This window comes from Oryctolagus cuniculus, chromosome 11, assembly GCF_051225735.1.
Source record: "Oryctolagus cuniculus isolate XC-2025 breed Fujian yellow rabbit chromosome 11, ASM5122573v1, whole genome shotgun sequence".
Classification (NCBI taxonomy): Eukaryota; Metazoa; Chordata; class Mammalia; order Lagomorpha; family Leporidae; genus Oryctolagus; species Oryctolagus cuniculus.
Window position 1 is genome coordinate 122325374 of NC_142877.1, and position 277083 is coordinate 122602456.

Genomic DNA, 277083 nt, shown 5'->3' on the forward strand with positions numbered 1-277083 from the left:
CATCCACCCATCATCCACCCATCATCTCCCATCTACCCATCCATCAATCATCTATCCAAAGTCCACCCATGCACCCATCCACCCATCCACCCATCATCCACCCATCTACCCATCCATCCATCATCCACCCATCCATCCATCATCCACCCATCCATCCATCATCCACCCATCTACCCATCCACCCATCATCCACACATCCACCCATCTATCCATCATCCACCTATCCATCCATGCATCTACCCATCCATCCATCACCCACCCATCTACCCATCCACCCATCCATCCGTCATCCACCCATCATCCACCCATCTACCCATCCATCCATCATCTATCCAAAGTCCACCCATGCACCCATCTACCCATCCACCCATCATCCACCCATCCACCCATCCACCCATCATCCACCCATCCACCCATCATCCACCCATCTACCCATCCACCCATGCACCCATCCATCCACCCATCTACCCATCCACCCATCCATCCATCATCTGTCCACAAGTCCACCCATGCACCCATACACCCATACACCCATCCATCTGCCCATCTATCCATCCATCCATCCATCCATCCATCATCCACCTATCCATCCATCATCTGTCCACAAGTCTACCCATGCACCCATCCACCCATCCACCCATCATCTACCCTTCTACCCATCCATCCATCATCTGTCCACAAGTCCACCCATGCACCCATCCATCCATCATCCACCCATCTCCCAATCCATCCGTCATCCACCTATCTGCCTTCCGCTTCCATCATCTGTCCGTCATCCTTCCTTCCACCCGTGTATTCCTAATGTATTTTTGAACGCCTCTAACGCACACTGCAGTTAGGGATCAGGGTCCCAGCCACAAAAATCAAAAGGTGACTTTTACTGGGAGGCAGAGGAAAGCGCATAGACCGGCAGGTGGGCGGTGTGTCAGAGCACCCAGGGCTGTGATGACAAGGCAGACAGTGTGAGAAACAGGAAGTGAGGCACGGCTTCCCGTCCCATCAGGAACGGAGCACCCTGACCGCAGAGTCTTCGTGCCGGAACCAAACCTGTGGCGCTCGGTGCTCGGTGGCACAGGGAACAGGTGCCCCTTTCCCCGCGCCCGGGGGCCGGGGGCCGGGGTTCCGTGCTCAGCCCCTTACCAAGCCCTCTCTGCCCCACAGGGGCTTCGGGTTCATGGCGCTCGGCCTCAGCCTCGCCCAGCCTCACCCACGAAGCCCTGAGCACGCTCCTGCGTCCTGTGTGAAGAGCTCACGTACAGGCTGATTGGCACCAGCATCTGGACTTTTCTAAAGACTTGTTTATTGGATCAGAATTATAGGAGAGGGAAACAGAGAGAGAGGTCTTCCCTCCGCTGGTTCACTCCCCAGGTGGCCACAACAGCCAGGGCTGGGCCAGGCTGAAGCCAGGAGCCAGGAGCCAGGAGCCTCCTCCGTGTCTCCCACACGGGTGCAGGGCCCAAGCACTTGGGCCGTCTCCTGCTGCTTCCCCAGGCCACAGCACAGAGCTGGATCGGAATTGGAGCCCAGCTGGGAGGTCGGCACTGCGGGCAGCCTGGTGCCGGCCCCCGAGCTCTGGATTCTCACTCGCCCGTGGTCAGACATCCTGAGGCTGCAGTGTGTGAGGGGCGCGTAGCCGCGCTCCATCCAAACCCCTGTGTGCGTCCTGGCCTTGCCGGGCATCTGCCACGTGCTGGAACGCGAGCGAGTGGACAGGCAGGGTCCACGGGGAAGGGGGGAGGTGGCAGCCAGCGACAAGGCCACCCCGCTGTGGTCTGTCGGTGAGCCACTGCGCAGCCGCCGTCACCTGCAATGGAACAGGAGCGTTCCCGTCATTCGGAGTGAGAACGCGGGTCCCTGGGCTGTGCAGCTGCAGGGGAGCCACGCGGGGACGGGCCAGGGCTGAGGCGTCCACTCCCGGCACCGCCCCTCGGCCACGAGCGAGGTCCACACCCACGCGCCGCGTCAGGGCATGCCCGAACACTCGGTGGAGCAGGAACGCAGCCTAGCACTCAAACCACGTTCCCGGCTCCGCTCCCGCCCAGGCAAACCCGGGAGGCAGCCGTCACGGCTCAGGGGTTGGGCAGCCGGGGCAGTGTGTGGGAGACCCCGCCTGCCTTTCCAGTCCGTTAATTGTATTAGAAAGTGGCAGGAATATTTCTGCAGCTCTCTTCATAATGCAAATGGTGGTGCACATGCACGCACACGTGTCTGCACACGTGACACACACACGGTCACGGAACCCCCGCCGAGGGAAGCCGAGCTCCCTGAACCTGCGGCTGTCACTGCCCCCCACCTGATCCCTGAGCTGAGAGGCGAGGCCGGAGCTGCCGCCGGGGTTGGGAGCCTGTGACGGGGTGGCCCCCAGCGCCCGGCCCTGGACACCCGCACAGACGCGCACCTGTGTGCTCGGCTGGGCAGAGACAACCTGACGCCCACGGAGCTGAGAACGGACAGCGACACGCTTTAATTCGCTGCCACTTGCAGGGGAGCCCTGCTGGCCAGGAGAGACCCCAGGACGTGCTCCAGTGTGGGCGGGGGAGGGGACCCTCCCTGCGCTGCTCCCACCCGGCCCCTCCTCCCAGCCTCCTCGGGGCCCCTGCCTGCGGCCTTCCCGGCAGGCCACCCCAGGCCACCCCCATCACCCACGGGAACCCCTAGGCCCCGCCCCCACCTCCATGTTCATCACCCCCGTCCGACTGGCTCAGTCCCCGAGGCTCAGCCCCACCCGCCCAGAGATGAGGTCTCTCACAAGCGAGACCCCCACCCACTGCCCCCTGGAAGGTGGACAGGCGGAGCTGGAGGGGGTGGGCTCACGGGGCTGCAGGTGATGCCAGGGAGGGAGAGGTGTCCCTGTGTCCATCACACCCCGAGGGGACAGGGGCGAGCAGTGCACCGCCTCCCACGAATGGGCCTCGGGGCTCCCCAGGGCAGGGGTCCCGGCCCCGCCCAGGCCTGTGAGGAGCTCCTGGCCGGCCTGGACTCGGTCCCCTCCCTCTGTTCACAAGCAGCTCCAGCCGCGGGAGGGGACCCGTGGGAAGCCTGGCCGAGTGGAGTCCCGGCCACAGGGAGGCAGGCGGCTGTCTTGGATGCAGCCCCAGGCCATCCGCCCGGGAGGAAAGAAGGTTCTAGAAGGGGCCAGAGCAGCCCCACTGCCACCGCTGGAGGTCGCCGTGCACCAGCCCCGGGGCGGGCGGCCGCGGCTCCCAGGCCTGCGGGCCGCCTGCCCTGGGCCGGACGCCCGGGGATTATCCAGCTCGGGGAGCCTGGCGGGGGCTGCGGGCTTGGCAGGGCCTGAAAAGAAAGCCTGGTTGTTATTCACGTCGTGTGTTGAGAAATCTCTATAAAGTTTTACAGGCGCAAGCGTAAAAGGGGTTTTTATTGGTTCAGCATTCTTGCCTGCTCGCCTGGTCCCTCCGAGCCCGGGCTGTCTCTGCGAGCCCCCTCGGGGGACCCTCGGGACCCCCCCACCCATCCGGCTCCTCCGGGAGCAGCGGCCAGGCCCTGGCTCGGGTGTGAGACGAAGAGCAGGGACGCAGGCATTTATTTCCGGGGGGGCAGGGAGGAGCTGAGCGGGAAAGTGCAAACCCAGGAGCAGATCAGATCGCTCCCACACCCAGGGCCGGCCGCTACCCGAGCTCCGTGCCCAGAGCAGCCCCACCGCCCGCCCGCGTGGCTCAGCAAGCTGGGATGAGGCCAGGGAGGTCCCGGGCAGGGACACTCTGGGGGGTGGACCAGAGGAGAGGGGGCCCCCACAGAGGACTGCAGGGCCCAGGGCTGGCTGGCAGGGAGGGGCACCCCGGGCGGGAGGGAGAGGAAGCCGGCTCGAGCCTGGAGTTTCTGTGATGTGAGCGGTGTCCTCGAGGAGCTGAGCACACAGGCAGGCCGGGGCTGGGGTCTCCGCGGGGAGCGTGGGGCGCACCTGGAGGCTCGGGGCCAGGAGAGGGCGCTGTCCCCCCTACTTCTAGGGAGCCCGAGGCAGGCAGGGCTGCAGGCAGGGCAGCGGTCAGATCATGGATGCTGCCCACTGTGCCGGGAACGGGCAGGCCCGGGCCAGGCTGGGCTGACCCCACAACTTGTCTCCCCACCCCCGGGCACAACTGGTGGACCCCGGAGAGATTTCTCACAGCCGTCAGGATCCAGACCGGAGCCAGACGATGCTTCAGCGACAGCCGACCTGGGAACCGTGTGGGATCTGCAGGAGGCCACACCAGGGCAGGGGACACTCTTTCTAGTCAAGGTCAAGGCGTCGGGTTGGGAAGGAGGGAGGGCAGCAGGCAGGTGCCCCACAGGGAACCTGGGACGGGCAGCAGTGTCTCTGCCCTCCACGGGCCCGGGGCCTGTTAAAACAAGTCATGTCCACCCCCATCTTCAACCCCAAAGCAGCTCGGGGGTCGTCACTCCCGGGCTCACAGCCAGGAACGAAGCAGGCGGAATAAAAACACACAGCTTCCCTGGGAGCCCCCGAGCACTGAGGCCGCAGGGCGGGCTCGCTGGACGGCCAGGGCCAGGCAGGGCAGACGGGAGTGTGACAACGAGCACCGGGGCTGGCTGCAGAGTGGGAGGCCTGGGGCCCAGGGTTCCGTGGATTTTACCTCCAGGAGCCCCGGGACTGCAGGTGCAGGTGAGAAGCAGGGTGGAGGCTCGGCTGGGGGGCCAGCTCCTACGGTGAACGTGTGGCCAGGCCCATGCCAGCCAGGCGGAAGGCGCACTGCCCGCGGTCAGGGCTATGAGCCACCGCTCTCAACACAGGATGCTCTGGGCGGGGGGTGGGTCGACGGGGATGTGACCCCCTGATAAGCCAGGGAGGGGCTGCACACACAACTTGACAGAGTCCCAGGCCCTGAAAAACAGATCAAGGCCATGAGACACCGACCGACTCTAAGAAGCAGCTTGGGCCGGCGCTGCGGCTCACTAGGCTAATCCTCCGCCTGCGACGCCAGCACCCCAGATTCTGTCCCCATTGTTCCTCTTCCAGGCCAGCTCTCTGCTGTGGCCTTGGGCCCTGCACCCACGCGGGAGACCAGGAGGAAGCACCTGGCTCCTGGCTTCGGATCGGCACAGCGTGCCAGCCCCAACGCGCCAGCCGTAGTGGCCACTTGGGGGGTGAACCAACGGAAAAAGGAAGACCTTTCTCTGTGTGTGTGTCTCTGTCTCTCTCTCCCACTGTCTAACTCTGCCTGTCGAAAGAAAGAAAGAAAGAAAGAAAGAAAGAAAGAAAGAAAGAGAGAGAGAGAGAGAGAGAGAGAGAGAGAGAGAGAGAGAGAGAAAGAAAGAAAGAAAGAAAGAAAGAAAGAAAGAAAGAAAGAAAGAAAGAAAGAAAGAAAGAAGCAGCTCGGAGGGAACCCCAAGGGGCAGCCAGGCCAGGGGGAGGGGAAACCCAGGGGCAGGCGCGCAGGGGGAGATCAAGGAAAAGGCGCAGACCCCAAGCCCTGAAGGAGGACAAGACAGCGCGTTCGAGGATGCGCAGCAGTGACAGAAACAGATATGCAAATACGCGGCAGGGGGCACCCGAGAGCTGCGGGCGGCCGCAGGGGACAGCCGTGTGCACCGGGAGGGCTAGGGAGGTGAGACCCACAGGAAACCCTTGCACCTGCTGAGCCGCCGCGACCCACATCCCGCACCACAGCACCCGGGCTCAAGTCCGCAGTTGGTCGCTCACTCCCCAATCCCGGCTTCCTGCTGATGTCCACGCTCAGAGGCTGCGCCTGGTGGTGACCCAGGTCCTTGGGCCTCCATTGCCCACGTGGGAAACCCGCAAGGAGCTCCAGCCCCCGTCCTGGCTCAGGTGCAGCCCAGCCCTGGCTGCCGCAGGCATCTGGGGAGCGAACCAGCAGACGGGAGGTCTCTGTGCCTCTGCCAGGCTCTGTCTGCCTCTGTCTGCCTTCCCACTAAGCAAGTAACTGCATACATGAAAGAGCTGTTGGAAGGCATCCTGGCTGAGAATTTTCCCAAAGTGGTGACAGACACCAAACCACACACTTCCCTACCCGCACTTCTGGAATGAGAAGTCCTTGTCAAGGTCCCCGTGGGCGCCTAAAGGTCAACCAGTGAGGATCAGACCCGCCTCAACCCTGAACCCCACGCCCTGCATCTGCAAAAGGAGCCCTCCCAACCTCTGGTACGTGACTTCCCCAGCCCCGCTCTGTGGGGACCTGGGAGCCTCCAGCCCCGCTCTGTGGGGACCTGGGAGCCTCCAGCCCCGCTCTGTGGGGACCTGGGAGCCTCCAGCCCCGCTCTGTCACTCTGTCGGGACCTGGGAGCCTCCAGCCCCGCTCTGTCGGGGCCTGGGAGCCTCCAGCCCCGCTCTGTCGGGACCTGGGAGCCTCCAGCCCCGCTCTGTCGGGACCTGGGAACCTCCAGCCCCGCTCTGTCACTCTGTCGGGACCTGGGAGCCTCCAGCCCCGCTCTGTGGGGACCTGGGAGCCTCCAGCCCCGCTCTGTGGGGACCTGGGAGCCTCCAGCCCCGCTCTGTCGGGACCTGGGAACCTCCAGCCCCGCTCTGTCACTCTGTCGGGACCTGGGAGCCTCCAGCCCCGCTCTGTCGGGACCTGGGAGCCTCCAGCCCCGCTCTGTGGGGACCTGGGAGCCTCCAGCCCCGCTCTGTCGGGACCTGGGAGCCTCCAGCCCCACTCTGTCGGGACCTGGGAGCCTCCAGCCCCGCTCTGTGGGGACCTGGGAGCCTCCAGCCCCGCTCTGTGGGGACCTGGGAACCTCGCCCGGGAGCGGAATCCCAATAAAAGCCTGAGAACTGGTTCATTGGGCTGGGAAGACTTGTTACGCACTGGACACCTTGCACATGGGTGCAGGGAGCTCGGAGAACGGCACTCAGGGCAGACGCCGACGGGCGCACGGTGAGCTCAGCACGCAGACAAGCAGGGACAGACCCGGAGCGAGCTCGGGGCGGACGGAGCCTCCGGACGCTGCAGCCACAGAGCGAGGGCCGCACCGGACTCCACCTCGCCCGTGGTGCACACAGCAGGGCCTGCAAGCCAGGGAGCGCAGGTGTTGACAGCAAACCCGACAGCTCGGCCGTCCTGGGCAGAACACACAGCCCCAAACGCTTTCTCAGACAAACTAAAGCTGAGGGCACCGGGAGTCACCCCCGTCTTTCCTTTCCGCACACGGCGAGGAGGGAGATGGCACAGACTTAGGTCTGCCCAGAGCGTGGGGGAGCGTGTCCGCAGCGGAGGACAATCGTGTATTTTCTCATCTGTAATCTGTGCAGGAATGTGACAGTAGCAACCACTTGTTAGGTACGGCAGGGAGAGAATGAGGAACCAGCAGCCATCTTGCACAGAGCGGGAGGTGGGACTTGGAACTGGCGGCCATCTTGTGGAGAGTGGGAGGCGGGAATGAGGAACTGGCGGCCATCTTGTGGAGAATGTGAGGTGGGAATGAGGAACTGGCGGCCATCTTGTGGAGAGTATGAGGTGGGACTTGGAACTGGCGGCCATCTTGTGGAGAGTGTGAGGTGGGACTTGGAACTGGCGGCCATCTTGTGGAGAGTGTGAGGTGGGGGTCTGGAACTGGCGGACATCTTGTGGACAGCAGGAGGCGGGGGTCTGGAATGCTCGCTGCTAAGGCCCCTGTCCCACCCAGTGTAGGGAAACTGGCGCAGTTGGCCACATGGCCCAGCTACCTGAGCCAGGCTGCACCCCCATCCTAATGGGATTGGCTGCTCCTGCTTCCCTGCCCGCCCTCAGGCAAAGTTTTAAAAGGGCCTGTTCCTGCACACGTGCTCTCTCGGTCCTTCTCTCCTGCTCTCTCTTGGCCCTTCTCTCCTGCTCTCTCTCGGTTCCTCTCTCCAGCCTCCTCCTCTGGTCTCTGGCTCTTGGTTCTTCCCTTCTGCTCTCTGCTCTATCTTCTGTCCTTGCTAGCTCCTCTCCTCTCTGTTTCTCTCTTATATTCTCTTTCTCTCTTTTTCCTTCGCTGCCCCATCACTCCGGTCTGTAGGGTGTTCCCCAATAAACCCTTTGCCTTACTCCGGTGTCCAGTGTGCTTTGCGACGGCTAACATTAAGATATAACACCCAGGAAGCATCACCGTGTGCCCAACAGGTGGACTCAGAGCCGAGTAAGCGAACGTTGGATACACTGATTTTTCTGAACCGCAATGGCGTCACTAACACAGGACGGGAAGTGGAATCCAGAAAATGCCGAGCGGCAGCCAGCAGAGGCAGGGATGGGGCAGATCTGCGGGCAGGGGCCTGCGGGGCACAGTGGGCGCCGCTGAGCTGTGCTGAGTGCCCGGGGGAGTGGGGGAGCGCGGGACGAGGACAGCAGGAGGCAGCGGGGCGACAGCTGTTTAGCAGGTCATGGACAACCGGAGCCGAGGGGGTTCACGGGGCACAACTGTTTTGAAATCCACATACAACTTTCTCCTAACACGTGTTGTCTGTGGAGTTTCTGAAGTTCCTGGTATGCTGTCCACAAGAAATCCACTTCACATGTAGACATCTGTCTGTCTTACGTGTATCTGTATCTCTGCATAGCTAGGATAGGTGCATAGACGGACGGGTGCATAGACGGATGGGTGCATAGACGGATGGGTGCATAGACGGGTTGGTGCATAGACGGACGAGTGCATAGACGGACAGGTGCATAGACGGATGGGTGCATAGACGGGTGGGTGCATAGATGGACAGGTGCATAGACGGACGGGTGCATAGACTGACAGGTGCATAGACAGACAGAGACAAGCACCCCCTCCTAACACTGACCCAGACAGCTCCAGCAGCTGTAGCAATTTCAGGCAAAGCAAACTTTAGAACAGCAAACATTTTCAGAGAGAGCCATCACATGATGGCAAAGAGACAATTATCCAGGTGCGTGATAACCCTCAAAGTGTGCGACCAGAGGGGGCAGTGTCCACCCCCTGTGAGTGCGGTGGACATCAGTGAGTTAGTGCGTGGTGTCCCCGCCCCCTTTGGGTGACAGCCATGACAGGGGGCGGTGTTCCCACTCCACGTGAGTGACTGATAGTGGCTGAGTTAGGGGGCGGTACCCACGTCCCCACGGGTGACAGACACTTCCCGAGGACCTGGCTGAGCCGAGCGGCCGATCCGTCCAGTGGCTTTAGTTGACACTTGTGGAAGGCTTATTCCTACAACAGGCGGAACCACATTCTTCTCAAGCTCACCCGAGACGTTAACCGAGAGAGGCATCTGGGCCCCGAAGCACGGAGGATGCAACCCGAAAGCTGACGGATCACAGCAGGATGCTCCCCGACCACGGTGGACCTGGGCTGGAAGTCAGGAGCAGGAGGCCAGGAAGTCCCATCGCATCAGAACGAACGGCACACGGTGCGTTAGCGAGCGCACGGGTCAAGTAAGCCTCGGCATCCATCGTAAAAGTTCCCGAGGAAATGACAGCACAAGCCGATCGAAACACGGGGCTGGGGTGGGGGGGGAGTTACAGCACCAAACACACAGGCCCATCGAGAATCTATAATCTAAGCCCACTTCAGAAAGCCCTAGAGAGCAGAGCAGACTAAAACACGGGACTCAGGAAAATCAGAGCCGAAGCCAAGGAGGCGAAAATCAGAAACCAGTGAGGCGTCCGCGGGGCATAGACGGACAGGTGCAGGTGTCTGGACTTTGGCAGGGGCGCGTCTGGGCGGCTGATGGAGCAGCGCAGACAGACGGACAGACACCGCCGGGTCAGGGATGAGGGAGGCCTTCGCTAGCGACTCCCTGGTGCTACACAGACAGCATGGCGGTGCTGAGCCACTCTGCCCACGGCTCACTGCCAAATCAGGATCCTCACCACTCCAGTACGGTGCCAGCGTCCTCGCTAATGCCACGCGGCAAGACAAAGGACAGGAGAGGGAGAAATGAAATGGTCCTCGTTTCCTGAGGGCCTGGTTCTACAGGCAGTCCTGCAGAAGCACACACAGACACACACCTGCACACCCGGGCACACACACCATCTCACACAGACACAGCCACACACCTGCACACCCAGGCACACACCTGCACACCCAGGCACACACACAGTCACACACACATAGTCACACACCTGCACACCCAGGCACACACACACAGTCACACACTTGCACACCCAGGCAACACACCATCTCACACACACAGTCACACACCTGCACACCCGGGCACACACACCGTCTCACACAGACACACAGTCACACACCTGCACACCCAGGCACACACACCGTCTCACACAGACACAGCCACACACCTGCACACCCAGACACACACCTGCACACCCAGGCACACACACAGTCACACACACATAGTCACACACCTGCACACCCAGGCACACACCGTCTCACACACAACATTCACACACCTGCACACCCACACACACACCGTCTCACACAGACACAGCCACACACCTGCACACCCAGGCACACACACCGTCTCACACACTCACAGCCACACACCTGCACACCCAGGCACACACACCATCTCGCACAGACACACAGTCACACACCTGCACACCCAGGCAAACACACTGTCTCACACTCACAGCCACACACCTGCACACCCAGGCACACACCATCTCACACACAACATTCACACACCTGCACACCCACACACACACCGTCTCACACAGACACAGTCACACACCTGCACACCCAGGCACACACCGTCTCACACAGACACAGCCACACACCTGCACACCCACACACACACCGTCTCACACACAACATTCACACACCTGCACACCCACACACACCGTCTCACACAGACACAGCCACACACCTGCACACCCAGGCACACACACCGTCTCACACACTCACAGCCACACACCTGCACACCCAGGTACACACACCATCTCGCACAGACACACAGTCACACACCTGCACACCCAGGCAAACACACTGTCTCACACTCACAGCCACACACCTGCACACCCAGGCACACACCGTCTCACACACAACATTCACACACCTGCACACCCACACACACACCGTCTCACACAGACAGAGTCACACACCTGCACACCCAGGCACACACACCGTCTCACACAGACACAGCCACACACCTGCACACCCAGGCACACACACACAGTCACACACCTGCACACCCAGGCACACACACCGTCTCACACACACACAGTCACACACCTGCACACCCAGGCACACACACTGTCACACACACAGTCACACACCTGCACACCCACACACACATCGTCTCACACACAGTCACACACACCGTCTCACACACAGTCACACACCTGCACACCCAGGTACACACCATCTCACACACAACAGTCACACACCTGCACACCCAGGCACACACACATCTCACACACACACAGTCACACACCTGCACACCCAGGCACACACACAGAGCTACACATGTCCTCACATGCACACATACACACACAGTCATGCACTCATGCACACACACAAGGTCACACACATCCTCACAATCACCCACACACATTCACACAATCACACACAGTCTCACACACACAGTCACATACACACAGTGTCACACAATCACACATACATACATTGACACACAAGCTCGCACACTCATACCCATCAGCACACACACTCATGCAGTCACACACATACTGTTGCACAATCACACAGTCGCACACTCTTATGCACACACATACACACACTTGTGCACTCACACACACTCGTGCACTCACACTCGTGTCACACACATACTGTTGCACAATCACACAGTTGCACACTCTTATGCACACACATACACACACTTGTGCACTCTCACACACTCATGCACACACATGCACACAAGCCCTGGAACTGCGAGTAACAGAGCAAGGGCGCAGGGACAGGCTCAGGACCCGAAAGCGTTGCCCGCCTGCGCCGTCGGGAGTCAGCAGTCAGCAGCGGGAGTCTGAAAGGTGAGACGCGGCACCCGCTGAGCCCGCCCCGGTTAAGCCCAGGCGCACGAACAAGGCGGGGTGGGGTTTGCGTGCGGAAGGCAAGCTCCGAGAGAAGAGCTCACGCCTGTCAGATCGGACAGCGAGATGCTCCAAGGACGCGCATGCTGCGGCCCGAGTGCCGCGCGCCGGCGCCTGGACGTGGATAGCCAGGTCCAGATCTCACGGAAAAGCAGAGGCCGGGATGCGCAGCACAGCTGGAAGGCGTCACTCCGGAACGAGTCCAGACCGCGCCATCCCAGCTCGGTGGCGGCTGAGACCGAAACTCTGCAGAGACGGCGAGAGCCAGCAACAGCCAGAACTCTGAGGCAGGGCCGGCGCTGTGGCGTAGCGGGTAAACCACCGCCTGCAGCCCTGGCATCCCATATGGGCCCTGGTTCGAGTCCCAGCTGCTCCACTTCCAATCCAGCTCTCTGCTGTGGCCTGGGAAAGCAGCAGAAGATGACCCAAGTCCTTGGGCCCCTGCACGCTCCTGGGAGACCCGGAAGAAGCTCCTGGCTCCTGGCTTTGGATCAGCCCATCTACAGCCATTCGAGGAGTGAGCCAGTGGATGGAAGACCTCTCTCTCTCTCTCTCTCTCTCTCTCTCTCTCTCTTTCTCTCTCTCTCTCTCTCTTTCTCTCTGTAACTCTGACTTTCAAATAAACAAATGAATAAATAAGCCGTGCGGTGTGGCAAGGAGAGACCAGCGGGTGAAGCGCCCAGCCTGGCCCGGCACCGCGGCGCAGGTCCCCGCGCATTTGCTGAAACCCGGGAACTTTACGACGCCCAGAGCGATCCGCACGGCACACCCTGGCCGTCACGATTATCTATCGATGCGGCCGCGTTCACTGTAGCAAGCGGAGCAGGTGAAGGCGCTGTGTTAATAAGATCTGCAGGGAAGGGGCCTGAGGGATCTCCGCGCTGTGCTGTCTGCTCAATATTGCTGTAAATCCTAGAAATTAAGTCTATTCATTTAAAATGCTCGCTGAGAAACCGTGTCAGGTTCACAGTTAGATCGCTCCAGCCTCTCCCTTTCATGCCTCGTGCCCGTGGAGGGGCAGCAGAGCCCGTCAGCACCCTGCCCGGCACGGAGCGCGGCGCGGAGGCCGGGAAGACCACCCCGGACGCCGGCGCTGGCTCGCGGGGGAGGGGGGCTGTATGAACCCCGCCACTCGCTGCCTTGGCGTTGCCCTCGCTCTCGCGACCTCCCGTTCGCCGCGGTTCCAACAGATCTGTGACTCAGGTTTGCAGCTGCAGACGCGGCAGGAGCGGACACTGGCACAGAACCTGGGTTTCATTCTAGGTGCCCTGAAGACCCTTGGGTAACCAAGGGTTATCTGGGTGCTGGCGCTGTGGCGTAGCGGGTAAAACCACAGCCTGCAGCACCTGCATCCCATGTGGGCACCAGTTCAAGTCCCAGCTGCTCCACTTCTGACCTAGATCCCTGCTGATGGCCTGGGAAGGCAGTGGAGGACGGCCCAAGTGCTTGGGCCCCTGCACCCACGTAGGGGACCCAGACGGAGCTCCTGGCTCCTGGCTTCAGCCTGGCCCAGCCCTGGCTGTTGCAGACATCTGGGGAGTGAACCAGGGGTGGAAGACCCCTTTCTCTCTCTCTCTCTCTCCCTCCCTCCCTCTCTCTCCCTGCCCCCCCTCTTCTCAAGACATCACTTCGGCTGCTCTACAGCCAAGCAATTGAAAGAGCAAGAGTGGAAACAGATTCGAGGGTCAAATCCACTGTGACGTTGGATGTGACCCAACTCAGGTGTAGAAATGGAGAAGGGAGGGGGAGAATGGCTCGGATCATTCTAGAGGAAAAGTTGAGTCGCCTGATCAAGACTCTGCAGGAGCCCGCAGAGCGGTGGAGGCCCCGTGACGATGCCTGGAACAGTCGGGAGACGGTGCGCTTGACGAACACGGAGAAGATGACCCCCAGAAAACGCACGAACCCCCGGCGCGCGGCACTCCGCTCTGTTCCTGTGGTGATGCGTATTTTACAAGCATGGGGGTACCTACGGCAGCTGCCCGGTGGAGAAACGGAGGCTCAGAGACACGGTTGTCGGCCGCTCCAACTTGTGCACGGTGATTACAGCGGAAGCAGCACACACCACCCAGAGGACAGACAGCGCACTAATCGGAAGCGAGCGGCGGCCCCAAACCACAGAGAAGTCTGACAGGGAGGAGGGGGACCGGCCGGGTCCAACGCTGCCCCACAGGAACACGTAAGAGCAGGGACGCGCTCTGGGGTTCAGGCGACGAGAGGACGCGGTAGCGACTGTCACGGGACCCACGGTGGCGAGGCAGAGAGGAGGGCTGGAGAGGAGGAAACCGTGATGATAAACCGGCGGAGCCCGGGATGGCCCGAGAGGTAGAGAGGGCGGGCAGGGTCGGACAGTCAGCCATGGCGAAGTGTGAGTGAGAAGAGAGCACAGCTCACGGGAGGCACGGGTGAGAGTGGAACTAGCAGTGGGCAGCTCCGTGGGGGCCCGAGTGACGAGGGGAGGGTGTGGGGGGCCACAGCAGAGAACAGATGGACCTGGGGGGATGGAGGGATGGGTGGGTAGATGGGCGGGGGGATGGGTGGATAGGTGGGTGGGTTAATGGGGGGATGGGGGATGGGGGGATGGGTAGGTGGATGGGCGGGAGGATGGGTGGATAGGAGGGTGGATGGGAGGATGGGGGGATGGGTGGGTGGGTGTGGATGGGTGGATGGGTGGGGGGATGGGTGGGGGGATAGGTGGATGGATGGGTGGATGGGTGGAAGGAGGAGGTATTTGACTGATTGAGTAATAAACATTATTTTGAAGGTGGTATCAGATGAAGGTCCGGCGGGTCCCCTCCTCCCTGTCAGACTTGACGGAGCGAGCTGCCTGTCCTCTGGTAGAATGAAACGGGCTCCTGCAAGTCCAGAAAAGCTTGGGTGGGTCGGGACGACTCGGCTCAGAGAGGATGAAGAAAGGAGCCTTCGGGACAACTGCCACGTGGCTCCTACCGCGGGGCTCAGAAGGGGGCGCGTCTTTGGGGACCCTGTACGATCGGTGCAACTCGGACTCCTCAAAGCCAAGCCAACGTGTTCTCTCCAACAGCTGAATCTCAAGGGTGCGTCGATCTCGCTCGGGGCCCCCTGGCTCTCCTTTCTCCACACTAACTTCACCCACAGCACACATCTCATTCCCCGAGAGAGTGAGATTGGTGCTTGAGGGACAGACATGCTTTATGTGCCATCACTGTGTGTGGCCCCCGAGCCAGATGGGGGCATCATCACCCTCGTGGTATGCGAAGGCAGTCAGGGTGCGTGGGGTGATCAGGGAACAAAGCGTCCAAAGCGCTTTGTGGGGTCAGGGACAGATCCGTTACAGGCAGACTTCCCCACGTGACGTCCGGGTTCTGTCCACACAGGGTGCCGGCTCAGGTGAGCGTCACAGGCAGACTTCCCCACGTGACGTCCGGGTTCTGTCCGCACAGGGTGCCGGCTCAGGTGAGCGTCACAGGCGGACTTCCCCACGTGACGTCCGGGTTCTGTCCGCACAGGGTGCCGGCTCAGGTGAGCGTTACAGGCGGACTTCCCCACGTGACGTCCGGGTTCTGTCCGTGCAGGGTGCCGGCTCAGGTGAGGGGCATCATCTTTCGCAGAGCCGAGCAGCTGTGGCTCGGTCCCCGTCACGGCGTCCCTGGGCAGCCAGGCCTCGCTCATGGAACCAGTGTCCTAATAAAGTCGTTAATCGTGATTCACTTAGTTTTTGATTTTGTGAACATTCATGTATCTTTGCTTTAAGATTTAGTGGTTTTGGTCTGGGTATAGAACCTTAAAATTGCAATTCTTTCCCTTTTTTTTTAAAGAGGCTTATTTATTGGCTGGTGCCGCGGCTCACTAGGCTAATCCTCCGCCTTGCGGCGCTGGCACACCGGGTTCTAGTCACGGTTGGGGCGCCGGTTCTGTCCTGGTGCCCCTCTTCCAGGCCAGCTCTCTGCTGTGGCCCAGGAGTGCAGTGGAGGATGGCCCAAGTGCTTGGGCCCTGCACCCCATGGGAGACCAGGAGAAGCACCTGGCTCCTGGCTTCGGATCAGCGCAGTATGCCGGCCGCAGCGCGGCAGCCGTGGCGGCCATTGGAGGGTGAACCAACGGCAAAGGAAGACCTTTCTCTCTGCCTCTCACACTGCCTAACTCTGCCTGTCAAGAAAGAAAGAAAGAAAGAAAGAAAGAAAGAGAGAGAGAGAGAGAGAGAGAGAGAGAGAGAGAGAGAAAGAAAGAAAGAAAGAAAGAAAGAAAGAAAGAAAGAAAGAAAGAAAGAAAGAAAGAAAGAAAGAAAGAAAGAAAGAAAGAGACAATGAGGTGAGGTTTCAACACACTTAAAGAAAATACCTGCAGAGGCCGGCACTGAGGTGCAGTGGGCAAAGCCGCCTCCTGCGGCAGCAGCATCGCATGTGGGCTCTGGTTCCTGCCTCTGCTCCACTTCCAGTCCAGCTCTCTGCTGTGGCCTGGGAAAGCAGTGGAAGATGGCCCAGTCCTTGGGCCCTGCACCCACATGGGAGACCAGGAAGTGGCTCCTGGCTCCTGGCTCTGGCCTGGCCCAGCCCTGCAGTGATGGAGACCCAGCGATGGATGTCCCAGAACATGATGGGGGCAGTGGGGAGGGTCCCAGGACCTGATGGGGGCGGCGGGGAGGGTCCCGGGACGTGATGGGGGCGGCGGGGAGGGTCCCGGGACGTGATGGGGGCGGCGGGGAGGGTCCCGGGACGTGATGGGGGCGGCGGGGAGGGTCCCGGGACGTGATGGGACGGCGGGGAGGGTCCCAGGACGTGATGGGGGCAGTGGGGAGGGTCCCAGGACGTGATGGGGTGGCGGGGGGGTCCCGGGATGTGATGGGGGTGCCGGGGAGGGTCCCGGGACGTGATGGGGTGGCGGGGGGGTCCCGGGATGTGATGGGGGTGGCGGGGAGGGTCCCGGGACGTGATGGGGTGGTAGGGGGGGTCCCAGGACGTGATGGGACGGCGGGGAGGGTCCCAGGACGTGATGGGGTGGCGGGGAGGGTCCCGGGACGTGATGGGGGCGGCAGGGAGGGTCCCGGGACGTGATGGGGGCGGCGGGGAGGGTCCCGGGACTTGATGGGACGGCGGGGAGGGTCCCGGGACGTGATGGGTCAGCGAGGAGGGTCCCAGGACGTGATTGGGGCAGCAAGGAGGGTCCCGGGACGTGATGGGGGCGGCGGGGAGGGTCCCGGGATGTGATGGGGGCGGCGGGGAGGGTCCCGGGACTTGATGGGACGGCGGGGAGGGTCCCGGGACGTGATGGGTCAGCGAGGAGGGTCCCAGGACGTGATTGGGGCAGCGAGGAGGGTCCCAGGACGTGATGGGGTGGCGGGGAGGGTCCCGGGACGTGATGGGGGCGGCGGGGAGGGTCCCGGGACGTGATGGGGGCGGCGGGGAGGGTCCCGGGACGTGATGGGGTGGCGGGGGGGTCCCGGGATGTGATGGGGGTGGCAGGGAGGGTCCCGGGACGTGATGGGGTGGCAGGGGGGTCCCGGGACGTGATGGGGGCGGCGGGGAGGGTCCCAGGACCTGATGGGGTGGTAGGGGGGGTCCCGGGACGTGATGGGACGGCGGGGAGGGTCCCGGGACGTGATGGGGTGGCGGGGAGGGTCCCGGGACGTGATGGGGTGGCGGGGAGGGTCCCAGGACGTGATAGGGGCGGCGGGGAGGGTCCTGGGACGTGATGGGGGCGGCGGGGAGGGTCCCGGGACGTGATGGGGGCGGCGGGGAGGGTCCCGGGACGTGATGGGGGCGGCGGGGAGGGTCCCGGGATGTGATGGGGGCAGCGGGGAGGGTCCCGGGACGTGATGGGGGCAGTGAGGAGGGTCCCAGCCTGTGGTGGGCCCCCCCTGCACCGTGGCAGGGCCACACGTGGACTCTATGTGGAACCGGCAGCCACACTGAGGTTGGAAGTGTGGGAAGCGCTTCCTTACAGACAGCAGCCACACCAGGGTGTGCACCGCCCGTGTGTGCAGGGGTCTCCATCGCTGTGGGACGGCAGGCAGCCCCTCTGGCCGGTGATGGACAGGTCTGCACAAACTGCTGAGTCAGCTGCCATGTGGGGACGCTCAGGGAGGCACCTGCAGGCCACGGGCCCAGCGCAGGTGTGCGGTCATCCACCCGCAGAGAGACTGGCTCAGCCATCCTGGAGCCGGAGCCCTCTCTGCAATGTCTCACCCCTCCCCAGCTTCCCGCCACCCGCCGTGTGACACAGCCCCACGGGGTCTGGGGGCAGGGACCCCAGCTCCCCCAGGCCCAGGACAGTGTCTGTCCAGTGGCCAGCTGCAGTGGGCCTGGCCCCGTGGCCATGTCAGGGTTGACCAGTGCCTCTGCGTCCCTGCCCTGTCCCCCCTCTTCCGGATTATTCCGCAGACACAGCCAGGGTCCCACAGGACTGGTTTGGGCCAGCACCAGCCGAGCCCTGGGGATCTGCGGCCACTGCTTCACCCATCCTCACAGAAGAGCAGCACTGAGCGCCCACTCGGGGCACCACTCCCGGGCCATCGCTGGGCTTCCAGGGAAAGCAGCATTGGTCCCCGTGCCTGAATCCAGAGCCTGCAGCCGGCGGCCTTGACCGTGTCCACACCACAGGGACAAAAGGCTTCAGCTCTTGCCCGACACTCCTGGGAGGGTCTCCCTGGACCGGGCAGTGGAGCCTCAGTGTCCCCACCAGCCGCCCCTGCCCCGGCATCGCTCCAACACCACACACAGGCCTGGGCTCGGGGACTGTGGTGCCGCACAAACACAGCCACACATATGGTAACAGACAGTAACACACACACACAGTAACACAACCACACAGACACGGTGACACACAGTAATACACACAGTAACACAGACACAGACACACACGGTAACAGACAGTAACACACACACAGTAACACAACCACACAGACACGGTGACACACAGACACACACAGTAACACAGACACAGACACACACGGTAACAGACAGTAACACACACACAGTAACACAACCACACATACACAATAACACACAGACACACACAGTAACAGACACAGTAACACACACATACAGTAACACAACCACAAACACACAGTAACACACAGACACACATACGGTAACAGACATGGTAACACAACCACACACACAGTAACAGACATGGTAACACACACACAGTAACACAACCACACAGACACAGTAACACACAGACACACACATGGTAACAGACAGTAACACACACAGTAACACAACCACACAGACACAGTAACACACAGACACACACATGGTAACAGACAGTAACACACACAGTAACACAACCACACAGAAACAGTAACACACAGACACACACATGGTAACAGACACGGTAACACAAACACACACAGTAACAGACATGATAACACACAGACAGGGTGACACACAGTAATACACACAGTAACACAGACACAGGCACACACACGGTAACAGACATGGTAACACAAACATACACGGATACACACACAGACGTATGCACTAACACACACAGTAACACAAACACAGACACAGAGACACATACATGGTAACAGGTGCACGGGAACAAAGACACAGACACAGTAACACACAGAGACACACACACTAACATGCACAGTAACACACACAGTGTCCCAGACACACAGAATAACAGACACTACAACACACACTGACACAAAAACACGCATGGTAACAGACACAGGCGCACAGGCACACGGAGTAACACACAAAGTAAGAGACACACACAGACACACATGGTGACATGGACACACATATGGTGACACACACAGCGACACACAGGGACACACGCAGGACAGCCAGAGCTGCACTAATCCGAAGCCAGGAGCCTCTTCCGGGTCTCCCACACCAGTGCAGGGCCCCAGCACTTGGGCCATCCTCCACTGCCTTCCCAGGCCACAGCAGAGAGCTGGACGGGAAGTGGAGCAGCCGGGACTCGAACCGGCACCCGTATGGGATGGGGACACTGCAGGCGGTGGCTTCACCAGCTACACCACAGCGCTGGCCCCCATGCATCCCTCCTAATCCCAGGGGACAGCACCCATGAACAAGTGAAGTGGCTGGAGCCGGGGCTCTCCCTGGTGGCTCCCGGGCTGCGCTGGGCAGCCGGGCGGGGGTGGGGGAGCCAGACAGCCGGGCGGGGGTGGGAGCCGCCGCCCCCCTTCCCAGCGCCCCGCAGGCTGGCGGGAGGAGCCGAGCGTCCTTGCTCCTCAGATCAATCCTCTTCCATCCCGCTCTGAGAGCTGATCAGACGAGAAGGCGCTCTGGGGCTCGCTGGGGTCCTCAGCGCCCTCCTGAACCGCGGCTCCCGCCTGCACCTCCGCGCTGGGGGAGGGGCCGCGGGGCTGCCGGCTCGCGCGCTGCGTGGCTTCTCCTGCGCTGTGTCAGCCCCACGAGGCCGCTGTCCCCGTCACCCCTCTGACCCCCACTCTGCGAGGCTCCCGGAGCTTGGCCGTGGGCTCGGCAGTGCCGCCTTCCCGGGCTTCCCCGGGTGAAATCCGCACTCTGCAGGGACTCACAGCGGTGCGCGCGGCTGCGGGCCAGGCACAGCCGCCCCTCGGGCCCCTGGGGAGTGGGCTCCAGGACCCCGAGGACGTTTGCCTGGATGCCACACACGTCGTCCTGTGGGCTCCGTGCCCTCCCGGGACGACTGCCGGTCCTCCGGCCACGGTGCTGGGGGCCGAGCCTCGGTTCAGGAGGGGCTCCCCGAGCCTGGCCCCGTCTGCACCCGGGACTCAGGCTGGCGCAGGGAGCGGGGCGGAGAGTGAGGCTGCGTCTGCCCGAGGCTGCGGGCGCTGACCCAAGGCGCTGGCGGGCAGTGGGCGGCCGGGCCAGAGTGGCCGGTGGGGCAAGTGCCTTGTGCCCTCCCCACGTGCAGGTGCGCTGCAGGTGTGGTCAGAGGGCCCGGAACCTTCCCTCCCAGGAGAGGGCCCAGTGCACAGGGGGCTCCCCGGCCGGGGGCGGGGGATTGGAGCCATGGAGCAGACCTCGCACGTGGGGGGCGTCCCTGCCGGGCTCTGGGTGAAGGTCACAGCGGGGCGGGGCACTGAGGCTCAGCGCAGCCCAGGAGCTCCGCCCAGGCCACTCCTCTGAGAAGCAGCAGTGAGAGCCACGCCCCCAGGCTCGCAGGGGACCCACAGCGGCGGCCAGCTGGGGAGCCTGGAGCCCAGGTCTCACTCTGGTCCTCTCTCCCACACAGAGCACTGACCGGGCAGCTGCCAGGGTCACCTCCAATGTCTTGGCATCACTATCAGGTCACACAGTGGCCATGTACCCATTCTAGGGATGAGTAAACTGAGACCGGAAGGCAGGAACAGGGGCTCGCTGACTACTTTCTCTGTCCTACAAAACTCTACCAGGGACCTGCTTCCCACAGCAAGCCTCTGAGGTTGGGCCTGTATGAGAGAGAGAAAAGGACACCACCCAGGGGTCCACAGCAAGCCAGGGGCTCCCAAACACTGCGTCCCAGCCGGCCAGCCCTGGTGCCAGCGTGGTGCCCCCGGCCCTGCCCTGAGAAAGCAGGCTTGTGCCTTTCCAACCGCCCCAGGGCTCCCGAGCACACCCCCAGCTCCGAGGCACACAGACAAGGTGTGGGCGGGGGCCCTGCGTGCCCACTCCTGTTCCGGAGGATCCTGGGCTGACAGCAGGGTCTGCTGCCTCCCAGCCCCCTGCCCGGGACACCAGGAAGGAGCCTGAGGGGGTGGGGGCTGGTCAGCCCTGCAGACTGGTCCCTGGGTCCCTTGAGAGCCTGGGCGGCGGCCCCTACAGTCCGGGAGCCGCTTCTGCCATCACCCCGGTCTCACTCAGGGCCCGGAGGGGCAGGAACAGAACATCATCCCCCTCCCCCGGCTCCCTGACCCTTACAGCCCTGGCCACGTGCTGCTGGGACCCCTCCCACAGTCCCCCATCCCCTCCTAAGGGCACAGGCCGCCCCAACGCTGGCCGGCAGTGCCCGGCCGAGCCTCACTCCCCCCTGGGGTGGCCCTGGCTGGACACGGCTCAACGGCCACCTCTCCACCAGGGCAGGCCCCTGCAGGCTCTGAGCAGGTGCAATGCAGGGTGGGTGAGCGAGGGGCGGCGCCCGCGCCCCAGAGACCCCGCGGCCAGGCTGTGTGTGCAAGAAATGAGCAGTCAGGGACGAGGACCTGCCAGCAGAGTTGGAAGGGACGCTTCCTGGCAACTGACTTCTAAAATAAACACTGGCGCTGGCGCCCGCCTCCCGCGCCCGCCATTCACTCACGGTCTTGTCGCGGATGGCAGCCTGCGTTCCTCATCTCCAAGTGCACAGCCAGTGATATTTAACTCGGAGAAATACATCCTCGGGCAGAAGTGAGTCACCAGCACAACCAAGGAGCGCGGAGGCCTCGGAGACGCTCGGCATAAATTCAGAAATGTGGGACAATGGCCGCCGCCTGTTAGCGTGTCATCTCCCCGCGGAGGGCTTGACCTCGCTTCAGCGGTTTTATTGGGAGCAGGAGCCCACGGCCGCCCTCGCAGAGCAACCTGGGCCGTTCACGCTCTCGGGCTGCCCGCTCCCGGGGGCTTCCCCAGGCAGGGAAGAAGAGAAACGTGGGGGCCAAGTCCCCCCAGAAGCTGCCCGGCGAGCGCGTGGGGTCCAGGTCCGTGCAGCCACCAAGCTCGCAAAGGGGAAATGAGGGCCGGCTAATTGGGGGGCCCCCACCGGCCCGGGGGCACTGCATATTGGATCGGGGAATTGGGGGCTGTGCCTGGCGGCTCATTCATGCCGGAGCACGGGCTGCACATCCGCTGGCCCAGGCCTCGGGCAGGTGCCGGGGGAGCCGGCCCAGCTCCAGGGTGGGGGTGAGGGGGCAGAGACCCTGGTTGTTAATGAACACGGGCAACGGGGGAGGGGCCACACCTACAGGGAGGGGAGGAGGGGTCTGCTCCACTGGCCCCACCCTGGAGCTGCTGACGCTCTCTGAGCCGTGGCCACAGGGAACCCACTCACTACGGATCTTCTAAGCCTGGTAAAGTGGAGACAGGATGGCACTGGGCCACTGTCACCTGTGTCACATCAGTCACCTGTCACCTGTGTCACCCGTCATCTGTGTCACCTCACAGTCACCTGTCACCTGTGTCACCCATCACCTGTGTCACCTCAAGTCACCCGTCACCTGTGTCACTTCACAGTCACCCGTCACCTGTGTCACCCATCCACTGCATCACCGAAGTCACATCAGGGTCGCCTGGCACAGCGCCGGGAGCAGGGCCAGCTCTGCACGGCATTTACCCAGCATGCAGCAGGGCTGGAGCTGGGCGCCAACCCCAGGCCGTCTTCGGTGTAGTGCAGCTCAGCCTCTCTGCTCTGAGCAGCCCCGGGCCCCCAGCGCAGGTGCCCTGTGAGACAGGTGGTGACCTCATCGGAGCCCACAGCCCTGGGGAGGGGCAGAGTCTTAGGTCACTGGGTGGGAGGGGTGGCCCTGCCTGGGAAGGTGCGGGGGAGGGGGGGCTGCTCTGCCCCTGTTTCCCTGTCGTGGCCCTCCCTCCACCATCCACGGGACCACCTGGCCACGAATGGCAAACCTCCAACCCCACAAGCCGAAATACAGCTCCCTCCCGGCCGGGCAACGCCTCCCAGGTGCCCCAGGCACAGCCGGGAGAAGCTGAGCCCTGAGGTAGAGATGGCGGGAGGCTGCGGCTTCTCCTGCACCATGACGCCCAGCCGTGGGGAGCTCCCAGGGGCTCACGCCTGGGACAGCAAGTTGGGGAAGCTTCGGGCAGCGGTGGGGCTCTGACGAGGCCACCGCCAGTCATAGGCAGGGCAGAGGGAAGAGCCCTGCCTGGGGGGAGCCCACAGCAGGCCCCGCGCCCCATGCCTGGCATTGGCTGATGATGGCTTCACTCAGAGCCTGGGGTGGATCCCAAAGACCCCGTGGTGGGAGGGGCCCTGAGGCCGGGCAGCCCAGGCGTCCCCAACCACCCCGCCCCAGGAAGGCAGCGCTGAGGTCTGAGGGTGCCTGTCCCTGGTGGCCTCATAGCATCGGCCCCTCTGGCCTGCTGAGAACACCGTGCAAGCCCCTCCCCCCACCGCTGGCTCTAGCACCTGCTCCAGCTCCGCAGGCCCTGCCTGGGGGGAAGGTGCCGGGCGCGCTCACCAGCCCCGGAGCCACAGCCCCAGGCTGCAGACTGCCCGGGGGCCAGACTGCCCAGGGGCGAGTGCTCCAGCTGACCCAGAAACCAGACCCTGGAAATCCAGCTCCGGGAAAGCCGGGACCCTGCTCCTGGTCCTTGGGGGCCTGGGGGCTGCTGGGCAGGCCTGGCTTCCCCTCCCCAGACAGTCCCCGGCAGCTCCCTCCCTCGGCAAGCTGATTCTCTGCAATTCATGTCGCTGCAAACACGGGGTCCCGTGACGGCCCCCAGCCCTGTCCACACCAGCCCCTCCCGGCTGGTCACCCGGGCACAGATGGGACCCACCTCTCTGCCCTGCCCCATGGCCGGCCGAGGTTGGGGTCTGTGTCAGGCTGTGATAAACGTTGATTTCTGTATCTGTCCCCAGGCAGCCAAAAACCCTGCAGAAGGAGTACAGACCCCAGAGCTAGAGAGGAGCCGCACACACGGGGTACAAGGCCACGGCCGCAGCCACGGGATGGGAGGCCCCGTCACAAGCAAAGGAGCTCCTGGGGCCTGCACCAAACAGGTGTGCACTTGGCCAACAGCCCCAGGGCCAGGGCCAGGGCAGTGGACAGCGAGGGCCGCCTATGCCCCAGCAGGTCAGTGGGGCAGTCGCTGCCCCACCCCCACCCAGAGCGACTGGTATGGGGCGGAGCTCAGGACCGACCTGGGCTGGAACATTTTACAAGCCACACCCACCTTCTGTGGCTCCCGCCTGCCTCCGGGCTCCATCTGGGGGCTGGACAGGACACGCAGGTGGACCTGCTGTGGGATGGATGGCCTGCCCCGCCAGGTCGTGGGGGGTGGGGGAGCCCTGTGCCGCCAGGACCCGTGCTCTGCTTGTCCCCCAAAGTCCCTCCCAGTGTCCTCGCTCTCCCCACTGGGGCTGAGGCTGTGTGGCCCGGCCCCTCACGGGGGCCTGCAGTGGGCGGAGGCGTGGGGCGGGGAGGGCCTGGGCCTGTGACAGAGGCCCTGGGACGCGGCCAGGCCTTGTCCAGTGTCCTCTGAGAAAGGGGCTCAGGAGGGCGAACCGAGTGTGCTGGCCCAGCGCTGCCTCACTGACCCCCGTGAGGACCACCAGACAGGCACAGGGCGGGGGCACACGGGCCCGCGGGCGGGGGGACAAGCGCATGGCACAGGGGCTTCCCCGGGAAGTCTGCCAAGGCCCAGAAGGCTCCAGAGTCTGTGTGGGTGTGTGTATGTGTGCACACACGTGTGCACATGTGTCCATGTGTGTGTCCTGCAGTCTGTCCTTGGACGACCTCTGTGGCGTCCAGCTGTGAGCGCCCCTCTGCCCGGTCCCTCCTGCCTGGCCTTGCTCGGTCGCTGCTTGGACGTCTGCCTGCTCTCCCAGCATCCGGGACTCCCGGAGCTCCTGACACGGATCCCGCACGCGCTGGGGGCTGGACACGTGGAATGAGATTACCAGACAAACACGGAGGGCGATTTGTAAGCGTGGTGTGAGGCCGGGCCTGCAGGTGCCTCATCAGCGCTTGGGCGCCGTAGGTGGCCAGCAGCCATTTCCCGGACAGGTGAGCTGACGGATGAGAGAGCCAACCAACAGCTCAACAGCTCCTCCCGCCGCCGGGGCGGCCCTGGGCTGCGGGAGGCGAGTGGGGCCCGTCCCACTGTCCCGAGCACGGGGGCAGGGCTGGGGGGAGGGGAGGGCCTCCCGGGCACGGGGCCTGGGGGCGGCTGGGGGGAGGAGGTGCGAGGCAGCGTGGTCCCCAGGGTGCCGGGAGCCGCAGCCCTGTGCATCTGTGCCCTGCACGGGAGCAGGCCGTCCACAGCGGCTGCCGGGCATCAGACCAGGCCACACAACGCGCAGCTAACGACCAGCCTGGAGGGAAGCCCGCCGTGGGCGTGGCTGCGAACGATGAAGCATCTCCAGCTCGCAGGCACCATCTGCTCGCCGTGGCCGGCGGGCGGGCATTGTCTTCCCGGCACCGTGAGGTCCCGTTGTCTCTCTGCGCAGCTGCCGTGGGGCGGCCCTGAGACGCTGCAGCCACGCGGCCTTCGGGTCGGCCATGGATGCTCTCAGCCCTCCGGCCCCTCCCTGCCCGGGCAGGTGCGCAGAGGGGTCGCAGTGACCGTCCAGCATGGCTTCTTGTTTGCACAGCCGACTCCGCAGACCGCCCGAAGCCTGCAGTTTTCCTGCCTTGCTTAGCAGAGTTTCCGCCAGGGTAGCCCCCGCGTGGGCCAGCGTGTGCTTTGGCTGCGTCCCAGACACCTGGCTCCCCGCCCCTGATGTCGGGGACGCCGCCCTGGCTTGAGCAGGGGCCGGGCTCCCAGGAAAGGAAGAGCAGAGAGGGAGGGGGCGGTCAGACTCGGGGCTCGCACGTGGCGGGGAAGGAGTCTGCTCCCTTGGAGACAAGCGCGGGTCCCCAGGGCCGGCCGGGGGCACGGCAGGTCGGGGCGTCCTGTGGAGCACTGGCCTGAGTCCTGGCTCCCGGCCCATGCCCCTGGGAAGGCAGGGGGACGGGCAAGCACCTGTGTCCCGCCACCGTGAGGAAGACCAGGACGGAGCTCCTGGCTCCCGCCTGGTCCAGAACTGCATGTGTGGCCGTTCGGGGAATGAACCAATGGATGAAAGACCTCTCTCCCTCTCTCTCTCTCTCTCTCTCCCCCTCTCTCCCTCTCTCTCTCCCCCTCTCTCCCACTGTCCTCTCTCTGTCCCTCTCTCTCTCTCTCTCCCCCTCTCTCCTTCTCTCTCTCTCCCCCTCTCTCCCTCTCTCTCTCTCCCCCTCTCTCCCTCTCCCTCTCTCTCTCTCTCCCTCTCTCCTTCTCTCCCTCTCTCCATCTCTCTCTCCCTCTCTCCTCTCTCTCTCCCTCTCCCACTGTCTCTCTCTCGCTCTCTCCCACTGTCTCTCTCCCTCTCCCTCTCTCTCTCCCTCTCTCCCACTGTCTCTCTCTCTCTCCCTCTCTCTCCCTCTCTCTCTCTCTCCATCTCTCTCTCTCTCACTCGCTCTACCTTACAAATAAATGAATAAATCTTTTTTAAAAGCGCTCATTGTCTAACTGTGGGGAGAACACAACTTCGGAGAATGGGATGCACACATCACCCCCTCCCCCGCTGTGAATCTCGGTCAGCGAGGTGGTCCGGGTCCGGGTGCATCATCGCGTGGTTCCTTGGGGCGGTCTGGGAGTCCCAGGCCCGAGCAGGGGCACGCGTGTCCCCAGGACGGCTCCAAACCAAAGCTGTTTGTTCAGCAGCCGCCACAGCAGCCCGGGCGAGACCCAGGCCGGGGAGCCCCGAGGCGCGTCTTGCTGTTGGGACGTTGGCTGTTGTCTAAATGATCTCAAACTCGCGTAAAACCAGCACCCCACTCTAACAGCTTTCCAGTGCACAGCCCCATGCTGGGTGCAGCGCAGCCGCCATCTCCGGATCCTTCTGCCTCTCAAACTGAACCCGTGTCTCCCTCGCCCAGCCCCGCAGCCGGCAGCCCACCGTCTGTCCCTGGGGCTGTGCAGGGCAGAACCTTACAGGACCCATTCATCCCCGATGCTTCCTCTCCACCCCGGCTGCAGCCCGTGGGAACCAGCCGCAGGCTCTGGCCTGTGGGAGGGAAGCTGCCCTGGGGCCTGGGACGTGGCCCTGGAGCCTCAGCAGGGCCAGCCCCACCCCCATTGTGACATCGTCCATCGGACACTGGAGCCCAGGGACACCCTGGACGCTGGGCCAGCTTGCGCCTCTCCCAGGGACAAGGCCAGAACCAATGGCCTTGGAATGAACGCAGGTGGGCTCGCTCAGCTCTCTTTGGCTTCCACCCAGGGTCCAGGGAAGGCAGGACCGCCCACATCACCTGCTTCACGCCCCAGGGGGATGCAGTGCAGGGGTCGGTCGCGGGGGTGGGGACCCCTCCCCAGGTACACTCACCATGCTAGAAGAAAGCCCTCGGCTGACTCCCCAGGGCGCCCTGGGCGGCTCCGGCCGGGGGTCCCCCACTGCAGTGTCTCTCCTGGACCTGGGAAGCCAGGGCCTGGGCGGTGCCCGCAGATGGGCTGGCCACGCCCCTGCCACCCTCCTCAAAAGCCCCTGCAGCCCAGAGCGGGGTGGAGCAGGGGCCGCAGCAGCCATGCGAGAACCAGAGGGTGGCCTCCCCACGTCTCCTGCTGCTTATGTACGGCCCATGTTTGGTCAAGCGGCTGGACCCTGGCCACGCCTTCTGGATTTCTTGTCAAAAACGCCATTCACTTCGGCAGCCGCCCTGGCTGCACCGCAGGTCCCGGGGCCCCGCAGCGGGTTTGCCTCCACCGGTCGGACCCAAGGGTCAGACAGCGGCTCCCATGTGTGCGGCTCTGCAGCTGCCAAAGCCCAGCTCGGCTTCCCTGCACCCTCTCCACGCTCTGCCCTAATCTGTTGTCTGAAAGAGTTACAGAGAGAGGCGCAGAGAGAGATCTGCCCCTGCTGCTTCACTCCCTAAATGATTGCAATGGCCGAGGCTGAGCCAGGCGGAAGCCGGGAGCCTGGAGCTCCATCCAGGTCTCCCACGTGGGTGAGGGGCCCAAGGACCCGGGCCATCTTCTGCTGCTTTCCCAGGCCACAGCAGAGAGCTGGGTCGGAAGTGGAGCAGCCAAGACTCGAACCAGCACCCACATGGGATGCTGGCACTGCAGGCGGCGGCTTCCTCCGCTAGGCCACAGCGCCGGCCCCTTTGGTTATAGTTTCATATAAGAAGATAAGTAAGGCTATTTTATTAAGGTGAGGTCGGGGTTGACCATAAATCTTTGACTATAAATTTATTTATTGAGTCATTAAAATCTGTACTTTCAGCAGCTCCATTTCTCTGCGGTGTAATCGAAAACGATGCCCTTGCTCTTGGCCCAGGCAAGATCACAATTATTTGATCACAATCGTGCCTTTTGGGAGGCGCTTCCTGCCGCCCGGCAGCTGCTTGCGGTCCGCCCCGGCGTCCGGTGCATCTCTGAGTCTTTATCGTGAGACAGAAACTTGACCTCATCTCCAGGCGGGCGCCCCCGTGGAGGCACTCCTCAGCCCACAGTGAACTCCGCACAATCCTCTTTGTTTAGTCCTGGAGTCAAGGCCAGGTGGGAAGTTCAGGACCGGCACTGGCTCCCCGGTCCGGGTTCGTCTCCAGCATCTGCTTCTGCCGTCCGGCCGGTGCCCTGGCACACTCGGCTGTAGGAGGGCCGGGGCCGCGGGGTGGGGGTGGGGGGTGCCTTGGTTAGGCCTCTGCTCCTGATGCCAGCGCCCAGTAGAGGCCCCAGTTCCGCTCCTGGCTGCTCCACTTCCCATCCAGCTCCCTGGGAAAGCAGCGGAAGATGGTCTGGGCCCCCGCACCCAGTGGGAGACCGGGAGAAGCTCCTGGCTTCCCCTGGCCCAGCCCTGGTGGTCATTTGTGGGGTAACCTCTGTCTCTCCTCTCCCTCTGCCTTCCGAGTCAATGAGTGGAACCGTGGCCATGGGGGACTGTCCTCTCCCTCTGCCTTCCGAGTCAATGAGTGCAACCGTGGCCGTGGGGGACTGCGCTTCCGGAAGCTTCCAGGACTCCACCCTGTTCCCCAGCCCAGGACCTCTGCCCCGCGACGCCGGAGCTGCTCTCCTGCCCTGATGAGCCCCCCACCCCTCCCACAGCTGTGGCTGCCACCGACCCCGCCTGGCGGCCTGGGGACCCACGGAGGCCAGGTCCTCCCTGAGCCTGGCTGCCGACAGTGCCCACAGGGCTGGGCTATCGGGCGTGCTCCCTGAGGCCCGCGTGTCCCCCCCACCACTGCTGCCTGCCCATGGACCCGCTGGACGGCACCATGACGCCCCAAGTTCACACACAAGGCTGCTGAGTACCTGCTGGTCAGCCCCCTGGCCCCCTGCACCCTCAGAGCCACGTTCAGCAGGGGGCACCTGCGGGGGTGGGCATCGGGCAAAGGGCAGCAGGGCCCTGGGATGAGCAGGCACTGGCTTCCGTCTGTTGGGCTTCTCTCCACCCACAAAGGACAGGAAGCCTCAGGGCTGCAGAAGTGCTGCCGGCGGCCTGGCGCCCTGGATTGACCCTGCCGGGCAAGCCGGGCGCCCCGAGCCCACACTGGCTCAGCACCACACACGAGGCCCCTCCCTCCCGGAGCTGAGCCAGGTGGCCTCCACGGGGCCTTCTCTACTTCTCCCTTGGTCAGCGCCCCCGGCTCTACCTCTGCTCCCCTGTCACCATACTTCTCGCCTCCAACTCACCTGGCGGCACCCCAGGCCTCCCTGGGTGACAGGTAATGTGTGTGACAGAAGGGTGAGGCACGCCATGACACCCCGGGCTCCCCCGGCCTCGCCCTGCAGTGGGAGACACGTGTGACCTCCCGGGATTCCGCTCTGGACACAGCCCTGGCTGCCCTGGAGCCCCGTGCTGGAGGCCCTGGGAGGCCCACAGCTCTGCAGCCAGGGGACGACATGTGACCCCAGGGTCCATCCTGGGTGACGGGCCCATGGTGCCCTCAGCAGGTGGGCAGCACAGGGGACGCCCCCTCAGGGGTGTTGCCAGGTGAGACCGGCCCTGGCCTGTGCGTGTGCTGCCCGAGCTAAACTGCGCCCACTGTTGGGCACCCAGCAACCCCTGCGTCCCTTCTCGTGGGGGCCGGGAGGCGGTGACACCCCCAGTGTCTGTCCCTCTGCACCCTGACCTTGACCTGTGGCCAGCGCTATCCCTCTCCACCCCTGCCCCTCAGGGCCACGTCCCACTCTGTAGCCGCGACAGGCAGCCCTGGCCAGGCTGCCCAGAACACAGCACAGGGGATGACAGGCGTCCCTGAGGTCTGTGGGGAGGTGACAGCCAGGGAGGGAGGCCCAGCTCCCTGGAAACAGCCAGCACCCCCGCAGGGACCCCTCCCCTGGAGGGGAGGGAGGAGGGGGCTCTGGCTTCCCACTCCCAGGCGTGGCCTCCTCGGGGGCGAGAGGAGCCCTCCTGTGCGTGGGGAAGTCACAGGGGAGGGTGGCCCGAGCTGGGGGCGCACCCTGGAGGAGGTGGCACTGGGAGCCCAGGGCACAGGGGTGGGCAGTGGGACCACCGGGAAGCCCAGAGCCAGACGCCTGTCCACGCCGGGCTCCTGCCCCATGCCGGTGTCACTGGTGGCTTCTCCCTCAGTATCTGGACCAAGCCCAGATCCCTGCGAGTCCAGATGGTGGCACTGCTGCCGCTCCAGCCCACGAGTGCGCCCCTGGGGACCCTGTGACCCCTAGCGGTGGCCCAGGGCGGGCCCTGAGGACGTATCAGCCTCTGCCTCAGAGCGGCCCACAGGGGGCGCTCACGCTTGTGGCCGCGTCCCGGTGCTCAGTCCAGGAAGGCCGCTCTCATCCCTCCCAGGAGAGCGTGGGGTCCCAGGCGGCCACAGCTGCCCCTGCAGAGGGCCAGAGCCAGCAGCGGGGGGGGGGGGGCAGGTGCCTCCCCCTCCCCCGCTGTCAGACGCTGGGCCTTAGACCTCCCCATGAACGGAGGGCAGCAGAGGCTCGGGGAGCCCTGGCCACGGTCGGAGGTCTGCGCGGCCACGTGACCGCCACCCTGCTGTCTCCTGCTGCTCTGGGCAGGGCCGGGGCTGGCCGGGGCTGGCCGGGGCTGGCCGGGGGCTCAGCTGCCGTCCCCTGGGCCCTGCGCTCAACTCCGTGCCTCCGGCTGCTGTCTGAGGCCCGAGCTCTGACATCAGGCTGCGTTCTTGCCCAACAAGTCATCATCACCAGGCAAAGACGTCCCCAAAATACCGTGGTTGCCCTTGGTAACCGATCTTGCATCTGTCACCCATTCATTTATTTAAACCTTTGCGAAAGGCGCTGTGGTTCCAGCCAGAGCCGCCTCCTGGGGCCACGACTGCCTCGGGGCTCCCTGGGGGGTGGGGGACCTCCCTTCAGCTGTCTCGGCCGCTCGCTGGCTCCCTGGACGACAGAGACTCGGGGGGCCCTGCCCCTGGCCTCTGTGCCCCCAGTCAGAGCAGAGGCACGCCTCTGCCCCGGGAGCGAGCTGTGGCCGCCTACCTGGGCAGCAGGAGGCTGGACCACGCCTGTCCCAGGGAGTGAGATGCAGCCTGTGACTCAGCCCCGCTCTCGGCTCCACAAGCCGTCTGCTCCCTCGCCTGCAGCACCGGGTGCCCCCGAGTTACCTGCAGCGCCCAGGAGAGAGGACGGGCAGGGCTTGCTCCCAGGCAGGGGCATGTGGGGGCCAGGAGGCACACGATGGGGGAGGGGCAAACAGAGTCCCCACCCCCAGGGGCGGCGTCTCCACACAAGTTCCATCCCCCTCCCAGGGTGGAATCTGCCCGGCCACTGCCCCCCTGGCAGGGAGGCGGCTCCACTGACGGGTGCGCTGATGGCCATGACTCGCAGCTCCTTCCACAGCCCCGCGGGCTGGGCCCAGGCCTGACTGGGAGGGGCTCCACGTAGCCCCCATGGATGGGTGGGGCTGGGCTGGTGATATCTGGCTCTGGCCACCTGGGCTGCCTGAGATCCGCTCCAGCTTCCAAGGAGTGGCCGCTCGCTCGGTGGCCCTGGCACAGCACCGTGGCCGGGGACACTCGGGGAGCTGAGGTCGCAGAGCCAGGTGTGGGTGGGGCTGGGCCCCCCGAGGCCCCTCCCTGAGCCTTGGAAGCCGTGGTCGCCTGTGTCACCTCAGTGACATGAGAAAGGCTAGGCAGCGGTTCTGCAGGCCGGGGCCCCCGGGTCAGCCTGTGACGGCAGGGCCGGCAGTCACACCGGAACCAGGCGCAGGTTCCGTCCCCACTGGAGCTGAGAGCCGCAGGCCAGGGCAGCCTGATGTCCCCTCGGCAGCCACGCCCAGCCGGCCCGGCCCAGGCTGCTCCTCAGGGCGCGTGGCGACGTGGGCAGCAGCCTCGAAGCGCCCTGGCTCCCGTGGAGGCTCAGCGGGTGCCCGTGTCCACTCCGCACCCCGCAGCGGCAGAGGCCCTGTCCACTGTCCACCGCGTGCTGGCGGCCGGCGTCCTCTTGCATTTTCTTTTCTTTGATTTCTGGCCTCTGAGCTGCTACTGGTGCAGGGCTCTAGGAGGTGGGCGTGGAGTCGTCTGGGAGGACATCCCCCCCCCCGCAGGGGTAGGGGCCCCAAGGCCAGGGCGGGGCCTGCAGTGCGCGTGTGGGCAGCAGGGACACAGCCCGCGCCGCCCTCTCACCTCCCCAATGTCTGCTCGCTCTGGGGACCTGGACGGAAAGCCGGGGCTCGGAGGCCCCCTTGCACAGCTCCACTCACGGCCGTGGGCGTGCACTGAACACGAACACACACGGTTACCGGGGGTCAATGAAAATCATTCTGTGAAAGGTGACTCGTTGGGGCGGGCGCTTTGCAGAGCAGAGGAAGCCACCATTGCAGCACGAGCACCCCATGTGGGCAGCTGTGCGAGTCCCGGCTGCTCCCCTTCCAGTCCAGCTCCCTGCTAATGCACCCGGGAAAGCAGTGGGTGCTTGGGCCCCTGCACCCACGTGGGGGACCTGGAAGAAGCTCCTGGCTCCTGGTTTCGGATGGGCACAGCTCCGGCCATTGCGGCCATTTGGGGAGGGAACCAGGAGATGGAAGACTCTCTCTCTGTTTCTCTCTGTCTCTCTCTGTTTCTCTCTGCCTCTCAAATAAATCTAAAAAACAGGGCCTTGTTTCCTTCGTTGCCATGGCATTCCCTGTTAATGCCCGTCTACTGCCCAGGAGGAGGAGGCCTTGGGGGTGGCCCCCGCTCAGGGAGGACTTCACCAATCGCTGTCCACCCCACGTCCCCAGGAGGGGTAGGTCCGTCCCTCCCCCACGCTGAGCCCAGGGTGGCCCCTTAGCGGGTGGCGGGGGTGGCGTCCAGGCAGCTGAGCCTCGGTCCCGGCACGGCCGCTCCTGCCAGGGCCCTGTGCCCTCCTAGCTCTCAGAGGCAGCAGTGGGGCGTCAGACCTGCATGCTGGGATGGCGCCTGGGGAGGGAGCCAGCGATGAAAGATTTCCCTGCCTTTCAAATAAAATGAAAATAAATAAATAAGCAATTTTAAAAACCGCCATGGTGGGCGGAAGCCGGCACCAGCAGGTGCAGAGACTGAGCGAGTTTTGAGGAGAAGGGGAGGACGGGGGCGAGGCAGCCCGGGCCGCCCGGGAGAGGAGTGGCAGCCTTTGGTGGGGTGGCTCAGTGACACCAGGGCCGGGTGCCACGCAGAGCCTCCTCCATGTCCCGACCACAGAACGGCAAAGCCACAGAAAACGCTGACTCTAGGGCTCCAGCTGGGGTGGTCTCCCACGCAGCCGTACAGCAGGGACCCCCACCCGTGGGAATGCTGCTGCAGCCATGGGGTGGGGCCGTGGAGCCAGGGATTGGACGAGGCCCTGGAAGGACAGATGGGAGCCAGGGGGCCTCGGTCTCTCCCTGGCAACTTCCAACCAGGGCAAGACTGGCCTGCGGGAGCCAGGGACTCAGCCGGTGCTGGGCACAGCTGCTCCACACTCCAGTCCTGAGCTGCCCCGCCCCGGCCTCCACCAGCTCCTGCAGTGGCTGTGGGCTCTGGGGTTGTGCAGTCTGTGTCAGCTCAGAGCTCGGAAGCTCCGCCCACTTCCTTGTCCCCTGGGCACAAGGTCACGGCACCGGACACACGCTCGGCCCAGGACTCAGACAAGACCCTCACAGGGGCCATGAGAAGTGGCAGGAGTCCCTATTCCTGCTCCTGGGTGAGGAACGCAGGTGGCGTGGTCACAGGTGCTAGGCAGGAGCGGTGTGACGGGAGCGAGGTGGCACTGCGGGGCGCGTGTCCCCAGCCAGGAGCGTCCATCTAGAGGCAGAGACCCCAGACGCGGAAACACCAGGCTTCTTCCCAGGCTTTGCCCGCAGGGCAGGGCTATCCCAGGGGCTCCTTCTGCTCCCTCCTCCCGGCTGTCCCGTGCACCGCCCCTCGCAGAGAGCACTGCCGTGGGAGTCGAAACCCCTGAGGCAGGCGCGAAGCTCCCAGCCGCTGCGCTGGCAGAGGCCGGTCAGCACCTCGGCCAGCTCCCGCGGCCCCCTGCGCTCTCAGCCCCAGCCAGAGCCCGAGGGGCCTTCCGTCCACCTGCTCTGATAAGCACCGCCTGGCTCCTGCCACCCAGGGATGAGGGAGGGGCGGGGGTCAGGCTCGGAAACGATGACTGGTCTGGTGCAGGGGTCAGCGCCTGAGCCGCCGCGGGCCGCGCTGTCCTCGGGGAGGGGCTGCAGACGGCCCAGGTCTTCCCTGCGGGGCTCCGTGCCCGAGGCCGGATCTGTGGAGGCGTTGTGGGGAGGGGGGTGGCTCCGGGGTTTTCCTCACACAGCCCCCACAGAACCGGGGTGGGAATGAGCCACTGTCACCCAAGCTCAGAGCTGACAGCACGCTGGCCGCGTCCCAGGCGTCCCCGGGCCTCGGGCGCCTCCTCCCCATGCCAGTGGCCCCTGCTGCTCCCTGCAGAGCGAGCTGTGCCCCTCCCCCCACCACGCTGGCCACGGCGTCCCCTCCCCCGTGCCTGGATGCAAGGTTCATTAAGATCTCGGTGGTGGCGGAAGTGTGGCAAGGAAGAGAAAGCTGTTGACAATTTTATTTTTAAAAGCAACTAAGAATAGGGTGAACCTGGCAAAAATAGCAAGTTCCCATCCTGAGCGGCTCGCGGCTTCCAGTGGGAATGGGGGGGGCTGGCCTCGCCCCTCCTCGCCCCAGCTGCGAGGGGACAGTGGCCATCGCTGTCCGCCCAGCTGGTCTGCCCGGCCCTGAGCCCCGGGGACGCCCCTGGTGTGCTGGGTTGGAGCCAGGCACAGGTGGCAGGCAGGAAGCTACCGTGGAGCGGCCTTCCCGCTGTCAGCCAGCGCAGAGACAGAAACCGCAGAGTGGAAAGCACCGGGCCCTCTTTTTTCAAGATTTATTTTATTTTAATTGAAAGTCAGAATTACAGAGAGAGAGGAAAAGGCAGAGAGAAAGAGAGAGGAAGAGACAGAGATAAAGAGAGAGGAAGAGGCAGAGAGAGAGAAAAGGAGAGAGAGAATCTTTCATCCACTAGTTCACTCCCCAAGTGGCCACAGTGGCCAGGGTTGTCCCAGGCAGAAGCCAGGAGCCAGGAGCTGCCTCCCCGTCTCCCCGTCTTGGGTGCAGGGCCCAAGCACTTGGCCATCCTCCACTGCCTTCCCAGGCCACAGCAGAGAGCTGGATCAGAAGTGGGGCTCACACTGGGACTCAAAGTGGCCCCCAAATGGGATGCCAGCATTGCTGGTGGCAGCTTCGCCCACTGTGCCACAGTGCCAGACCTACTCGATGTATTTGCAATTGGAAGGATGTGGGTGTTTCCGAGAGAGAGGAGAGGGCTAGGCTGAGCTTTGGCTGCAAGCCCAACCCCCCCCCCCACAGGCTGAGGGGAGCAGCCGAGGGCTCTGACGCCGGCTGGGGGCGCGGTGGGTCTGTGCGTGAAGGGCCTCCACTGATTGCCTCTGTGGGCCCTGTCTGCCCCACAGGCTGACCTTCTGTGCGTCTCAGGCACCTGCGTCCATGGCTCCTGACTTGGCAGCTCCCACAGAGAGGACGTCGCCAGCAGGGGCCGAGGGCCGAGCGTGGGACTGCAGTGGCCACAGACACGCCCGGAGCACAGGGAAGCCAGGAAGGAGTCAGAGAGGCAGGGTGGCCCGCAGCTCAGCGCAGCCACATGTGCATGTCTGGGCCATGGACCACAGCTCAGTGCGGCCACACGTGCACATCTGGGCCATGGACCACAGCTCAGTGTGGCCACACATGCATGTGTGGGCTGTGGACCACAGCTCCATGGGGCCACACGTGCACGTCTGGGCCGTGGATCACAGCTCAGTGTGGCCACACATGCATGTGTGCGCTATGGACCACAGCTCCATGGGCCCACATGTGCACATCTGGGCCCTGGCACACAGCTCAGCGCAACCACACGTGCACATCTGGGCCGTGGATCACAGCTCCGTGAGCCATGCGTGCACGTCTGGGCCCTGCTGGAGAGTGGTGAGGAGGAGAGGAAGAGTGTGAAGGCCCAGCCCCCGCAGACACCCACCCCACTGTGAGCCCCAGGCCCCAGCAGGATGTGCCCTCCCCATGTGGGGAGCCCCACCCCCACTCCAGAGCAGGAAGCTGATGCACAGACAAGCTATAGAGAGAGCGAGGGCTCGGGGCGCTCACCGAGCCACTACTGAGCACCGGCTGTTTACCCAGCCTGTGCAGGGTCCTGAGAGGCATGTGGAGGAGGGAGGGGGAGGAGTGGCACAGGTCGCCATGGCAACGCAGTTGGGGAGGGGTCCACAGAGGAGGGGGCGCTCCTGTGAGCTCTGAGCTCTGCCTCTGCACAGAGCCCGGAGCCCACGCGTGAGTCAGGGAGGTGAGCCCCAGTGGGGGGATGGCAGCCGCCCCTGCCCGTGGCCGGCACCCTGAGCCTCGGGTCCTGCGGGGCCCTTCCCAGTGGGTGGGGCTTCAGGAGCAGGACACCCGCTCCCAGGCCCCTGGGATGCCCTGGGGATGACGCGGTGAGGAGCGGGAGGCCAGGGAGGCCGCTTGCCTGGCCCGGGTCCTCCGGCCATGCCTCACGTTGCTCCATGGCCTCCGGCTCCGGCTCCGGCTCTGCCCTCAGTGCCAGGGACCGGCCGCCATCTGACGGACAGTCTGAGCTGGGGCCGCGGGGCTGCCCCCCCATTACGGAGGACGCGTCTCTGCCGGGGTATTTTTAGGCCGTCTAGCGTTGCCATGAGCTAACTCGAGACTTATTAAACCCAGCCCTACTTACCAAAAATAACCCTGATGTCCACACAGCCTGGGCGCCCGGCAAGGGGGCTGTCAGGAAGGGGGGACCAGGATGGCATGGAGACCCCTGGCTGGGAATCTGAGGACGGGGCGTCCAGCCAGCACAGGCCAGGGTTTCGGCATCAGGAGACCCTCCCCCCATACATACGCAGGGAAAACCCCAGTGGAGGTCCAAGACTCAGCAGAACGCCGGGCTGAGACAGGGACAGACCCCTCATTGCTTCAGTACAATGAGGAGGGGGCACCTGGGACCCTCCTGGGGTCCAAACCAACGTGGCTGGGTCCACACTGTCAGCTCCTCTCTCTCTCTTTCTCTCTCTCCCTCTCTCTCTCTCCATCTCTCTCTCTCTCTCTCTCTCTGTCTCTCAAGATTTATTTATTTGAAAGGCAGAGTTACAGAGAGAGAGAAGAGACAGAGAGAGAGAAGAGACAGAGAGACCTTTCATGTGGGTACAGGGCCCCACAGCTTGGGTCATCCTCCACTGCTTTCCCAGGTGCATTAGCAGGGAGCTGGATAGAAAGTGGAGCAGCCGGGACTCAAACCAGCGCGCGTATGGGATGCTGGCACAGCAGGTGGCTTTACCCGCTACACCACATCTGACTCCTGTCCGGCAGCCACCCTGTGTTAACCCTCCCACTCGTTAACAAGGCGCCAGTGGGAAGAACCAGGCCTGGAAACAAGGCCGCAGGAGCAGGTACGAGGCCAGGGGCCGGAGGCAGGATGTCCGAGCGCAGGCCACTGTGTGGCCGCCCGAGGCTCCAGCCCACACTCCCCCAGGAACCCCGGCCCTGCCACCCCCAATCCGAGCTCCAGGCCACATCTCTGCTCCTTTTGCTCCCCTAGGAGTTTGTCCTTGGGCCCAATCCTGGCGGGAGCCCACAGTGGCCAGGACGCTGCCCTGACCACCAGCCTCAGGCCCGGGGCTCCTGGTCGGACACCATCCTCGCGGCCACCAGGAGATGGGAGTGACTCCTGGGCAGCGCTAATGCCCGGTACCCAGCACCCACTGGGTGTAAGCGACCTTGTTAAAAAACAAAAAAGAATGCTGATGATCGTTTGCTATGGCTTCAACGCAAATCAGGTGGGTGACCCCAGGCAGGACAGAGAGCAGAAGCTGGACACAGCCCTCCAGACTGCCAGCACCCCACACACGATGCCACACTGGGCGCCGAAGCCAGCTCCTGACCCCGTACCCAGCACCCGACCCTGAATCCAGCACTCTACCCTACACCCAGCACCCAACTCCGCACCCAGCACCCAACACCGACCCCGCACCCAGCACCCGACCCCATACCCTGCACTCAACACCCAACCTTGCACCCAACACCCAACCCCACACCCAGCAGCAGACCCCACACCCAGCACCCAACTCTGCACCAACACCTGACCCCACACCCAGCACCTGACCCCACATCCACAACTAGACCCCACACCCAGCATCCAACACCCAACCCCACACCCAGCACCTAACCCTGCACCCAGCACCCGACCCCGCACCCTGCCCTTGATCCCACACCCTGCCCCTGACCCCACACCCACAACTTCACCCTGCACCCAGCACCCGACTCCACACCCAGCACCCAACCCGGCACCCAGCACCTGACCCCACACCCACAACTTGACCCTGCACCCAGCACCCAACCCCACACCCAGCACCCAACCCGGCACCCAGCACCTGACGCCCACTCTGGACAGCAAACCCAGTGGCTGACACGGCACCCAGTAGAAACAGTGGAGCTGCATCCTGCCTGTGTCCCTGCAGGGCTGGCAGGTGCATTAGGAGACGCCCCCCCCCGCCCCTGGGAGGAAGAGCTGGGGCCGATCCCCAGGCTGCCCACCAAGAGGCCAGTGGCAGGGGCGGTTCTGGGGAAAATCCTGAGCGCAGCCTCCGCGCAGAGCCCCAGGCACCTGTGGGCGCCAGGAGGAGGAGGGAGCCCTTGCGCACTTGCCCCCGGGTGTCCGTCGCCTCACTGCGCCCTCACGCCTCACCCCTCCCCGCGCGTCCCAGGGCTCCCCGCAGCCGAGCGCAGGCGGGTGCACGGCATCGAAGCGTCCCCAAAGCCACAGCGTTCTTTCCGAGATGCGTCAGCGCCTGTTGTCCTGACGCCCAATCTGTTGTCCCCACGCCTGTTCCCTCAGCCACACAGAACAAATCTGTCCCTGGTCCTTGGGAAGGAGCCGGAGCCCGGAGTCTGGGGGAAGCCACCACTCCCCCGCCCTGCAGCACCCGCGCCGCCGGGCACCTGCCGTCGTCCAGGGCTTCTCCTGGGTCTCTCCTGCGAGAGGCGGCTGGGGGATCAGCGAGGTCAGCAGCTGCCCAGGCCACTCAGGGAGGGGACGCAGAATGGAACTCAGTTCTGCTGGGCTCTGAACGCCCCCTCTCTCCAGGGGCCCTTTGCTGAGCCGAGCGCAACGGCCCGAGACCCCTCAGAAGGGGTCACCCCTCCCCCAGTTGCAAACCACCCCTTGCACCCACCTGGGAGTGAGTCCCTGTCTCTGCCCTCTGCCGTGTCCACCTCGCGGGGGGCAGCCTCCGGCTCAGCTGGCAGAACGGCTGCCCGTCAATGTCTTGGGTTACGTCTCGGTGTCCTGGCTCGGAACTGCCCGCAAGAGCCCCGGCTCGTCCGCCAGGCGGCCCCAGCGGCCCAGCAGCTGTGCTGCCCAAGACGGCGCTGCTGCCACGGGCCAGGAAGGACGGGCCGGGCAGAGCTTCCGCTGCAGGGCGCTCGGTCCTTGGACGCCACAGGGAGGCGCTGCCAGCACACTTCCTCCCGCGTCCCAGCCGGAGCCAGGCCCTGCGCCCTCCTAAGGCCGACCAGTGGCCAGGAGCCGTGGCAGGCGGAGGGCTGGCTTTGGTCCGCCATGACTGTGTCCGGCCAGGATCCCACGAGCACACCAACCTCCTGAAGACAGGGGCTTCCCTAGCTTGGAGGGGTCGGGCGGGGTGCACTATGGTGACCCCCCCAAGGAGCCAAGGAGACTGTGGCTTTGCCCTCTGCAGTGTAACCCTTACGCGGAACCACGACCGCCTGACAGATCCTGTGGGCAGGGTTTCGTTCTAAGATGGATCGAGGGTTTTAGCAAGAGTAACTGCGTTGTTAAACTACAGTCACCATCTGCCAATGGGCCAGGGTTACCCAGGGCAGGGCAGGGGGGGAACGGTCACTACATGGGAGTCCACTCATGTGAAGGAATGGACGGCAGCTGACGGGCGGAGGATGAAGGTGGGTGATGGGTGGGTGGGTGGGAGGGTGGGTGGGTGGGAGGATGGACACATGGATGAATGTGTGGGTGGTGGGTGGGTGGGTGATGGGTGAGTGGGTTTGTGATGGGTGGATGTGTGATGGGTGGATGAGTGGATGGGTCTGTGATGGGTGGATGAGTGGGTGGGTGTGTGATGGGTGGGTGGGTGTGTGATGGGTGGATGTGTGATGGGTGGATGAGTGGATGGGTCTGTGATGGGTGGATGAGTGGGTGGGTGTGTGATGGGTGGGTGGGTGTGTGATGGGTGGATGTGTGTGTGATGGGTCTGTGATGGGTGGATGGAGGTGTGATGGGTGGGTGGGTCTGTGATGGGTGGATGAGTGGATGGGTCTGTGATGGGTGGATAGACTGATGCATGGGTGGATAGAAGGTGGATGGATGGAAGCAAATTGTCTCGGGAGGACACTTGTGGAAAATACCTCTGTTTTCGCAATTCCTGTGGCGTTGCCCTGGTTGACAAGCACCCTAGAGGGTGCGGAGTGCTTGCTGTCTCCCCTCTTGTGTGGAGTGGTTTATGCCATAAGCAGAGCCCAGCTCCCAGCTGGGGCCGCCTGTGTCCCCATTGTCATGCCTAAGCAGGCGGGTGCTGTTTCTCACCGCCCACTCCCCTTTGACTCCACCCAGGAGCCCCTGTCCTCAAAGACCCAGCCCCACCCCAGAAACCCACCCTCACCCCAGTGACAAGGAGTGACCCAGCCCCACCCCAAAGAGCCCCATCCCAGTGAGAGGTTAGTACTTATGCCAGGCCACAGAGTGACCACACCATGGTGAGACAGCTGACCACACCACTGCCAGAGAGCTGACCATGCCCTGGGCAGAGTGCTGACCACACCACAACCAGAGGGCTGAATATGCCACCGAGAGAGCACTGACCACACCATGGTGAGACAGCTGACCATACTATGGACAGAGCATGACCATGCCACAGTCACAGAGCTGGCCATGCCACGGATAGAGAGCTGACCACGCCACGGCCAGAGAGCTGAGCATGCCACAGCCAGAGAGCTGACCACGCCATGGTGAGACAGCCGACCACGCCACGGCCAGGGATTCTTTTCTCTCCTCTTCCTTTTGGCTCACTAGCAAAGCTCTCGCGTGTTCTTACTGAACACCTTCCCCGCGGCCCCTGGCCTGTGCCTGATTTCACCTGCCCAGGCCCCTCCTCACCCCACCGCACCTCTTCACTCACTCACTCACTCACTCATTCATTCATTCATTCTCGGCATCACCCAGCCTGTTGGCTCAGGGCGAGGGCAGTGGGGCAAGGCAGGACTTCAGCTGCAGGCCTACAGGTGCACAGTGCACGTGGGGTCCAGACACAGCTTTCCTGGGACGAGGGGATGAGGGGACGGGGGGACGAGGGGACGGGGGGACGAGGGGACAGGGGGACGAGGGGACGAGGGGAGGAGGGGACGAGGGGACGAGGGAACAGGGGGACAGGGGAACGAGGGGACGAGGGGATGAGGGGACGAGGGGACGAGGGGACGAGGGGACGAGGGGATGAGGGGACGAGGGGATGAGGGGACGGGGGGACGGGGGGACGAGGGGACGAGGGGACGGGGGGATGAGGGGATGAGGGGACGGGGGGACGGGGGGACGGGAGGACGGGGGGACGGGGGGACGAGGGGACGAGGGGACGGGGGGACGAGGGGACGAGGGGACGAGGGGACGGGGGGACGGGAGGACGGGGGGACGGGGGGACGGGGGGACGAGGGGACGGGGGGACGGGGGGATGAGGGGACGGGGGGACGGGGGGACGAGGGGACGAGGGGATGAGGGGATGAGGGGACGGGGGGACGGGGGGACGGGGGGACGAGGGGACGGGGGGACGAGGGGACGAGTGGATGGGGGGATGAGGGGACGGGGGGACGAGGGGACGGGGGGACGAGGGGACGAGGGGACGAGGGGACGGGGGGACGGGGGGACGGGGGGACGGGGGGACGGGGGGACGGGGGGACGAGGGGACGAGGGGACGGGGGGACGAGGGGACGAGGGGACGAGGGGACGGGGGGACGGGAGGACGGGGGGACGGGGGGACGGGGGGACGAGGGGACGGGGGGACGGGGGGACGAGGGGACGGGGGGACGGGGGGACGGGGGGATGGGGGGACGAGGGGATGAGGGGACGGGGGGACGAGGGGATGAGGGGACGAGGGGATGAGGGGACGGGGGGACGGGGGGACGAGGGGACGAGGGGACGGGGGGATGAGGGGATGAGGGGACGGGGGGACGGGGGGACGGGGGGACGAGGGGACGGGGGGACGAGGGGACGAGTGGATGGGGGGATGAGGGGACGGGGGGACGAGGGGACGGGGGGACGAGGGGACGAGGGGACGAGGGGATGAGGGGACGGGGGGATGAGGGGACGGGGGGACGGGGGGATGAGGGGACGGGGGGATGAGGGGACGGGGGGACGGGGGGATGAGGGGACGGGGGGATGAGGGGACGGGGGGACGAGGGGATGAGGGGACGGGGGGATGAGGGGACGGGGGGACGGGGGGATGAGGGGACGGGGGGATGAGGGGACGGGGGGACGGGGGGATGAGGGGATGAGGGGACGAGGGGATGAGGGGACGGGGTGACGGGGGGACGGGGGGATGAGGGGACGGGGGGATGAGGGGACGGGGGGACGGGGGGATGAGGGGACGGGGGGATGAGGGGACGAGGGGATGAGGGGACGAGGGGACGGGGGGACGGGGGGACGAGGGGACTAGGGGACGAGGGGACGGGGGGACGGGGGGATGAGGGGACGGGGGGATGAGGGGACGGGGGGACGAGGGGATGAGGGGACGAGGGGATGAGGGGACGAGGGGACGGGGGGACGGGGGGATGAGGGGACTAGGGGATGAGGGGACGAGGGGACGAGGGGACGGGGGGACGAGGGGACTAGGGGATGAGGGGACGAGGGGATGAGGGGACGAGGGGACGGGGGGACGGGGGGATGAGGGGATGAGGGGACGAGGGGACGAGGGGACGAGGGGACGGGGGGACGAGGGGACGAGGGGACGAGGGGACGGGGGGACGAGGGGACGGGGGGACAGGGGGACGGGGGGACGGGGGGACGAGGGGACGAGGCCTCGGCTCTCGGCGCTCCGCCCAGCTCCCAGCCCTCCGCATCGGCCGCATCTCTGCTGCAGGACGCCGGGCCCTGCCCGCCTGGCACACTGGCAGCCTCCACCCTCCACAGGGCCTGGGGGCGACGGCCCCGCCAGGTCAGGAGGTGTCCCAGACGCCGCCCCAGATGCCTCGGGCAGCCACACCCACAGCCACGAACAAATCAGCACTGAAGACGTGTCTGTGAAGACGGAAGCGTGGGTAAGGAGTGGGCTGTCAGTCACAGGAACGGGAGGGCTCCACTTGGTGAACCACGCTCCCCAGGCCCCTGGCTTCCCTGCGGGTGACGGAGGAGGCGGCTGCCCCCGGCCTGGATCCTGGCGAAGCTGCCCAAGACGAGGCTGCTGAACACAGACCCACTCTCCACGCCAGTTACACGGCACACACCCGCACGTGTGGAAGGAAACGCCCCCCCCCCGCGCCTACTCAGGTCTGGGGAGCTGGCTGTGCACCAGGAGCCCCCACGACCTCATGCCAGCTGCATGCTGGCTGCCATTAGCCGGCTGGCCTGCAGTCCCGGTGCAGTGGGTCACAGGGGAATGGTGGCCCCGGGCACAGGGCCACACGGGTTACCAGGCTAAGTCTGTTGGGTCAAAGCCTGGACCTGGGACGAGAGCTTGGGTACAGCCGAGGATTCCGTGTGAGGTCCTTGGAGCCCCACCCTTTGGCAGGAAGCTGGGACAGCACCCTCATTGCCCACTCCTGCCCGTGGAAGGCACGGAAGAGTCGAGAATCTGAGTGCCTGGACCAGAGCACTTCTAAAAGTCTGTGCTTGGTGGAATTAAAAGATAATTTTTTTGTGCAAACCAAGTTTGAAATCCACACATATGGACATCGTCAGGATGTTCCTGGAAGCTGCATCCTGCAAAAACCCGGCTGTTGCAGCCACGTGGGGAGGGAACCAGCGGTTGGGATCTCTCTGCCTCTCTCAGGGACCCTGGCCTCCCAATCCATGGATAAGACTTTGTTTTAAGCGTATGTGCAGAAGCCAAGTCCCCGGTACAGCCAACACATTCTGGAAGGAGAAAGCAGAGTTAGAGACGGGTGCTACCAGCCTTGAAGGCTCACTATAACATCACTGTAACCAGTAAGTAACCAAGCCAGTGTGGCAGGGGTGAGAGAATGGACAACAGATCGATGGACAGAAGAGAGACCCAGAAGCAGCGCCCCACATAAACACAGCTGCTGCATCAGCAAAGCATCAGAGGCCGCCTGAGAGCAGAGCCGCCGACGAACGGGGTGGGACAGCTGGACCCCCGTGCGAGACGGGACACAGTCACAGGGCAAACGCCCCAGAGAGAAGGCGCGCCCTCCGCAATCATCAGCTCAGAGCAGATCCTAACGGGAGTGTGAGACTCGAAAGCACAACACTCCTAGAAAGCACCCCAGGGAAACCCAGAGAACCCGGCCCGGGCTGGCTGCAGGATGAACACCAAAGGCACAGCCCAGGGGAAGAACCGCTGAGCTACAGCTCGTCAAACCTGAAGGCTGCTCTGTGAAAGACAGCGGTGAGACAGCACCAATAAACACGCTTTCAAAAGAGGGGTTTGTTGTCCAAAATACACAAAGACCCCTTAGAACCCCACAGTAGAACAGACCACTCAGCTGAAAACAGGGCAGGTCCCAGAGCCGATCATCCAGAGAGAAGCAAGCCTGAGAGGGTCCCGCACGCCACGCGCAGCGAAGGAAATGCCAGTTAAAGCCACGAGACAGCTGTGCACCTGCTACGGTGCCTGGGTCCAGGGTGCTGGCCACGGCGGGTGCTGGCCACGGTGGGTGCTGGCCATGGCGGGTGCTGGCCACAGCAAGTGCTGACCACGGTGGGTGCTGGCCATGGCGGGTGCTGGCCACGGCGGGTGCTGGCCACGGCGGGTGCTGGCCACGGTGGGTGCTGGCCATGGCGGGTGCTGGCCACGGTGGGTGCTGGCCACGGCGGGTGCTGGCCATGGCGGGTGCTGGCCAGGACATGGAGTAACAGGATCTCCTTCCCTGCTGGTGGTAATGCCGGATGTGCGGTTTCTTGGCAAACTCAACGTTCCCGCCCTTCCCATGCAATCCACCAATCACACGTCCTGGTCTTTCCTCAGAGCGGGTGAACACTTTGGTCCTCAGAAAACCCTGCACACGGGTGTTTGTGGCAGCTTTGCTCATAATCAAGCAAACTTGGAAGCCACAAGACGCCCCCAGCAGGGGACAAAGCACTCCTCCCACACCACGGAATCTTATTGAGCACGGACAAGGGATGGCTCCCCAGCCGTGGAAACACATGGAGGAAACTCGGACGCACATCAGTTAGCGAGAGGGGTTGGGCTGCAGGCCGCTGGGAGCTGGGTGGTGCCCCTCACCCCCACGGGCTGCCCTGAGCTGGGTGGTGCCCCCCACCCCCACGGGCTGCCCTGAGCTGGGTGGTGCCCCCCACCCCCACGGGCTGCCCTGAGCTGGGTGGTGCCCCTCACCCCCACGGGCTGCCCTGAGCTGGGTGGTGCCCCTCACCCCCACGGGCTGCCCTGAGCTGGGTGGTGCCCCCCACCCCCACGGGCCGCTGGGAGCTGGGTGGTGCCCCTCACCCCCACGGGCTGCCCTGAGCTGGGTGGTGCCCCACCCCCACGGGCTGCCCTGAGCTGGGTGGTGCCCCCCACCCCCACGGGCTGCCCTGAGCTGGGTGGTGCCCCCCACCCCCGGGATGCTCTGGGAAAGGCAAACCCCCCCTGGCAGTGAGGAGCAGGGGGGACGGAGTTGCACAGCAGGTGCTGTACCTAATCCTGACTCTACCTCACGACTTGTGCCGTGAGGTCAGCAGCGCATGTGAGGCAGGGAAGCTGGGGGCTCCAGCCTGAGGTCCGTGACACAGGTGACATCACTGATGGCAGACTGGTGTCTGTTAACACTGTGTGTAGTGCACCCTGAATCAGCCATGAACTAATGACACAGGGAGTTATAGATGACATGCAGAACAGGGGAGGGTCACCAAAAACACCCAAATTCTATCTCTGCAATGTAGAGAGGTTAAGAAGTGGAACAAATGAGCAATGGGAAAAGTAAACTCTGAAAGGTGACAGAAGCCACCAGGTGGTTACATTAAACGTAAATGGTCTAAACACTTGCATTAAACGGCACAGACTGCTGTATTTATGTAGAAACAACTCTAATACAAGCCTATTGCAGGAAGTATACCTTAGACGCAAGGATAAAGACAGTGTAGAAGCTAATGGGGAAACCTGGATGCATCGCTGGCACTAACCTACAGGACTGTAGTCAGAAAAATGGCACAGACATGGCAGATGAAACCAGACGTGTGGGGTGGGGGCTCAAGGGCAGGTGCTGGGAGCTCAGGTCCCAGTGAGAGACATCTGCTCTCCCACTGCTAATGGCCTGGGAAAGCAGTAAAAGATGGCCCAAGTGCTTGGACCCCTGCACCCAGGAAGAAGCTCCTGGCTCCTGGCTGCAGGCTGGCCCAGCTCTGGCTGTTGGAATCATCTGGGGAATGCAACAGCGGATGGAAGACCTCTCACATGCACATACATGCTCTCTCTCTCTCTCTCTCTCTCTCTCTCTTAAACTCCGCTTTAAAATAAATTAAATAAATCTTTAAAAGAACCTGGAGTCACTTGGAAAATCATCAGACATCAGGAAATGGAACAGCAAATGCCCGAGGAACCCCTGGCCAGAGAAGAAAAGACAGGCGGCTGAGCTGAGCTGAGCAGGAGGAAAACATTGCATGTGGAGCCCGTGGGGCAGAGCCGTGAACTCCGTGCTGGAGAGGAGCGAGGGCCCAGGCCCAAGGCTCGGTGTCCACCTTGAGAAGCTGAACACACGAATGCAAATCAACCCCACCATGTGCAGAAGGCTAAAACAGATAGAAGGGCAGGCGTGGAGCTCCAGCGAGACGGGCGGGGCACAGGCAGCGGCTGGAAAGGAAGGGGCCTCTGAGCAAAAGTACCACCTGCCACGGGGCTGTGTGGCGGGACCAGCACCACCTGTCCCCGGAGAGCCAGGGCTGGCTGTGCCTGGAGCCGAGCTGCAGTTCCCAGCCCGCCCTGCAGGGGGAGCTGGTTACAGGTGGCAGTCACTTCGGGCCCTGAACCTGCACAGCCTTGCACAACGTCACCACCCTCTGCCCCGGGCTCCACCTGGAGAAGCCACAGGAGCCAGGGAGCACCATGGCCCGAGCGTGTGTGCCAGCCGGTTCCTAGGTGGACGCCGCAGAACCTACGTGAGCTGGACCTGGGCAGGAAGCAAGGAAAGTTAAAGTGACCGGTCACCGGGGTGGGTGCCGTCCAGCAGGATCTGTGTCCCAGGAGAAGGGACGCAGCTGTCCCTGCGCCAGAAGGGGGCCAGCAGGAGCCATCACCGACTCACCTGCACTTGACCTGGAGTCCCGAGCCTGTGGGACTGTGAGCCAGTCCATGTGGCCTAGCCCAGGCTGACTCTCCCAGAGGGCAGGGACCCAGGGGGCGGGGCAGGCACCAACCTGACACACACTCGCTCCCACCTGCCCCTGCCTGTGGCACCAGGGCCCAGCCTCTCTCTGCCCAGCCCCAAGCCGGGTGGGGGTGGGGCTCTGTGCTGACAGCCAGGAACCCGTCCCCTGCCCCCGACAAGCACAGGACTGGACCGACACCCGCCTTGGACACATCCATGGAGTAAAGACGCCACGAGAGCTGAGCTGGGCATAGGTGTCCATCCACAAGGACTCTGGCATCAGAGTCCAGACGTGGAGTGGGCAGATGGACAGATGGACTGATATGTCCTGGAGCCGTCGCTGTGCACCCCGGAAGTCATCAAGGTCCCCCCAAGGACAGTGTGGGCAATCAGGTAACAGCAGGTGTCAGCAAGCCCACAGCGGATGACGGGAGGGGAGGAGAATGCGGGTCCTCCTGGAGGGGTGGCGGGGGATGGGCGGCTGCCGACGTCCAGGGCTCCTTTGTGACCCTGACCCCGACTGCCTCTGGGGCAGAATGTTCAGAGCCAAGCTGCAAAGCTTCAGCCAAAGGCTCCTTTGGGGAAGGTCAGTTCTTTGGGGGACAGCTATGGGCGCTCTTCTGGGGCTGCCGTCTTTGCCACGTGGGAGGGGATCTAATCCACGCCATTACTGCCGTGAAGCCACGTGTAGTCCTTCTCCAGCCCTGGAGGGATGAAGAGAGGGGTGAGGAAGACGCCAGCAGTGCCGGGGAGCAGCCGTGGTCTCGTGCAGCCGGAAGCAGCCTTGGCAAAGGCAGTGGGCGGAGCCGTGCCAGGGGTGCCTGCGAGAGACGCGAGCCTGGGGGAGCCGCAGTGGAACTCTGCTCCCCGACTCCCCCGTCGGCAATCTGGCCACGGGTGGGGGAGGTGGCGACGGGCTCGGTCCCCCCACTGTGGAAACGGCAGAGCGGCCTCCCCCGACTCAGGCCTGAGCGCGTTCCCACGCCGCCCTCCTCCTCCTTGTGTCCGGGAAGAAGCTCCGGTCACCTCGCGAGGCAGTCATAGCTGCGCAATGCAAGCGCAAAGCTGGGCGTAGCCGTCTCACGCTGTGACCGAGCCAGAGCCGATGGCCTCTCCTAGAAACTGTCTCAGAGCTGCGCGGGGCCTGGAGCTCAGGACCTCCGACCGTTCTCGGCCGTGCAGGGCACGGGAGACTCGGGCACGTTCATCCGTGTCCATCAGGGTTTGCCCACAGGACAATGACTGTGCAGGCTGCCCGAGCCGCCGCCCTGCAGCGACGCCGTCTGACACGCGGCTTCGTGTCATTTGAGCACCCGGGAGGGGCTGCCCCAGCGTCACCCACCTTCTCCCAGGCCCACACAACGCATAGCCAGGACCTGCGCAGCAATGGGGGCTCACCCGGGAGCCAGAGACAGCACAGCTGCTACCTGTTCCCACCACAAACGCCTGGACTGCAGCCCGGTGAGGTGTGAACACGTGAGGTGTGAACACGTGAGGTGTGAGCCTGGTGAGGTGTGAACACGTGAGGTGGGAGCATGTGAGGTGTGAGCATTTCAGGTGTGCACACATGTGGTATGAGCGTGTCAGGTGTGAACATGTGAGGTGTGAACATGTGAGTGTGTGAGGTGTGTGAGAATGTATGAGGTGTGAGTGTGTGAGGTGTGAACATGTGAGTGTGTGAGGTGTGTGTGTGTGTGAGGTGTGAGTGTGAGGTGTGAACATGTGAGTATGTGTGAGGTGTGAGTGTGTGAGATGTGAGTGTGTGAGGTGTGAGTGTGTGAGGTGTGAACATGTGAGCTGTGTGTGAGGTGTGAGTGTGTGAGGTGTGAACGTGGTGAGGTGTGAACTGCAGACCAAGCTGAGTCCTCACACCCATCAGGCCAGTCTCTGGCCGTGTCTGACCAATCATGGCCGACGACAGCCTCCTAAGTAGCAGGGGTGGCTGTGCTGTGGCACTCATCCATCAGCAAGGAGACGCCAGGCTCTGCACTGTCGGGACGGTCACACGGGACAGCGTGCTGGCAGGGCGGGGCCCCCCGGCTGTCTCCCACCTATTGCTCATGAGCAGAGCACACAGTAGGTCAGACTGGACTGAGGGGCGCACACAGTAGGTCTACTGGACGTGCGTCCAGCACACAGTAGGTCCTCTGTGGACAGCACTGTCCTCAGCTTCATCGAGCGAGAGACGAGACGAGACCGGACAACCCAGTCACTCGTCCCAGTCGGCTCCGGCCGCGTCCCTGAACTCCCACCCTAAACTCCCTTCCTGGCCACGCTGTGTCCACGTGCACAGGGCTGGGAAGCCGCAGCGCACCCGAGGGAAGCGGCCAGGCCGCAGAGCGAGCGTCCAGCACTGGACAAGGCTCGGGCTGGATCTGCCAATGTCCCAGCTGCCCTCGGGCAGGTGCCTCCCAGCCGCGCCGTGAGGAAGCTGGACTCCCGCAGTGCCGGCTGCAGAACCGGGCTCGCCAGCGCTGACAACCACGAGGCGACGGACGGTTCCCATGGCTCCACACGGCTTCTCCCAGCAGTGAATCCTCACAGGAGGGGCGGGGGCGGGGGTTCCAGAAACAGAAGCCAGGAGCCGGCCACACCGAGGTCCTCGGACGGGGGAGCTCTGAGCCCCAGCGGGTGGAGACGAGGATGCCCTCAACCGGAATGCACGAGGGCCCCCCGGGAAGGTGCGGCTCCGTGTGTCCTTACCTGGTGTCTCGGGAGCCCGGGCCAGCGAGAGCAGCCCACGAGACGTGATACGTCTGAGGCCCCCAGGATGTCGCCTCTGTCGAAGTCTCCCTGGGACACACCTGCCCACACCCTCGGTCCAGCTCCCCGGCCAGCCCAGCAGACGACAGCACCCTCACCATGGCGACCCCACATTCGACCTCTGCCCACCTGGGTGGCTTCCGGGACCTCCCGAGCTGACGGGAGGGCCCCCAGGCCTGGACACCCAAACCACCACCCTTCACCCCCGCGCTCGGCTCCCAGGGACGGCGGATACGGCTCCCGCCAGGACCCACAGCCGACTCCCCACCGTTTGTCAGTGGAGTGGGAAGACGCCGGGCTGTGGCCACCCCTGGTCACCTGGTCCTGAGCTCTTCTCCGGAGGTGGGTGGGGTGGGGGCGGGGTTTGCAGAGACTGCCGGGAAGGATCTGTGACCTCCGTTGCCGGGAGCGGCGCTGAGTCAGGTCTCCGCCCAGGGTTCAATTCCCCGGGCAGGCGCCGGCTTCCCAAGGCCCCATACAGATCAGCAGCAGCAGCTGGGTCACACGGCTGTCACAGGTCCTAGAGCAGGGTGCACCGGGGGGCCCGGGGGCAGGAGCCCGGTGTGGGGCCCTCGAACCCCTCTGCCTCCCCCGCCCCCACAAGAGCCCTTGCATTGGAGGAGGACACCGGGGTCTCTGCCCCGACCCCCGCACAGGTGCGGTGGGCAGATGCAGCTTGGAGGGCAGCCGTCCCCACGGCCGGTGCCTGGGCTGTAGCACGGAGGGTCCCCCACCCCGACGGACGGCGCAGACGCGTTGGCGTGACCTCTCTCGGGCACTGGGAGGTCTGAATCGCTGCGCTCTGCAGAGAAATGCCACCCCGTGATTTTCCCCCGGAGCAGCCCGGGGAGGCCCAGGGAGGCTCCCGGGACCCGTGAGCCGCGTCGCGTCTGCCGTGTGGGGACGGCGTCCTCCCCGCTCCGCCGGGCCGGCAGGGACTCCTGAGGACCTCGTCTGCTCCGTCACAGCCCGCAGGGAAGCAGCACTCGGGCCGAATGCTGAGCGAGGACTCACTGCTTCGCCGACAGGCGCGTTCTCGCCTAGATGAGGTCAGGAGTGTGGCTGACTCGGGTGGCTCCGGTGGCCGGGTGGTTCGGGCGGCCTTCTCAGCCACGTGGGCGGCTGCAGCTCCCTGTGGCCTGGGGCCCGAGGCCCAGCTGTGTGCCCTCCCATCTTTTTTTTTTTTTTTTTTGGATAAGCAGAGTGGACAGTGAGAGAGAGAGACAGAGAGAAAAGTCTTCCTTTTGCCGTTGGTTCACCCTCCAATGGCCGCGGCCAGCGTGCTGCGGCCGGTGCACCGTGCTGATCTGAAGGCAGGAGCCGAAGGCAGGAGCCAGGTGCTTCTTCCTGGTCTCCCATGCAGGTGCAGGGCTCAAGCACTTGGGCCATCCTCCATTGCCTTCCCGGGCCACAGCAGAGAGCTGGCCTGGAAGAGGAGCAACCAGGACAGAATCCAGCGCCCTGACCGGGACTAGAACCCAGTGTGCCAGCGCCGCTAGGCACAGGATTAGCCTAGTGAGCCGCGGCGCCGGCCTCCTCCCATCTTCTTATGGTCTGACCCCGGACTCTGATGACACTGTTCCAGGTTCTAACAGAATCTTACACGCTTTCTTCTAGATTCTCGGTTTGTTGTTTTGTGGAAGAGATTAAGGACTGACTGGCTGGATATATGGAAGAGCGGGTTGGGGGACGGATGGATGGACGTGCGGGTGATAATTGGTGGATGGATAAGTGGATGGACAGATGGGTGAGTGGATGCAGAGCTGGGTGGGTGGGTGGGTTGATGGATGGATTGGCAGAGGGGTTTGTGGGTGAATGAGTATATAGATGGGAGGGTGGATGCATGGGTGGGTAGAGAGGTGCGTGGAGGGGTGAGTGGAGGGGTGGGTGGACAGGTGGGTGGGAGGGTGGCTGGAGGGGTGGGTGGGTGGAGGGGTGGCTGGAGGGGTGGGTGGATGGAGGGTTGTGTGGACAGGTGTGTGGGCAGGTGGGTGGGAGGGAGGGTGGCTGGAGGGGTGGGTGGACAGGTGGGTGGGAGGGTGGCTGCAGGGTGGCTGGAGGGGTAGGTGGGTGGAGGGGTGGCTGGAGGGGTGAGTGGAGGGGTGTGTGGGCAGGTGGGCAGGAGGGTGGGTGGGTGGAGGGGCAGGTGGGTGGGAGGGTGGCTGGAGGGGTGCTGGAGAGGTGGGTGGAGGGGTGGGTGGACAGGTGGGAGGGAGGGTGGCTGGAGGGGTGGGTGGCTGGAGGGTGGCTGGATGAAGAGCGGACCACCCAGGACAGATGGGCGGATGTTGGAGTCGGTACAACGCAGAGCTCGTGGGAAGAGGACAGTTAAACCCATGTGGACGCCAGGCTCAGTCCCGAGCGCGCGTCTCAGAGCAGACCCGCGATCCTTGATGGCGTTTACGAAAACAGAGCTCTCACTGGACTGTCCTTGCTTCTTTCTCATGACCCAGGGACGTCGCTCTGTTTTCGCTTTTGTTTATGGAGATTGATTTCGCGGCCATCACTTCCCTCGGTGTAAATTCTGCAGCGACTGAGCCCACGGCCGCGAGGTCACCCGCGGCTCCGACGCCGGCCCACAGCAGCTCCCCACGCACAGGCGTCCGCGCGGTTCTGCTTTCCTACGCGAGTCCCGTAGTCAGCGTTTGTGAGGATGATGATACACTCGTGTGTGGAGGCGCCTTCCCTGCCACTTACTTTGTGTTATTTTACCAGCAGCGTTCACTATGAAACCCAGAGTGGAGGGCCCGTATGTCTGTCTTATTTCAGGAGAAGATTGTGCAAAATGCCTCCTCCAGGGGACGGGGCGCCGGCTTCGGAGCTGTTTGCATTCCTGCCAGCTTGGGGTACTTGGGGGTTTCTTTGTTTCCTGGAAGACCAACAGGCAGATGGAGTCAAGCCCTGGCTGCAGCACCGTGAGCTCCGGCCAGCCACGCTCTCCCACAGGACGGCTGCCCCGGGGCTGGCTCTGCACGCCCTCGGGCTGACCAGCGGGCCCCAGAGGGCCACCGAGTAGACGTGGGCGGCTGTGTGAGTCACGCAGTCTCGGCTTCGACTGGCTGCCCTCTGCCTTGGATGGTTGGGGTCTCTGTGTGCCAATAAAGCTTTATTCACAAGGGCAACTGGAGGGCCAGACTCTGCACAGGCCACGGCGCGGCCTGGCTCTGCAGGGTCCTCGGGCCTGCCGTGTGTCAGAAGGGGAGAGAGAGCGGGAGAGACACGGGTGTGAATGCACCCGGCACAGCAGCACACGTGTCCGGGGAACACGGGACAGGAGTCGTGTGCTCGCTCGGGTGGCTGCGCCGTCGGCTGCCCCGGTGCCGGGCAGCCCAGGCACAGCTCAGGCAGCAGGGCCGGCCGTGCTCCGGCCTTTATTTCCCGCCCTGCCTGGGATCGAGGAGCAGCTGGTGTGGCGCCTCTGACTCGGCCCGGCCTCCCTTCACTGCAGTTTCCTGCACCGCGTGGCCTTGGGAACGCAGCCGGGGGGATTCAGGGCCCCGAGCGACGCTAACACAGCGAGGAGCGCCTATTTCGTGGCCAAGCGTCTCGGAATCACATCTCTCCTGTCGGTCCAGCCAGCCAGGGAGGAGCACTGAGCAGGACGGGGGAAAGGCCCTGGGGGGCGGGTGCACCTGCACACAGGACAACCACGGCCTCCTGCGGGTGCTGTGCCAGCCAAGACGGGGAGATGTGGGGTGCAGACGGGTGGAACGAGAGCCGAGGTCCTGGAGTGGGCGGGGCCTGCAGCTCCCTGCTGGCAGGTGCGCTGGGAGGCAGCAGGGCCCAGGTTACTGCGGCTGGGGACTGCAGGTCCTCCCTCAGCGACACAGGTCCTGGAAGGGCTCCGCGAATCCCAGCAGCCAGCAGGCCAGGGCAGAGGCAGCCACGCTCTGCCCACGCAGCCCTGCCCCTGGGAGCTTCTTGCTCCTGCCACGCTCTGGAACATTCTGTCCGCAGGGGCCACTGATTGGCTGTTGACCACACAGAGGAGTCAGCAGGCGGAGGAGCAGACTCTGCGGAGCGCGTGTCGCCGGGAGTGACGGTCGGTCCTCGGCGCGCCCAGCGTGTGCTGCCCCGGCCCAGCTGCCCACCAGGTCCAGGGAGGGTGGGGCCTCGGCAGGGAGCTGCGCGGCTGCTCTCGGGGTCTCTGGCAGTTGGCACCTGTGTCACCTCCTCAGGGTACCGCACGCAGCCGGGGACAGTGAGCTGTGGGCACGGGGACAGTGAGCTGCGGGCACGGGGACAGTGAGCTGTGGGCACGGGGCCACTGGCCTGGTCCTGGCCCACTCGGGGAAGGACCCAGCAGGGGCTTGGCCCTGCCACTCCCAGGGAAGTCCCCCCGCCCCCGCCGAGAGGCTCGGGGTCGAGTGGCCACCGGACGTGTGGTTCTGGCATCAGTGGCTCAGCCACTTGGGACCCTGGGCAGCTGACTCTGACCAGGCTGGCAGGCGCGGGCAGTCAGCTCTCGCTCCAGCTCCCCATCCCATGGGACATGCCCAGGAGGGCTGAGGACGGCCTGGGGTCCGAGCCCCCCACTGGGGTCATCCGCAGGTGCCCAGGCCGCCGAGCTCTGTGGCTGTTAGGGGAGCACGGGCACTTCCTGCATGACCTCCACCGAAGCCCCGGGGATGGGCTGGAGGGGCATCCTGCTGGGACCCGCGGCCTCCCCGGCCCCGGCCCGGCCACCCCGCTAGTGCCAGGTCGGCCTCGGTCTCTCGCCAGGGCAGAGTCAGGCGGCCTGAGCTCCCTGTGGCCGAGCTGCTCTGAGATGGGCTCCCAGCCAGCGAATCCAGAACCCGAAACCCGGGCCTGGGACGCCCGCACCTCCCGTCACCGTGCCCGGCCTGGGACGCCCGCAGCTCCCGTCACCGTGCCCGGCCTGGGACGCCCGCACCTCCCGTCACCGTGCCCGGCCTGGGACGCCCGCACCTCCCGTCACCGTGCCCGGCCTGGGACGCCCGCACCTCACGTCACCGTGCCCGGCCTGGGACGCCCGCACCTCACGTCACCGTGCCGGCGTGAGTCCTGCCCCTCCACTCCACAGCCAGCTCCCTGGGGGGCACAGGGGACGCCGAGGGCGTGAATCCCTGACACACAGGTGGAGTTCACAGCTCAGCCCTGGGATGTGGGGGATGAACCCCGTGGATTCTCTCTCTCTCTCTCTCTCTCTCTCTCTCTCTCTCTCTCCCCCACCCTCCCCTCTTCTCTCTGCTACAATGTGTGTCACTCATTCTTTTTAAACCATTATCACACTTTTTTAAAAAAATTTATATATTTAAAAGGCAGAGTTACAGAGAGGCAGAGGTCTTCCACCCGCTGGTACACGCCCCAGATGGCTACAATGGCTGCAGCTGCACCTATCTGAAGCCAGGAGCCAGGCGCTTCCTCCGGGTCTCCCACACAGGTGCAGGGGCCCAAGGACCTGGGCCATCTCCCACTGCTTTCCCAGGCCGCAGCCAAGCTGGATCAGAAGTGGGGCAGCCGGGACTCGAACTGACATCCATATGGAATGCCGGCAGGCGGCTGCTTTACCGGCTACGCCACAGCGCCAGCCCCACCTCACTCACTTTGAAACCCAGATGTGGTCCTAGGCCCTGGAGGCCTGACTCAGATGCACCTGCGCAGTACAACTCTCACCAGAATCCCAGCCGGGAAAATCAAAGGACAAAAGCGGAGTCCGCGTACAAGGGCACCCGTCTGTTGACGAGGAGACGAACACTTTCACCACATCGTGAGTTAGCGGAGCTGCCGCCCTCGGGCGCCCGGGGCCCGGGGCTGGGAATCGAGGCTCGGTCAGCGCTGACTCTGCGGGACGAATGCCGTGTGCTCGGGTGTGGACCTCGGTGGCATCTGTCCACCACATGGGGTCAGGAGGTGGCCCTCCCCGGGGGCCAGCACCATCTGCCACTCAGACCTCGCAGGTGCAGGTCTGCACGGCCCCGACGGCGGAGAGTGTGGGTCCCACGCATCATCGGGAGCACCGCGTGGCACCAGGACAGGCGCCGGTGACCTTGCTGTGAGGCCTCGGTCTCCGGCTGTCTCTGAGTGAGACACACGTGGTGGCTCCGTGTGGCAGAGCTCGACCCCCGCTTCTGACACGTGGGGCTTGGTGCCTGCGCTCCGGGCGGGTCCTCGGCCTCCCTGACACGGCTGGCGCTGGTGCTGAGGTGTGAGAGAGTGTGGGCGACGGGCAGGGGTGAGTGCGCCTGTGTCTCCGGGGTGTGGCGGGGCCACACGTGGGCTGCTCCCGTGGGAACCTCAGCTGGGCAGCCTCCCCCCCCCCGCCTCTGCTGCAGACCCCCTGGAGTGAGACGTTACTCCTCAAGGCTGCGCCCCACACGGCCCCTGCTCTGCCTCCAGGATGGTGCCACCCTTTGTTCTGTGCCCAGCGGCACCAGATGTGCCAACTACAGCACCCTCATTGGTCCCGGGACCCCAGGCTGAGCGGAGACCCCCTCCTCCCCATCCCTGACAGGGGACAGGGAGACATGAGGAAAGCAGAGGGCGTTAACCCCAGGCGCCCACAATCCTGGTCTGCAGGGTGCCCGGTCCCTGGCCCGTCAGTGACCAGTGGGCTCCTGATGGACGTGGGGCAGGGGTCCTTCGAGGAGCAGGCCTGCAGAAGTGGGTGCCGTTGGCGAGTGCCGGCTGAGGGCAGCGGCCCGGCGGGGGCGGGGACCCAGGGGTGCCGTGGGCCCACGCCGTCCGGGTGCAGCAGGACTGGGGGCTGAATCCGGCACCTGTGGAACGGCTGCGCTTTCCTCCCGGGAAGGTGCGGGAAGGCGGGGCTTGCAAGGAGCTGCCCATCCGGGGAGGAGGAGGACTGGCCGTGCCACAGGGGCCAGGGGCAGGACCAGGCCCGAAGCACCAGGAGCTGGGTTGACAGAAAAGGAAACGCGGAGGGAGCTTGGGTAACAGCCGTGGCCGTGGCCGGAGGTCGGGCTGTTTGTCCCGGGACAGCAAAGGGCCCAACAGCGAACCTGCCGGGCCTGGATGAAGCAGGTGCATCTCTGGGTGCCCATCAGAGCTTTCGGGCCGTGAGGAAGGGCAGGGGGAGCCGGGGCCGCCGGGGGCCGAGGCGCGCATGGCGCACGCCTCCCAGGAAGCCTGGCTTCGGAGCAGCTGACCGGCCCAGGAAGCTGCTGGAAAATCCGCCCCCACTGCTCTCGGAGCGGGCAGGCCACGCTGCTAAAGATTTAATTAAGACCTGAGATGAGGTTTGCGTAATTAGATTGGAGCCGAGAGGCGCGGGAAGACGGATGGGTGCCCACGTTGACACCGGGGAGCGGGAGTCTCTGGTGGCCTCGTGGGCGAGCCTGGCAGCTCCGACGCCATGGCCGCACCTCGGGCGAGAAAACACAGCAACCACGGCATCGCTGGGTCTCCTCCGGTGTTCCAACCCCCGGAGCTAGCCCCCGGGGCGCATGGGGGGCGGGGGGGCGGGGACTCCAGGGCCCGGGGCTCGTGGGGGGCGGGGACTCCAGGGCCCAGGGCGCGTGGGGGCGGGGCACCGGGGGCCTCAGGGCGCGTGGGGGCGGGGCACCGGGGGCTGGTCTTCCCTGACTCCTTATGCACCTGCTGTGCGGGGAGCAGGGGCCCTGTCACTCAGCGTGGAGTCCTCCCGCGCCCCCACCAGGCTGAGCAGCCGCCATCACAAGGACCCTCCCACGTCTGCAGTGACAGACTCTTAGCGGGAGGGGACGGCTTTGCCCCGGGCGCTCCTTACCCAGGGGTTGGGTACAGGTGGGGAAGTCCCTGGCGCTGGACCTGGTTTCAGATACAAACAGGAGGGGGACGCCTGTTGGAAGACAGCGCAATGAACAAGGAAAGGAAGGGGTGGGCGGGGGCTGAGGCACGGCCACCCCTGCAGAGCGCAGAGGGGCCTCCGGGGGGCCTGGGTGCCAGGGTACCCTGGGCAGCACCCATGCATGCCGGGAGCTGCAGCCAGGACGGCAGCGGGGGCTGGCGGGGCAGCGGCTGCCTGCGGGATTTGCAGCCCCCAGACCCCGACCTTCCAGGAGCTGAACTCTCTCTGCCCACCCCCCACCCCAGGTAAACTGAGGCCGGGCTGAGCAGGAGGGGCCTCCCAGGTGCTCAGGGAGGTGTGGGGTGGCTCCCAGGGCCTGAGCGTGAGGACGCGGCCTCGTCCCGGATGGCCCTGGAAGACGCCCGAGCCGGCCCGGTTGCTCGGTGATTTATGGCTGTGTTTTCCCAGATCCACTCGGAGATGTAAACAGGGTGACGGTGCCTCCGTCAGATATTAATAACTTAATGAGTCTGCGCTATTTGTTTACGGAATGGGTAATGGGCTCCCTGCAGGGGCCGGGGAGAGGGTTGGATCTGGCTACGCACACACCCAGAGACCACGCTGTGTGAGACCTCCCACAACGGGGACCCCCGGCAGGAGCTCCTGTGGCAGGTGACACAGGCCTGGGCGCCACCGCGGGAGCAGCAGTGGCCCTGTCCCCTCCCCTGTCCTGCGCTGGCCCCCCCAGGACACTGCCCACCAAGCATCTGCCTGCACCTCACCGTGTGCCCCTGCTCGCTTCTCTTCCGGCGGCTGGCGGCCGGATCAGTGCTGGCCTCCAGCCTCTCAGAGCAGCCCTGGTCCTCATGGTCCCGGGATGTCGCCTGCTGCCTGGATGCCGGCTCTGCCTTCCAGGTCTGGACCAAAGCCCTGGCCGTGCAGACAAGGCACGTCACCCGGGATTCACCCTGCGTGCCTCGTGCGGACAGGCAAAGACTCAGTGGACAGGGAAAGGCAAGGTGGCCACTGGTGGTTGCTCCAGCTCCGGCAGGACCCGGCCGGGCGGCTCCCAGCTCTCCTGAGCTCCGAAGAGCAAGAGGCCAGGGTGGCGCCGGCGCCGTGAACAACGCCCCCTCGCCTTGGAAGCGGCCTCCCCACTCCCTCTCCCGGGCAGCGCCTGGGCTGGGGTTCGCCGAGCGTCTCCGTGCTGTGTTTCGGAGCTGCAGTGTGAAACAGTTCCTAATTCAGATTTTTACTGTGGATAAACAAATACAGAAAGTTAACAGATGTGTTTTGCAGATGTACGCCGCCGAAATAACTTCCTCGAGACGAGGGCACCGAGAAGGAGCAGGCGCCCGTGCCTCCCCGGCTCCGGGGAGAGGACCCGCGGCTGCGCGGCAGGCGGCTCGCCGGAGACCCCGGAGGTGGGGGCCGGGGTGGCACGGGCGGGTCAGCGCCACCCCCAGGGCCGCCTGGTCAGGGAGGGAGGCCAAGGAGCAGGGAGGCGGAGCTGGGCGGGGAGTCAGGGGTCAGCAGGGGCCGCGGGCTGGCCAGGGGGCCGTGAGTGCCCCGGAGGCCGGCCCGGCAGAGACGAGGAGTCCAGCTGAGACCCAGGCCGACCCAGAGCAGCAGAAGCTGGGCCAGGCGTGTGTGTCGGGGTGCATGCAGGGCGGATTTGCAGATTTGAGCCCAGGAATGGGGACGGAGACCGGAGCTCACACGGAGGCCACACCCACAGCTCACCCTGCACGTGCCGGCCAGGGCGCTCAGCCCTGTGCCACGGTCTCAGCCGCTCAGTCCCAGTTCTAGACTCCTGGAGCCCGCGGAAGGTCAGAGCCGGGGCAGCACAGGGCTGCGTCATTGCACAGACGGGCCAGACCTGGCTCCTGCGCACCCAGGGCCTCGGCGATCGCCTGGGCCCGCAGTTCCGGTGCCAGAGCCCAGGATCTGAACGGCTCGGGCCAGCGGCCAGCTCTGCCCGCCTGGTGCCTGGGAGCTGAAGCTGGAAGAGGGCCAGGCTGTGCCGGGCGGTGGGAACGGGGTGGACAGGAGGGCGCGCCCCCGGCGGGAGCTCTGTGGCCCAAGGCGGGTCCCAGTGCATGGGTGCGTGGAAGCTTTTGGAACCAGGTGCCGGCTCGGTCTCTCTCATCATTCACACAGCTCTGGCTGTGGCCCACGGTGTCCACAGCCTTGGCCGGTGGATGCCGTTGTCCTGTGTGCGCCGCGTGGCTCGGGGCCCAGCTGCGCGGGCGACTCTGCAGTGCGCCTGTGCTGTGTGTGCAGCGGACCCGGTTCCACCTCCACTTCCAGCACTGACGTCGTTTTTTTTTTTCTTAAATAAATATTTCAGATTTATGGGTGATCATGAAAATCTCTCATCAGAGATGTGAGTCAGGGCCACACGAACGATTAAGCAGGAATTCTAATTCCTCACGGAGTGGCCGGCCCCAGGCTCACTGATGAGATAATCAGATGCTGCCCCACCCCGGCCGTGGGCCTCCTGGGACGCTGCACCTGCTGGCTCGACTGGGACCCGGCCAGGAAGCTCCTGAGGGCTCCGGGCTCCTCCCCCAGCTGCCCCACTGCGTGCAGGGAGCTCAGCGCCACCTCGCACACTCGTCACACAGTGGGTCTTCAGCTCCCCAGAGCAAAGTCAGGAACATGGGTAGATGCCCACGGCACGACCACAGTGCAGACCTCCAGAGCCATGGCCGACGCCTGCCCCAGCCTGCGCCCGTCACCACAGCCAGCTCAGACCCTGTCCCTGTGTGACCCCCATAGCCAGAGGTCTGAGCCCAGGGCCCCTGCCCCGCTGGCCTGCACCAGCACATGGGGACAGTGCCACCCGCTCTGAGCGCAGCGCCCACCACACAGGGCTGGTCTGGAGGCCACGTGTGGTCAGGGCTGCGTGATGGCCGCACTGCCGGCTTTGCCTCCAGAAGGTCCCAGGGGCTGTCTGCTCCCAAGACATCCAAGCAGAGCTCGGCCTGCCGACACCAGGACAGTCACCGCGTTCCCAGGGCTCAGCAGCACCAAGCAGGAATGCAGACCCCGCTGGGGGCCCAGCAGGGTGTGGTGACCACGGAAGGTGGACACGGGCAGCCTGTGGACCCAGTGATGACCGTGGAGCTGAGTGGGGTGCGCCCCAAGGCTCTCACATGGACAACAACGTCCTCACCAGGGAACCCAGAGGGGCAGAGTCAGGGCTGCAGGCCAGGCCAGGCCCCTCCCGGGCCAGAGTCCACATCCCACACGGTGGCCGTTGACGAGCCCAGCTGTGCCCCTCAGCAGGTGCACCTCCCTGAGCCCGGCTGGTTGACAGGCAGGAAGCGCGAAGGGCTTGGTGGCCTCAGGGAACCACGTTTGCCCCTTGCCGCGGCCAGCGAGGAGAGGTGTCCCTGGTGGAGGCGGGTGGGCGGGAGCAAGGCTGGGGTGGGGCCCGGGGGCCAGCACGGGTGCGGCCGGCTCCCCCGCCCCTGCGGCCATGCGCGCGCCCGGCTGGCCGCTGAGCTGTCATCCTCAGCCACGCTTATTTCTGTCTCTTCTGTCTATTCCGGGAAGCAGAACCCGAGATCAGCAATTAGAGATGTCACTTGTACTTTGGGGAAGGGGCTAATTTGCAAAGCCTCTAATGAGAATAGTAATCAAACCCGCTGACAGTTCCGATGACACTGAAATGGTAATTAATTATACATTTTTGATGGATTGTATAGTATTTATCTATTTTTAAACTTTTTACTGATTAGCGATGAGCCTTGCTATAGTACTACGTGTTTTGTCTTATTTCTATGTTAGTAGTTGGTGGGTTTTTTGTTGTTTTATTTTGTTGTATTTTTCCCCACTAAAATTTCCCTGGGACAGGGGCCAGGTTCAGAGGCCAGGGCTGGGTCACCGTGGGTGGAGCCACCGCCGGCACCACCTGCGTCCCATGCGTGCGCCGGTGGGAGCCCGGCTGCTCCACTTCCGGTCCAGCTCCCTGCTGTGGCCTGGGAAGGCAGCGGAGGACGGCCCGAGTGCTTGGGCCCTGCACCCGCGTGGGAGACCCGGATGGAGCTCCCGGCTCCGGCCCGGCCCAGCCCTGGCACCGCGGCCGTCTAGGGAGTGGACCAGCGGATGGTCAGCTCTGTGTCCTCGTCCCTGTAACTCTCGCATCGAGGAAATGAATCTCTCTTAGGAAAACAAGGAACTTGAGCAGCCAGCGGGCAGGGGCAGGCACCGTCAGCCTGGGGTCTGCGGGAAGCGGGAGCGGAGGGGGCCACGGTGAGGGGCCCGCCAGTGCCCAGCGGGAGGTGCAGGGACTGAGCCCCCGTCTGCCCTGTCCACCTGGGGTTGGCTCCGGGATTCCCGCCCCCAGGCCCTCAGCCAACGCTCTGGTCACCGCACGCAGGCCGGTTATGAGCAGGTGACACCCAGATGACAAACGGCACCCGGGCAGCTGTGTTAGCCGGGCGGTGCACACACATGCACACCCACACATGCTCTCATGCTCACACACACAGTGCACACACATACAGTCACATTCACGGACTCACTCACACACACACTCATACACATGTTCACACTCACAGTGTACACACACACAGACTCACACTCACACACACTCATACACATGTTCACACTCACACTCACAGTGTACACACACACACATGCTCACACACACAGTGCACACACATACAGTCACATTCACGGACTCACACTCACACTCATACACATGTTCACACTCACACTCACAGTGTATACACACACATGCTCACACACTCACACACAGTGTACACACAGTCACTCACAGACTCACACTCACACACATGCTCACACGTTCACACACACACAGTGCACACACATACAGTCACATTCACAGACTCACACACACACTCATACACATTCACACTCACACAGTGTACACACACATGCTCACACACACAGTGTATACTCACACACATGCTCACACACAGTGCACACACATACAGTCAGATTCACGGACTCACACACACTCATACAATGTTCACACTCACACTCACAGTGTACACACACAGACTCACACACATGCACACCCACACACACACGCTATCATGCTCACACACACAGTGCACACACATACAGTCAGATTCACGGACTCACACTCACACACACACTCATACACATTCACACTCACAGTGTACACACACACATGCTCACACACAGTGTATACTCACACACATGCTCACATGCTCACACACAGTGTACACACAGTCACACTCACAGACTCACACTCACACACTCACACACAGTGTACACACACAGTGTACACACACACTCACACACAGTGTACACTCACAGTGTACACAGTCACACAGACTCACACACACACTCACACACATACACTCACACGCGGTCCACAAAGACAGGGCCGCAGCCTCCCGGGCCCGCACGGCGGCCACTCCGTTTCCCAGGAGTCAGGGGCGGAGCCTGTGGCTAAGGCTGCCCTGGGGCTGAGCCTGGGCCACGGCGGCGCTCAGTGCCCCGGAAGCCCCCACCGTGCTGCTGGCCAGGTGTCCACTGCTGCCCCGGGGGCGTCGGCACCCAGGGCCTGTGCTGGCTGCTCCCTGGGCCTCGTGCCACGGACCCCGGCCAGCAGCCGTGGCCATCTGCCACCTTCCCCGTGGGCCTCTGCTGGCCGGGGTGTGAGTGTGAGGGGCGGGGGGCTGGCTGCTGGGGGGCCTGAGGGGCAGCCTGGGCCCGGGCTTCTGGGAGTGGAAACTTCTGTTGGTGGCCCCTGTCCTCAGCCGAGGTCCCGACCACTCCCGGGCCAGGGGCCTCTCCACATCCCCAGGGTTCCCAGGCTGCCGAGCGCCCCGAGTCACACATCTGTCTCGGGCTCACCCGGCGCCAGGAGGGGACGTGAGAGGGGGCCCTCCCAGCCGCCGACTCTGAGTCCTGCCGAGTCACTCGTGGGCCAGAGCGAGCACAGCCCCCGGCCAGGGCCTCAGCACAGGGGCACAGAAGCAGGGGGGCCTCCCCACCCGAGCCCCCAGCGCCCCGGCTGCTGCAAGGCACACGGCCGGGGTCAGGCCCATGGACACCACAGCGACCCAGCTCCACTCCGGCAGCCCCCCGGGCTCGGTGTCCTGCCCACGGGTGCCATGGCTGGTCCTCATGAGGTCTCCCGAACAGGTGGACAAGGAGAGAGCGTGGCCTCTGGGACGCCCCTCCCTCTCCCGGCAGCCACTGCCCCTGGGAGGCTGGGCGGCCGGGGCTGACCCGCACCTGCTTCCCCGGGCGCCAGCGAGATCTCACGGCCGGGGCTTAGCTGCCCTTGGCCTGCACGTGGGGACGGCGCCTCCACCAGGTGGGACTCGCGTCCCAGCCACACACCAGGGCCTGCAGGAGGTGGCCGCAGCCCGGGATGGCGGCCTCTTGCCCTGGAGCCAACGGGAGGCCGTGCTGAGCCCCGAGCCCCCCCATCTCCCGGGCAGAGAGTGGGGGAGCAGGGCCCGGCGGCTCCGGGCAGCACGGGCAGCCCAGCCATCGCCCGCCCGCCGGCCCTGGCTAATCAGCCCGGCAGAGCTCGCGCTCCAGCAGGGCGTAAACAGGCGCTAAATCCAATTGATAAGATGTAAAACATCGCCTGCCCGCCCCGCGCATCGGGTCAGGCCTAGGTGACGCTCGCGGCATTGCTTGGCATAAACAGGATTTTAATCATCACCGCGGGCCAGGCCCCGTGCCTGCTGCTGAATGATGAGCGCGGAATTCTATTATCGCTCCGCATTAAATATCCTCCCGTCCACTCCCCTCGGCAGCACGGCACCCCTCCCAGGTGCGTGCGTCCAAGAGGAGGAATCTCCGCCGGTCTCCGGAGACGCTGACAGCCGCGGCGCCGTGGCCGAGGCCCCTCTGGGTCTTGTGATCGGGGGAGCTGCTTGGCTTTGTTGTAGCTCGCGGGTGTTTTCAAGTGCACCTAAAGGTTCGTGTCTGTCTAACGACCACATCACCGGACGCCTCGCAGTCTGTGCGTCTCGGTGACACAGGCCCAGCACCGGCGGGGAGCAGGCGGCAGCTCGGAGCCCCTTGTCTCACAGGTGAAGCCGGGGGGCTCCCCCGGGGCTACCTGAACCGCAGGAGGCGCTGGGGTAGGGAGATCTACTCTGCATTTCAAACACCTCCCTCCCCACCTTCACGGTTTCCTTCACCAGCCTCATCTCCAGGAGGCGGAGGAAGCCAGTGGCAGGTGCGTGTCAGGGTTAGCAGATGCATGGTGGGGTTAGCAGGTGCATGGTGGGGTTAGCAGGTGCATGGTGGGGTTAGCAGGTGTGCGGCAGGGCTAGCAGGTGCACAGTGGGTAAGCAGGTGTGCAGTGGGTAAGCAGGTGCATGGTGGGGCTAGCAGGTGCAAGCTGCTAGCAAGACGTCAAGACAAAGAACCAGAGAAGCACCTGGCTGCCAGCGTCGAGAAAGCGACTTTGGAGTCTTTGGAGAAGTTTCCCGGAGCAGCTATTCATGAAGTCTGGAACGCAGGTCTCCTCTCTCTCTCTCTCTCTCTCTCTCTCTCTCTCGCGGAAGCGGGAGAGGAAGCAGTGGCCGCCCTGGGTGCCGCGCCTCGATGCTGCCCTCACAACCTCACGTTGCAAACCCAGAAGCACTTCCGCAGACAGGGAGACACAGCACTGACCTGTAGGGGGAGCTCTGGGCTGCGACACGGCTGTGGCCCTGCGGGAGACTCCCACGGAGCGGCTCCCAGGTGAGACGCGGTTCCCCCACTCCCCGTGGCTCTCCGGATCCCACCTCCCACCCTACCAAAGCCTCACCTGACCTGAGGCTTGCCGGGGGGCGTGGCCTCCACACCCGGGTCCTGGATCCTGCGAGTGAACCCATCCTGGGATGCTTTCAGGAGCTGTTTTGTGATTGACAGATTTCCAACCCATCTCCACTTGAAATCGGGTATTTCTGAGGAAGCTAGTGGAGCTGTCGATTTACCTATGTAGATGTCCACTTATTTGTCCTGCGGGGCTGGGTCCTGACCTGAGCCAGCCCTGAGCCTGCCTGGGACAGGCCGGCCCCCGGGAGCCTGTGGCCGGAAGCCCCCCGGGCGGGATGGGCTGGGGCTGGAGAGGCCATGGCAGCCAGGCAGAGGGGGGTCACCCACCCCCTCCAGAGGCGGTTGGGGTCCCCGTGGGCGGAGCGATGTCCCAGGAAGCCCTAGCAGGCATCTGCAGATGCAGAGGCCCTGGGGCAGCCACCATGCAAGCAGCCCACCAGCTCCCTGCTCCTCTCTGACCACAGCACCTGGGGGTGGAGCTGGGCGGCCCCGGGCCAGGGGGAGAGAGGTCAAGGGCATCGCCCACTCCCAAGCCGCCCAGCAGCATGGGCCAGGGGCACAGGGAGATGTGTACGGGGGGGGGGGGGGTTGTTCCTGCATGGCCTGGGCTTGGGGGCATCTGGAAGTGACTGGACGGAGCTAGGAGGTCTGCCGAGATCCCACCGGGGCCGGGGAGGGCTGAGCCGGCCGGGCTCTGGGGCCGCGGACTCAGCAGCCACAGTGAGCGCAGGTGTGTGTGCCGGCGGCCACTGAGGCCACCCTGGCCCCGGGGCGCACGGCCACATCCACGCTGGGTCACCTCCCCCACACGCACCACGGAGCCGATTTCTCCTTCAAGACTCATGGGGGATTTTGAAATCTGGATTTAGAAGTGGAACTAAGATCTCATTGTTTCTTCCCTCACTGCCCTCGTGAAGTTTTGCACGAGGTTTCCGTCTTTAATGTGTCCTGGGGCAGCTGAAATATCGCAGGAATTAAAGAATAACGGGAGGGCTCGGAGATGATTAACTCAAGGAAGGATTCTGCTTTTAAAAAGATTTACTTATGTATCTGAAAGGCAGAACGACAGAGAGAGAGAGAGAGAGAGCGAGCTTTCATCCACTGGTTCACCCCCAAATGGCCACAAGAGCCAGGGCTGGGCCAGGCTGAAGCTGGGAGCCAAGAGCGCCAAGTCCATTGTCGGATTCAAGTTCAAGGAATCAAAAAGCTCGTGGGGAATGCATGTGGTGGCCACACACACACACACACAACGTGCTGCGCCACAAAGCGCTCTCCTCCGAGGTTTTCACTGGCGAGAGCCGCCCGTCGGCTGTCTCAGCCCCCTGATGGCATCTTCCGCGAGCAGGTTCCTGGCGCTCAGGGAAGCCGGCGGTGCCCGTTCCCGGGGCAGGTCTGGCCGAGGTGCCGGCACCGACCTCCCGCACGCAGTCTCCAGCGTTCTCCTCCGCAGCCGTAATCCTCCTGAAATTGGCTCTCATGTCAGGCAGAGAGCGGGGCTCAGCATGGTTTTGTCCTGCGCAGAATCCGCCCCACCTCCCCGTTGACGGAGGCGCCTCCCAAGCCACAGCGTGGGCTCGGCAAGATGGCCTCTTTTCAGGTGAAACTCCGGCTCGTCCTCCGGGTCTCCACGCACACCCTTCCCCACGCTAGGACCCGAGCGGGGCCCCCACCCCCGGGAGCGGCCGTCTCCAGGCCCCAGTTGCTCTGCCCAGTCTCTCCGTCTTCTCTTGGTTCTGTGACCCTGACAGTACAGAGAGGGTCCCGGCCCCTGTGTCTGCCTGCGCCCATGCATGCCGGGGCAGGTGCACCCTCCCCGAGCCCAGTCCCTGAGGAGGACGCGGCCACGTCTACACCTGCAGGGAGGCGGGCCTGCATGGAGCGCTTGGGATTCCTCTACGATAAAGAATGTCTGCCCCTTGCTTATTTGGTCGTCTGTGTATAGCCATATGGACGCGCGCACGTTTATTCTAGATGTTGTGAGACCCTTTTGGGAATTCCGTATTTAAGGCGCCGTCGTTACTGCTTCTGCGATGGAGTCTACGGGCGCGGGGCAGCCTCTCGCTTGAAGCAGCAGCAGAGCTGACGAAATGAGTGGGAAGTGGTTCCGGAGGCTCTGGGTGCCAGGCAGTGATCGGGGGCCCTGCGGGACCAGAGCCAAGCAAGGGGAACCCTGGGATTGCTCCAGCTGCCGGGCACAGAGCCTGGCAGCGGAATGCAGGACGTCTGTGAAAACGGCAAGCAAAGGACCGGTGCGTTCTGGCGCAGAAAGTGGTTTTCCTCATCACGTGCACTTTCCACACACTTGTTGGAGACTCCTTGGACTTGAATCCCACGAGCTCCCAGCTCCCGGCTCCTGGCTTCAGCCTGGCCCAGGTCTGGCTGCTGCAGATGGCCTGGGCCGCAAACCAACGACTTCCACGTTGCCTGAACGCTGCTGGGTCCTGCCTGGCACCTTCGTGCGGCACAGACCTGGCTCCAGGAAGCCGAAGCCCTGTAAGTGCCCGGCTCCAGGATGTCTCTGGGGTATGACACACCCTACACGGAGAGGGGCGCATCGTCCGGCCGCCAACCACGGCACAGCTCACGCCCCCGAGGTGGGGTGGAGCTCAATCCGTGGCTGACACAGAAATTAGAAGGACAGAAGCGTGGCTACTGTAACCACGGGTTGTCGTTAAGTAGAGATGGGCAAGTGCTTTTTCTTGAAGACTCATTTATTTGTTTGAAAGTCAGAGCCAGCGAGAGGGACACCGCCCAGGTGACTGCAACAGCCGGGGCTGGCCCAGCCCAAAGCCGGAGCCAGGAGCTCCTTCCCGGTCTCCTACGCAGGTGCAGGGGCCCAGGCACTTGAGCCATCCTCCGGCGCTTTTACCCATCAGCAGGCAGCTGGATTGGAAGTGGAGCAGCCGGGACCTGAACCGACGCCCATGCAGGATATGCCGGCATCACAGGCGGCTGCTTTACCCAGCTGTGCCACAGCGCCGGTGCCGTGGGAGATGCTTTAAAGCCCCAAACCAGACATGAGAACTGTGATGTTTGAGACGGAAGGGGTGCCTGGTGGACGAGACTTCCCAGACAGAGATTCCGTGGCTCTGAAGACGCAGCCCCGCAAGCACGCAGGGCTGGCATCAGGGAAAAGCCTGAGACTAACACAGCCGTGAGCCACAGCCGAGGCGGCGCCGGCCTGGACGCTCGGGGGCAGCACGGGAAGGAAACAGCGGAAGCAGAAACGGCAACGTTTTCCTGATTTTATGAAAACCGTAAACACACAATTCCAGGAAGCTCCATAAACTCTGAAGCTCAAGAAATAAGAACGCTGCAAAGCGGCTCCTTGGAAGGTTGCTCCAACCCAGATACAGAGGCGTCTTCGGGGAGCCAGGGAGAAGAGCGAGGTCGGACGGCCGCAGAGGAGCGAGGACGGGAGACCAGAGACCGCCCAGCCTGCAGCCGGCGGAGCGGCGTCCCTGAGCCCGTGGGGTGTCGACACCCGCTTCTGCGCCCCACAAAATGCTTCAACAGTTAGCGCTTGTCGGGGCCAGTGTTCTGGCGCAGTGGGTTAAAGCTCTGGCCTGAAGCGCCGGCATCGCGCATGGGCACCGGTTCTAGTCCTGGCTGCTCCACTTCCAACCCAGCTCCCTGCTGTGGCCTGGGAAAGCAGTGGAAGATGGCCAAGTGCTCGGGCCCCTGCACCCGTGTGGGAGATCTGGAAGAAGCTCCTGGCTCCTGGCTTTGGTCCGGCCATTGCGGTCATTTGGGGCGTGAATCAGAGGATGGAAGACCACTCTTTCAGTCTTTCGCATGGATAAATAAATCTTTTTTTAAATGCAATCTGTATGAAAATGTCAGTGGGAGTCTTTGTGTCTGATTGTAAAAGTCGCATAGGAACGCAAAGGAGCCCGGATAACTAAGACCATTTTGGAAAAGGTTAAAGTGAGAGGAGTTCACGGTCTGACGTCTCCTGCAGCTCCGGGAACGAGTGCAGAGCTGTGCTCACGGAAGGGAACAGAGCGTGCCGAGCCAGACCCACGCCGGGAGCCACCGGCAGGGGCGCGCGGGGAGGACTGCGGGGCTTTCATTTGCACATAAATACAAAATCGTGCGTGGAGCGTTTACACCGTCAGAAGCCACGGCCAGACGCCGACGCAGAACGCGAGACAACGCCGGCAATGGACTCCACAGGTCGGGGGCAAGAGACGAGCGGCCCCCAGACCCCACGCTGAACCGAGAGCAGCAGCTGTCAGAAAGACAAAACGCGTGTGCAGCCGACACAGGCCGGTGCTCGGCGCACTCGCAAGGACGGATTCAGCCGGAGCCGCAGAAGCCCAGCCCCAGGCACCATCAGCCGGCCCGTGAGTCAGCCCTGTGGCCGCGAGGAGCCGCGGTGCCCCGGCTGCCCCACCCCATCCCCGGCCAGGCCGACGAGCCCGTGCGGCCCCCAGAAGGACAAGCTGTCGGCGTGGACCAGGCCAAAGGAATAAGCAGTGGCCAGGGGCCGACTGAGGCTCTGAGCATGGCTTCCAGTTAACTTCGCAGCAGCCGGCGCTGTGTAGCAGGCAAAGCCGCCGTCTGCAATGCCGGCGTCCCACATGGGGCTGCTGCCCTTCTGATCCAGCTCCCTGGGGAAGCAGCGGACGAGGGCCCAGGGCCGGGGCCCCTGCCCCCGTGTGGGAGACCCGGAGGAAGCCCCTGGCTCCTGGCTTTGACCTGGCTCAGCTCTGGCCATTGTGGCCATCTGGGGAGTGAACCAGCGGATGGAAGACCTCTCTCTCTCTCTCTCTCTCTCTCTCTCTCTCTCTCTCTCTCCCTCCCCCCTCTCCCCCCACCATAGCTTCGATTTTCAAAATAAATAAATAAATAAATAAATCTTCTAAAACAAGTGCATCAGTTGCAATGCTTCTGGACTAAGCAGAAAATTCAGATTCAAGCCGTGACCTTCCCAAGGAGTCTGTCCTCAGCCAGGTGAGATGGGGTGCGGCCCCCCGTGGTGGGAAGGATCTTCCCCCGGACCCCCGTTCCTGGACGGGACCCTCGGCTCCCTGCTCTCGGCCTGGCTGCTCCCGGCGCTGCCTCGGGGCCCTTGGGGTGAGAGGCCCTCGATCCAGGGCCCACGGGCGTCTTCGGGGCGGCTGCGCACGGTTCTGATGCGTTTCCTCCCGGGGATGTTCCTCACCGTGTTCGGTGAGGGCCGGCCTTTGGCTCAGTCCGGAGTGCGGCTCAGCAGCAGGCTGTCCCCATGTGGCCGCGGGAAGAGGCCTCGTCTCCATCCGCGTTCTGATTTCCCTGTTTGATGGGCAGCGTTCCCTCCCCCTGGCACTAGTGTGGACTGTCATAGTAACAACACACAACTGTCCCCACACGGAACAGCGTTTGCTGGGAAAACCTGCTACACCCTTTCAGGGAGGTTACGTCACCTCCTCCCATCCCCTCTTACCTCTTAGGGCGATGCAGGGTGCTTCTCTTTACAGAAAGTATTTTATTTATTGGGAACAAAGTTACAGTGAGAGGGAAGAGAGAGAGGGAGAGAGGGAGAGGGAGAGGGAAAGGGAGAGGGAGAGAGAGAGAGAGAGAGAGAGAGGTCTTCCACCCCCTGGGTCACTCCCTACATGGCCACAACGGCCGGAGCTGGGCTGATCGGAAGCCAGGAGCCAGGAGCTTCTTCTGGGTCTCCCACGCGGGTGCAGGGCCCAAGCGCCACTGCTTCCCCAGGTGCATCAGCAGGGAGCTGGATTGGAGGTGGAGCAGCCGGGCCTCCAGTCAGCACCCATGTGCGATGCCGGCACAGCGGGTAGAGCCCCTCCCGGCTCTCGTCACCAGGAACTGTTCTTTGCCTCCTGCGTTACGGGGCTGCACCTGTCACACCTGTCACACTCCGTGAGAAGCAGAGTTGGAATTCCGACTCAAATTCCACAGACTGTGGACTGAATCAAGGAGGGGACCGGCTGCTGGGCCAGGCTTTCACAGGGAGGCTGTCCAGCCACGTGGCCATGGGGAGGCTGTCCATCTGCGTGGCCATGGGGAACCTGTCCATCTGCGTGGCCATGGGGAGCCTGTCCAGCCACGTGGCCATGGGGAGGCTGTCCATCTGCGTGGCCATGGGGAGCCTGTCCTTCTGCGTGGCCATGGGGAGCCTGTCCAGCCACGTGGCCATGGGGAGCCTGTCCATCTGCGTGGCCATGGGGAGCCTGTCCTTCTGCGTGGCCATGGGGAGCCTGTCCAGCCACGTGGCCATGGGGAGGCTGTCCATCTGCATGGCCATGGGGAGCCTGTCCTTCTGTGTGGCCATGGGAAAGCTGTCCAGCGATGTGGCCACTGGCACGTGCAAGACGAAGTCCTTTGTCCAAAGGGGCTGGCAGGGCTGGGATCCTGCTGGTGTCCGGGGAGGAAGCAGACACATTTCCAGGTGTGTTTTCTAATTCTTTTTATTGCCCTGGATGCTACTGACGTCCCTAAAAGCCGTATATCCTGAACCTTCTAGATTATTGCATCACTCTGATTGTCCATGTATACAATCTTATTGTCGCTCCCCGTCTTCGTGGAGGAACGACACAGGACCCTGCGCTGTTCTTTCGTCTGCTCGGCCCTCCCCGGGTTTGCTGCTGGTTCTTCCCGGGTTGGCTACCGTCCCTTCCACCTCCGTGGAAGGGCGGTTCCCCCTGCCACATTCCCCACTTCCGCAGGGGAGCGGCACACCGCCGGCCGGCTCTCTCGGGGGCTGCACAGGTGTTCCCCTTAGATGTTCCTCTTAGATGTTCCTGGTGCATGCCGTCTCTCTCCTCCTTTATAGTCCTCCTCTGCCAATCCTAACTCGGCTGCCCACACGCCGAGCACGCTGCTCTCCTCCAATCAGGAGCAGGTCCTGCTGTTTATTGGTTGAACTGGAGGCAGCTGTGTAGAAGCTGTTTCCTCCTCTCCCAGCGCCATATTGTGGGAGAGCAGATGCATAGAATAAGTCCTAATTCCAGTAACTTAGTCTAGTCCGAGTTGCTCCCAGTTGCTCCCCACACTTATCTCCTGCAAATAAATACGGTCGTATCTCTGTCATTTCTGAATCCGTTTATTTTCCTGTCGTATTGCATTAGCTGCAGGCCAGTGACATTTCCGGAGCGGCGCTGGGGGCTGGCTCCGGTGTCCTGTCCTGGCTCTCGAGCGTCCCGTGTGGGGGTCTGGGAGACGCTTTTGGGGTGAGGAGCTGTGTGGGACTCCCGGGCGGCCAGCCCTTTCCACCCCCCGTGGGTCAGACTCCCCCGGCCATTTTCCTGGCCTTTGGAGGATTTTGTCCAGCCTTTGGGTTTTGGTAACGTGAGCGCGGCAGCCGTGCTGGGAGCATCCGAGACCCGGCCAGGGCTCCCTCAAACATCGTCCTCAAATCCCTGCTCTGCTCTGCCCCGCCCCCGCGTGCCCCCGAGTGCCGCCCCGGGACCGGGCTGTATGGGGTTCTCCACCTGCTCCGGGCTGTCCGTCTTGCTCTCCCTCCGAGGCTCAGTGCCGAAGCCGCAGGGGCTCAGCGTGGCTGGCTGGGACCCTGCCGTCAGGTGCACTGTTCCCCTTGCGTGCGCCTCCACGACTCCTTTATACCTCGGGTTTGAGACCTGCGCCAGTTCCTTTGCGCAAGAACACGTTGCTGCATTTCCTGTTTTCCCACGGTTTTCTGTTCAAGTACGAACGTAATCCTACCCTCAGGTGTCTTTTCAAACGCCTCCAACGTACTTGATCTTGAAACCCTGTCTCTGTATAAAAACATGAATGATTTTCCTCGCAGTTGATTTCTGCTCCGAGAGGGTGCGGGGCCAGCGTCCTGGTGCCGTAAGCTAAGCTGCTGCCCACAAAGCCACATCAGAGCCCTGGCCGAGTCCCGGCTGCTCCACTCCCCGTCCAGCTCCCTGCTGACGGCCTGGGGCCCTGCACCCACGTGGGGGACCCGGATGGAGCTCCTGGCTTCTGCTCGGCCCAGCCCTGGCTGTCGGGGCCCTCTGGGGAGTGACCCAGTGAATGGAAGATCTCGTTCTCTCTCTCTCTTTCTCTCTCTGCCTTACAAATAAAAATAAATAAATAAAAACCGGAAACACAGACAAAAGCCCCGCAGTGGAAGCAGCCGTCACACAGATGCGTCCGCAGCCACCAAGGAGCCCTCGGGCGTCATGGCCAAGGCCGTGGCCCCCATGGGGAGGGAGGCGGCATTATTCACCTCTGGTAAAGCAGGTGCGCGCGGGCTGTCCTGGGCATCGCGGCTTCAGTGGCACAGGCTCGCGCAGGGCAGTTAGGAGCAGGCTCAGACACGCAGCACAGGGTCTGTGGGGACCCCAGCCTCAGAATTAGGGGCAGGCCGACCCCAGACTGGGCCTGTGCTCGGAGCTCCTGCTGCGGCCCCACCTGGTGCCAGGTGGGCTCCCGGGTTGCCGAAGCCACCGTGTCCTGAGCGTGGGCCCGACAGACAGCTGTGGGTAGGGTGTGACTCAGCCTGGCCACGGTGGACATGTGGTCCTTACACTCCCGTTCTGTGGCTGCACCACAGCCTCGCCCAGGTCACACCATGGGAGTCACCTGAGTTCTGGCAGGGACGCTGGAGACCGCCCGGGTCACCCACGGAGCAGGGTCCCGTCTGCTGCTTCCTGTCCCCCGCAGCCGGAGCCCCTGGAGTCTACAGAATGGGTGGCTTCCAGCCTTCTTCATGGCATCTCTCGCCCTGGGCTGCAGGCAGTGGCCCTGCCCTCCCAGGCCCTGTCTGTGGGCTCCTGCTGGACGGGAGGTGAGCCCCACCCCCCAGGCCCTGTCTGTAGGTTCCTGCTGGACAGGAGGTGAGCCTCACCCTCCCAGGCCCTGTCTGTGGGCCATTGCTGGACAGGAGGTGAGCCCCGCCCACCCAGGCCCTGTCTGTGGGCCACTGCTGGACAGGAGGTGAGCCCCGCCCACCCAGGCCCTGTCTGTGGGCCACTGCTGGACAGGAGGTGAGCCCCGCCCACCCAGGCCCTGTCTGTGGGCTCCTGCTGGACAGGAGGTGAGCCCTACCCCCTCCTAGGACCTGTCTGTGGGCCATTGCTTGGTGGGAGGTGAGCCCCACCCTCCCAGGCCCTGTCTGTGGGCCATTGCTGGGGGGGAGGTGAGCCCCACCCCCAGGCCCTGTCTGTGGGCTCCTGCTGGACAGGAGCTGAGCCCCGCCCACCCAGGCCCGACCGTGCACTCAGAGACTGGCTGGCCCTGGCACCTGCTCGCCCCCGCGGCCGCCCCGGGGCACAGAGTGTGTGTGACCCCGCTCTGCGTCCAGACGCTGTCCTGGGGTCCCCTGCCCCGTGCTGTCCGTCGTCTCTGCGAGGGTTGGGGGCTGCAGGTGCCGTGGAGCCCCGCACCTCGGCGAGGTTGAGTCCTCGCGGCCGATGGTCAGCAGTGAGATTTACAACAACAAACGCGTTTCTGGCTTTTGTTTCCGAAGTTTTCAAACAAAAACAAACCATAAAGGTTACCGAGCAAAACGAAGAGTGGTTATCGTCATAAAATTAAGTAGAAAAGAGTGATATAAAATCACGCGTGATGGGCGATGCGTTTCCACGCGTGTGCACAGGAACGGGGAGAGCCCAGCGAGGCTGAGGCAGCCCCTGCGCCGGCGCCGGCGGAGTCTGCAAACCGTGGTTTGCTTTGCGTCCTCTCTGGGGCGCAGGGCAGGGCACAGGAAAAACGACATCACTGTCCCGTGGCAATGTCCCGTGGGGCCTTTCCCACGAGAACTAGGGCGCGTCTGCCCAGCAGAGGACCGGATCCCAAGATCCCGGGGCCACAGGGCAGAGGTAAGCAGAGCATTGGTGTAGGAAAGACGGGAAGGAATGAGGGAAACTCGTCCTGGGCCTGCAGGTGCGTCCTGGGCCTGCTGCTGGGTCCGGGCTGCGTCACCTGCACAGCACGGTCTGGGCCTAGAAACGGCCCTGCCGCAGGGGCTCCCAGGCGTTTGCTTCGGGTCTGACGGAGTGGCCACCATCAGAGGCTGCGGCGAAGGGAGCCCCAGACAGAGAGGGGGCCTGGCTCCCTGCCCGCCGGCCCGCATCCTGCGGGGTCACCTTGGGCCGCCAGTTCTGCTCGCTTGGCCCCAGGCCCTGCTGCGAAGGCCCTGGGGTGGGCTCCCCAGGTGCAGGGAGGGTGAGGGGGCGGGGGAGTGAGGGTCTCCTCCAGATTCCTCCACTGCTGGTGACTGGGGCTGCCCAGTGGGCCCCTCGGCCACCTCTCTCCCCCGGGGAGCCCCTGACGTTTTTACAGAAGGGCTGCCGCTCCCCTCCTGGGCCCTGAGGCAGGGCCCCTCCCCAGGGGCCAGGAGGAAGCAGGGGTGGGGTCTGCGCAGGGCCCCCACCCCGCAATGTCCATTCACAAGCTCAGCTCCAGCCGGCGTTCCTCGGTGCCCTGGGGTCGCCGCCGAGGTCTAATGAAGAATTCTGCTCTCTGTGCCGCTTTCCAAGGCGACAAAGGGACGTCCCTGCTTATTCAGAAAGAAGAGGTTCTATAAACAGCCATTAGCATCTTAATTACCCGATGATTCCAAAGACAGTCCCTGGGAAGAGCCTGGGCCCGCAGGTCCAGGCCTGGGAGCCCAGGAAGGGCAGCAGGTGCTCCGGGACTGCGGCTCTGGGCTCTGAGGGGCGGCAGGTGCCGGGCCCGGGGGCTGGGCTGCCCTGAGGGACGGCCCCTGGCGGGGACCCTGCCCGGCTCCTCCGCCCCCCACCACGGAGGGGCAGCGCCAGCTTAGCCCTGAGGTCTCTGTGCAGCAACGGGAGGCCCTGCAGGTGCCGACTGCACCACTGCAAACCACAGCAGGTGCACACAGGGGCACCACAGCAGAAGCCGCCCCGAGGGCCCCAGGATTGGGACGTCATGTGTGGCTACGCCATCCCCCCCAACACTGGCTCTGGGGCCGAGCCCCCAGTGCTGTGCCTCCCCCAGCTGAGTGGGGGACGGCGAGCCTGTGCCTCCTCTGCAGAGACCTCTGTGGGGCTGGTGTCCGCCCGCACTGGGACCCTCACTGGCCGGGCCCACATGAGAGCCGTGAACATTGGAGCCGCACCCGGACCCCTGGGCAGTGGAAGGGGAGCAGCTCCCCAGGGGGCGTCTAGGAGCTGGAGCTGTGGGAGGTGGGCCCGGGGCTGGGCAGCGAGAGGGAGCCCAGGGCAGGGGCCGCCAGGATACTCAGAGCTGCAGCTCCAGCTTCTCCTCCAGGGAAATCCTGACACCCAGGAGGGAGCTCAGTGGGACCCAGCGCCAAGCGGGAGCCGCCCTGGCACCAGCAACGGAGGGCTAAGTGTCAGCTCCAGGCCAGCGCCGGGCCAGCGCCGGGCCAGCGACGCGTTGGGACCCAGGCCGGTGTGAATCTGGGTGGAGCATGGGAAGAGAGGACGCCCCTTTGGGCGTCAAGGAGGGGCGCATAGGACCCTCCCCTCCGGTGTGGGCGGCGACTTCCCCTGGGGCTGGGGGCAGGAGGCGGCTGACCACCGAGAGGCCGAGGGGCCACACGCACACCTCAGCCAGGCGGCCCTGGGTCTCCGTGACAGTGTTGGCTGGGGTGGGGAGGGGACTTCCTCTCTACTCTTCCTCCTTGACCTCCACCCCAGGCCAACCCTGGGGGGCTGGGCGGACGGAGCCCCCCAGACACAGCACCCGGCAAGGCACCTGCTGATAACCCAAAGACCTCCTGAGACTCATGGCCGGGGGCAGCCGAAACCTCCCGACGGCTACCCGGCTCCTGGGGTCCTGGGACCAGGCGAGAAAAAGGAAGAGAAAGCCTGGGTGCTGTCTGGAGACGTCTGACGGCAGCCCAGCTGCGGCTTCCACCAAGGAGCCGGCGCCTAAGACTCCCAGCAGGCTGGCATGACCTCGGCCACACGGCGCGGGAGTCGTCTACTGCATCACAGGTTTGCTCCAGGCTGTAACACGTTCTTGGCAACTACAATTCGGGAGAAAATACGCGAAGCACTGGCCACCCCCCGCCCCCGGCCCCTTGCGTGTCGGCGCCGGCACGGAGCCCGCTGTCCCCAGGCTGCCTGTCCCCAGCTTTGCAGAGCCAGGGAGCTCCAGGGGGCTCCATCCTGAGGGGCCCCGGGCAGAAGCCTAGAGATGGTCTCAGCTCACGTTCAAAGCCAGCATCCCAGAAACCCAGAGGCACCGGGCAGCACTGGCAGCCCAGCCACGCCCCGGAGCAGCAACCCCAGAGGCACAGCACCAGGCTGTGTGGCAGGAACCAGGGCTGATGTAAATCCCAGGGCAGGAGCAGGCACGCAGCGCTGGGGGGACCCAGAGGAGGCGTCCCCACCGGGGAGGGACAGGTGGCAGGGAGACAGCCGGTGGGTGGAGGGCGACCGACCCATCAGGCCCTCACTCCCCGATCCGGGGCCGGACACAGGGCCTCCAGAGCGAGGGGGAGGCAGCGGAGCTGACCTGATGAGCAGGAAAGACCCTGGCTGAGAGCGGACCCCCGCGGCCTGCGGCTAAGTTCTGAGCAGAGCCTGTGGGAGGGTGAGCGTGCCAGAGACAGAGGGATCCGAAGCAACAGCCCCGTGGTTCTCACGGGGCCAGGAGTGGCGCCTGCGCCCACCAATCGGAAGGCAAAATCTCAGGCTTCCCGGGACCACGACCAATCGCCGAGGTTCTGGGGTGGCTTCCTTGGAGGGGATCCATCAGCCCCCCCCGGGGGGGGCACGCTGCTCTGGTCCCACTGGGAAAAGGACCCCAAAGGCCCAGAAGCGTTAAGTGCAAACTAGGACAGAGATATGAAAATACCCAGCATCCAACAGGGGAAACGCCCGTCTTCCGATGGCCAAGCACGTGTCTCCATGATCGACCCTGAGATCTACCAACAAGCCCACCCAGAGTGGAACAGCCCACCCAGAGAGGAACCAGCCCTCCCAGAGAACCAGCCCTCCCAGAGAGGAACCAGCCCACCCAGAGGGACCAGCCCACCAAGAGGAACCAGCCCTCCCAGAGTGGAACCAGCCCACCCAGAGGGACCAGCCCACCCAGAGGGACCAGCCCACCCAGAGTGGAACCAGCCCACCCAGAGGAACCAGCCCACCCAGAGGAACCAGCCCTCCCAGAGGAACCAGCCCTCCCAGAGGAACCAGCCCACCCAGAGGAACCAGCCCACCCAGAGGAACCAGCCCTCCCAGAGGAACCAGCCCACCCAGAGGGACCAGCCCACCCAGAGGAATCAGCCCACCCAGAGTGGAACCAGGTGTTGGAATTAGGAGACAACGGCGTTGAAAAGTTGCCAAGATGCGGCCTGGGACCCCAGCACCCGCGTCAGCATGTGTGGGCTCCAGCTCTGGCTCTGCTCCCTGCTCGGCTCCTGGGGATCCTCGCCCTCGGGGGCAGCGCTGGCTCAAGCTCTGGCATCCCTCCTGCGTGGGAGACCAGGTTGAGCTCCTGGCTCCCAGCTCCATCCTGGCTCAGCCCTGGCTCTTGTGGTCACGTGGGCAGTGGACCAGCACATGGGAAATCTCTCTCTCACAGTCTCTGTCTTTGAGATAAATAAATGTTTTCAGGAGACTATGAAAGGAGAATTGTACCTATGAAATACATGGACTCTGTACTCTGTATATTAATAAAAGAAGAAGACACAAGAAATAAATCCTAGAAATAGAAGCTGTAATGTCTGAGGTGAAAGCTACGTTGAAGGAACAAACGGCAGAGTAGAAACAGAAGAAAAGATGACGCATCCGAACACACGTGCACGCAGCACTCCAGGGGTCGGAGTCGGGGAAAAGGGAATCAAATGCCCGTGCCCCGAGCAGTGCCGTGAGCTGTGGACTCACACGGCACTCGACGGCGTCCCAGGCAGGGAACAGAACAGTGTTTGAAACAGCAGCCGGAACAGCTCCAGATCAGATGAAAGTCACAAACCCTCAAATCCAAGGTGCCCAAAGAGCGCAGGGTGCCTGGCTCATGTGACGGCCGCGTGGCTCACGTGACGGCTGTGTGGCTCACGTGATGGCCGTGTGGCTCATGTGACGGCCATGTGGCTCACGTGACGGCCATGTGGCTCACGTGACAGCCGTGTGGCTCACATGACGGCCATGTGGCTCACATGACGGCCGTGTGGCTCACGCGATGGCCATGTGGCTCACATGACGGCCATGTGGCTCACGTGACGGCCATGTGGCTCATGTGACGGCCGTATGGCTCACATGACCGCTGTGTGGCTCACGTGATGGCCATGTGGCTCACGTGATGGCCGTGTGGCTCACATGATGGCCATGTGGCTCACGTGACGGCCGTGTGGCTCATGTGACAGCTGTGTGGCTCACATGACGGCCGTGTGGCTTACACGATGGCCGTGTGGCTCACATCATGGCCGTGTGGCTGACGTGACAGCTGCGTGGCTCACATGACGGCCACGTGGCTCACATGACAGCCGTGTGGCTCACGTGATGGCTGCATGGCTCACATGATGACTCCTCCTCTCTGAGCAGCAGTGCCCTGTGCCGGCCACGTCATGCTGGACCCCGCAGCTGGCTCCATGCTGAGGCCACGTGGGGCAGGAGGAACACAGCTCTGCAGGGGGCACATGCCCAGGCATGTGGCTGCTGCTCCCACGGCAGGTCTGGTTTTGCCTCCGTGTTATTTCCCACGGGAGCCGTGCAGATTTACACAATGCACGCGTGCTCCGTCCCCCACACCGGGCCGAGGCTGACCTTCACTGCTCAGCAGATGTTATCTGTGTACTGTTTATTTAAGGGTGGGAGCGCCCACCTGGTGACACTGCCTATGACGGCCAGGGTGGAGCCAGGCTGGAGGAGGGGCGCCGTCACCGGATCCTGGGATCCCTCGCCGTGTACAGAGCCTGAAGACCCACACGCCCGCACATGCCTGGCACAGCGTCCCCCACCTGCGTGTGTCCCTCCGTGTACTCCCAGCCCCCTCCACGTGACGATACGGATGCCAGAATCCCACACTCAGCAAAACCATCTTTCAGAAACGGAGGTAACTAACATTTTCAAGATAGTCAGATGGAAGAGTTCGTCGCAGCAGACCCGCTCTGACCCTGCTGGAAACGTTAGAGTGCAGACTTTCAGGGCTGGTGCGTCCCGTACGGGCACAGGTTCAAGTCCCAGCTGCTCCACTCCTGATCCAGCTCTCTGCTGTGGCCTGGGAAGGCAGTGGAGGATGGCCCAAGTCCTTGGGCCCCTGCACCCATGTGGGAGACCCGGTAGAAGCTCCTGGCTCCTGGCTTTGGATCGGCACAGCTCCGGCTGTTGTGGCCAATTGAGAGTGAACCAGTGGATGGAAGACCTCTCTCTCTCTTTCTCTGTTTCTCTCTCTCTCCCTCCTTCAATCTCTGTAACTCTGCCTTTCAAATAAATAAATAAATCTTTAAAAAAAAAAAACACAGCAAAAGTCAGGGCACAAGCAGAGACAGAGGAGCCGTGTGGCTGACGTGCCGATTTCTGGGAAGACGGAGCCAAGTGTGGCTGGGCTCGCGTCTCAGGAGGGGAAGCAGGCGCGAGCGGTGGTGCACCTGTCACAGAGCCCCAGGGGCTTCCAGACAACAGCGGGGAGAACTGGAACAGGAAGGAAAGGAGGCGAAGGCGCCGGCACGGCCAGAGGGGCAGCGGTCCTTTCTCAGCCACCGACGCAGGAAGTGGAGGCTGGGCCACCGCTCCGCCGGCCGCCGTCACGCGAGCGACACCTGCTCTGCCCAGGCTCCGCCGCAGAGCTCACCGCCGCCCAGGCACGGCGACGTTCCCCGGGCGTCCTGCTCGGACTTAAGGAATCCGAGCCACGCGAGCTTGCTCCCTGCCACCTGGGGTTAGACTAGAAATCGGTAACGGAAGTGTCCAGAGAACTCTCCAAATGCCCAGAGCCTCGGGAACTCGCTCGTCAGGCTCCCGGCTCCCGGCGGTCTGAAGGGAATGCCCGGGGCTCGGGCTGAGCGGGAGGGGGGAGGCGTGGAAGTCACCGCCGGGAGGGCAGAAAGCATTTGGGGGTCTCATAGCGGCTTCTTTTTACAAGATTTACTTTGTATGTGAAAGAGGGAGAGAGAGACAGACAGAGAGAGAGAGAGACAGACAGAGAGAGAGAGACAGAGAGAGAGACAGAGAGAGAGGTCTTCCATCCGCTGGTTCACTCCCCAGTTGGCTACAACGGCCGGAGCTGTGCTGATCTGAAGCCAGGAGCCAGGAGCTTCTTCTGGGTCTCCCACGCGGGTGCAGGGGCCCAAGGCCTTGGGCCATCTTCCGCTGCTTTCCCAGGCCACAGCAGGGAGCTGGATGGGAAGAGGAGCAGCCGGGACTCAGATCGTGCCCTTCTGGGGAGCAGGTGCCGGGGGCTGCGTGCAAGGCTGTCCCAGAGTCTCCCAGCGGGTCTGCAGGCTCCGCCCCCCAGATCTGGGGTGGAACAAGGGCGTCTGCTCCCAGCACCTGGATGCTGTGTCCTCCTGGAGGCCCTGGTCAGGGCCAGGCGGCGCGAGAGAGACACAGCCACCCAGGGCACAGACAGGGGGCGGAGGCTGCGCGTCCAGACACTGAGGTCCCGGACGCTCAGAATCTGACGGAATCCACGCAACGGCAGGTCTAACGCTGGCGTGACTGAGGCTCCAGGAGACGAGGTCAATATTTAAAATAAATAATTAAAAAGTAGTTCTGCGGAGTCGGGGTAACCTGGAATTGGAATAAAAATCGTTAAAAGCACAACCAGGAACTCCACCTAAAAGGACCCCGGAAGTAGGCGGATGCTCGGCCCGGGATGGTCCCACGGCCCCCGGAGCGCCTGGCTCCTGACGCCGGCTCCCCGCCAGCACACGCCCCGGGCGGCAGCAGGTGCAGGCCACGGCTTACCCATCTCCCTGCCCCCTTCCCCACTTCCCTGGGAGACCTGGAGGGAGTGCCCGGGCCTCTGGGCGTGGCCTGGCCCAGCCCCAGCTGTGGTCTCTGGACAAGGGGCTGAAAGGCGCAGGGCACGCGGGCCAGAAGATTCCATATTGCCAAGCTATGATCGTGTTCCACATCGATCTATATCTTTAACATTCATACATCAGGCTGAAGACCCAGCGGCGACTTCGTATTCAGAGGTTGCCGAGCGATTCTGAAACTCACATGGAGGCGGAGACGGAACGTGGAGCCGGCCTGGAAGGGCGAAGCGCTCTGCGATCAGCCACGACCACAGGCGGAGGACGGAGCCCTCATCCCAAGGTGTCTGGGGAACGGGGCTTCTGCAGACAGAGGTCAGCACAGGGCCGTCGCTCTGCCCCGCCGCGCCCGCTGGAAGTTCGCATCCAGAGAAGCAAACTCGTGTCTGTCGCTCAGAGCCCTGAGTACGAAGCCCACGGCTAGGAGTCCTCTAGAGGAAAACACAGCCGAGCAGGTGGCACTCCTGGGCAGGCAGGCTTTCTCACCGAGACACCGGGGCCTCGGTCCCCAGCCGAGTGCTTGCTGAGCCGGCCACGTCCGCGCGAGGGTCTCCCGCCCTGCAGAGGACCTGGCGGGGCCGTGAAGACAGGCCACAGGCTGGGGGCGGGGACGTGCAGGCGACGTGGCTCTCCGAAGTCAGAGCACCAGCAGCCGAGTGAACGCGGCACGGCTCCTGGCCACGGGAGAGCTGCCCTGCGGCTACTCACGGGAAAGGCGAGCTTAAAGCCCCAGGGATCCGCTTCCGGCCCCGAGGACGACCGTCGCCCAGCCGGCGTGCGGTGCTGTGCAGGAATCAGAATATCGGTGGGAAAACACGGGTGCACGCGGCGTGGTTCCACCTCTGCGGCTCCTCGGGGCTCTGGGCTGCAGCTCAGCACCACCGTGCTCAGCTTGCCGCAGCCGCGTGGGCAGGGACGGGCGGCAGAGGCCCGGGGACGTCCACGTGAGGCCCAGGGGTCAGCCCGCGAGCCTGACTGTGGCGTGGGCTCCCCGGGGACACACGACGCGACGCCAGGACCAAACAAACCGGGCTCTTTGCACAGGCGCAGCTGCTCGCGTGCCGGGACGGCCGCCCTGGCGGCTAACGTGGCAGTGCGGCGGCTGTGGCGTCCAGTGGCCTGGCCCAGCGCCGGGCCAGGAATTCTAGAAGATGCGGTGGAGAACCATCAAAACACTTGTAATGTGTCGTCATTTATTTGACAGCAGGGACAGAGGGAGAGAGAGGTCGTGCGTCTCCTGGCTCCCTCCCAGCCGGGGCCGGGAGCGGGAACTCGGCCCAGGCCCCCCGTTGGGTGGCAGGACACAGAGGCCCGCGCCGCCACTGCCACCTCCTGGGTGCGTCAGCAGGAAGCTGGCTCAGAGGCAGAGCCGGGGCTTGGGCGCCCGCATCCTGCGTGGACACAGGTGCCCCACGCGGCCTCTTAGCCACTGCTCCGCTCGCGTGTCCCGGGGGCCGTCGGGGGCTCGGAAGGTCCTGGAGCGCACGCATTAGGGGACAAATCTACACTTGGCTGCCAGGTTTTTGCAGCAAAACAAACCTCAGCTCTCAACTCCACTTCCCCGGCACCCGAAAGCCCTCAAACTGCGTCCTTGTTTTGACTGAACAGTTCCAGCTCCAAGTCGTTGTTTTTCCAGAAATGACCGTAAATCTACAAGGAGATTGAAGAGCAAACGAGTTCGTTCCAAAGTGTTCAAAACCCAGAACAGTCCGAGCGCCCTGGAGCTCAGGTCGAGCAGAGACGGCAGGGTCTCCGCGCCCGGCTTCACAGCCCCGGAAACGGGCTCAGTGGGGAAGGCGGGCTGTGCGACCACACTCGCTCTGAGCACAGCTCACAGCCCCGGGGGGAGGCGAGCACAGGTGGGGGGAGGCGAGCACAGGTGGGGGGCGGAGGTGAGCACAGGTGGGGGGGAGGCGAGCACAGGTGGGGGGGGGTGAGCACAGGTGGGGGGAGGCGAGCACAGGTGGGGGGCGGAGGTGAGCACAGGTGGGGGGGAGGCGAGCACAGGTGGGGGGAGGTGAGCACAGGTGATGGGGGGAGGTGAGCACAGGTGATGGGAGGTGAGCACAGGTGACGGGGGGAGGCGAGCACAGGTGGGGGGGAGGCGAGCACAGGTGATGGGGGGAGGTGAGCACAGGTGATGGGGGGAGGTGAGCACAGGTGATGGGGGGCAGAGGTGAGCACAGGTGATGGGGGAGGTGAGCACAGGTGGGGGGGAGGCGAGCACAGGTGATGGGGGGAGGTGAGCACAGGTGATGGGGGGAGGTGAGCACAGGTGACGGGGGGAGGCGAGCACAGGTGGGGGGGAGGCGAGCACAGGTGGGGGTCGGAGGTGAGCACAGGTGGGGGGAGGTGAGCACAGGTGGGGGTCGGAGGTGAGCACAGGTGGGGGGAGGCGAGCACAGGTGATGGGGGGAGGTGAGCACAGGTGGGGGGGAGGTGAGCACACAGGGGCTGTGAGTGGAGGGCGAGGGGCGACTTCGGGGCTCTCTGCTCCTCTCTCCACCTTGTGATTTTTTTGTAAATGAACAGGGTTTAGGGAGCAGGGGCCGGGCTGCCCAGGCCGGGGCCCCCGCTCTCTGCAGCCGGCCTCCCGGGTCCCGACTGCCAGCCACAGCCCCCGGCCACGCCCCTTCCTTCTCCCGCCCGGGACAGTGGGCCCGCGGGTGGGGCTGCCAGGGAGAGGAAGCGCGTGGGCGTGGGCAGCTCCAGGCACATGGCACGGAATACATAAACAGTGCTCATTACACGATCAAGACCCGATCGATTCGATTGATGACTTTAGAACAAAGTATCGGTTCCCTTTGCCAGCTCTCTGCACGGCGCCGGCTCAGGGGCTGGCAGCCCAGCACCCGGCGTGCAGTCTGTGCCTGCCGAGGCCACCGTTGCTGCACGCTTCCTGCCCTTTCACCTCCTCTCCCTCCTCGCTGAGGCTCCTTCCTGGTGGAACACTGGGAGGAGGCGGCTGGCTTGCTGATTTGACGGTCGACCCCAACAGTGAGGCGGGGGCAGCACACTGGACTCCACTGCTGCACCCACTCCTCTCAGCCCCCCTCCTGGGGCTGCTGCACCCACCTGCCCCCCATCCTCACGGCTGTTTGCGCCTGTGCCACACCTGCTGCCTGGGCCGCCCTGCCTCCTCCCTGCACCGCGAGTCCCAGGCAGAGGAAGCTCCTGGGAAACGCAGAGGTGAGGCCATCACCCGGAACCTGCCACAACCTGGGCCGGGGGCAGGTGACGCACAGGACATCACACACAGGCCAAATGCTGCCCACCCCTCCACAACGCACACTGCTCTTCCCATCACCCCCCGGGGCACACCTGGGCCTCCCCGCCCCCCGAGAGCACCCGCCCCGGGTTCAGGACCTCTGGGAGAAATCCCGTGGCCCGATGCCCAGCGCCCAGTGCCCAGTGGACGTGGCCGCCGGGGAGCGTGAGAAGACCCCGCCCTGTGCCCACAGGCCCAGCAGACGCCCGGGGCCCTCCGGCCTGGGACGCTGAGCCGTGACGGACCACCACCCCTGCAGGTCCCCGTGGCCGGTCGGGCGGCCACCGAGCCGTCACACACGCTGTCCCCGTCTCCTGGAACCACGGAGACGACGGACGCGATTCTGCAGTGAACTCGGGACACCCGCGTCCTGTTCTGGCTGTCAATCAACGCGGACGCGTCAACAACAACAACAACAACAACCGTCCCTCCTCAGCGCACACGGGCATCCGAAGGAGCTCTGTCTCCTAGCAACAGAATCCCGCGCTCGGCTCATCCCCCACCCGGCGTCCATCCCGGAGACCAGGCCCCGAGAGGGCTGTCCCGGACGCCCACCTGGTCCCTGTCGGCCATCAGGCCAGGCGTGGGGTCCCGCGCGCGTCTCCTCGGCGCGGGGCTCCCCCACCTCCTGCAGAGAAGCAGCCTGCCCCGTGGCACTCCCGCCTTTGTGGTCTCCAAGTCACGGGGCCCCAGCTGACCGCTTTCTGGTGGGGATTTTCCACGCACAGCAGGCACCGGGCCCCAGGCTCCAACGCCCCAGAGTCCTCCTGCCGAGCCCCCCGGTGAGCAGGACCACCAGTGGCGGGCTGGCCGCAGCTCCTGCCCTGCAACCCCTCCCAACACCGGCCAGCCCACCCTTGCCCTCCCCCTCGCTGGGGCAGGGGCAGCTCCAGTCACCTGCGGCGGCCGGAATTCCAGGTGCAGTCCCTCTCTTCTGGCACTGGGGTTCCCAGCAAGGGAAACACCCGGCGTTTTAGGAGAGGAACCGGAGGGAGGGAGCAGAAAGTGCAGGCAAGCCCCGGGCGGGGCGGGTAGGGGGTGCTGTGGCCGCTCTGCTTCCAGGCGCGGGTGTCTGTCCTCAGCACGGCACCAGGAGACTGCCGGGGCCCTGGCTCCCTCCCCTGACTGCCCCAGGACAGGGCTGGGGTGCCCCCCCCGCCCCGCGTGCCCCAAAGACAGCAGCCAGCCTGCGCTGACCCCGCCCCTCGTCTGCCCCCAGGAGCACTGCTAAGGTCTGGGGAGATCTCGTGGCCTCCCGGGGTGCCCGGTGCTCGGCGTGTCCAAGGCGCTCAGGGGCTGGCCCGTGACGGCAGCTCAGGACAGGACGGGCTCTGGTGGAATCGCCGCCCCCGCTGTGGCTGGAGAGAAGCCTTCCACCAAAGGGACAGAGTCCGGCGTCAGTGCCAGCAGCCCGGTGGCCCGGCCGCGGGCAGCCCTAGCCCCGCACAGCTAGGATGAGGGCTGCTGCCCCACGCGGTGCCCCCAGCAGCCACCCGGAGCCGGAGCTGCTGCGGTCAGCTCTCTGCTAGGAAAGGGAGCAGGAGGGGCCGCGAGAGGAGCGCCGTCAAACAGGAACTGGAGACGCCAGGGAAACCCGGCCTGGACGCAGACTGTGGCCGGGCCTTGGCCCCTCTCTGCGCGGCCGGGACAGGGCTGGGGCTGCCCCCAGCGATGCGTCTCCTCTCTGCCTCGGTTTCCCGGGAGTGAGTGACAGGGAGGGAGGGCGGGCACGTGGGTGCTGGTGTGCGTGTGCCATGGTGTGTGCATCCATGCGTGTGTGCACACGTGTAGGGTACGATGTGTGTGGTGGGGTGTGTCTGTGCATGTGTGCACATGTGTTGTGGTATGCTCTGTGCCTGTGTGTGTGGTACAGTGTGCAGGGTTGCATGTGGGTGCATGTGCATGCAGTGTTGTGTAATGTGCACGTGTGCACGTGTGTATATGTGTGTGGTACATTGTGCATGTATGTGGCAGGGCTGCATTGTGTGCACATGTGTGTTGCAGAGTTGTGTGTGTGCACATGTCTACCCATGTGATACAGTGTGCATGTGGCAGGGTTGCATGTGTGCGTGTGTCTGCACGTGTGTGGTGTGTGGTTTGCACATGTGTACCCATGTGTGGCAGGGTTGCATGTCTGCACGTGTGTGGTGCGGCGTGCACATGCGTGCCCATGTGTGGCAGGGTTGCATGTTTGCACTGTGTGGTGTGGTGTGCACATGTGTACCCATGTGTGGCAGGGTTGCACGCCTGCGCCTGTCTGCACTGTATGGTGTGGCGTGCACATGGGTGCCCGTGTGTGGCAGGGTTGCATGTCTGCACGTGTGTGGTGTTGCGTGCACATGTGTACCCGTGTGTGGCAGGGTTGCACGCCTGCACCTGTCTGCACGTGTGTGGTGTGGCGTGCACATGGGTGCCCATGTGTGGCAGGGTCGCATCCCCCGCCTGCAGAGAGCAGCCCCGTGGTCTCAGAGGTCTCCAGGCCCGGGTGGAGGGGGAGGGGTGGCGCTGCTGGCCTCGCTTGCCCAGCCCCCTGGCTTGGAGAGGGTCCCAGGCTGCGCAGGACCTCCTGGGGGCTGGAGCTCCCCCTTCTGGCGCAGGACGGAAGACCCCAGGCATCCAGAGGGAGCCCTGCAGGAGGGGGTGGGGGCTGGGTGCGCGGCTGGGCGGGGGCAGCCGCTCTGGGAATTGGACTTGGACTTGCAGGTGAGGGGGTAGAGAAAGGACGCAGGGACTCTCCACATGGGTTTGCAGATGAGAATTAACTAGCGAATAAAATGCTGGCACTCACGGGGACCCTGCTCAGCCTGGGGCTTGTGTGCAGGGACTCTGGGGGGACAAGGAGGGGCTCACGCAGCACAGGCAGAGGCCAGGGTGAGGGCGCAGGCCAAGGCAGGGCGCGGGAGGATCCTGGGTCCGCACTCCCGGCAGACCCCAGGAAAGTGCAGGAGCCCTGAGGGGGCCAGGCCTGGCGGACCCTGTGTGGGTCCAAGGCCACGCGCCCGTGGGCCCAGGGACGCCCACGCACAACCAGGGGCAGGAGTGCCCGGGCACATCCGTGCCGCAGGCCCCACGCACCCTGTCTGGAGCAAACCCCAGCTCCAAGTCCCGGAGGGCGCCCCTAGGCGAGGTCGAGACCACAGCGCAGGGCCCGCGTCCACAAACTTCAAGCGGGCCTGGCCCAGAGCGCGCTGGGCCGTCTCTGTCGCCATCCAGAGGCGCGCCTGCCCCTCCGTCTGCCTCCGCCACGGGTCCCGGGGCCGGCGCGGGGCCCCCGCGGCGCCGGGCACGCGCGCCAGGCGCGCCGCTCTCACTGGTGCCGAGGCGCGCTGAGCCAGGGCGCGCAGCGACGCCCAGATCCGCGGGGCCGACATCCCCGGGCGGGCCGGCGCGGGCGCGGGCGCGGGCGCGGCGGGCGCGGGCGCGGGCGGCGCGGGCGCGGCGCGGGCCGGGCCGGCGCGGGGCGCAGTGGGCCGGGAGCAGCGGCGGCGGCGGCGGCGGCAGCGGCGGCGGCGGCGGCGGCGGCGGAGGAGGAGGAGGAGGAAGAGGAGGATGGCGCGCGCGGGGCCCGCACGTGGAGGCCGGCGCGGGGGCGCGGGCAGGGCCGGCTGCTGAGACGCGCTGCTGCCCCCCGCGCGGGCGCCGCGGCTTCAATGGCGCCATCGCCCAGGACCAGCAGCCGGCAAGATGCGGCCGCCCTGCCCAGCATGTCCTCAACTTTTTGGGCGTTCATGATCCTGGCCAGCCTTCTCATCGCATACTGCAGTGAGTACGGCGCGACCCGGGCCCCGCACGGCCCAGTCCCGCCCCCGGCGGGGCTCCCCGCCGGCCGCCCGGAGTCGGTGCGGAGTTGCGAGCGCGTGGCGCGCCGGCCCCGGGTCCCGGCCGGTCCTCCGCGGTCCGCCGGACCCCCGGCGCTTTGGCACTTCGGGGCTGCACGCCTCTGCCGGAGCCTCCCTCCCGCGAGTCCGGGGCAGGGCCCGGGCGCCAGGCCCCGGGTGGCGCGGCGCGTCCCTGCGCGCCGGTGCCCGCGGCTGCCCGGGCGCTGTCGCCACTCCGGGTCCAGGCCGGCGGTCGGAGCCCCGCCAGCGGCTTCCCGGCCGAGCTGCGCGCTCCAGAGGCGGCGGCAGGTCCGGGCGGGCGGGCGGGCGGCGCCTCCCGGGAGTCGGTGGAGCGCCCTGCCCGCTGCCCGCGGCACTCCTGCCGGGGGCGCGCGGCCGGGGCTCTGCTCCCTAGGAAGCGGGCTCGCCGGGCGCCCTCTTCGAACAGCGAAGTGAGGGCTGGGCCGCCGGAGAGGGCCCCTGCTGCCGCGGGCGCCCTGCGGGCCGCGGGCCCGGGCCGGGGAGGGTCGAGCTGCTCGGCGCCCCGGGAGGGTGTGGGGCGGGGGCGAGCGCCCGCGGGCTCCGGGCTGGTCCGGGGCGCGGGGCTGCGATGAGCCGGGCACACTCGGGACGGAAGGATCGGGTCCGCGTCCGGGTTCTCGGCCGCAGCTGCTGGGCTGGGCGGAAGGCGGGGGGCGGGGGGCGGGGGGCGGGGGGCGGCGTCCCGCACTGGCTGGGGCCGCGGTGGTGCGGGCTTGGTGGGCTCCTGGTGCGTTTTGGTCTCCGCGGGAGGAAGGTACGGGCGCTGGGGAGCACCTGTCATGGAGAATTGCCATGGGCGCGGGAGGTGACGGAAAAATATGGATTCTTAACAAAAAAAAAAAAAAAAGAGGCCAGTGCCGCGCTCCCTCCCCGACTCCGCCGCCACCTCCGGAGCCCGGGCCGCGGTGTCGCATCCGGCCGCCCGCCTCTCTAGATCGGGACCGCAGCGGCCGCGGTGGCGGAGTCCTGGGACAGCGCGGCCCGCTGGCCCGACTGGGCAGGGCAGGAGCGTCCTGCTGGTCCCGACTGCCTGGGCGCCGCGCGGGTTCTGGCCCCGCCACCCCAGGCTCCAGCCCCTCGGAAGGCGCCAAGCAGGATCTGGGGGGTCAAGGGGGCTCCCCGGGGCCTTCGGGCTGCAGTTGGGCAGGCTCCCCCCGGGGACCCCCAGGGCGAGTTCCCGGAGATGGGAAAGGGTTCATGGCAGAGCTCATCCTGGGGGCACGCTGTGGGGTGTGGGGAGGCTGGCTGCCTGGGTCCAGGAAGTGTCCTTGGGGCCCCCTCCGAGAGCCCAGGGCCGGCCCCACACACGGGTCCCTGCAGGTGGGCACAGGAAGAGCTGCAGGGAAGTATGGGACATGGGTCGGTGACTGCCGTTTCTGCACTCCCCGGTGCCCCCTGCGCCCCTGCCTCCCCCCTGCACCCCGCTAGCCCCTCCAAACCCCACTGCTCCCTGCGCGTGGCCTTCCCCTGTGCACACCCTGCAGCTGAGCCGGAGTTGGTACCATCGTGTCGGTCCCAGGAAGACGGGGTGCCCGCGGGCAGCCACATGCCCGCCCAGCGGTCCCCGGGCACCCTCACCCCTCGCCAGGAGGCCTCCCTGGTGTTCCGGAAGGAGCTCTTCCACCTCCACAAGGACGTGGGGTGCAGACGCCTCACCCCGAGTGGCACAGATCCTTAGTAACAGAAGCCGGGGCCAGCCACGTTCTCGCGGCTGCTCCTGTTCTCTGTATCAGGGTAACCGGACAGCGAGGCAACGTGTGCTGAGGCATCCGGCGACACCGGGGGTGCACTTGGAGAGATGGAAAGGTTCCCCTGAACCCCGGAGTGAGCACCACTTCATCTTCATCACCACCATCATCTTCATCACCACCGCCATCACTGTAACTTAGAGCTCGGAGCTGCAGCCCCAGAGGGGGGGAAATTGGCCTTTTTCGGTTTTGTGTTTTGTTTTAGAATTGATAAGGCAAATAAAACGCAAGTGGCCGGGTCTCCCTCCTGGGCCCTGTGGAGCCGGGAGAGCGGTCAGCATCCTTGTCGGTGGAGTTTTGTTTGTGCTGCCAGCGGGAATTCTTGTTGAGGGAGGAGATAGACCCAAGGTGTGAACCAGGGGATCCAGCCGGGATCACGCGGAATCCAGCCGCCCTGCCCCGCGAGCCTGCGTGGCCATCTGCGCCCTGGGATGCGGGGCCGCTCCGGCTTCTGCGCCTTCTCCGGGGCACGCGCGCCCCCCTCCGGCTGCAGCGGGCCCTGCAGCACCGCCGCTGGGCGCGTTGCCATGGCGACGCGGACCAGGCCTGTCCTCCCGCGGGGAGGGGGCGGCGGGGACTGCGCGAGGGGCAGCGGCGACCCGGAGCCTGCGAGCGAGCGAGCGAGCGCGGGGGACCGGCGTGGGAGGAGGCCGGCGCGCGGCCGGCCGCTCGCGCCGGGGAAGCCTCGCTGTGCCCCGGGCCGGCGGAAGCGCGGGGCAGGATGCTAGGGAACCTGGTGGTCCTGCCCAGTGCGCGGTGTGCCCCCTCCTGCGGCTGGGCTGTGGCGCCAGGGTCCTGGGAGAGCAGCGTCGCCAGCCCTGGGCAGAAGTTAATTTCCCGACTTGTGTTTCTCTCCCTCTCCGGCTTCCGTCTATGGGCCCTGGGCTGGCTGGGCGCACCGCCGCCTTCCCCTGGGGGCAGCCCGGTCTCTCTCCCTGGAGTGTTTATTCCTGGAGCCCCAGGCCTGGGGGTCAGCACGGAGCAGGCCTTTTTCTGCCCTCTAAAGGTTTGCACTGCAGAGACCCTGGGCAGGAGCCCAGGGCTGAGACGGGGGCAGGGGACGCCCCCTCGGGCCCCACCAGCTCCAGGCCCTTAGTGGGCCTGACCTCCCCAGGCCGCAGGACACCGGACCCACAGGGCTGCCCGGCTCGGGGCTCCCGGCCCAGGGCCTGCCACCCTCCCCGCCACACGGAGTAAGAACTGCAGATCACCTGTGTGGCGTGGAGCTTCTTCAGGTGGCTCCCGTGGGTGCAGTCACGGGACTCGGTGTGACGACGTGGCACATGGAAACGCTTCCCGACACGCCCCACAGCTGCAGGCTCCCAGGGCTCCGTGTTGCATTGACACAAAGGACCCCTCCAGGTTGCCACCTGTCACCCCGGGGCCCCCGGGCGGGGCGCAGGGGCTGGGAGGACGCCGGGGGCCTGCGCTGGAGCCCAGGCTGGCGCAGCTGTTTCAACAGGCCACCCTGCACCCCACGTCCACTGTTCCTAGGAGAGGTGGCCTGGTCCCCAGTGCATCCCTGCCGGGGCTCCGGCTCTCCTGCCCGGGGAGGGGACCTGGCTCTGGAGCTGTCTGTCCACAGCTGCCGGAGTGAGACTTGGGGGGCAGAATGCCCGCTCGGGCACACGGCTGAGAGCAGAGCGCAGCCCCTGGCGGCTTAGTGAGCAGTGCGCGGGTCCCGCCGTGCCCCGGCCTGGAGGCAGTGTCACGGGCGGCACGGCTGCCGTCCTGGGGCCGAGGTCCTGGTGGGAAAGGCTGCAGCGGGCAGCACACAGGGGCAGTGGAAGGGGAGGGGCGCCTGGGCCAGGCTCTGCATCCTGGCGAGATCTTTTGGTGGGCAACCTCTCTTTCTGCCGCTCGGTTTCCTGCCCAGCAGGTCAGGGACCTCCCAGGCCTGGAGGTAGCAGCGGCCAGCTCCGTGCTCCCGCGGGGCCGCCCATGGTGCTGTCCCTGTGCCCAGCCTGCCTTGCCCTGTCCTTCCTGGAGACACTGTCCGTCAGGGCCACCGCCGCCTGCACCCCAGTGCCCGGGATCCCCCGCCCACAGCAGCGTGTGCCTGGGTGGTCCCTCTGCTTCCAGGGTGGCAGACTCGAGCCCTCCCCCCACGGCTTCCAGGCCACCACTGTCCCGCCTCCTCCCCCTCGCCACCTTCCCTGGGTCACACCGCTCAGGACTGCCCGAAGCCGAGGGTCTTTGCAGGCCAGCGGGCGTCTCTGTCCACCCCGCGCTGGCAGGCCCCAGCCCTGGACACTGCTCCTGAGGGGGCCTCCAGGGCAGAAACTTCAGAGGCATCGCAGACCGTGGGCTGGGGTCGGTCCTGGCACAGGCCCGGAAGACGCCCCCAGGCCGTCTCCGATGGGCCAGCTCCGGGGACGCCTGCCCTGGGAGAGACAAAGGCCCCGCGGTTCCCGTCTGCCCCTTCCGCCTTTGCACCTGGGGTCCGTCTTGCCGTCTGCAGGGGGAGGAGAGGCCGCCGCCCAACCTGCACGGCTCCCAGCCTAACTGCCTTCCCGGCACCTTGCCGCTGCCTGGGGGCCGGTGCCCTTGGGGGTGACCTGCCCTGTCGCTGCCCTGGTAGGAAGGCTCCGGGGAGACGGCATGTCCACCTGGGCACCTCAGCACCTGCAGGCACAGGCGCACACCCGGCCAGGCCCGGCTCGCAAGGGCCAGGGCGTAGCTGGAGCACAGGGAGCAGCCGGCTGCCGGGCCCTGCAGGTGCACCGGCGCCGGCCCTGTGTGCTTACAGGGAAGTCAGACCGAGCCGGGGGCGGCTGGGGGACTCGCGGCTCACAGAGCTGCCGGCCGCCTCAGCCCCTTTCACAGGGTCCTCCCCGCCCCGAGCTCCCGCACTTGTGGTTCCTTCTCCGTGGCGGGGCCTGGAGCAGCGTCCCGCGTCCAGACGTGCCGGCCGAAGCTGGCCCGGCCCTGGGGCAGCCCCTGCTCTGGCTCGCCCGTCCTGGTGTTTCCTGGCTGTGGCACGAAGCGTCTTCCGCGCAGGGGCCGGCGTGCGTGTCTGCCTCTCCCCTGCGTCTCGTCCCGGCCCCGGCAGGCCTGCGGGCTCTGAGCCGCGTAGCTTATCCCCCCCGGGGCGGTCTGCGATGTCTTCGGGGAGGGGAGGGGAGGGGAGGGGAGGGGAGGGGAGGGCGTCTGGTATTCCCGAGACTCTTATTTTGCAGAGCAGGAGCCGGCACGGGGGTGGGGAGGTTCACGGTGGCCTGCAGGCTCCGCCGTGTCCCAGTGCCCTGCCTGTCACCCACCCGTCACCTGCCCGCTGGCTGAACTGCCTGCCCTGCTCCCAGGGGCTCCCTGGGTGTCTGCAGCCCAGGGTGCCTCCGCTTCCGGGCAGTTCCGCCGCTCCCGCGGGCCCTCGGCCACCTCCATCCGCCCTGTGGTAGAGCCAGGATTTCTGGGGGCATGGTGGACCTTGGCTCCCTGGATTTATGCCACACGTGGGACGAGCTGCTGTGTCCGTGGCGTGGGCGGGCACACGGATGGGCCATGCAGTTGACATGCGTGCAGCCCAACAGGTGCAGAAGTGCTGTAGCGGCGCACATTCCGGGACGTGCGGTGCTCTGGGTGTGCACACATGGCACGCGGGAGCACACACGCGTGCACACCCCTCGGCAGCCCCAGGTTCAGCCTCCCACCTGGCATCCTCAGACTCCGTGGGGCTTCAGCCGGACCCGCCGTGAACCGCCGCCCTGGAGAGCCCTCCTGGGCCGAGCGGGAGGCAGGAACTGACGGGTGGGGAGGAGGAGGCGCAGGGACCCCGCGGCTCCCGGCCTCGGCTGCCACGGCCCAGGCGCACACCACGACGGCCCCCTCCGTGCTGGCTGCTGCGTGGCGCCCGCAGCCGTCCCCGGGGCCCTGCCCAGCGCCGGTCCGCGTGAGGAGCGTGTGCTTTCTGCTTCCGCTGCCCGGGCCGCGTGCTCCTGCGGGATTCGGCCTGTAGTTCACACAGAGAAGTGAACGCGGCTGTGCAGACACGTCCGGTGTGAGTTCAGCCGGGGGCGGTCACTTGGCTGTTGTGGTGCCAGGCGAGCAGAAACGGACTCAGCCAGGGGTCTCGGAGCCAGGGCTGGGGCGGCCTCCGGTGCCTGGAGCCCCGGCTGCTGAGCCGGGAGGCGCCAGGCTGGGGTGGAGAGCTCGGTGCCAGCAGGCCCGGCTCCCGCTTCCTGCAGGGACCAGGCTAATTGAGATGTGAGTCACCCAGGACCCTGGCGTTCCTGGTGACGCGGCGGGGAGGGGCGTCACTGAGGCCCCCAGGGGTGAGGTTGTCCCAGAACCATGCGCGGCCACCTCAGTGCACAGATGGCGCTGGGAGGAACGGGCAGGACGTGGGTAAGGCCGTGGCCGGTGCCCAGGGCGTTTGCCGCTTGTCTGGGATGGAGCCGCTGGTCGGGCCCCCACCGGGAAGCCCCCTGCGCAGGCACAGCCCTCTGGCTAGCACTGCCCCTGTCCCATCACGTCCATCCCCGCTGCCCTGGGCCCTGTGTCCCTCGTGCATGGCCGGGCGTCCACCCCCGGCCTGCTGCGTGTGCCCTGGTACCTGCTGGGGCCGGGAGCCTGCAGCCTTTGCAGCTGCTGCCTGGGTCGCCTCCCGCAGCCCCAGCCCCCCCCCCACCATGGGGCTCAGCTGCCCTGGCCCATCCTGCAGCTGCCACGGTGTGGACCCCATGTGCGGGTTGGGCCGAGCGGGGTCAGCTCTCCCGGGGGCCTCACGTCCTGGACCTGCCCTGAGGCCTGGTTCCCCCAGGCCGGCGTCCGTCCACTTGGCCTTGCATTTCCCTCTCTGGACCCTGTTCTTGACACAACATCGCATGCCCTGGCCTGCACGGGGGAGGGGCCCCGCCGCTGACTGCCTGCTCCTGGAGACAGCCTGGGGGAGGCCCGTGAGGGGTGGGGAGCGCCGGGACACAGGGGAGGTTGCTGACAGCACAACTTTGTCCCCAGGTCATTTTACAGATGCCAGGGTGTCTGGAGGGGGTGTGTTTCTGGCCGGGGCCAGGACGGGCTCAGACGTGGGGCTGTGCACGGCGACAGGAGGACATAGAAGACCCTGGAGGACCAGAGGGGACCTGCCCGGCAGAGACCCCCGGGGTCCTGGGAGATCTGATGGGGGGAGGTGGGCTCTGGAACCTTCGCTGCCCCAGGGAGACCCCAGTGTGCACCCAGGGCAGGGGCAGGGCTGGGGGCAGGCCGGGTGTGGCCCGTCTTCTCTCTGAGAGCCCCAGGTGGCAAACGCCCCCTTTGGGCACCCAGCCCCTGGCTTGTACCCTGTGCTTGCTGGCCGAGAGAGGGGCAGGGCCACCTCCCAGAGATGCCCCGGGAGTCCCACCTGGTCCAGAGGCCTGGACCTCCCCCAAGTGGCGCTCCCGGGGTCCCCGCTGACCACCCACACCTGGCCACGCTCTCTGCCCTGAGGGTTTGTGCCCGGTGTTCAGCGTCCTGTCTGCGGGCCTCCTCAAGTTTGCGCCTTTTCAACCCCCATCGCATAACCAACAGGCCGGGGGGGTTCTCCCTGGCTCGGCTGCCCAAGCGCGGCCCCGCTGCTGACAGCGGAGTCGCGCCCGGGGAGGAGCTGGCCTGGGCGCTTTCCGGGCCGAGGTGTACCTGCGGCTGCGCCGGCCACGGCAGGAGCCTCGGGGCGTTTTTGGGGGTCCTCCCACCACCATTCTGCAGGAGCTGAATTGCTGGGTACCCGATGCCGACTGAGCCCGCACACTGCAGGCACCACGCCGTCTCTGCTGAAGCTCCGGTAGCGGGCGGCAGTGGCCAAGTGTGGCTAAGTGCCGGTGATGGATGGACCGGGCCCGTGCTGACTAATCGGTGCTCACTTGTGTCCTGCAGCTCCGGACGGTGGCAGCCACGCAGGCGCCCGCCGTGCCCGTCCCCGCGTCATCTCTGTCTCTCTCCCGCCGTGTTCTGCCTGGGGACGCAGGCTGTTTCCCCTGCGCTGTGCCTCTGAGGTCCTGCCTGTCCCCAGAGCTCGCCCACGCCCACAAGCTCCCGGAGGGGTGAGGTCGGCTCCCCTGGGAGGGACGCCCTGGGGACGGGGTGGGGTTTGGCCGTTCGGTGGTGGAACCTGGTGTGTGCCAGGTGTGTGGTGACCGTGCACTGAGGCTGGAGACAGTGGTTCCCGGGCCACCCACTCTGATCTGATTCTGCACCCTGGAGCTCCCAGAGCCAGCACCCACAGCCTTGGACAGAGGCACTCTGGGAGCTCAGGGACCCGTGAGCTCAGGACGTGAGCCCCAGGTTGGGCAAAGGGCGAGGGGCGTCCGTGAGAGCACAGACGACGGAGTGGGAGGCCCGGGCTGCGGCGTCTGCAGGCCCGACACGGACGGAGGAGGCCGCACCTTGCGCCAGGCAGCCGTGCCAGAGACGGGACAGGCCCTGGCTGCCCGTGGCCCTTGATGCCCGTGGCCGTGGCTGCCTGGGGCCCTGGCTGCCTGTGGCCCTCGCTACCCAGGGCCCTTTCAGTCTCGCTTTGCTTCCTTCTCCAATCCTGAGGTTCCAGGATGGAACACGGGGAACCGGCTTTTAAAGACAAGAGCATCTTGGCCGGCGCCGCGGCTCACTAGGCTAATCCTCCGCCTTGCGGCGCCAGCACTCTGGGTTCTAGTCCCGGTCGGGGCTCCAGATTCTGTCCTGGTTGCCCCTCTTCCAGGCCAGCTCTCTGCTGTGGCCAGGGAGTGCAGTGGAGGATGGCCCAAGTGCTTGGGCCCTGCACCCCATGGGAGACCAGGAGAAGCACCTGGCTCCTGGCTTCGGATCAGCACAGCACCAGCTGTGGCAGCCATTTGGGGGGTGAAGCAATGGAAGGAAGACCTTTCTCTCTGTCTCTTTCTCTCACTGTCTAACTCTGCCTGTCAAAAAAATAAAATAAAAATAAAAAGACAAGAGCGTCTGGTCTGAGGATGCCCCGAGCTAGCTACAGGAGTGGCACCCGGCCCCTCCCCCATGCCCCCCCCCCCGTGCTGCCATCGTGGTGACTTCGGATGTCACTCTTGTCTCCGTCACCTCCTCAGGGGTCGGGGGCTTCTGTCCACCGGCACAGCCCAGGAAGCTCCCGCTGCTGTCACCTCCCGCTCAGGGCGCAGGCTGAGCCCGCACCTGGCGCCAGTCCGCTCACTTCCTGCTTCTGGAGCCACAGACACAGAGGGTAGTGGTGCCGGCACGGAGCCTGTGTGGACGCCTCGCCAGGGTGTGTGGCCCACGTGGGGGCAGCAGGCCTGGGCCACCCCTGGGCGTTCAGGCCCCGCGAGCAGCCAGGCAGGTGGCTGGGGGGTGCCAGGGTCTCAGCGGCTGGGCCACTTCCAAGTCCGAGTGAAAACAAGGACGAGTTGTGTCTCGGCGCCGCTGCCTCTCAGGACGAAGAAGGGGACTCTGCAGCGCAGCCGCCTGGACAGCTGACCCCTCCCCACAGGCTCTCCCCGCCCTGCCGGGAGCCCCCTCCCCTCGGCACAGCCTCGATGCCCCCTGCCCCAGCCACTCCCTGCGTGGAGCCAGCTCCTCTGGGCACGCGGCCCCAGCCCCACCAGGCCCTGAGACCTCGGGACACCTGCTCACATGCGGCCTCGCTGTCCAGACCCAGCCCCGGGCTGAACATGGCATCCAGATGGGGTCCTCGCCGTGGAGCGCCGGGCCTGCCCTCCCCGAGCCCGCCTCCGCCACTGTGACTGCCATTTCTCTCCCCAGGCGCCTCCCCCAGCCGACTGGGAGCCCCGGAGGGAAGTGACCAGAACCCAGCCCTGCTGGAGTCCGGAGCCCAGGCGCGTGTGAGCCAGGGGCTGGGCTGGAGCCCCGGACACGGCTCGGCGAGGCAGGGCAGCAGCTGTGAGCAGAGCACAGCTGCGGCACTGGCCGGCCGCTGCCCGCTGGCCCTGGCGTCTGCACGGGGGACGCCCTGGGCCTTCTTAGCTCAGAGACGACACGTGACCTTTCACCCCACCTGCTCCGTCGCTGCGACGGGGCACAGCCGCGTGGACGGGGCACTGCACACCCAGCGTCATCTGCCTCTGGGACTGAATCTGTTTGCCTGGACGGCCAGGGACCCATCTGTCCTCACGCAGGTCCACGCCCCCAGCCAAGAGGACGTTTCTGGGCACAGCCGGGTGCCAGCACTTCGTGTGTGTCGCCACAGAGGCGAGCCGTGTCACGCCTGAGCGTGGGAGAAACATGGAAGAGACCTCCTGACGGGACCAGGGAGAAGGCAGCCAGGGCTGCCCCCGGCAGCAGGCATGGCCCTCGGAGCACCGTGGACTGGAAGACTGGCTGGAAGGAGGGGCCCAGGGCTCCTGAGCCCGTTCCCACCTCTGCCACGGGAGCGCCCCCGGCCCAGGGACAATGGCATTTCCTGTTGGTTGGAGCGCAGAGGCCAGGGCCTGTGCCCTGGGAAGCCCTGGTGCTCAGGGCCACTGCGTCCAGCGGGGACTGTGCCTCCAGGAGGCGTCGGGCCGACAGCAGCTTTCCCCTGGCTCTGTGGGCACAGGAATCGGAGGCCGGGAGGGCGGGGGCTTCCCGGGGTCAGCCAGGGTGGAGGCGGGGGCCGGGCCAGCCTCCAGAGGCCTCCTTTCACGCCTGTCCACTGCTAGGACAGCTCTGCCCCAGGCCTGCACCTGCACCTGCGGCATGGACAGGTGGGCGGAGCCCCTGCCTGAGAAGTGAGCCGGGCCCACTTGAGGACAGGGCGCCCGTGGGGTCCCCGAGGCCCAGGACAGCCCCACCGCCTGGGCTCCACGCTGCGCCTTGCTCAAGTTCGGAGGGCGTAGTGAGAACATGTTCCGCCGGAGTCCAGCTTGCAGAGCTGACGCGGGAGCAAACCGTCAGAGAAGAGAAGGCGCGAACCTGCCTGGAGCTGCTTCCAACGATGGGTGCTCCCAGGAGGGCCTGCCGGGCCAGCGAGTCCTGCCGTGGCCCCTGTGGGCTGTGTCGAAGGCTGCCTCTTCCAGCAAGCTCTCCTGCCCTCCTCCACGCTCACCTGGTCCAGGCCGTGGGTGAGCCCAGCAGGAAGGGGGGGTGTGGACTTGCTTCCCTGCCTCGCGTGGGCAGCCTCAGCCTGGGCGTCCCCTCCAGCACTGCAGGGCGCCCAGGCGTCCCCGGCGGGCTTGAGTGTGCTCTGTGTGTGGCCCGGAGCCACCAGCATGGCCACTACCCATTGGCCAGGAAGCTGCCCAGCCTGGCCTCCACGCCTCGGCCCCCTGTGCCGAGGGCCCTGCAGGGCGCTGGGCCGGGTGCCTCCTGCTTGGGGCTGACGGAGGCAACAGCCACCTTCTCCTCTCCCGCTTCCTCCTCCCCTGCCTGCTTGCTCGCCGGGTCCTGGGCACCAAGGGGAAGTGACCTGGCTGTGAGGGCGGGCACAGTGTGTGAGTGGCATGTGTTCCCCAGGCAGGCACTCGCCCCCAGCTGCCAAGGAGCCTTCCTCCATTCTCCCTGCAGGGGGCGCCCTGCCCAGGCGTGGGGAGACCTGAGCGTTCCCCAGCAAACGGGGTCTGCCCTGCCATCGCCCCTGCTCTGCTCTGCCAGGCTGGGCCTGTGCCCCCACCGCCGCCTCCTCCTGGCCTGTGCTGGGCGCTGAGGGGCTGCCCTCCCTTTTCTGTTTTGTTTTATTTATGTGTTTGAGAAGCAGAGAGAGAGAGAGAGAGACAGAGAGAGAGAGGTCTTCCATCCACTGGTTCACTCCCCAGATGGCCACAACGGCCAAGGCTGCGCCGATCCAAAGCCAGGAGCCAGGAGCTTCTTCCAGGTCTCCCACGCGGGTGCAGGGGCCCAAGGACTTGGGCCGTCTTCTACTGCTTTCCCAGGTGCATTAGCAGGGAGCTGGATGGGAAGTGGAGCAGTCGGGACTCAAACTGCCGTCCATAGGGGATGCCGGCTCTGGTCCGGGTGCTTTAACCTTCCTCTCTGGTCCCAAAAGTCACAAGGAATCAGCATGGCCATTTCTGTTCTCACAGTGAAACCACAGAGGGGCCGAGCGGGGCGCACCACAGCCTCGCAGCCGGCGTGTGGCTGAGCCTCAGCTCAGAGCTGTCTCTGGGGAGAGGAGGCAGGGGCCCCCTGGGTCCAGGCGGGGCAGGGGCCTCCAGGTCCAGGTGGGACAGGGGTCTTCAGGTCTAGGTGGGGCAGGGGCCTTCAGGTCCAGGTGGGACAGGGGCCTCCCGGGTCCAGGTGGGGCAGGGGCCTCCCAGGTACAGGAGGGACAGGGGCCTTCAGGTCCAGGAGGGACAGTGGCCTTCAGGTCCAGGTGGGACAGGGGCCTCCCGGGTCCAGGAGGGACAGTGGCCTTCAGGTCCAGGTGGGACAGGGGCCTTCAGGTCCAGGAGGGACAGGGGCCTCCTGGGTCCAGGTGGGGCAGGGGCCTCCTGGGTCCAGGTGGGACAGGGGCCTCCCGGGTCCAGGAGGGACAGGGGCCTCCCAGGTACAGGAGGGACACGGGCCTCCCGGGTCCAGGTGGGACAGGGGCCTCCCGGGTCCAGGTGGGACAGGGGCCTCCCGGGTCCAGGAGGGACAGGGGCCTCCCAGGTACAGGAGGGACAGAGGCCTCCCAGGTACAGGAGGGACAGTGGCCTTCAGGTCCAGGTGGGACAGGGGCCTCCCGGGTCCAGGTGGGACAGGGGCCTCCCAGGTACAGGAGGGACAGGGGCCTCCAGGTCCAGGTGGGACAGGGGCCTCCCGGGTCCAGGTGGGACAGGGGCCTCCCGGGTCCAGGAGGGACAGGGGCCTCCCGGGTCCAGGAGGGACAGGGGCCTCCCAGGTACAGGAGGGACAGAGGCCTCCCAGGTACAGGAGGGACAGTGGCCTTCAGGTCCAGGTGGGACAGGGGCCTCCCGGGTCCAGGTGGGACAGGGGCCTCCCAGGTACAGGAGGGACAGGGGCCTCCAGGTCCAGGTGGGACAGGGGCCTCCCGGGTCCAGGAGGGACACGGGCCTTCAGGTCCAGGTGGGACACGGGCCTCCAGGTCCAGGTGGGGCAGGGGCCTCCCGGGTCCAGGAGGGACACGGGCCTTCAGGTCCAGGTGGGGAGAGGCCTCCCAGGTACAGGAGGGACACGGGCCTCCAGGTCCAGGTGGGACAGGGGCCTCCCGGGTCCAGGAGGGACAGGGGCCTCCAGGTCCAGGTGGGGCAGGGGCCTTCAGGTCCAGGAGGGACACGGGCCTTCAGGTCCAGGTGGGACAGTGGCCTCCAGGTCCAGGTGGGGCAGGGGCCTCCCGGGTCCAGGTGGGGCAGGGGCCTCCCAGGTACAGGAGGGACAGGGGCCTCCAGGTCCAGGTGGGACAGGGGCCTTCAGGTCTAGGTGGGGCAGGGGCCTTCAGGTCTAGGTGGGGAGGGGCCTTCAGGTCCAGGTGGGACAGTGGCCTCCAGGTCCAGGTGGGGCAGGGGCCTCCCGGGTCCAGGTGGGGCAGGGGCCTCCCAGGTACAGGAGGGACAGGGGCCTCCAGGTCCAGGTGGGACAGGGGCCTCCCAGGTACAGGAGGGACAGGGGCCTCCAGGTCCAGGTGGGACAGGGGCCTCCCAGGTCCAGGTGGGGAGGGGCCTCCCTGGAGAGCCTGGCAGGCACCCAGAGGGAGGAGTCATCTGGGGACTTAGGGACAATGGCTGCTGGAGCCACGCCTGGCGCATGCCAGCGCCTCCTGCTGGAGTCCCTAGCAGGTGGGCAAGGCTTTGTGGGCAGGCGTCCATCCTGCAGTGGGTGGAACCCAGGGACCCCCTCTGCCCAGGACAGGGGCAGCCCGGGGGGTTGCCCCGCCCCCCCCCCACCTGGCACATCCGCTCCCGGTGCCCTCTGCCGCCCGCCACCGCCATGCAACCCCTGGCCTTGACCTCCCCGCCAGCCGGGTGAGAGAGGCAAACTTGGGGAAATGAGGCCGTGGCAGGCGGCTCTCTGATTGGCCCCGCGCCGTTCCTGCCATTAACTTTATGGCGCGCTACCCGAGGACTAATTAAACCAGATGGCGGTAAACCCGGGCGGGGGCGAGGAGCGGGTTTTACGTTGCAGTTGATCAGAACGAGGTGGAATGGCATATGCTCGTGGAGATTAAGAATTTTTTAACTACATATTAACGGCTTTTCTTGATGCTCTTCCCGGTGATCTCAGCACATCCGGCCCCTTTGCACCGTTTAATTCTCACCGTTCCCATTCTCCTGTCCCCAGAACCCCGGACACGTGCTTGTGGTGTAATTTAAGCGAGTGGAATGTTTGCCGCAGACGGCGGCATCACCATCGCTGTGACATTAGCCTTGTGCAGAACGGGGGCCCGACCCCCCGATGCCCGTCTTTGCCGTGGGTGGGCGGGGCTTGGCCGGGCCAGAGCTCAGAGACAGCCTTGAAAAGCCCTGGCAAGGTCAGGTGCCCCTTGTCACTGTCCTGGGGAAGCCGCGTCCCCAGGCCTCGCCGATTCTGTGGCTTGCTAGCATGTCCACGACCAGGCCATGGGGCTCGGGGCAGGGGTGGCCCCGCGTACATGAGGCCATGGACCCCCACTGGATGCTGACGCCTTCCTGGGGGTCGGTGATTGCAACCCCCCTGTCGGCCCGGGCTGGGCCCACCTCCCGGGCAGCGCAGGAGACCCCAGCCCTCCCTGGCAGAGCGCCCGCCTCCTCCTCCGGGCCTGGAACCCCCTGACCTCATCAAAGGCCTGAGATGCCCTGTCTGTGGGGTGTGTGGACGTTCCGCTGGCGGCGCCCTGTGCAGGGCCACCCAGCTGCCGGGAGTCCGGGACCAGGCGCTCGGTGCCCTGGGCCTGCAGCTCTTCCGCAGAACTGGGGAGGTGACCAGCTGGTGGTCCCTGGGGGCTGGTGCCCGGGCCTCCCTCTCAGGCCTGCGTGCTGGGGGCCCTGCTCCCGCCCCGCCCCCCACCCTTCTCCCCAAGCCGCCTGGGGCGAGGGCCGTGCCCGGGAGGCTGGCACGGAGCTGCCCGGCACACGGACATCCGGCCTCTGCCTGCCGGCTTGGCTCAGGGCCACCGGGGCCTCCGATCCCGGCCCAGAAATCGTTCCCAGCTCCCCACGCTCCGTCCTGCGCTCAGACCCCTGACCCCACCTGCGGGCATCCCTGGCTGTGCCCACGGCTCGACACCTCCCGGGCGGGCGCCGTGGGCTGGGGTGGGGGAGGGTCCGGGCGCAGCCCGCGGTGCCCCAGCCCGGGACGCTCGCGTGGGACAGTGCAGGCAGGGCCGTGTGCATGAAAAGCCCCTTTCTTTCTCCTCACTAATGAAGCAATCGCAGCGGGTGCCCGCGGGGGCGGGGCTGGCCCAGGCCCCACGTCCCCTCTGGGTGCCGGCTCTGCCCTCAGGGCTCACATGGCGCTGACACCGAGGCGGGCAGGGCTCGGGCTGAGGCTGGCTCCCCCCCCAGTGTGGGAGGCCCAGGAGGAGGCCTCAGTCCTGTTGTCTGGGAAACGGGGGCAGCAGCAGTGCCGAGGCCCCGGCGGGGAGCCGGCCAAGCTCCCAGGCGTTGCCCACAGGGTTCAGGGTCCCTGCCCCACCCCGGGAGCCCGGTGCATGGCCGAGACTCACCCTCAGGGGGCTCCGCAGACGCAGGTCGGAGGGGAGCTGCTGTTCTCGCTGCACTCGGCTGCCAGCCCCAGGCTGACTGAGGCTCCCAGAAGCCCCCGCCCGGGGCTGTCCTGGCGGTCACCAGGGACCTGCAGGGGCTCCAGCCTCTGCCCAGGAGCCATCCCCGCCATCACACAGGTGCAGGGACACGGCTGGCCACGCCCTCGCCTGCCATCGGTCTCCCGGCCTGCCGCCTCTTCCTCCCTGCAGAGGGAGACCCCAGGGCCTGCCCTCGCCCGGCCCCGCCCTGCCTCCGTCAGCGCCCCAAGTGGGAGCCATAGGGGAGTCTAAATGTGAAAATTAACAGGGAATCGAAAGAGACAGAGTAATTTTTCATCCCGCGTGGAAGGTTATTTGCCTTCTCCACCGGAGCTCGGCGTGCTGATACCTGATGTCAAAAGGTAAATGATTTTAAACCAGATTCAATTTAAATTTCATTACATATTTGTAGGGGGCGGGGGCTCCCCGATTCCCTCGCCTCCTCTTGGAGGACCTTTCACTTTTAATAACTCCGCTGCCCGACGCCCTAATCCACTCATTACGCAGCTGTGTAGACCACGTAGCCAGAGGCCACCTCAGAAACGCGCATGGCAGCCCCCAGCCTCCTCGGAGGGCCCAGGTGTGCACAGGCTCAGCCCTGTGGACAGACACGGGGTGCAGGGCGGGGCAGGGAGGGGCACCTGCCGCACAGCAGGGTCCCGCGCAGGGTGCAGGGGGAGGACTTTCCCTGCAGGAGGCGCAGAGCAGGGCCAGCCCGGGCTGCTGCTGCTGGGCGGCCTCTGTGTGCCCCCACCTCGCTGTGACGCCGGGGTCGGGATGGCGCCAGCCCGCGGAGATGCAGGGCGCAGGGGGCCCTGCGTGTGGGGGCTGGGTTGCTGAGATGTCCTTGGTTCTGCTGAGGTCTCGCTGGGGGAGGGGCGGCTCGGCCAGGGACTGTCCCGTGGGCGCCACGGGGCGGGGCCGGCAGCAGCCCGGTGTGCTGTTGTGGTGGACGGAGTGCGTGGACCTGCCGCCGCATCCGTCACGGGAGCCAACGCTGAGGGCTTCTGGGCCAGCTTCGCTCCCCTGGCAGGGGTTCGAGAAGGGCGTGGTGGTCCTGCAGAAAGGGTGTGGGTGGTCGAGGGGCCGGGGGCACCCAGGGCCGAGCAGAGACAAGGAGTCCGGGGCGGCGGGGCGGGGGGCAGCTGGACTCCCGCGCCAGCACGTTGCTCAGGAGCTTCCGACGGGGAAGGCGGCCGCTGCCCACAGGCCCTGGGCTCCAGCGGGACCCACAGGGAGGCCCCTGCAGGGGCTTGGCGGGGTCTGCGGTGGGTGGCGGGGACCAGGCCTGCTGGAAGGGCCCTGGGCGCCTAGGCCATGGCACGCCGCGAGTCGGGAGTGCGTGGGCGCGCGGGGCTGTGACTGTCGGGAGGTCCCTGGCCGGTGATTTCTTCCCAGCAGGGCCGTGCCGTGCAAGGTCCAGAGTGCCTGCGGGGGACGGCCAGGGCCTGCCCGGGGTCGCCGGTCACTGCCCCGCTGTCAGGGTTCCTCTGGCTTTGTGTGCTCTTAAATGCACTTCCGGGCACTTGAAACTAACGCCGGTGCATCCGGGGACCAGGCCTGTTTTGGGGGCGACGTGGGTGAGCAGAGGACGGAAGGTTCCAGAGCCCAGCCCGGGACCCCGGGGTGGAGTGCGGTTGGTGTGCAACTCCCTCCCACCGCTCTCCCCTTTGCAATGCTAATGCGCTGTTTCTTCGTGGTGCCACACAGAGGAAGCACGAGATAATCACCCAGGCATTAGTCATCATTACGCTGGTGATAAAACAAAAAGCCGCGCTCGCCGTCTGGAGGACGGGCGTCGTGCCCGCAGGAGCTCGGCCGCGGCAGGTGCGGGTGGGCGGCGCCGAGGTTGGGCGGCCGCCCGCGGTCACCCAGGCCCCTGCCGGAGCTGGCGCACCGAGTGCCTTGCTGGGTTGCCCGCCCGCCTCTGGCTCCTGGTGCATCCCGGAGCCCAGAGGCACTGGAGCCCACAGTGGGGGAGGGCTGGGCCGGTCCCGGTGCAGGGGGGGCGGACCCGGCCTTCCTCCTCCTCAGCTCCCGCTCAGAGCAGACTGGGAGATTTGGCTCCGTGAAACCCGGAGACTCCGGCGGGGGCAGCCGTGGTGGGGGGACGCCTGGGCAGTCATGCAGCCGAGCTTCGCAGGGCCAGAGAGCAGGGGCAGAGGGGGCCGGCTGGGCGCCTCCTGCCCTCCGTCCCAGGTGTGCTTGTGTGTGAGCGACCGGACACCTGCCGGGCCTCAGGCATCCTTGTCCGCTGCCCGCCTCCTCTGTGGGTGGTGCGGGGCAGTGGTCTCAGAGGGGCCCCAGCTGCCTGGGGCCGGGGAAGGCAGGGGAGGGTCCAGCGGAGGCTCCGCGGGTCCTTCTGGTCGCAGTCCCTCCCTGGGTTTGCAGGAGGCAGCAGGTGCGTCCAGGGACGTGGTGGCCCCACGGTCAGCGGCGACCCCATCTGGCGTCATGGCGGATTCCGCTCTGCTCCCTGGGCACTGGGCTCCCAGTGGCTGTGGCTGGGGACACGCCACACTTCCGCCCTCCGAGTCTCCCGGAGGTGACAGTGCAGGGTTCATGCAGGCCCTGGAGGTTAGGGTCCCAGGCCCCGGGGGCTGTGCACGTCTCCCAGGCAGACTCCACCCAGAAGGGCTGGGAGGGGGTGGGGTGCAGAGAAACGTGGGGCCAGCCTGCCTGGGCGCCTGTCCCCTCCCCCAGGGCTGCTGGGACCCCTGAGCACAAGCTCCAGCCAGCGCCACGCCAGCCCAGGGAAGGAGTCTCCGGCAGACCAGAGAGAAGCTGGGCCTGGCGCAGGGGCCGCGGGCCGGCCAGGGCCTTGGTGCTGGCTCTGGCCGGGAAGCCTCCGGCTCCACGGTGCCCTGGACTGCTGCCTGGCACCTCCGGCTTCCGGGGAACAGATGATGAGGCTGAGAAACAGGTGCAGGACGTTCGCTGGCGGAGACAGGAAGAGCCCAGGGTGCCCAGGGAGGGGCTGGGCGGCCCTGTGAGCCGGGTTCTCCCTGGCAGGGAGGCTCACGCAGGCACTGGGGTTCCAGCGTGCTGGTCTCGGCCCCCCAGCCCGTGGGTGCCGGGCGCCCCCCAGACTGAAGCCCGACCACCAGCTGTGCCCCGCTCAGGATGGACAGCAGGGCTGCACAGGGCCAGCTCCACTCCTGGCCCATCCAGGGGACCCCCAGGGCAGGGCTGCACCAGCCTGGGAGTCAGCAAACCCTCGGCACTGAGGCACGGATGAGGTGGGGGCCGGACACCTGCAGAGGGAGGCCCAGAGAGATGGTGACAGGGCTGGACGTGGCCAGCAGTGGCCTTCAAAGATGGCCTGGCCCCCGCAGCTCCCAGCCTGCCCCTGGGCCCTGGACACGAGTGGGGCTGAGCACAGTGGGAGGCCGAAGGGTACCTGCTCCTGCTGTCTTTGTCTCTGACCCTACATCAGACCGTTGTCCTTAGGCGTCTTCAGGAATTTTTCTTCGTCCTCCTGCCCTGCCCCTCCCCCCAGTCAGCTTTCCTGCGCCCAGCCGCCCTCTGGCCAGCGCAAAGTGGACGGGGGCACTGATCCTCACAGGAGGTTGGCCCGGGAGTTCGGGGCTCTGCAGCACAAGGGGCTGTGGGGGTTCAGGGAACGCGGCTCTGCGAGTGCCACACCCGGCCTGGATGGGGACGGAGACCCCTGCCTGTGTCCCCAGGCCTGCGGGCATGGACGCTCAGGCCCCGTCCTGCTGGACAGTGGACAGTGGAGCCGGGCGGCACTGGTGCCTGGGGAGCTCCGTGCCGGAGTCGGGGAGGAGGCGGCAGTCGCCCCAGCCCGGCTCCCACCCTCCGAGCGCAGCGGGGAGTTCTCACCCAGAGCGCCCCCGACGAGGACTCCCCGTGAGTCACTGCCCTGCTCTGGGGGTGAGGACCGAGGGTCAGCAGGGGCCTGGGTCGGCCTGGAGGCACCGGGGTCCCGGCCCCGGCTCTGAAGGAGGCGCTGACGGCACAGGTGCGTCCAGGTCACTCGTCTGCCCCTCCAGGAACCTCCTTTCTTGGTGCTCCTGGGCCCCCCAGATCCCCCACTCAGGCCCCCGACCCCCACACCAGGCCCTGCCCACTCACAGACCTGCGTCCAGAGTGGGGGATCCTCCCCTCCCTGGACTGAGCACCACCCACTGTGCCGCCTGCCCCTCTCCCGACCCCGTGCAGGGGCTCTGCGGCCACCCACTGACATCTGCGATGAGAACCGGAGACACGTTCTGTGGGGCGCTCCCTGGTCTCCTGCAGTGCCCGCCTCCCTGTGGCATGGGGCAGCCCCTGGGGCCCGGGGTCAGCGGCCCAGGCCCTGCAGTGCTGAGCTGGGGTGCGAGAGGCCAGACGCACTCAGCACGGCTTCTTTAGGGAGGTTTCAGGCCAAGTGGGTTTCTCAGGGGTCACCAGGTGCTGAGTCAGGGGTGGCCAGGTCACCAGACACTGAGTCAGGGTCGCCAGACACTGAGTCAGGGTCGCCAGGTGCTGTGTCAGGGTCACCAGGTGCTGAGTCAGGGTCGCCAGACACTGAGTCAGGGTTGCCAGGTGCTGAGTCAGGGTCACCAGACACTGAGTCAGGGTCGCCAGGTGCTGAGTCAGGGTCGCCAGGTGCTGAGTCAGGGTCACCAGACACTGAGTCAGGGTTGCCAGGTGCTGAGTCGGGGCATGACCAGGTACTGAGTCAGGAGCCCCTGGGGGTCCTGGGATGTAATGAGCTGAGTGAGGGGAGCTGACCCTGGGGACAGCTGGACACTGCGCCCGCGTCAGAGCAGCTGGGTTCAGGTTCCAGCTCTGCTCCTGACCCCAGCTCCCTGCTGATGCTCACTCTGGAGGCGGCAGGTGGGGGCTCAGTGTGGGAGACCCGGATGGAGCTCCAGGCTCCTGGCTTTGGCCTCCGTCCAGCCCCAGCCATTGAGTGAACCAGGGATTGAGAGCGCTCTCTGCCTCCCAAATAAATACAACAAAATTAGGAAGAACTAGGAGCTTGTTCTGGTGCGGCTCCTGGTCCAGGCTGCCGGCGTCCTGTGAAGAGATGGACGTGGGGAGCCAGGCTGGCCCCGGGCTCCTAGGACGGCCGCGGCACGGAAGCTGAGGGGCCTGGAGCCCACCCCTCCCAGCCTGGGGAGCAGCCCGCCCCCTCGGTCTCGGGCTCCGGCCCCCTGTTTATATGCACACCCCCCTGCCCCAGACTTTGTGACTCTGACTCGCCGTGGCAGCGGCAGGACACTGTATACAGGAGCAGGTGGCTGCAGCGGCAGGCACTGTGTGTAGGAGCAGGTGGCTGCCCGTTTGGCCTGCAGGACGCCCAGGGGCAGAGGAAGAGGTGCCCCCTCTGTGCTCACCTGCGCACCTGCACTGCTGAGTGACAGCCACATGTTCTGGGCACCTGGGCTCATGCACTGGGCCTGGGGCTGCTGTGCTGGTCCTAGCTGGACCCCCTGCCTCAGACACTTGTGCCCCTGGTGTGGGGTGGCTGCCTTGGTGGCTGGGCACGGCCTGCGAGGTCCCTGCCGGTCTGGGATACAGGCCGGGCGGTCACCCCCAGAAGCCCCTCAGAGCAGGGCATGAGGAGGGGGCTCTCAGGAGGCCACGCTGGGCCCTGCTCCAGCGACCGGGGTCCCCAGAGGAGGCGAGGAAGATGCTTCCGGCCGCTGAGGCCCCGTGCAGTCAGGGCAGAGCCCACGCCTCTGGGTCCACTGGGTCTTGCACTCATCCGTCCGTCTGTGCGTCCGGCACCCACACGCCGGCTCCTCGGCTTTCCTGGGCAGTGACTTGCTGCCCGTCCTCCAGCCCTGTCCTCTGAGTGGCGCCTGCAGTGGGAACCCCGTCCCGTATCTGCCACGGGGACAACGCTGCCCTGGGACCCCTCCCGAGGCTGGGCAGGTGGGCCAAGGAGCGAGCCTTCTGGTCCTGGCTGCACCGTCCAGCCCTGCCTGCTCGCTCCAGTGGGGGTGGGGGAGCTGCGGGGCCCGAGGCACTGACCGATGGTCGGGGCCCTGAGCAGCAGGTCCTCTGGAGGCCGGGGTGGCTAGGGCTCAGGTGGGGCAGGGGCCATCCCCCAATGGCACACAGAGCACACGTGCTACACCTGGACAGTGCACACGCACACACAACACTCGTGGATGGTGCAAGCAGTACACACACATTTGCAATGCACATGCGTGTACAGTGCACCCACGCGGTATGTCTACCCAGCACAAACACGTGTGTCTCCACACAGCCATGCACAGTGCTCGCTGCACATGCTGGGAGAGCACGCACTCGCATGCCACATGTCACCTGCACACAGCACACATACACAGCGTGCACCTGCACCCCAGTGAGCACGCACACGCGCACACACCTGCTGTGGTCTCTGAGGAGTGGCCATGCCGCTTCCCCAGGCTGGGGTGCCAGTGTCCCCGAGATCTCATCCACCGAGGGCTCCCCCGCCCTGCCCTGAGGGCCCTGCGCCGACCCTGGCTTGTGGGACACGAGGGCAGCTCCTCCGTGGATGGCGTGGCCCTGCACGGGGCCGTCTCCACCCACGACTCGGTGTTGCAGACCAGCACTTCTCTCCTGGGTGTCCTGAGGCTCCCTGTGCTGACCGCAGGGTCCTGGGGCTAAGACCCCACCGCTGTGGAGCCCCCGAGGGCGGGGTGAGGGCCACCGGTGCTGGTCGCGTGGGGCCACCGTGGCGCCAGGCGAGAGGGGGTCAGGACAGCCACGCTGGCTGGAAGAGCTCAAGCCACAGACTCAGCTGTGGGGAGTCAGCTGGGAGGGAGGGAGGCTTCCGTGACAGCAATGACTCGGGAGGGGGCGTGCACTGAGCCAGTAGCCCAGGGGGCCGCTCGGTCCCCTGTGGTCGCAGCTGCCCTGGGAAGCTGAGCCAGGGTCTTTCTGCTGGGCCGGAGGCTGAGCCGTGATGGGGGTCAGTCACCCACCCCTCACTGAGGACGAGGGCGGGAGTGTGCTTTCCATGTTTCCTGTGTCCCCTGTGCCCCTGAGAGTCCCCCATGCCCCCATGTGTCCCCCAAGTCCCCTGAGCCCCCATGTCCCCCGTGTCCCCCTGTGTCCCCGTGAGTCCCCCCGTTCCCTGTGTGTCTGTGCCCCTGAGAGTCCCCCATGTGTCCCCCCAAGCCCCCTGAGCCCCCATGTCCCCCGTGTCCCCCTATGTCTCCGTGAGTCCCCGAGTCCCCCCCATTCCCTGTGTGTCTGTGTCCCTGTGAGTCCCCCATGTCCTCCTATGTCCCCCCTGAGCCCCTGTGTCCCCCAGTCTCCCTCACCTCCCCCTGGGTTCCCATGAATCCCCCATGTCCCCTGTGTTCCCGTAAGTCTCCCTGTTTCCCTGTGTCCCCCAGTGCCCTTGTGTGTCTGTGTCCCCATGAGTTCCCCGTCCCCCAGTGTCCCCCATGACCCTTGTGTTCCCATGAGTCCCCCATATCCCCATGAGTCCCTGTTGAGTTCCCTGTGTCCCCCACTGTCCCCTGTGTGTCTGTGTTCCCGAGTCCCCCGTGAGTTCCCTGTGTCCCCATGTCCCCTGTGTTCCCATGAGTCTCCCATGTCCCCATGAGTCCCCATGAGTTCCCTGTGTCCCCCACTGTCCCCTGTGTGTCTGTTTTCATGAGTTTCCCATCCCCCAGTGTCCCCCAAGACCCCTGTGTTCCCGTGAGTTCCCCATGTATTCCCTGTGTCCCCCATGACCCCTGTGTTCCCATGAGTCTCCCTGTCCCCCAGTGTCCCCCTGAGCCACAGGGCACAGCACCTTCAGAGGCGTCCGATGGCAGGCACAGGTTGCTCTCCAGGGTCCTGGAGGCCTGGCTGTGGCTCCCGTGTCACTGGGCCTTCCGGTCCTGGTGTGGGCGGGACTGGTTCCCCGGAGTCTGCTCCCCGTCTTTGCCGGCTCCTGGAGGCTCCTGCACCTGCTCTCTCAGCACCCTCGCCACCTGCTGCCCAGAAAGGAGTGACTCCCGCCCTCAGCTCTATCCCCGTGCCTGCACCCTCCTGCCCCTCCTGTGAGCACCCCGCGACTGCCCTCAGGGCCCCTGAGTCGCCCAGGGCCACCCCCACCCCAGGGCCCTGACTCCGTCCTGTCCCCAAGTCTACAGCTTCCTGGTTTCAGGGCCCGGCTCCTCGGGGGCGTTTCGCGGCCAAGCACACCTGCCCAGTGCGGGGGTCCCACTGGGACCGGGGCAGCCTGGGGGAGCCCCCGAGGGCCTCGTCCCCGCCCGTGCTGCCGCCTGCCCTGCCTGGGGGCTGCCTCTCCAGTCTCCCTCTCCAGGCTCTAGGAGCCCCCACCTTCCCTCACGACCGCCCTGCCCTGTTCTCTGCCCCCGCCCCCTGCGATGACAGACAGCTGGGCCCTGCCCACGATTTCCGACTTGGAGTTGGGGCTGGAGCCCTGGAGTCTGCGCCGACGCCCTTGGCCAGGTCCCCTCGCAGAGCGGCTGTCCTGTCTGCAGAGGCCTGGCTGTGTACTCGGCCTCGGCCTCCTCCCCGGCCCCACTCCGGCCCCAGCCTCCCTGGTCCTGCTGGCCTGGACGGGGCACAGACCGGGAGGCACAGGCCTGGGCACAGGCCTGGGCACGCCTCTGTCCTGTGCCAGTCACGGCACCATCAGGGGGCCGCCTGCGCCTCTCTTTCCCAGTCGGGAGCTGAGGGACACGGACCAGGTCCGGGGCTGGACACTGTCTGCACCCACTCTGCTTCCCCCGATCTGCAGTGCTGCCCGGCTCTGCCAGGGGCCGAAGGGTGCTCCCTACCCCACGGGGTGACCGCTGGGCGGCCGGGCGGGAACAGGGGCTGCAGCCAGCCTCCCTGGAGGCCGCCTTAGCCCCAGCTGCAGGATGGGGGGCAGTGCCCCGGGAGGGGCTGCGTTCGCTCCAGTTAACGCCCAGCGGCCAGGTCCCCACGGCTGCCGCTCCGTCCGGTCCGCCCCGAGGGGACGGCGGCCATGAAGCCATCTGCATGTCGATCACGCGGCCATTATGTATCTCGGCGTCTTCCTCGTGAGAAGAATGAGATAATCATGTTGGTATCTACTGAATAGACTTAAAAAGATTGCAAGACGGCAGTTTCATTGGGAGAGGAGAATTAGTTTAAAAATATGCTGTCAAAATATGTTGTTGCAAATGCTGAGTTGATGGTTCTTTTGTTTTGCTTTGTTTCTTGAATGTGTCATTAGGAAAAATTAGCAGTGGCATCGCCCGTGAGATGGGACGGCTGTTCCGGGGGGGCGTGGGGTGGTTCCGTGGTTTCCTTCCTTGAGGTCCCCCCTTCGGTAACAGCTCGCGCGTTCCGAGTCCCCTCGTGACTTCTGCTCGGTCTGCTGGTGGGAAGGACGTGCGTGTGTAGGGGAGACGGGTCTGTGCCAGCTCCCCCCTCACCGTGTAGGGCCAGTCCAGCCTGGAGTGGACGGAGTCGGGGACAGGGGCCGGGGACAGATGTGACGGCCGCGTTGCACCCCACTCGTCTTGATCTCGCGGGAGCCCCCGTCCAGACCCCGGGAGCCCAGCAAGCTTGTGTCCCCCGAGGCCACTGAGGGACGGGTGGTGGGAACCAGCACAGACGACAGAGCAGTGTGTGTGCACCGCGAGCCCCACCCTCGGAATCGTCCTGAGAAACCCTAGGGATCCGTGTCGTTGTCGCCAGTGCCAGGCTCGGCAGCCGAGGCCCGCCCGTGCCGGCGCTGTCGGCGAGGAGAAAGCACAGCACGGACTCTCCCTCTTAACACTGCTCACGCCCAGACCCACACTGAACCGGGAAGAAGCCGTGGGTCCGGAGCCCGGACAGCCCCGAGGCCAGAGGCTGCAGGGCCAGGAGGAGGGGTCTCCAGGCCGGGGTCAGAGCTGCAGGGCGGACCCAGCCAGGCCTGCAGGGGGAGGGACGAGCGGCCCTGCAGCCTGAGCCCTGGCTCCCACCTGGCCTGCAGGTGGAGCCCCTGGAAAGCGTGGCTTGGGGAAGAAGGGCCGTGGCGTGAGTGGGGCCCTCCACTGTAGGGGTGCCCAGGGGTGGGGGTGCTGGGCCGCTCTGCCCTTGCTGGACACAAGCACGGCCGGGGCCTGCCCAGCTCTCCAAGACCAGGTGAGCAGTGGGCAGCGCTGCCCACGCCTGCCCCGTGAGGTCCAGCTGGCCGGGCTCGGGGAGCCAGGGAGGCTGTCCCAGCTGGGAGGGGTCCCGGGGCCACCTGGAACTGCGTCTACACTTCCCCAGCGGTTTGTCCATAGCAGGAGAGACAGGAAGTCCTCGTGCACAGGCCAGAAGCAAACCTGCCAGAAGGCGGCTCAGGGTCCCCGTGCGCCTCATTCAGAAAGTTCCGCTTTGGCCCTCAGAGACCAGCGGGCGGTGGGTGGCTCCCGTAGGGAGGGCTGCCCCCTCTGCACCCTGCCAGGCCCTCACAGGAGCTCCGAGAGGCGCCCCCTCACCCCACGCCCATGCGGGCTGCAGTGTGGCAGGAGCTGCCGGCCGCCGCGAGGAGTCTCCTGGGCTCCCAGGCGCTGCTGTCAACCCAGCTGCCCCGGCAAGCTTGAGCCGGGCAGGGAGGACCCAGAGACCCCCCGCAGGGCAGGCAGAGGGTGCATGTCCATGGGCTGGCACGGGCCTGATCTGCAGACCGAGCTGCTGCCTCCTGTCCCCAGAGGTCAGCATCCAGCCCGGGGTCAGAGGCGGGCAGCTGCCCCCGCCCCGCCCCGCCCCGCCCCTCCCTCTCCAGATGCCAGGTTCCTGCTCAGCCCTGAGCACCTGTCGTGTTTCGGGACAGAGCCTGGGGCGTCCTGGTCTCAGGTGCAAACAGAATGCCGCACTGGGCGCTGCTGGCTGACGGCTGGGCCCCAGGGGCTCAGGTCGCCGACTGTGGAGGCCACATCCTGTGTGTTGCTCCAGCCCCGCCACGGAGGCCCAGGCCGGTCCATCTCGCGAGACTGCCGCCTGGCACGTGGCTCCCAGGCCCCTGTGAAAAGAGAAAGAGGAGGAGGAAGGTGCGGGCGTGTGACCAGCCTGGAGAGCCCCAGGGCGCTTCTGGGGGTGTGGTTCTGGGGGGCGGTGGCTGGGCGTCCCGGAACCTGTTAGCTTCAGAGCTGATGAGGCTGAGGGGCGTTCGGACGCCTGCCGGTCTCCCTCCACCTGTCCGAGGTGGCAGAGCGGGACAGGATCCCGGGAGGTGAGGCCTGCGTGCTCCCAGCGGGGGTAGCCCTCAGGAGGGGCTGAGTGGGCACTGGGGGCCCAGGTGGGAGGGGCAGCCCCACGTGTGCCTTGGTCCCTCCCGAGGGTCCTGGCATGAGGAGGGTGCGGAGGTCAGACCTCAGCCCTGCCCTGGACCCAGTGTCCCTGTGCTATAGCGTGGCTGCAGATGGCCCCGGCTCAGCAGTGCCAGGGCACCGAGCTCGCCGGGGCTGTGACGGGCACAGCCTCCCCCCCACTGCGGACCCCAGGACCTAGTTCTGGGGTCGGAGCTGGGGCTTCACCCACATGAAGCACTCGGCATAGTGTGGGGGTCGCTTAAGTTGAACCGGGATCCCAACCGGCCCTGGAGCTCAGGAAGTGGTCACGCCCTGGGCCACCGGGAGAGGTCTGTAGAAGGATCTGGAAGAATCTAGAAGGTTCCAATGTGCATCTGCCCTCTGGGCGTCTCGTTTCCCGACAGAGTGAGACAGCGTCGCCCAGAGCCCCGGCTCTCCCCGGCCCGGCGTCATTCCCCCCCTCCCTCCCGCCGTCCTTGCTGGGCAGAGCGGCCGCTGGACGGGGCCGGGCCGAGGAGCTTCGGTCAAAGAAGGACACGGGGCTCGAGGACAGCTGGGACAGCTCTAGGGGGTGCGACCAGAGTGGGGAGCAGGGTCACACCCCAGGGCTCAGCAAGGGTCAGCACCCCCGTGCGCGGGGGCCCCTCCTCCACCTGCGCCCCCCCCAAGGTGGGCAAGAAAGCAGCTGAGGCAGAGCCAGAGCTGAGGACTGAGGGAGTGGGCGAGGCAGCGAGGAGAGGCCGCGTCCAGCCTGCGGCGGGTCCAGGGCAGCGAGGGGCGGGGCTGGGGGCCGGGGCGGGGCAGGAAGAGGCGGCGTCCAGCCTGCGGCGGGTCCAGGGCAGCGAGGGGCGGGGCTGGGGGCCGGGGTGGGGCAGCGAGGAGAGGCGGCGTCCAGCCTGCGGCGGGTCCAGGGCAGCGAGGGGCGGGGCTGGGGGCCGGGGCGGGGCAGCGAGGAGAGGCCGCGTCCAGCCTGCGGCGGGTCCAGGGCAGCGAGGGGCGGGGCTGGGGGCCGGGGTGGGGCAGCGAGGAGAGGCGGCGTCCAGCCTGCGGCGGGTCCAGGGCAGCGAGGGGCGGGGCTGGGGGCCGGGGCGGGGCAGCGAGGAGAGGCCGCGTCCAGCCTGCGGAGGGTCCAGGGCAGCGAGGGGCGGGGCTGGGGGCCGGGGTGGGGCAGCGAGGAGAGGCCTCAGGCCGCGTCCAGCCTGCAGCGGGTCCAGGGCCGCGAGGGGCGGGGCTGGGGGCCGGGGCGGGGCAGTGAGGAGAGGCGGCGTCCAGCCTGCGGCGGGTCCAGGGCAGCGAGGGGCGGGGCTGGGGGCCGGGGTGGGGCAGCGAGGAGAGGCCTCGTCCAGCCTGCGGCGGGTCCAGGGCAGCGAGGGGCGGGGCTGGGGGCCGGGGCGGGGCAGCGAGGAGAGGCCGCGTCCAGCCTGCGGAGGGTCCAGGGCAGCGAGGGGCGGGGCTGGGGGCCGGGGCGGGGCAGCGAGGAGAGGCCGCGTCCAGCCTGCGGCGGGTCCAGGGCAGCGAGGGGCGGGGCTGGGGGCCGGGGCGGGGCAGCGAGGAGAGGCCGCGTCCAGCCTGCGGCGGGTCCAGGGCAGCGAGGGGCGGGGCTGGGGGCCGGGGCGGGGCAGCGAGGAGAGGCCGCGTCCAGCCTGCGGCGGGTCCAGGGCAGCGAGGGGCGGGGCTGGAGGCCGGGGCGGGGGGAGGGCCTGGTTGTGGAGGTGGGCACAGGCAGATCTGTGCCGCAGGTGGTGTGCAGGTGGATGCAGTGCCCGGCCACGGGGCACAGCCAGTGAGTGAGGATTGGCAGGGGGTGAGATGGTGGCCGTGGGGGGTGCCCCTGGCCGTGGGGGAAGCAGAAAGGGGAGGCAGCTTCTGGATGGGCACTTGGGGCCAGCAGCAGCCTCGAGGTGGACGTCTGTGCTCCTGGTTCCGCTTGTCACCCGCCGGTCTCAGCCCTGGTGTCACCCCGGCCTCTGTAGCGCTCTGGGGACACCGCCCCTCCCCCCAGGCTCTGGGGTCCCTGGCCCTTGGGGCTGTCATCGCTCAGAGCCGCTGGGTGGTGGGCGCCCCGCCAGGCTCCAGGACCTGGAGGAGCCGTCCTCGGGGGACCGTTCTGTTTCCGTGTGCGCCGTGACTCAGGAGGCGTTGGAACGACTCCACAGACCGGAGTGAAATGCTGTCCTGCTGCTCCGTGACTCACAGAAATGTGTCGTACGTGCCATTCACGGGCACACGCGTGCACCTCCACCTAGAGAAGCCGCGTGTGTGCATGCGTGTGGAGCCGCCACGTGTGCATCACACACGCCCCTGGGGACCAAGAGAATGGGCGTCCTTTGTGGGCAGCCGTCTGATGTCATGTGGCCTCTGTGCGCACACACGTGTGTGGGTACGGGCTTCTTACACATGCACACACTGCTCACGCCGAGGCACACACATGCACAAGCACACATGCACACACACATGCCTGAACGTGCACACAGAGCATATGCACACATTGACACACGTGCGCACACACAGACCCAGACTTGAGCCTGCGTGTGACACACATAGGCTGACGCGCCACACCCGAACACACGCACACGCATGCCTGCACCCACAAGCAGACACGCACTTCCAGATGCACGCCCTGCGCCGCGTGTGCACACAGACACATGTGTCTGGTCCCGTGCCCTGCTGGGCGCAGGCGAGCATCCGTGTGTGGGCGTGGGACTGCTCCTTCTTGCCCCCGCAGCCCGGCACACCCAGGCGAGTCTCAGCTAAGGAGGGAGACTTGGAAAGCAGCCGCCCTCCCTCGGGGCGAGTGGCAGCAGCCCCGGGTGCTCTGTGCAGAGACACAGAGGGGCCTGTCCGTCCGAGGGCTTTCCCTCCGCGGAGCCAGCCACCAATCACGTTTCCTCTGTCGGCCCACAAGTCAGGCGTCCAGAGACACGCCCACAGTGGCCGGCAAGAGGGTCCCCTGGCTCCCGGCAGCCCCCGCTGTGCCAGACGCGCGGTGGAGCAAGGAGGACTCCAGCCTGGGTATCAGGACGCGGCATCTCCAGACGGCCTGGGTGTTTTGACTCTTGGGTCTCTGTGTGCGGTGGCTTCCGCCATGGCTCCACGCTGCCTGGACAGAGCGCCTTTGTCTGCGGCTGCGGAGAGGCACACGTGCGCGGGACTCCGTGCAGGGAGGAGGGGCTGGCGCTCCCAGGGTGCACCGGCCTGGGCCCCGCTGTGCTTGGTCCCCTGCCGGGGGCCGTGGACCAGTCAAGGAGCCCCTCTGAGGCCACTCGGTGCGCAGGACACTGCTGCCCACGTCAAGATCCAGCAGGCTCCGGTCTGCAGCAGCTGGGGAAACCCTGTTGAATCGGGCCAGATGGCTCCGTGCTGGCAGAGCGTGGTGGCGGTACGGAATGTTCTGGAATGTTCCGGGCTGTCCCTTTCCTCTGCCTGAAGTGCACTGGCTCCCCTCAGCCCCACCCATCACAGGTGAGCGGTCAGGGGGACTGGGGGCCCGGCCGTGGGAAGCTGTGCTCCGTTCTCCCATATCCCCATGCCTGGGGCCTGTGTGTAGGGAGGAAGCAAAGGGTTCGGATCCTGTCCCAGCCACTTGCTGGCCCTCTGGGTGGCCTCAGCACACCTGACCTCCGGCAGCTATCAGATGCTGGGCTCGGGGCCGGCGCTGTGACATGGTGGGTGAAGCCGCCGCCTGGGATGCCTGCATCCCATCTGAGCGCTGGCTTAAGTCCAGCTGCTCCACTTCCAGCCCAGCTCCCTGCTCATGGCGTGGGAAACCAGCAGAGGATGGCCAAAGTGCTTAGGACCCTCCTGCCCACGTGGGAGACCCGGATGGAGCCCCTGCTCCTGGCTCCGGCCTGGCCCAGCCTGGGCCGTTGTGGCCATCTGGGGAGTGAACCAGCAGGCAAGAGACCTCTGTTTCTCCTGCCGTCTCGTGCTGTAACTCTTTCTTTCAAATAAATAAATGAATCTCAGGAAAAAAATAAGCAGCAGCTGGACCCCCAGGCCGCTTGGCAGGACCAAGCAGTGGGGGTCTCCCTGCGGGCACAGGACAAATGTCACAGCCTGCTTCTGTCCAGGGAGATGCAGGCTGCACACACCAGGGACCATACAGGGGGACCACAGCCAGGGAGACCACAGCCAGGGGCCACAGCCAGGGGCCACAGCTAGGGGGGCCACAGCCAGGGGCCACAGCCAGGGGGACCACGGCCAGGGGGACCACAGCCAGGGGGACCACAGCCAGGGGCCACAGCTAGGGGGGCCACAGCCAGGGGGACCACAGCCAGGGGCCACAGCCAGAGGAACCACAGCCATTGATGACCACAGCCAGGGGGGCCACAGCCAGGGGGAACCATAGCTAGGGGGACTACAGCCAGGGGCCTCACAGCCAGAAGGACCTTATCAAGGGGCCACAGCCAGGGATGACCATAGCCAGGGGCACATCCGGGGGCCACAGCCAGGGGGACCACAGCCAGGGACACCACAGCCAGGGCACCGCCAGGCCCTTTCCTGTCCCCTTGGCCCTCACCAGAGTGCCCACCCTGGGCTGCAGCTGGCTCAGGGCAGCCGCCTCCTGCTTGCTCACCTCTGTGACCACAGCCCAGCGAGGTGCCTGTCAGAGGGACAGTGGCGGGGGGCGTCTGGAAGCAGCCCCAATGTCCCTGGGTGGAGGACGCTCCAAAAATTGGGGCAGGGGCCAGGGTTGATGGGGCAGGGGCAGGACTTGTGAAGGCCGAGGCGCAGTGGCCTCCATGCCCCACGGGGCCCCTTGTGGGCGCTGGGCTCCTGGTGACAGTGGACAGAGCTGTGCCCCTTCTCCCCGGAGCCCGTCCCCAGGCAGCTGGGTCCTGCCCAGAGCTCAGCACGGCAGAGCAGGGAGTGCACAGCCGGGGGTCCGCGCGCCGGCCACCAGGCGGCGCTCCAGGCTGCAGGCCGAGGCCCCTGGCGGGAGACCTGGGCGCAGGTCCCGGGGAAAGCACTAGAATCCCGCCATATTCGTCTCCTGTCTGCCTTGTGTTTTCAGCGTCTGTGTTGGAAATTCTGCCGGAGCCCTGGTCTCGGCGAGGGGCGGGGCGCGGCCGACGCGGCTCCCAGCTCGGAGCCCGGCCTGCGTTCCCAAGCCGGCAGTACCCCGGGGCCTTCTGCTGACCTGCGGAGTAATTGGCATTTTCAGAGCTGGCTTTCTTGGTAAATAATGACATTTTTCCATCTCGCGGAGGACACTGGCTGTCGGGAGATGCGGGCGAGGCCAGCCCTGCCAGGGCCCTGGAGAGGTGACCAGAAAGACCCTGGTGGGCTCCCAAATTGGTTTATTTGCCAGATAATCGGAGGCGAGAAGACGCCGTAATAGGACACGGGCGGCGCTGAGGCGCGCAGGGGGACGGCGCCGGGGGCTGTCCCCGCTCACCGGCAGGAAAAGCAGCTGATCTGCCTCCTGGCGCCTGGGCCGAAGCAGCGAGAATTACCGCGTGGACTTTTCCTGAAGGCAGAGGCGGGCTGAGCTGGGTGGCGTGGTCAGGAGGAGGACTTTCCCTGCCCACCCCCCCGGATGTGCGCTCCGAGCAGGTGCGGCTCCGGCGGGAGCCAGGCGGGGGTCAGGATGGAGGCTTGAAGGGCAGGGCCCTGGGGGCGCCCGCTCGGGGGGAATGGACCCCTGGACGTAGAGCAGGTGACTCCACGCTGGACAGTGCCTGCCTCAGAGGGGCAGGAGGGCTTCAGGCAGCACCTGGCAGGGCAGGAGACGTCAGCACGCCCTGGACAGCAGGGAGGAGCCGGACGGGCCCCTCCCCGCCCCAGCCAGCTGCAAGTGTGGCCTGTTCGGAACCCACCGTGGCCTGCACAGGGCTGGGGGGCAGCAGGAGGTGGATGGAGCCCAGTAGGCCGTCGAGGCTCTCGCTGGCCCTGGGCGGCTTGGGCTGGGGTCAGACGTCGAAGTGGGAGGCTGGCAGAATAGTTCAGACAGGAGCTGGTGGTGCTTAGAACCCCCCCCCCGCACCCTTCTACCCCCTTCTTGCCAGCCCTGCCACACTGGGGCCGCCGTCCCCATCAGAACCGAGCCCCAGGGAGCTGTAGTGTCCGGGAGATGAGTCCAGTGTCCAGGGGACCCTGGGCTGTGCCGTCGTCCCCCAGGCTGCTCCCCGCCACATCCCCCCACACTGGGGGGTGCACCTGGGTCCCAGTGTATGTCACCCTTGTGGTTGAATGCAAGGGACACTGAAGCCTTGGGGACAGGCCAGCACCTGGGGACCGAGGCTGCCCTGGGGAGCTGTCCCTGTGTGCATACCAGGAGGGCCTGGGGCAGCACACGCTGGCTGCCCCCCGGGGGAGAGCCCCTCACAGGGCCTCCTGCAGCCAACAGAGCCCCAGCGCTGCCCCCTGGTCAACAGAGGTGCTGCAGCCTGCGGCCCCTCGGGCGTCCCCAGCTCCCAGCAGAACCAGCGACCCCCGCATCCCCGCCCCAGGAAGACGAGCCAAGTGCAGATCTCTCCAGGAGTTTGCTGTCCGTGGCTCCCAAGGACTCCTCCATCCTCTCCTGGATCCGAGCCTTGATTCTTGCCCGTTCCGCTCTTTCCCAGGGAACCCCTGATCCGCCGACTCCTCCGTCCTTACACACCGCCCCGAGAGGTGCGGCCGCCATTCCAGGCGGCAGCCAGCGTAGCGGGTCTGTGTGCCCGTGTGCCCGGCAGTGGTTTTCGCTGGCAGTAACAGGAGTTGGCTGAGAAGCTGGCCGGGGCAGGAGGGGGCGGGCCTGGAGGGAGCTTGCCCAGGGTCCCTGCAGAAACCCGGCGGAGATCCCCAGAGAGGGCGGTGGAGGCCGAGGGCGGCGCCGTCTCCACTCACCTGAGTGACCGTAGGACGCTTCCTTGTGCCGGCAGCCGAGCCCCTGTGTCCCCGCCGCTGCGACCGTAGCGTCCCCCGCGTTGCGTGCTCGCTCTGACACGGCTGGCAGGTGTCTGGGGCGGGGACGGCTCCAGGCCGCTGTCCCCGCTGCCGGCCTGTCCTGGGCTTGGCAGGCGCCGGCGGAGGTGACGACCGAGAAGGCAGCGTTTTGCGGGAGGTGCAGCCTCGGCGCGGGTGCTAATTGGAGCTGGGTTCACAGGAGCGGCGGCGCCGGGAGGGGGGAGCCCAGCGCTAATTACACCAGCGCCACACCAGCGTCCCCCGGGGCAGGGAAGGAGCGGGCCCAGCTGTGCTGAGGTCGCTGGCATCTTGCTGCTCACTTTGGTCACGTCTCCACGCGCGCCGGGCGCTAACTCTGGGCATCCCGCGAGCCCTTGCGGAGGAGAACACCTGCCCACCGGGCTGTGGGGACGCCTGCTCCCCGACTTCCTGAGTTCTGGCCATGTGGGGCACCCTGGGCACCCGGACAGGGACAGGGCAGCAAACACGACGTGGTCGGGGTCTCAGGAGGAGGCTGGGTCGGGCTGAGATTCTGAATCCGGCCCCAGGCCAGGCCGCGGAGGCTGAAGGTGCAGCAGAGCTGGGCAGATGAGCGCTGCTGGGGGCAGAACCCCTGGTGGTTCCGTGGGCGGCAGGAAGAACCCTCCTGCCGGTGATGACCTGCGCTGTCCCCAAACGCAGCCCGGGAGAGCGAGGTCCCCGGTGAGTTTTCAAGCCCTCAAGGGAACTGTTTGACCATAGAATGTTCCATTTGTTCTCTCTGCCTGCACCCTCCTCCCACGATTCCCCCACGTGCTGAATCCCATCGGCCCAACCAGGTGGTGGCCGCTTTCTTGCCTGGTGCCCAGCTGTCCGGGCCAGCCCTGCCCAGTGGGGGCCGCGCTGGGCGCCCCGGTGATGTGGTCATTGTTTAACTGCTCCTTCACCCTAATGGGGGTCTCCCGAGGGCAGCGACCTGGGTGTCTTGGGCCCCCGTGGCCCAGCAGGAGCTCATGGGGTGTCTAGAACACTCATACCACGCCCCTGGGATTTGGAGCAAGGCTGGGTGTCGTGCAGGGGAGAGAGCTGAGGTTGCCCCGGTTCTGCGCGGTTGGTACCCCTGACCAAGTGGTCCCAGACAGCGGGAGGCACTGGCAGGCACCTGAGAGAGTGGAGGCGGTGTGGGCACCACGGAACCCAGAGCACAGGGCGCGGGAAGCCCCTGTGGGTGACCCGCACCTGAGTGAGTGGAGGCGGTGTGGGCACCACGGAACCCAGAGCACAGGGCGCGGGAAGCCCCTGTGGTGACCCCTGCTCTGGAAGAGCCCACAGCCCCCGCCCCTGCCGGAAGCACCGTCCACAGACTCACCTGGTCACTGCCGGGTGAATGAATGAATGAGGGCGGGAGCACCGTGCTGTGCACTGTGGCTCGGCAGCCTTGGGGAAGATGGCTCCAGGGTCGGGGTCTCAGGCAGGGGCTGTCTGGGGAGCAGAGACCCAGCGCCGAGCTGGGAGGAGAATCGGGGGCCAGGCTGGGCCTCCACGCGGTCCCTGGGGCAGCCGAGGAGCCGGGGGCCAGCTCTGCAGGCCGCTGGCACGTGAAGGGGCTCCCCAGCCAGCCTGGAAGACGGGCACCCTCCCTGGGGGGCAAGGCCCCCTCCCTGGCCTCCCTTCAGGTCTTCGCGGCAGGTGCGATCCCAGCGACACTCACAGCTCGCTGTGTTCTGCCCTCCGGGGGACCCGTCTGTCCCGGTCTTGCACACGCGTGACCTGGGCCAGGGGCTTGAGTCAGACCCTCCATTGGGAAGTCGCGGATGCATTCGGCAGATTTCGGTCCCACCAGGCACCGCGTGGCCCTTGAGACCCTCGGCGACTTCTGGCACCCTGCCTGCCCGCTGGGCGCGTGGGGCAGGGGGAACACCTGCGGGGGAGGGGCTCCTGTGGTTCCCCAGCCTCCCCGACGCCCCTCCAGGGGACCAGGGGCCTTGGGGTGGGGCCGGCGTGGAGCAGACCCCAGCGTGAGTGGGGAGTGTGTACTGGAAAGGGGTGAACCCCACAGTTTCTATCCTGCCTCCTCCCGCCTATCTGGGAGCCCTCCGAGGGGTACAGGTGTGCACCTGGGTGCCCCCAACCAGGGCCCAGACGGGCACCCATAGTCAAGCCCTCGTTTGAGGTTCCAAGCGCCACCATGCCGGCTGCCAGAGGAAGTGCCCCTTGCGTGGGGCAGCCACGGCTGAAGGCAACAGGCCACGGCCACCGACCGCCTCGGCTGGGTTCAGCCAGTTGGCCAGACTCGAGCTCTGTCTCGTTTCAAGAGTTTGTTTTTCCAGACTCTCTCCAAGTCTGTTTTAATCCACCAAAAGAGGAGCTAAGTTTGATAAATAAAAGAAGATTAAAAATGGTAGAGAAAAGTGTGTTTTCCCCAGCTCCCAAGAGAGCACTGCCAAAATCGAGCGTCGAAACCAAAACAGAAGCGATCAAACGTCTGATGTCTGTGTCTCCGCGCGAAACGGCAGGCGCGGCTTCAGCCGAGCCGGGCCCCCGGCTGGAGGGGCTCCCGTGGGTTCACCCTGGCCAGGACCTGGGGCTTGGAGCCGCTGGGCGCTCTGGGGGCTGCAGGGGTCCCCCGTGGTGCAGCCCAGGCCCAGCCGTCCCCACCTCTCGGCCGGAGTATCTCATGTCACTGGGCCTGGACCCCGGAGCGCTGGCCCTGGAGCCGAGGTGGGCGACACACTCGCGGGCGTGGCTTGACCAGCACCAGGCGCCCGTGAGACACCAAGCGCGGCGATTGACAGCAGTGATGGCGAGAGCAGCTCACTCATGCCAGGGACCCTGCCCCCTCCCAGACGGCCCCTGGATCTTGAAGACCTAAGCCAGCGGAGGCCCAGGGCCAGCGGCACCCACTGGGCCTCCCCAGTGCCACCCATATCTGGGGTGTTGGGCGTCTGTACCCCTGGATCCCTCTGGCCGCGTCTGATGCATGATCGAGTTTGAAACCCAGGAGAGCACACCCACCCCACAGCCGTGGCTGACAGGGGACGGGTGAGGAGGCCAGCTCCCCTCCCCCGTGTCCCCCACTGTTGGTGACTGGGCCCGTCACAGCGAGCCGTCCTCCCCCGCGGGCCCTCGCTCCTCGTCCCCATTCGTGCCCGGAGATCTTCCCTCCTCTGTGTCTTCTGCTGTTGCCCAGGTGGGGGCGAGTGGCCCTGGAACCCCCAGCCCCATGGCTGCAGCTCCTTGAGCCCCTGGTGGGAGCCTGGCTGGTGCCGAGGGCCTCCCAGGCCTGGGCAGCCCTGGCTCGTGACCGGGAGATGGCTGGGACTTGGTGTGGTGCCACCCTCTCCCGAGCGCCCCCAGCCGCCCTCTCCAGGCACTGCCGCCCCCACCGCCCCCAGCGGGGCTGCGTCTGCCTGGCCCTGTTCCGCGGGTCCGTGTGAGCCTGGGTTCTCAGCCAGGCAGTGGGGTTCTGAAATTAAGCGGCTGTCTCAGGTAGCCACGGCCACAGAACCTCTACAAGCCAGGGACTCGGTGGCTCCCGTGGCACCCGCGATGTGGCTCTGGGTTCTCTGGAGCGTGAGACGGGGCTGGGCTCAAGGGGGAGGAGTGGGGTGGGCTCGGCAGGGACTCCCAGCCCTGCCCCTTCTGCCCGTGTCGCTCACCCCAGCCCCCTGGTCCCGGGCAGCCAGTGGAGGCTTAGGAAGCGCTTGGCTCCTGGCTGGGCTGGGCCGATTGTTTTTGCTGAATTCATTATCTTTCTTGGAAGGAGCGTGCACGGCACCACACACCCACGCGCCGAAAGGAGCCGTTTGGCCACAGAGAGATTCTGTACAGAAACCGAGGCGACCTGGAGGAGTTTGCAAGTATAGCAGGCGAATCCTGCCAGCGTGGAGTGAGGGCGTCGGGCGTGGCGTCCGCTGTCCCGCAGGGAGCACGCACCCCTCCTCGGCGCTGGACCGGCCTCAGTGCATCGCCGTCACGTGCGCCGCCCAGGACCGCCAGGAGCCGCGTGGAGCCCGGGGCGGGCCTCACGCAGCGAGCGATCGTGCCTGTACTGATTGGATTTCAGTGGTCGGCATCGCGTTCCTGGGGAGGGCACTGGGAGAAGCAGGGCACAGGGACTCAGCACACGGGGCTCAACCTGGGGACACGGCCACCCCGATGGACTGGGCATCCCTGGGGGTCAGGGTCCTCTCTCCGCCCCCACTGCCGTGTGGCCCCTGTGCTGGCACTGCTGTGAGGCCCACAGCAGCCGTGGATCCATGGGGCCACGCACCCCCGGGAGTGCCGTGTGTGCCATGTGTGCCGAGCGTGGAGGCCCCGTGTCCTCCACCTCGCAGGTCCCATGAGCCCCCTGCTCTGCAGGACGCGAGGCGCAGGCGGGGCTGCGGGCTCTGTGATGCCGTGGCAGGGGCGGGGGTGGGAGCTGCTGACTTCGCCAGACCCCAGGCCCGCGGGAGTGTAGGTCGCAGCTCCAAGCCGACGTTTCTCCATGGGACCCAAACACGGCTGCGCGGTGACCTCCTTCCTGCTGGGCACACGTGTTGGACGCTTGTCCATCCTTGGCTCCCCCTGCAGTGCCTTCTGTCACCCTGGGTGGCTGAGACAGGGCCGGTGGCCAGGTGGGGGCTGAGCAGGTGGCGTGCCGGGCCAGGACAAGGTGTGAGCGTGGGGGAGACAGGCGGACACGGGGGCAGCCGAGGCTTCTGGGGACGGCAGGAGGGGATGACCTCGTGCGGCGCCTTTGCACTGTGGGGCGTGGGGTGGGGGCGGCTCTCTGGACGGCTCTGGGCTCTTGTGTGCGCCGGTGGCAGTGGCGGTGGCGGTGGCGTGGGTCTGAGCCGCGGGAGGCTGCGCCGTCCCAGGCAGGCAGTGGAGTCAGCTCCCCGGGAGAAGCTCAGGAGGCCAAGGCGGACGCAGGGAACAGAGGCTTCGACCTCGGAGTGGAGGACGCCGTGCCTATGGGAGTGACCCGGCCCAGCCCAAAGGGGCGTCTGGGACCACAGCTCACGCCCCCACCCTGCCCCCACACTTCAGCTCCCGAGCGCCCACCGCCCCCAGCTATAGCTCAGAGACTTAGGCCAGAGCCACACGCAGGTGGGGGGTGGAGCTGGACGCTCTGGGTCCTGGCCAGGCCCCTCCTCTGGGTCAGGGTCCCAGCCCCTGCGTACCCAGCCCCAGGGGAAGCCGCTCCCCGCCTGGCTGCCCCTGCAGTGCCTCAGCCGGCCGGAGTGAGCCCGGCGTTAGTGTGGCAGGACCACACTAGTGACCGCTCGTCCAGCACCCCGGGGTCATGACACTGACCTGGAGGGGGCCGGGGCACGGGCAGCCCCAGCAGACGGACGCCCGGTGAAGGGAGCCGAGCTGTATAGGGGGCGCTCGGTCCAACTCTGCCCTGGAGGCTCCACCCGGCCCTCGGCGCCACGCCGGGACCCCCGTCCTGAGACAGCAGCCCCTGGCCCAAGACAGCAGGGCCCAGGCCACGGCCAGAGCACAGCCGCTCACCGCTATGGAGGCACAGGCGGGGGCTGGGCCATCAGGAATTCCGCCGTGGAACTCCTTGATATTTGGCTTAAAGTTCAGGTCTAAATATAGCACCCTGGGGCGAGCCGCGTGTTGTCTTAGGTGTGGGGGGGGGCGGGGGCTTGTGGTCGGTGCGGCAGAGGGGGCAGGGCGGGGGTCCCAGGAACGGGGAGATCCCAGCAGCTACTGGCCCTTCTACTGCCATGACCTTGGCCCCGGGAGCCAGGCCCCGCCTCCCTGAGGCCCCCAGGCCCCTGTGCGCAGGTGGAGGCTGGTTGGTGGCATCTGGGTGGGTGTCTGAGTTGGGGGAGGGGTGGCGAGTCGCTGTGCAAACTGGCACGGAGCTTGTGGGAAGGCCGCTGGCTCTTCCGGGCGCCTCTCCCGGCTGGAGCCAGACTCCAGGCCCCTTTACCCGGCCCCACGCCCTGCAGCCTGTCGGGCACCTGCATGGCCCCTGCCACGGGGTCTCGGGGTGCCCCTCCCTGGGGAGCAGGGTCCTTGCCTGCCTGCCCTGGGCTGGGGTCCTGGGTCTGCCTGCTTCCCCTCCAACTGGCTCTGGGAGCAGAGTGCGGCTCCGGGGGCGTGGCCAAGGCCGGCCCTGGAGGAGGGCAGAGCGGGGCTTGCTTGGAGCCCTGGTTCAGGAACAAAATCCCCTGAGGTTGAGCCGGGGCTGCGTGTGAGGGTCGGCGTGGCCCCGCCTGGCCTGGCCTCGCTGGATCAACCATGGAACCCCTTCGGGGCTCAGCGGAGTGGGGGGTGCCCCGTAGATTAACTCGGAGGACGCGATTCATCGATCCCGTCAGAGGTCCATGCGTCGCACTGACAGCTGCAAAAGCTTAAATAAATATTTCCCATCCGAGGAGGGGCCCGGCCCGGCCCGCACGGCGGCCCCACTGACCCTGGGGGCAGAGCTGACCGCGGGCAGCACGCGAGCCCATCCGGGAAGCGGCCAGCCGCGGGCACCCTTTCTGCCCCCATCCCATCCTCCTTGTGCCCCAGCCCAGTCCCACACTGGGGGTGTGAAATGACCCTTGGAGTGGCTGTGGGGACACGTGGCCCCACCCACACCACAGAGCCTCGGCCCAGGCCACGCGGCCACCCACGGGGCTCCTGCTGCATCTGCAGACTCGGGAGTGGTCACTGCCCTGCCTCGTGGGGCCGCCTGGCCTCCCTGTCCACTCCTGGTGCCGACCCTCTGGCTGCAGGCTCCTCCCACTTTAACCCCGGGGGCTCCCCCTGCTCAGAACCACGATGATTGAACCCCGAGAGGGCCCCAAGTGGGCAGCAGGGCCTGGCCAGCCCCACTCCAGAGCAGGGGTGGGTGGGACGGGGCGAGGGGGCGGAGGTCAGAGGGCAAAGCACAGGCCCCTGGGCCATGGGTGCTGAGACAAGGGCTCAGGTCAGCTGGTGACCGGGCCCGTGGGTGTCTCAGGGAGAGGCGGCTGGCAGGCTCTGTGTTTGCCCCGGAGGGCCACCCCGTCTTGTCCCTGCCCGTCCCTCCCCCCGCTGCTTGGCGTGGGCCGCAGCCCGGCAGGCAGGGCCAGCTCCGTCCAGCCAGGAGCAGCCAAGGTCCCCGCGGGGGAACGTGGGCCCTGGCAGAGGGGAGCTTCTTGCTTTCCCGCCTGCCCGGGGTCTCACTCCCCTGCAAGTGCAGCTCAGGGCCCCGCCTCCTCCTCATCCGACCCCGGCTCCCAGAGCCCCCAGCTGTACAGGAGGACCAAGCCCGGGCTGGGGCCGGGTGCCAGGGCTCCGCCGGCGTGGTGTGAGCTTGCCGGGCTCGCGCAGTCCCGGTAGCCAGAGTGGGCACCGCGGCTTCCCGTCTGCTGCTCGCCCTGTGAGGGATTTTCTGCGCGAAACGACTCCGGACGCGCGTGGTGCACAGGGAAGCTCTGGACCTGCGCCTTCCCGGGGCAAGACGCGTCCCCACCACACCCATGTTTAATCACAGGAGCTGACGGCTCTTCAGGGAGGCCCGGGGGACTCTGGGAAGGACAGTACAGGGATTTCCAAGAATGAGACTGAAACTGTCATTTTAATGAGAATGCAAATGAGAGCTGTTAAGGTTTGGTGAAGGTCACCGCCGCTTAATCATCGAATTATTACGGCCATTTATTGCCAGTAACAAATGAATATTAAAAGCTATTGTTTTAACAGATTAGACCTCCAAATTGTTATTATTTCAGAGTTTCCCAGGTGTCTGGAAGTCCATTTAAGAGCCGTTAGAGGCAGCGTTCTCCCCGCACCTGCCGCCCTCCCCCGAGGGGTCGGGTGTTCGAGGATGAGGGTCGCGTTCCGGGTCAGCGCCGGCTTTGTCTCTGCAGAGGACGTGGACACTCGTGGTCAGGCCCTGCACGCGTGCAGGTCCGGGAGGCGTGGCTCCCACCAGCCCTCCGCCGGGTGGCCACTCTGTCTTGGAGAGTCGCTGGACAGCACTCCAGGGTGGCTGTGGGGGAGGCAGGGACAGAAGCAGGTGCACACGTCAGAGGGACGGCTCCTCAGGCCCCTCTCAGGGCCACAGCCCAGGGCACAGGAAGCAGGGAGGCGGGGAAGAAGGATGAACGGGTGAATGACTGCGTTTGGGGATGTACGCCCGCAGGCCACTGTGGGCCGCTCTCCTCCAGCTCCGCGGGGTCCGGCTTCCCTGGTGTCTGACCCGTGGGTGCCCCTCGCCACCTGAGCCTCGGCAGCCCCGTCCCCAGCTGAGCCTCCCTGGTGCACAGCAGAGACCCAGCCCTTGCTGCTGAGCTCGGGCTGGGGGTCCCAGGGGAGGCCGCCACCCTCCAGCACCCGGTGCCTCTTCCCTCTGTCCTGCACCTTCCCAGACCTGGCGGCCTTTCTTAGAACGGACGAGAGACAGGCAAGACAGAGTTGTGCGCTCCGAGTTGCTGGTGGTGGGCATAGTGCAGGCCCCAGCCCCACCCTGGGCGGGCCCCAGGAGTTGGGCAGGGAGAGGGACTCTGCGGGGGCTGCCCCTGGCGGCAGTGGCTACTTGGAGATCTCGACAGGGGCAGCCTGGTGTGAGGGACGGAGCCCCACTGCCCACTCCCCTGCCCTTGCTGCTCCCTGCCCGGGGTGGGGGTGGGGCTGGGGCTGAGGGCTCCTAGCCTGGGCTCGGGGTCCTGGCTGAGTCACAGAGCATGCCGGGCCCTGGGGCTTCAGTCTGCGAGGGGGCTGGATGGGGCCCTGGGAGAAGGAGCCCCGCCCGTGGCCCCTGGGCACCCCCCGCCCACAGAGCGGCCCCTGTGGGTTTGCTTATCTGCGCCTCGCGATCTCGCATGCCATGGGGTGAAGTAATTAAGTGTAATAGATGATGAGGCTTCCGAAATTACATTATTTAGAAGCTCAGCTCACACACACACACGCACACACACACGCTAAGCTGCACGTAATTAATAGATTTATTTAAATCAGCCTCTGCCATCTGTATCCATCAGGGACGCACGCTGCCCGGGCGGGCCACGTAGAACACCTCTGCTTGTGAACAGGAAGCCGGGAGTCCCCACCGGGAGCTGCGCCCAGCAGGTGTCACGGGGCCATGGCCACCCGGGAGGCCTGGGGGTTCCTGCAGACGAGGGGACCCCGAGTGCGAGCGGAGAGGCAGGGGCGGGGCGCCCAGGCTGCTCTGCCGGCCGTGGGGACCTCTCCCTCCTCAGTGAGTGACTCCCTGGGTCTGCTGCCGCGCGTGGCTCAGAGGGGCCATGTGGAGCTGCTGCCTCTCGGCTCCGCCGGCCACCCCGGGCCCTGCCTCGGGCTTAACCCACCTGGCTGGTGCGAGAGTAGGACCCAGGCCGCCCCCAGGACTGAAGCCCCAGCTGTCCACCGCCACGGGCTGGAGGCTGGGTGAGAGGCAGCCCGGTCATCCTCGCTGGACCCCGTGTCCTGCCCTGGGTGGGGCAGGGTGACAGCTGTGCCCCAGAGCCCTGTCCTGGCACCGGGGGGGTGGCTTCATATGTGGGAGGTGAGTGTGCCGGGGGCCTGTGTTTGGGGGAGGTCTGCACTGAAGCCCGTGTCGGCCTGCGGGGGCGGGGTGAGGGGGACAGGCCCGAGGCACCTGGACCTCTCATTGTACTCAGGGCTCTGCCCCATCAGGATGCAGAGTGGGGGTGGTGAGGCCCACGCCTTGGCCATGTCCACCTGTGGCCTGGCTTGCTTCTGACCCCCAGGAGCCCTGGACACGTGGGTCCCTCCCATCCTGGAGGGATGCACGCCCATTCGCAGAGGCACCTGTCACTCCAGTGGCTTCTTGGGGGACGCTGCCTTGGGGGACTCGGGGAGAGGGGAGCGGGCAGGCTCAGAGGCCCAGGCCACCTTGTCAGGGCCTGAGCTCCCCGTGGCCGCTCGCTGCCCGTGGTGGGCGCTGCCTGGCCTTGGGGGAGGCAGTTTCAGCTCCATCTACCACCCCCCCCACCCCGTCCTCGGAGAACAGGCAGGGTCCAGTTATAGCTCGGGAGGGGGAGGGAGTCGGCCAGGGTACAGTGTGGCCGCCCTGTGAGTCCCCGGGGGCAGAGCCCGCAGAGGGCACAGGGGGCAGCAGCAGGACCCGCCCGGGAGCCGGGCTGTGGGCTGGCCACGCTGTGACCCTGGGCCCAGCCTCTGGAGCGGAGAGAAGTGTCTTGCTGAAGTCACCAGGGCAGCCAGTGGGGCTGGGGTCCCCAGGGACGCTGGGCCGCCTGTCGCCCAGCGCCGTGGCAGCCTCCTGGGGAAACGGTCACCTCCGCACTCTTGGCGGTGTCCCAGGCACTGGGTGGAGTCGCGCTGACTGTGGGGGCTGGGGTGGGTGCCCGCGTCTCTGCCCCTCCCCCGGATTCTGCCCCTGCGGGTGCGGGTGCCAGGCGAGGTGGATCCTGCCCCACTCCCGAGATAAGAGAGCCTCCTGCTCCTGCCGGCAGCCGGCCACGCCGTGTGCCCGGCCTCTCGCACACTCCCAGGTTCAGCCTGGGCGGGACACAGCCCCTGGATCCTCCCCGCCCCTCCTGGGGTATCAAGCGCGGGGCCCTGGGTGTGTCCTCGTGGCAGGAAACAGGCTGCGAGCCAGCATCTCGGGGCCTGGGGGTGGACGAGGCCGCGTCTGTCCTGCGTTTGGTTGTAGGAAATGGGTCCCCGTGTCCAACAACAAGCGAACCCGGACAGGGAGGGGAACAGCCCAGCCACCGGGGACTGGAGTGGGTGGCTCGCGGGGTCAGAGGGACACGCCAGCCCCTCGAGGTCTCCTCGGCCGGGAGTGGACGCCGAGACCCGTCCTCGAGTGAGCCGCTGACCGGGGCAGCCCGTGTCTCTGGCCCCTGCCCACGCCTGCTGTGACACTGCAGGTCCTTGGGGCCTCCTGCCACCCCTGCCGCTGTCACCAGACGGCTGTCTCTGCGGCTGGGGAGCCTCATGTGGGGGGCAGATGTGGCTGGGAGCCCCTGGCCCGGGTCTTTGTTCTGTGGACGCACCGAGCCGTTCCAGGCTACGCAGCTGCCTGTCAGGACGCGGGGCCTCCACGTGCTGCCTGGCGGAGACCTGTCCACTTCCTGGGTGGTCAGTGATGGCCGGGACCACCATCCAGATGGGCTCCTTGGCTTCCGTGTGGCCCCGACAACATGTCCGTGTCCTCCTTCTTGGCTTCTGGTCACTGGAGGCCACACTGGGGTGCCTGAGAGCCCAGAGGGACAGCACCGGCAGGTGCTAAGGACACAAAGCACTGTCTGCTCTGTTTTAAAAGATTTATTTTATTTTTTTATTTGAAAGAGTGGCATAGAGGGAGAGACTGGGAGAGAGAAAGAGAGGGAGAGAGAGGAGAGACTGGGGGAGAGAGAGAGGAACGAGAGAGAGAGAGGTCTTCCATCTGCTGGTTCCCTCCCCGAATGGCCATGATGGCTGGGGCTGGGCCAGGCAGAAGCCAAGAGTCAGGCGCTCGGTTCCGCCATCCGCTGCTTTCCCAGCGAGCTTGGGACTCGAACCTGCGCCCACACGGGATGCTGGAGTTGCAGGCAGGGGCTCAGCCCGCTGTGCCACAACGCCAGCCCCACAAGGCACTTTCCAGACACAGAAGTGGGGCTGAGAGAACCACGTTCCGAGGCGGGCTTGGTCCTGCTCCCGGGGTCTCACGAGGACTGCGTCCCATCGGTTCCTGGGCAGACCCGTCTCCGCTCTGTGTGGGGGTGGGGGCCCCACGTGACTGCGGCTCTGAGCTTGGTGGGTGTGGCCACAGCAGGGCCGAGGGCAGGGTGTGGACAGACGGGGAAGGAGCCCACGCTGATGTGGGAGCCGTGAGCCTCATGTCTCAGCAAGGCCAGCCAGCCATGATTCCCAGAGGGCCGTGGGGGCAGGGGGCAGGGCTCATGGCACACACTGCCCAGCGTCCCCATCGGGGGCTCTGGGAATTCCCTTCCTGTTTGATGGACAGACGCACAGAGCCCAGGAAGGGCCCACACCCCACAGCAAAGCCTTCCATCCTGGCCCGACAGGGTTCTGTCGCCAGTGTGTCCGTGGCCCCGTGGCAGGTGTGACGCGGCTGAGGGGTGAGGGGTGCAGGGAGGCAGGCACAGGTGACCCAGGCGTGGGCCTTGCCTCCCTCCCGAGCAGGCCCTGTGGCCTCTCCACCTCCTCGTGCCAACGCGGGGCTAAGGTGATTGGCTCTGGCCGTGATGGGGTGGCCCAGGTCCCCGACGGAAAGTTCCAGGCTGCGGCAGGTGGTAATGAGCTGCCTGCACAAACGACGCTCCCCCGTGTTCTGCAAAAATCAATAAACCCTTAACCGCTCCTGATGCTGCACGGAGCCCGAGTGACTGACGGGCTCTGCCCTCGTTCAGAGGTCCGTGTGCTTCACAGCCAGCTTGGGCAGCTCCGGCCAGGGCCGCACACACGCTGGAACAGGGGACGGCCGTGGGGTCGCCTCCATCGTGCTGTCCGTGGCTGGAAGGCCCTCGGGGCAGTGGCTCTGCTCGCAGCTCCGGCACCGGCCCTCACAGCCGTTCCTCGAGCGCCGTCTCCCCCAGGCTGTGGTGTGGGCAGACAGGGCGGCTCCTACAGGACAGCTGGGGACAGGACAGCTGGGGACAGGACAGCTGGGGACGGGACAGCTGGGGGCAGGGCGGCTCCTACAGGACAGCTGGGGACAGGACAGCTGGGGGCAGGGCAGCTCCTACAGGACAGCTGGGGGCAGGGCGGCTCCTACAGGACAGCTGGGGGCAGGGCGGCTCCTACAGGACAGCTGGGGGCAGGGCGGCTCCTACAGGACAGCTGGGGACAGGACAGCCGGGACAGGACAGCTCCTACCAGACACGTGGGAGTGTCAGGGTCGGAGCCACCATGGCCGCTGCTCTCACCGCCAGTGCTGGGTTCAGCGCCACGACCACCACCAGGTAGTGGGGGCCACTGGTTAGTGCACCACGCTGCTCACTGCAGGTAGGATGACGACACCACTGCTGGTCAGCGCATCCCCAGTGCTAGTTATACACCCTCACTACTAGTTAGTACATCCCCACTGCTAGTTAGTATGACTCCACCACTAGTCACTACACCACTGCTGGTTAGCACATCCCCACTATTAGTTGGTGTGACACCACTGCTAGTTACACACCCCACTACTAGTGTTATCCCACTGCTAGTTAGCACACAGTTATGCCACACTGGTTAGCACATCCCTACTACTAGTTAGTGTGACACCACCACTAGTTATTACATCACTACTAGTTATACAGCCCCGCTGCTTATTAGTATGATACCACCACTAGTTATTATATCACTGCTAGTTATTACATGACTACTAGTTATACACCCCACTACTAGTTAGTGTGACACCACTGCTAGTTATTACATGACTACTATTATGCACCCTATGACTTATTAGTATGACATCACTGGCAACTGTATCACTACTAGTTAGTGCATTCCCACTACTAGTTAGTATGACACCACCATTAGTTACTACATCAATGCTAGTTATACATCCCCACTACCAGGTAGTATGAAGCCACTGCTAGTTACAGCACTACTAGTTAGCATGCCCCCCTACTGGTTAGTACACCCCACTACTAGTTATCCCACCCCTACTACTAGTCATGCAGCACTGCTACCTTTTCTGCTACTGTTCACGCGGTCATAGCCCCCAGTTATCTCCAGTGCTGCGAGGGGCACAGGCAGTGCCCAGCAGCTCCGTGGGCTGGCCGTGGCCAGCGACCCTGGGATCACCTGTGTCTCAGCAGGAGCCCGGCTCCCAGCTGGCGGACACAAACTTGGCTTCCCTGGGAGCCCATGAGGTCCAGGTTGCAGCCCCAAAGCCCTGGCCCCTGACGGACAGACTCTGGTCTCCTCAGGTGCGCCTCTGGCCAGCTGGGCCCAGCACTGCTCCCATGGACGGTGCTGCCGAGCACGGCAGAGAGGCTGACAAGCTTGGGGGGCTGCCCCTGCACTAGGTGGCATCTGTGGCCTTTCTGCCCCCTCGAGACCCAGGGCCGCCATCTGGCAGGAGATGGTGCCGGCAGCCGTGGGGGAGCCGCAGACTGGCAGCTCCCGCACCAGACGCTGGCCGGATGGAGCCTCCTGCTGGCTCGCTGGCAGCCGAGCAGTGGCCTTGACCTTCAGCATCTCTGACATTCAGCGCACAGGGCCAGGGCCACCCCCACCTCGCCGTCTCCACTCGGCCTCCTGCGGACGGTGGCCAATCTCATCCATGGGGGGTTCCGTGCCCTGGCCCGGAGGGGCAGGCATGGGTGCTGGTGCCTGGAGGGCAAAGGGACGGACTGCCAGGCCACACGGGGTCTGTGCCCCTCGCCGACAGCCTGGTTTGTGCTGATGTGGTTAGGGGCCAGCAGGGGCCAGCGCCGGCCGTGCCATGAGTGTGTTCCCCTGTGTCTGGGAAGGGTCCTGGCCAGGGAGGGGACCTGCGCCTCCCCCAGGTAAAGCGGTCTCGCCACCAGAGCCGGCACAAGGATGCCGCCTCCCCGGCGCTGGCTGGCAGTGGGCTCTCAGCCTGGGGGCTTCCCTGCCCCCTGCGTTGATCCCACTGCCTGGTGGTCCAGCCATGTTGCTGTGGCTCCCACTCACGGAGCAGCCAACACCAGCCGCTCAGGTTGAGGTCCAAGAGGTCAGAGGTCAGGAGGAGAGATGGGCGTGGCCTGGGGAACTCTGCCTGGCTGTGGGAAAAGCTGCTCGCTCTGGAGGGCCACAGCAGAGCTCAGACTGCCCTGCCCAGGGTTCCTTGTAGACAGCGCATCTCAGTGTGTGTGTGTGTGTGTGTGTGTGCATCTCACAGTGCGTATCTCACAGTGCCTGTATCTCAGTGTGTGTGTGTGCATCTCACAATGTGTGTCTCACTGTGTGTGTGTGTCTCATAGTGTATGTGCGTCTGTGTGTGTATCTCACTGTGTGTGCGTGTCTCACTGTGTGTGTCTCACTGTGTGTGTCTCACTGTGTGTGTGTATCTCACTGTGTGTGTGTGTATCTCACTGTGTGTGTATCTCACTGTGTGTGTGTGTCTCACTGTGTGTGTGTCTCACTGTGTGTGTGTCTCACTGTGTGTGTGTATCTCACTGTGTGTGTGTGTCTCACTGTGTGTGTCTCACTGTGTGTGTGTCTCATTGTGTGTGTCTCGCTGTGTGTGTGCGTGTCTCACTGTGTGTGTGTGTCTCACTGTGTGTGTGTCTCACTGTGTGTGTGTCTCACTGTGTGTGTGTATCTCACTGTGTGTGTGTGTCTCACTGTGTGTGTCTCACTGTGTGTGTGTCTCATTGTGTGTGTCTCGCTGTGTGTGTGCGTGTCTCACTGTGTGTGTGTGTCTCACTGTGTGTGTCTCACTGTGTGTGTGTATCTCACTGTGTGTGTGTGTCTCACTGTGTGTGTGTGTCTCACTGTGTGTGTGTCTCACTGTGTGTGTGTGTCTCACTGCATGTGTGTGTCTCACTGTGTGTGTGCATCTCACAGTGTATGTGGGTCTGTGTGTGTCTATCTCACTGTGTGTGTGTGTGTCTCACTGTGTGTATCTCACTGTGTGTGTGTGTGTATCTCACTGTGTGTGTGTGTGTATCTCACTGTGTGTGTGTGTGTATCTCACTGTGTGTGTATCTCACTGTGTGTGTCTCACTGTGTGTGTGTCTCACTGTGTGTGTGTATCTCACTGTGTGTGTATCTCACTGTGTGTGCGTGTCTCACTGTGTGTGTGTGTCTCACTGTGTGTGTGTCTCACTGCATGTGTGTGTCTCACTGTGTGTCTATCTCACTGTGTGTGCGTGTCTCACTGTGTGTGTGTGTCTCACTGTGTGTGTGTCTCACTGTGTGTGTCTATCTCACTGTGTGTGTGTCTCACTGTGTGTGTGTGTCTCACTGTGTGTGTGTCTCACTGTGTGTGTGTCTCACTGTGTGTGTGTGTCTCACTGTGTGTGTCTCACTGTGTGTGTGTGTCTCACTGTGTGTGTGTCTCATTGTGTGTGTATCTCACTGTGTGTGTGTCTCACTGTGTGTGTGTATCTCACTGTGTGTATCTCACTGTGTGTGTGTGTGTATCTCACTGTGTGTGTCTCACTGTGTGTGTATCTCACTGTGTGTGTCTCACTGTGTGTGTGTGTGTATCTCACTGTGTGTATCTCACTGTGTGTGTGTCTCACTGTGTGTGTGTATCTCACTGTGTGTGTGTATCTCACTGTGTGTGTCTCACTGTGTGTGTGTCTCACTGCATGTGTGTGCATTACTCTGTGCCCGGGTGTCACACAGCAGGGCGCCCCATAGGGGTTCCCCCCAGCCGCCCTGGAGACGAGGCATGTCCTATCTGCTCACTGCACACAGGGAGCGAAATGGTGGGCAGCTGGGGCCAGCCCCTGTGGGGCCAGCAGAGAAGCCGCAGACACACACAAGTGAGGCTATTCCCTGGAGGAAGCTGGTGCGCACTGAGCCGGGCTCTGCAAGGTCAGGGGTCAGAGCCCTGCTGTCACTCGCCCTGTGGCACCTGTGTGCTCAGTCTCAGCCCATGGGGAGCCCAGGTCATGGGCCTCAGGGCCATCCCCTGTGGACCTGAACTGACCAGAGCGGTGACTCTGGGTAGCAGGTGAGGGTTTTTTTCTCTACTGAACACTCCTTGCCTAGAAAAGTGGCGGGGAGGGAGAGGAGATAGATCAGTGTGTGAAAGGATGGATGGATGATGGATGATGGATGATGGATGATGGATGATGGACAGATGGATGATGGACAGATGGATGATGAACAGATGGATGATGGATGGATGATGGATGATGGACAGATGGATGGATGGATGATGGACAGATGGATGGATTTGTGGGTGGATAGATGGATGATGGATGGATGGAAGGAAGAAAGGACAGATGGACAGGTGGGTGAGTGGATGGATGGACACATGGGTGAGTGGATGATGGACAGGTGGGTGAGTGGGTGATGGACAGGTGGGTGAGTGGATGATGGACAGGTGGGTGAATGGATAGATGGACAGGTGGGTGAGTGGATGATGGACAGGTGGGTGAGTGGATGATGGACAGGTGGATGAGTGGATGATGGACACATGGATGAGTGGATGGATGGACACATGGGTGAGTGGATGATGGACAGGTGGATGAGTGGATGATGGACAGGTGGGTGAGTGGATAGATGGACAGGTGGGTGAGTGGATAGGTGGACAGGTGGGTGAGTGGATGATGGACACGTGGGTGAGTGGATGATGGACACATGGGTGAGTGGATGATGGACAGGTGGATGAGTGGATGATGGACACGTGGATGAGTGGATGGATGGACACGTGGGTGAGTGGATGATGGACAGGTGGGTGAGTGGATAGATGGACAGGTGGGTGAGTGGATGATGGACACGTGGGTGAGTGGGTGATGGACAGGTGGGTGAGTGGATGATGGACACATGGATGAGTGGATGGATGGACACATGGGTGAGTGGATGATGGACAGGTGGGTGAGTGGGTGATGGACAGGTGGGTGAGTGGGTGATGGACAGGTGGGTGAGTTAAGGAGTGAGGGGCTCTGTGGAGACACTCTCTCTGCCCTCGAGGGAAGTAACAAGGGCTGCCCAGGTGGACGCTGCTCCGTCCTGGCCTCTCCTGTGCTGACACAGGTCACGGGGCCTCAGTCTGCTCGATGGTCCATGAGCATCTTTGCCTCCTACGCATGCACGAGGCCCACGCCAGGGCCCAGCCCACCGTAGCCGCTCCTGCCTGCCCCTGCAGCGCACTCTCCAGGGGTGTGGGGAAGCGTGCTGTCGGCGGTAGGTCCAGTTCTTCCGCGCCCCCTCCCCGCTCCACAGTATCCCGTCGCCTGCGGCTGGGGCAGAGGAGTTCCCAGGCTGTGCTGTCACAAAGCGGCTGTCTCTGTGCACCTGTACCGGGTGGCCTTGGGGGTGTGCTCTGGACTTCAGCTGCAGCATCTTCAATTTAATTACATTTCTACAAGGATATTTGAACGGAAAATAATTGTTTTCCAAGAATAAAATGCTTCTGTTTATTTCCTGGAGGGGCAGGCTGAGCCCTAGCTTGGCGGCGGGGGGCGACCCTGGTGTCCTGCCCACGTGGCTGCAGAGACCCCAGGTGCACTCGCAGGATGAGAAAGACCTGGTCCCCACCCAGGCCGAGAGGTGCCCCCAGCCCCACTTGCAAATGCATTGAAAGACAGCCCACGCTGAGTGACCGGGAGAATCCAGGGCAGCTGCTGTGTGCAGAAACGATAAGAACTTCAAAATGGGAGCAAGGAAATAGTGGCCACGGGTCAGAGATAAGAGCTGCCCCGGTGGCCGCTCGGATGGGGCAGGAGCTGGCTGGGGGTGGGCAGGCGGCTGAGAGCGAGGTCCTCGTGTCCCATGCCACTGAGCCCCTGCTCCAGGCAAGGCTCTGGCCAGGGGCACGGATGTGGGGCACAGGGTGCCCCCGGGGTGTTGCAGGGGGAGGTGTGGCCAGGGTACAGGACGAAGGACATGGTTGGGAGACAAGCAAAGGGCCAGGCGGCCTTGAGTAGCCGGTGGGCCCCAGAGCAGGGAGACCAGGAAGGGAGAGGGGGTGTGGGTCCCCCGCCCAGGCAGCTGCGAGCGCCAAGCGGCCATGGTTCCAGCTCTGCTGGACAGGGAAGGTGGTGCCGTGGAGGTCCCAGCCGCTCCTGTCTGGGGTTCCAAGGCGGCCAAAGGGTAAATGAGAGTGCAGTGGGAGGCCGGCCAGCCGGAGGCCGGCGTGCACCCGGGAGGGAAGCCCCGCCGGCTGACCAGCCAGCGGCCACTCGCTGCCCCGGCCTCAGCCTCCACTGTCCTTTAACTGGCCGCCTTCCTCTCTGTCTCTGCTGTGCCCCTGGAGCAGGAGCCACGTGGAGCTCAGGCCCCGGGATGCACGCCAGTGGAGCTGGGCGTCCGCCCACCTGGGAACTGGGTCTCAGTGCCGCATCAAAGCTTGAGCTGGGACCACAGTCCCCTCCTGTGAGGCCGAGCCCACCCCACCCGTGCCTGTGGAGGAAGACAGTGCTTGGGGTCGGCCCCCGGCAGCGTGCACCACCCGCATGCCGGGAGTCTCAGCACATGTGAGTGACGGGCCAGACCTGCACTGCGGGGAGATCCACATGTGGCTAGTGGTCAGGGTCCAGCTGCCGACTGTGGCTCAGCCACCCAGAAGCCTGTGTTGATTCCGTGGTCCCAGCCAGTGGCTTATGGGCCACTGGACTGCAGCCCCTCCCCGGGGCTGCCCGATGCCCCCGGTCCCCAAGCGTCAGGAGACAGTGCAGAGGTGGGGAGCTCACTGCCTTAGTCCTGAGGCCAGGGCCAGCCTTGCACGAGGGGTCTGGTGGAGAGTGGGCTGGGGCGTGGGGCCCTCCCCGCTGGCCCACCTGGGCGGGGCCTACTGCAGACGCCCCACTGGCAGCCGTCCGGGATCCTGTCGGTGACTTGGGCCGGTTACCTGGCACTGTGAGCACTCAGGGTGGTGGCAGTGATGTGGAGGAGGGGGTGTCGGGAGGCAACGTGCGTCTGGACACAGGGACCCATCTCTGACTTCCGCTGCTGGCCTGGGTGTTTCTGGAAACTGCAAGGCCAGGCCCAGCTTCCTTGTTGGGTGCCTGGGGGCCTGGGGTGTGCGTGGGGGAACCATTGCTGGGGTCTGGGCAGGCGTGAGGCAAACACCATGAAACGCAGTCGACATGAGTGACATTTGAATGTGGTGTTCAGATCTTGTGTGCAAACTGCAGCCCGAGGGGCGGGCCTGTGTGTGTAACAGTGGTCGGGCTGGGGGTACAGGCTCCCCCAGGAACCCCTTTCTCCCACTCCTTGGAATGACAGACAGGCAAGGCGAGGGCTGGGGTCCCCCAGGGAGTGAAGTGCAGCTGGGCGGGGAGAGGGGATCCCACGCCCGAGCTCGGGCGTGGAAGACTCCAGCTTCCTCCTGGGCCCCCTGTCACAGCCGCACTCCTGCCTCTGTGCCCTTTGGGGGCTGTTCTCCAAGTCGCCCCCGGGGCATGGGCACAGACACCACCCAGGAAGAAGGGCCCTGCTCGGGAGCCATGCCCAGTGCCGGGTGCAGGTGCACAGAGGCATAGACGTAGGAAAAGGAGCCCGGCGTGACACTCCCCATCCCTGCCCCAGGAGTGCGGCTCTGTGCCTGCCTCGTGCGCTGCAGGAGACCCTGTGCAAAGCCCGGTGTGTGCACAGAAGGCTGCCGGCCCTCCCTTCCCTGGGTTGACCCCTTCTTGTGGACTCCCCAGGCTGCACGGCGCACAAAGGGACTGGGGTCCCAGTAGCACTCCAGCCGCCGAGCTGCCCTGGTGACCCTACACCAGCCCCATGGCTTCCCGTGATGCTGCCCTGGTGCTGGAAGGAGGCGGGGGACTCGCCTGGGCTGCGTGTGCAGTGAAGGCACACAGCCAGGCGGGTGTGCGCACGCCAGGACACAGGCACACGCACTGCACGTGTGTGCCCTATGTGCTCGCTCATGCATGTGGGTACTGCACACACAGACACACGCCACACACACACGGCTACACATACGTGCACACAGTCCTCACACTCAGTCCCGTCCCTCTTGCACCCCCTTGTTGGAGTGTGCATGAGCTCACATGCACTGCACCCCGTTTCCGGGAGGCGGGGGTGCCAGAGCACAGTGCTGTCTGGGGCGGAGCCGCTAGGGGAGTGGCCACGGCGGGGTCCCTGTTCCGCACCCAGTGTGCTCCTGCCACACGTGTGAGCCCAGGGCCCAGGAGCCCCAGGACCCGCCCGCCCTGCTCGGGGACGTCACTCCCTTCCGCCAGCCCTGCTGTTCCCCGCGCCCCGGCTCAGCCCACACCCTGGCTCGGGTCTGGCCCCCACCCCTCGCCCCGGCTTCACACTGCTGGTTGGTTCTAGGCCCGGCAGCTCTGCCTGTGGAGACTGGAGAGCCGGGTGCACACTCGCTCCTCAGGCTTGCCAGCCTGCGCTGTGAGCTCTGACTGTGCCCCTGCCCCTGCGCGGCCTCCCCTCCCCAGCCTCGTCAGGCTCCTTCCCCGGGGAGAGCTGCTTTGTCTAGGTACCCTGACTCATTCTGCTTCAGGGGCTGGACCGAGGCCTCCCTGGCTCCTCGGGCTGGACCGAGCCCCTCCCCCGGCCTCTGTGTGCATGGCCTTGGTTCAGCAAACTTTGCACTGGGGGCATCTCCGCTGGGTCTGGGTGTCTGTGCTGTGCGACCTCTGGGGTGAGTCTGGTAGTGACCTCTGACAGCACAGGAGTCTGCCTGCTGTGGTCCAGCTGGGTGGCAGGTGTGCGTCACGGGCTCCCACGGCCTCTGCTCTGCACCCCCGGGGCCAGGCCCTCCTGTGATCCTGGGAGCTGGGCCAGACGCTACCGTGGTCGGTTCCAGCCGAGCTCCAGCCGCTGCCTGCGTCCCAGCTGAGGGCGACACGGGGGTCCTGGGCTCCCACCCAGGCCTGTTTCCCTCCCCAGCCCCAGGGGCCAGCAGGGGCTGCAGCTGCCCGTGCTCTGGGCCCTTCCAGGACATCTCGAGGTCCCTCGGGGGCCACGCTGGGTCTGCCCCCAGCTCCTGACCTGTGCCGGGGCCTCCCGGGCTGCGCCTTGCTATGCACACACTCAGGAGCAGCTTCCCTCCTCTGCATTCTGCGGTCACTCTTCTGCCCCCCTGCAGGTGGCCCTGAGTCCCCACCCACCTGAGACGCCCCACGGACACTCCTCCGGCTGAGCCTTCCACCGCCACGGCCAGCGGCGGTTGGAGAGGCCGAGGGGGTTCACACCACTTAGAACACGCCGGCACGCGTGTGCATCCCCCATAGGACAGCGCATTGACATCTCTGGGGGACGCCAGGTCTCCCCGTCGCGGTGCCGCCTGCCCCTCCCCCGCCCGCCCCCGGGGACGGCACAGCTCCCAGCTCTCAGTCCCCTCTGCGGCTGGTCACTCTAGGGCCATTTGTTTATCCTCAGCAAACACCATGTCCAGCGCGCGCTGGAGCTCTGCTGTGGATGCCGCGCCTCTGCCCGGCCCCTCACTGTCCACTCTGAGCAGTAAGGAGCAGGGCCCCCACCTCCCCGCGCGTGTGCGCTCCCCTCGAGTGTCGCTCTCTCCAGAAACACAAGGGCACTCGAGCCTGTGTGGGAAATGAAACGAGACGTGTGTAGCGCAGAAGAATCCGCCTGGAGCCGCCCGCTGTGCTGGGGCAGCTGTGCGCAGGAGCTGACTTGAAGCAGTGGACGAACAAGCGCGCTACGGCTCCGTCCCGTCGGCGGGGGTCGGGCTGCAGCTCTGTCCTGCAGGGCTCTGCCTTCCAAGGAGCGGCGGCCGAGGACCAGGCACGGCGCTTCCGAGGGCGTATTCCCGACAGCTTAGTTGGCCGGCGAACATTTACTTTGCCCCGTGCTGCTTTCCAGGGCCAGCTGCTTCCCCGGAGTGGACAGCTGAGCCGGACAGGGCCGCTGTGGTTGGCAGGTCGGCCAGGTGCAGGGTCGGTAAAAGCGTGAAGTCACGGCCCCACCGCCGGCCGCGCTGCCGAGCTTGGTCCTCTCCCTCCGACTACACAGGCCTGAGCGGGCAGCTGCCCAGGCTGCCCTCCGTCTGCCAGGGTTCGAGCTCCTTGGAGCGTGTGGCTCCCGGCCCACCCGTCAGATCTCGTGGGGACTGAGTGGCGCGGTCAGCCTCGCTCTGCACAGTGTGCACCTCTGGGTCGCCTGCCTTTCTCCCGTACGGTTTCTAGCCAATCGCAGGTGGCCAGCATGGGTCACCATTCCTGTGTCCACTCTCCTCCACCTCTCGCGGGCCACTTTCCCGAAGCCTGGTCTTCATCCCCCTCCACCCTCTGGCCGCTGCACCCTCAGTGTTAAAATTGCTCAGTCGCGCTAATGTCCGAGATTTCATTGTTCACTTCTGGTTCGTCTCTGGGTTTCTTCTGTTCATGGTCTCTCAAACACTCTGGGAATGGGTTCACTCAGAGTCACTACAGTTAGGATCACTTTACTCCGCCCCTAATCACTTCTGCCCCGTAGGATGCAGGTGTCTTTGTGCCCCCCGCGTGTCGGCCCCCGTGTAAGAGGCACGGGTCCCGGCTGGTCCCCGTCAGTCTCCGCTGCCCAGCGCAGCCCGAGGGGCTCCTTGCTTCACCGAGACACCTGAGCGTTCCTCTTGGAAGGGCCAGGTTGTGGGCACAGGCGGGCCTCCCTGGAAGCAGGCACGGGATCTGCTGGCTGGCTCCACCCTGGGGCCCGGCTGCTTTGTGCATCTGCACGGCTCATGCCGCGTGCCTGGTCCTCAGCCCCACGCCGCCCCGACCCCCGCAGGGGCAGGGGCAGGGGCAGGGGTGTGGTCTGCAGCCTGTCCTGCACCCTGGGCCTCTTGGGAATCTGTTGAAGGCACCGGAGCCCCTCTCAGGATCACATACGATGCACAGGATTAGAAGAAAACCTGTTGCGATAAAGCACGGCCGGCAGATATGACATCCTGTTTTCATGGATAATGTGTGTGCTTCTTTATTAGGACATTACCAGGTGGAGCGGTGGGACGGCTGTAACTGCAGTACGGCGGGCACGGCCATGGACGGAGGCCACCCTGAGAGCCGCCCCGGTGGTCACCCTGCCGCCGGGCGCCGCCTACGGGCTGCGTCCGAGTGAGGCAGAGCCCGGCCCGTGGGGTGCAGCTTTAGGGAAACGCACGTTTTCCATGATGGGGGGGGGGGCCTCCGGGCAGTCTGGCCGGCGTCCGCCTGCCTCTGGCCTGAGATGAGCTTGCCTGGGCCGCGGGGCAGGACAACGTCACCCAGCACCGTGGGAAATAGCGCAGTGTAGCCGGGATTTCCCACGCATCCCCTGTGCCTGTGGGTGCCGGTGCCCCCCGGTGGCGTCCCACGTGTGCAACCTCTTGGCAGCTCAGGCTGTAGCCCCTTCCCCCTGTCCAGCACACGCCCGGGATCCCCTCACCCTTGGGGTCTCTCGCTCCTGACTGTCAGCACCATTTCGGGTCCCGCGTTGCCCTGCTTGTGGGACCGGCTGCCTTGGTCCTGCTCCGGGGCCCAGGCTGCCCCCGAGCTGCCTTCCAGGAGCCGCCACGGTCGGCTCTGCCGGGGTCGGGGGCCAGGCACAGGGCTCTCCCCTTCTCCCGTGCCTTTCCTCTTCCGGGTACACGCACGGTCACCTGCTGTTCCCGACAGGTGGTCTTCCGGGCCCTCGGCCCCCACAGCACAGAGGCCCGTCCCACCGCTGGAAACGCGTTAACAGGCCCTGTAGGGCGTGGTGGGATCTCTCTCTCTTCTCTGTAGAGAAGCCTCCGGATGGGTCACCCCCCCACGTCCCCCAGCAGGGGTGGGCGCTGGGCGCGGAGGTTAAGAGGATGGTTGGGACCCACGTCCTAACACCGCAGTGCCTCCTCCGCTTCTGCTGCCGACTTCCCGCTACCATGGACGCTGGAGCCGGCAACGCCCACTCAGGCACTCGGGCCCCTGCCTCCCACGTGGGAGACCCCGACTGAGTTCTGGGCGCCCGGCTCTGGCCCTGCACAGCCTGGCTGCTGCAGGCATTTAGGGACGGACCCAGCAGACACAGGACCTCTCTCTCTCTCTCTCTCTGCCTTTCAAATAAAAGGAAATGAATTAACTTTAAAAAGTTAAGTTCCCCTAGTAAATTCAGAATACTTTTCGGTTTCTGGGGACGTGTGCCCGACCGGGCACTCTGCACACGTGGCAGATGGCGTCCCTGTGGGGTCTGGGGGCCCCTGTGTGATGCGTGCCCGGCAGGCCTGCGAGGCCTCTGCTGTGGAGAGCCCACTCCAGGTGAGCGCCCAGGCCAGCGACCTTGGTGGAGGTCAGGGTTTGGGAGCTGGGAGGGGCAGGACCGGCGTGGGGCACTGGCTGGGGCTGGGGGCCACGCTTGCAGCACATGGAGTCCAGGGACCCTGGGGTAGCTCCTGCCAGGACAGGGCCTGAGCCCCTGGGCTGCTGGGCTGGGGTGCGGCTGGGCTCCTGGGGGCGGGGTCTGGGCTATCCTGTCTCTCCTGTTGGGGTGTGTGGGGGGGGGCTGTTTCTCAGTCCCCTGCGTCTGAAGCAGGACAGGCACGTGGCCAGCTCAGGGGCAGGTCCTGGCTGGGCCTCCTCTGCCAACCTGGTGCTGTGTGCCTCAGTTTCCCCGAATGCACACAGCAGAGCCTGATCTCGCTGACCTCCATGAGCCCTTCAGCCTCTGGCCGCTGCCCCTCCCCGGCACAGGACCACTGTGTGTGTAAGAGCCAGGCCCCCTCGCTGCCACCCACACAACCCCGCCCCCCGCAAAGCCAGGGGCAGGCCCAGGCAGAGCCGGCCGCACTCGGTCACAGCTCCTTGCTGAGCGAGGCCGGAGGCGCATGCTCCGGGGTCGCTGGGTGGCTCTCCGGGACCAGTACCCCTGCTCCGGGCCGACAGCACCTGCCCCTCCTCCACGAGGGCAGGGGCGGAAGCCAGGTGCGGCCCAGCGGGGTGCGCGTCTCCAGGCGGATGCTCCGTTTCACGGAGCACGGAGCTCCGAGCCCTGGTTGCGCCGGCCAGCGGTCAGGGCTCAGGGGCCTCGGTCGGGGGTTCCCGCTTGCCCCCAGGCCGCGAGGTGCCGCGGGGGCTGGGCCCGCCCCAGGCCGCGCGTCCCCGCTGCCGGCGCCGGCTGCGGTCGGCTCTGCAGTGACGCCGCTGCGCGCCTAGGTGGAGCCCGACCCGCCGCTTTCCGCTGGACCGGCCCCACCTGACCCTTCCGAGCGCCGGGCGGGGGCGCTGCAGGGCGGCGGGGGTCCCCGGGGTCCCCAGCGCGGCCCAGTGCGCGCCCGCGGCTCTGCAAGCCGGGTGCCAGCCGCCCGAGTACGAGGCAGCGCGGGCCCGGCCGCCGGCGGCCGCGCGCGCCCCGCTCCCGCCGCCTCCTGGAGAGGGGCCGGCTCCGAGCCCGGCGGGCGGGCGCAGCGTCGCGGGCCCCACCTGTCGGCGCGGGGCCGCCTCCCGCACCGCCAGCGGCGGCGCAGCCCAGCGCGGGGCCCGGACCTCTCCCGACCGCAGCGGAGCGGGCGCGGGCGCGGGACGCGCGGAGGTCGGCACCGGCCGCCGGGCACCCGCCCGCCGGTCCCGGGCGGCGCAAGTTGGAGCGCGGCGGGCTCGGCCGGGCCGCGCGGGCCCCGGCAGCGGCGATGGTGCGGCGGCCCCGCGCCGGACGCGCAGCCCCGGCCCCAAGCCTGGCCCGGCGCGGCGGCGGCGGCGGCGGCGGCGGCGCGGAGGCCCCCTGAGCCCCGGGCCGGAGCGAGCGCGGGCGGCGGCGGCAGCGGCGGCGAGGGAGGAGGAAGAGGAAGGCGAAGCCGAGTAGCGGGCGGGGAGGGGGGAAGACGGGCGCTGGAGGGGCTGCGGCCGGCCAGACCCCCGCGCCCCGGCCGCTGCGCAATCCGCGGCCCGCCGTCCGGGCCCTGCCGGCGGCGCGTTCATGGAGCCGCGGCGGCCGCCCCCCCGCGCCCGGGCCCCCGGCGCCCCGCAGCCCGCGATGGTGGCCGAGCGGCCGGAGCGGCGGCCGCCGCGGCCCGCGCCTCTCCGCTAACCTCCCCGCCCCCGCCCGCCCCCTCCCCGCGCCCGCCCCCGCCCGCTCCCCTCCCCCTGCCCGAAAAGACACACATCGCCTCCCGGAGTGGCGCCTCCAGTCGCGGCGGCGGATGGCGGGCGCGGGGCACCCGGCGGGGCGCTGATGCGGCGCCCGGACCTCCGCTGCGCGACTTCGGGGGCGGCGGCCGCGCGGGCTCTCCGCGATGCAGCTCCTGAAGGCGCTCTGGGCACTCGCAGCCGCCGCGCTCTGCTGCTTCCTGGTGCTGGTGATCCACGCGCAGCTCCTCAAAGAAGGTAATGGCCCTCGGCCGCGGCCCCGCGCGCGCCCCGGCCCCCGCACCGCGCCACGCCGCGCCGCGCCGCCGCCGCCTTCGGCCGGGGCTCGGCGGGTGCTGCCGCCGGGCCCCGCCATGCGACCCTGCCCGGACCCCGGAGCCCCGGCGCTCGCGGGCCGCCCGCGGGGCAGCAGACGCGCGGGGTCGTGGCGCGCGCGGCGGCGGCGGCCTCGGTCGCTCCCGCGCCGCCCCGGAGCCCCGGCCGAAGCCCAGGTGCCGCCGGCGGCCCCCGCTCCGCACCGCGCGGTGGCGAGCGCCTCCCGCCTGCCCGCCGCCGGCTCCAGTAGGTGGCAGCCGCGCTCCACGCGCGCGAGCCGGGCTGGGGCGGCGCGGGGCTGGGGTCCCGTGGGCATCGCAAGTGCGGCCTGCGCGCCCGCGCCGCCCTCCGAGCGCGGTCGAGGACCCGCGTGGGCCCGGGCTGCCGGCGCAGGTGCGCGCGGCTCTGCGCGCCCGGGTCCCTCACCAAGTTCCCGCCGGCTTCCTGTCGCGGTCCGGATCCTGGGACTCAGTCGTCGCCCCTTGGACAGGGTAGCACCGCGCCAGCCCCTGGTGCCTGTGCCAGCCGGCCCGGGTCGTGGGAGCGCCCTCGCTGGTCCCTGGGAACTCCTGACCCCGAGGCCCCCTGCTGGCCCTAGCCCTGTCTCAGCCAGACGTGGGCAGGTAGCTGGCAGGTGGGCTATGTGCAGGGTCTTCCAGACAGGACTGCGGGAGGGAGCAGGTACGTGAGGAGCCCGCCTAGCCGGGACCACTGCCCATCTCCTGCCCTTGAATTTGGGTGCAGCCGGGGTGGACAGGGCAGGGGGCGGGTTCAGGAGAGGGAGGAGGGGCACCTGCTCGGCCGGCTCCTGGCCCCTTGTTGAAGTTGCAAGCAGTGCTGACCAGCGCCCAGGAGGACGGGCCCCTGCACCCTCACTCAGGAGCCCAGCCCCCAGGCACGACCCAGAGGGCTGCCTCCGCTGGGCCCTTGGCCTGGCTTGGACCACGCTCTGTCGCCTCCCTGCTGGCCCTGCTGGCCCTGGGCGTCACCTTTGGGAAGGACACAGGGTGGGCTGTGACTTTCTGGGAAGTGCAGGTTTCTCTCTGTTTCCAAGCCCAGATGAGTGACAGGGGCACAGGGCCTCCTGGGGTGGGGGGAGGCTTGGAGGTGTAGCCTGCGTTTGGGGCTCACGAGGAGAGAGGGTGGGTGGAGCGCTGGGCCAGGGCCGCTGTGTTCCTGAGTGGGGCTGACTTTGAGGCTGGGCTGCGGGCCTCAGGGTTTGCCTTGAGGACATGTGTGCGTGTGCGTGCGTGTGTGTGTGTCGGACGGGGCCGGGGTGCTGGGTGCAGCGCGGCGGTGGGGACCATCGGTGCCGCCCATCCGACCCCACTTAGTTGCCCGCTGCTGCTCTGGCCCCCAGCACCCTGGCCGTGTCTGTCCGCGTCCAGGGGCAGTACGGCCTCATCGCCCCACCGCGATGCCCTTTGGCTCCTGGGGTCAGGAGCCGCAGGGGCCCAGCGGTGGGAGGCGTGGGCGGCGCGGCGCCCCGCGGAGACCCCTGGCTGGGCCTGGTGGGCGGGCTGCAGCCGGGCAGCAGGAGGGAGGTGGAGAGGCAGGCAGTGGACAATTGGGACTTGTTGTCTGGGGGCGCGGGGAAGGAGCTGTTTAAATGGCCACTTCCACGCGGCGCTGTTTTTCAGGGTGAAGAATGGGGCCGCGGGGAGCCGCTTTTCCACACTCCGCCTTTTGTGCGGAGCCGCAGGCCACCCCGGGGCTCGGCCGTCCCCCTCCGGTCAGCCTGGCCGCAGTGATGAATGGGGCTGTGGGCCCGAGGACAGCTGGGGCCTTAACAGCAGCCCTGGCCGTCCCCGGCGCTGGAAGAACTCGGCCTGGCCCCGGGCAGCCGGGGGCTGCGGCGTGGGACTGGGCCCCGGAGCGGGGGACGCCCTGTCCCTGGTGGGGTGGCCGCGAGGGCCGGCCGGGGTCCTCACAGCCGACGCCAGCAGCGGCCAGCGTGGGGGAGGGCCGTGGGGGAGGGGCGCCGCTGGTTATGTCCTTAGTTAACGTTTGCTCTCAGAGCACGGAGTTGAGGCCGCGGCTGGAATCAGGAAAACACTTTCTCTTCCTCTTCCGGGGCCTTTACGGCCCAGATTCAACCGGGCAGGGCACAGGGCGGCCCTGGGGGTCCTCGACCGTGTGGGGACGGGGAGACCGCTGTGTCCGGTGCCGCCGCGTGGGCAGAGAGGGAGGGGTCTGCGCTCTGCTGGGGCGTCCTGGGGCCACACGGGAGAAGTAGTGCCTCCACCCCACCTCACGTGCACACTCGGGGCTTCAGGGCCCCCGCGAGCCCTTGGTGGGGGCGTGAGTCTGGGGCTCAGCACCCGGCGCAGAGCCCCGTTTGCAGGTCGGTTTGGACAGCGCAGGGCAGCCACCGAGCACCTGTCCCCGGCCCCCAGTTCCAGAGCTGGGTTCCGAGCCGCTGCAGCTGCTCCGAGGGCTGAGTGGGGTGGACGGGGTTTGCTTCGTTCGCTGCCTCTCTGGGAGGTGCACTGTGGCCGTGCACGGCCCCGTGGCCAGCCCGAGGGGCAGGGCTCACCGTCCACGCGCTGCCCGGCACCGTGCACCCACACTTTCTCACGTCTTTGTCAGTCAGCTCCTTTTTCAAGAGTGTGTGAGGAACTTAGGAGACGTAGCCGGGCCTGGCCCTGGGTCCACCGGAAGTAGCCGCTGGGTGAGGTGGACAGACAGCACCCCGTCTGAGGGGCCGTGTGTGGGTGGGCTCAGGACGTCCCAGGTCCGGAGGCGGGGCCTGGCCGCATCGCAGCCTCTGGGTGTAGGAAAGGCAGGCGGCAGGTGCTGCGGCTGGGGGCCACGTGCCGGAGGGTCTCGGCAGCCGGTGCTCCAAACGCTGCCTCCGTGGACGTGACCTTGAGGCTGCAGGGCCGAGCGCCGGTTCCTCCCGGCGTCCGTGGGCTGCGTGCAGAGGCCTCCCCAGCTGGAGCCCCGGTGCCTCCCTGTGCCGGCACAGGAGCCATCGCAGTACAGTCCCCCGCACCTGGGCGCCAGCAGGGAGGCAGGGAGCTGGGAGTGCCTGCCGGGGGCCTGGCCCTTGTTAGAAGGAACCCCCGCCCCCGCATCGTCATTTAGCACCGCCTGTCAGGTGACACAGGCCGCATGACACGGAGGTGGGATTCTCCCAGCCGCTGTCGGACAACCGTAGGAGTTCAGACACGGAGGGACTGGCAGAGGGGGCGGGGGGCTGGCCGCCGGGGCTCCCCCATGCCCACCACCCACACAGGAGGGCCGGGGCTTGGGGCACCCAGTGCTCCACACGTTGGCCATGTTGGCTCAGCGCAGTGCAGGGGCGCGGGCGGGGAGGGCGGGCCGGGCCGGTGCTGGGCGGGGGCCTGTGCCAGCCGGACCAGGTGCGCTTCCTCAGAGCGGCTCGCCTGTGTGATTAGGCCCCCGTGGGTGTTTGTGCGGCTGTGTGTGATCTCCTTATCCACTTGGCACAAGCGCAGGAACACGCACTGGGACGCTGATTGGAAGTGCAGCCGCGTGATTAGGGGGCAGAGGACCCCGGCGGCGTGCGCGGGGTGGGGGGCACTGCACACACCGCGAGACCTGGACACGGGGACCCACGGGTGCGTCCTGTGTCGGGATGTGGCCACACAACATCACGTGCTCCCATGTGCACCTGCCTGTGGCGTGTGCCTGTGGCTGCTCCGGGCAGGCGCTCGGGGTGGGGGCCGGGTCCGTCTGCTGAGCTCCCGGGCCCCGGCCTTCCCCGCGAGCCCGGCCTCTGGGAGGTCCCCTTCTGCTCCCGCCCTCGGCACCTGCGGGCCACACGCTAACCAGCCCTGCCTGTGTGGTGACAGGGACCGTCACCACGTGTGCTGAGCACTGCACAGCACACACGTGACACACACATCACACACCACACACATGCCACACACGTACTACCTGCATACCACACGCAACACCACACGTGTGACATGCACAGCACAGACACACCACTCACAACACACAAGCCACTCATGTCACACACCACACATGTGACATACATACCACACAGCGCTACACACTACACACATCATATGCACATGTATCTGAGACACACATATATGTATGTGGCATGCACACCACTCGCAACACACATGTGCCACTCATGCAACACACATGTGCCGTGCACACCACACACATGACATGCACAATGCATGTGTGCCACCCATACAACAAGTGAACATGCTATGAACACTACACACACCATGTATGTGACACTCATATGCCACCCATACCTCACACACCATGCACAATACACACATACCACATGTGCCACCCACACAACATACATGCCATGCACAATACATCACACGTGTGGTACACACCCCACACATGCCATTCAAAGCTCTCCTCACACGGCTGATACCACGCATGTGCCACCCACACATGTGCCATTCATGCCACATGGCGCACATGTAACACCGTACACATACCACAGACATGTCAGTCGTCACACATGGCATGCACACCACACATGCCACACATGTGCCACTCATGCCACAATACCACACGTGACAAACACCAACACCACACCATACTCATGCCATGCATACCACATACATTCCACACACCACAGTGTGCCATGCATACCCCAAAGAGCACACGTCATGCTACATGCATCACGCATATACCGTACACACCACACGTAACACAATGGAGACGACACATCACGCACAGCGCTTGCGGTCCCCACACAGCACTGAGCTCACACACACCACACTGACAAGGTGTGCACCACCCACACGCCACACAGGGCATCACATGCATGTCACATGTACACATAACACGACACACAAATCAGGAGACACGCAGGCACACATACATCCTATACATGTAATGGAGATACAGAGCACACGGCACACAGGCACACCACACACACACACACACACACATACACACTCAGCACCCACCTGCCCCAGGAGCCTGAGAGGGCGTCCCTGAGACCAAGCCCCACCCCACCCTCAGGGTCACCCTCACACGCCAGCCTCACATGGGGCACCAGGGCCCCCACCCTCACCGCCAGCCTCACAGGGCACAGCAGGGCCCCCACCCTCACACACCAGCCTCACAGGGGACAGCAGGGCCCCCACCCTCAGGGTCACCCTCACCGCCAGCCTCACAGGGGACAGCAGGGCCCCCACCCTCACCGCCAACCTCACACAGGGACAGCCCCCCCCCCCAGTGCCGGCCTGGTGTGCACTGAGTGTCCCCTGGGAGCAGTGGCCTTGTCTCCACGTCCTGGAGCTCTGGGCCCTGGCTGCTGATGCTTGGTGCTGGTTGGTGCATGCTGGGTGCTGGGTGCTGGTTCCTGGTGCTGAGTGCTGCTTACTGAGGAGTCTCCGTTGAAGAGCCACGCCCTCCTCCCAACTCAGAGCTTCTGATTGGCTGCCCTCACCCTGTGCCTCTCCTGTGCTGGACAGCTCCCCCGCCCAGGCCACTCCACACAAGTCCCCTTTGGGAACTGGGCCTGTTCCTGGGGAGGCCGGCCAGCAGGAGGTGGCGCAGCCTGGCCCGAGGCCCTGTGGAGCTGGGGGCTGGGGACCACCCCGCTGTGGTACACTGGCTCCTCCTGCTGCCACCCGGGGTTCCCCAGGCTTCTCCAGGTCCCTGATTGCCGGGTCAACCGTGACAGGGGTCACCCGGGCCACTGAGAGGGAGGGGAGAGGAAGGTTTCCCCCGGCGGCCTGTGCTGGGTGGGGCCTTAGGCGTGTGGCCCGGCTTCTGTCCCCCATGCCCCGTGACCCCGTACAGAGCCCGAGACCCAGCAGGGGTGCTGGGCTGGCTTTGTGGAGTTGGGGACTGGACCCTCCCAGGATCGCGGGGGCGGGGGCCTGGGGGTCTCCCCACGGAGGGCCCGGCTGCTGGCGTCAGCCCCGCTGGGCAGCGACTTCTGAGGCTGGGTGACCTTGGCGACCTCCAGACAACGTCGCCGGAAGCAGGAGGGGAGCTGCCCGTCCCGCGAGGGTGGGGGACGCTGCCCCAGCCCTCTCGCAGCTCACGACGCACGGTCCTTGCTGGAAGCTGCCCGGTCTGGCCGGGCTTGAGCGCTGCTCGGGGCGCTGCAGGTGGCTCCACCCCCGGCCACTCAGCTGAAGGACTTCGTGTCCCCGACGACCGGGTGGACGCCTTGGTTCCCCTGGCCCAGTGCATGCTGGGTCGCTTCTCCCTCTCCCGTGTGACCCTGCTGGGGGCGTGGTGGCCGCCGTGCTGGGTGGAGACCCCAGGTGGGGAGCGTGGCTGTGGCCTGCTGGTCCCTGGCTCTGGTGGGCTGAGCACGGCCGGCCCCGCGCTCTGGGCTGCAGGAGCAGCTGTGCGGGCGTCCGGCCGGCTGCGGGCACTAAGATGGCGACCGCTGAGCTCGGGGACGCCTGGTCTCTGGGATGGAGCCTCGGAGGCCCTGGAAGTGGCCTTGGCGCATGGGCGCCCTGCGGGCGGGGTGGAGGGCCCCTGCTCCCTGGCCCGGGGGGTTGGGGTCTTTGTGGGTGCCAAGGTGGCCCCACCTCCTCCCTCACCATTGCACCGCCAGGCCGGCCAGTTCAGAACAGGGCCTCTGCCGTCGCCTCTTTCCTCTGCCTTTGCTGCTAGAACAGGAAGTCGGGGCCTCCAAGGCCTCACACGGGGACACCAGGCCCCCACCCTCCCACGCCAGCCTCACACGGGGACACCGGGCCCCCACCCTCCCACGCCAGCCTCACACGGGGACACCAGGCCCCCACCCTCACACGCCAGCCTCACACAGGACACCAGGCCCCCACCCTCACACGCCAGCCTCACACAGGACACCAGGCCCCCACCCTCCCACGCCAGCCTCACACGGGGACACCAGGCCCCCACCCTCCCACGCCAGCCTCACACGGGGACACCAGGCTCCCACCCTCCCACGCCAGCCTCACACAGGACACCAGGCCCCCACCCTCCCACGTCAACCTCACACGGGGACACCAGGCCCCCACCCTCCCACGCCAGCCTCACACAGGACACCAGGCCCCCACCCTCCCACGTCAGCCTCACACGGGGACACCAGGCCCCCACCCTCCCACGCCAGCCTCACACAGGACACCAGGCCCCCACCCTCCCACGTCAGCCTCACACGGGGACACCAGGCCCCCACCCTCCCACGCCAGCCTCACACGGGGACACCAGGCCCCCACCCTCCCACGCCAGCCTCACACAGGACACCAGGCCCCCACCCTCCCACGCCAGCCTCACACAGGACACCAGGCCCCCACCCTCCCACGCCAGCCTCACACAGGACACCAGGCTCCCGCCCTCCCACGCCAGCCTCACGTCCAGCAGCGACGCAGGGGTGCGGGGCCCCCAGGGGCTGCTGGCTGCTCCCTAGGGGAGGTGTCTCTGCCGGGGGTGGCCAGGCCCGGCGGGCCGTGGAGGTGGTGGCGCGGTGCTGGCCCCTCGTCGGCCCCCACCCCGTGTGGGAGGCGTGGTCGTGTAGTGACTCTTCCGCGACTCTCGAGGGCGGGGTCCGGTGTCCTGGCCTGGGTCCCGAGCCGGGCACTGAGGCCGGAGAAGGACCCGGGAGCCCAGCCCAGGCGCCTGCCTCCCGGCCTGGCTCTGGCATAGCTACGGCTGCGCGGGTGGGATGCCGAGCCGGGGCCTGGGAGCCGCCCCTCGGCCGTGGAGGCCCGGGCCTGCCGGGAAGGCTGGCTGTCTCGGCCTGCGGGGGAGGGGACACTGGGTGTCCTCGCAGCCTCCCTGCCCCCCACGCTTCCCCTCCCGCCTGGGCAGGGCGGAGAGAGGAGGTTGCAGAAGGCCCTGGGTTCCGGCACGCAGGCGGCCCCTGTGCCCGCTGCCCGGCAGAAGCCCGGGAGCCTGGGGGCAGCCCCGGCTGGGCCGCGTGGAGCCTGCCCGGGCCGCACGTGAGCCCCGGGTATGTTTAGAAGAGGTCGCACAGGCCTCGAAGGCCACGCTCTCGGCACCGCCAGCGCCGGGCAGAGGCGGATTTGATTAGCCAGTTGCCGCGCAGCCGAGCGCCTCTCATTCGTGTCGCTGACGGCTGGGCCTAGCCCTTGCTGTAAACGCCTGTGCTTTGCAAAGCCGTGACGTCTGTCCCAGACCCTCCCGTCCCCCGGGGACGCGCCTGCCCATGGCTGCTCTGGGGCCAAGCTGCTTGGATGTGGGTCTGCAAGTATCGAGTGCCTGCTGTATGCCCACCGTGGGCTGCAGCCAGGGGAACAGGGTGGGGGGGGGTTTCGAGGGAGTGACTGGCAGACCAAGGGGCCGAGCAGGGGTGGACTTCCTGGATTAGAGTGCACCCCAGATGCAAAGACGGGTCCCCCGAGACAGGAGGAAAGACAGACACAGCAGAGAAGCCGCGTGAAGCCGGCGCAGAGCTGGCAGTGATGGGGCCATGTGCCAGGGTGCCCGGAGCTAGCAGGAGTGGACGCGGCGGGAGGGGTCCTCCCCCAGAGCCTGCCCAGGGGCCCTGGGCCTGTGGACTCCGCATGGTGCGACCCCTAGCCTGCGGGGCTGTGGGGGACGAGGAGCCGGCAGCTTGAGGCACGGTCTGTGGTCATTTGCAGGGCTGCCGCAGGACGGGGGTGCAGTGAGCAGGGGGCACTGAGGCGGGTGTGCTGTACAGGTTCCAGCCGTGGGCACAGGTGCCAGTGGGCTCAGACCCAGCCCCCACCCTCTGTCCCAAGGAGGCCTGGCCGGGGCGGGATGGGCGTCTGTCAGCGTTGTGGGTCCACGGGGCTCTCAGAGTGGACCCCGAGCCCGACCCCGGGAGCCCTGGCAGTGGGCGCCCAGCGTGGTGTCTATCACGCAGGGCGCCGACTTCCTCTTGGTGTCGTCCCTTTATTGCCATGGCGCTGGCTGCAGCGTGGAGCATGCTGGGAATTCTCTCTCATGGAGAAATGCTATGTGGTGTGGCAAATCCACGGCAGCCACAGGACCGCTGAAGCGCCAGAGACGCCGGGTAGGGTGAGGCAGGCCTACTCAGTGCTTGGTTTGCAGGGGGGGAGCGCCCAGAGCGGGCAGCAGGCTGAGGCCTTGGTAACCTGCAGGAGGGGGCGTGGGAGGCCTGGGGCTGGCCTGGCAGTGCCGCTCGCTGGTGGCTTCTGCCCACGGCACTGATGGCACGCTCTGGACCAGAAGTCTCAGGTCAGGGCGCCGCCAGGGTGGTCCCTCTCCCCGGCTGCAGGGCAGCGTCCGTGCCCGGCTCCCGCCAGCCGTCCCAGGTGCTCCGGCCATGGCTGCGGCTCCCGTGTGTGCTCGCCCCACACCGGCTTCCCCCCTGCCTCTCCGGCCACTGCACCGCGGGCCCCTCGAGTCCAGGAAGCACTGGCCTGTAGATCCTTCGTGTTGAGGCGTTTGCCAGGACACCTGCTCCACGTGACGCCGTGTTGTGGGGTTCAGTCTCTGGGGGCCGCTCTCCAGCCAGCATTTGGGGGACACCTGCCACTGGCCCCATCTGTCTCAGGGTCCTGATGGCCCCCAGCCGGCACCCGGCCGGCTCTGGGGCACCTCTGAGCCCCGGGGCCCTCTGAGTTTGGAGACGGCCAGTGGGGTGACTCCTGCCCGCCCGGGCCTGCCCTCTGGGGGCCCACCCCTCTGGGAGCGGCTGGCGGGCGTCCACTTGAAAGTTAATTTTCTCTCACTTTCTTCTCCAAATGGAAATTGTGAGAAGTTTGACGTTGGGGCCCGGCCTCCTCCCCAGCATTTTTGATTCCAGTCGGAACAGACTGCAAGCAGTCCAGTGCCCTGGAGGGTTCTGGAAGGTTCTGGAATGCGGCTAAAACGTGCCCCTGGTGTTCGCTCGTTTGGGTTGTGATCTTTCCCCGATGTTTTGATTCACGTCCTCTTTCCACCACGTCGGGGGCGTAGGTGGCGCTCTGGGGGTGGGGGTGGGGGGTGCCAGCCTCTTGCCCCCTGGGAGAACCTTCCAGAACAGAGCCTGGCGGGACTGCCAGAGTAGGAGGGGGCGCCCCGGGCCACGGCGCCTGCTCCTGCCCGTTCCTCCCGATGGCCACTGCCTCCCACCCCAGGGAGTCCCTCCGAGCTGTGACCGAGAGGACGCTGGACGTAGGGCAGCCAGGCAGGACAGGAGGAGGCCACGTCAGGCCCACAGGGTCAGGGGCCTGGGCTGCCCCGAGCTGGGCAGTGACCCTGGGACCGGGCCGCTGTGTGGGATGAGGCGTGGGTCCTGCTGCTGCTGGACCCGTGGTGAGGGCAGCGTCCCGTTACAGGCGGGGGTGGCCTGGGCCCAGTTCCCACCCCTGCTCTCCTTCCTCTGCAGCGTGGGTGACCTGGGGACCCCAGGAGCAGTGGTGCGGGGCAGCCGGTTCACCCCGAGAGCTCCGACGTGTGGCCGGTGGCTCCCGCGGAGCTGCTCGCTGGGCCAGGCTCTCTTCCACCTCCCCCCTCCCATCCTCTGAGCTGGGCGGAGGCACCAGGAATGGGTGCTGGATGGGCTGTGGGCGTCTCCAGGTCAGAGCAGCCTCTGGGCCAGGGCTCCGTGTGGGCGCAGTGCCCGGCCCCACCAGCAGGAGGCGCCAGTGTGCCAGGTGTCTTCAGAGGTGGCCCTGGGCATCTCAGCAGAGGAGAGAGGCCTGGGCACGGGGTCTGACCATTCAGGGCTGGGCCTGGGAACCTCACATGGACTCACTGAACAAAGGAGGGGGAGGGTGCCCAGGAGGGGGGCGTGGCCTGCCGCCGCAGGGAGTGAGGCCTGGAACCCAGTTAGGAGGAACCGGGAGCCCAGGGTCCTGTGCATTAACGATGTCGCCCGGAGCCGCCCTTTGTCCCCCCGCCCCTGCCCCCAGCAACCCCCTCCTCTCCAGGGGCCGGAGATGGCGCCCAGCGCGGCAGGGGCCCTGCCAGGCCGTGGCTTCCGGTTTGTGGAACAGCCCTGTCCCTGCCGTGCAGAGAACCTGAGGTCCTGGTCGTGAGGGTCGTGAGGGTCGCTCGGTGCTGGGCAGGAGGACCTGAGGTGCGGGCAGGCCTGTGGGGCGTGGGGCCGTTAGGTGCCGGGGAGTGACTTTCAAGCCGAGTCTTCCGTGGGCTTCCAGCGGGGGCTGCTTCCACGCTGGCCATCTGGGCTGGGGGCTTGGGGCTGCCACAGCAGAGGGGACAGGTCGGGGGTGCTGGGCTGGGGGCTTGGGGCTGCCACAGCAGAGGGGACGGGTCGGGGGTGCTGGGCTGGGGGCTTGGGGCTGCCACAGCAGAGGGGACGGGTCGGGGGTGCTGGGCTGGGGGCTTGGGGCTGCCACAGCAGAGGGGACGGGTCGGGGGTGCTGGGCTGGGGGCTTGGGGCTGCCACAGCAGAGGGGACAGGTCGGGGGTGCTGGGCTGGGGGCTTGGGGCTGCCACAGCGGAGGGGACGGGTCGGGGGTGCTGGGCTGGGGGCTGGGCCCCACGGGCTGGGTCTGGCTGGGCTGGGGGCTGGGTCTGGCTGGACCTGGCTGCAGGTCAGACGCCCGGTGGCCCCGCTGCCTGCGGGTGGTCAGGCGGTGCCTTCTCGTTGTAGCTCCCATCAGGGGGCTTCCCACAGCGTCCAGGGCAGGGAGTTCCCGGAGCTGGGGGCGGGCGCGGGATCTGGGAGAGACCCACCTCCCAGTCTGGACTGAGTGTGGCCGTCCTGCCGCTGCCCTGGCCTCCACACCCCCGTCAGGGCAGTGGGACACTAGGGGCCTTGCCTGGGACATTGCCTTTTCTCTTCTTACTGCACTTGGCTGTGGCTTCCGGAAGCTCAGCGCGCAGCCCCAGGGCGGCACTGCGCCCACTCGCAGGAGACCCCCTGCCCCGTGCTGGCCCCTGCTGTAGCCACCAGAGGCCACCACGGTGTCTCGTAGCCACCATCTTCTGCCTGCCGGCCTGAGCAGGGGCCTGCACAGCCGCCAGGCCCTCCCAGCTGTGCCTCCCTCGTGAGTGAAACAGCTGGCTCTGGGGTGGCACCCGGACCCCCGAGCTGCCTGGGTGGGGGGTGCAGGCGAGGGCCCCAGGCTCAGAGCTACCCGGGGGGGGTGCAGGCGAGGGCCCCAGGCTCAGAGCTGCCCGGGGGGTGCAGGCGAGGACCCCAGGCTCAGAGCTACCCGGGGGGGGGGTGCAGGCGAGGGCCCCAGGCTCAGAGCTACCCGGGGGGGGTGCAGGCGAGGGCCCCAGGCTCAGAGCTACCCGGGGGGGGGGTGCAGGCGAGGGCCCCAGGCTCAGAGCTGCCTGGGGGGGGGGTGCAGGCGAGGGCCCCAGGCTCAGAGCTGCCTGGGGGGGGGGTGCAGGCGAGGACCCCAGGCTCAGAGCTGCCCGGGGGGTGCAGGCGAGGGCCCCAGGCTCAGAGCTGCCTGGGGGGGGGTGCAGGCGAGGGCCCCAGGCTCAGAGCTACCGGGGGGGGGTGCAGGCGAGGGCCCCAGGCTCAGAGCTGCCTGGGGGGGGGGGTGCAGGCGAGGGCCCCAGGCTCAGAGCTGCCTGGGGGGGGGTGCAGGCGAGGGCCCCAGGCTCAGAGCTGCCCAGGGGGTGCAGGCGAGGACCCCAGGCTCAGAGCTACCCGGGGGGGGTGCAGGCGAGGGCCCCAGGCTCAGAGCTGCCTGGGGGGGGGTGCAGGCGAGGGCCCCAGGCTCAGAGCTACCCGGGGGGGGGGGTGCAGGCGAGGGCCCCAGGCTCAGAGCTGCCTGGGGGGGGGTGCAGGCGAGGGCCCCAGGCTCAGAGCTGCCTGGGGGGGGGGTGCAGGCGAGGACCCCAGGCTCAGAGCTGCCCGGGGGGTGCAGGCGAGGGCCCCAGGCTCAGAGCTGCCTGGGGGGGGGGGTGCAGGCGAGGACCCCAGGCTCAGAGCTGCCCGGGGGGTGCAGGCGAGGGCCCCAGGCTCAGAGCTGCCCGGGGGGTGCAGGCGAGGGCCCCAGGCTCAGAGCTGCCTGGGGTGGGGGTGCAGGCGAGGGCCCCAGGCTCAGAGCTGCCTGGGGGGGGTGCAGGCGAGGGCCCCAGGCTCAGAGCTGCCCGGGGTGGGTGTGAAGGCGAGGACCACAGGCTCAGAGCTGTCCGGGGGGGTGCAGGCGAGGACCCCAGGCTCAGAGCTGCCCGGGGGGGTGCAGGCGAGGACCACAGGCTCAGAGCTGTCCGGGGGGGTGCAGGCAAGGACCCCAGGCTCACAGCTGCCCGGGGGGGTGCAGGCGAGGGCCCCAGGCTCACAGCTGCCCGGGGGGGTGCAGGCGAGGGCCCCAGGCTCACAGCTGCCCGGGGGGGTGCAGGCGAGGGCCCCAGGCTCACAGCTGCCCGGGGGGGTGCAGGCGAGGGCCCCAGGCTCACAGCTGCCCAGGGGGGTGCAGGCAAGGACCCCAGGCTCACAGCTGCCCGGGGGGTGGGTGTGAAGGTGAGGACCCCAGGCTCAGAGCTGCCCGGGGGGTGGGTGTGAAGGTGAGGGCCCCAGGCTCAGAGCTGCCCGGGGGGGTGCAGGCGAGGGCCCCAGGCTCAGAGCTGCCTGGGGGGGGGTGCAGGCGAGGGCCCCAGGCTCAGAGCTGCCCTCTGCCCGGCAGATCCTATGAGCTGCTGAGAGGTGGGGGCCAGCAGGACCGTCAGGGCACACACAGGCAGGGAGGCTTCTTGTGTGGCACCAGCACTGCACACACAGGGAGCACACGCAGGGAGCACACACAGGGAGCACACGCAGGGAGCACACACAGGGAGCACACAGGGGAGCACACACAGGTGAGCACACGCAGGGAGCACACGCAGGGAGCACTCACAGGGAGCACACACAGGTGAGCACACGCAGGGAGCACACACAGGGAGCACACACAGGTGAGCACACACAGGGAGCACACGCAGGGAGCACACACAGGTGAGCACACGCAGGGAGCACACACAGGGAGCACACGCAGGGAGCACACACAGGTGAGCACACGCAGGGAGCACACACAGGGAGCACACACAGGTGAGCACACACAGGGAGCACACAGGTGAGCACACGCAGGGAGCACACGCAGGGAGCACACACAGGGAGCACACGCAGGGAGCACACACAGGTGAGCACACAGGGAGCACACGCAGGGAGCACACACAGGGAGCACACACAGGGAGCACACACAGGTGAGCACACACAGGGAGCACACGCAGGGAGCACACACAGGTGAGCACACGCAGGGAGCACACGCAGGGAGCACACACAGGGAGCACACAGGGGAGCACACACAGGTGAGCACACACAGGGAGCACACGCAGGGAGCACACACAGGTGAGCACACACAGGGAGCACACACAGGGAGCACACGCAGGGAGCACACACAGGTGAGCACACGCAGGGAGCACACACAGGGAGCACACACAGGTGAGCACACACAGGGAGCACACAGGTGAGCACACGCAGGGAGCACACACAGGGAGCACACGCAGGGAGCACACACAGGTGAGCACACAGGGAGCACACAGGGAGCACAGATGAGCACACACAGGTGAGCACACAGGTGAGCACACGCAGGGAGCACACGCAGGGAGCACACACAGGTGAGCACACGCAGGGAGCACACACAGGGAGCACACACAGGGAGCACACACAGGTGAGCACACAGGGAGCACACGCAGGGAGCACACACAGGTGAGCACACACAGGGAGCACACACAGGTGAGCACACGCAGGGAGCACACACAGGTGAGCACACGCAGGGAGCACACGCAGGGAGCACACGCAGGTGAGCACACGCAGGGAGCACACGCAGGGAGCACACACAGGGAGCACACATGAGGTGGGTGCTGGCATGTGTGACGTGCGCGCTGGATAAACCCAGGGCTCTGGCTCTGCCGCCAGCTGCCGCCTGTGGATGGCGGTGCAGGGACTCGCGCCTCCCTGCCAGCAGTCCCAGGGCGGCTGTGATGTGACCGACCCCGTGGGATCCTGATGCCAGCAGCTGCCCGCCTGTCCACACCCTGCGTCCGGGTGCCCGGTCTGCACTCCCACCTGTGGTGCCCGAGCGCTCCCTGCGGAGGCTGGGCTGTGGAGGACGGGTGGCAGCTGGCAGTGGGGGTCGGGGGTCTCTCGGGGTGGGTCTGTGCCGTCACTGGGGTGCACCTGCCAGTCAGCGCTGAGCCCCGGGAGTGTCCCAGGCTGCGTCCGTTGGGCCCTCTGCACCTCCTGTGAGCTCCGCTTCGGCCAGGCGGCAGCCCGTGCCCCGAGGGACGTGTAGATGCCCGGTAGCCTGTCCACGCCGGGCAAGCCAAGGCCATGCACAGGGCGGTTCGGGAAGGGCTTCCGTGAGCCCTGCTGCTGCCGCACCTCGAGTCTCACCTTGGGACTGGGCCCGGAGGTGACTCAGGCGTGAACCTGGCTCCGTGTCCGGCCCCCGCCTGCCCCGGCTGCAGCCCGCCAGTGCCAGAGGACTTCCCCCCACTCCTCCCCCAGCGCTCTTGGCTCCGACATCCGGGTGCACCCCCCTCCCAAGGTTGCACCCCGCCCCGTTCCCCCGGGCCCTGGCCCGGGCCCCAGCTGGAGTTGCCGGGAGGGGTGCTGCTGACCGAGCAGGGGCCGTCCTGGTCCCCTGCACGAGACCGGAAGCGGATGCCTGTGGCACACAGGCCACCGGGTCCTCACTGTCCCCTCTCTGAGCCCAGCCCGGCCGCAGGGTCGGCAGGTGAGTCAGCAGGGCGGGCGGCTGCCCAGCAGCCGGGGTGCCTCTGGGGGCCGCCGCGGAGATCCCTGGGGGCTGCTTCGTCAGCGTCTGCTGGGGGCCACGTGGGCATCGCTGCTCTGTGATCCCTCAAGCCCCGAGCTTGCCAGCACGGCCGAGCGTCAAGCTGCACGCGGGAAAGCGGCCCGTGCTCGCGATCTCGCAGCCTGATCAAGTGGCAGGAAAAATCGTTCGGTGTGAGAATGCCGCCCGCGGCGTGGCGTGTGACGGGACGCCGGTATCCGGCGCGCGGCGCTCTCTGAGCTGCGTCCCCGGGGGATTAGTGGCATTCCGGCTTCAGTCTGAACTTCCGCGTCGGGGAAGCGTGTTCCCGAGCGTTTGAAATGTATCTTGAAAGCGGCGTTTGGGTGTAGCAGGTGTAACAAGGGATGAGCGGGAGCGATTTCAAAGCCCGGCTAATCCGGCAGCGGCGACGGCGAACGGCTTGCTCCCGTCTAATTAATTAAATAAATAAATAAATAATAGCTGGCGGTCGTCGGCCGACCGAGATCAGATGAAGCAGCTTCGAGGCAGCCGTGGCTGGGCAGTGGACAAGAGGAGGGGCCTCCGGGCCCTTCTGCGACGACGCTGCCCGGGCGTCCAGCTCTGGACACAGCTCTGGGGCCTGGACGTGCGTCCAGCATCTCAGGGCCACTCGGCGGCGCCGTCCCTGCCCTGAGCCCCTGCTGGCCCCGTCGTCATCTCCGTGTGTCGCTGTCTCGGCCCTGGTGGCGTGTTTGCTGGCCAGGTCCTTGCTGAGCGTGGCCGAGAACCTGGCCGCCTCTCGGGAGGGGGAGCCTGGCCCGGGCCGGGGTCCTGTGCTCTGCGAGGGCCCTCATGGGACTGCGGGCAGCTGGCGTCCAGGTGGTGGGGGCGGGGGGGGATGCTGGGGTCCCGGGGCTGCCCCTGGCCCGTGTGGAGGCAGCCCTGGGGGACCTCCGTGGCTGCCCCACCGCTCCGAGGCGTGGGCTGCGCCCCACTCCGTCCCCTGCAGGGCCCACGGAGCTGCGATCCCTTCACTTTGTAGTTTCAATACGAGCCCGGAACTGGCATTGAAGTCACTTCACTTTCCTTGTAAATCCCCAGGAATATGTCACCTGGATGGGAGGGGCCAGAGCGTGTGTGTGAGTGTGTGTGTCCACAGTGCACATGTGTGCAGGCAGCCTGTGTGTGTGTGAGCAGTACATATATGTGCAGGCAGCCTGTGTGTGTGTGTCCGCAGTGCACACGTGTGCAGGCAGCCTGTGTGTGTGTGAGCATTGCACATGCGTACAGGCAGCCTGTGTGTGTCCGCAGTGCACACGTGTGCAGGCAGCCTGTGTGTGTGTGAGTAGTGCACACGCGTGCAGGCAGCAGTGTGTGTGTGTCTCAGCAGTGCACACGTGTGCAGGCAGCCTGTGTGTGTGTGTGTCCACAGTGCACACGTGTGCAGGCAGCCTGTCTGTGTGTGTCCACAGTGCACACGTGTGCAGGCAGCCTGTGTGTGTGTGTGTCCGCAGTGCACACGTGTGCAGGCAGCCTGTGTGTGTCCGCAGTGCACACGTGTGCAGGCAGCCTGTGTGTGTCCGCAGTGCACACGTGTGCAGGCAGCCTGTCTGTGTGTCCACAGTGCACATGTGTGCAGGCAGCTTGTGTGTGTCCACAGTGCACACGTGTGCAGGCAGCCTGTGTGTGTGTGTCCACAGTGAACACGTGTGCAGGCAGCCTGTCTGTGTGTGTCCACAGTACACACGCGTGCAGGCAGCCTGTGTGTGTCCGCAGTGCACACGCGAGGGAGCAGTGACCCTGGTCTCTGCCCTGGGTGCCGGCAGCAGCCCCCGATGGCGGAGGTGAGCCCGCCCACCTGCAGACACTGCCTGTGTCCCGTGTTCCCCTGTGGAGAGCGGAGCCAGCCGCCCGAACCCTCGGCCGGGCCCTCTGCCTGCACCCTGCCGGGCCCGAAGCTCGCCTGTGACGTCCGCTCAGTCTCCCGAGCTTCCGAGGTGTCTGCCAGGGCTGGGGGGGGGGGGCGTGTTCCTGCCAGAGCTCGGGGTCCCGGAGAAAACAAAACGGCAGCAGAGAAGGGGGCGAGCAAGGCCCCTCCTGACCCGGGGGCCCAGCCCTCGGTGCTGTGACAGCCGCCTGCTCCCCGGGCAGCGGCGTGGGGGGGTGTGGGGAGACTACTGGGGGAGGGGCACGTGAGCCTGGAGCCTTGGGGAGGGTGGCGCCTTGCTCCGGAGCAGCTGTCCACGTGGGGTGCGCCGTGAGCCCCCTGTGGGGTGCTGGACAGCGAGGGGCTGGTGTGGGGGGCACTGGGCCCACAGGGAGGCTGGGGGCTCCCAGCAGGTGCATCAGAATGGGGGTCAACCCCAGCTCTGGGAGGTGTCCTGGGTCCAAGACGGCCATTGCAGCCACTCCTGCACCTGCTGTTAGCTGTTCACGCCAGTTTCCAGTCTTGAAGTGCACACGGGGGTCTGCGAGTGTGTGTGCTGATGCCGATGCCCGGGGGTGGGACTTCCTGTCTCTGCATCCCCTGGAACCCTGCCGGCCCCTCTGAGCTGCACGCGGGCGTTCTTCGGGTGAGGTGTCCTCGCGATTGTGCAGCTTGCGAAAGGCCCAGAGTTCCCGGCAGACCCTAATTCTGACCTGAATTTGAGTGCAAGACTTGCAGCCCTGCCTCCCGCCTCCAGGGCACCCACTGGAAATGATTCAAGTTTGTTTAGATGATGGGGGTTCCTCTGGTCACAGCTGTCCCCACCCACACACCAGGTGGCCATGCAGTCTCAGGCTGTGTCCCTGAGGCCAGGCCCAGGGCCCCACAGCCCTCTGCCGTGTGCCAGGAGGGACCCCTCTGTCTGTGATGGGAACCTTGGGCTCTGCAGACCCCGGGGAAGGAGGGGGCAGCAGCTGGGCGATGACTCAGCCCAGGGAGCCTGGTGAGTCAGCGGAGGTCGACCTTGGGGGATTGGGGCGCCTGTAGCGCAGGGCTGCAGGTGCACCCGCCAGGGGGCTTCTCTGCTCCACCTGCCGCCTGGAGACGCTGGACCCTTTGGCCTGAGCACCCACCCGGGAGTCCATGCTGACCACCAAGACGGAGCTCGGAGGGGGGGAGCAGTGGCCTTTAGAGACCCGAGCGGAAGGGTTGGTCAGCAGGTCCCACAAGGCCTCACTCCGGTGCTCACGCCAAGACCGCGTGCACTGGGGGTTTAGTGCTAGGGGCAGGGAACTCGGAGTCTGACCGTGGCCAGGAGCTCTCGGCCGCGTGGGTGGTGGGACTGTCCGTCTGATTTGTTTTCCTCTCTGATTTTCCCTTGGGACACAGGGACCGTGTTTATTTTTAAGGCAAAACCATGTTATTGAAACTCACTGCCGCCCCCTTGTCGTGTGTCGGCTTCCATGGCTTGGCCTGGAGTGCTGGTCCTTGGGTCCAGGTCGAGCTTCTCCACACGTGGGCTTCTGGCCCGTGGCCCGTGGGCAGAGACAGAGCCCCCAGGCTCCCGCTCTGCTCAGACCAGCCCGGACCTCGGGGCCTGAGAGGCCGGAGATGGCCGGGCCGAGGGACTGCCGACCACTCCCCGGCTCCAGGGCCACAGGACCACTGCTGCTTCTCTCTCCAGACCCCCGCCTCCCCCCACCAACGCCCCGACTTCCACGTGTCTGTGAGGTTCCCGGAAGCAGATGTGGGGCCCCAGGACCCCGCTGCCCCCCACTTTCCCTGTGCTGTGCATGGTAGGGGTGGGACAGTGGGGTTCCTGGGGCAGGGCCTGTGCTGTGTGTGGTGGGCGGGGCTCGTGGTGGGCGGGGCCTTGCTGTGCATTGGGGCAGGACAGTGGGGTTCCTGGTGGGGCCTGTGATGGGCAGGACAGTGGGGTTCCTGGTGGGGCCTGTGATGGGCAGGACAGTGGGGTTCCTGGTGGGGCCTGTGCTGTGTGTGGTGGGCGGGGCCTTGCTGTGCACTGGGGCAGGACCGTGGGGTCCTGGCCCAAACCCTGACCTTGGCCGCCTCGCTACCGCTCTGGGGCCGTCAGGGAGGCTGTGAGAGAAGACGCGGAGCGCATTCCGGCAGCAGGGTCCGGCCGAGCCCCGCAGGCTGCGGAGGAGCCCTGGCCCCCCTCGCGCCCGCCCAGGCTGCTGCCGGCTCTGCCAACACTGCGGGCGGCACTTCCGGTTCCTCTGCTCTGCCCGCTCCCGCTGCTGCGCCACCCGGGTGACACGTGTTCGCGTGAGCAGTCGGCTGGGATAGGCGGCAGGCACATTCCGCCGTGTTTGCAGTGCGTGGCTTTGGGGGCTCAGAGCCCGGGGCTCCGCGGGTTGTGGGATTGTGTGACCACCACGCTCTGGCTAAGTCCTTTGGAGACAAAATGATTATTTACTTGAGAAGCAGAGCTACAGACAGACGGGGAGAGACCGGGTGTCTTCCATCCGCTGGTTCACTGCCCAGATGTCCACACAGCTGGGGCGGGGCCCCGCAAAGCCAGGAGCCAGGAGCTCCGTCTGGGTCTCCCACGCGGTGCAGGGCCCAGGGACTGGGGCCACCTTTGCTGCTTCCCAGGCCACAGCAGAGAGCTGGACGGGAAGAGGGGCAGCCGGGACAGGACCAGCGCCCCAGGGGACGCCGGCGCCGCAGGTCACATTTACGCCGCAGCGCCGGCCCCCCAGCCGCGTGCTTGCTGCTGTCCTGGGGCTCCCGAGAGCCCGTGGTGACTCCAAGTCCTGCCACTTTATGTCCTGAGCCCACCTGCCCGCCGACCCTGCCGTGTGCTGGCTGTGCCGTTGTGGGCAGGGGTCTCAGTGTTCACTGGCACCACCGCTGGAAGCCTTCAGCCGGCCCCCGCCTCCTGCTGCCCCATCCACAGCCGCTCCCTTCCGTGGGCAGAAGCTGTCCAGGCACTGGGTCCACTGCAGAGGGAGCCCCCGGGGATGTCCTTCCCGGTGGGGGCCACCAACCTCGAACAAGGAGCCCTGGGGAGGGGCGGGCCGGCCTGAGACAGGGCAGGGCCGAGGGCTCTGGGGAAGCAGGGACCCGCTCACTAGGCAGCCCCCACCCCAGAGCCTGCTGAGCTCCGTCCTAGAACAAGTGGGGTAGGGCCCGGCCCCCAGCCTCAGCTCACCTGCCCAGGGCCCAGGGCCGCCAGCCCAGGTGAGCCCTCCTGGAATCCATCGTGGGCCTCCCTGCTCCGGCCGGGGCAGCGGGGCCGGCACGGGGCAGTCTGGGACGTGTGCTGGAGGCCTCACCCAGGAGCTGAGCGGCCAGGCCAGCAGAGGACAAGGCAGCAAAGCCCCCACTGGCCGCTGCCCCAGGACAGGTCCCGATGGCACAGGTGGGGAGGGCTCCTGATACGCGGGGTGGGGCCTGCACGGGAGGGGGTGCACAGCCGGGGCGGCCCCGGGGGACGGGAGCCCGTGCGGAGCAAGACCTGGGCTGCGCGGGCTCCGGGCTGGGTTTGCATCGCCCACATCTGATTCAGACGTCAGCAAAACCCGTGCAGAGCAGGCACCCCGGTCGCCCACAGCCTGCAGTCCCCGCCTTTCCTCCCCCACCCCACTGAGACCCGCATGCTCGGGGTCCTGGGCCATGCCTGAGGTGTGGCCGTGGCACAGTGGCACCTGCCGGACGGTGTGACTGGGGCTATGCAAACTCGGTCCCCGCAGGTCCCACAAGGCCAGGTGTGACTTGGGGGCTGAGCAGCAGGGACAGGGTGCTGGTCCCCCGCGGGCCCCACAAGGCCGTGCAGGCCCCGGGCGTGATATGGGGGCTGAGCAGCAGGAATAGGTGTGCCTTGCCCACCCGAGGGGCCAGCGTCCTCCCTGGGTCTCCTTTGGCCTGGTCACTTGGCTCTGGGTGCTCCCACGGTGCATTTTAACCCCCTCACCCTTGAGGTGGGGGAATGGCCCCCAGGCTGCCCCATTCCCGGGCCTGGAGGACGCGGCCGCCAGCTGGAGTGAGCCCGTGCTGTCCAGGCCTCTCCAGACCGCCCTGAAGTGTGGTGCTGTAGGGCCCGGGGACCCTTTGCTGTGTGCTGTGGGGCCGCCTCGCTCTGCAACACCCCCGTTCCCCAGCTGGTGGTCGTCGGGAGGGGGCCCTCTGTGCACCGTGGCTGTGAGGATGCAGACCCCTCCCTGCCCCTCGGAGTCGGGCCCACGGCAGGGGAGGCCTGTGTGGGGCTCCAGAGGGCACAGGGGGAGCTGGGGCTCGGGGGGCCAGGCTGGGGGCTGGGGTCCACTGCGCTGCGACTGAGCAGGGCCGCCTCCGGGGTTGGCGCCGGCACCAGAAGCCCCTCTGAGAAGTGACCCTGGGCAGGCACGGGCACTGTGTGGGATGTGTGGCCCCACTCCCGGGGTGCACCCTGAAACCACCAAGGGTCAGAGCCAGAAGCCAGCCACTGGGCCAGGCCAGAGGGCAGGGGGAGCCTGGCCCCGTGTCCCGGCCACAGGCCCTGAGGCTCTGCCCCCAGGAAGCAGCAGGATCCCTGCGGTGCGGGGGGTGGGGTCTCAGGTTCAGGGTGCGGCTGAGGCTGCACGGGACGTCCTGTCTCTAGTCCAGGAGCCACTGTGCAGTGTCCCTCACCGGTCACATTGAGGTCACACATGTAGAGGCACACACGGACTTGGGCTGCACATAGATGAGTGTACATGCAGACACATACATGTAGATCCATGTACACAGACACATGTAGAGGCACACACGGACTTAGGCTGCACACAGATGAGTGTACATGCAGACACATACATGTAGATGCATGTACAGTCACATAGAGGCACACACGGACTTGGGCTGCACACAGATGGGTGTACATGCAGACACATACATGTAGATGCATGTACACAGAAACATGTATCCACTGATGCACTCAGTTGCACACACACGTTTGCACACTGACAGGCAGCTGGGAGACCCACTTGTCCTGGTTCGCCTGAGACTTCTGTTTCAAACCTAAAATCCTGCGTCACCCCCCCACGTCCAGGCAGGTGGGGGCCCAGGCGGGAGAGTGACCGCCCTGCCTGACCGCCCCTGCCCACAGACCGCCGCTCGGTTAGGGGAGGGCTGTGCCCCCCGGGAAGTGGCACCTGCGGCCCAAGGCGTCTTGCTTTCTGCCCCCCTCTCTTAGCCCATGCGGCTTGGGAATGCTTGGGCAAAACCCCCGCGGCCTCCCCACGCCGTGCCGCCCGTCAGCCGGCAGAGGCTCCAGGTACCGCTCGCAGTCAGCCACGCCCTCTGCACCTGCAGGTGCACACACTGCAAGGGGGGGTGGGGTGGGCTGGTGGCCCCACAGCCGGAGCTGAGCCCAGGCGGGAGTGCTGGGGACCGGTCAGCTGGTGGCCCGTCCGCAGAGCCCTGGGGGAGTTAACCCGCAGAGTCCAGCCCCACCTGGGGCGAAGTCTACGTGTCAGCATTTAGCCGATTAGAATGCTTGCCCCGGGGTGGTGGGCTCTCAGCCCTGTAGTCAGGACGCCGGCATCGCACACTGGAGCACTGGCGTTGACCCCGGCTTCCTGCTGACGCAGCCCTGGGCGCTGGCCCCGCGCTGAGTTCCTGTGTCGCGTTCCCCACGCGGGAAGCTTGGGCTGAGTCCCAGCTCCTGGCTGACGTTGTGGTTACCTGGGGAGTGAACCAGCACACGGAACCCCCCCCCCCGATTGCATCTTGAAGGAAGGAAATGCGACCACAAGCAGACCCTAGAGAGCTCGGCACTGGTTCAAAGTGATGTGTGTGTGTTTCCTGCATCCCCCCCGCCCCCAGCACTGCAGCCCCCGTCTCCCCCCCCAGCACTGCAGCCCCCGTCTCCCCCCAGCACTGCAGCCCCTGTCCCCACCCAGCACTGCAGCCCCTGTCCCCCCCCAGCACTGCAGCCCCTGTCCCCCCCAGCACTGCAGCCCCTGTCCCCCCCAGCACTGCAGCCCCTGTCTCCTCCCCCCCAGCACTGCAGCCCCTGTCTCCCCCCCAGCACTGCAGCCCCTGTCCCCACCCAGCACTGCAGCCCCTGTCCCCCCCCAGCACTGCAGCCCCTGTCCCCCCCCAGCACTGCAGCCCCTGTCTCCCCCCCAGCACTGCAGCCCCTGTCTCCCCCCAGCACTGCAGCCCCTGTCCCCCCCCAGCACTGCAGCCCCTGTCTCCCTCCCCCCCAGCACTGCAGCCCCTGTCCCCCCCCAGCACTGCAGCCCCTGTCCCCACCCAGCACTGCAGCCCCTGTCTCCTCCCCCCCAGCACTGCAGCCCCTGTCCCCCCAGCACTGCAGCCCCTGTCTCCCTCCCCCCCAGCACTGCAGCCCCCGTCTCCCCCCCAGCACTGCAGCCCCTGTCTCCCCCCCAGCACTGCAGCCCCTGTCTCCCTCCCAGCACTGCAGCCCCTGTCTCCCTCCCCCCCAGCACTGCAGCCCCTGTCTCCCCCCAGCACTGCAGCCCCTGTCCCCCCCCAGCACTGCAGCCCCTGTCTCCCTCCCCCCCAGCACTGCAGCCCCTGTCCCCACCCAGCACTGCAGCCCCTGTCTCCCCCCCAGCACTGCAGCCCCCGTCTCCCCCCAGCACTGCAGCCCCCGTCTCCCCCCAGCACTGCAGCCCCCATCTCCCCCCCAGCACTGCAGCCCCCGTCTCCCTCCCCCCCAGCACTGCAGCCCCCGTCTCCCTCCCCCCCCAGCACTGCAGCCCCCGTCTCCCCCCACACTGCAGCCCCCGTCTCCCACTCAGCACTGCAGCCCCTGTCCCCCCCAGGGCTGCATGGCCGTGACGGAGCTGTGATGGGGTGGGGCGTGGTGACTGGAGTCATCCCTGGCAGATTCCGCTGCCGTGTCTGGTGGCAGCCAGAGACCTCCATCCCAGCAGCCCGTCTGCAGGCAGAAGCGGGGCTGGGGCCGGGCCCTGGGCTCCGGGCAGCCCCTCACCAGGGACTGGTGCGGGCAGGGTCAGCCCCTGTGTCTCCTGTTTTCCTGCCGGAGGGCTGCATTAGAAGGCCACGTGCATCCGGGACACTGGGGCCCCCCTAAATACTCCACCAGGACAAGCCCGGATGCACTCCCCCGGGGCAGAGCAGAGGGCTGGGCCCGGCGGCACAGGGGCATCGATTGGTTCAGCTTAATGCTCGTCATGTGGGACGAGGCAGCCCCGCCCCCGCCCGTGCCGCTGGGGAGGCCCCGGGGCCCTCTGGGTGGGTGTGAGGGCTGCCCCCCAGCACCTGCTGGCCCCGTGCATCTCAAATCCAGACTGGACTCCCTGTGTGCCCTCTCTCCCGGCACGGATCCCCACCCGGAGTCCTGGCTCTCGGGAGACCCAGGATGGGGTCGGTGTCGGTGTTGGGAGCACCGGAGTGTTCTGCTCCTGTGTCGCCACGTGGACACAACCCGGCTCGCTCCATCTGCCACAGCCACCGGCAGAGCTGGCGCCAGGCGCTGTGGGGGACACAGAGGGGAGGCAGGGAGGGTGCAGGGTCGCCGACCCCAGGGGCTCCGCCTGCCCCTCGCTGTCCTGGCTGCCCAGCTTCCTGGCTCCTGGCCTGCACCTGTTCTCAGCCAAGCGTCGGAGACACCGTTTTTCTGGTGACACGCAGGGGCCCAGGGCTGAGGTGCTAGAAGGTTCTGAGTGTCCGAGGGAGTCCTGACTAGCCCCCAGGCCCCTCCTCACCGACCGCCCTGCTGCTGGGAGCTGCCCGGCCGCTTCTCCACGGCAGTGGTCGCGGCCTCCGTGGTGGTTGGGGCTCCGAGGTTTCCTGGAAGGGCCTCGGGGGTCTGGACCGCGGGGTGGTCATTCAGCCACTCAGCAAACGTCCAGCAGCCACCAGCACTCTGCGCCTCTGCTGAGCTCAGACCCTGGGACCTCCTTGTGCCGCCTGTGTGGGAAGCCCCGCCCCAGCCGGCAGCAAGCGGTGAGCGGGCCAGGGGACTTCTGCGTGGACCACAGACAAGCGGTCCAGGGAGGCGGGGAGCCGAGGCTCTGTGCAGGGCTGGGCCTTGCTGGCCGACAGGGACACCCTGCCCTTCCCCTCCTCTCACTCCCAGGAGGCCCTGGGACCCCCTGTGACCCCCCACCCCCTCACCTTGTCGGAGCACTTCTCTGCCTTCCCACATCCGGGCAAATGAACTTGCGTGTTCTGGCTTCGGTATCCTAGAGTGGCCTGGTCTGGAGTTGGACTTGGCCGGTGCCCGTCACGGCCGAGCGCTGCTCCCTGGCCGGCCCTGTTCATCCTGCAGCCTGACCCTCAAGGTGCGGCCTCCGTCCCTCCACGCTGCCTGTGTCCCCAGGGGCGGAGTCCTGGCCCTGTGCTCTGCCTCACCCAGCACCGGTCTAACGAGCGCCCACGCTAGGCCAGCTGCGGACACGGATACAGCAGAGGACAGGAGTGACCCCGCCTCGGGCACTTGACGGTCAGCTGTCCTCCCCACCTGTCCGTCATCCTCATCACACGACCCACCCGTCACCCATCCGCCCACCCACCCAGGGTGGTCTCCCCCCGGTGTCGGCGACAGGTGTGACTGGACCATCTGTGCACCCTCAGCCCCGTGGAGGGGGCCTGCCTCCCACGCGGGCCGGGCAGGCGTGGCTGGGGCGTTCACGTCCTCAGCCTGTGGGAACTCACGGCCGGGTCCTTGTGCAGCCCTTGTCGCCTCCAGGCCGCCCTCCCGGTGTCCCCATAATTACCCAGCAGACGGCGCAAGCCGTGTGCGGCGGCCGTGGTGAGCTCCGACAGCAGCTGTCGCCTTTGACCTTGAGGGGAGCTGTGCGGGCGGGAGAGGGGCTCACGTGCTCGCCAGCTCGCTGGCAGCCTGCTGCACGGCCCGTGAGGCCCCAGAGCTCGGTGCTGGTCGGAGGAGTGGGTGCGTGGCAGGGGCCGTGTTCTGGGCAGAAGGAGCCCCAGGCGGGTCCCCGGAGGCGATCATTTCTCGCTGAGCTCAGGGCCAACGTGAAATCCCCAGGGCTCAGCACATCTCTGGAAAGCCAGGAGCAGTGTGCGGAGGCAGCAGGCGGCGGGCGCGAGCACGCCCCATTTCCCCGCCTCGGAGGCGGCAGGTGTGGGCACAGAGGCCACCGGTGCCTCGGCCTCGGGCCATTTCCTCGCGTCTCCCAGCGCGGCTTTCCTCAGCGCCCTGCTTCAGGGATGTCGTAGATTTGCAGGGAGACTGACGATCGGAACGCCGCCGTGTGCTACACACCTGCCACCCAGACCCCGGCAGTGCGGCGTCTCCCCGGGGACGGAATACGCTGCCCTCAGAACCGCGCCCTTGTCCGGAGCCCCGGGCCCTGCGTGGCGTTCCGAGGTCGCCTCTCCGAGGGTTCCCTTGGAGCCAGCTCCCCAGGCTCCCGGGTTTCGGGGACCAGAAGTCTTGCAGAGGCTGGCCGGGTGCTCCCTGTGTGGTGTCTGATGCTTTCCCCGTTACCGCGCTGGGGTCTCGGGCTCCCAGGGCAGGGGAGGGACAGAGGCACCGTCGGTGACCTGCATGGCCGTGCGCACCTGCCCGGGTGTGGTCCAGGGTCCTCCACTGTGGGGGGCATGCTCCCCCGTTCCACCCCTGCTCCAGGCGGCCCTGGCAAGAGCCCCCCAGTCGCCCCCGCTGAAGGAGCAGAGAGCAGCGGGCTCGGCCCCTGGGTCAGTGACGGGGGCTTCTGCAGCTGCCTCATCGGCTGTCCTTTATCCCGCAGTGGGGGCCCCCGTGCGGCTGCACACCTGGCTGACGCACCTTTGCCACACCTGCACTCAGCTGCGGGCGCTGTGATGACGCACACCCGTGCACCTGCCGTCACTCAGGTGCGTGGCCCTGGCCAGCGGGAGCTCTTCCAGGCCCTCGCTGCTGTGGCCCAGTTGTGTGTCCTGGGTGCTCCCTCAGCTCCTGGGTAGCTGTCCCTGAGCGCGGCCTGCCCCGTCCCCCAGACCCCACGTCTGCCGGAGACCACGTCCCGGCTGCGGGCCTCCTTGCTGCCTGCCAGGCTGGCTCCCTTCCCTTGGCAAAACCCATGGCTGCCTCGTCGGCGTCTCTCTGAGCCTCAGCGCCGCGTCCCCGTGCGCAGTGAGCGGCGTTCCGTAGTGGGACAGCCCCGATGGGTTGATCGCCTCCCTCGGAAAGACGTGGGGGCCAGGCTAGGGCGGGATGGGGGGAGCAGCGGCTCAGACGCCGCCCAGGGGCTGCATCTCATCCGGCAGCGCCCAGATGGGGCCCCGGCTGCCTCCTAGTGTGACCTGGGAGGCAGCAGGTGATGGCCCAAGTCCCCGGGGCCCTGCCACCCTTGGCGGGGCCGCGGCTGGAGCTCCCTGCTCCTGGCGTCGGCCTGGCTGCTGTGGACGTCTGGGCAGTGTGGCAGTGGGCGAGCAGATCTCTCGGCGTCTGTCTTTCAAATGGAACGAACGCGAATAAGCCTCTAAGATTTTGATAAAAGACGCGCCTCCTGGTGCCCGCCGTGTTTGCCGACTGGGGACGCATCTGCTGCGGGAACAGCTCGGCGTGGACACAAGTTTTCACGTCGCTTGGCTGCGTCCCCGGGAGCGGGATTCCCCGACCGTGTGGCGAGGGTGCGCTCTGCCAGCCGCTCCCCGCGTGGCTGCGCCGCTTGGCGTCCCCCCAGCCGTGGGTGAGTGTTCCAGGGCTCCACGTTCCCACCAGCGCCTGTGTTTCTGGGGTGTCAGCCCTTCCAGGAGGCGCGGGGTGGTTCCCTCCCGGCTTCCTGGCGCCAGAGGTGCGAGTGCGTGTTTGGCGGTGTGGGTGGGGCGCGTGCTCAGACCCCCGCCCCGTGTAACCGGCCGCGGTGTCCCCACGGCGTGTAGGGTCGGGCCCTCATCCGAGCAGCGCCGTCTCGGTTCCCCTAACAGCGTCTCCGCGGACCAGCTGTCGGCAGAGTTGGTGACGCCGCGCTTGTCAGTCCTTCTGCCTTGGATCACGCACCGGGCACTTTGTCTACAAACGGCTCGCCGTCCCAGCCGAGCACGCGCGGACTCCTCCCCGCCCCCACGCCCTGTGAAGTCTCGCGCTGCGCTCCGCGTCCTCTGCTCTTCCGGGAGACGCCACACGCGCTGTGGCTTTGCCACGTGTTCCCCTGTGCTGCTGTGAGGGTCGGGGCCTGGATCCACCAGGGGGCACTGCGGCCGGCTCGGCGGAGCCCGGGCTGGGGAGGCCAGCACGCGGCGGTGGCCACAGAGGGAAAGTCATCGTCGTTGCCCGGCTGGGTCAGTGGGGCCTGCAGGCAGCTCCCGAGGGCAGCAGTGGCCAGGCTGAGGTCCCAGGAAGCCACCGCAGGGTGGACTCCCATTAGCCATGCACACTCCGTGCCCAGGCCTTCCCTCCTGGAGCAGAGCCCGGACCCGAGACCAAGGCCCCTGGCTCCCCGGTCCCCGTCGTCAGCTCACAAAGGCAAGACCTGGCCCACACGGGGCCCCTCCCCTCCTGACCTGGCCCACACAGGGCCTCGTGGGAGCCCAGTGTGTGGCCCAGGTGGACCCCAGCCAGCCCCCCACCACCAGATCTGGCCCTGGGCCCTCCTCCGGCTCCTCCTCCTCCAGGCAGCCCTCCTGAGTTTCCCATGGACAGCCAGCTGCCCTGGGCCCCGCGGGTTTGCCGGGTGCACTTCCCAGCCTGGACAGGAGTGCAGGACAAATGGCTGAGCTTGTGACGGAAGCGAGGATGCGTCTGTGGGACCTGGGGCTCTCGTCCAAGGAGGGGCCATGCCTGAGTGCCGGGCCCTTCCCAGCCTCGCAGCCTCCGGGGCCACGTCCCCTCCTCCCCGTGTGGCCTGCAGACCTCGGCCCCGCCCAGCACAGGGTGTGGGGGGATGGGAGACAGATTCTCAGACCGGTGGCTGCACCGAGGGCCGTGCCCCTGCCTGTGGCCGGGCTGGGAGGCCGAAGCCCGGCCTGGCGTTGATGGCCACGGCGTCGTCAGCTGAGCTGGGGGTGCGGTGCCGGTCGTTTGCCCCGCCCTCCCCCAGCCTCCTGGTCCTCACGGGGGCGGGGACGTGGTGGCCAGCAGGGGCCTGGGCGCCTCTCTCGCCTCTCACCACTCCCTCACGGCGACTTCCAAGCGTGGGTTCAGGAGCGGGCGGCTGTGCACAGAGCACCAGCCAGGGGTTGACGCCGAGTGTTTGAGACCCCGGTCTGCAATCCGTCACCGGCGCCCAGAACCAAATGGCAAAATCCAGGCAGGGCTGGGTGCGGGCCCAGGGGTGGCCCCAGCCCAGCAAGCGTGTCCCTGACCACCCCCTGGCCCAGCCACACCCGTGCGACGCCCGTGTCCACTGTGCACACTCTGTGTGTGGTATTCTGGCCACCCGTGCTGACCCTGGGCTTTGGCCATTAACTCCCCGGGTCTCAGACCCTCCCCTCTGAGCGTCTCAGGCAGGTGTCGGGGTCACCAATGCTGCCCGGGAGCGCTAACCGTGCCTCCACGGCAGACACCCCCCAGCCCTAGGGGAGGAGGAGTGGGGGGGACATGCAGGGGCCTCCCTGGAGGAGGGGGAGGCGGCTGGGACAGAAGTCACCAAGGAGGGAATCAGAGGTGACAGGCGAGGGTGGGAGCCCCGGCAGAGGCCGCCCGGGCACTGCGGGACAGTGGGGCGGCGGGGGGGCTCAGGGTGGACCGGATGTGTTGGCAGCCACTGAGGAGTCGTGCCAGCAGACGCTTGGTCCTCCCGAGACGAGCCGCGTGGCGTGCACGCAGAGCCGGGCGGCCCACGGCGTGAGACACAGCTCAGCTTTCCGTCTGTGGCACTGGGGGGTGGCTCGTTTGGAAGTGGGGTGCTCGCAGACGTAGCCGGGTGACGCTGGGGTCTCTTGGGTGGGGAGAGGAGGACACTGGGGAGCTGGCCGCGTGGGGATGGAGAGAGTGGACAGGCGCGGCTTCAGGCCAGAGGTCAGCTGGCGGCCACCGAGTGGCCCTGGCCCCGTGGCTGTGAGAGACGGGCGTCGTGTCCGTCAGGCAGCACATGGGTCCCCTGCCCTGGACCCTGTGGAGTCAGAGTGGCCATCTGGGCCGGGGCCTGGGGCGTGGACCCCGCGGGCCTGGCCTTTCCTGCCCAGCGAGGCCCGGCGTCGCGGCCCCCGAGGGACGAGGGCGTCTGGCGGGCAGCCTGGGGCCCTGGCTCAGGGCCGCGGGCGGAAGTGCTGCCCACTGCTCTCGGGAGGACACTGGTGCCTCAGTGTCCCCGCGGTCCCCTGCTGCGCGTGCAGCTGCTCCCCAGCCCGTGTGGTTTGCATTTTGCCTCCTTGCCGTCCCCTCACCCCGGTGGGCTGGGGTCCCCGAGTGCGGGCTTCGCCGCGTCACCCGCGGGGGCCCGTGCGGGGGACGGCACAGCACTCAGTGTTGGCCGAGAGAGCGAAACGGCGAGGCTGCAGGAGGCTGAGGCGGGGGCGTCCGGCTGTGGACGCCCTGGTGGGAGGCCGGCAGCCTGACCCCGGGGACCTGGGTGGCCGAGGGCGCGCTGTGTCTGCTGCAGAGTGGTGACGGCCGGCAGGGACTCGGGGTGGGGGTGGGGGCGGTTCTTCCTGTCTCCTGCCTCGTGGTTCTCACAGCCGAGCAGGCCTGAGAGCTGAGGGGCTTAACTGCGCGATGGAGCCCCTGGGAAGGGCAGGCGCTGTGCCTGCGGACGTGCAGGAGGTGGGGGAGAGGAAGCCAGTGAGTGACCTCCTGGGGAGGAAGACGCTCTGGGCCAGGGCCAGGCCCAGCCCCTCCCACCCGCCGGCGGGTGTGCAGAGGGAGCCCTAGCCTCCTCCTGGCTTGGAGGCCAGGTCCCCGCTCGCCCCCTGGCTGCCTGTGCACCGGGTGGGGGAGGCTGCTCTCTGGGGGCTGGCGCGTGGGGTGGGGTGGGGACCGAGGGTTCTGCTGGGTTTCAGGCGGCTGCACCGTGCACAGACGGCTCTCGCTGGGTCAGGGGCTGACGTGTGGGAGGGGGCCGGCTGGCGGCCTTGAGGTCCGGCCCTTCTGCTTTTGGGTGTGGCAGGGGTGAGGCCCCTTGCCGCCTGGCAGCTGCCGGTTTTTCCCGGTGCCGGCTGCCGCGAGGCTCCTCTGGGCCCGGCGTCCCTGCGCCGTGGGTGCTGTGCTGGGTGTGGGGGGGTCTCCTGTTGCAGGCCGGGGCGGCCGGGCCGGGGTCCCCCGTCTGCGGCCGCTCAGCGAGGCTCTGCTCCTGTCTTGCAGGTCAGCTGGCCGCGGGCACCTGTGAGATCGTCACCCTGGACCGGGACAGCAGCCAGCCGCGGAGGACGATCGCTCGGCAGACAGCGCGCTGCGCCTGCAGGAAGGGCCAGATCGCCGGCACCACGCGGGCCCGGCCCGCCTGCGTGGACGGTGAGAGCCCCGGCGGCCGGCCCAGCCCCCACCCCCACCCCGCTCCCACGGGCTGCTGGGAGCGCCGGGCGTGACCCCGACGGCCGCCCCCACGCCAGGGCTCTGGGGCCTTCCCGGGCAGCCGGGTGGCGGGGCGGCGGGGCAGTCACGTCCCTGGGCTCCTGGGGGTCTGTGGGTGGCCGCCCGCGAGCTCTGCCGCGAGTGACGCTGTCAGGACAGAGAGCCTGGACGTCCTGGCCCGGGCTGTGCGTGAGGACGGTGGGGGAGCCCGCGGCAGGCTGAGGACCCCCAGGGAGCCCTGGGATGGAGCTGCCAGCAGGGCGGCCTCTGGGAGGGGAATGTGCACAGCGGGTCCCCGGGACAGCGGAGCTGGGAGCGCCCTGCGCTGGGGGACCTCGGCTCTGACCCCGGCCAGGCTCAGGCCCACAGCCAAGCCAGAGCCCACCCAGGGACCCCATGACCAGAGCCACGGGGAGCCCTGTGGGCCTGGCCACAGCCAGCGTGTTCCGTCCAGGTCGCATCGGGTCACTCCATGGGGGGATCCAGGCCGGAGGAGGAGGGTGGGCCCTGAGGGCGGGGTCCCTGGGGACGGGGGGGGGGGGGCGTGGACTTTGTCCTCCCCCAAGGAGGGCAGGGGCCCTGCAGGCATCGCCCCGGGCCAGTTTGGAGCCTGGGTTTCCCCGGCTCTGCTCTGAGGCGTTTTCCCAGGCTGCGGCGGCCTGGGTTCAAATCCCACGGCTCTGCTTGGGAGCAGCCCTGGGCGGCCCCTGCCGCTGTCCTTTGTCTGTGACCAAGACGGCCAGCGAGGGCCAGGGAGAGAGCAGCTGGTGCCAGCGCGAGCCCGGGCTCCATGGTGTGGGGGTGGCCAGCTCAGGGGTGCAGGTGCGGTGAGCAGGGCAGGCGCCGGCTGGGCGTGTCCAGTGGCGTCCGGGCTCTGCAGGCAGCGCCCTTCGTGGCTGGAGGCTGGGGGTGGGGTCACCGATGACCATGCTCTGGGCCCTGCAGAGACAGGGCCAGGCCCCCAGGGAGCCCCAGGTGGCCGCTGCCGGGGGGGACAGTCTGGGGCCTGTGTCCTGTGCACCTCCGGGGCTGAGGGAGCTGCTCAGTGTGGCCCAGCCCGGGACGGGAGCCCCGCGGCGCCAGGAAGCCGGACCGAGAGGCCTGGAGGCTCTGTGGGAGGGGCCGCGCGTGGGGCTGGGCTGGGATGGAACGGGTGGGGGGGCCCTCGCTGGGCCGATCTGTCTTCCTCTCGCTTCCCCGGAGGGCATGTGACGGGCACCCAGCTGCACAATTATCCTAATTCTGCTCCAGTTCTGGGGTAAATTGGGGCCCGAGAGGAAGGCGGCCGCCTCCCCAGTGAACCAAATTAGCCGGCAGGCAGCGCGTCCATCGGCCCGGCTCCGGCTCCCGCCCTGGGGCAGGTGCATGCGGTGGCCAGCTGTTGAGTGATTGCCCGAGACCAGGGACAGGCCAAGCCCCACCCTGTGAGCAGGGATTGAGTCTGGGGGTGTCCCCTTCCTCTCCCTGGAGACCCCCACACCGGGGCCGGGCCCCAGAGCCCCAGATGAAAACCTCTGGGCTCCGCACAGTGCCGTCCTCCTGGCTGCTGTCGGCTGGGTTCCTGCCCTGCCTGTATGAATGCGAGTCCTGCCCGCCGGGTGCGGGGGTGGGGCGTGGGGTTCCTGCTGACTCAGCAGAGTTCCGTGAGTGCGGGATCCTGAAATAATGGCGCAAACCGGCCTGGGCTGCCCCGAGTCTGCTTCATTCATTCATTCAGACGCGGGGTCTGCTGTGGGTGTGGGGGGCTGAGGGGACCCTGTGAAAACATTCGCTCCTCGGCGCGTGGGGGCGTGGGCCCCGGAGCACCTGTGAGCAGGGTATCGAGGGATGAATAGGAGTTCTCCAGACAGCTTCTCTTTGTAAGAAGAGGCCTCCTGGCCTGTGCCAGCTGACGCGTTTCCCGGTGAACCCTGGCAGTGCCGGGCCCCGTGCACTGCACGAGCGTGCATCTGGCTCAGGGAACCGTCCACAAAGGGACTCACCCCCCCCCCCACTGCACTCACAGCCACAGGGCTGCGCCTGCTCCAGGGCCCAGATGGGTGCCGTCCAGGTGGGCGGGGCCGGGCTCCAAGCCCCCCTCTCCCAGCCACAGGACCCTGTGTGGTCCTGAGGGTCCCCAGGGCCTGGAAGAGGGGGTGTGTCCCCCTGGGAGCTGCAGGAGGTGCTGAGTCAGTGTCACGGTGAGGGGGCGTGTCCTGGGAGGTGCTGAGTCAGTGTCATGGTGAGGGGGCGTGTCCTCCTGGGAGGTGCTGAATCAGTGTCATGGTGAGGGGGCGTGTCCTGGGAGGTGCTGAGTCAGTGTCACGGTAAGGGGGCGTGTCCTGGGAGGTGCTGAGTCAGTGTCATGGTGAGGGGGCGTGTCCTGGGAGGTGCTCAGTGTCATGGTGAGGGGGCGTGTCCTGGGAGGTGCTGAGTCAGTGTCACGGTGAGGGGGCGTGTCCTGGGAGGTGCTGAGTCAGTGTCTTGGTGAGGGGGCGTGTCCTCCTGGGAGGTGCTGAGTCAGTGTCACAGTGAGGGGGTGTGTCCTCCTGGGAGGTGCTGAGTCAGTGTCATGGTGAGGGGGCGTGTCCTGGGAGATGTTGGGTCAGTGTCAGGGTGAGGGGGCGTGTCCTGGGAGGTGCTGAGTCAGTGTCACGGTGAGGGGGCGTGTCCTGGGAGGTGCTCAGTGTCACGGTGAGGGGGCGTGTCCTGGGAGTTGCTGAGTCAGTGTCATGGTGAGGGGGCGTGTCCTGGGAGATGTTGGGTCAGTGTCAGGGTGAGGGCCAGATCGCCGGCACCACGCGGGCCCGGCCCGCCTGCGTGGACGGTGAGAGCCCCGGCGGCCGGCCCAGCCCCCACCCCCACCCCGCTCCCACGGGCTGCTGGGAGCGCCGGGCGTGACCCCGACGGCCGCCCCCACGCCAGGGCTCTGGGGCCTTCCCGGGCAGCCGGGTGGCGGGGCGGCGGGGCAGTCACGTCCCTGGGCTCCTGGGGGTCTGTGGGTGGCCGCCCGCGAGCTCTGCCGCGAGTGACGCTGTCAGGACAGAGAGCCTGGACGTCCTGGCCCGGGCTGTGCGTGAGGACGGTGGGGGAGCCCGCGGCAGGCTGAGGACCCCCAGGGAGCCCTGGGATGGAGCTGCCAGCAGGGCGGCCTCTGGGAGGGGAATGTGCACAGCGGGTCCCCGGGACAGCGGAGCTGGGAGCGCCCTGCGCTGGGGGACCTCGGCTCTGACCCCGGCCAGGCTCAGGCCCACAGCCAAGCCAGAGCCCACCCAGGGACCCCATGACCAGAGCCACGGGGAGCCCTGTGGGCCTGGCCACAGCCAGCGTGTTCCGTCCAGGTCGCATCGGGTCACTCCATGGGGGGATCCAGGCCGGAGGAGGAGGGTGGGCCCTGAGGGCGGGGTCCCTGGGGACGGGGGGGGGGGGGCGTGGACTTTGTCCTCCCCCAAGGAGGGCAGGGGCCCTGCAGGCATCGCCCCGGGCCAGTTTGGAGCCTGGGTTTCCCCGGCTCTGCTCTGAGGCGTTTTCCCAGGCTGCGGCGGCCTGGGTTCAAATCCCACGGCTCTGCTTGGGAGCAGCCCTGGGCGGCCCCTGCCGCTGTCCTTTGTCTGTGACCAAGACGGCCAGCGAGGGCCAGGGAGAGAGCAGCTGGTGCCAGCGCGAGCCCGGGCTCCATGGTGTGGGGGTGGCCAGCTCAGGGGTGCAGGTGCGGTGAGCAGGGCAGGCGCCGGCTGGGCGTGTCCAGTGGCGTCCGGGCTCTGCAGGCAGCGCCCTTCGTGGCTGGAGGCTGGGGGTGGGGTCACCGATGACCATGCTCTGGGCCCTGCAGAGACAGGGCCAGGCCCCCAGGGAGCCCCAGGTGGCCGCTGCCGGGGGGGACAGTCTGGGGCCTGTGTCCTGTGCACCTCCGGGGCTGAGGGAGCTGCTCAGTGTGGCCCAGCCCGGGACGGGAGCCCCGCGGCGCCAGGAAGCCGGACCGAGAGGCCTGGAGGCTCTGTGGGAGGGGCCGCGCGTGGGGCTGGGCTGGGATGGAACGGGTGGGGGGGCCCTCGCTGGGCCGATCTGTCTTCCTCTCGCTTCCCCGGAGGGCATGTGACGGGCACCCAGCTGCACAATTATCCTAATTCTGCTCCAGTTCTGGGGTAAATTGGGGCCCGAGAGGAAGGCGGCCGCCTCCCCAGTGAACCAAATTAGCCGGCAGGCAGCGCGTCCATCGGCCCGGCTCCGGCTCCCGCCCTGGGGCAGGTGCATGCGGTGGCCAGCTGTTGAGTGATTGCCCGAGACCAGGGACAGGCCAAGCCCCACCCTGTGAGCAGGGATTGAGTCTGGGGGTGTCCCCTTCCTCTCCCTGGAGACCCCCACACCGGGGCCGGGCCCCAGAGCCCCAGATGAAAACCTCTGGGCTCCGCACAGTGCCGTCCTCCTGGCTGCTGTCGGCTGGGTTCCTGCCCTGCCTGTATGAATGCGAGTCCTGCCCGCCGGGTGCGGGGGTGGGGCGTGGGGTTCCTGCTGACTCAGCAGAGTTCCGTGAGTGCGGGATCCTGAAATAATGGCGCAAACCGGCCTGGGCTGCCCCGAGTCTGCTTCATTCATTCATTCAGACGCGGGGTCTGCTGTGGGTGTGGGGGGCTGAGGGGACCCTGTGAAAACATTCGCTCCTCGGCGCGTGGGGGCGTGGGCCCCGGAGCACCTGTGAGCAGGGTATCGAGGGATGAATAGGAGTTCTCCAGACAGCTTCTCTTTGTAAGAAGAGGCCTCCTGGCCTGTGCCAGCTGACGCGTTTCCCGGTGAACCCTGGCAGTGCCGGGCCCCGTGCACTGCACGAGCGTGCATCTGGCTCAGGGAACCGTCCACAAAGGGACTCACCCCCCCCCCCACTGCACTCACAGCCACAGGGCTGCGCCTGCTCCAGGGCCCAGATGGGTGCCGTCCAGGTGGGCGGGGCCGGGCTCCAAGCCCCCCTCTCCCAGCCACAGGACCCTGTGTGGTCCTGAGGGTCCCCAGGGCCTGGAAGAGGGGGTGTGTCCCCCTGGGAGCTGCAGGAGGTGCTGAGTCAGTGTCACGGTGAGGGGGCGTGTCCTGGGAGGTGCTGAGTCAGTGTCATGGTGAGGGGGCGTGTCCTCCTGGGAGGTGCTGAATCAGTGTCATGGTGAGGGGGCGTGTCCTGGGAGGTGCTGAGTCAGTGTCACGGTAAGGGGGCGTGTCCTGGGAGGTGCTGAGTCAGTGTCATGGTGAGGGGGCGTGTCCTGGGAGGTGCTCAGTGTCATGGTGAGGGGGCGTGTCCTGGGAGGTGCTGAGTCAGTGTCACGGTGAGGGGGCGTGTCCTGGGAGGTGCTGAGTCAGTGTCTTGGTGAGGGGGCGTGTCCTCCTGGGAGGTGCTGAGTCAGTGTCACAGTGAGGGGGTGTGTCCTCCTGGGAGGTGCTGAGTCAGTGTCATGGTGAGGGGGCGTGTCCTGGGAGATGTTGGGTCAGTGTCAGGGTGAGGGGGCGTGTCCTGGGAGGTGCTGAGTCAGTGTCACGGTGAGGGGGCGTGTCCTGGGAGGTGCTCAGTGTCACGGTGAGGGGGCGTGTCCTGGGAGTTGCTGAGTCAGTGTCATGGTGAGGGGGCGTGTCCTGGGAGATGTTGGGTCAGTGTCAGGGTGAGGGGGCGTGTCCTGGGAGGTGCTGAGTCAGTGTCACGGTGAGGGGGCGTGTCCTCCTGGGACCTGCAGGGGCACCTGGAGCGTGTTGCTGACTCCGCCTTCCCCACGCGACCTCCCCTGGTCCGGATGGAGCCGGGGCCCCTGGAGCAGCCGCAGCGACTGGTGGAGGGAGGACCAGGGCGGTGCCTGCAGGGCGCAGGTGCGGAGCCGTGCCAGCCCCTGCAGGCGTGCACCTGGGGGTCTCGTGGGCAGCTGCAGCAGGATGTGCGTGGCCGGACCCAGGAGCCCCAGGCCGGCAGCTGGTCAGGGCGTCAGGGCCTGACGGCAGGGCGCGTGCGTGGGCAGCGGCCAGTGCCCGGCACGCCGTTGTCCGGCACTCTGCATCTTGTCGCTTTCACGCGTGGGGAAGCCACTGAGCAGCCGCGTCTCCCACGTGGGCGCAGGGGCCCCAGCCCTTGGGCCGTCATCCGCTGCTTTCCCGAGTGCATTAGCAGGGAGCTGGGCGGCAGGCGGAGCAGCCGGACTCGAACCCGCGCCCCTGTGGGGTGCCAGCCGCAGCCTCCCTGCTGCGCCGTGACGGCCCCTCCTTGGTGTTGACGTGGAGAGCGGAGGAGGCTGCCTGGGTCCCTTCGCCAGGGAAAGCTGACACTGCAGGACCCGACCGCGTGCAGATTTAGAGCCGGCTGCACCTGTGGCCGCAGGGCAGCCTCGTGGTGGCCTCACAGCCCCAGGAGACGTGGGGTCAGCGACTGTAGGGTCAGGTGTGCGGGGCTGGGAAGCCCCGCTCTCACGGGAGCCCACATGCAGCCCAGCATTCACGAAGGGCTTCCTGGGGGAGGAGGTGTCTGCTTCATCAGGCAGACCACTGGCCGCTCGGCAGCAGGTGCCCCGGGGGACCCCCATTGTCGGGGGCCTGGGCCTGTTGGCTGTCGGGAGGGCCCAGGTGTCCAGCCGTGTGGCCTTGGCTGGGGCCGGCAGAACACTCTGCCCCAGCCTCCCTGACCTGTGGGCCCGCCTGAGGAAGTCTGCCTGGCCTCTGCACCGTCCACCGGCCCGCAGGGAGGGCAGAGGGCAGCGGCCGCGGCACGTGCAGGCCTCGCGTCCTGAGGACGCCCAGCGCTGCGGCTCCTCTCTGGTCGGACAGCGGCCGTGGGCTCTGGCGACTCCAACCAGAGGTGTCCTGGGGGAGGGGGGCAGTGGCGTCAGCGCCCCGCGGTCGTCCTGTCCTGGCTGTCGCTGTCCCTGAGCTGAGCTCTGAGGTGACCCCGGGGCTGCGGCAGGGGAGGGGCACGTGGTGTGGCACGGGCGGGGTGGCGCGTGCTGCCCCGGGCCCACCTGGGGCGTCTGCTCGGTGCTCCTGGCCACGCTGCCCGTGAGGATCCAGTCGCCCGGGCACTGGGTGGCCAGGCCGCTGCTCCCTGGCAGCCCTGAGCGGAGCCGCGTTCCCTCGAGCTGCCCCAGTGTGTCCATGTCCGTGTCCATGTCTGTGGTCGGGGGTCCTGGACAGGCCGTGGCAGGCGTCTAACCTGAGCCATGGGCAGGAGCGACCCCTGTGGACGCTCCTCCAGCCACTAACGCACTCCACTCCCCGTCCCCTTGGCCTGCGTCCCCCAAATCGGGGCCACCTCGGGTCCTTCTGGGGACATGGCCTCGAGGCAGACGCCGAGGGTCCGGGGACGAGGGCGGCTGGACCACCGGGGGCTTCACAGCAAGGCCGCCTCAAGGGCCAAGCCTCGACTTCCTGGTCTGTGAAACGGAGCCAAGGGCGCCCCTGGCCTCACAGGCGGAGGCGGAGTGCAGCGTGGCGGGGGAGGGAGACCCCCGGGAGCTCCTCCCTCACCGCCCGCAGCCGGCGGGCGTCTCAGCCAGGGCCAGGCTGAAGCCGTGAGCCTGGTCTCCACGTGGGTGGCAGAGGCCCAGGTGTGGAGTCGTCACCAGTGCCCCCCAGGGTGCGCGTTAGCAGGAAGCTGGGGTCAGGAGCCAGCGCTGGGCCTTGAGCCCGGGCCCCCTGATGTGGGACCCGTGTCCTAAGTGGCCACTGAACCCCTGGGCCCTTCAGTAAGGGTCAGGCAGGTCCTGCTCCCGAGAGCTTCACCCCGTGACCTGTTCGCCCAGGCCCACCTCCTGACGCCGTCAACGTGGAGTTCGGTTCCCACCCAAGAATGCGGGAGGAACATTCAGAGCACGGTGCCTGGGCTCGGGTGTTTGGGTGTTTAGGTGTTTGGGTGGTTGGGTGGTTGGGTGGTTGGTAGAGGAAGGATGGGTGGAGGGGAGGGCGAATGGGTGGGGGGGGGTGGACGAGTGGATGGGTGGGCAGGTAGGTAGCTGGGTGAGTAGATGGTAGGTGGATGGGTGGATGGATGGACGGGGGGTAGCTGGTGGGTGGGATATGAATGGAGAACGTGTAGAAGGTAGATGTGTTGCCAGAGACCCATGAGATGAGTCCATGGCCCTCGGGAGGGGCCGCTGGAGGGAGACGGGTGCTGACCCTCGCAGCCCAGGGCGGTCGCCTGTCTTCGGCGCGTTTCTCCCAAGAGCGAGCGTCGTTTCTGCACGTTAGCTCTGGTAGAAGCGGGCAGCGTTCTTGATGGAGTTGCTTTTCACTTGATTTTGTCGAAACCTAAATCGAGTTTTTCATCAGCAGATGTCACAAGTCGCCCCGCAGCCTGTTCCGCTCCGTGCGTGCGCGCTGGCAGGGGCTGTGGGATGGAGCAGGCACTCCTGCTTCTCGTCCCAGGTCCCTCAGCGGGTGCAGGATGGGTGGACGGGTGTGCGGATGGGTGCCTGAGGACGGATGGATTTGTGGTCAGACAAGCGGTGGGTGGGTGCGTGGGTGTGTATGTGGGTTTGTGCATGGATGGGTGCTTGTGTGCGTTTGTGCGTGGGTGAGTGGGTACATGGTTGAATGGGTGTGTGTGCGTGGATGGGTAGTGCATGTGCGTGAGAGGGTGGGTACATTTGTGCGTGGGTGGGTGGGTGCATGGATGAGTGGGTGGGTGTGTGTGGATGGGTGCATGTATGCATGTATGGGTGTGGGTGTGCGTGGATGGGTGGGTGACCCATAACGGCTCTGAGTGCTGAGGCGGCCTCGGCTTCCCCAGGGAGGTAGAGTTGGTGGCCTCAGCGGCTCCCCCTTAGGAAGTGACCGGCACTCAGAGCAGGGCCACTCCTGGGATGGAGCCCGCCTCACGTTCCCAGAGGCCCCCAGCCCCAGGAGCGCCCAGGGACCCCGAAGGCCTCTGTCGAGAAGGAGCCTGTGCCTCTGAGGGAGGGGCCCTGGCCGCCCCCCAGCTCCGTTCGCGCGGAGCCCCAGGCCGCTGCAGCGACAGGAGGTGCCGCCCCCTCTCCGCGGCTCCTGTCGGCTCAGAATTTCCCCAGGAAAGATGATGGGAGTGTTGTTTTTTTCTCTCCACGGAGACGTCTTAATCCTAACGCAATAATGGAACAGGTAGCTCCTGGCGACTGCGGGCGGCTTTCTTCCCTCTCCATCTAATTTGATTACCCGGCTTGGAGTGTTTGTGCCCCGTGCGGCGCGGGCGCCCATCGCCCGGTCACGAGGGAGACGCTCGCGTTCTCGCCGCCGGTGGGGACAGTTCCAGGCAGCTAATGAATCACTGTAATCAGAGACCCATCTTGAAAATTAATACATTCCACCGTGACTATTTAAAGAAAAAATAATTATCGAGACCGTTCTCGCTAAATTATGCTGTCCAGAAGTTGTGGAAAGAAAACGTCTCCTTCTGAGATGTGCTCTGGGCTCGGCAGATTTTTCTGCAGTGATGAACACCGTGACGTGGTGCGGGAGAGAGCCTGCTGCCGCGCGTGTCCCTGGGACCCTGGAGGGGAGCCGGTCGGTCCTGTGGCCCCCGGTGGGGGTGGGGAGGCTGGGTGGCCCCAGGCAGCTGTCCACCCCACACAGCCTGCGGCAGGCGACCCCCCACACGGGGCTGGTGGTGGGTGGGCTGCTCGGGGTCACCTGCAGCTCTGCACCCCACACAGCCCGCGGCAGGCGGCCCCCCACACGAGCTGGTGGTGGGCGGGCTGCTCGGGGTCACCTGCAGCTGTGCACCCCACACAGCCCGCGGCAGGCGGCCCCCCACACGGGACTGCTCGGGGTCACCTGCGGCCCCCGGGTGCTCAGACGCCGCGTTTCTGCTTCTGCCCCGGGCTGGTGGCTGGGACGACAGGTGACAAGGGGCGTGGGCTCCCCGCTGGGGCGCTGGACGTGGCCTCCCTCCCTCTTGGCCAGGGGTCCCTGTAGGCCGGGGTCGCACACAGAGCACACTGGGAATGGTCAGGCTGTGGAGTCCATGGTGACAGCAGGCAGCTGTGGCTGATGGGCTCTGAGCCCGCACACCCTGGCCACTCTCCCACTCAGGTGCACCAGGGCCCAACTGTCCAGCCAGCCGCTCCCCACCTCAGGCCTCGGGGTCCCCGTCCTGCTGGAGTACAGACCCCAGGGGAGTGGGCTCCGGGCCTGCGTGGTGGCTGTGTGGCCCCCGGTCACCAGGAGGGTCCCCATGCCCTCCTGGCCTCTCCTCCTCCCGCCCGCAATGCCCACTTCCTCTTCTCCCTGTGGTGCGCTCATCCGTCAAGCCTCGCCTCTTCCGGGAAGTCCTCCCGGGGGGCAGGACAGCTCCACGGACACCACTGACCACAGCACGGCTCCCGGGGACAGGCCTGCCTCCCCTCGGGCAGGCAGCAGTGCAGCCACGTGAATGCCTGTGGCCTTGTCTGCTGGGGGCCGTAAGCTGAGGTCACGTACGTGGCCCAAGCCTTTGAGCCCCACCAGGCAGGTGCCGCAGAGAACCCGGGGCTCTGCAGCTTTCCGGCTCCAGGCGTGAGGGGCTGCGGCCCCCTCCGACCCCCTTCCCCTGGCTGCCAATCACGGGCTGCCTGCCCGCCGGCTTCTTCGGAGGGCGTGACGGACCTAGCACTGAGACCCAGGCTGGGAGACCCCCGTTTCTGGTGTTTGGGGGTCCCGTGTCTAAGGAAAGTGGGCTACAGGGAAGCCAGGGTGGTCCGATCTGGACTCTGGGGACGAGGCCAGCACAGGGGTGGGGCGTGACTACCAGGGTGGCAGGGGCCGGGGGATCCTCAGCGGGGGGCCAGAGGCGGTTTGGTGGACTTGGCGTTTAGAAGAGGGGGCGGCTGCAGGCTGACCCCAGGGCTGGAATTGTGGGCGCTGCACTCCCAAAGCCAGAAGCTCACAGCTGCACCCAAGGGATTCCAGGAAGCGCATGGAGAACGGGGCTGCACGATATGTCCATTTTGGTGCAAAAAAAATGTGAACCCCACACGTGGTTTCCGCACAGGTGCCTCAGGGCCCGTGTCAGGTGTTGGGTCCGGAGCAGAAGCAGCCGGAGGGTGCGGGCCGCGGGCCACCTGGGGTCTTCACGTGACCTCGGGGTCCCTGGGCTCCCTGCGGTGCCTGTGCTGTGTGCACCTGTCACAGCCTCAGCTCTGCGGCAGTCAGTGACCCTGTCTGCCAAGCTGTGTGGACAGCCCCAAGCACGCTGGGAGGCCCTGACCTCTCTCCACCTTCTGCTCATGGAAGCACTGCTGGGTGTGGAGGGGCCAGCCGGGGTAGGGGTGAATCCCAGCCCCCTGCAGCCTGGCGGGTGGAGCCTCACCTCAGATGCTCTGAGCTGGTCCTCTAATTCCACCCCCACCCGGGAACCTGTCCAAAGGTGGAAGAAGTGGACGTATTTACAGCAGTAAAGCCGGAAGAGCAGGTGCCCCAAGCCTCTCTCCTCGCCGCTGGCTGCCTCCCAGTACAGCCGGGTGTGGAGGTGACCAGTGACCGCGCGGCCACTCCGGGCAGTAAACAAGAACCCACGGGTGGGAGCATGAGTGCAACGGGGTGGGGAGCACCTGCAGCCAGGGCCAGTGTCCTGTCCCCAAGGGCCACACCCGTGGCCCAGCACTGGGGCTGCTAGCCTGGGGCCAGCCCCCTCACCCTCCCCAGTCACGAGCAGAGAGGGATGGCGGGGTCCCTGCTGCTCTCCAGCCCTGGGAGCTCAGGGTGGAGCCGTGGAGAGTGAGGTGCGCAGCACAGTCCCAGCCCTTGACTGTGCCAGACACGGGGAGCCCAGGCCGCTCGTGGCAGCCTCGGCTCAGGGCCCGGCATCTCCACCTGCCGCTGGGCGACCTCAGCCTCTCCGACCTCGTGTGACGTGAGCTGACGCTGCCTTGTGAGTGATGGCGGGCGACACAGTGCATCTCAGGGCTACCAGCAGGCCAGCAAGCCTGCCCCATGCGCCCCTGCATTCCTCATCGGATCGGGAGCGTGGGGCTCCTGGCCACAGCCGCCATTCCCTTTGCCCTTTCTTTCTTTCTTTCTTTCTTTCTTTCTTTCTTTCTTTCTTTCTTTCTTTCTTTCTTTCTTTCTTTCTTTCTTTCTTTCTTTCTTTCCTTCCTTCCTTCCTTCCTTCCTTCCTTCCTTCCTTCCTTCCTTCCTTCCTTCCTTCCTTCCTTCTCTCTCTCTCTCTCTCTCTCTCTCTCTCTCTCTCTCTCTCTCTTTGACAGGCAGAATTAGACAGTGAGAGAGAGACAGAGAGAAAGGTCTTCTCTCCGTTGGTTCATCCCCCAAATGACCGCTACAGCTGGCGCACCGTGCTGATCCGAAGGCAGGAGCCAGGGGCTTCTCCTGGTCTCCCATGGGGTGCAGGGCCCAAGCACTTGGGCCATCCTCCACTACCTTCTCTGGCCACAGCAGAGATCTGGCCTGGAAGAGGGGCAACCGGGACAGAATCCGGTGCCCCGACCGGGACTAGAACCTGGTGTGCCAGCACCGCAGGCGGAGGATCAGCCTAGTGAGCCGCGGCGCCGGCCCCCTTTGCCCTTTCTTTGGGGCCCAGGCGTCCACCCCTGGAGAAGGGCGCTCACCTGCAGGCCCAGAGGGCGCCCCAGCCGCCACCCCAGCCTAGAGGTGCTGCCCCACCCCCGCCCCGGGGCACGTTAGCGGGAAGCTGGAGTCAGAAGCCGGTGCGGGCTCAAACCCAGGAGCTGGGCTGTGGGCGGCAGCGGGTGGCGTAACCGCGGCCTCAGCTCCCGCCCCGCAGTGAGCAGCTTCAGCGTGGGTGCTGTTCCGCCCGCGTCTGTGTGTGTGTTCCCGTGTTCCCGTGTGTCTGTGGTCTCCCTGGACCACCGCACAGCATGCCCCTGTCCTCTCTGCCCCCACAGGAGCTGGGAGGTTTGGGGGACCCTGTCTGGGGTCAGGCGCTGCTCGCCGCCCCGTGCCTCTGATTACGCCGAGCATGTGGCCAGGGAGAGCTCCCGGAGTCCCCCGGGGTTCCTTTCCCCAGGCTGCTGAGCGAGGAAAGCAAACCGCGTGCCCGTGGGGGTGAGGGAACACTTTGTTCCGGGGGAAGCCGGCGGTGCGGGCGGCGCGGGCTCGGGCGCCCAGCGTGGCAGTGCCGTCCCCGGGCCCTGCAGTCCCTCACTGCCCTGCCCCCTGTCCAGGCCCAGCCAGCAGCCTGGCCATGAACTCTGCCACCCCCAGCACCCAGCTAGCTCCGGGTCTCCTGCCTCGTCCAGGCCCTTGGGGGTGGGGCCTCGCTGGGCTGCCCGCCTCCTCCGCTGAGATTGGCGGGAGCTGCCTGGTGTGGAAACAAGAAAGGATCTGCCAAGGGGAGTGGGCGGGGCTGGCTGCAGGCTACACGCAGTGCTGGTTCCCAGAACTCAGCTGTCCAAGGCCACCCGGGTCACTGGCTCGGCCACGCCTGCTGCTGTCCCTCGGTCCCTGCACGGTCAGCAGGCTCCTTGGCCCCTGGGGCTTCCCTGGTGCTGCTGAGCCACGCGACCCAGGGTCTTCCGAGACCCTCAACCCTGCTGCCTGCTCGGGGGCCCTCATCTAGGGTGCAGTCGGGGTGGGGCGGGCTGTCCTGCACCCCACAGTGCAGCAAGCTGCTTGTCCCTGTCAACCACCCCTCCCTGCCCCGCCAGCACCCCCTCCTTCACAGCCTCTTGGTCAGTAGGGCCGCTCCTGGCCGTCCACCTCTGAGCCAGGTCCTGGGGCACATGGGTGCAGGTTGGCGGTGTGGGGGGAGGGCCGCTCCTGGCCGTCCACCTCTGAGCCAGGTCCTGGGGCACATGGGTGCAGGTTGGCAGTGTGGGGGGAGGGCCGCTCCTGGCTGTCCTCTGAGCCAGGTCCTGGGGCACACGAGGTGCAGGTTGGGGATACACAGGGAGGAAGCTGGGGGAGGGCTGCTCCTGGCCATCCGCCTCTGAGCCAGGTCCTGGGGCACATGGGTGCAGGTTGGCAGTGTGGGGGGAGGGCCGCTCCTGGCTGTCCTCTGAGCCAGGTCCTGGGGCACACAGTGCAGGTTGGGGTGCACAGGGCTGGCCTGTGCAGCGCCTGCTTCCTGATGGCAAAGGCCCTGGGGTAGAAACCATTGAGCTCAGCTCAAGGAGACTGAAGGCCTCCCGTCCCTGCTGCGTCTGCTGGTTTTGCCCCAAGTGCCCGCAGCAGCCAGGGCTGGGCCAGCCTGAATCCAGGAGCCCAGGATTTCATCCTCGTCTCCCATGTGGGTGGCGGGGAGCCATGTGCTCCGGCCGCCCCCTGCTGCCTCCCAGGGGCAGGCATCCCCAGGGCACCGCCCCTGCTGCACCACAGCACCTGGGCCCGCATTCGCACTCTGAGAAGCAGGTCTGAGAGCACCTTCCGGCCTGTTCCTCTGCCCACCCGTGCTGTGGGAGGGGCTGCCCTGGCGTCATGTCCCAGACAGGAGCAGGGGCCTGGGGCTGTAGTGGGGGGGGGGCAGGGTGCTGCAGCAGGCGCCTGGGGTGTGGGGTGGGCGAGCAAGGTGCCAGCTGGGGTGCACCCAGCAGGGCCTGGGAGAGCCGGGCGTGGGCTAGAATGGGAGTGGGCTGTAACGTGGCTCACGCGAGGCACCGATGAGCGCCTCACCTCACGGCCCAGGTAGCCTGAGCAGGTGAGCTGGCTGGCCTGAGCTGGGGGGGGGCGGGGGCTGAGGCCGGGGAGTTTGTGCCGTGGGAACAAAGGAGCTTGCATACCTGGCACAGGCAAGGGATCGAGCCAGGCAGCTGCTGGTGCTGGTGACGGTGATGGCAGTGCTGGTTGTGGGGATGGTGACGGTGGTGGTGATGGTGGTGGTGGTGGTGGGGATGGTGGTGGTGATGCTGGTGGTGATGGCAGTGCTGGTGGTGGGGATGGTGACGGTGGTGGGGATGGTGGGGATGGTGGTGGGGATGGTGGTGGTGGCTCTGATGGTGGGGATGATGATGGTGGTGGGGATGGTGATGGTGATGGCAATGGTGGTGATGGTGATGAAGTGATGTAGCAGTGGTGATGATGGTGGTGGGGATGATGAAGGTCATGGCAGTGGTGGTGATGGGGTTTTCAGGAGGAGGGGTCACGTGCATGACCGTGTACGTGACTGCACACACACACACACACACGCGTGTCTGCCCCACGCCCAGGCTGCAGGTGCGGTGCCCGCCCACGCTACACAGAGCACACCGGCACTCACACTGGTTCTAAGTGGCTGTTGAAAGCAGGGTCTGAGAGCAGGCTGGGGGGAGGACCCCGGTGTCCTGGCGCTGCCCCAGGCTGCAGTGTTGCCCCAGGTGTGCTGGGGAGACTTGGAAGGAGCAATGCGGCTCTGCTAGACCCCCGGTCCTGTTGTCACCATGGTCCCCATGAAATAAGGTCGGGGTGAAGGCCGGGTGCCCTCCAGCTGCCAGTGTCTGCAGTCGGATGGTGGGTGGGTGCTGGCGGGCGGGAGCCCGGCACTGAGGGCTGGGCTGTGCCGTCTGAGCCGAGGCACCTGGCGCCTGGCTCTGTGCTCAATCAGGACTTCGCTGGGGACTCCAGGGTCCCCGAGGCCTCTCAGGGCACCTGGAGCCGGGAGAGCGCCCACCCCTGTGGCAAGGCCCAGCGTCCCCCAGGGTCTGGCTGAGGGAGCGGGGCAGTGGGATGCGCCCATGGCCCTGCTGGTGGAGGTCAGAGGTCGTGCGCCCGGGGCCCTGACACTGCAGGTGCTGCTTTTCTCACTCCCAAGTGGGTGCCCCCGGTGTCTGGGACCTGGAGTGACCGTCAGAAGAGGCCTGGATGCAGCTCTGTCCCCAGCTCGAGCCCTGCCAGGAGCCATGGCCGGGGCGGCACTCCTCGACGTGTGTGTCCCTCCTGGTCCTCCAGGCCACACCTGCAGCAGGTGTAGCACGCTGTGTGGATTCTGTCCATCCATCTGTCCACAGAGGGTGGATGTCAGCGAGGCCCTCCTGGCCAGGCAGTGAAGCACCTGCGTATGTGTGTGTGCACGTGTGTGTGTGTACATCTGTGCACGTGTGTGTGTGTGTGTGCTCGTGCACACCTGTCCTCTGCCTCAGCGCACGGCACGCCCTGACTGCCCACGTGTGCCTTGTCAGCCGCCGTCCCCCGCGCCCCTCAGGAAGCCAGGGCAGCGCGGGGGGAGGTTGTTCCCCACCCTGGGAGCCGTGGAGACATCGGGGACGGAGGAGGGGCCTTCCCAGCCTGCGCCCAGGCAGAACAGAGTTGAGAGGTGGGGGCATGAAAAGCCCCTTTGTGCCCGGGTTCCGCCCCTCCCTGTCCCCCCCCCCCGACTCCCGCAGGAAGTGCGCAGGGCTGGGCAAGGCAGACAAAGGCGGTGTGTGCTCCGTGCCGGCCCAGGGCCCCGGACGCGGCTGCCCAGCAAACCCAGCGCCAGATGCCAGGCAGACCCACAGAGTGGCCAGCCTGGGTGTGCCTGTGCGTGTACAAGGGTCTGCATGTGGGTGTGCACGTGGGGCGTGTGTGTGTGTTTTATGGGAATGCGTGTGTATACATGGGACTGTGTGGGTGTGCACATGGGGTGTGCATGTATGCACATGGGAGTGTGCACACGTATGTGCATGGGGTGTGTGTATGTGTTATATGGGAATGCATGCGTTTCTGTGTGCATGGGACTGTGTGAGTACGCACATGGGGTGTGCATGTGTGTACATGGGAAAGCACGTGGGTGTACATGTGTGACCTGTGTGTGAGCGTGCAGGGGGCGGGCCGACACCACAGATGTCTCAGGGCAGGGTCCATGCCCCTCCTCTATCTTAAATCCTCTTCCCCTCCCGCCCCTGTGACTAAAGCGAGAGACCCCCCTCCCCTCACCACAGCGCATTCGTAATGCGTCCAGGTCTCTCCCCTGGTGTTGCAAATGGGATTTCTGGGGCTGCGAGGTGTGTGTGTGTGTGTGTGTGTGCACATGTGTGCATGCGTGTGTAAGCGTGTGTTTGTGGAGTGGGGTTTACGTTCGCGTTTGCCAGAGTCCAAGAACTCTCCACCAGCTTTCCTGTCACCAGAGCCGATGGGTGGGGGTGGCAGAGCCCCCGCAGCCCCTCCTGGAAGGCTGGGGAGCCGCTGTGAGGCCGGCGCAGACCCCAGCGCTGACCCTGGGGCCCCACAGAGCTCCTCCCCAAGAGGACAGAGAGGCCATCGCCCCCAGAGGCTGCGCTGTGGCGAGGTTTCCGGCACCTTGGGCTGAGAGAGGAGACCAGGGAGAGGCAGGGCTGGCATTGTGGGGCCGGCCTGGGGCGCAGGGTGGGGTGGGCTGGGGGAGTGCAGGGCTGAGGCCCGCTCCTCTCTCCTCTCCTCCCCTGCCAGCCTGGGGCGCTGGGTGGGCTGGGGGAGTGCACGCTGACGCGGGGTGGGCTGGGGGAGTGCAGGGCTGAGGCCCGCTCCTCTCTCCTCTCTCCTCCCCTGCCAGCCTGGCGCGGGGTGGGCTGGGGGAGCGCACGCTGACACCTTCTCCTCTCTCCTCTCCTCCCCTGCCAGCCTGGCGCGGGGTGGGCTGGGGGAGTGCAGGGCTGAGGCCCGCTCCTCTCTCCTCTCCTCCGCTGCTGGCCTGGTGCAGGGTGGGCTGGGGGAGTGCAGGGCTGGCGCGGGGTGGGCTGGGGGAGTGCACGCTGACGCCCGCTCCTCTCTCCCGCAGCTCGGATCATCAAGACCAAGCAGTGGTGTGACATGCTGCCCTGCCTGGAGGGTGAGGGCTGCGACCTGCTCATCAACCGCTCCGGCTGGACGTGCACGCAGCCCGGCGGCCGCGTCAAGACGACCACGGTGCGTGCCCCTCCCTGCCCTGGGTGGGGGGCAGTGGACGCTGTGATGGGGGCTCCCAGGCAGAGAGGGTCCCGGCCGCTGCCTCCTCCCCGCCTCGCCCTCTCCCCCATCACAGGGTCACACGGGGTGGACGCTGACCCCCCGGTGCAGACCCCTGTCGGGAGGGCCTGTGGGGGAGCCGCCTCCTGCTGCTGCTGCGGCTGGGAGGCTTCTGAAGGGGGGTGGGGATGACAGCGGGGTGGGGTGGGTGGGGGAAGGGAGGCTCTGCCGGCCCGGAAGCCCCCTGCTGCCCGGAAGCCCTGGCACCTCCCGGCCAGGGCAGGACAGGCTATGGCTCCTCGTTCCAGAAGCCGCTGGGCCCCACACCTGCACCCTCGCAGGCAGGAAGCTTGCGAGCAGAGTCCCCGGGAGGTGAGTGTCTCGTGGTGCAGCCTGGCCAGCTCCGGGCCTGCGTGGACATGGCACAGGTGCCCACGCCTGGAGCTGGAGGCCACAGCGTGGGGCTGGGGGCTGGCCGGCCACGCCCCTCAGTGTAGCACCTGAAGCCTCGCTGGGGCTGTCCCCTGCGTGTCTCCCAGGACCCTTGCTGAGTCACTGCGCACCCCGCCCTGTGCGCTGGGGCTGGAGTGACTGCTCGTGGCCAGCGAAGCCGGGGTGGCGGCTTGGAATCTGCTGCCTCGGCCAGACTCCCACCGTGGCCCCGTGTGGCCCGAGGCCTTGTGCGCCCAGCTCAGGAGCCCGAGGGTCTGGATCTGCCCATCCGTGGCACCCCTGCTCCCCTGCTGTGGGAGCTCGGGGCTCAGCCGCAGGGGAAGACCCCTGTTGCTGCCCAGAGGCAGGGCAGGGGTCCCTGGCCTGGGCGTCTTGGGGGCTCCACGGGTACTGTTCCCAGGGGAGTCCCTGGCCCGCGTGCCCCATTTTCAAAGCTCTCCTCGAAGGCTGGCTGAGCTCTTGAAGGCAACGCCGCGGGACGGGAGCCGATGACCCCGGCTCCAGTAGGCGGCTCGGCGCTCCCGGCCCGGTCCTTGCGATTCACCGTCAGTTACTTCTCCGGCTGAGCTGGGCTGAGATTGGCGGCCACGTCCGCTCATTCCGTCCCAGGGCCGGATTCCCAGAGCAGAGCCCGCTTCCTGCCCCCACACCCCGGCTGGGCCCCCGCCGATGGCAGGAGCAGGCGCTGGGCCTCGGGGGCCCTGCAGCCCCTCCCTCACCGGGGCCCGCGGTGGAGGCTGGGACTGGATGCTGCCCAGCCGTGCTGACGTGGGCGTTCACGCGAGTGCAGGTCGCCGCCCCATTAGTGGGTCGTGAAATGGACTGAGCGGCTCGGGCTCAGCACCTGGACAGAGGAAGGGGGGGGGGTCCAGGGACAGTGTCACCTGCCCCCCGCGTCCCAGGGAACACAGGACGCTCACAGGACACGGGTGAGAGGCATTGGAATCGGGGTGCTCTGAGCCGGTGTAGACCAGCTGTGCCGAGTGGGGCCGTGGAGAGAAGCTGCCCCAGGGGCTCTGTGGCGGGCTCTGTGGCGGGCGCATGGTCTGGGCGCTGCCTTCTGGGCTGGTGTCGGCCTCCCCCGGGTGAGCTGACTTGGCAGGCGCTGCCCGAGGCCGGAGCGGCTGCCTCTCCCCGGCACCCCCAGCCGGCTACTCAGACCAGGGCCCCCTTGGGGAATTTCGGCACCAGAGACACACAGGTGGCCCCGCCCCAGTGCCCGGCTGGCCCTGTCCAGGCGTCGTGCAGGCCCGCACTTGTCTGTGTGAGACGTCAGACGTGAGTGGGTGGGAAGCCGTCCCAGGGAAGGCACCCTCGCCGGAGGTGGGCTCGAGCCACCGGCTCTCTTCATGTGGGGATTCTGACGGCCTGGTGGGGCCAGACCAGCCTGCTGAGAGGCCAGGAAAACTGCCCGGGACCCTGCCCCAGAGCAGCCCTCCACGGAAAGAGCAAGGTGCCCATCTATAGCCCAAGTCCCCCCAGCCCCCCAGACCCTCCCAAATCCCCCCAAGTCCCCCAGGATCCCTCCAAGTCCCCCCAAATCCTCCCATCCCACCAAGTTCTTCCCACTCCCCCAAGTCTCCCCAGTCCCTTCCAAGTCCCCCCAAATCCCCCACAAGTCTCTCCCAAGTCCCCCCAGGTGCTCCCCCAGGGCTGTGAGCAGAGTGGGTCGGCCTCCCCCGTCTCATCCCCGGCTCAGCGACTCCCGCTGATCCTGCCCGAGAACCCAGTGCAGGAGGTGGGGCTACCCAGAGAGGCCGGGCACACCGGGCTGGGAGCCCAGCACCTGGCTGCCGCAGCTCTGCCTCCTTCCTGGCGTGGCTCTGAGGCCCCTGGCCTGGTTTGTAAACCGCACGTGGTCGTGGTCACAGCTCAGCACTAGTCAGGGTTCTGTGCCTTCCGCAGCTCGGGCACCCGGGGGGTCCTGGGGGGGAGGCCGCAGGTGTGCTTGCTGTGTGAGGCCCGAGCTGGGGCGCCCTGGGCCCCGAGGCCCTGCACCCCTGCATGGGGGGCTCTTAGAGGAGCGGTGTTGCCCCTCGTCTTCTTGTGTGTCTGTGTTTACCTGTCGGCAGAACTTGCAAAAAGCCCGCCGGAACGCTTGCGACTTGAAGAAAACCGGAAAACAGGTGTTTTTTAAAAGAAATCAGAAATGGGGGGAACGACAATGAGTTTATCAGCTCAGTAGGAAAGCACAAGAGGCAGAAACACAGGGGAAAACGCAGAAGAAATTACCCAGGGGACGCCTCCCGCGTGTCCCCGGCTCGGGGTGGACGTCCCGGGAGACGGCCGCTGCCCCAGAGCCTCAGCCGCTGCCGTGGGAAGAATCCTGCACCTCGGGGCAAACAGGCCGGGGTCGCAGTCCGGCTCTCAGCCCCGCACAGGACCATCCGGCGTGCGGGAGGGCCGGCCCAGGGGTCCCAGGAAGCCGGAAGGGAAGCGCTCAGGACTCTCGGGGGCTGGGGGGGGGCCGGGGCCCCGGAAGGGGGCGGGCGGGGGCCTCGGAGCGCTCAGGACTCAGGACTCGGGGCTGAGAAGTGACGATCGCCCAGGAAAACCAGGAGGAGCGAGGGCCCTGGACCCTACACGGATGTGGCCGGGGGCTTCGGGCCGGACCCCCCTCCCGTCAGCCTGGAGTCTGCACACAGGCCTGCCATCACCATCCGCCAAGCTCCAGTGTCTCGGCGAGTGGACAAGCCCCGGGAGGGGGACTTGGCTGGGCCCCGCTGGCCACAGGTCAGCAGAGAGCATCCCCACACCAGACCCGCCCCACGTGCCACACTGGGCCACGCCTTGCTGAAGCAGAGGCCTGCCCTGCCTCCACCATCTGACCGTCACCCTGCCTCCACCATCTGACTGTCGCCCTGCCTCCACCATCTGACCGGCGCCCTCCCTCCACCATCTGACCGGCGCCCACCTCCACCATCTGACCGTCGCCCTCCTCCACCATCTGACCGGCGCCCTCCCTCCACCATCTGACCGTCGTCCTCCTCCACCATCTGACCATCGCCCCCCACCGAGGGCACATGATCCTGGCCAGGGCAGCGGTGTCCTGTGACCCGGAAGCCACAGTGCTGCTCCCAGCGTGGACTCGAGGACCGCAGGATGCACTGCCCGGCAGGGGCCTCCATCATCGTCCCCTCTGCGGTCCACTAAGGGAAAACCGATTCTGGGCCCCAGTGGGACAGCTGCCGGCCCCCTCCTCTCTCCTGAGGGACTGCCCCGGCGGTGGCGTCCCTGTGGCTCCCAGGGCTGCCGCTGTGCCTGGGCCACGCACCCAGGAGCGGGGAGGAGCAGGCTGTCTGTCCCCGGCGCTGTCCCAGCAGCACCGCTTCCTCCCTCTGTGACATTTGAGTCTCCGAGTCCCAAAAACCGTCTGGGCCAGCCCCCACCTGTCCCTGGGCATTCCCTGAGCTGGCCACAGGGGAAGCCCCTGCTGGGAGAGATGGAGGCAGGAGACGGCTGCAGGAGCAGGTCAGCCGCAGCCCGCCTCTGGCCGCCAGGGCCACAGCGTGGAGGCTGCCATCCGACCCCTGAGGAGAGGGTGCTGCGTGGAGGAGGAGGCACCTGTGCTCAGAGGAGGCGGGACGGCCTCCCCGGAGGAGCATCCCGGAACCCAGTGGGGAGAAAGGCCAGAGCGCCGCCGGCCGGGCACTCGGAGCCCTGTGGGTCTGCTCTGCACCTGACGTTGCCCCGAGGTCGGAGCCACCTGGGGTTAGGAGGAGCTGGAGTGGGGACGGGTGCTCGGCCAGCATGGACCCAGCCTGCGCCAGCTGGCCCTGGGCCCCCCCGGCCGTCCATAGGAGCAGCAGCAGCTGACCCTGAGCCCCCCGCCTGCCCCCCGACCGTCCATAGGAGCAGCAGCAGCTGACCCTGAGCCCCCCGCCTGCCCCCCGGCCGTCCATAGGAGCAGCAGCAGCTGGCCCTGAGCCCCCCGCCTGCCCCCCGACCGTCCATAGGAGCAGCACCAGCTGACCCTGAGCCCCCCGCCTGCCCCCCGGCCGTCCATAGGAGCAGCACCAGCTGGCCCTGAGCCCCCTGCCTGCCCCCCAGCTGTCCATAGGAGCAGCACCAGCTGACCCTGAGCCCCCCGCCTGCCCCCCGGCCGTCCACCACCACAGGAGCTGCTGATGGTCCATTTTGATGGATGCCGTCAACGAAACAGGCACTGCCTACGTCACAGCGAGGCCCCAGAGGCAGGGCTGTGCGTCCTTCCCTCAGCAGAAACGGCCCAGGGGGTCTGTCCGAGCCCGTGCTGTCTCCACGGCCGTGCCATGCACCTGTCACTCTTCGAACCCCGACTTCCCCTCGGGTAGCTGCCCCTCGATTCACTTTGAATGTGCTCAGGACAAGCGGTGGGGACTTAGGGAAGGCAGTGGGCGGGGGGGAGTGCGTGGGTGTGGCAGGAACCCAGTGAGGTCGGCATGGGGGACCAGCAGCGTGGATGACCCCCGGAAGTGTATGTCAGACGGGTTCAGGGCCAGGGTCAGTGCCAGAGTGATGGAGGTGCCTCAGCTGCCCCCTGCAGGCGGCTTCTGCGTGCCGCAGGGGGAGTGAGACGTGTTTGCCGTGGACGTGGGTTGGAGGTGCATCCTAAACACGAGACAGGAGCCTTTCATGTCGCCGTTGAAATCTCTGAGTGTCAGTGCCCTGTGAAACCCCGGCCTCAGCTCCCTGGACAGTGCCTGCTGCCCCACTGCGTCCACCCTGCACGTCTGTCCCTGGGGCTCCGTAGGTGGCCACACCTGCCTGAGCCTGCCCAGCCGTGAGTGCTGTCTGGGGCCGCTCCCAGTGCCCGACAGGCCTGCTCGTCTCGGCGAGCGTCGTCCCTGCTCCGCACAGGGGAGCGTGTGGGGGCCGGCCGGTGTCCCTGAGCCTGGATCTCTTTCGCAAGAGGAGGGGCTGACTGTCCAGGTTTTTGAGAAAATGTCCAGAATGCTCTGGGGCGACTCAGACCCCAGCCTCCTCCAGGGACCCCTGGCCGTGGGCGCCCGGCTCCCAGCTGCGTTGCTGTGGCCCGGCTTCTGGTGGCTCCGGCTCCTGTGGCTACAGATTCCCCAAGGACAGGTGGGCGGGTGACGGATGAGGCTCCGGGTTGAAGACCTTGACTCAACACTGTCCCCTGCCTTCATCTCCATGGAGCCTGGGACCACTGCTCAGGCCCAGCCCTCCCCTCGGACCCAGAGCCGAGCCACGAGAGCTGCGGCAGAGGTCTGGGCTCAGCCCCAGTGCAGGGGGAGAGTGGGAGAGGCCCTCGCCTGGGGCACGAGGGGGCTGTGCCCCTTGGGCCCTGGGAGCCTCCAGTCTCCCTGGGAGCTTGAACCCCAGGACGCGGGTGAGACGTCCCAGGAAGCCCCGCCAGCCAGGCACCACGTACGGGGGCCGAGCAGGAGACCAGGCTGTGGCCCCCACCACGCCTGGAGGCCGAGTCCACGCCCACACTGCCCCGGCCTGCCTGAAACACATCCAGGCCACAAGGCAGCCAGCAGCCGGGAGATGAGGAGCACCGTCTGGGAACCCAGGGCAGACGCAGCCCCGAGAGGAGCCGCGGCCACCACAGCGCCTCTGCCGGTTGGGACCAGAGGCGCGGACGCCAAGAGGAGGCCTACATCCAGGGCGCATGGGGAGGGCCGCGGTGTCAGGAGCTGCGGGAAGTCCACGTGGTGGCCCAGGGCCTGCTAAGAACCAGGAGACTATGGGGCCGACGCTGTGGCGCAGCGGGTGTAGCTGCCACCTACAGTGCCGGCATCTCATGTGGGCGCTGGTTCGAGTCCCGGCTGCTCCACTTCCCATCCAGCTCTCTGCTATGCCTGGGAAAGCGGTAGAAGATGGCCCAAGTCCTTGGATCCCTGCACCCGCGTGGGAGACCCGGAAGAAGCTCCTGGCTCCTGGCTTCAGCCTGGCCCAGTCCCGGCTGTTGCGGCCATTTGGGGAGTGAACCAGCGTAAGATTCTCTGTGTAACTCTGACTTTCAAGTAAATCTTTAAAACGTCTGGAGCTCACGCACAGGGAAGCCAAGCCAAGGTCCCCAGAGAGGAGCTGAGCGCGGTGGGGAGGGCGGGCGTCACTCCCGCCGGGGCAGGGACGAGATCCGGCGGAAAGTGTGGGCTGCACGTGGCATGGCAGCAGCTTCTCACCTACGGAACCGCGGGAGCCTGTGCGAAAGCCCCCGGGGGACACAGGAGGGCAGGAGCCCCGGCACCGACAGACACCCGGGCCAGCGCCGCAGAGGACCTGGTGGACGCGGTGCTGTCCCGAGTCACCCTTGGACCAAGGGGAAATCAGACAGCCCTGGAGGTGCAGGCCTGGAGGGCGTGAGGCTTGCTCAAGCCAGGCACAGAGAGGCAGGAAGGTCACGTGGGAGGCGGCGGATGGGCACTGCCGACCCCGTCCAGTCCAGGAGCCAGGTGGCAGCGTTCCTGTTGCCGTGGTTACAGCACCGTTATCGATATTGCTGTGCGAATCATGGGACATAGTTGTGTGATCACCACCTGGGCTTAACAGAGGCCATGGGGAGAGGCGGGGTGGGGGGCAGTGTCCCCTCACGTCTCTGCATGGGACCCAAGGGACCAGGCAACAGCAGTCCCCGGGGAGACCAGTGGCAGTGCTGGGTAGACAGCGGTCCCCGGGGAGACCAGCGGCAGTGCTGGCTAGACAGCAGTCCCCGGGGAGACCAGCAGCAGTGCTGGGTAGACAGCAGTCCCCGGGGAGACCAGCGGCAGTGCTGGGTAGACAGCAGTCCCCGGGGAGACCAGCGGCAGTGCTGGGTAGACAGCAGTCCCCGGGGAGACCAGCGGCAGTGCTGGGTAGACACGGTCCCCGGGGAGACCAGCGGCAGTGCTGGGTAGACAGCAGTCCCCGGGGAGACCAGCGGCAGTGCTGGGTAGACACGGTCCCCGGGGAGACCAGCGGCAGTGCTGGGTAGACAGGCTCCCCCTGGAGGAAGCGAGAGCAGGTTTCACCCGCACCGCTGCTGAGAAGGCACCTGCCGTGTGTGCCGGTGTGCGGGACAGAGCTGTCACGCCGGGGACAACGCAGAGGCTGAAGAACCCGGGGTTCAGAACAGGCACACGTGCACCTCCTCGAGGACACGCGTGTCAGCTGCAAGGGTAGCACAGCACCAACACGACAGTGGCGTTGAGACACACGAAGTCATGCACCGATTGGTCACGTGGACCACCGCCCCGAGTGCAGCCAGGGGGCCACGGCCGCGCCCCTCCTGGGCTGATGAGGTTGGTGAGCGTAGCCTTATGCAGATCCAGTCACAGTTTCTGCCGGAAGCCTACGCAACCTGCAGGCCTGGCTGAGGTCCAGGGACCTGGGTGAGAACGCAGGCGTGGGGGTTGCCGCGAACAAAGCCGCGAGGCCGTTTGCAGCTCCGTGCTGCAACTGCGGCTCCTCACGGGCTGCTTCCAAGTCGGTGTCATTTTGGAAATCTGCAAAAATACCCGAAAACCAAGGTCGTGAATTAGCCTCGCTGAGAGAAGAACTGCGCCAGCCTGTTTTCTAGTGGTGATACACTGTATTTATTTAAAGCTCTACCAAAGCAGTAACCTTAGAAACCGGGACTTTCTTATAATTAGCTGATAAGACTGACATGAAACTTATGGCTGCGTTCAAGCAAAGTCACGCATGGGGGTGAGGGGTCAGTGCAGGGGTGAGGCCAGTGCTGGGGTGAGGGGTCAGTGCAGGGGTGAGGCCGGTGCTGGGGTGAGGTCATTGCTGGGGTGAGGCCAGTGCTGGGGTGAGGGGTCGGTGCAGGGGTGAGGTCAATGCTGGGGTGAGGTCGGTGCAGGGGTGAAGTCATTGCTGAGGTGAGGTCAGGGCTGGGGTGAGGGGTCAGTGCAGGGGTGAGGTCGATGCAGGGGTGAGGTTGATGCAGGGGTGAGGTGCTGAGGTGAGGGGTCATGGGCACAGGTGAGGATGGTGCAGAGGTGAAGTTGGAACTAGGGTGAGGTGTCCGTGCTGGGGTGAGGTTGGTGCTGGGGTGCGGAGTTGGTGCTGGGATTGGGGGTTGTGTATAGGGCTGAAGTCATGTGCAGGGGTGAGGTCGGTGCTGGCATGCGGGGTCCCGTGCATCTGACACTGGAGAGGGAGGAGAATCCCCCTGCATCTCGGGGCAGCGAGACCCTGATGCAGGCAGCAGGGAGAGGCCTCCAGGTGGCTTCAGGTTCCAGGTGCAGCCAGCGCTGTCGGCCACTGCTTGTCCAGCCGGGCGCCCTGGGCTTTGGGCAGGCAGCCGCGAGCCGGGGGCTGCAACAGCTGGGGCAGCCCTGTCCCCGGGGCCCCGTCTCCTACCCCATGTGAGGTGACCCTGCAGTCCTGTCTGAGAAGGAGCCCGCGCCCCCCCGCCCCGAAGGTGAGCGTGGGAGATGGAGGCCTCAGGCTGACCCGGAGGGTGGAGTGGGGTTGCTGGGCGTCTGGCGTCCCCCCATCCGGAACCAGAGCCAGCATCTCCTCCAGCACAGGCCCCGCCCTTTCCGTGGGGGCGGAGTCAGGGCCTGTGGTCACCCCTGCACCAGGAGGGTTCAGCAGGCGCTTCTGCCGAAACGCTCACCCGACGGGATGTGATCGTGGACACAGACGCTCGTGGTCTCCCTCAGGAGTAGGGCCACCCCCGGCCCTCCACCTGTGCTCGTGGGGGAAGCTCTGCGGAAGGCAGCCGTGCCTGGCCCTGGCCATGGCCACAGAGGCATAGGTAGTTGCCACAGAAGCCGTGGCCCAGGTGCTGGCCTTGTGCAGTGACACGGACCCCAGCTGCCCAGAGCAGGGACCGGCGGGCGCTCCCCGGGGTGTGCGGGCGGCCGAGGAGGAGTCAGCCCCAAGCAGAGCCGAGGCAGTGACCTGGCTGGAGTGAGAACGCGATGCGAAAGAGGCAGGAGCTCTGTGAATAAGGGCGGGCTTCTAGAAAGTTCCTGGTGACGGCTCCAGTGCGGGAGACCTGCGGTCAGGTCAGGCACAAAGCCTCCGCTGAGACGCGCAGAGACGGGGCAGGTGAACGGAGTCGCGTGTGGCCGGGCAGGTGCAGGAGTGGCTTCGCGCCCTGGGAGTGGCTGTTTCAAAAACGCGCGTTCAGAGACCCGGAACATTCCCTCAAGTTCCCGCAGAAGTCCTGGTGCCTCACAGAACGGCCGTCCGTTTACCTCGGCGTAACTCCATCTCAAGTGCCCAAGGCTTTGTCACAGATGCACAGCTGACGTGGCAGGGGCCGTGGCCACAGGGACGGGGCAGCGGAGAGGGTGCAGGTCCCCCCTGCCTGGCCCACTCCTCAGCCCGTCTGTGCGCTGGGCTCGTGAGTTACTGTGTGTGACTGTACCTGCAGTGACGGTGGTGGAGTGGCCCAGCCCCGTGGCTGTGCAGGGTGCACGGATGCCACTCCCGCCACGGGGACTAAGTGGGATGTGGTTGCCTCTCAGTGCGGCTGCTGCAGACGCCTCTGTGTGCAGTGAGGTCCGAGTGCCCCGAGCCTTCCTGGTGGCCATGTGGGACTCCCTGGTGACCAGCAGTGGCCACAGCTGCAAGCCAGCTTGGTGGCACAACGCACCCTTCTCCCCCACTGCACCGACTAGACCACGCAGATGTGAGCACACCACTCCCCAGTGGCCCTGTGGCCCTGGCGTGGACGCAGGAAGTCAGGGTAGCCTAGGAAGTGACTGGAGCTTTGCCGCCCTGGGGCTCAGGCCCGTGGTGGACTTGCAGAGCTGCCCGTCAGAGCCTCACCCGTGGACGAGAGGGGGGACATGTCTGTGGATCCAGCCACACACCGTGGTCATCAGGGCCAGAAACGGCTGCACATGGCTCAGGTTGTGCTGGCCAAGCCACAGGAGCTTCAAGGAGGCACGGAGAGGACAAGCCACGAGGCGGGGGGCCGTGCCGATGCTGGTCAGCTCTGCTGGGCCACTTGGCCAGCCTGACTATTCCCTAAGCCAGGGAGCCCAGCCAGGGGCCCGCGGGCGAGGAGGGCGGTGCTGCTCAGGAGGTTGTGCTGGGCACCCTCAGGGAAGCCCAGGCAGCAGCTCCCGATCCACGGCAGGAGCAGGGAGCCCCCAGTGTCTGTGGGGCGTCCCCACCGATGTCCAGCTGTCACTGGGAAGTGCGGCAGCCTTGGGTGCACAGCTCTGTGACCACGGCCTCCACGGACACACAGCCACGCCAACCACAGCAGAATTTCCTGCAGCCCCAGGGAGCCCCAGCCAGGAACCCCAGAGAGCCCCAGGCAGGAACCCCAGGTGTGCCCCAGCCAGGAACCCCAGGTGCACCCCAGCCAGGAACCCCAGGTGCACCCCAGCCAGGAGCCCCAGAGAGCCCCAGCCAGGAACCCCAGGTGCACCCCAGCCAGGAACCCCAGGTGCACCCCAGCCAGGAGCCCCAGGTGCGCCCCAGCCAGGAACCCCAGATGCACCCCAGCCAGGAGCCCCAGAGAGCCCCAGCCAGGAACCCCAGGTGCACCCCAGCCAGGAACCCCAGGTGCACCCCAGCCAGGAGCCCCAGGTGCGCCCCAGCCAGGAACCCCAGATGCACCCCAGCCAGGAGCCCCAGGTGCACCCCAGCCAGGAACCCCAGGTGCACCCTAGCCAGGAACCTCATGTGCACCCCAGCCAGGAACCTCATGTGCACCCCAGCCAGGAACCCCATGTGTGCCCCAGCCAGGAGCCCCAGGGGAGCCCAGCCAGGAACCCCAGGTGCGCCCCAGCCAGGAGCCCCAGAGAGCCCCAGGCAGGAGCCCCAGGTGCACCCCAGCCAGGAGCCCCAGAGAGCCCCAGGCAGGAGCCCCAGGTGCACCCCAGCCAGGAGCCCCAGGTGCCCCCCAGGCAGGAGCCCCAGATGCACCCCAGCCAGGAGCCCCAGGTGCACCCCAGCCAGGAACCCCAGGTGCACCCCAGCCAGGAACCTCATGTGCACCCCAGCCAGGAGCCCCAGCCAGGAGCCCCAGGTGCACCCCAGCCAGGAACCCCAGGTGCACCCCAGCCAGGAGCCCCAGGTGCATCCCAGCCAGGAGCCCCAGGTGCACCCCAGCCAGGAACCCCAGGTGCACCCCAGCCAGGAGCCCCAGGTGCCCCCCAGCCAGGAGCCCCAGGTGCACCCCAGCAAGGAGCCCCAGGTGCATCCCAGCCAGGAGCCCCAGGTACACCCCAGCCAGGAGCCCCAGGTGCATCCCAGCCAGGAGCCCCAGGTGCACCCCAGCCAGGAACCCCAGGTGCACCCCAGCCAGGAGCCCCAGCCAGGAACCTCATGTGCACCCCAGCCAGGAACCCCATGTGTGCCCCAGCCAGGAGCCCCAGGGGAGCCCAGCCAGGAACCCCATGTGTGCCCCAGCCAGGAGCCCCAGGGGAGCCCAGCCAGGAGCCCCAGGTGCACCCCAGCCAGGAGCCCCAGGTGCACCCCAGCCAGGAGCCCCAGGTACGCCCCAGCCAGGAGCCCCAGGTGCACCCCAGGCAGGAGCCCCAGGTGCGCCCCAGCCAGGAGCCCCAGGTGCACCCCAGCCAGGAGCCCCAGGTGCACCCCAGCCAGGAGCCCCAGGTGCACCCCAGCCAGGAGCCCCAGGTGCACCCCAGCCAGGAGCCCCAGGGGAGCCCAGCCAGGAGCCCCAGGTGCACCCCAGCCAGGAGCCCCAGGTGCGCCCCAGCCAGGAGCCCCAGGTGCACCCCAGCCAGGAGCCCCAGGTACACCCCAGCCAGGAGCCCCAGGTGCACCCCAGCCAGGAGCCCCAGGTGCGCCCACCTGCAGGCACAGACCTGGGTGAGAGGTTTTGTTAACCAGACCGGACAGTGGCTCTGCTTGCTGGGGAGGCCGTTCAGGAGAACCACACCCCGCCGCCCCGAGCACCTGTGACAAGGGCAGGTGCAGGGATGTGGCCCTGGGGCAGCTTCACTCTGCGGGCCGAGGGGGGTCACTGGCAGAACCCCTCCCCCCGCCCCGAGAGCTGGCGAGCAGCCCCCACGGGGGAGAGCTCCGTCTCCCTGCCGACCCAGCCCCCTGCTGCTTCTCTCCCCTGAGCGGCAGGTGCGGCCGCTGGCCTCTGAGCTGCTTCAGCCCGGGCCCAGCTATGGTGGGCCAGGTGCCAGCCCAGGGCACAGACTCACACCAGCGCCCGCACCCGGTGATGCGGGCTATTCCCAGGGGAGGGGATGGCTCGGCCACTGCAGGTCCTTCGGGGCTGGGGGCTCAGGGGATGGGGCTGCTTTGCTTGTGAGAGATACCAGAACTGTCAGTGCTCTCACTGGTGCCCAGCGACCGGCAGCTGTAACCAGAGCACCCGGGGCAGTGATGGAGCTCGGAGCTGCACACGCAGCAGGTGCTCAGAGCGTGTCACAGCCACAGGTGCACCGTGCCAGGTTGACCCCTGGGCGTGGGGAGCACCGTCACTTCCTGCGGGGCCTCCCTGCCCCGCCCCTGCCTGTCCCCATGTGCTGGACACTGGTGCGTGTCCTCGGGGGACTCGGGTCCCCAGGCAGAGGGTCTTCCTGGACAGAAGCTGGTGCCCAGCCCCCTCTGTGTGGCGGGTGGCGGGACCTCAGGGCTCCGTCAGCTGGTCGAGCGTCTGAGCTCGGAACTGCGTCTGCAGTGGGCGGCAGATGAGTCAGACCTGGCCTTGGCCCAAGCTGGCCGGGGAGCCAGGTGGCTGCGTCTCGGGGGCGGGGCCACAGCGGTCCTCCGCGGCGGTCGGGCTCTCCGCTCAGGCCGTGCTGTCTGTGCTGCCCCCACGTGCTCTCGCGGCCAGGTGAGAGTTCTCAGCAGGTGCCCGTGCACGGCTGCAGGGGGTGGCTCTCCTGAGCGGGCATTCTCCCAGAAACGGGCGGGAGAGGCTAAGCAGGTGCACAGGCTGGAGTGACCATGGAGAGACGGACCCCTAGGGGACCACTGCTCTCCCTGTGTGCGTCCCAAACTCGAAGCAGATCTCAGGCTGGGCTGTCACCGTCCCCTGGCTGTCGGGACCCGAGCCTCAGCGCCGGCCAGGGTGCAGCGTCTCCAGCTGCCCCCGCGGGGCTGTGATGTCTCGTTGCTGACTCAGCCACGCACGGCACGGGAGAGCCTCGGCTCCAGCCGCGTCTCAGATCTGTGCCTTGCTACAAGGTGGGAAGAAAACACGCCGTCGCTTTCAAAATATTTACCTCTGGAGCTGGAAATGTGGGCGGATTTGGGTTTTATGCCTTCATATGTTTTCCGATGTTTCATAAGAATCTAGTTTTGTAGGTAGAAGAAGAACCGATACTCCTTCCTTAACCCTTTGCGGGCCCGAGTGCTCCCGTTGGCCCTCGTGTGGATGTGGCTGGGCCGGGAGGGGACTCAGGACAGCCGGGCCATTCGGGGGGCTTCAAGGCACCATAGCGGGGCCCTGCAGTGGGGGTGGGGTGTGGCTGTGGGGAGAGGGTCTTTGCGGTGTGGCCAGGTCACGGATTGTGAAACGGGAGCATCTGAGGACTTGGGGGGTCCTCGGTCCAGGACAGGTGTCCTCTTGGGGACACAGAGGGACAGCCACACGGGGGTAGAGGGGAGGGTGGGGGGATGAGACTCTAAGCCAGGAGGCGCCAGGCTCGGCCAGGAGCTCGGGGCAGCCTGGCACAGGTTCTGCAGGAGCAACCAGCCCGGCCCAGAGCCCTGCTCCTGCCCCTGCCCCAGAGCCAAGGGACAAGCCCGGGTGTGGTGCTTGGTTAGGGCCCAGGACACAAAGCCCCGGCTGCAGGAGCCCCGTGGGGAGCAGTGGCTCCCTCCTGTGGCGGGAATGGGACTTGCCTCTGAGCCAAAGGAGAGAAGGCCCGGCAGGCTTCCAGGGGGAGGCAGTACCGCCAGCCCAGTGGGGGAGCATCTGGGCCACAGCGCTGTGGGCCTGGCCTGCCCAGGGCACGGGCACGCCCTCGGGACCTGTCGCAGAGGTGGGGAGGCTGGGAGGGGCCTGCACTGGGTGGGGGGTGAGGAGAGGAGGGGTGCCGAGGCAGCTCCCAAGCTGGGGAGTGGCCGAGGCGTCTCAGCACCTGATTCACGCCCTCGCCTGCCCGGCTCTTCCCAGGACCAGCGACGAGGAGGGGTCCGTGCGTGCTCAGCGGAGACACACCCTCCTCCTGGGCCTTTTCCCTCCGCAGTCGGTAGAATCCAAGCTGTGGAGCCCTGGACACGGGGCTGACCTCTGTGAACCCAGGCCTGGCCAGGGCCCTGGCCGCTCCTGCTGGCTCGGGTGCTGTGGAACGAGGGTGTCCCAGGCCCGGGTCCCCCCGCCAGGAGTGGCAGAGCTGGGGCTGCAGCCGAGGGCTGTGTGCACACAGCACCACACCAGACAGACAGGGCAAACAGGTGGGCGCAGGGATGGGGTGCAGTCTGGGTGCAGCTTCAGGGACAGAGCCCCGGGGGTCAGGAGCAGGGCACAGGGGACGCGTCCACCCCCGCAGCGGGGTGGGGGCGCCACAGGAAGCTAAGGCTCTGTGCTCTCTGCTCCCCAGGTGTCCTGACAGACAGCCCCGACGGCCTCGGGAGCGGCCGGGGCGCCCAGGGGAGCCCGCGCCCGGCCCAGCGCAGCCCTGCAGCCGCGAGGACAGCCTCACCCAGGGGCACCGCACCGGGAGCGCCAGCCTGCGCTGCTGACCCCGGCCGGCGGCCTCGGACACACAGGTGGGGGCAGCGCAGGGCACCAGCAATACGAGTCGGTGGAGCCGGCGGCCCGGGGGGCCCAGGAGGAGGAGCACGGAGCCCGGGGCTCACCCAGGAGGAGGAGGAGGAGGACCAGGCCGGGCACCGGCTCAGGAGGGGGAGCAGCACCCGGCCCAGCACCGGCCCGGGAGGAAGCCGCCGGCCGGAGCCAGGCCGCAGCGCCGGGGCCCGCCCCGCGCCGCAGACTCTGAATCTTTTATTTTCTTATACTTACAGTATACTCGATAGACCAAAGAGCAGAAGCTGTGGGGACAGGGGCGCACCCTGCGGTCCAGCCCCGGTGTGGCGGGGGGCGCGGGCGGGGCGCAGACCCCGGGCCCGCGAGGATGGCGGCGCGGCCGGCCGGGGGCCACGGGGCAGCGGGCGGGGGTCCCCGGACCTGGGCACGCACCCCAGCACCGCCCCGCCCCCACGCGGCCCGGGCCCCTCCGAAGCCCCCCGTGTGCTCACTGGCTGAGCCCGCCTCCAGCTCAGCTCCGTGTCTGACTGCCGGCTAATCCAGTACCCGCCACGCGCATGCCGGGTCTCCCATAACCGCTGTGTCGCCGATGCACCATTTAGCTCCGGAAAGCGAATTAAAGAAACTAAAGTCACTCGCGTTGGAAAGAGATCATTAAATGTATTTTGCAAAGCCGAAAGTTATATATTTAACAGTTTTTACAGGGTGTGTGTGTGTGCAGAGAATCCTGCTGGACGAGGACCAGGCGGCCCGCGTGCTCCGGGGGCTGCGTGTCCTGCTCCGGCCCCGCCCCTTGCGGCGGGCTCCACCGGCCCTGTCCTGACCCCTGTGGCCCTGCGGGGACCAGGGGGCGGGGTCATAGCCCCGGTTCCCGGAAGCCCCTGCATCCCCGCCGCAGCCGCAGGTGCAGGCAGCGGGCTGGGGGCCACGTCCCTGCCCAGAGCAGGTGCGGGGAGCGCTGACCGGTGAGGGGCCGGATGTCCACCGTCCCCAGACGCACCTGAGTTCCCGCCCAAGGCAACCACCTGGGCGTCCAATTAACCCAAGTATTCCGTCTTCCCATGCTACTAAAACTGAAAAAAGCTAAAAAACAAACAAACAAATAACTAAGTATGTAGAAGCCGATTGGCCAGTGTAGACTCGCTAGGAAGGAGCACCTGGCTGCTTCCGACCCTCTCCTGTGTCCCCAAGGACTGTGCGCCCGCCTCGTTAGGGCCGTCTGGATGCTGGCCACGGAGGTGGGCGTGGACGTGGGTCTTTCCTGGCAGAGGAGGGGCCTGCTCTGCAGGACTGGGGGTCCCCGAGACCCCACTCCGAGCCTCCCCGCCCCCGCCGCCTGGGAGAGGGCCGTGTAGACCCCTGCGGGGGCAGAGACCGGGAGATGCAGGATGTTACGGCGTTATTTTTTTTTCTTGTTTTACAGTATACAATTTTGTGTTGAATCAGCTAAATTATGGAAATAAAGAGAAACTCCTTTGATAAGCATGGTGTCATTCCCTGGCCCCAGTGTGCTGGGAGAGGGGCTGTGGCCGGCGCGACTGGGGGCCAGCAGGCGGGGAGGGGCCCGGTCAGGGCAGACCCCCAGGTGTGCCCCCTCCCAGGCGAGCACGGGGCCTGCTGTCCCCATGGCCTCGCCTGGACGGTGCCAAGTCTGCACTTCCCGGATGCCAGCGTGGCCTCCACCCGGCCCGAGCAGGTAGCAGGGAGAGCTGAGGGCTGCCCGTCACACACAGCCGGCGCCCTGGGGCGGGCCACGTGCTGCCCCTTGAGGTGCTTCTCTGCCCCTGGGAAAGTCCAGAGCCGGCCAGTGGCTGACCAGTGTGTGCACGCCCCCGCGCCACAGGAGCCCCACCGTCCCCAGGCCCCAGAGCGGCCCAGGAGAGCCAGGTCTGCACCGCCCCTCCCCAGAGCAACCCGCTCAGGTCCCGGCACCCCTGCTGCCTGGAGCCAACTCCAGCCCCGACAGCTGCCTGCCCGGGGGCCCTGCCCCTCCTCTTCCAGCTGCCCCCATAAAGAAACAGCCCCGGGTCTGGCGTCGTAATGCCACCACCTGCAACGTGGGCATGGGTTCGATTCCCGGCTGCTCCACTTCCGATCCAGCTCCCTGCTGATGCACCTGGGAAAGCAGCAGAAGACCGTCCACATGCTTGGGCCCCTGCGCCCGCGTGGGAGACCTGGAAGAGGCTCCTGGCTTCCACCTGGCCGAGCCTCAGCCGTCGCAGCCGTCTGGGGAGTGAACAGCATTGGAAGACCCGTCTCTGCAGCTCTGCCTCTCCAATAGCCCAGATAAATCTTCCTGAAAGCAGCAGTCCCAGGCAGGCTGGTGGACACTGGGCGCTGTCCAGGCCGACAGACAAGACCTAGCTATCCTGCCGGGAGGCGTGGAGCAGTAGCAGCCACTGGCACCCACGCCGCAAAGGGCCCCTTCCACGGAGGCACCCCGGTGGTCAGCCCCGCCAGCCAGGAGCCGGGTGCAGGGGCGACCGTCGGCCCCGTCCCCAGGGGCAGACCACTGAGGAGCGAGCGCGGGTCTCCAGCGTGGCTGCCGGGGCTCCGTCCCCCAGGAAGCGCCTGTGGCTGCCGAGCGGGGGGCCTGGGGAACGCAGCCCCTGCTCCACGGATGGAGGAGCCAGCGGCCCCTGTGGCTCCAGGTGCAGGGTGCCACGCCCTGTCCTGTGACCCCGAGGACCTGGGTCTACCGCCTGCCACGTGGAGCCGGGTGTCCTCCATCTTCTCGCACAGTGTGTGTTGGGGGGCAGTCAGGGCTCGTGGAGGCTGGGAAGGGCCCCTCCCAGACCCACAGAGTGCAGGGTCCACCCCACTGCTGTGGGAATGACAGCAACCTCTGGGCAGGAGCAGGTGCACCCCCCACGGGGCCCTGTCCCAGCCTCTGTGCAGGAGCAGGACCCCCCCCCCACGGGGCCCTGTCCCAGCCTCTGTGCAGGAGCAGGACACCCCCCCACAGGGCCCTGTCCCTGCCTCTGTGCAGGAGCAGGACACCCCCCCACGGGGCCCTGTCCCTGCCTCTGTGCAGGAGCAGGACACCCCCCCCACGGGGCCCTGTCCCAGCCTCCAGGCAGGAGCAGGACACCCCCCCCACACAGGGCCCTGTCCCAGCCTCCGGGCAGGAGCAGGACACCCCCCCCCACGGGGCCCTGTCCCAGCCTCTGTGCAGGAGCAGGACACCCCCCCCACGGGGCCCTGTCCCAGCCTCCGGGCAGGAGCAGGTGCACCCCCCCCCACGGGGCCCTGTCCCAGCCTCTGTGCAGGAGCAGGACACCCCCCCACGGGGCCCTGTCCCAGCCTCTGTGCAGGAGCCGGTGCACCCCCCACGGGGCCCTGTCCCAGCCTCTGGGCAGGAGCAGGACACCCCCCCCACGGGGCCCTGTCCCAGCCTCTGTGCAGGAGCAGGACACCCCCCACACGGGGCCCTGTCCCAGCCTCTGTGCAGGAGCAGGACACCCCCCACAGGGCCCTGTCCCAGCCTCTGTGCAGGAGCAGGACACCCCCCCCCCACGGGGCCCTGTCCCAGCCTCTGTGCAGGAGCAGGACACCCCCCCCCCACGGGGCCCTGTCCCAGCCTCCGGGCAGGAGCAGGACACCCCCCCCCACGGGGCCCTGTCCCAGCCTCTGTGCAGGAGCAGGACACCCCCCCCCACGGGGCCCTGTCCCAGCCTCCGGGCAGGAGCAGGACACCCCCCACACGGGGCCCTGTCCCAGCCTCCGGGCAGGAGCAGGACACCCCCCACAGGGCCCTGTCCCAGCCTCTGTGCAGGAGCAGGACACCCCCCCACGGGGCCCTGTCCCAGCCTCCAGGCAGGAGCAGGACACCCCCCCACACGGGGCCCTGTCCCAGCCTCCGGGCAGGAGCAGGTGCACCCCCCCATGGGGCCCTGTCCTGGCTCCGGGCAGGAGTAGGTGTCCTGCGCAGGTGGTGATGGGGGCCAGTCCCCTCCCTGGGCCTCCCCCACTGGAGGCAGTGGGAGCACCTGCCAGGCCGGCCATGGCTGCACCTGCAGAGGCCATGCACATCAGCTGTGAAAGCTCCCGGCCTGAGGCGGGCACTGTGCATCCTGGTGTCACCGTCGCTCCCTGAAGGGCCCTGGACGGGGTCGTCCCTGTGTGCAGGGCTGTGTCCTGGGAGGGTGCCTGGGTGAGAGCACGCAGCCGGCAGGCGGCCCCGGTGGGTGCTGGGGGCCCAGCACCAGGCACAGCAGCAGGCAGAGGGCCTGGCTCAGAGCACGTGTGTGTGTGTGTGTGCAGCTCCTGCACGTGTGCGTGTGTGGCCGCTTTAACTGACACCCTCATGCTGAGCATGTCGGGCCCTGGAGAAGCTCTGGCCTCCAAGAGGCCAGGGTCACCCCCAGATTCTGAGGCAGCTGAGATGGGGCCTCTGGGCTGACACCCCCGGGCACTGCCCTCAGCCAGCACTGCCCGCCCTCCCTGCCGGGTGCTGTGGGTGCCACGGTGATGTCGCCGGGGCACCGGGAGGTGACTGCGCGGCCAACCTGGTGCTGAGTGCCGGGGCCCGCAGGCAGTAGCTGCACCGGACACCGCCCTGGCTGGGTGTGGGGACCCAGGGTCCCGGTGGGCCCCACCTGTCCTGGCCCAAGGTGAGTGCCAGCCTCTACTGGTCTCACTGGTGTGTGGGTGCTGGGCCCCCACAGGCCAAGGCCCATGGACAGGACCTGCAGAGGGGCTCGGGGGTCACCAGGCAGCAACCAGGGACAGAGGCCCACAGCCGCCGGCCCCCACCCCCGACTCCCCCAGGAGTCCCTGGAACCCCGCTGCCTTCAGGGCCTTGGTCAGCCCCTCCCAGAGAGAAACTGTCCGGTGGGAGGGGCAGAGCTGGCGAGGGTCTTGGCAGGAGCCAGGGCTTCTCCTGGGGGCTAGAGCAGGCCGGGGCTAGAGCCGGGCGCACAGGACGGCCGGGCACCCGCCCGCCCCCTTTCTGGCCTCTGCCCGCCTGGCTCACTCCTCGCCGTGACTGAGCAGTGGTGCAGGCTCCCGGGGCCCAGTATCTGCGGCTGCCGTGCCGGCTCCTCCCAGCCCCGGACGGTGCCTGCCTGTGGTGGCCGGGCTGCGCCAGCCCCGCGCACCTGCTGCACAGACCCCTTGCCGACACCACGGTCACTGGGGGAGGTTTTGGGGGTCAGGGCTGGTCCCAGACCAGGTCCCCTCTGTGCCCTCCCCCGCAGTGTTCCCCGTGCTCCTCCCCCTACCTCCCCCTGTCCCTGATGTCCCTGTCTGGAACAGATCGTACTCTGGCCATGCGGGGGTGTGTGGGACCCCATCTGGGTGATCCTGTGTGTCCCTGCCCATCCACGGGCTCCCTAAGGAGTCGGGCTGAGTCCTAAGTGTCCCTGGCCTCTTCCTGTAGGGCCCAGCTCCGTGGACCGGGCTCGGACACCACTGTGCTGGAGAGGGGCTGGGCAGCCCCTGTCACAGTGGCCGTGCTGGACCTGTGGGGACCCGGCCCCTCTGCCCAGCTGGGCTTCCTTCTGGGCCACTGGCAGCGGGAAGACGCTGGCGAGGCCCAGGCCGCCATCCAGCCCCACCCCAGAGGCTCAGGAGGGAGCGAGAGCACAGCCGGCGCCTGCAGAAGCGGCAAGGAAGATGGCGGCAGACGTGGAACTCGCGGACGTCACAGGTGAGCCCACGGGACGCGGGAACGGGGCAGTGCACCCCAAACTCGGCAAGACCGCAGGTGCTTCCGTGAGCAGTGGCAGGGCCGGGGACGGAGAGCAGGCACGGGGTGAGTGGCAGGCGCTGAGGGCTGAGGACCCCTGGCCACCTCCACGCCACAGCACACTTGGCCCACGGGCGGCCGCAGGTGGAGGGCTCCCGGGGACGGAGTCTTCTCTCCGCCGCCAGCCCCGGCCCCTCCCCAGCTCCAGTCCCACCCCTCCAGGGTCTCCTCTGCTCGTGGCCACGCCATCATTCATGGCAGGTGGGACGGATGCGCTGGCGTGGTCCATGCGGTCAGGTTGTCAGTGCCTACAACGTAACCGATTTCACCCTCACGTGGGCCGCAGAGACCGGTGGCTCTGTGCCAGGCTCCCTCCCTGTCCCCTGGGCTAAGGGCAGCTGTGGGAGCCCTGCTGCGTGTCCCTCCTGGGGTCTCCCTGGGGCCGGAGCAGCCCCCTGCCTCGGGGACATCAGTATAGCCCTGGGCCTGGCCCTCAGACCCCCATGCCAGTGAGGAGGGGGCGGCGTGGCTGCATGTCGGGGGGGCAGCCGGACCCCCGCCCAGCACCACCACCGTAATCTCTTGTCACCTGGGGCCCCTCGTCATTCGGGGAGGGGAGACACTGGCCCGTGGGAATGAGGAGCCCTCTGAATGCCCACGTAGGCCGCTGGGTCCTTTTGCCCGTGGTCTTCACCTTCCACTGGAATCCCACAGGGGCAGCAACCTGAGCGGGCCGCTCTGGGGTCCGCCTTACCTTTCTCTGCAGCTCCAGGGCCCAGCCCCCTGCCCTGGCAGCCCCTACCCCACAGGAACCCCACTCAGGGGCCGCAAGTGAGGGGGGACCCAGCTCGGGCCCAGGAGCCTCCAGGCTTCGCCGCAGGCCAACTCCCTGGAGGGTCAAGTGCTCCCACTCACTGGTTGGTGGGTGCCCTGCTGGGCGCCTTGGACGGGGTGGGTCCGGCTCTGCCCGCTCTCTGCTACTCCAGGGACCCCTGCCCGGCCGGCAGTGCGGTGCGGGCACAGTGTATCCCGGGGCCGCAGGCGCCACACAGGGTGCAGGGGTCGGCAGAATCCTGCTCTCCGGCTCTGCTCACGGCAATGGCTGCTCTCCAATCAGCCATGACGTGGCTGTGGGACCGAGGGAGCCGTGTGCCGCGTGTGTCTGCCACGTGCATGCCCGAGTGTGACCCCATGTCCTTCCTGGAGCTCATCAGCACCGGTGCAGTCTGGGGCTCCCAGCGCCTCCCATAAGGGGACCAGTCGTCTGCTGGCGTCCTGCCCGGCCTGGTCCCCCTCCCGGGGCCTGTGGCCTGGCTCGGGGCTGCTGGACCAAGGCAGCGGCTGTGACCCTGAGCCTGGGACAGGGGCTCGCAGCCATCAGGCCATCCCGCTCCTCCTGTTCTGTTTCGATTTTTCTTTCCCCACTGTCCCCGCTCAGGAGCGGCCTGAAGCCCCCCGTGCACAGAGGGCCTGGAGCCGCCCTGCCTGGATGTGGGGAGGGGAACCGGTCATGTCAGAGCCCCTGAGGCTTGGGGGTCACCGCCCACTTCCACGCAGTGTCTCGCCCAGTGGCAAGGAGGGGGATTTTAGTGTGGAATGTCCACTCCTGGGACTCGTGGGGACAGAGACTCTGAGCTGTGCCCAGCTCCCTCCCCACCTGGTGTTCTGAGACCAGCCCGAGTTGTGTGGCTGACGGCGTGGCCCCCACGTCTGCCCCCATGGCCAACGTGTCCCCAGCCAAGGCCCCGCGGGTGGATTGTGCAATCCCCACAGTGACTCTGAGGCAGCGCGTCCGTGCCTGTGCCGACCCCCTCTCCATGGGGGCTGGACGCGGCCCCCACGACGTGGCTGGGACGAGAAGGGATGGAGGCACTGCCTCCTGGGCTCTGTGCAGCCGCCCCTGACTGCACGGAATGAGGAGAGGGACACAAAGACAAGACATCCCTTCCACCTGCAGAGACCCGAGCCAGGCCGAGGGCCAGGTGGACAGAACGGCGAGGGAGGGCCAGGGCGCCCAGAGCCCAGGGCTCACTCCTGATGGAGGCCATGCGTGTGGCCCGGCCTCGGATGCACGCTGAGCCTGGAGCCCAGGAGCCGGTCTGTCCTGAGGGGGTCCCTGTGGGGTCCTCACTCCCCCCACCTGTAGCCCACAAAGTGTGACTGTGCAAGGTTGGGGGGGGGCTTGCCGGGTTGCCTGTCTGGTGACACGGCCGTGTTCGGGTGCGGCAGAATCCACGTCACAGTTAGGGGTGGGGACGGGCGTGAGGCGCCACAGCCAAGGCCCCTCCCACATCCGAGCACCTGCCAGGTTCTGGGAGCTGCTTCCCACCCGGCCCCCCCCCCGACCCTGGGAGGCAGCGGGGGCTGGCTCCGCGTACTCGGGTCACGGGGGCCTGCGCTGGTTTCCAGCTCTGAGCATCGGCCTGGTCCAGCCCCAGCTGGGAGCCCTTTTCCTGTGCTGGTCAACTGGATTTCCTTGCAAAGCAACCCGAGCGGCCCCAAGGAGGATGGAGGGTGGAGGACCACAGGGAGGACGCCCAGCCACGCCAGCCACATCAGCCAAGGCCACCAGCACCGGCCCCTGCCCAACCAGCCGACCATTGGAGGGCACCTTGGTGATGCCCCTGACAGCAGCAGAGGCCACGCCAGCCACGTGCCGCCCACCACCATCTCGTGGTCATGGAGCAGCACGCGTGGTGAAGATACTCGCACGGAAGCGCACCGGGGAAGCGTGCTCTCCCCGGCGAGGCTGGCTCGAGGGGATGCCGAAGGAGGGGACAGAGAGGGTGGGCTCGCGGGAGCTGGGGTTCAGGAGGGGAGGAGAGGCCCGCGGGAGCTGGGGTTCAGGAGGGGAGGAGAGGCCCGCGGGAGCTGGGGTTCGGGAGGGGAGGAGAGGCCCGCGGGAGCTGGGGTTCGGGAGGGGAGGAGAGGCCCGCGGGAGCTGGGGTTCGGGAGGGGAGGAGAGGCTCGCGGGAGGCAGTGGAGGGGACCGTGGTGAGAGCTGGGGTTCAGGAGGGGAGGAGAGGCTCGCGGGAGGCCGTGGAGGGGGCCGTGGCGCAGCCGGGCCCTCGCTGCACCTTGCACAGGGGCGGGCCGATGCAGAGGAGGGCTGGCTTCCGAGAGCTGGCGGCCGGCCAGGGACAAGACCACAGCCGCCCGGCGGGAGGCGGCCTCCGACAGCGCCCGCGTGGCCAAGCAGCTGGGCACGCGGGAGGAAGGCAGAGGAGCTGACAGTGGCTGAGAGCGAGGGCAGGGGCGAGGCAGATGCGGGGTGGGCAGTGCTCCTGGGGTGGCCCCTGGGACTTCTCTGCTGGAGTGGGTGTGTCCCACTGCCCAGAGGGACGGCACAGCTTGGGGCTGCTGGGGCAGCCGTGGACCGGGGGCACTGGGCAGGGGGCAGGAAGCAGACAGCACCCTGCAAGTCCTTGGCCGGGCGTCAGCCTCCATGGGGTGCAGCCGCCCGGGGCCAGGGTGAAGAGCCCAGCCTGGCAAAGGGATTCCGGGCGGGGGAGGGGGCAGTGAGGCACCATTCTGAGTAGGTACAGGGGTCAGGGGGCCGAGCTGGGGGCGGGACCAGAGACCCCAGCAAAGGAAGAAGGCCACCAGGGTGTCTGTCCACTTCACACAAGGATGCCCCGCACTGGCAGGTGCTGCCCGTGCCAAGAGCCAGGAGCGGGGGCCCGGGGGACCGGCGGCCGTGCTCAGGGGAGAGCAGAAGGGAGGCAGCCCCGGCGCTGGATGGCAGTCAGACCTCCGAGTGGCTGGCGCGGCTCCATCCGAACCACAGGAAGACCTGCTGGGGACGCGCGGCTCCGGACAGATCGGCAGGACGCCGCCTTCCAGAAGTCACCCAGTCTCCACCCGTGCGTGCTGTGCTGTGGCTGGCGGCGCAGGAAGTCTGCTTAAGATGTCCGGCTTCCAGGAGAGCGAGAACGGCGGTGAGAGGACAGGACAGAGCAGAGGACAGAGTGACACGGGCCAGCGCGGACGCTGCGGCGGCCCCACCAGCCGGGGCGGGCGGCGGCGCAGGAGCAGAATGCGTGTTCTTAGGCAGCCCAGCACAGGCCGGCGCGAAAGGAGCAGAGGCGGCCGGACGCCGCGGTGCACCGACAATGAGCCAGACAATGAGTTCATTTTGGTGCAGAAAAACGTGGCCTCCTGCGCAGGCGGTCAGCAAAAGTGCGCGTGGACCCCAAAGCGAGCGTTTCTGCTAACAGCAGGCAAAACAGACCTTAGAGTGAGCAAATTGCTACAAAGAGGAGGACTGTTTGATGAGAACAGGGGGTCAGTGTAGCAAGAAAACGCAGGAATAATTAATGTACGTGTGCCCGGCAGCAGAGTTCCAAAACACATGAAGCGGACAGAAACCACACAATCTTGCTGCTGCAAACGAGGATCCACGAGTTCTCCAGGTACGGTCAGCAGGCTACGCAGACAATCGGCACACGGCTTGGATACGGCCGGCCCAGGCTGCCACACGAGAGCGGGCGGCCCGAGCGGCGCCTCAGCCTCGGGGCCCGAAGCCGGCCCGGTCTCTGCGCGTTCATCGGGTTGGGGCCACTCACACGTCCCGTGAGCTTTGCAGGGCTCCGCTCGGCTCCGACCGCGACTGTGGGGCGTTTGTGTGTAACTCCTGCGGTCTTCTGTGCCTGCATTCTTCTATATTAGTTTATATTTGTTTAAGATTTATTTGTTTATTTGAAAAGCAGTTACAGAGGCAGAGAGAGAGAGAGAGAGGTCTTCCATCACTGGTTCACTCCCCCAATTGGCCACAACAGCCAGAGCTGGGCTCATCCGAAGCCAGGAGCCAGGAGCTTCTTCCGGGTCTCCCACGCGGGTGCAGGGGCCCAAGCACTTGGGCCATCCTCCACTGCCCTCCCAGGCCACAGCAGAGAGCTGGATCAGAAGTGGAACAGCCAGGACTCGAACCAGCGCCCATATGGGATGCCGGCGCTGCAGGTGGTGGCTTTACCGGCTACACCGTGGTGCCAGCCTCTGTTTATACAATTTTTGCTTTCATTTTAATCGGCCTTTGGCTTCTACATCCTGGTCTCCCCGTTGTTCCGGGCACTGCCCTGCGACCAGAGTGTGCGCGATTAGTATCTCACCGTCTGCTTCCAGTGCACACTGCACCACCGCACACAAAACCCAGAAACCTTGAAGCCAAATAGAAGCTCTTTCCTCTCACACACCCAAGTCATGCCATCACAGAGGCCAGACCCCACAGAGCCGTCTCATGGGAGAGACCCCGCAGAGCCAGTCCACGGGAGAGACCCCGCAGAGCCGGCCCACGGGAGAGACCCCGCAGAGCCGGCCCACGGGAGAGACCCCGCAGAGCCGGCCCACGGGAGAGACCCCGCAGAGCCGGCCCACGGGAGAGACCCCGCAGAGCCGGCCCACGGGAGAGACCCCGCAGAGCCGGCCCACGAGAGACACCCCAGAGCTGGCGCGCGTCTGGCCATCACACAGGAGAGACCCCTGGAGGCCGGGAGCTGTCTCGGCTTCGCAGCAGTGGACACGTTATTGTAAAAGGGAGACGGCGCAGTGCACTCCACGGTTCAGCTGCCTCTTGGGACGCTCGCACCCCATATTGGAGAGACTGAGTTCCAGGGCTGGCTCCACTGTCCCCTCCAGCTTCCTGCCCGTGCACACCCGGGAGGCCAGGAGGTGCTGGTCCAAGGAGCGGGGTGCCTGCCACCCATGTGGGACCTTAGGGCTGAGTTCCAGGCTCCCGGCTTTGACGTAGCCCAGCCCCGGTTACTGCAGCCATTTGGGGAAAGAAACAGCAGATGGGAGCGCTCGCTCTCCCTCCCTCCCTCCCTCCCTCCCTCCTTCCCCCTCTCTCTGGCCGACTGCCTTTCAAAGAAACATCGCATCCTTAAATGAAAATCATCTTGCTTCCATGGGCCCAGGTTTTACCCCTGCGGTCATCTTCCTGTGTCCGTGGGAGTTTGAGGCGCCTGTGCCGCGGGGCTGTGGCTCGGAGAACTCCTGTCCCGGTTCCCTGGGCCAGCAAATCCCCATCGCTCTCTGCTGGGAGGTGGCACGTGGCTCTCCCTGGTAAGCAGCAGCTTCGGAGGCCGTGGACTTCCACATGGACACTTTTCCTCTCTGTCCCTTATAGCACTTTAAAGAGGTTCACCCACAGTTCCCGGGGCCCCTGCGCTGGGCTCCTGGCCGCTGAGCCGGTCCCCCTGCCCCAGCGCTGGAAGCAGCTGCGCGCACCGAGTCCGGCGTTTGCCTGCCGGCAGTGTCTCCACGTCTAGGCAGGGAGGCGTCCTCTTGGGAGTTTGCTGAGCTCCTTGAATCCGTGAGTTCACGGTTTCACCAAACGCGGGAAGTGCGTGGCTACTGAATCTTAAGAATGCCATTTTCGATCCCAGGCTCTCCATCCTCCTTCTGGAATGCCGGGCGCACTGCACCTGCTCGGGACCGGTTATGTAAAACCTGGCTCCCGGGTTGGCTCTGCCTGCCCTCCCTGGGGCTGGCCGTCGCTGAGTGACCGCCCTCCCTGGGGCTGCACTGTCCCCTCCCCCGCATCCCACCTGCTCCTCTCCTCCCTTCCCGGGATTCTCCACTTCCTGCCGAGGCGCCCACGTTCTGACTGTTTCACTCCGCTTTCCTTTGCCTACAGGCGTGGGTGTAGTGGCAGATGGAGCCGTGTGTGGCTCGGACACGGGGTTCACGCGGGGATGTGGGCTGCTGACGACATTTCCGTGGGAATCCACGCCTGTCCCCGACTCGCCGTCCGGGGCTCCCTGGACGCCCCGGACGTCCTGCTGTGCCGGCTCGCGGTTCCGGGGTTTTCCCGTGAAGAATGCTGCTGCTTTCATTTGTCAGCTGCCAGTCAGCACAGTTGGATCCCAGCTGTGGGCTCAGAATCCTCTCTTTGCAGGGTAGTTCAAATGTAGCTCGGTTTTCTTGCTTTTTTAAAAAATTTCATTTATTTGAGAGGCAGAGTTACAGAAAGACAGAGAGAGAGAGAGAGAGAGAGAGAGAGCGAGAGCGAGAGAGGTCTTCCATCCACTGGCTCACCAACGGCCACAACAGCCATGGCTGTGCCGATCCAAAGCCAGGAGCCAGGAGCTTCTTCCCAGTCTCCCACGTGGGTGCAGGGGCCCAAGCACTTGGGCCATCCTCCACTGCTTTCCCAGGCCACAGCATGGAGCTGGATCAGAAGTGGAGCAGCCGGGACTCGAACTGGCGCCCATGTGGGATGCGGGCACTGCAGGTGTTGTCTTTACCCACTAAGCCACCGCGCCGGCCCCCCCCTGGGAGACATTCACAAGGGTTTTGTATGTTTTGCTCCCTTTGCAGAGATTTCAGGAAACTTCCGGTGACTTGATTAATATGTCTGTCAGTGCACTAAAATTATCTGGCAATAATGCCAGTTTTTTTTTTCTTTTGAGTCTCTGTGTTTTTGTTTAATTTTCTCAGCTTTTCTGCACCGGCGCAGCCTTGAGCTGCTCTGCAGAGACGGTGGCTGCACCTGCGTCCCCGGTGCTCGTGGGGCTGCCGAGGACCCTTGGCCAGAGCACGCGGCTCCGTGCACGCCAGCGAGGGCGCGGTGTCTATGCAGAGACCCTGGCGCACGGCGCGCACGCTGCCCCTACCGCCTGAAAGCCCATGCTGGCCGTGCGTCATTCCTAGGGGGCTGCTGCGTGAGGATTGTTAATATTATGAACGACTTTAAAACCCTGCTCATAAACTATACTGACCCACAATTCCTTTCTTCCACTCTGACGCGGGATCAAGGTTACACTCACCTCGCAAAGCCAGGCCCTTCCTCTTTATGGTCTGGAAAATCCTTGATGAAGTTGCAACGACTCACTGACCTGACTTGGGAGACGTCACCCATAAACCCAGACAGGCCCATTTGCTTAAGATTGGAGCGGAGGCGCGGTGCCCTCCAGATACCGGCCGGCTTTCCTTCAGCAGCGACCAGCCCGGCTGGGCTCGCCCGTCCCTTTGGGGCCATTTTTAAAAGTTGCCTCAAGGGCCGGCGCCGCGGCTCACTAGGCTAATCCTCCGCCTAGCGGTGCCGGCACACCGGGTTCTAGTCCCGGTTGGGGCACCGGATTCTGTCCCGGTTGCCCCTCTTCCAGGCCAGCTCTCTGCTGTGGCCCGGGAGTGCAGTGGAGGATGGCCCAGGTGCTTGGGCCCTGCACCCCATGGGAGACCAGGAGAAGCACCTGGCTCCTGGCTCCTGCCATCGGATCAGCGCGGTGCGCCAACCGCAACGCGCTGGCCACGGCGGCAATTGGAGGGTGAACCAAGGTTAAAGGATGACCTTTCTCTCTGTCTCTCTCTCTCACTGTCCACTCTGCCTGCCAAAAAAAAAAAAAAAAAGTTGCCTCTTCCGGGGCATTCCCAGTGAGCCTACCCAGTGACCAGCGTGACTCACTCACCTCTAATGTCTGATGAGACGCGCCAGGGCCTCCGAGCTGTGCGTGCACTCTGCAGCAGAGGAGAAAACACGCGTGTGCGGGGTCTGGGCCCGAGCCACACCAGGACCCCACGCCCTCCTCCCGTCCCTGCCCCCACAGCTGCCCCCGAATCCTTGTCTTCCTTCCCGGGGTCCTGCGCTCCGAGAAGCCCTCGGCCAGCCGCACGTCAGAGGCGGAGCTGCCGGGCTGGGGGCTGGGAGCCGGGGGCCGGGCAACCCCGTGCCTGCTTAGAGGGAGAAGCCCAGGGAGAGCCGGCTGCTCAGCCATGGCCTCCTGCAGAATCCCAGGGACATGGAGGGGAAGGGGGCTTCCCGGGACGCAGGGCTCCGCCAAGGCAGGGCTGAGGCTGTGGGGATCCCGGGGTGGGGGGCAGGGCGGCCATCAGCACCCAGCCCTGACACGGCCTCGACGGGCGCTGGGCACTCGGGCCACAGCGGTCATGGGCTGTGGGGTCCACTCAGAACCCGCGCTCCCGCAGACACGCCCCAGCCGGGGCAGCGGCACCCCTGCCTTGGGCTATGGCCGCCCACACGGGGTGGCCGCCAGCCCTGACGGCCGCAGCCCCCTCCCGCGGGCGTCCTCTCCACATGCCCAGGGCCAGGTCCTCGGGCAGCTCCGGGACCGCCGCCTGACCCCACGGCTGACCTTTTGTTTATTTTTTTAATGTTTTATCACAGAATCGTGTTAAATTCACAAAGCACAGTGAAGTGTAGGAGCCCGGGTGCCCCACAACCTGTCCCGCCAGGCGCCCCTGCTGGTCCCGCCCACCACCCCAGCATCCAGTAATTGAGTTTTTTTTTAAGTTCCAGCTCCCGCACACACGGGAGAGCATGCGGTGTCTGTCTCTCGGGGTCTGCTTTGCCGCCAACAGCAGAATCTGCCTGTTTGATGGCTGAGCTGTGTCCGTGTGGACATGGCCATGGTTTCTGACGAAGGGCACTCGGGCTGGTCCTCCTCGGGGGCGTGGCCAGCTCCCATCTCCTGCTGAGCGTGTGGGGGGGTCGTCTCTGTCCCAGGAGCCCTGACACAGGGTCGTCCGCCCCCACTCCGCGCGCTCTCCTGCTGAGCTGAGTCTCGGGGCGCTGCAGAGGTCCCTGTGAGACCCCAGCCCCTCTTAGGAGACCCAGCGCCCACCGGCTGTCAGGGGTCCAGGATGTAACGGATTCGGTGGGGTTTTCCGGGGTCGCGGAAGTTTGCAACCTTTTGTTATTTTCTCAAGACTGCCTTTCGGCGCTGGGCCTCCCTGGGGTGGTGGTTTGTTCTGTCTGTGTCTGTCTGTCCGTCCGAGCTCCTCCCTGCCCCGGCGGGCCCCGGCCCTTCTCCCCGGGGAGCGGCTGAGGCCGTGCGTCCCTCTCCCTGCCGCGGCTCTGTCCGCCACGTCTCGATCCACAGCGTTTTCAGGGCTTTGCATAAGGGCCACGTGCAGTTCCCTTCGCTGCAGAGTCTTTGAACCACGAGGCATTTTACGGTGAGTTGAAAACGTTCTAACGTGCAGGATTTATTTTCCCCGTTTTATTTTGAAAAGCAGAGAGGGAGAGACAGAGGGAGACCCCATCCGCCGGTTCTCTCTCCAGGTGCCCAGAGGGGCCGGCTCAGGCCGAAGCCTGGATGTGGGAACTCTGTCCGGCCCCCCCACGTGGGGGACAGAGAGCCGTCACCGCTGCCTCTCCCGAGGGCAGCCAGGACTCCGGCCAGGCCCTCGCCACGGGTGCCGGCCGCCCCAGCCCTGGCTTAACCCAGCCCCGCGTGGGTTCCAGTGGCGACTTTGGTTGGGATCATTGGAATATAGCACAGAGACTCCTCCAACAGGTGCAGCACGCTCCCAGGAGCAGCGATGGAGCGCGGGCCCCTGAGCCGGCTTCCCAGTGTCAGTCGTTCTCATCGGCACATACATGTGTACTCATGTGTGCGCACATGTGATCATGTGTGTGCATGTGTGTGTGCACCTATGCGTGGGCCCCTCTGTCTTCTCTGTGGGCTCTCAGACGGCAGGGTGAAGATACCCACGGCCCCTGCTGGGACCCCCACCCCCACCCTGCTCCCACTGCTGTCACCGGCGGCACCGCCTCCTCCGGCTGGGGAGCCACCAGTCTGCCCCTCAAGTCCAAAGCTGGCCATGGAGGGCGTCGCCCAGGGTGGGCTGTCTCTCCGTGTCGCTCCCCAGGGCACCGTCCCAGGGCTCCAGGAAGTCCCCCGTCCGCGCACGGTCAGCCTACGCCCGGTGTTCTGGAGCACTTACGTTGGTCAGGATTGGTCGCGTTTGAAGATTTTCCGCGTAGCCGCAGCTTTGTGCCATGTGCTTTGCTCTGCCGTGACCGGGTGCCTTTGCCTTCTCTCCTCTCGCTTTACCTGGAAAGCCAGAGCTCTCTCTGCCCTCCCCTCCCTCTCCCTGCCTCGCTCTGTTTGCGTGTGTGTGTGTGTGTGTGCATCCATGCGTTACCTGAGTGTGCGTGTGTGTGTGCTTGTGTGTTTGCATGTGTGTATGAGGGTGCATATGTGAGTGCATGTGTGTGAGTGCATGTGAATATGTGCATGTGTGCATTGCATGTGTGTGAGTATGTGTGACTGCGTGTGTGTGCATGTGGGCACACGTGTGTGGGAACATTGTGTACATGTGCATGCGTGTATTGCGTGTGTGTGAGTATGTGTGACTGCGTGTGTGTGCATGTGGGCACACGTGTGTGTGAGCATTGTGTATGTGTGCATGTGTATATGCGCAGGCATGTGTCTGCATGTGTGAATGTAGGTGTGTATGTAGGTGTGTGTGTGTGTATGTGTTTGCCTGTATGTGTATGAGTATGTGTGTGAGTATATCTGCGTGTATGTGTCACTGCATGTATGAGGGTACATGTGTGAGTGCATATGTGTGGGTGCGTGTGTGAGTGCATGTATGAGGGTGCATGTGTGAGTGCATGTGTGAGTGCATGTATGAGGGTACATGTGTGAGTGCATGTGTGTGCATGTATGAATGCATGTGTGAGTGCATGTGTGTGCGGGTGCATGTGTGTGGGTGGATGAGATGCAGGAGGTCTGGATGCCCAGCTAGAGCAGGGGTGGCTATGGGGGCAGGGAGGGACACAGCACTGGACAGGGCAGCCCCAGGAGGTCTGGGGCGGGGGATCCGGGAGCCCCTGCCCCCTCCTTCCCAGCCTCTGGTTCTCTGTGGTGCCTTGCTGGGTGTCCCTCCTGGCCAGGGTCAGCCTGAGGGACAGGCTCGGGGTGCAGCCGCGCTGGCCGCGTGGTCATCCGCGGTGTCCTGCTGGTCAGCTTTCTGTGGCCACTCACACCCGCGGAGCCATGCACGAGCGGCGTCCGCAGCCTGCAGCCGCCTCCCCCCCACCCCCCCACCCCCCGGCTCAGGCTGTGCTGCGGCGACCTCGCTGTGACGGACAGCTCAGTTCCCGCTCCGCAGCTGTGGTTTCTGAGCTCACACCGCAGGCTTCCGGCTCGCCCAGCCCAGCTCGTCGGCCGCAGCTTCCTCCCGGGCTCTCGGCCCACTCGGTTCTTGGACGGAAGCCGGACGATCGCCCGAGTAGGAGCTTAGCTGGGTCTGAAACCCCGCGTTGCTCTCGCTGCGCCGGCGTCTCCGTGAGCTCGGCTCCACTGCCTGCTGGCCCCGGCTCTCGGCCGAGCCCACGGCGCCAGCTCTGTACCCTGCACCTCTGTCACTTCTTCAGGTCCCGAGCCTGCCCCAGCCCCGGGCTGGCACCATGTCCCTCCCCACGCGTGCACGGGCCCGCACTTCATTTGCTGGTCCTCCCGCCGCTCCCAGCCCCGAGCCGGCCGCAGCGCGTCCGTCCCTGGAGTGCTCCCCTGGCTCCTGGCTCCCGGAGGCTCGGCGCTGGGGCCCTGGCTCGCTCGCCAGGGCCGCTGGACTTCTTCACCGTGTTCTCTCCGGCTGCGGGCTGCTCGGGTCTCTCTGTGGTGCATTTTCAGTTTCTTCCCTCCATCATCTTTCTTGTTTTTGTCTCCGTGAGAATTGTTTTCTGCCCAAGTACCTGCAGGGAGGAGGCGGGAGGGGCCCCGGCAGCCTGGGCCTGCGTTTCTCCCCCACCCCACCCCGTGTGTGCGTGTGTGTGTGTGCAAGAATGAGTGGCGGGTGTCTGTGAATGTGTGTATACGTCTCTGTGTGTCTCTGTGTGTGTCTGTGTCTCTGAGTGTGTTCCACATGTGTCTATCTGTATCTCTGCGTGTATTGCGTGTCCGTCCATTTGTGTCTCTATGTCTGTGTGTCTGTGTTGCATGTCTGTCTGTGTGTGTCTGTGCATGTTGTGTGTCTGTCTGTCTATCTGTGTGTGTCCGTGTCGCTGTGACCTAGGAGGCGCAGCCACCCGAGCAGGGGCCCCACTGAGGCCCAGGAAGCGGAACCTGGGGTGCGGCGCTGGTCAAACCTGAGCGCCCCCCTCCCGAAGTCTTGGGAGCTAAGCCTCTGTCCACTGTGGGGGAGGGTGGGCAGGGGGAGCTGGTGCCGGGGGTGGGAGTGTCCTGCTGGGTTGGGGGGCTTCAAGCCCCAGCAGAAGGTCGGGGGGTCGCCCCAGGGCAATGGAGCTGGGGACGTGAGGGCTGGGCCTGGGGACCATGGGGCAGGGGTGGCTCAGTGCCGAGCACAGGAGGGCAGGGGACAAGAGGAGGGCTGGGGCGCAATGCTAGGCAGAGGGCAGGAGCCAGGCCCTGCTGGCACTGCAAGGGCAGGGCTGGGTGGGGTTGGTGGGAGGGAGCGGGGACAGGCACTAGCAGGGAGCTACAAGCCAGCTCCGTGGTCTTCGTGGGGCAGGGAGCTGGGACCCCGAGGACAGGGCTTGGGGTGGGGCTGACGAGTGCTTGCCCAATGCCCGGGAAGTCTGCTCCCCAGGACAAGCCCAGCTCCCACTGGCCGGGGTGGGGGGAGAAACGTGGAAGCAGAGGATGTGGCTGATCTGCCGCGGTCCCCCGAGCCGCCCACCCGCCCGTGCAATGGCAGCCGCTGTAAAACCGTAAAACGCACCATTTGGCTTTATCTTCCTGTGACCTTGGACTTTGCAAAAACCCTGAGCAACTTGCTTGAAACTTGACTCCGCGTCAGCAAAGCTTCCAGTGGTTTCCACGCCCGGAGTCTGGCCCCAGCCCCGGTCAGAGTGACTGCCACATCCTCCACAGACGGCCAGGAGACGGCCAGGAGACACCCAGGCCGGGCAGTCAGGGGGTCAGATCCGCCCCAGGCCCCGCCCACGGCTCACAGCACACGGTGTTGCCTGTGCCCGAGCCGAGCGGCAGGTGTTCCGGGAGCAGCGCCGTGACCCACCTGTCCCTTGCACTGAGATCTGTGGAGGGGGAACAGATGCCACCCTTCATGTGCCCCGGGGACCTGTGTTTCTCACAGAGAAGTGGGGGCCGCCAGGTCAGGGCCGCCACGCTGACAAACGCTGTGGGATGGACGGCTGTGGCCCTCGGGGCTGGCTGCCTCCCAGGCAGGACAGATGGGGGCTGGAGTCATTCCCACGCCAGAGGTGGGAGCAGCCCGCATCCCAGGTCTTTGGCGCTGTCCCCAAGGGGCAGCCGACATCCAAGGTCCCATGGACGCTCACGATGGCTGGAGAAGGTGCTCTGGGCAGTGGTCAGTCAGAGGGGCCCACGGAGCAGGGAGGGCGAGCCTGGGGGTCCTCAGCCTGAGCCACCCCCTCGGAAGCTTCCGCCAGCTCCTTAACCCCTTCCTTACCTGGTCCCACTGGAGGCACCAAGCCCCTCGCTGACCAAGCCTCAGCTTGCAGGGTAAAGGATGGGGGGACCCATGCCTGCGGCAGCTGCCAGCCCCACTCTGGGCTGGAGGAGGGCAGTGGGGATGGCGATAGGACGGCAGGGATGGGCGGAGCCTGCTGTCCCCGGGGTCAGGGCCTCTGGACCCCTGCCCCGCCTCCCCCCAGCATCTGCCACTTTCAGGGCTGACCCGACCCTGCTCTGTGCACATCCCAGGGCCTGCGCCTGCCCGGCCAGGGAGGTGCCAGAGGTCAGGGGACGCTGCTCACGCAGCTCCCAAGGCTCAGGTCCCCGGGGAGTGGGAGGACAGCCAGCAGGGGGCGCAGTGGCCCTGGCCCTGAGTGTGGTTTCCTGTTTCCTGCCCAGGACCCAGCATTGCCTCCATGGGCTGCGGCGGAGCCAGGCTGGGGCAGCCGGGGCTCTGACAGCTGTCCCTGCTGACCCCCAGCCCTGAGGCCACCCGCCCGCCCTCTGCTACCCACGGCCCGAGTCCGGCCTGCTGGGCCTCCCTGCTGAGCGCCCCCCAAAGCGATGGAGTCCAGCAGCCCTCTGAGAGGAGGAGGAGCGGGCGCCCGGGCGCAGGTGCAGACTCAGCTGCAGCGTCCAGAACATGACAGTGCAGCCTCGGGCTCCTGCCCTGCGTGGTGGCGGCGTGGCTCGCTCCACAGCCCCTCTCCCTCCCCCGCCCCCCCGGCTTGGGGACTAACTATGGCCAGCCCTGGAGGGACCATCACACCAGCTCACTCCCCGTGGTCCTGGGCCGAGGGTGGGCACGCACACCAGCGGGTGGGATGCAGCCAGGGGGTGTGGAGAAGGGCGTGGGGGCTCGCCCCGGCTGCCCGCACCCCCAGGTGCATCTGTGCAGGTGGGGGTGGGGATCCCTTGGGTGGGAGGGCCACCTGCTCCGGGGGAATCAGAGCAGACCTGGACGCACCTCACAGCCATCTGTCCACAGACGTGTGCTGGTCACTGTTCCAGTTCTGTGCGCTCAGAGCCAGGAAGAACGTTCTAGAAGTTGGTGGCTGTGCTGTGACCCGGGGCGACAGGAGGGCTCAGAGGTCGCGTGGGTGCGCCTCTTGGGGTCTCTGCGGTGGCTGCCTCCAGCCTGTGCCTGGTGCCTGTCCCTGGTGGGGTGGGGGTTCTGGCGAGCTGAGCCCCCCTGGGTCCAGGCCCTGGGGAAATGGGCGGCAACGCTCAGCTTTGTTCTCAGGATTTGGGGTGTCCACTGGACTCTGTAGGGAGTGGTCTCAGCCCGGGGGGAAGGAGCCGGCCTCGAGGGTCCCAGAACAGCCCGGGCCAGGGTCCTCCTGGAGTTCTGTGGGCTGGGAGGGGCACCCACGCAGGAGGAGCTGAGCCTCTGCCTCACGGAGCCCAGCGGGGCCTCTCCTTGGACGTGGGTGCCCTCAGGGACGGAAGGATCTGGATCCACAACGCTCCCTGCAGAGGGTGGGCGCCTTCAGCCGCGGCCGACCCCTGCCCCCGGCCCTGTCCCAGCTGCTCCTCCCCGGGCTTCCGTCTCTGTCTTCTCTCCCTCTCTATCCTCCTCCCTCACTTCCCCCATCTCGCTCCCCTCACTCCCTTCTCCCTCCCCCTCCTCTCTCCCTGCCTCTGGCTCCCCCCACTCCCTCCTCTCTCTGCCCTCTCTCCCTGCCTCTCGCTCCCCCCACTCCCTCCTCTCTCTGCCCTCTCTCCCTGCCTCTCGCTCCCCCCACTCCCTCCTCTCTCTGCCCTCTCTCCCTGCCTCTCGCTCCCCCCACTCCCTCCTCTCTCTGCCCTCTCTCCCTGCCTCTCGCTCCTCCCACTCCCTCCTCTCTCTGCCCTCTCTCCCTGCGTTCTCCCACCCGCACAGAGGGTGTAACTCATGCATTCATAGGAACTGGACCCCCTGGGTGCACGCACCTGCTGCCCAGGCCAGGCAGGGCCATCCCCGGGCACCAGCAGCTCCCCGTCCGCCCCTCCTGGGTTCTGAGCAGCCCCCAGGACACGCCCGTCTCCTCGCCACGTCAGGGCGCTCCCAGCAGGGGCCGGGTCCTAGCTGGACCCCCGCCTGCGCTGCTCCCCCCACCCTCGGGAACGTCCCCTCGCCCCGGCAGGTGGTGATCTGCACGGGGCTGAGCCTGTGCACTGCCTGCAGCCCCCGGCTGTGCCTGCGTCTGGGGCAGGCGAGCTCTGCAGGTCCTGCAGGCGAGATGAACCCTGGGCCTCGGGAGGGAGCGGGGGAGGCGGGGCTAACCCGGCTGGGGCTGTGGCCTGGGGCTCCCCCAACCAGCACCACACCTCCCACCTGGCTCCGCTCGGGAGCCCCCACAGGACGAGCACTGCGGAGCTCACGGAGCCCTGTGCTGCCCCGCCCAGCTCGGCCGCCCACACCGGTCAGCAGCCAGGATCCGGCGCCAGCCTGGCCGAGGGGCCCTGGCCCGCCTGGTGGTTCCCTCCTGGGAACTCCACGGCCTGGGGCCCTGGAGCCGTGAGACTCACAGACCTCGGCCTCAGGAGGGAATGGGTCTGGGTTCCCGTCCCAGCCCAGCCGCTGGCCAGCCGTGTCCTGCGTGGGCCCTCGGGAGGGCCTTGGAGTGGTCAGTGACACGGAAGGCAGGTCCCCATGTGAGCTGCAGCACGAGGGTCCCTGCGATGGACCTGGGTCCCAGCGGGAAAGGCAGGTGGACGCCTCCTCCCCTCCGTGGGACCCAGGCTGCTGCCTCACAGGGCCTGGGCTGACGCCTCCCAGGCCGTGGGCGTCGGGGGCTGTGGGGGCCCAGCTGCAGCTCCTCCTGCCGGGGCCTGGGGGGGCGGGCAGTGGGACAGCAGAGGGATCGGGAGCCGGCCTCGCTCTGCAGCCGCCCCCAGCCCTGCGCAAGCCCATAATCTCGTGTTGATGGACGCAGCGAGCCTCCGAATTCTAATGAGACTGTGCGCCGGAGACAGACAGCTCATCTGAGGAGTAAATGAGAAAAATTGCCACTTTTGCTGGTTCCTTTAGAAGCTCATTTGCATCCTGTCAACTCCCATTATGCAGGGAGCTGCGGACACTGACGGGCCGGGGCCGGGAGCCCCCGCCCGGGCAGGGGGGGACCGGGGAGGCTGAGGCCGGCTCTCCCCGCGGGGTCAGGCTCGTGCGGCCTGCAGCCTCAGAGACGCCCTTCCAGGCCGAGGGGCGCCCTCTCCCCGGGGTCTCCTGGCGCGGAGACCCTCGGTGTGCTCACCAGGAAGCCTTGAGCCCTGGGTTTTCGGAGACAGTGGACTACGCCTATGCGGAGGCCATGCCAGACCTCCGGAGGGGCTGCTAACCGCTGCTTGCTTTTCTAGATTGTTCTCAGAGCTGGGGGAGCCCACTGACCTCTGCCTCTCTCAACCGGCCACTGGGGCAGCCACGAAGGGCCCGGGGTCTGGCCCAAGTCCCAGGGCTGGGTGACAGGCAGGCGCGGAGCTCCCGGAAGGCCCTCAGGGGCAGCCCCGGGGGACGGAATCTCTCAGTTGGCCAGCAAGGCCCACGGCCTCCCGCACACAGCACACATCCAGAGGACCAGAGGCCAGGGCCAGCCCCAGCTTTCCTGTCCCTGAGTGACAGGTGCGCCTCCCGCGTGGAGAGACAGACACCGCCCTCAGCCCTGGGGCGTCCCCGTCCCACCTCCGCCGGCCGGCAGTCGGGGCTGTGCCGTAAGTGCCTGCTCCTACCGCGTTACCTCTGAGACATGGCCGACTCCAGCTCACCATCAGCCGATCGGGCAACGCGCTCGTCAGAGAGGGCGGCCGGGTTTCACCGCGACTGCCGGTGCTGTTTGCCTTCCCCCGGTGGTACTTATGCCACGGGCAAAGCCTCGGGAGCACAGGGGAGCCCTGCCCCGGCCCCTCTGTCCCTTCCAGCTCCAGGGGTCCCCAGCGCCTCCCAGACCCCCGGGTGCAGGCGTGAGCTGGGGTGACTCCTCCTCCCTGGGGCCCACGAGGCCATCCCGGGGAGAAGGGGGGTGCAGGGGCTGGCTTAGGACGGGAGGCAGGGGGCGGCATCCACGGAGGCGGTCACCGAGGTGGCCGGACACCAGCCTGCACAAGTGGACGGCACCTCCGAGGGCTGGGGCTCTTGGGGGTGGGTAGCAGACACAGCCTGGGGCCGGGCAGCCTGTCGGGGAGGAAGGAGGCCAGTGAAGCAGTGGGTAGAGTACAGCACAGAACCAGAGAACGCCACCAGCAGGAGAGGGCAGGAGAGGGGCCAGGCGGGGCGGGGAGGGGGCGACACCAGGAAACAGCCCCACAGGAGCCAGGCCGGTGGCTGACAACTGGAGGGGAGAATCCGTCCCGTGGTTGCTGGGAGCCTGGGGGTGCTGGGCCATCTGCCCCGAGGGAGGCAGGGAGTGGGCTGGGTGTGGCCGTGCTGGCTTCCACCCAGGCACAGCCGCAGAGGCCGGCGTGGACGGGACAGCCTGGGGCAGAGGTCCAGAGGGTTGGGCTCCGGCCTCTGGAAGGTCACCCAGAGGGCGCCAGGGAGCGGGACTGCAGGTGGAAGACAAGCTTTGGGTCCAGCGCTGGGCATTCACCAGGCTCCTGAGGGGGGAGCACAGCGGGGCCGGAGCACTGGGCGGGCTCAGGACCTGCGCCCTGGCAGAGCCAACGGGCAGCTTGGCACCTGCACTCGCCTTTTCCCGCGCTGGGCCCCTGATCGGAGCGCTCGGCCTCCCCTCGCCCTCCAGAAGCGTCCCTTTCACAGCGGCCGCGTGCACGGGGCCTGCAGGGGCGGACGCTGCTCCCGGAGCCCCGCTGGCCCCTCTGCCTCTGCGTCCAGGCCTGGCCTCGCTGGGCTTGCGCGGGGTCTCTGTGCAGCAGCCTCTCCCCCGCCGTGGAGCTGGCTCTCGGCCTCGCCGTCCTCCTGCACAGGTGAAGTGGCCTCTGGGGGAGGGCTGGGCTAGACACCCTCGGGGCCTGGGCCCCACAGCAGGGGATCGTCCCCCGCCCCGGGGACCTCAGACCCTCCCAGGGGGCCGCTGGTAGCAGCTCCCAGCCTGGCAGCACGGGTGGGGTCCAGGAGGCCAGGTGCCCACTTCCAGTCTCATCAAACGAGGGCGGCTCCTGGGGCACAAAATTCCAAGAGGTCAGAAGCCCAGACGGAGCAGATAAGCCGGGGGTTGGCTTTTAAAGTGAGCTGCTGGCGCCCGCCCCAGGCCTCCGCTCCGTCTGCCATTTCTCTGCGCTGCCCGCACCTGCGGCTTCTTCCCCGGCGAGCAGCAGGCGGCTCAGGGCCGAAACCCCCCGAGATTAATGGATGAAGCCACCCAGGACCCTGGAGTTGGTCCCCAGGTCAGAGGAAGGGCTGGGGCCGGTCGCCCGGGAGAGGTGGCCCTGGAGGGTCTATTAACCCCTGTGCGACCTCACACGTTCTCCCAGGGCACAGAGAGCCTGGGAGGGGCGGGGGTCCCGGGTTCGGCTCCGCAGGCTCCGCGCTGGCCCTGGGAAGAGCTCCTGCTGCCTCCCGCGGTGGGATCATTGACAGGGGCTGCAGCTCCCCGAGCGCCTTCGGCAAGGATCGGCAGGAGGTGTGTGCTTCCTGCCGGAGTCCCAGGAGAGCTCGCTCTCGCTCTCTCTCTCTCTCTCTCTCTCACTGCTGCTCAAAGCAGAGGCAGGCAGGACCCTCGCCCCTCCTCTTGCTCTGTGCTCCTGGGGACGCCCCCGCAAGGCCATCGAGCCAGCACCCCCGGGACCCTGGAACCCCACCCACCACCACGCCCTCGCATCCTACTGTCCCTGTCTTCTCTCTTCTGGACTTTCTCGTCCACTCCCAAGTTGGGAGGGGGTCCCGAGGGGCGGAGGTGGGCTCCCCCGCTTGCCCAGTCCTGGCTGTGGCTGCTGCCCCTCAGCCGGGCCCTGGTGGCAGAGCCTGGGCACAGAGAGGATCAGACACACCCCCTGCTCTAAACCTGCGGCTCCGCCCAAGGAGGCACCGCAGAGGGCGCTGGTGAGCAGCCGGGGACCAAGCCCCGCCCCGTGGTGAGAGCCCCATGGCGTCCCTGCCTCGGTTCCCAAGGTCCCCACGAGTCCCAGGCTCCCCACCGCCCGGGCACCTGGAGGTGGACAGCACCGGGGCCCAGGTGGCATTTTCAGATGAGCGTCCCTAGGGGGAAGTGGCGAGAGCAGCGTCTCCGGGCTGGCGTGGACCACGCACGTGTGCCGTCTGCCCGGCTGGACCGCGGACCTCGCAGCGCCCAAGGCTGCGCGGAGGACCCGTCAAAGGAGGGCACATCCATGTGGCTCCACCCAGTGCTGCTGATGGTTTTATAACCCAGCCTGGAATTTCTTCTACCACAGAAAGTACAGTGAGACCTGGGTATTAGACAAGCATCGTCTGCCTGTCAATCATCTGTCACCCATCAATCATCCGGCTGTGAATCTATCTGCCCCTTATCTCTGTTATCAATCTCTAATCTATCATCTGTGTATCTATCTATCTATCCCTAGGACTATCAATAAAAATCTTCGAAAGATAAAACACATGATCCTAGGATGTAAAGGTTTGGAACAGAAATATGAGTATAAGGTGGGAAAAAAAAACGCTTTAGCTTCAATTCCAAAAAGAACTTACCTGGTTCCTTATAAAATAGGTAACGCCGCTGCAGGCCAAGCCTCCGCCTGTGGCACCGGACTCCCATATGGGCACGTGTTCGAGTCCTGGCTGCTCCACTTCTGATCCAACTCCCTGCTGATGCCCCTGGGAAAGCAGCTGAGGATGGGCCAAGTGCTCGGGCCCCTGCACCTGTGGGAGACCTGGAGGAAGCTCCTGGCTTCAGCCTGGCCCAGCCCTGGCCATTGTGGCCATGTGGGGAGTGAACCAGTGGATGGAAGACCTCTCTGTGTGTGTCTCTAACTCTGAATTTCAAATAAATAAATAATCTTTAAAATAAAATAAGCTGGCACTGGTATCGATTGCCTCGGATGGCGACTGTACTGCAGAACTTTCAACGCAGGATGCCTGTTGTCTGAACAGTCACAACACCTGGAAACCACATTTTGCGAGATCGCAGTTAGATGATGAATCGCCGTTGTCAGCATTTAAGCATGTCACTGGGAAGAACGACAGGCGGAAGGCACACGACTCAGACAGGACCTGCGGCACGACGGGACGTCACCGGGAGCCACAGGCAGCCGGGCGCACGGGACAGCTGCTGAGCGGGAGCCACCGGGACCCAGCCTCGCCTGCTGCCCGGAGAGCCGTGTGCAGTGACCAGGTGCAGCACGCCCAGGCCCCGCGTGCAGTGACCAGCTGTCCACCCGCCCAGGCCCCGTGTGCAGTGACCAGGTGCAGCACGCCCAGGCCCCGTGTGCAGTGACCAGTGTCCACCCGCCCACGCCCCGCGTGCAGTGACCAGCCATCCACCCACCCAGGCCCCACGTGCAGTGACCAGCTGTCCACCCACCCAGGCCCCGCGTGCAGTGACCAGCTGTCCACCCACCCAGGCCCCGCGTGCAGTGACCAGCTGTCCACCCACCCAGGCCCCGCGTGCAGTGACCAGCCGTCCACCCGCCCAGGCCCCACATGCAGTGACCAGCCGTCCACCCGCCCAGGCCCCACGTGCAGTGACCAGCGTGCAGCATGCCCAGGCCCCACGTGCATTGACCAGCGTGCAGCATGCCCAGGCCCTGTGTGCAGTGACCAGCGTGCAGCATGCCCAGGCCCCGTGTGCAGTGACCGCTGTCCACCCGCCCAGGCCCCGCGTGCAGTGACCAGTGTCCACCCACCCAGGCCCCACGTGCAGTGACCAGCCGTCCACCCACCCAGGCCCCACATGCAGTGACCAGCCGTCCACCCGCCCAGGCCCCGCGTGCAGTGACCAGAGTGCAGCACGCCCAGGCCCCGTGTGCAGTGACCAGCCGTCCACCCACCCAGGCCCCGTGTGCAGTGACCAGCTGTCCACCCGCCCAGGCCCCGTGTGCAGTGACCAGCTGTCCACCCACCCAGGCCCCACGTGCAGTGACCAGCTGTCCACCCGCCCAGGCCCCATGTGCAGTGACCAGCTGTCCACCCACCCAGGCCCCGCATGCAGTGACCAGCCATCCACCTGCCCAGGCCCCGTGTGTGGTGACCAGCTGTCCACAGGCCCAGGCCCCGTGTGCAGTGACCAGCTGTCCACCCACCCAGGCCCCACGTGCAGTGACCAGCCGTCCACCCACCCAGGCCCCACATGCAGTGACCAGCCGTCCACCCGCCCAGGCCCCGCGTGCAGTGACCAGAGTGCAGCACGCCCAGGCCCCGTGTGCAGTGACCAGCCGTCCACCCACCCAGGCCCCGTGTGCAGTGACCAGCTGTCCACCCGCCCAGGCCCTGTGTGCAGTGACCAGCTGTCCACCCACCCAGGCCCCACGTGCAGTGACCAGCTGTCCACCCGCCCAGGCCCCATGTGCAGTGACCAGCTGTCCACCCACCCAGGCCCCGCATGCAGTGACCAGCCACCCACCCGCCCAGGCCCCGCATGCAGTGACCAGCTGTCCACCCGCCCAAGCTCCACTCACAAGTGGGGACCATGCAGCACAGCTGGTCCTCGTGTGCACCCACAGCCCTGCTGACTGAGGCAGGGTCTCCGTGTCCTCAGCCCCAGGGACCGAGGAGGGGCCCCGAGGGTGGCAGCAGGTGGTGGGGGCAGCGGCTGGGGAGGGGGAGTGTGCCCCGTTCAGGGTAGTCTGTGCTCTCACTCCCAGGCGTGACGCCTCCGGCCCCCGCTGTCACCTGGGATTTGTCAGGTGTTTCTGCAATCAGACCGGGCTCAGACCCACCTGCCTATATTATTTTTAGGTGCGGTCTGAGCAGAGGTTCAAATTCCAAGTCCGAGTTCTCGTGAATCCTGGGAGGGTGCCAGCTCCCGCTCCTGGCCGAGCCCGGTTCCGGTTCCTGCAGTGGCTCCCTGTCCCGGGAGTCCCGGCCCTGTCCCCGGCTCTCGGCTCCAGCCGACTTCCGTGCGCCCACCCGGGCTACAGCGCCCGAGCTCTGCCGCGGCCGCACCAGGGGGTTCTGGGTCCGCGTTCTCCAGGTCGTCTTGCTTGCTCAGGACCGAGCCCCACCACGAACCACCCCTCAACTTCCACACAAGCGGAGCGAGACACGGCTTCGCCAGAATGTCCAGCGGAAGGGCAGGGGCTGCAGCCTGGCTGGGGTTTTGCAAACCTCACTTTCGGAGACGGGTCTGAGCACCACAGGGGCCATGTGCCCCCCTGCTCGGTGCTATGTGCAGGAGCCCCTCACGTCTTCCGTTCGATGAAGTCCTGCGGTTTTGCCAACGTTGCCTTCTTAGAAAGCCGTTCCTGACTTGGTGCACCTGTGCTGTGTGTCTGACACCTCACTCAGCTCCTGTGTTCATTCTGACCCCGGGATTGCACCGCGCCTGGGTTCTGTGCAGGCCGCTGCCCTGTCGGGAGGGAGGACCGACCCGACCACCGCACACACACACCAGGAGTCCCTGGAGGCTGTCCTAGGATTCTGCTCAGGGAGGGACCTCTCGGTGCCAAGAGTCAAAGAGGTGGAAGCGGTTTCCTTTCACAGAGAGACAGGCAGACGGGCAGACAGACAGACGGGCAGACAGGCAGACAGGCAGGCAGGGCTCTTCCAACTGCTGGCTGACTCATGGGAAATGAAAAAACCTCTGCATAGATTTCAAAAACCTTGCCAAAGTCAGCTCACCTCTGAGCCCCGACTTGTCCAAGCCGCTCCCGTGCCCCTCTGCCTCCATCCCGACAGAGCTCCTAGGGCTCTGGCACCCAGTCTCCGAGTTGCTGTCTGGGATTCACCCCTCACGGCCCCTGGGCCAGGTGCCTTGTGTTTGGGGGTTGTCGGTCATTGATTTGATTTGACTTCTTAACAGGTCTGGGTCTATGCAGACGGCCCCAATGTTCTTGGGTGAGCGCTGGGAGATCATGTCTCTCAAAGCCGGTCCACACCCAGGTCCACAAAACCCCATCAGTATCCCTCCAGGGCCCTGGGGTCAGCAGGCGCCCCTCTCCCCCACCCTGCCCCGTGTCGGTCACCCTGTGCTCTCTGTTGGTCCCGCTGAGCTGGCTGCCTCCGTGCCTCCAACTTCCTCGTCTCTGAGGTTGATTTTCTTCTGCTTGCTGAATTCCGCGTGTCCCTGTCTCTGAGGGTCAAGTTCAGATGGCTGACTTCAGATTCCTTTCTTTTCTAACATGAACACCAACAATGCTGCTTCCCCTGCATCGCACAGAGTCGGAATCGCCTTCCACTTCGTCCACAGTTCTTTGCAATTCCTTCGGCCTGGGCTACTTAGAAGCGCTCTGTGCCATCCCAGATACTTGGGATTTTCCGGGTCTGTTTCTGCTGCTGGTTTCTGGCCGATCCCCCACGTTCCGCGGGCTCAGTCTGTACGGTTTCCGCTTTACGCTGTTTGTGAAGCTCTGCGGTGTGGCCCAGCCTGCGCCGGTCCGAGCTGCTGCTGGTGGAGCCCGCCAAGTCCAGCTGGCTGGCAGTGCCACTGGCTCAGCCCCAGGCTGCTGCCTCTCGGCCGCTGGACTTCTCGTGGCTGACGCAGGGTGTGAGGTCTCCCACGGCACCAACGCGCCCATCATTGCCGGTCGTTGGGGGTCCTCAGCTTCGGCTCCAGCCGGCCGTGTGCTCTGGAGTTGCCGTGTTTTCCCGGGTGGCTGATGGCCCTGTCACGTGCCGACAGCTTCCCTGGCTGTGACGCCCGCCCGCTGTGAGGTCAGCGCAGCACCCGCCTCCTTTGGATTCCTGTTGGCCTCCTGCTGCATCCGTCCCCATCTCTTACCTTTTTTTTTTTTTTTTAAGATTTGAGGCAGAGAGACAGAGAGGTCTTCCGTTCCACTTGTTCATTCCACAAATGGCTGCAACGGCCAGAGCTGGACCAATCCAAAGCCAGGAGCCAGGAGCTTCCTCCGGGTCTCCCACGTGGGTGCAGGGGCCCAAGCAATTGGGTCATCTTCCACTGCCTTCCCAGGCCACAGCAGAGAGCTGGATTGGAAGTGGAGCAGCTGGGACTTGAACCAGCGCCCATGTGGGATGCCAGCGAGGCAGGCTGGGACTTAGCCCACTACACCACAGCATCAGCCTCCATCTCTTGCCTTGACCGCCCCCGTCCTCGTGTTAGAGCTGAGCCCCCCCCAAGATGACAATGGTCCGGTCTGTTCGGCATCCACTCTGCCGTCCCTGTCTTTTTAGTGCTTGGACCCTTGACCTTCAAAGACCTCTGTGCCCAGCCCCAGCCCCGGAGACTTCCTGCTGCACATGGCTGGCGCCTGCTAGACTCTGATCAAAGCAGGCAACATTTACCACTTGTGTAAGATAATTTTCATAGCAAGAGTATCTTCCAAGCATGACGCCCAAGCCCTGTGTGGTTCTTTCCCTGATGGACTGTGGGACGCGTGCGCCTCCTCCGTCCTCGGGGGAAACCGGAGCCGGAGCGGAGATCAAGGCTGTGAGGCAGGCGCCAGCAGCTCCCGTGGGTCCTCAATCCCACTCAGGTGCCGACACGTCTCACAGATGACCTGGGGTGAATGCGGCAGGAAGCCCCTAGGGCCCGAGTGCTGATGGTCCTCACGCCCCACAGAGGCTGCCTCAGCCCCGGTTTCGGGGTGCCAGAGACCAAGCGTGACTCCCCTGAACCTGCAGAGAGTAAGAGGAAGGGACAGAGCTGAGGTCCAGCGTCAGCTCGGACCTGGGCCGTCTGCTCCGAGGTGGACAGGTGAGCAGGGCCCAGGGGACCTGGAACCAGGAACAGACCTGCAGCCGCCGAGAGCAGAGCAGGTGGAGGCAGAGACACCTGCGGCACGGACGCGCCCGGCGGCCACCTGGTGGGGTGGGCGGGGCCCCCCGTGGGGCAGGTGACCTGAGACCCCCAGAGTGAGGCCCAGCATCGCGTGCTTCTCAGGCCTGGGGAGGGGGTGGCCTCTTCCCTCCCGCTCTGATGGGTCCCCCATGTCCTCCTTGCCAGTGGGTGTGGCCACTCACTGCCCGGGCCCATGGCTGTCCCCTCTGCCGCAGCCGGGCCTGACGCTCTGCCAAGCGTCTCGCGCACATCTCTGCTAATTCCTTAATAAAAGAGCGCGTTTATGAAGGCTGACACCGCCGGGCAGAGCTCTGAGCACGCCGGCCCTTCACGGGCACTGCAGAGGATGGGGCGGGGCGGGGGGGGGACTCCGCGGCGCAGACTGCGAACAGCAGCCTCGGCCGAGTCACCAGTGATGGCTCCTGCAGATTCAAGCTGTGTGGAGGTCACCTCCCACAGCCAGATTGAGACAGACACGGCAGCAAGCCCTGCCCCCACAACACGCGTGCAGGAGAAGGGGTCTCCCGCACCCCACCCGTCTCCAGAGGATCCCGGGGCACACGGGCGTCAGCCGAGGAAGGCCTGTGGGATTGGGCGCGGTCAGCCCTCACCCCAGGCCCTGCTGGGTGTCCGGGGATGGACGCTGGCAGCAAGACAGGCTGGAGTCCCCGGGCCCCCACGGAGGGCTCTGCTGGCGTGGCCGGGGGCCAGGTCCAGGCTTCCCCCCTGGCTGGGAGCACTAGGGCGATGCTTTAGACAGCACTGGGCGAGGACCCTCTCCCCACAGCACCTGAGACCTCCTGGGGCCCTGGGCGGGGCTGGAGTGGGGGGTGAAAGGTCACAGGTTCCCACCCCAGCCAGCATGCAGGAGCCAGGGAGGTGAGAAGCAGGGGCGGGACTTCCCTCCAGGCTGCACACATCTGATCCGGCCAGGGCCTCCCAGGAGCCCCGGGGGGCTGGGACATCGGCTACTGCACACCTCAGCGCTGAGCCCCCTGCAGGTCCCCCGGGGCTGGGTACACAGCGCAGCCGGGACGACAGGCCTTTGCTGTTGGCCTCGGTGAACCCTGGGCTCCACGCACAGCCCCAGCCTCTCCTGCTCGGCCCGCAGGCCTGGAACCAGCGCAGCCCGGCCGCGGCTTCCTGGTCCCCCCGCCTCACTCCTGCTTCCAGCCTGCCCCAGCCCTGCTCACGTCACCTCCTGACCGCTGCCTGCCACAGCTCACAGGGCCAGCGCCTTCGGGACGGCCCCACGGCTGCCTCCTGTGGACCAAAGGTGACGCCCAGCTGCAGCCCTGGAGGAGGTGCCCAGGCGGCGGCCGGAGACACCACCCCCGCTTCCTCCCTTCGTCCGCGGAGGGACATCGCGGTGGGTCCTTGGCCCGGGCACAGTGTTTGGGTCGCATCTGAAAAAGCGCAGGCAGCAGAGACGGGCACACAGCTCCCGGGCACACGGAGCCCAGAGGCAGCGCCCACAGGCAGATGGCGCCGGGCCCCAGGCCGCTCCGGAGGGGAATAACCCAGCTAAAAGCGGCCGAGCACCTGCAGGGCGAGTCTCGGAGATGACCAAGGACGGACACCAGTTTTGCTCTGGTCCTGAAGACCATGGCCAACAAGACTCAAGTCAGCAAGCGTGGGGATGCTGCGGGGAGCAGGGGGCGCAGGGCAGTGGGGGCCTGGGCAACTGGAGCTGCTGTGAGACCCGGTGCCCCGCCCCCACCCTGGAGCTGACGGCCCCGCCCTCGGAGACACGCCCCCCCCACTGGCTGGATTTGGCTTTCCTTTCCCTGCCCAGTGCCTGAAGCACCAGCGCCTGCGGACGAGCGCGCATGCGTGGTCGCCAGCTGCCCCCTCCCCTCGGGCGGCTTGGCAGCGGCTGCCACCCCAGAAACGGAAACACCCGGAGAGAGGCTGAGCAAGGGATTGAGGCCCGCGCGGCCGAAGCCGGATCCCGAGGGCCCCGGCTGTGCCCCCCAACGTGGCTCCCACAGGTGGACGAGCCCACGGAGGAAGTCGGAAGGTGGGCGCGGGCTCACTCCCTGTGGTGAGGAAGCCATCCGGGGACAGGCGGAGGCCGCACAACCTCTGACCCCAGGAGGGGGCTTGAGCGGCCGGGAGCGCGTCCCGCAGTGTCCTCTCGGCTGTGTCCCTGCCCCGCCAGGGGCCCTCGCAGCACCCATGCGCTCACGCAGGCAGTGGCCCTGGACGTACCGGACCCGCCCACCGTCAGACCCGGTCAGGCCAGACCCGCGTGTGTCCCCGCTGCCCGGGCCAGCACGTGCCGGCCGGCTGGGCCCTCCCCTGCCGCACGGGTCAGGCCTTGGGGCAGCGAATCTCCAGCCGGCCTGCCGACCCCACCCCGAGCGCTCCGAGCCGGCGGCAGTGCTCCCGGGGCGTCCAGAGCCAGCCCGGGAGGAGAGGGAAGACCACGGCGTCTTGTGGCTGTGCCGCCGCCTGCGCAGGACCCCTAGTCCCAGAAGGGAGCGCCAGGTCGGGGGCTGGGGGGTCGCCCTGCTCAGAGCTGCCCGCCCCTCCCCCCCACTGCCGCAGGAGTGGCCCAGAGACCTCCCCGTGAGCCCAGGGCTGAGGCCCCTCCCGGGCCCCCCTCCCCTCCTCGCTTCTCGGAGGCTGGACCCTCTGGGTGTCCATAGTCCTCTGCAGAGGTGGCTGCTGAGCCCGAGGGCAGCCTGGGACACACATGTGTGCACACACATACATGTGCATGTAAAGTCATACATGTGCATATGTGTGTGCAACCACACCTGCCTTGTGCCTGTGTAGACACGTATGTAGGTGCACGTGCACACACATGGAAGCACACATGTGTGCGCACACATATATGTGCATGTGAGGTCATGCATGTGCGTATGCGTGTGCAGCCAGCCACACCTGCCTCATGCCTGTGTATACACATACGTAGATACACGTGCGCACACATGGAAGCACACGTGTGTACACACAAAATTCCCACATAGTACGTGTGTGACCACACCTGCCTCGCACCTGTGTGTACACGTATGTAGACACGCACACACGTGTGCACGCTCGTGCCTGCTTGTGTGCACGGGGCCCCTCCGTGTCCTGGCCAGGCCTGAGCTGCCGCGCCCGGCTTCCTGGCCGCAGGCCCCCCCTTTCCCCGGCAGCCCTTGCGTTCACCTCTCAATCTGGAGTTTAAGCCACCTTGACTAATCTCCCAGGAACGGCCCCTGGTAATTCGGCTGTGATTGGGTTCAATTTACAAATGAGCTGGGAACAGACGGCGCAGCCAGCCTGCTCCCCCGAGCGTGGGCGACGCCATTTGCTCAAATTTGCTTCTGCTGCTTTCACGCGTGCCTGGCGGGTGCCCGTGCAGTGCGTCCACGGTGTTTCCTCTCCTGCTGCCGGTGTGCATGGCCCCTCCCGCGGGCTCCGCTGCTGTGTGGTGTTGTCGCGCTGTCTGGTAGCCTGGGTGTGTGTGTGTGCGTGTGTGCGTGTTTTCGGTTTCAAGGTTAGATTCCTTGAAGAGGAAAAGACCATATGTAGCTCTCTCTTCTTGACATCCTCCTGGAGCCCGGATGAAAGTGGGGCTCTTAACGGGGGGAGAGGACTTGGGGACGTGGATCAGGGGTGAGAGCCAGGGCCTGGGGCACCGGGCTCCCGGAGGCAGCTTCCATGTCCTCGTCCACCAGTGGAGCCAATGGCTGCCCTGCACACAGCACACACCGGCCGCTCGCAGAGTGCACACACACAGGTGTGTGCAGGGCGGGGCACTGCCGGCCCTCGGGAGCTGGTGGGGGAGGGCAGGCCACGAGGCACGGCCCCTGCTGCAGAGACCCCGGGTGCTGTGGTCGGGGCCCTGCTGGGAACACCTGGAGGTGACAGCAGGTTCCCAGGATCACTGAGGCGGCCACGTGCGCCGAGAGACACGGCGAGAGCATGGCCTTTGAACCAGGACACTCAGATCTCTGAGCAAGGAAGCAGGTGGGTGTGAGGGACAGGAGGCGGGCAGAGCCACCCAGCCTCCCAGGGCTACTGTCTGTGGACTTTGGTGGCACATGCCAGGGCTTCTGCAGCACACATGTGAACTTCTGTGGCACATGTGTGGACTCTGGCACGCGTGGACTTCTAGGGCAGATACGTGGGCTTTTGGGGCAGGTTGTGGACTCTGTGGCAGGTGCATGGACTCTGTGGCAGCTGTGTGTCCTTTTACAGCAGGTTGTGGACTTTGGGGCTGGTATGTGGACATCTGTGGCAACTGTGGACTTCTGTGGCAGGTTGTGGACTCTGTGGCAGGTATGTGGACTTCTGGGGCAGGTGTGTGGATTTCTGTGGTAGGTTTGTGGATTCTGTGGCAGGTGCATGGATGTCTTGGCAGTGTGTGGACTCAGGCAGGTGCGGGGACATGTGGCAGCTGTGGACTCCCGTGGTGCCATCTGTGGACTCCCGTGGACATGCAGGGACGTTCTCTTGCTCTTGCATTCTCAGGATGCAGCGAGTCCCAGAGACAGCAGACAGCGAGAGACATGGCCACAGCCGCCTGGGTGTCACTGGCACTGCTCAGCCTGCCTCCTAGGGACCTGGGGCCCCCGGGCTCAGAGCTCAGTGTGGGAGTGCAGCTTGCAGGGAGGGCGCCCGGGGGTTGGTGGCCCTTGTCCCACTGCCTCACCCCAGTGTGGCCGCGGTCAAGGCCTGGTCAGGCTCCAAACCGCAAGGCCAGGCTCCCTGTGCTCTGCTCCTCTCTGGCTCCCTCCTCCTGCACGTGAGGCACGGGCTGCAGGGCTGCAGGGTAAGGCGTGCCCGTCACTGCCCTGTTGCTCCACTCTGACCCCCAGCTTCCCTCTCTGGTGTGAACCTGGAGGGAGGCAGGACGCCGGGGCCCTGGCCGGTGGCTTGGCTGTGCTGGAGGTGGGAGGCACTGGGGGGGGGTGGGGGGAGCTGGACTGTGGGCTGTGATGGTCTCTGGCCGGCTGCTCTGTCCACTCTGTGGTTGGTGCCACTTCCGGATGGCAGGGCCACGTGTGCCTCGAGCTTCCTCTCCGTGGGCACAGGCCCTGGGGGCTGGGTAGGATGCCCTTGCCCGGGGCTCAGAAGGCTCAGAAGAGAAAGACCATGTGGTCCTTGAAGCCACTGCCCAGGCGTCCAGGTGCCCCCCCCACCTCGGCTCAGGCGTGTGCCCCCACCACCTGCGGCTCTGGCGTGTGCCCCCCTCCCACCTTGGCTCAGGCGTGTGCCCCCCTCCCACCTGCGGCTCCAGCGTGTGCCCCCTCCCACCTCGGCTCCGGCGTGTGCCCCCTTCCCACCTGTGGCTCCGGCGTGTGCCCCCTCCCACCTCGGCTTAGGCGTGTGCCCCCTTCCCACCTGTGGCTCCGGCGTGTGCCCCCCCCCACCTCGGCTCAGGCGTGTGCCCCCACCACCTGCGGCTCAGGCGTGTGCCCCCTCCCACCTCGGCTCAGGCGTGTGCCACCTCCCACCTGCGGCTCAGGCATGTGCCCCCCCACCTCAGCTCAGGCATGTGTCCCCCACCTCAGCCCAGATGTGTGCCCCCCCCACCTGCGAGACGGGTGGGACCTCCTTGTGCCTCTCCAGGAGACCCAGACATTCCAGGCCCCCCTGCTCCCCAGGGAAGAGGGTGGGGGCCATGTGTCTCCCCAGACTGTCCTGCAGGCGCCCAGTCCCAGCCACGCCCGCACAGTGCCCACCACAGTGCCGCACAGAGCCTGGTCCTCTGCCCACAGGCCCCAGCAGGCTGCCCGGGGCCCTGCCGGCCTCCTGCCCCCGCCCGGCCCTCTTCATCTGGGCGCTGTCTGTGGATTTCTAAGGCAGCATCCACTCCTCTGCACGCAGTGGCCTAGGGAACAAAGCCCACCCCCTTCTGTGCAGGGCCCCTGCTGCCCCAGGGGAGCAGCAGAGGGGCAGAGACTGAGAGGGCCGCCTGTCCATCGCCCACCCTGGAGGGAAGATGTAGCCTCCTGCCCCCGGGGGCTGCTGATTGGCACCAAGGTCATCTCAGGTCATCCTGCCCTGCAGGACACAGGTGCATCCAGCAGGCCTCCACCGGCTTGGCCACGTGCAGGCAGGCGTCAGCTTTCTCCCCACCTCCTGGACAGCACTGAGGCCCCGGAGCTGCGGGAACCACGCCCCTGGGCCCAGGGCGGTGCCGTGTCCGGTGAGCCTGGGAGGACGCACCTGGGAGGTGGTGGGAGCGCGGCACAGGCTCCTCCTACAATGGAGTTGCGCTCGTCACCAATGCGCCAGTTACCTCCCGGAAGCAGGGATTCCTGCCGCTCCCCGCCTTTCCTCCTCCAGCGAAACGCTCCCGGCTCTGAAACGCGGGCCGACATGCAGACGTTTCCGTGGGAGGGGGCGGAGGAAGCACCCCGGGGGCTCACCGGCCCCACCGCCACCCCCAGAGCAAGCCAGGCAGGGGCCGGTGGGGCAGGCACAGGGGCTTCGCCTGGGGGGGCCCAGGCCCTTGGACACCTGGCCACACTGTATCCAGTTCCTGGCTGTCCCACTGGGGACGAGGGGCAGCCCCTCCAGCTCATCTCCCTGTCCCACAGCCCCGTCCAGAGCCAGCCAGGGTCCCCCCAGCTCCATGCGTGCTGAGTGTCTGTGTGTTCTCCCGTGTGTGCCCACGTCCATGTGGGTCCAGAGTGGGCTCCATGCGTGCTGTGTGATCTGCGTGTCTGTGTGTTCTCCCGTGTGTGCCCACGTCCGTGTGGGTCCAGGGTGGGCTCCATGCGTGCTGTGTGATCTGCGTGTCTGTGTGTTCTCCCGTGTGTGCCCACGTCCGTGTGGGTCCAGGGTGGGCTCCATGTGTGCTGTGTGATCTGCGTGTCTGTGTGTTCTCCGTGTGTGCCCACGTCCGTGTGGGTCCAGGGTGGGCTCCATGTGTGCTGTGTGATCTGTGTGTCTGTGTGTTCTCCGTGTGTGCCCCCATTTGTGTGGGTCCAGAGTGAGCTCCATGCGTGCTGTGTGTCTGTGTGTTCTCCCGTGTGTGCCCATGTCCATGTGGGTCCAGAGTGGGCTCCATGCGTGCTGTGTGATCTGCGTGTCTGTGTATTCTCCCATGTGTGCCCACGTCCGTGTGGGTCCAGCATGGGCTCCATGCGTGCTGTGTGATCTGCGTGTCTGTGTGTTCTCCCGTGTGTGCCCACGTCCATGTGGGTCCAGAGTGAGCTCCATGCATGCTGTGTGTCTGTGTGTTCTCCCGTGTGTGCCCATGTCCATGTGGGTCCAGAGTGGGCTCCATGTGTGCTGTGTGATCTGCATGTCTGTGTGTTCTCCCGTGTGTGCCCACGTCCATGTGGGTCCAGGGTGGGCTCCATGCGTGCTGTGTGATCTGTGTGTCTGTGTGTTCTCCTGTGTGTGCCCACGTCCATGTGGGTCCAGGGTGGGCTCCATGCGTGCTGTGTGATCTGTGTGTCTGTGTGTTCTCCTGTGTGTGCCCATGTCCGTGTAGGTTCAGGTTAAGCTCCATGTGTATTATATGATCTGCGTGTCTGTGTTCTGTGTGTGGTGACATGGATTTATCCTCAATTTGGAATGAGTGTATTCCCAGCATAAAGCCACGTGGTCCCTCGGTGTCTCCCACTTCAGGAGCTGACAACTGTGGTCGCCCGTGTTCTGTCTGTCCTAGGGCGTCCCTTTGCGTCTGCGTCGGGGAGGGACCTTGGCTCCCAGTGTTGTTGGCATCCGTGGGATCAGCGTGGAGCTCGCGCGGGCCTGCTGGCTCCGCAGGCGTCTGCTGGAATTCACAGCCAGCACGACCACCGCGAGTCTACCCCCCCCCCCCAGCTCTCAGCTGCGGCCGCTGTTTCTCTAATGACAACGTCGGTGTGCGGCGGGCGTCGCGGCGGGAGATGAAGACCCAGAGATTTCTGCTTCCTTCTCCTGCTTGCAGCCCACGGCCGGGCGTCTCCTGGGTAGTTAGTCATCTCAAACGTGCCTGCATTCGAGGAAAAGCCGTAACCGCGTGGGGTGGTTTTCCAGCAGCCACTGGGGTTGAGTGACAACCGGGCACTGGGGTTCGAGTGACAACCGGGCACTGGGGTTCGAGTGACATCAGGCGCTGGGGTTCGAGTGACATCAGGCACTGGGGTTTGAGTGACAACAGGGCACTGGGGTTCGAGTGACATCCGGGCACTGGGGTTGAGTGACATCTGGGCACTGGGGTTGAGTGACATCCGGGCACTGGGGTTTGAGTGACAACCGGGCACTGGGGTTCGAGTGACATCAGACACTGGGGTTCGAGTGACATCAGGCACTGGGGTTCGAGTGACATCAGGCGCTGGGGTTTGAGTGACAACCGGGCACTGGGGTTTGAGTGACAAACAGGCACTGGGATTCGAGTGACATCAGGCACTGGGGTTCAAGTGACATCCATGTGTGGCGTCTGTAGTCCAGGGTGAGGTAGGGCAGAGGCGTCGCTACCCTCCCATGTGGTCGTCCAGGTCTAGGGCACAGGCTGAGGCCATGTGAGGACCCAGACCCTGCTCGCCCCCCCGCTCACCATCCTCTGGGTGGCAACACCCCTGCCCCTGGAGTCAGCCTGGGCCTGGAGCTTGTGTGTGGGGGACGCTGGCCGAGTCACTCCAACCCGGCCTCCCTAACCCCCTCCCCATCCTCCACTGCTTCCCCAGGCCATAGCAGGGAGCTGGTCTGGAACTGCAGCAGCCGGGACTTGAACCTGCGCCTGTGCAGGATGCCGGCGCTGCAGGCTGGGGCTTCACCCGCTACGCCACAGCGCCCCCAGACTCCTTCTTCTTGGGGCAGGGGTGAGCATGGGGGGCGTTGGCTTCTTTGTTTCTTCCTCAGTTTCTGCCGTGGAGACACAGGAGGTCCCGTTCTCTCGTGATAAATGCGTCTCAGCTCAGTCCCTGAGCTGTGGGAGTCCCGCAGGTCAGTGCAGTCTCCTTCGCTCTCTCCCGGTTCCTCGCAATTTTGCATAGGTTTGAGCTTCCTGGGGGTGCTCAACGGCCCTCTCAAACCAGTGGCTTCTGACTTGGTTGGTGGATTCTCTGGCGGTCTCGCTCGTGGCCGTGCTGGTCGGAGGGGCGTCTGTCCCCCGCGTGGTGGTGACGGGGCCCGCACACCTTCTGCTCTGAGCTCTGTGACCGGTGCTCACGGCTCCCCAGGCTCACCCTCCCTGCCCGTCCCATCCCTCGCTCGTGGGGGAGGTGACACCCCCTGCAGGGGTGTCCACCCAGCCCACAGCCCACAGACCTGGCCACTTGCCCACGTACCTGGGGCTCGGTGGCTCTGCTCCCCACTCCCAGGTGCCCTCCCCGTCCCACCCCCGCCTGTCACTCACATGAGCTGACCACCACCCCGGGGCCATGGCTTCCTCCACACGAAATGCGTCGACCCCACCGCAACCCTTCCTGGAGCCAGAGCTGACCTCTGTCCTCAGCTCCCATCACCAGGATTCCAGCGGAGCAGTGTCCAGCTGAGGCCACGGGTGTAGGTGAGGAGGGGAGGGCTTTGGTAGTCCAGGCGCCCCCAGAAAGACACACCTGGGAGGCTCACTCTGCCCATGAACTCTGGGCCCAGGACAGGTGCCACCCTCACCCCCGCTGACACTGGGCTGGGCTCTCGTCCCAGGGATCGGCCAGCTCCCCCGGGATGGACACATGCCTCTGTCCTCGCTGTCACCACGGGCACGGACCAGTCGTGCCTGGAGTCTCCCCTGTGGGCAGTGTGGAGAGCAGGCCCAGCACCCAGCCCCAGCTGACAGTCAGCTCCCTCGTGACAGTCGGCTCTTCATCCACAGAATGAGGGGAGTGGCGGGAACCGTGGGAGGCAAGACGAGAGGACGACGTGATGCGATTCCTGTGGGGCAGGCCGGGAAGGCGGCAGGTGCTCGGTCAGTGCCAGCCCCTGACGCCTCCCCATGCTGCTGGCACCGCAGAGCTGCGCTTTGCCCTGGGAAACGGCCATCTCTGAGCTTCACCGGGTGAGGGTGGCTCTTATGGCTCTGCGTGGTCCCCAGCAGAACCTGCCAAGTGTTTTCCATCCCCCTCATCCCTCTGCCCACTCATCCACCCAGTCACCCAAAAGCACCGCCCCCCCTCGCCCCCCACCTTTCACCGGTTTATCAACCATCCATCCACCCATTCCCCTGCTCACTGCCCATCCATCCATCTGTCCACCCACCCATCCATTTGTCCGTCCATCCATCTATCCATGTCCCCATCCATCTGTCCACCCACCCATCCATCTGTCCACCCATCCATCCATCCATGTATCCATCCATCCATCTGTCCATCCATCCATGTCCCCATCCATCTGTCCACCCATCCATCTGTCCGTCCATCCATCTGTCCGTCCATCCATCCATCCATCTGTCTGTCCATCCATTCTCCCACCCACCCATCCATCTGTCTGTCCATCTGTCTGTCCATCCATCTATCCATCCATCTGTCCATCCATCCGTCCATCCGTCCATCCATCCATCCATGTCCCCATCCATCTGTCCATCCATCCATCTGTCCGTCCATCCATTCTCCCATCCATCCATCCATCTGTCTGTCCACCCATCTATCCATCCGTCCATCCATCCATCCATCCGTCCATCCATCCATCCATCCGTCCATCCATCCATCCATCCGTCCGTCCATCCGTCAGTCCACCTATGCACTCGCTGCCAGGTGTCACTGCAGTGCGGAACCACCTGCATGTGCCTGTGAAAGACGCTCCATGGGCGCCCCCTTCCGGTCTCCAAGGTGCAGGTCCTAAGAGGCGAGCCTCCGGTCGGCCCTGACTGGGCCAGCCCCCCGTGTGGGACTGAGGCTCGGAGCCAGCTGAGAGACGGCTGAAGAGTGGGCACGCAGCCCACACCCAGGGATCCCACGAGCTTCTCTCAGATGTGGCTGGATCTGGGATTAACTTCTGGGCGGCTCCGTCCTGCAGTTGGGGTGGAGCCCACTGAACTGGGGGGTGGGAGGCAGACAGAGTCCAGCTCCAAGGACAAAGGTGGCAGGCAGATCAGGCTCGGGACTTGTGGACCCCCCGGCCCGGTGGGAGCCCCTCGGGCAGCAGGGGCAGCACTGCCCCGCCCCCCAAGCCTGGCCGCCCGCACTAGGTCTCCGTGTGCACTTGGGGGAGGGGTCCTAGTTTCTCTGCCCCTTGCCCCACTGGCCCCAGGGGGCGTGGGGTTACCAGTACCGCACAGGTGGCTGCCCCGAGGGGAGCACAGATCCCTGCCTGCCTCTCCGGCCGGGAGACCCACGCACCCCGGAGCAGGGCTGTGGCGGTGCGGGAAGGTGACCGAGCCCACGGCCACGCGCCGCGGCCTCGTTCCCGGCGTAATCCCATAAGCAAATGGTCTGACTGTGCCAGCCGAGGGTAATTCCTCACTCCTCACAGCAGCCGCACAGGGCGCCCGGGTTCTGCTGACTCCACCAGGAATTTGCACAGTGAAATAATGGGAAAGCTACAATAACCGGCGGAGCCCAACCGAAACCTCATCCCATCGAACTCCCGGAGCGGAGAGCGGTAATGGGCCCCGGGCACTCCTCCCGCCTCCTGTGCCCGCATCTGCAGGGCCTCGAGGGGCCCGGCTGCCCAGGGCCACAGCTCAGCCTCTGGTGCTGGGCTGGCCGTGCCCGCTTCCTCCCGGCTTGGGGCTTCCGCTGGGAGCTCTGGGGGACTGTGCAGGGGCCGGGGACCGCGGGGAGAAGTGGCCTGGCCAGCAGGTGCCGACGTGCCTGGGCTGAAGCGGGCCCAGCGGTGGCCCGAGAGGGCAGTGCCCCGCCCACTGAACCTGTCAGTGTCGCCTCCCTTGGAAGGAGTCTTTCAGACGTCCCTCAGTGAAGGGTCTGGGCTGAGAGCATGAGGGAGCATTCGGCTGGGCCCAGGGGTCCCCAGAGGAGGCGGAGAGGAGGAGCGCAGGGAGGTGGAGGCAGATCGGGGCGAGGCACCCGGGCCCAGGGGCACCAGGGCGGAGGGGCGGAAGCTGCCGTGCCTGAGCTGCCTGAGCGCGGCCGGAGATGCGACCATCGGTCCTGCTGCCCTGGCTACTGCACAGCGGGCCGTCTGCCGCGGCCCCGGGGCCAGGGACGTGTGCGTGTGCGTGCGTGCGTGTGCACCCTACATGTGTGCATGTGCACGTGCGTGTGTTTCCAGCCACTGTCGGGATTTTCACCACAGAGGGTCAAGCCAGCGTCCCCGTCCACACAGAGCGGCCGGTGCCCTCTGTGAGCAGGGACTGATGGGAACCAGGAGCAGCAGCTGAATCGGCTGCCCTGGCTGAGGGGCTTTGGGGGTCCCTGCTATTCTGGCTGCCCCTGGGGACAGGTGGCCAGCCCTGCCCATGGCCCTGCGGCCACATAGCCCTGGGCCGTCCACTCCTCAGGGCTGTCCTGACTGGGGACACAGTCTCCAACATGTCACCCATTTTCTGTTCTGTGTCCACACCTGGCCAAGGCCCAGGGCAACCACTTTGTCCACCTGTGGTCCTGCCCATGGCTGCCACATGACTGGGGCCCTGGTGGGGGTTGGGAGCTCAGAGCCAGCTCCCTGTGTGATGCGGTTACAGGAGCACCGTCTCTTGGAGCCCATGGCAGCCGAGGAAGCCCCGTGGCCCTGGGTGTGACCCATGAGGGGCTCGGGGAGGGGACTGAGTGGCCGCCGTGGTCTCCATGCTCCCGTCACAGAACCTGGAAACCGTCACAGAACCTAGGAACCCATCACAGAGCCTGGAACCCACCACAGAGCCTGGAACCCATCACGGGGAGCCTGGAACACATCATAGAACCTGGAACCCATCACGGAGCCTAGAACCCATCACGGAGCCTGGAACCCATCACGGAGCCTGAAGCCCTGAGCCCGGAGCACCAACGTTTGCGAGGTTGTCTGGGGTATTGTTGCTTCTTTGGTTTTCCATAGATATTTTTGAGACAACTTGTAATTTCTACAAAAACAAACTCCACCCGCATTTCGTTTGTGTTAGTTCTGCTCTAGAGATGTATTTGTGGGGAACCAGCGTCTTATGACAGACTTTCCAAGAGGAATAGGATGCACCGCCTTCTTTATTTCTCCTTTCATTATTAATAACACAGTAGTATTTATGATAGGGGTCAAACATGAAATAAAAATATAATTAAAATACTACATCATTTTTATTGCATATCTCTTTTTAAATGCATTCCTAAATTGTTGGGTTTTTAATGCAATTTTCAATATAAAGAGTATTTTTGAAATTTTCATTTTTGTTTTGTTCCTAATGCATTAAGCTTCTTTGCAAGCAAGTGCTGTGAAGTGGCAACACTTGTCCTTTTTGTTTTTTAAAGATCTATTTATGTATTTGAAAGTTAGAGTTACAGAGGAGGAGAGGCAGAGAGAGAGGTCTTCCATCTGCTGGTTCACCCCCAAATGGCCTCAACAGCTGGGCTGGGCCGATCCAAAGCCGGGAGCCAGGGGCTTCGGCTGGGTCTCACATGGGTGTAGGGGCCCAAGGACCTGGGCCACCTGCTGCTGCTTTTGAAGGTTCGTTATCAGGGAGCTGGATCAGAAGTGGAGCAGCTGGGACACCAACCAGTGCCCATCTGGGAGGCCGGCCCTGCGGGCAGGAGCTAACCCACGCTGGCCCAGTGCGTGGTCTCCTTCTCCCGGGGTGTGGCTGCCCGGCCCCTGTGCTGAGGCTGGGCTTGGGTGTCCTAACCCACATCCCTGGGAGTCCTGGTCTCGCGTTCCGGCTCCTCGGGGGGTCCCCGGGGCTGTGGTGGCAGCATCGGCGGCAGAGCCCGGTGGCCAGGAAAGCGCCGTCGTCTGTTCTTTGCCTCTTTGGACAGTGGGTTTCCCGCTAGAGCCTGAGAGAATCCGTACAAAGGGTGACTTACAGGAAATTGCTTTTGCTGGAATTTCTTTTTTCACTTTCGTTGGCTTCTCTGAGTTCTGCTCTTGGTGCACTTTGGCCGCATCGGCCGGGCACAGATTATCCGCCGTGAGGCTCACTTGGCTTCCCATGTGCAGCCGCGTCTCTGTTCTTGACAGGAACGTGGGTCTCCCAGCGTTGCTGTCCCCGAGTCTGTGAACCCTCGGTGGCACCGCCTCTGCCTTCAGCCGGGGCTGAACTTTGTCACCACGGTGGAGGCACAGAACGCCTCTGCTGTCACCTCCGGCTCCTCTCCCTGCCCCTCCCCGCTGAGCTCTTTCCTGCTTCCTCGGGTCGAGCCGGCCTCAGCCCACGGCTCCTTGTGGTCGGGAGTTCTTACGGCTTCTGGCCACGATGAACAAGCCTGAATGAGTCCTCGTGCCCAGTGTGCCTTCCATGGCCTCGGATCAGTGGCGACGGCGTGGTGTGGGGAGGGTGCTGCGAGCCTCCGGGAAGCTTCTGGAACGTTCTGGAGCGTTCTGCCGAGGGGCTGCCCCGCAGCTACGATTGTGCCGCAGCCTCAGGGCTCTTGCTGTTTTCACCCCAGATTTAAACCCCGAGCGGAGGCGCGGGGCTCCTCACACTTGGATTTGCATTCCGGGCGGACGGGCGCTGCGCCTTTCATTGCTGGTCAGCCGCACGTTTCCCTGCCCTGAGACGTCTCGTCCGTCATCTTGTTATTCAGAGCAGATTCTGGGTACAGCTCCCTGTTTTTCTGGCAATTTTCTCTCAGTGTCTCTTTTTTCTCATTGTCTTGGGCAGTTTTAAAAGCGAATCCTTCATTTTGATTATCTCATTTATCACTCTTTAGAAATTCCTTAGGTCAGCTTCTGCCGGGGAAACCTGCGCTCAGCCCAGGTCTCTGAGGGCTGCCGCCGCTGTAGGCGTGGTGGCGGCGCTGGCTCTCTGTTGAGTCCCGGTGACCTCGCACTTGGCCTCTGTCCATGGTGCCGAGTCTCCTCCCCCTCATGTTCACTTCTGCCCGTGGCACCGAGACCCAGTGTCTACTCACGCTGTTTTTTTTTTTTTTTAATTTGACAAGTAGAGTTATAGACAGTGAGAGAGAGAGACAGAGAGAAAGGTCTTCCTTCCATTGGTTCACCCCCCAAATGGCCGCTATGGCTGGCGCTGCGCTGATCCGAAGCCAGGAGCCTGGTGCTTCTCCTGGTCTCCCATGGGGTGCAGGGCCCAAGCACTTGGGCCATCCTCCACTGCACTCCCTGGCCACAGCAGAGAGCTGGCCTGGAAGAGGGGCAACCGGGACAGAATCCGGCGCCCATATGAGCCATGGCGCCGGCCCTCATGTTGGTTTTTTAAAAAATTATTTATTTATTTGAGAGGCAGAGTTACAGAGAGAGAGAGGTCTTCCATCTGCTGGTTCCCTCCCCAAATGGCCACAATAGTCCGAGCTGCGCTGGTCTGAAGCCAGGAGCCAGGTGCTTCTTCCTGCAGGTCTCCCCTGCAGGTGCAGGGCTCCAAGCACTTGGGCCATCCTCCACTGCTATCCCAGGCCATAGCAGAGAGCTGGGTCGGAAGTGGAGCAGCCAGGACTGGAACCAGTGCCCCTGTGGGAAGCCAGCGTCACAGGGGTTGGCTCAGCCCACTCACCACAGTGCCGGCCCCGTCTGGTCGGCTTCCGTCAGGGCCGGAGGCCCGCTGTCTGTGTCCTGTTGGCTTCTGTTGGTGGAATGAGGCGGGAGAATGCTCCGTTGTTTCGTATCCGTTGCAGCACCGCTTGTTAAACGCCGCCTTCCCAGGTGCATTGTCTGGCAGTTCCATCCCAAACCAAGTGAGCGGGTTTCTGTCCACTCGGTGCCTTCCACCCAGCTGCCCGTGTGCTGCCTGTGCTGACCCACACGTGTGTCCGAGTGAGTGTCCGGAAGCTCGTCGTATACAACTGTCCTTGCTCAGAATGGCGTCGGTTCCCATCGCTTCTTCGCATGTTCACAGACGTCCACTGGGAGGCCGGCCGGGCCTGCACTGAATCTGTCAGCGGCTTGATTAGAAGCTGATAATTTACTGATGTTCATTCTCCTGGCGCATGGCATGGTGAGTCTGCTTGCCTGGTTCTCGTTGGAGATAAAACACTGCCCTGACCCACACGGTCGCGCCCTCGTGGGGAGGGGACGCTGCAGGTGCGATCAGCTCAGAGTCTCGAGATGATCCTGTAGGGTCAGGATACACCTGTGTGATCAAGCATTTTATTAGCGTATAATCACCAGAACGAGAGGAAGGCAAGGAAACCTCTCAGTGCAGAGCAGCCACCGCTGAGGGAGAGAACAAGGGGTGCAGGAGCCCCAGAACCCCCAGGGAAAGCTCAGACTGGTCACAGTAACGCCTTCCTTAGGGACGGCCTGGGGCCCGAATGTGAAGTGCAGAGTGCCCAGTGACTACAGCACAGCTGAGCAGAGAGGGGGGGGGGGGCGTGTCTGTGAGCTGTAGGACAGGTGAGCAGTGGGGGGCGTGTCTGTGTCTGTGAGCTGTAGGACAGGTGAGCAGTGGGGGCGTGTCTGTGTCTGTGAGCTGTAGGACAGGTGAGCAGTGGGGGCGTGTCTGTGTGTGTGAGCTGTAGGACAGGTGAGCAGTGGGGGGCGTGTCTGTGTCTGTGAGCTGTAGGACAGGTGAGCAGTGGGGGGCGTGTCTGTGTGTGTGAGCTGTAGGACAGGTGAGCAGTGGGGGGCGTGTCTGTGTCTGTGAGCTGTAGGACAGGTGAGCAGTGGGGGGCGTGTCTGTGTCTGTGAGCTGTAGGACAGGTGAGCAGTGGGGGGTGTGTCTGTGTCTGTGAGCTGTAGGACAGGTGAGCAGTGGGGGGCGTGTCTGTGTCTGTGAGCTGTAGGACAGGTGAGCAGTGGGGGGCGTGTCTGTGTCTGTGAGCTGTAGGACAGGTGAGCAGTGGGGGGCGTGTCTGTGTCTGTGAGCTGTAGGACAGGTGAGCAGTGGGGGGCGTGTCTGTGTCTGTGAGCTGTAGGACAGGTGAGCAGTGGGGGGCGTGTCTGTGTCTGTGAGCTGTAGGACAGGTGAGCAGTGGGGGGCGTGTCTGTGTCTGTGAGCTGTAGGACAGGTGAGCAGTGGGGGGCGTGTCTGTGTCTGAGCTGTAGGACAGGTGAGCAGTGGGGGGCGTGTCTGTGAGCTGTAGGACAGGTGAGCAGTGGGGGGCGTGTCTGTGTCTGTGAGCTGTAGGACAGGTGAGCAGTGGGGGCGTGTCTGTGTCTGTGAGCTGTAGGACAGGTGAGCAGTGGGGGGCGTGTCTGTGTCTGTGTGCTGTAGGACAGGTGAGCAGTGGGGGGCGTGTCTGTGTCTGTGAGCTGTAGGACAGGTGAGCAGTGGGGGGCGTGTCTGTGTGTGAGCTGTAGGACAGGTGAGCAGTGGGGGGCGTGTCTGTGTCTGTGAGCTGTAGGACAGGTGAGCAGTGGGGGGCGTGTCTGTGTCTGAGCTGTAGGACAGGTGAGCAGTGGGGGGCGTGTCTGTGTCTGTGAGCTGTAGGACAGGTGAGCAGTGGGGGGCGTGTCTGTGTCTGTGAGCTGTAGGACAGGTGAGCAGTGGGGGGCGTGTCTGTGAGCTGTAGGACAGGTGAGCAGTGGGGGGCGTGTCTGTGTCTGTGAGCTGTAGGACAGGTGAGCAGTGGGGGGGCGTGTCTGTGTGTGAGCTGTAGGACAGGTGAGCAGTGGGGGGGCGTGTCTGTGTCTGAGCTGTAGGACAGGTGAGCAGTGGGGGGGCGTGTCTGTGTCTGTGAGCTGTAGGACAGGTGAGCAGTGGGGGGTGTGTCTGTGTCTGTGAGCTGTAGGACAGGTGAGCAGTGGGGGGCGTGTCTGTGTGCTGTAGGACAGGTGAGCAGTGGGGGGCGTGTCTGTGTGTGAGCTGTAGGACAGGTGAGCAGTGGGGGGCGTGTCTGTGTCTGAGCTGTAGGACAGGTGAGCAGTGGGGGGGCGTGTCTGTGTCTGAGCTGTAGGACAGGTGAGCAGTGGGGGGGCGTGTCTGTGTGTGTGAGCTGTAGGACAGGTGAGCAGTGGGGGGCGTGTCTGTGTCTGTGAGCTGTAGGACAGGTGAGCAGTGGGGGGCGTGTCTGTGTGCTGTAGGACAGGTGAGCAGTGGGGGGCGTGTCTGTGTGTGAGCTGTAGGACAGGTGAGCAGTGGGGGGCGTGTCTGTGTCTGAGCTGTAGGACAGGTGAGCAGTGGGGGGGTGTGTCTGTGTCTGAGCTGTAGGACAGGTGAGCAGTGGGGGGCGTGTCTGTGTGTGAGCTGTAGGACAGGTGAGCAGTGGGGGCGTGTCTGTGTCTGTGAGCTGTAGGACAGGTGAGCAGTGGGGGGGCGTGTCTGTGTCTGTGAGCTGTAGGACAGGTGAGCAGTGGGGGGCGTGTCTGTGTCTGTGAGCTGTAGGACAGGTGAGCAGTGGGGGGCGTGTCTGTGTCTGTGAGCTGTAGGACAGGTGAGCAGTGGGGGGCGTGTCTGTGTCTGTGTGCTGTAGGACAGGTGAGCAGTGGGGGGCGTGTCTGTGTCTGTGAGCTGTAGGACAGGTGAGCAGTGGGGGGCGTGTCTGTGTCTGTGAGCTGTAGGACAGGTGAGCAGTGGGGGGGCGTGTCTGTGTGTGAGCTGTAGGACAGGTGAGCAGTGGGGGGCGTGTCTGTGTCTGTGAGCTGTAGGACAGGTGAGCAGTGGGGGGCGTGTCTGTGTCTGTGAGCTGTAGGACAGGTGAGCAGTGGGGGGCGTGTCTGTGTCTGTGAGCTGTAGGACAGGTGAGCAGTGGGGGGCGTGTCTGTGTCTGAGCTGTAGGACAGGTGAGCAGTGGGGGGCGTGTCTGTGTCTGTGAGCTGTAGGACAGGTGAGCAGTGGGGGGCGTGTCTGTGTCTGTGAGCTGTAGGACAGGTGAGCAGTGGGGGGCGTGTCTGTGTCTGAGCTGTAGGACAGGTGAGCAGTGGGGGGCGTGTCTGTGTCTGTGAGCTGTAGGACAGGTGAGCAGTGGGGGGCGTGTCTGTGTCTGTGTGCTGTAGGACAGGTGAGCAGTGGGGGGCGTGTCTGTGTCTGTGAGCTGTAGGACAGGTGAGCAGTGGGGGGCGTGTCTGTGTCTGTGAGCTGTAGGACAGGTGAGCAGTGGGGGGCGTGTCTGTGTCTGAGCTGTAGGACAGGTGAGCAGTGGGGGGCGTGTCTGTGTCTGTGTGCTGTAGGACAGGTGAGCAGTGGGGGGCGTGTCTGTGTCTGTGAGCTGTAGGACAGGTGAGCAGTGGGGGGCGTGTCTGTGTGTGAGCTGTAGGACAGGTGAGCAGTGGGGGGCGTGTCTGTGTGTGAGCTGTAGGACAGGTGAGCAGTGGGGGGCGTGTCTGTGTCTGTGAGCTGTAGGACAGTGAGCAGTGGGGGGGCGTGTCTGTGTGTGAGCTGTAGGACAGGTGAGCAGTGGGGGGCGTGTCTGTGTCTGTGAGCTGTAGGACAGGTGAGCAGTGGGGGGCGTGTCTGTGTCTGTGAGCTGTAGGACAGGTGAGCAGTGGGGGGCGTGTCTGTGTCTGTGTGCTGTAGGACAGGTGAGCAGTGGGGGGCGTGTCTGTGTGTGAGCTGTAGGACAGGTGAGCAGTGGGGGGCGTGTCTGTGTCTGTGAGCTGTAGGACAGTGAGCAGTGGGGGGGCGTGTCTGTGTGTGAGCTGTAGGACAGGTGAGCAGTGGGGGGCGTGTCTGTGAGCTGTAGGACAGGTGAGCAGTGGGGGGCGTGTCTGTGTCTGTGAGCTGTAGGACAGGTGAGCAGTGGGGGGCGTGTCTGTGTCTGAGCTGTAGGACAGGTGAGCAGTGGGGGGCGTGTCTGTGTCTGTGTCTGTGTGAGCTGTAGGACAGGTGAGCAGTGGGGGGCGTGTCTGTGTCTGTGAGCTGTAGGACAGGTGAGCAGTGGGGGGCGTGTCTGTGTCTGTGAGCTGTAGGACAGGTGAGCAGTGGGGGGCGTGTCTGTGAGCTGTAGGACAGGTGAGCAGTGGGGGGGCGTGTCTGTGTCTGTGAGCTGTAGGACAGGTGAGCAGTGGGGGGCGTGTCTGTGTCTGTGTCTGTGTGAGCTGTAGGACAGGTGAGCAGTGGGGGGCGTGTCTGTGTCTGTGAGCTGTAGGACAGGTGAGCAGTGGGGGGCGTGTCTGTGTCTGAGCTGTAGGACAGGTGAGCAGTGGGGGGCGTGTCTGTGTGTGAGCTGTAGGACAGGTGAGCAGTGGGGGGCGTGTCTGTGTCTGTGAGCTGTAGGACAGGTGAGCAGTGGGGGGGTGTCTGTGTCTGAGCTGTAGGACAGGTGAGCAGTGGGGGGCGTGTCTGTGTCTGTGAGCTGTAGGACAGGTGAGCAGTGGGGGGCGTGTCTGTGTCTGTGAGCTGTAGGACAGGTGAGCAGTGGGGGGCGTGTCTGTGTCTGAGCTGTAGGACAGGTGAGCAGTGGGGGGCGTGTCTGTGTCTGTGAGCTGTAGGACAGGTGAGCAGTGGGGGGCGTGTCTGTGTCTGTGAGCTGTAGGACAGGTGAGCAGTGGGGGGCGTGTCTGTGTCTGTGAGCTGTAGGACAGGTGAGCAGTGGGGGGCGTGTCTGTGTCTGTGAGCTGTAGGACAGGTGAGCAGTGGGGGGCGTGTCTGTGTCTGAGCTGTAGGACAGGTGAGCAGTGGGGGGCGTGTCTGTGAGCTGTAGGACAGGTGAGCAGTGGGGGGCGTGTCTGTGTCTGTGAGCTGTAGGACAGGTGAGCAGTGGGGGGCGTGTCTGTGTCTGTGAGCTGTAGGACAGGTGAGCAGTGGGGGGCGTGTCTGTGTCTGTGTCTGTGTGAGCTGTAGGACAGGTGAGCAGTGGGGGGCGTGTCTGTGTCTGTGAGCTGTAGGACAGGTGAGCAGTGGGGGGCGTGTCTGTGTCTGTGTGCTGTAGGACAGGTGAGCAGTGGGGGGCGTGTCTGTGTCTGAGCTGTAGGACAGGTGAGCAGTGGGGGGCGTGTCTGTGTCTGTGAGCTGTAGGACAGGTGAGCAGTGGGGGGCGTGTCTGTGTCTGTGAGCTGTAGGACAGGTGAGCAGTGGGGGGCGTGTCTGTGAGCTGTAGGACAGGTGAGCAGTGGGGGGCGTGTCTGTGTCTGTGAGCTGTAGGACAGGTGAGCAGTGGGGGGCGTGTCTGTGTCTGTGAGCTGTAGGACAGGTGAGCAGTGGGGGGCGTGTCTGTGTCTGTGAGCTGTAGGACAGGTGAGCAGTGGGGGGCGTGTCTGTGTCTGAGCTGTAGGACAGGTGAGCAGTGGGGGGCGTGTCTGTGTCTGAGCTGTAGGACAGGTGAGCAGTGGGGGGCGTGTCTGTGAGCTGTAGGACAGGTGAGCAGTGGGGGGGCGTGTCTGTGTCTGTGAGCTGTAGGACAGGTGAGCAGTGGGGGGGCGTGTCTGTGTCTGAGCTGTAGGACAGGTGAGCAGTGGGGGGGCATGTCTGTGAGCTGTAGGACAGGTGAGCAGTGGGGGGCGTGTCTGTGTCTGAGCTGTAGGACAGGTGAGCAGTGGGGGGCGTGTCTGTGTGTGTGAGCTGTAGGACAGGTGAGCAGTGGGGGGGGCGTGTCTGTGTGTGAGCTGTAGGACAGGTGAGCAGTGGGGGGCGTGTCTGTGTGTGAGCTGTAGGACAGGTGAGCAGTGGGGGGCGTGTCTGTGTCTGTGAGCTGTAGGACAGGTGAGCAGTGGGGGGCGTGTCTGTGTCTGTGAGCTGTAGGACAGGTGAGCAGTGGGGGGGCGTGTCTGTGTCTGTGAGCTGTAGGACAGGTGAGCAGTGGGGGGCGTGTCTGTGTCTGAGCTGTAGGACAGGTGAGCAGTGGGGGGCGTGTCTGTGTCTGTGAGCTGTAGGACAGGTGAGCAGTGGGGGGCGTGTCTGTGTCTGTGAGCTGTAGGACAGGTGAGCAGTGGGGGGCGTGTCTGTGTCTGTGAGCTGTAGGACAGGTGAGCAGTGGGGGGCGTGTCTGTGTCTGTGAGCTGTAGGACAGGTGAGCAGTGGGGGGGCGTGTCTGTGTCTGTGAGCTGTAGGACAGGTGAGCAGTGGGGTGCGTGTCTGTGTGTGTGAGCTGTAGGACAGGTGAGCAGTGGGGGGCATGTCTGTGTCTGTGAGCTGTAGGACAGGTGAGCAGTGGGGGGCGTGTCTGTGTCTGAGCTGTAGGACAGGTGAGCAGTGGGGGGCGTGTCTGTGTCTGTGAGCTGTAGGACAGGTGAGCAGTGGGGGGCGTGTCTGTGTCTGTGAGCTGTAGGACAGGTGAGCAGTGGGGGGCGTGTCTGTGTCTGAGCTGTAGGACAGGTGAGCAGTGGGGGGCGTGTCTGTGTCTGTGAGCTGTAGGACAGGTGAGCAGTGGGGGGCGTGTCTGTGTCTGTGAGCTGTAGGACAGGTGAGCAGTGGGGGGGCGTGTCTGTGTGTGAGCTGTAGGACAGGTGAGCAGTGGGGGGCGTGTCTGTGTCTGTGAGCTGTAGGACAGGTGAGCAGTGGGGGGCGTGTCTGTGTGTGAGCTGTAGGACAGGTGAGCAGTGGGGGCGTGTCTGTGTCTGTGAGCTGTAGGACAGGTGAGCAGTGGGGGGCGTGTCTGTGAGCTGTAGGACAGGTGAGCAGTGGGGGCGTGTCTGTGTCTGTGAGCTGTAGGACAGGTGAGCAGTGGGGGGCGTGTCTGTGTCTGTGAGCTGTAGGACAGGTGAGCAGTGGGGGGCGTGTCTGTGTCTGTGAGCTGTAGGACAGGTGAGCAGTGGGGGGCGTGTCTGTGTGTGTGAGCTGTAGGACAGGTGAGCAGTGGGGGGCGTGTCTGTGTCTGAGCTGTAGGACAGGTGAGCAGTGGGGGGCGTGTCTGTGTCTGTGAGCTGTAGGACAGGTGAGCAGTGGGGGGCGTGTCTGTGTCTGTGAGCTGTAGGACAGGTGAGCAGTGGGGGGCGTGTCTGTGTCTGTGAGCTGTAGGACAGGTGAGCAGTGGGGGGCGTGTCTGTGTCTGTGAGCTGTAGGACAGGTGAGCAGTGGGGGGCGTGTCTGTGTGTGTGAGCTGTAGGACAGGTGAGCAGTGGGGGGCGTGTCTGTGTCTGAGCTGTAGGACAGGTGAGCAGTGGGGGGGTGTCTGTGTCTGAGCTGTAGGACAGGTGAGCAGTGGGGGGGTGTCTGTGTCTGAGCTGTAGGACAGGTGAGCAGTGGGGGGCGTGTCTGTGTCTGTGAGCTGTAGGACAGGTGAGCAGTGGGGGGCGTGTCTGTGTCTGTGAGCTGTAGGACAGGTGAGCAGTGGGGGGCGTGTCTGTGTCTGAGCTGTAGGACAGGTGAGCAGTGGGGGGCGTGTCTGTGTCTGTGAGCTGTAGGACAGGTGAGCAGTGGGGGGCGTGTCTGTGTCTGAGCTGTAGGACAGGTGAGCAGTGGGGGGCGTGTCTGTCTCTGTGACTTCGGGTCGGAGCTCAGAGAGCGGGTTTTGTCCTCACAGCCCCGACACATGGTGCCCCCGTGTGAGCTGTGCACAGGTCACTCCCTTGCCCTAGTGACCTTGTCACCGTCACCGTGCGTTTCCAAGCTTTGGTCTGTTGCCTAAATAAACACAGTAAGACACCTTCGACATTTAGCACTCCTGTAGACCGAGTGTTGGAGTTTCTGTTTTCACTTTTTGTAATCATAATTAGAAAATGTGTCATTGGGGCATTGCTGGGCCGCGGTGTGACTTCTGATGCCGAGCGTGGTGTGGAAGCGTCGGGTGCTGCTGAACCCCTGCTCGTGGCTTTGCTTGCTCGGTGTTGGCGCTGAGAGCCTCCAACGCTCCACTGTCCCAGTGACTGTGCCCTCTGATGCTCCTGGTGTCCCAGTGACTGTGCCCTCCGATGCTCCTGGTGTCCCAGTGACTGTGCCCTCTGACGCTCCTGGTGTCCCAGTGACTGTGCCCTCCGATGCTCCGGGTGTCCCAGCGACTGTGCCCTCTGATGCTCCGGGTGTCCCAGCGACTGTGTCCTCCAATGCTCCACCGTCCCAGCGACTGTATCCTCTGATGCTCTGGGTGTCCCAGTGACTGTGTCCTCCGACGCTCCGGGTGTCCCAGCGGCTGTGTCCTCCCATGCTCCGGGTGTCCCAGCGACTGTGTCCTCCCATGCTCCGGGTGTCCCAGCGACTGTGTCCTCCCATGCTCCGGGTGTCCCAGCGACTGTGTCCTCTGACACTCCGGGTGTCCCAGCGACTGTGTCCTCTGATGCTCCGGGTGTCCCAGCGACTGTGCCCTCCGATGCTCCGGGTGTCCCAGTGACTGTGTCCTCCGACGCTCCGGGTGTCCCAGCGGCTGTGTCCTCTGACACTCCGGGTGTCCCAGCGGCTGTGTCCTCTGACACTCCGGGTGTCCCAGCGGCTGTGTCCTCTGATGCTCCACTGTCCCAGCGACTGTGTCCTCTGATGCTCCGGGTGTCCCAGCGACTGTGTCCTCCGACGCTCCGGGTGTCCCAGCGGCTGTGCCCTCCGACGCTCCACTGTCCCAGCGGCTGTGTCCCGTGTGTTCGCCAGGCTGCACCGGGAGCCCGAGGCGGAGCCTCAGTCCAGCAGGCTTAGAGCCCTTGGGCTGTGATCTGCCCACTGAAGTTTCATGCTTCAATTTTTAAAAATATTTCTGTGCTCTGTATTTGAAAGTCAGTTACAGAGGGAGGGAGAGACAGCGAGAGAGAGTCTTCCATCTGCTGGTTCTTCCCACAAATGGCTGCAATGGCTGGGGCCAGACCAGACCAAAGCCAGGAGCCAGGAGCCTCCCCCAGGTCTCCCCTGTGGGTGCCGGGGCTCCAGCATGTGGGCCGTCCTCTGCCGCTTCCCCAGGCGCATCAGCAGGGAGCTGGATCGGAAGTGGAGCAGCCGGGCCTGGAATGAGAGCCCACATGGGACGCCGGATCACAGGCACGGGGGTTACCCGCTACGCCCCAGTGCCAGCCCATTAATTTTAATTTTGTCGCTAGTAACTAGAAACCCAGGGATTCGGGAGCCTCAGTCCGTGCACTGTGGCCTTCTGCTTCTGTGATTTATCAACCAAAGAGACCACGTCCCCCACCGTCCATCCCAAGTTGGGGAGGGAGAACAGAGAGGGGGACAGAGACGGAGAACAGAGAGGGGGGACAGAGAGGGGACAGGGAGGGGGACAGAGAGGGGATGGGGGGGACAGAGAGGGGACAGAGAGGGAACAGAGGGGGATGGAGAGGGGACAGAGAGGGGGACAGAGAGGGGACAGAGAGGGGGACAGAGAGGGGACAGGGAGGGGACAGAGACAGAGAACAGAGAGGGGACAGAGACAGAGAGCAGAGAGGGGACAGAGACAGAGAGCAGAGAGGGGAACGGAGAGCGAATGGAGAGGAGGATGGAGAGGGGGACGGAGAGGGAGAGGTTCCGCTGAGGCTTCTGCTTGCTTCCTGGACCACGTCCCACCTGGCAGCTGTCACACTTAGATCTTCACGGCTTTTTCTTCCATTAAAACAGCAAATTGCACAAATGGAGTTTCTGATTCTAAACCAGCCTTAATCCCTGATAATCCCATCAGCCTCTGGGCCTCATCGGTCGTGGTAACGATGGGGATTCCTCTGAATATGTTTACAGCTTCATGGCCACAGCTGACAGAGGCAGCGCCTGTGGTGCGGGTGCCCCGGGTGTTCCGGCATTGTCCACCCACGGCTGCTGCCATGGGAGCTAAGAGCTGACCACACCGGTCCTCCTGCTCCCGACGTGGCCTCTCTTGGACTCCCGGGATCTGTGGGTTTATGTCAATTCATAGAGTTTTCATAGTGTCCTCACTTGAAAAGATGTCCTGTTCTCCACCTGCCCCAGGGCTTGGCTTAAAGGTTCGGGGTGCCAGGCACTGCCCCAGCCTCTCCCGGCCACCTGTGCCTGTCCCCTCCTGCCTGGCTCCGCGCTGCGTCTCTGAGACCCCACGGGCCGCTGGGGCAGCGTCTGACCTGCTGCTACCTCCCGGCTCTCCACGCTCCCTGCGGTTGAGACATGGCCAGAAGCTGTGTCGGGCGGCATTCAACGCCCTCTGGGTCTCTCCTTGTGGGGCCCAGGGTCATCATAGCTCTGGGGACCCCGCTGGCTGCTTCTGCTACCCGTGCTCTCTCCACACCCACGGGAATATCCGATCCTTGGAAACAGGCAGCTGTGTGGACACCTGGCCACTTTTCATCGCTGTAACGAGACACCGGGGCTGGGAGACTGTGCCGCTCACAGCCTTGCAGACTGGACGTCCAGTGTCGGGCGGCCCTCACTGTCAGCCTGTGGTGAGGGCCTCATGGTGGAGGTGTCCCAGCAGGGCCAAGAGGCCACACAGCAGGACAGGGAGCCAGAGAGCGACTCCCGCGTCAGGATGATCCGCACCCCGAGGCTCAGCCCGGGAGACCCCCCCCAGCACAGCCCCCTAGGGACCTCAGCCCCCCTCCCCCATCCTGACGTCTCCACACAGGGACACGCAATTGTGTCCCCACCACAGCCACGGAGAAGCCGGGAAGGCGGCTCTGAGCTCTGTGCTCTGCTCTGCGCTGTTGGGTCCTGGACCGGCACCGGGCTTTGTCCCGGAGGCTGATGAGTCCCTGGGGACAGGTGTTCCTGCACTCAGCGAGGTTCAGAGCCTCTGTCCCGGGCCTCGCCGGTGCCTCTGTCCAGGACCTCCTCCCGTGCCTCTGTCCCGGGCCTCCTCCTGTGCCTCTGTCCCGGGCCTCGCCCGAGCCTCTGTCCAGGGCCTCCTCCCGTGCCTCTGTCCCAGGCCTCCTCCCGTGCCTCTGTCCGGGGCCTCCTCCCGAGCCTCTGTCCAGGGCCTCCTCCCGTGCCTCTGTCCGGGACCTCGCCCGAGCCTCTGTCCGGGGCCTCCTCCCGAGCCTCTGTCCAGGACCTCCTCCCGAGCCTCTGTCCGGGACCTCCCCCGAGCCTCTGTCCGGGGCCTCGCCGGTGCCTCTGTCCAGGGCCTCGCCGGTGCCTCTGTCCGGGACCTCCCCCGAGCCTCTGTCCGGGGCCTCGCCCGAGCCTCTGTCCGGGGCCTCCGCCGATGGCTGCTGGGACCACAGAGCCCCCTGGCCCCCGGGGGCACCTGCCCCACGCTTTGCTCCTGTTCCAGTTCAAACTCTCTCACTTCACTAAAAACATATTTACCTAAATTTAATTTTGAATGATATTTTCCCCAGAGAATTCTAGGTGTTTTGTCACTGATGTCATTCCATTTTTTTCTGCTTTTCATTGTTTCTGATAAAGAAAAAAAATCAGTCATTAACCCCATCAGTCTTCCTCTCTACATACTCTGTCTTTATTTGATGGATTTTTAAATTTTTTTTTTTGGTTCTCAACAATTTTTCTATGAGATGCACGCATGTAATTCTCACAGTAATGCTACCTGGATTTCTTTGGACGTTTTTATTTATAGACTTATTTTGTAATGAAATTTTATATATCCCACCACGATTTCTTCATTTATCTTTATACTATTTTGTCTTTTTATTTTTATTTTTTTAAAGATTTATTTTATTTATTGGAAAGGCAAAGTTAGAGAGAGAGAGGCAGAGGCCGAGAAGCAGAGCGTGATTTCTCTGTACCGCACAGGCCACGGCGGTGGGCCAGGCACGCCACTCAGCCACCGTGGATTCCTGAGCTCAGCACCTCCCGCAGGGGACTGGTCCAGGGAGCACAGCCCACGCCTGTGTAGGGCTCACCTGCCCCGCCTCCACCCCACCCCCGCGTGCCCCACCTCCTGGGGTTCCCCGGGCCCCACCCCCCACCCCACCCCCTGGTGCCCGGTCAGTTGGCCGGGTCTCTGGCCGCCTCCTGGAACGTGGATTCTCACTCTGTCACTCAACAACTTGGACAAAGGTCGCATGGCCAGGGCAGGCGGGAGACCGGGGTCCCAGCACGAGCTGGGTGTCCAGCCCTGACTTCGGATTGTGCTGAGGGCCCAGGCGGCCTCCTGCCCTTGACCCGTGACTCAGGGTGGACGGGCTTTAATGTAAATCGCTGAGGGCATTGTCCTGGCCGATCCACGCTTCTACCTGAGGACTCTGCACTCCAAGACCCTCCCCAGAGAAGGCTGAGCGCTGGCCTCGGGGGCCCTCCCAGCCCCTGCCGCCTGGGCGGTGGGTGCCACCCCAGAGTGACCTGCAGTGACGTCCTGCTTCCCCTCCCATGGTGTGGCAGCGAGGTCGGGCACGGGACGGCGCTGACTGTGGCGAGCGCCTGTGACAGCCGGCTCGTCGGGGAGACGCTCACCCCGGAGCCGGCATGGGGCGGTGACACCGGGTGCTGGATCTCGGGCTGCGTCCTCTCCGAGCCGTGGTCCCCTCCTTAGTGACGACAGCAGTGCCCCTCAGGGACCCGGGTAGAGACCGTGCATGGCATTTACACAGGATCTCATTTCTATTTGTTTATTTTCATTTCATTTCAAAGGCAGAGGCACAGAGAGAGACGGGGGTGGGGGAGAGAGAGAGAGAGAGGGCTTCCGTCTGCTGGTTCGCTCTCCGGATGCACACAACGGTCACGGCTGGGCCAGGCCTGAGCCGGGAACTGGACCTCCTTGTGGTTCTTCTCCATGGGTCAGGGACTCAAGCACCTGGGCCATGCACAGCCTGCTGCCCCGTGGGGTGCGCAGGAGCCGGAAGCCGGCAGCAGAAGTGGAGGCAGAGCCGGGACTGAGACGCAGGCTCTCCGATGTGGGACGGGGGCGTCCGCGACATGGTCGAGTGCTGTGGCGACCGCCCGTCTGCGCTGAGGTAGAACGCGTCTGCAGCCGACGCCCGCTGGCCCCACTGAGCGTCCACCGGATGTCCACCGCGTGTGCACCTGTGCGCCAGGCCGCAGGCCACAGAGGACAGCCAACCAGGCTGTCCTAGCTCCCAGGACGCGTCCTCCTAAGGGCAGGCAGTGACTGCCCGCGCTGCGGCTGACTGAGGCTGGCGGATGGGGGGGTGAGGGCAGCCGCAGCTTTTGCATTTTCCCAAGTCTCAGAGAAATCAGAAAAGCCAGAGCAAGGCAGAGGGCTGGCGGAGGCTGGGCTGCTGTCTTGGTGCAGGGATGGCCGGGCAGGGGGCGGCTGCTCGCACCGGCCGCGCGGACGGTCGGGTCGTGGGGACAGGTCTCGGCGACAGGGCTCGTGTCGGGGACACCAGGAACGGAGTCGGGGGCCTGGGCATGTGGTCCTTTCTCAGCAAAGTGAGGCTGGGGAGGTTTACAATGGGGGGGGGGAGGGAGAGCGAGGGCGGGAGGGAGGGAGAGCGCACAGAGGGCCCCACCAACCCCGCCCCGCCAGGGACAGCCCTGTGCGAGGAAGGCAGTGGGAGGGCAGCGGGGCCTTGGGGAGAGGCTGGGCTCTCAGAGGCGGTGCCCTGGGCTCTGGCAGCGGGGCTTGGGGAGGGCTCGCACTCCCTGGCAAGGCCTGGCCCCGGAGGTGGGCCCGGCACCCCAGGGCTGCCAGTCCCCGGTTCTGTGAGCCGACACGGGCCGGCTGGAGCGGGGTGATGGATCCACCTGCTGCTTAGAGGTCATCCACCCGACAAGCGGCTGAACAGGCCGGCAGCGAATGGGCCGGACTACGGCTGCTTTGACAGTGAACAGACAGAGCCCTGCAGACGGGGCCCGCCCGGTCGGTCTGGGGAGCCTCGGCCCTCCGCCCTCCTGGTCCCTGAGGCCCTTGGCGCTGGGGTGTCGGCCGGGCGGGGTGGGGGGGGGCGGCCCAGGGAGCCCAGAGCCTCCAGGTTGCATCTCCCGCAGGGTCGCCGCGGGGGCAGAGCTGGCGCCGGAGCGGTGAGCGTCCCTCTGCCGCGTCCCTGCCTCTGCTCTGCTGAGCTGGTGGTCCTGAGAAACAAAGGAATAAAAGCCCATTGAGCAGGGCTCCCTGCAGCCCCGCGAGAAC

The 277083-nt window shown here is 65.9% G+C and overlaps 1 protein-coding gene across 2 annotated transcripts; it reads left to right on the forward strand.

Annotated features, from left to right (window-relative positions):
• Positions 1–90445: 90445 nt before the first annotated feature.
• On the forward strand, positions 90446–217271 carry TAFA5 (TAFA chemokine like family member 5). 2 transcript variants are annotated; one of them, XM_070051544.2, is made up of 4 exons: positions 90446–90711; positions 182789–182938; positions 200571–200698; positions 215623–217271. In XM_070051544.2, the coding sequence occupies exons 1-4, from the start codon at positions 90600–90602 to the stop codon at positions 215629–215631; spliced, it is 399 nt and encodes a 132-aa protein (XP_069907645.1). In that variant the 5' UTR covers positions 90446–90599; the 3' UTR covers positions 215632–217271. The 2 variants fall into 2 exon arrangements, with proteins under 2 accessions (XP_069907645.1, XP_069907646.1); XM_070051545.2 differs by lacking the exon at positions 90446–90711 and adding an exon at positions 150892–151023.
• Positions 217272–277083: the final 59812 nt, after the last annotated feature.

What these genes read in the sequence shown, in the direction of transcription:
- TAFA5 (XM_070051544.2), top strand. Translation starts at nt 90,600, where the DNA reads ATGGCGCCATCGCCCAGGACCAGCAGCCGGCAAGATGCGGCCGCCCTG. An exon ending in CCTTCTCATCGCATACTGCA is followed by an intron (nt 90,712 to 182,788) that starts GTGAGTACGGCG and finishes CCTGTCTTGCAG; the next exon opens with GTCAGCTGGCCGCGGGCACC. An exon ending in CCGGCCCGCCTGCGTGGACG is followed by an intron (nt 182,939 to 200,570) that starts GTGAGAGCCCCG and finishes TCTCTCCCGCAG; the next exon opens with CTCGGATCATCAAGACCAAG.